Below are 288,358 nucleotides of genomic sequence, written 5' to 3' on the forward strand. Positions count from 1 at the left end.
AACCCGTGTCTGTATGGTGCAGAGCAGTGCGCTTTCCGTCCGTCTGTCCTCAGCACCATGGAGAGCGCGCTAACATGCGCAGCTGAGTCCGGTCCGGAGAGCTGATTCCCGCTGCTGCCAGAATGTGGAGGGAAAGAAAAAGCTTTATTGTGAACATTAAAGTGAACTCTCTCGGTCCATATAATGAGTAGGAGTGGTCACTGTGGAAGGGGTCGTTGGTAATGGAGAGCACAGGAGGGTGGGAGGGGGCTCTATCTGTTGCACACCGGGCTGATTTTCCTGCGGAGAGAAAGCGTCCAAGAGTGGGCAGACTGAGAGCTGAATCGTGACACTTGGAAAAAGAGAAAAACGCTGAGAAAAGGAGGAGCGACGCCCACCGAGCAGCGTCTGGAGTGAGTGGTGACATCAAATGTGGAGCCTTCAAAATACAAGCAGCTCGTGACACGCACGGTGAACTGAGAAACCCCGACACGAGGAGTAAAAACACACATGTGGGTTTTTCTTTCTTTTCTTTTTTTTCGTCCCAAATCAAAGTGATGAGCATACAGATCGGGAGAGGAGCTTTGGAGCGCGGTGTGCGCAACAGAGCATGAGTGCCACTGCGGACACGGAGTGCGCTGTGAGCAGCTGTGTTTATTCCACGAGTAAAGTGTCTTTTTCCTGCAGCTCCAGCTGCTAAACACATTTACCTTTGAAGGAAACTTTTCGTTCCGATGGAAACTGTTTTGATAGTTATTAGGATTTTTTTTCCATTCCTAAAACAACAACAAGTGTTGAGCTGAGGCGCGGATGAAGCAACAGATACGGAGCCGTGAATCTTTCATGTGCATTGTGTGAGTAACAACTCCAAACTCTCCGCCACTCTCCTTATCCGTGACCCTCCCATCTTAGGGACGACTCAGCACATTTGTGATGAGGATGTCCGCCGCTTGCGAGGAAGATCTGAGGGTTCCGCGGACAGTAAATTGATTGTTTTCTCTGTCTTCCTCTCTCTCCCGTGTGTGGAGAATGGCAGCTAAAAATATCCCGGAGATGTTAGGATGAACAGGTTGTTGTTTAGCTGAAACTTAAAGACCCGCGGGAAGATGCTCGGCTGTAGGACATTTTAATTCTCCTCACAGACAAAGTTCGACTGGAGCAGGAAAGAAAAAGAAAGGATCCGTCAGTGCTGATTTCTGTGGTTCATTCCGACCTACGTAGAGAACAGAGAGCAACAGACGAGCTTGGAAGCAGCTTGTTGATGGCACTGCGCACCGGGAGGACTTGGTTTGGGCAGGTCTTGCGCAGGGTCTCTCGGCTGCAAGGCTCCTGGTCCAGGCGCTCGAGCAGTCTCTTGTGTCTCTCCACTAACCAGGAGCAGGATTTGGGCTTCTGCCACCGGGATCACAACAAGGCGGGGGGCTCCAACTCCGGCGTTCACCGGAGCGCACCTTTCCGCGCCTCCGCTTCCAGGCGCTGTCCACACGGCTATCCCCACGCTTGCTGCGTCTTCCCGGAGAATCCGAGGGGACATGAGCCCCTCGGTCGCCGGTTCCTGTTGGCCATGAAGCGGCAAAACGTGCGGACCCTGTCCCTGATCATTTGCACGTTTACATACCTGCTCGTCGGGGCCGCTGTCTTTGACGCCCTGGAGTCCGACTTCGAGATGCGTGAAAAAGAGCAGCTGGAAGCCGAGGAGAAGCGTCTCCAGGGGAAATATAACATCAGCGAGGATGATTACCGCAAACTGGAGAGCATCATCATGGAGGCTGAGCCCCACAGAGCCGGGGTGCAGTGGAAATTCGCAGGGTCATTTTACTTTGCCATCACGGTGATAACCACCATAGGTAAGCCTAAACTCTAACATGTGTATAAATCTTTACAGGCTCACTGTGATCTTTGACGAGGACAGTTACATTTTTAGGGCGATAAAGCGGGCTGTCAGCAACAATTAGGGGAGAGCAGGAACATATTTACAGTACACGTCTGTAGGTAAAGTTTTAAGCAACATGTTGCAGCACTCGCTCCCTGCTCCAAAGGGAATTGCGCGGTGAGAATGGAGCTTTGTGTGTCATCAGCCTCGTGAGATTTAAGCTCCTGAACATCACCTGTAGGTTAAATTACGCGGAAGAATGACGTAGCGTGATGTGCTCGAGTGCACTGTGGAAACATACATCATTTCTTTTCGTGCAGCTGCACAATTTGAACTTTTAACGATGCGTCACCAGGAAAGTCTGACAGAGCAGATCGAGTTCAGGCTGTGAGACACCCCGAGACTGATCCTGAGAGGCCGGAGAGACAAAGCTGTGGCTGGAAGAAGAGCAGCGGGCGGTGTGTTGGTGCTGAAAGAGACAGTTCCTCTGAGTGCAGCCGCAGGCAGGACGAGAGTTCAGCAACTGAAACCTGACGTCACTCCAAGAGATCCTGCTCAGATCCTGCTTTTAAAAAGAAACTGTGTGTTTTGTCCCTGTGGTTATATTTACATTAGGTTTAATGGTTTTCCACAAGAACAAAAAAAGGACAGTGAACACTTTGCTCCAACTTGGCTACAAATAAAGACAGCTGCAGGGCCCGCCTGTGGGCACAAACCATCCCACTTTCCTTCCATTCCTTGCATTTATTTTTATGAGTCTCCTAAAATGCAACATACATCACATCAGTCTGACGCCCCTGGCTCTGACGCATGTGCGTCATAAAGGTTTATTTCAAGCTGGGAAGGAGGGGTAAACAGAGTTTGTCTTTGTTTACGCTCCACCGTCGGAGTGCATTTTAGTAATGCATTTTAGTAATCATACTAACCATAATGTCAGATTGAAGCGACTTGTAATTAATTGCATTAATTGAAATGAACTCAGCAAAATAATAAAATAGAACAAATCCGACCTTTTAATCAGCCCAGATTGGGATTGTAAAAAGTCCGAAACTCGAAAACGAACTTCTTTTTACGCAGAGGTCACAGAGACTCGACATGGTGTTATTCAAGATGATTTTCTTATGGGGAGGAGGACTAATGCACTAGGCTCATAGCTGGCCAGGCAACACCTAAAAGAGACACCAGCACGGCGCAGTGAAGGTGGATCTACTTTTGTTTCCAGGCTACAACGAGAGCCATTGTAATATTCACGTCGGGTGAAGTGGCCACATTTACTGCAGCTCTGTGGGAGACAGCGCTCTTTATGCGTTATCATACTCTTAAGTTCCAATAGTTTAGAGGACAGCCCAACTTTTCTTTCTCTTTTTCCCCCTTTGCAACATGTGAAGGTCTGACCTTTAGTTGACTTCCTGGTGTGACGCGTTAAACTGAGGAAGAGGAAGGGATTAGACACACAATTGTTTTGAGTCCACTTGTGCAGGATGGAAATTATATTATTGTATCAGCCTGCAGAAAAGAAAGAGACGAGAAAAGAACACTGTCCAAAAAGTTATTGATTACAAGAGCTTCATTTCATTTTAGAAATGCACCACAAACATAAAGCTGACACAGTCAGGCCGTTCTGCAAAAAGTCGTTAAAATCAGCATTGACTTATAATTGCGGTGCTCTAATGTAAAACACCAGGCGAACAGAGCATTCAGCGGGACTTCAGTTTGATTATTCATTTAAAGGTACATTTAAAAAAAGAAGGATACAGATAAATGTTCCTCTTTTAGACCCCCCCCCCCTCCCACCACCTTTTTTATTTTAAAGGATTAGTTTCGCGTTAGTCTTGTGATGGTTTTGTTGTTTTCACCACGATAAACCACAAAACAACAATAAACTGACCTCACTAACAAGTACTGTATGTGTACTTCACACATTGCCATATATTACTCATTTTTGAATTGGAACGCTTCTTTAAATCAGATTGGATTTATTTGCACTTTAGATGACATATGTAAATATTCTATTCTATTCTATTCTAAATTCATGCAGTACTGTGCAAAAGCTTTTTCATATTTTACAGTTCTACTTTCAAGGGGTCAGACCTTCTTGAATCTTTCTGAAAGTGCTCTTGAGATTAAGTCCTCCAGCCTTTCTGAAGGTCTTTCAAAGTGTTTCTTTTGATTATAAGATGAACACAAGAGACAACTTAGCAAAGCACATAACATGCTCCTGTTTCTTTTGTTGAATCTATAGAAAATGCCAAAGATCACTCAGTTTAAATGGAATACAAAAGTACTTTTGCACCAGAAACTGGAGAAGTGAAGGGCAAAAGAAGAAGCATCAGACCTAAAAATTATCTACAGCAGATGAACAGTGTTTGAAAGTCACGCCCTTAAGAAGCAGAAAAACTAAATGAAAGAGCTGACACAGAACCTGACACATACATCTGGTCCTCCAGTTCATCTACTGTGAACTGGTGGCTGTCAAAAACCCAGGAAGGGCAACAGGGAGAAAAGGGTGATGTCTGCCAAATTACATAAGAACCAAACAGAAAATCAGCTGCAACAGGTCACATGGACTGATGAATCCTAATTTGACGTTGATGATTCAAACCCTCATCAGTATGTAAGCAGGAGGTCACGTACAACAGTGACTTTAAGCATGACAATCATCCCAAACTGCACTACTGGTGTTTTACCTGGACAGTAAAACACAGGGGAACAGTGTGGATTGGATTGACCTCCACAGAGGATCCACCTCAACATTATTCAAGCACTGTGGGTTTTCTTGAAAGAAAAACAAAAGACAGTCGACATCCAAAGAAGAGCTTTGAAAGTCATTCAAGAGGCCTGGAGAATTATTCTTGAAGGCTACTTAAAGAAATTACAGGAAAACTTGACTGAGAGAGTCGAGGCAGCGTTGAAGAATAAAGATGACCGACTTTCAAGTGCAAGTGAGAATTGCACATTTGCTGTTTTTGTTTTATCTACTGTATCTGCATTTATGTTGGCTATAACTCACTGCACCAATTTCCCATTTTTATAGTAAAATATTTTTAAAAATGTAGGTGGAACCAAGACTTTTTTCACAGTACTGCATAATATATATAAATGATTAACATAACTAATATGATATAGTGTATTTACTGGCATGGTACCCTGATATTTACCTTTTTAAAAGAAATTTGTGTCAAATTAATGAAGGTAATTAAAATTTGTTTCCAGGATTTCTAAGGGTCATATATCTGATCTCTCTGTGCCACAGAGCTCCACTCTGGGGTTGCCATGTTAGTGTTTGTTTTTGTGTCAAATATGTCTCAATCCAGAGTTAAAAACGGTCCAAAAACAAATGCACAAATCCATCTGATTTACTGAAAACCACCAAATTTTTTATGTTAGAAATTAGTCATCCACCCAATGATTGAATGCTCCTAAAATGCACATCTGACCTGAAAGCAAACGACTCTGTGCCTTAGAGCACAAGCCTGCAAGATCACCAAACTTTGCTTTTTCATCAAGCAAGAGAGTTCTTCTTCTTCTCTGAGAAAAAACAAAACAAAAAACAACGATGAAGCACAGACTGGACAAAATGGACAAAGACAGTTTTCATTAGATGAAACCGTCACCTGGTCATAGCGAAGTTCAGTGAGTTTGATATGTTCAATACTCTCAATGATATTACAGTAGGTTTTAGTCAGATGGCATTTATTTTCTTGGTGCCTTGGGGACACTGTACAACTGGAAAGTCAAGGCAATCACAGAAAAGTGTCTTGATGTGAGTTTGATATCTTTTTTGGTGATTTTCCAGCCACTTCAGACTTCATAAGGTTTCATCTGACACTCCAAGTAGGTTAAATCTTACTTGTGGGTTGTATTTGACCCAGCCGTTTGTGCCTTTAGGCAGTGGAGCTTTGATTTTTCTTTTCTCTCTCTGATTTGATGAGTTTGCTCAATGATTGGATGGCACGCTCAAAAATAACATTCATCTGACAGTGGGAACTTTAATTCTTACACTCCTACCTGTTCTCAGAAATAATGAAACCCGTTTTGTTTTTCCAGTCATTATTTCAGCCGCTAAAAGTGGAAGTAGTTTTGTGTGAAATGAAACTGCTGCAAAGATAAGGGACCAATTTGGGCTGTGTCAACTATGAGCTGTTTGTGGAAGCTAATTAAATTCAGTGTGAACACGAGGGACTATACAAGTGAGGCACAAAGATCTCTATTAAGATATGTGGTACTACACGTTGTTTTTCTTGGTTATGTACATATACAGGGGTATAAAACACACACTATACACCGAATATCACATGACCGTATCGATAAGACAGGTTACCATCTTACTGTAAAACCTGCCAGCATTCAGCCAAGTACATTCATCATTGGCTCACTATAAATCTTTAAAGATCTTTCTATTAATATCGATGCATACCCCATGAGTCCAACTGCATCACATACTCATTGGTGATAAAGTAAAAGAATCACCCATAAAGTGAAGTGAATAAATATTATATAAAATTATATATTGTATTTACTACATAAATCCCAAAATAATGTAGTAATTTAATTTAGTTTTTTTTTTTTTTAAAGAAAAATCTTGTTTTAAAGGAAAAGAATTACTTCAGTATTGATCATCATTTAGAAAAAAAAGTGTTTTGGTTAACATGAGCGAACAAACAAGCTGTGGGAGGGCCACTGCAAAGAAACCAAAGCAATTAACCTTCTCACTTTGTTTGGATTTTATGTTAAAAATAACTTCCTGAGATAAATTGAGATAAATTGCCAATTCCCAGGTTACTGAACCTTTCATAAAACGAAAAAGAGGGAAATTGATTGTATACGTTTTAATTTGTATCATTTTTGTATCAAAAACATATAAGCCTGTTAGGATAGATGCTGTAGAGGTCTAAAAACTCAGGTATCAAATATGATATACTTGGAGTTATAGGGTCAAAACTGAATAGATACAGTTTTTAATAGAGTTAACACTGGAAATGATTCTTTTCAATGTATGACCAGTGTGAATACAGTTCAGTTCAAATGCTACTGAAAATTCTTTACTGTAACAGCAGCAGTGGTAACAGGAGTTGGAGATAGTAATTGTGGTAATAACAGGGAGAGCTGCAGGATGAAAAACCCTGAATGTCAGGGCTGCACTTTAAATTAAGGATGTATACTTAATATACTTACAGATGATTTTTTTTAAAATCTGGTCTATCATCTACATCTGGAAGCCTCACCTGGGCGTGCCTTAGGCCCAGGAAAAGTTATAGTGCAAGTCGTGATCAGAAGCTAATTTTTATTACCATCATACTCCTGATCATGAGAGAAAAGGCCAGAGGCCTGAAACTGGAGCCTAGCTGTGATGATATTAGTGCAGGTCTCAGCCTTAGTATGTATAAAGGCCCTGAGATGACTTTTGTCATGATTTGCAGGTTTATAAATAAAACTGAATTGACTTGACTGTCAGAGCAGCTGTCTTGAGGGGCCCATCTCGGCTGCCAGGATGAAGCTGTAAGCACTCTGCACAGCACCCCTCGATTCAGACCGGCCTGCAAGTTCACTCTATTTATTTCTCATGATTAATTGCTCCAAATGTGATGACAGCATGTGGCGAGCGCGAAGTGTTCTCGCCGAAACTCTGCTCAGAGGGAGAAGAGCAACAACAGCGTGCTATGGTGAGCTTATACACCTGCCTCATGTTGCCAGGAGACTAAAGACAGCTTAAAAGGTGAAAGTCATCTCTGCCAAATGTCTGGAAATATCAACATTTGTCTATACAGTGGATATGAACAGTTCAGGGTATGACTGAAAACTGTCACCAGTTATATTTTTGGACAGTGACTCAAACTGTGACAAAATTCTTGTCAATATTAATGTTTCACATATGGTGTAATTATTCACTGTGTCGTTATGATGTGCCAAAACATTATCAAAGTGTTCCATGACACCCAGTCTAATAAAGGTTTATCAGTGTGAGCACCACTTTAAACCCTAATTACATTTCAAACAAAAACATAATGCTTTATAATCGAATATAAAATAAGGTCTTATACCTCAAATTAAAGATTTTTTAATCTCCTCTTTTACAGTTTGAACCATCAAAACTACAATTCATATTACATAAACAATATCAGCCAAATGTAAGAGAAAATAATGACGAAATCAGAGTAACATATTAGCAATTAGCATGACAGCAGATGATTAGCATGAGTTAATCAAATTTGATTAGCACGAGCTAATCAAAGACAAGCATCTAGACCAATGAGTCTTTTAGCTTTATCCTACATTATAGTCAGAGATCAGCATGATAAACAAATAAAGCTATTCCTCCTTTAAGTTGATTTAAAAAAATAAATTGAGCTAGTAGAACAAGCATGCTAGCAGAAATTTCCACATCCAACGATGCTTTAGCTTAAATCTATAATTAGCAAACCTAAATGCATGTATAAAAACTAAACAGATGAAACAGTAATAATTAATGTGGTGGCTCATCTGGGATAGATTTTTATTCCTTCTTTAGATTATTTAACTGCTTTTATTTGTATAAAATGGCTAACAGGAAGAGTAGACTCATAACCTTTATTAGTTAGCATAACACACAGCTTCTGTAAAAGCTCTATGTTGTGCTCTAGGTGTTTAGGCCTGCCAGGGCTACACAGTATAGTAGTACCCTGCGCTACAGACAAGTTTAGCTATGAAAAAACCTCCAGCGGCTTCATGGACTAGCTGCGCTCAAACACTGCTGTCTAGTGTCGAGCAGGAAGTCAGTGTTTACAGGTTTGTGGGTTTTTCCCCAGTGCTAACCCTTTTCACCTTAAATACAGTTTTGTGTAGCACCAGTAACTTACAAATGTTGACCGTTGCAGCTGAGAAGTACTCTGTAGTAACAGGTTATTATCGTTATTGTCCACAGAGATACAAGGCTAGAGGAAACCTAAGGTGAATAACTTAACATGATTCAATAGTGAAACTGTGAAAGCCTATTTTCAGAAAAGTAAAGTGAAATGCTTTTATTTTGTAGTGCTCCATAAGTGAGTGGTGTCCTCGTAGATAAATTCATCACCCGTCCTTTCTAATGAAAGCTCTTTGTGGAGATGAGTCAGATGCTGCATCTCTGTTGGAGCTATTGTGCCAGTCACAGTTTCCATTACACTGCAAAGCAACTGGCACTTCCAGCACACGTCTTCTTGCAGGCTTTGTGAACCTGTGCTCACTTACTGAGGCCGGTTTATGTAGCAGTCCACTCAGAGAGAGTACTTTATGAGGCCACCTGTTTAAAACAAGTCTTTATGGACTGTAAGGTTTTTATAATATCTATAAATGATCTAATGGTAGAAAAGTAGTGTGTAAATATTAACTGATTGTCAATATAAGTCATACTGTTTTTACTGAATAAGCTGAGGTGTTATTGGTCATGGTGTGTATGACTTATATAGATGGTATATGCTTGGGCGAGAAAGGCATATTACATGTGATTGACATGCAATATGCAGATGTGTTAGGATCCATTTACATAGAATGCACGTCCTCTGATTGGTGTGATACTGCAGTCGGGCTACAAGCTGCTAAAAACAGCGTTTTGCTCGTCATCCTCTGGTTTGATAATAAACACTGTAATCTTGACAGGAATTGTTAGGTAGAGTCCTGGCAAAGTGAAGCATGCAGACAGTGATTGTTGTGTGTTTGTGTGTGTGTGAGATGGGCTGGAGGGTCAGTCCAGTAAGAGCTAAATACAGATTCAGTTGTCCAACATGGACAATCTGTATGCACCTCAAGGACTGATAGGAGAGCTGGACATACAATGTATATTTTACATCACTGTTCAACTTTGCTTTTCTTGGCTGGCAGTGGTGCAGCAGTTACTGCACCTCATGCTGTGCAGGTAAAATAAACACAGAGTCTTATATGAATTTTCTTGATGCCGTTATGAGCTGGAAAACCACGACTTTCACATTACTTTGCATAGACACATAAATCAAGGACACCGGATTAGATGATTTCCTCTCTCAAGCAGTGCATGATGGAGTATACAGTGTATTTTAAATCCAGGTGATTTGCTCATTAATAATACAAGACACTGAGCAGCACATTTATAATGATTAATAGCACATTATGGTACAATTAAGGATATGAATAAAGGCTTAAATTAAAAATGCCATAGTTTTTTTTTACTGATTTGGCAAGACTTTAGTTGTCATCAATCCAAACAACTGACTAATTCATTTTTTAACCTAAAGCTCACTTCTCAGATCATTTAAGAAGCAATGGAATAAAAATAACCACATTTCTATTCTGTAAAAATGTACTAAATCTTCCCAGTCCTATAAGTAATCATTGTGACGTGTGTTAGTGGATATTTTTTAGACCTTTTTCCTGAACCATGAGGTTCAGCTCGGAGTTGGTTTCATCTTAAGAATTTTAACTAAAATGTGTCAACGACTGGCACAAAATATTGCACAGACAAATGATTACTGCCTGCAATCGGGTCTACTTTTTCCCCTGTAATTTTGTTTGAGAACACACACCTCAGACTCTGATATACAGGGTGGGCCATTTATATGGATACACCGTAATAACATGGGAACGGTTGGTGATATTAAAGTCCTGTTTGTGGCACATTAGTATATGTGAGGGGGCAAACTCCTCAAGATGGGTGGTGTCCACGGTGGCCATTTAGAAGTCGGCCATCTGGGATACAACTTTTGTTTTTTCAATAGGAAGAGGGCCATGTGACACATCAAACTTATTGGTAATGTCACAAGAAAAACAATGGTGTGCTTGGTTTCAACCTAACTTTAATATACTGCTGCATGGGCTGGGCCGTAGTTACATTGTCAGGTCCTAAAAATGAGCTTTAAAATAAACAATGGTAATAAAAACCGAGAGAGGCCGACAGTGATCACTGCGTTTTTTAGGGGCTTGTTAAGATTAAACAGAACAAGATACAAAGCATTAAAACATGTTAGAAACACAACAGCCTTGATAAACGCAGAGTAGTTTGGACCCGGAAGCAGGATTCATACGTCATCGCTTAAAGACCGGATTAAACTGAGGTGATAAACTTGATAAACATTGGACTTGCTGCAACAAAAAAAGTTGCAAACAATAAAAAAACTAGATAATGGAGATGTTCATAAACTCACATCATGTTTATTAGGTACACCTTGCTGGTTCCAGGTTGGACTCCTTTATGTCTTTATACCTGGCTTAAGTCTTTGGGCTCAGGTGCATGTGTGGATCTGATGGGTTGTTACAGACATCTGGTGAGAATTTCATGTCAATAGCACCTTTATAAATATATTTACTTAGAAAATTGGTGACATGTTCAATACTTATTTACACCCCCCTCCAACCACACACACACAAACAAATGCTATGTGTTACTTCATCACCTGTAAAATGTTTAAAATGACTATCAGCGTTTCCCATGTCACCAATGTCATAACACGGGCACAGAATATTTAAATGTACGATGCTGAGTTCAATGAGACGATCCTCTCATATTTGTAAGAAATAATGTAGCATTTGCATCTGGAATGTGAAGTAACAATGTACAGATTTTTTTCTTTGATGTTTTTTTTTTTATAGTATTTTAATTGAAAAACACTGATCTAAAGAACGAGCAAGGCTTTTGCTACATGATTCTTCTGTTGTTATCCCCTTGGCTACAGCGTTACGTTACCTGGGTACATCCAGCAAGTTCTAATGTCCTCTGAGGTTTTCTCACTTGATACTTTTTTTCATCCCCAGTATGCATGATCAAAACGATGCTGTGAATTACAGCCAGTCTGTTTGGCAGCTGATAGCTGTAATTCCTCATTATGTTGGCAGAATTTATACTTGCCGCTCCTCTGAAAACAAGAAAGTTGTTAATATAGTGTCTGACTTCTCACTGAAAAATAACTTGAGCCGCTTACCCTAGCTGCACTTTGTAGCAAGTAGATTATTTTCACTTTGCTAGAGTGTCCTACCGGGAGCTTGATGGAGGTCTCCACACAGATCGATGGGAATGTGTTTCTGTGGTGCTGATGCTCACTGTGGGAGTCACTCACTCCGGAGCCGGTTGGTCTGTTTTCAACGCTCAGAGGGTAAACTGTTTGCATGAGGTCCCTCTGTGCAGCCCAGTTTGGCCCTGTGACTTCATCCTAAAAATAAATAAATAGATAAATAAAAAGATATAAAGGAGTGTAACATACCCAGTCTGCTTATTTGTAAGAAGTGCTTCTCAGCCTGTGATAACAGCAGAATTTTCTCAGTCGCTGAAGAGAGATTTTCTAATGTCTATCAAAATAACCTCAATGATGCACTAAAGATAAAAGTGAAGCTATCTGTGCTTTTGTCAAGCATGACTTGGTGCATGCCTGTGTAGGGGTCTTTCTGGTCCAATTGGATTCATTTCCACAATTGTATGATGAAATTTCATGGACGGTAAGGCTGTTTTGCTAAGGTGAGCAGAGCTAATAAGAAGGTGGTGTGTTTCCAGGTTAACAAACGTAACAAAAAGCTACATTTAGAGTCTGGATAGAGGTGATTTAATCTACGTGTCTCCCAATTGTGAGTCAAGAATTTGAGATTCATATTTTGGACTTACCTAACACATTGTTTCCAGCAGTGACAAAGACTCAGAGATCTAAGGAGAGAAACTAAAGATCTGTGGTCACACCTGCAAAACCATTCCCTTTTGGGGGGGGGGCTATATTGCAGTGCATCTGTGATATAGCAGTGCATCTGTTGTCCCTTTCCCTCATATCCAGAGCAGGTGAAATTGATTAAAAACCGGATGTTCCTGAAGTTTACTAATGCATGGTACCAGTGCAAACTGGTATCCTGATTGTGGATGGATGGAAAAAAAAACAAAAACCTAAGATAAATCACATAATTTACTCCTGATGCTACAGTATTGTAGTCTTATTTAAAGAACTATGCAAGATGCTGTTGTAATTGCTGACTTTGTGCTTTTAGTTCTTCCAAAGAGATATCTACCCCACAAGAGCAATAAGCTTGCGGCTGAGGTAAGCAACATCTAGCTACAGCAGCAGCAGAAGAAGCTATGAAACGTAGGTAGTCTGAGAAAAACAAGCAGAACAGATTCTATTTCAAGCTTCAGTGCCCTGTGCTGTTCTTTCTCCCCATTAAACCACTGATTTCATCCATCACAACACTGTCAGTGCATGTGGACAGCATTTTATAAGCATGTTCTCATTGTGTGAAGAGAGAAACCTAGATATATATATATGTGTGTGTGTGTGTGTTCACATCCCCCAGGGAGGGAGCCCTGCTCTCACAGCCAGAGTCTCTCGGTGTTGCGATGACTGGTTGTTCCACTCCAGCACTGACGAAACAGCGCAGAGCGCCTCACTCAGACTCGAGTGTGGTTCGGTGAGCTGTTGCTTGATGAACCGTAGTGCCTCTTTGTTGCAGAGGGGCACTGAGTCCAGGTGGCGTCCTTCTTAGGCAGCTTACAAGAGGAGCCATGCTGAATGAAAATGGGAAAATGTAGCTGGTATATAAAGTTTAACAAACACGGCTTTTACTTTCTTCTCATATGTGTGGGGTTAATATGAAATTCCAGTTGTTTGTCAAAAATGACCAAAAACAATCAAACAAACCAAAAAATCCCACGTGTTTGCTCTTGTTACACCAGGATTAATAAATATGCGCAGGACCTTTTACCATCCTCACATAAGACTTCAGGATCAAATGCCAACTTCAATACATATATTACTTAACTTTTTATATAACATAACTAAACTGCAGTGGGGTTTGCTTATAAATTATACAAAATAATATCAATGCGGTATATTATGACTTTGAGGAGATGCATAACCACAGGTCAGTATTTCTTCAAGCATTAATTCTGGGTTATGTCACATACAGCAAGTTACAAAGACAAATCAAAGTTAAAGGTTTCAAGAGAGACCACACTGTATCATCTGTTGGCACAAGAACAAACTGTGGGACATTTAAATTGATGCTTCGTGCTGTTTAATATATGAGGAATGCCTCTCAATAGATAATCAGTACAACTTCAAAACTTGAAATACTTCTGCCTTCTGACTCATGAGCATCGTGGCTGTAAGCAGAAGTGAACATCAAAAATCTGATAGTTGTCTGCCAACAATTCAATTTAATCTATTTATACAGTGCCAATCACAACAACAGTCACCTCAAGGCACTTTATATTGTAAGGTAAATCCCACAATAATATTGTGGGATTTTCTCCCACAATTTTCTCTTTTTCAGACCATTCTCTGTAAACCCTAGAGATGCTTCTGTGGGAAAATCCCAGTAGATTGTTTCTGAAGTACCCAGTCCAGCCCATTTATTCAATTCAATTCAATTTTATTTATATAGCGCCAAATCACAACAAAAGTTGCCTCAAGGAGCTTCATAGATACAGAGAAAAACTCAACAATCATATGACCCCCTATGAGCAAGCACTTTGGTGAGAGTGAGAAGGAAAAACTCCCTTTTAACAGGAAGAAACCTCCGGCAGAACCAGGCTCAGGGAGGGGCGGGGCCATCTGCTGCGACCAGTTGGGGAGAGAGAAGGAAGACAGGATAACAGATTTGCTGTAGAAGAGAGCCAACACTCAGTGAGGTGACAGTGAGGCCTGAAGGAGCCCAGCATGTCTGGCCAGAAAACAGAGATTTGACACAATACAGGAAATATCTGCAACTGATAAACATTTTAGTAACTCAAAGCAACTACTTGTTTAAAAATTAATCTAAGAGTAAGCTGGTACTCACTGAAGAGCTTCTGTGTTTGCAGTCGTTGGCCTGTCAGCATGCTGTAACATTACAATTAATTTTGTCTGTGCATTTATGTGCTCCCTGTCAATAAAATCTGGAGCTGACACATGGAGACAATCCCAAAAACTGAAAACTGGCACAAAAATGGCGACTTTTAGCTCTTTCCAAAAGCACGTGAATCCCCAAAGAACCCCAACTCAACAGCATCAAAAAGCAAATAACCGGTACATGCTTGGGCCTCTGTGGATACATCAGAACAAAGACGATGTGTTCTGGGTTTTTTTTATGCTGCTATAGGTTTAATAAAACAAGATGTTATTGTCTGTTTAAGCTGCAGGTTAACAGTTGTCTCCACCCAAATGATCACATTACCTGGCTTGTTGACTTGCTATCAATAACTAATCTAGGTTGCACTACACACTGTAACCAACACTTATAGCTTAATACAATGTTACAAGTTCTGTTCGACCTTCCAAGGTGTTTTTTTTTTCCAACTTGAACTGGTGTTCAAGTGAATTTGCAAGTCACATATGTTTATCTGATTTGTGATTCTACAACACAACAGGTCGCACGTTACTGCTGTCGCATTCTTCCTTCATGCTGAATCACCAGAGTGTTGTCGAACCCTTTGAAAATGATGAGCATTTCAGTAGCAACAAATGAGCGTGCACAGGAAATCTGTGGGATGGTCAGTAGGAGTTATCCAAAACGTTTTCTGTCCTAAAGTGTGTTACACTGAGAGCTTCCTGTGAACGTCATCACCTGAATCCAAGTCGTATTTCCCAGCAGTCTGGGATTAAAGTGGACTGTGCAACAAAGATCTGACATTTAGCTCACGTCATCCTTTGGCTGCTGGTTGCATTTTGATCCACTATGGCCGTCCCGGGCTGTGAGTCAGCATGGCATACTATACAGCTGCCAAACTGCTGGGTGTTCCTGCTTGCAGCTCAGACACAAAGAACGTTTACTTTTCATCTTATTGTTATGTCCCTGAAGTCTCTGACATGTAATTCCTATAAAGGGCCTGCGTATAACACTGCACAGGTATTTTATGTAATTTCTCAGCACATACATTGAGAGCGCCGATGACCAATGCTACTCCACCTGCTGTTAATTCTCTCCCGCTGGACCCTGACAGTCATCTTCACTATGCTGCTCTGCACTGTAATACACTCCCACACGGTCTTATCACAACCACTTTATTCCATCTGTAGAAAGAGTGGGAGTGTGTGGTCTCCCGTATGAGTTATTGCCACGGAACAGCAGCATGAAATCGGCGTCGGTGGCTTGCGCACAGTGTGTGGTCCGCTAGTGTTTTTGATACACGAGTAGTGCCTCTGATACTAAATGTGGGACCCCCAGAGGGTGAAATACAAATACAGTGTAAAAGCACAGTGACAGTAGAGTTACATAGGTTGGAAAAAACAAATAAAGCAGCGTGGTGTGGGCTCTAATTCTCACAGTATCGCCTGCATTATAAACCACAAACAGTGTGGGTGCATGTGAACTTATTTTGCTCTGAATTGTAGGACAAGGTCATACTACTTTAATTTAACAATGAAAAGGAATTAACACGGTGCTGCACTGATTATGCAATGCACACTTTTAGAGAGCGCCGAAAAATTATGCATGCAGGTGGTCGGCCTTACAATCCAGTCAGCCGCATGAAGAAACATGAGTGCGTCCCATAGAAACGGCTGGCATTTCAGGCAAATTTTCCATGAACACCTCATTGATAGAGCGCCTCTATGTAAATGTGGTACATTTGAGCAACATTATAAGGAAAATGGTGTCTTCTATCATTCCAAAAACATGTCAAACATGGCAAAACATGTAATGTTGTTTTGTGGAAAAATGGAGTTCACGCTTCTTGTGAGTGTTTGGTCTCATACGTCCTTATAAAACAGAACTGAATGAACTCTGTTTAAAATTCACATCACTTCAATATGCAATCTGGACTCATGTTCATCCCTGCTCCAATTTTTCATACTTTGTATGAGTCACAGTTTTTTTGTTGTTTACCTTTTACCGGGCCTTGGTGCAGCCCCCTCAGGTCATCCTCCGTCTGAAACAAGCCATCTTAGCTCCTTTCGCTCTCGCTTTAAGCCTGCTTTCCCTAGATCAGAAGAAATGTGTGCATATTCTGACCTACATACAAATATAAACTCATGTAACTCATTGTCCTGTTCAAGAAACCAGTTTGAGGTGATTCAAGATTTGCGATACGCTGTGTTATCCAGCTGGAATCAGCCGTCAGACGATGTCTACACTGTCGGTATAAATGGATGAACATGAACAATGCTCAGTTTCTACTAAGGGGTCAAAGCGTGCCAGGAAAAGGTCTGCCATGGCATTACACCAGCACCATGCTTCCATATTATTTAAGCCAAATTCTGACCTTACCGACTGAATGTCACAGTAAGAATCGAGACTCATCAGAACGAGCAAAGATTTTCCAATCTTCTATTGTCCAATTTTTGATGGGGCCATGTGAACTGTGGTGTAAATTTCCTGTAGCTGAGAGGAGTGGCACCGGATGTGGTCTTCTGCTGCTGTTGGCCAAATGCTTTAAGGTTTAACACGTGCATTTAGAAATACTCTGTCTTTGATGTAATGAGTGGTAATTTCAGTTCCTGTTGCTTTCTTATCAGCTCAGAGCAGTCTGGCATCAGCAAGACATTTTCACCCTGCTCAGTGGATATTTTCTCTTTTTCAGACCATTCTCTGTAAACCCTAGAGATGGTTCTGTGGGAAAATCCCAGTAGATTGTTTCTGAAGTACCCAGTCCAGCCCATCTATTCAATTCAATTCAATTCAGTTTTATTTATATAGCGCCAAATCACAACAAAAGTCGCCTCAAGGAGCTTCATAGATACAGAGAAAAACCCAACAATCATATGACCCCCTATGAGCAAGCACTTTGGCGACAGTGGGAAGGTAAAACTCCCTTTTAACAGGAAGAAACCTCCAGCAGAACCAGGCTCAGGGAGGGGCGGGGCTATCTGCTGCGACCAGTTGGGGCGAGAGAAGAAAGACAGGATAACAGATTTGCTGTGGAAGAAAGACAGAGGTTAATAACAGATATGATTCAATGCAGAGAGGTCTATTAACACATAGTGAGTGAGAAAGGTGACTGGAAAGGAAAAGCTCAATGCATCATGGGAATCCCCGGCAGCCTACATCTATTGCAGCATAACTAAGGGAGGATTCAGGGTCACCTGGTCCAGCCCTAACTATATGCTTTAGCAAAAAGGAAAGTTTTAAGCCTAATCTTAAAAGTAGAGATAGTGTCTGTCTCCCGAATCCAAACTGGAAGCTGGTTCCACAGAAGAGGGGCCTGAAAACTGAAGGCTCTGCCTCCCATTCTACTTTTAAATACTCTAGGAACAACAAGTAGGCCTGCAGAGCGAGAGCGAAGTGCTCTAATAGGGTGATATGGTACTACAAGGTCATTAAGATCTAGTCCAGCCTGGAAGTAATAAATGTGGCATCTGGTGCCAGGCAGGTCATTTTGACCATGTCTTACACACCTCGGTGCATTGAGTTGCCATGTGATTGACTGCTGTAGCAAAATAGGGACGAACATTCAAAAGCAAACATACGTTTTGATGAATACAATTTCAAATCGATAAAAGAAAATGAGACTTTATGTTGATGTATTAGAGGGGAAACGTCCCTTTTAATTAGACCAGTGCTCAAGCCTGAGATTCTACTTTTGGAGCTGTTCCTTGGTGAATTTGTTAGTGTGCGTAGGATGATTATCCTGTTGATTTTGTGACACGTGTCCCCACCTTATCGCCAAGAACCCTTTGATATAACACGGAACTGTTAGTAGAGTCAATGAATGCAAGCTGTCCTGTTCCTGAGGGAGAAAAGCAACGGCAACAGTAGCACCACAGCTCAAAATTGGTTTGACGTTTTTTCCTGGGAATTTGCATCACACCTGCAGACTTGTTACTCTGTCTCTTGCATGTCTGTCTAGACTAGAGCATGCCATTCCTAGTTTCTTGATCTTGGCCCATATGGTCATTGTTCAACAGCTGTAATAATTACTTGCAGATATTCTAAGAAATTGTAAGATTACCGGAGACTTCTTTATTTTTATCTTTTTAAACAATCTTGAACAGTTTGTAGTTTGGCTTAATACGTCATTGGGAATAAACACAACATAAAGATGATTTTTCTTCTTTTTAAAATCCATTTCCTGCTCACAGGCATCCATAAGTTATTTTCTTTTGAAGGCCTTCTTTAAAGTCTTAACACGATGGTACCACACTTCAGTAGCAAAGGAAACACGAAGTCCTTGATGTCAGGAGTTTAAATAAGATAGAATCCATTTGGGGGTTCTACTCTCTGGGACCTAATCTGGAAATCTTGAATCTTTCTGTTGAATTTCAATTTCTGATGAATGTTTCAAATATGTAAGTACCTACAAAAGGCCTGATTAGCTTTAAGTTAAGTGTGCTGAAGTTAGATGCTATAAAAATCCTGGCAAATCGTGTGGTGTCCAGACAGAAGTGAAGGTGGAAAACAGCTAAGCCAGTTTTCAGTTTTCAGAGCCAAGAGTCGACAGGCTGACCATTAGTTAAGGCTGCCTGGGTGCTGCGGGTCAACACTATCACAGATCTGCCGAGATGTGCGTCCTATGTCTCTGAAATGCAAAAACTAACTGAGATCTCAGTTTGAGATAACTTTCTAACTAGAGGAAGTCATGTTGATGAGACTTGAGAGAGGCAACAGCGGCCTACCCAGCCAAGTGGTGTCCATTTCGCTGGGGAGGTGATTTTATTCAGAAGAGTGTGAATGTCTGTTGCTTAGCAGTGCTCAATGACCATATTTCCCGATGCTGGGCAATGAGTGTCATTAGGTGCAGCCTAACAGGGGGATATACAGTGACACCTGGGACAGCTCAGAGTCCTGCCATGAGCAGGCTGCAGGATGTGAATGCTACATGACGAATTTGTACTAATTCTGCACCGGGAGGATTGTGATGACCACGCTGCGCTGTGGCTGCTGCAGAATGCATTCAGCAAAATGTTCTCTACAGAGGTTTAATTGGCATTTTATAGGACGCACGGGGAGATTATGCTTTGAAGTTAATGGCAGTTTTCAACAGTGAGTAGAGCAGAGCTGATGCTGGTACTGTGCTCCAGGTTTCTTGTGATTCGTTTGTTCGCCTCATAGAACAGCATTACAATTAATCTCGCCTAAAGCACATTTCGAGTTTGTATCTGTATGAAATAGTGTGAGAGAAAGTCCCCTTTGTACATTTTAATTTGTTGGGGTCATTAACTCTAAAACATGTAATGAGAAAGTAAAGAGTGAGCTGAAGAAGCAGAGAAACAGAATAACCTTTTAATAATGAACTGAAAAAAATCTAAAAACGAATAAACGCAATAAAGGAAATGAAAAAGATGAGTGGGCAGTATACAGTAACCACTAATCAGCCCGACTTGTCTGCATGTATAGCACACGTATTGTGTACTACAGGCACCCTTCTCTCTAAAACAAGCAGCAGATCCTTTGGGACCTGCAGACTGTGCAGTACATGGACTGTGTTATGTTTCCTGAGCCATTCTTGAGGAGTTTGTGATGTGGCAGGATGCACAGTCAAGCAAGGGGAGCCTGCTTCTCGTGTTACTATGGGAAAAACACAAGAAATAAATTACCACCAAAGCCTGTATATAAAAGATGGAAGTAGTCACCATGATGACAGGACTCTGCATTTTGAAGCATGAAAATTAAACATCATTTTGACATAAAACCATGTTTTAGTTGTCATCTAAAATCTTCAAGCTTGGTTAGCAAACTGCATTCAAAGATCCACGAGGGTGAAAACCTTTTTCGTTTGTCTTTATTTCTTTCGGTAACACTCTGAAAAGATCAAAAGCTTCATTTTCTTACCCCAGAGATTTCACCTTGATTACCACAGAAGAAATTATCCAATGAAAAGTTTTGTTTTACAGTTTGCAGTAATGACTACCTCTTGATTTATTTGGGAGTATTATAGTTAGATTATTCGTTAATTGCTTATCAACATTCATTTTATAAATAAGTGAACAGATTGTATTGATGTGAAATTGTTGTTTCATAGCAACCAGTTACTCTTGTCTCATTAGTTTTCTTTCCAGCACGGTTAATTAACTAACTGGAAAAGTGATGTGAAAGCGAGTGACTATTGGATTCACCATGAAGCTACGAACACAACTGGATACTTGTTGACAAACTAACTGTAGCAACATGTCTGCAGGAGGCGAAACATCCAAACAGTAAAAAACAAAAAAAAAAAACAGCCAACAAACTAATAAACAAATAAAAAACATTTTGATGTCAATTCTGGATATCATCAAAGCATTTTTTTAAAATTCCAGAAAGTTGATTGGGTCCAGTTGGACACTGCACATGAACAGGATCAACAGTCTGGCATTTCTTTCCTGAATAAACGGTGAATGGACAGATTCTTATTTAGTATTTCTATAAAGCACGCCTCATTCACACAAGCACTTTCTTCTATGCTTAAGTCCTTTCTATCTACCATTCACACGCACTCACACTCGCATGGATGCATCAGAGAGCAACTTGGGGTTCGTATCTTGCCCAAGGATAGTTGGCAGTGGAGCAGCCAGGGAACAAACTACCAACCTTCTGATAAGTAGGTGACCTGCACTATCTCCTGAGCTACAGCTACCCCAGTATGCATTATAACATCTTTTTTAAATTTACCAACTAACACTATATTATATATAGATTTATATATCTATATATAATCAATAACAATATTTCTATTTCCAGATATTACTAGATATTTTTGGTGATATCGAGAAAAAACATTACACAAAATTTTATGAGACTTTTTTTTTCTCTGATATTTTTATTAAATTGAAGCAACAGAGAAAAACAGATACACACAGAAATGTTAAACAACAAACACGTAGGTTTCACAATGATTGTTTGAACTGAAATAATAGAATACAGATTAATGACACGCTTACATATCTTGTAGTTGCTTTTATCAGTGTACCCCCTACCCATACCACATTTATGAGACTTTTTTATTAATTTTCTTTTTTACATATGATCTACAGACTTTTTGAATATTTTCAGTATTAATTAATTCAGTATTAAATATAAAATTGGGTATTGGGCAAATGCGCTATCCAAATGCTTTGTTAATTTCTAAATATTCTTCCTTTAAGCATCTTCTAAATACTTAATAGTTCTTTCTAATTATTCCAGTATTACAGCCTTTACTAAAAAGCAGTGTTTTGTGACATAGGAATAACAACAAACTGTGCTGCAGGGGAGTGTAGAACCACAGTCTTCAGTGATGAAGCATTAAATCCATATGGCTCTTGCTGGTAATTGTCAGCTAAGAGCAAGAAAATCTCTCTTCACGGCACTAATTACTGGCTTTTACTTTACTGACAGTCCATCAACATTTTCCTTCACTGTTTATTGGTGAAATATTGGTGATGTTTCAGTATCTGTTACTGGAAATAGTTAATGCTTTTCATTGTCCCGTCACACTAATCTATAATGTAATTTAATAAGTTAATAGGATTTTCTGTAAGAAAATCATTTTACTTATTAATCATTGATAGTGAGATGAAGTCACATAATATGTACAATATGATATGATCATTATAAAATGATCATCAATCTAGGTTAATTGTGGTTTATTCAAATCTATGTATTATTTTCGTAGGTTAAATATTATATTTTAATAACAAAATCTATTGTTCTTGTAAAGACCTAAAAACAGACAGCCTATGTCAGTGTTTTTTCTCAGTCAGCAAGCAGCTTCTACACCAAACACATAAAGGCTCCACACTCACTGCAGTACAGTGAACAAATAAACAGAGTTTCCTTAACACAGGGTTGTCCAGACATAACAGTATCAGCTTCACTGTTGTGTTATTATTGTGTTCTTGTGGCCACAGTCTGAAAAAGCATTTCAGCTGAAGAATTTCTTCACCCTCACCATGATCTATGCAATCTCAGGTAATCCTTAAAATGTTTCAAGTCAGCCTGTCTATGATTTGGTTGATTTTAGAGAGAGGTTAAAAGACACCTCAGTTAAATGCTTACATGTAAAAATTGTTCTGCAGTCAACAAAACAAGTTTTCTTTTTATTGAAGTGTTTTCAGAGTAAGGTTTAAAAATAGCAGTCCAAGCTACTTTGCCTGAAAGCAGAACAAGTTTGGTTGCACGCAGGGAGCCATCCTAGGCGTCCAGTTTCTTAAGATTTTTCTATGCTAATCTTAATTGGCTCATACTTTTCTTTTTTTTACTCAGAACACCTGCTGTCTACCTGCGTCTATCCTCTCCCATATCTGTTTGTGTATTTTCTTTCTCTTCATCTGGTTTAACCCTCTGAGGTCATCATAAGTAACACACCTGACCCTACCCCACCTTACGTGTTTGTATATGTGTAAGAATATTTATTTTATGTCCCCTGATTACCAAATCGTTAGAGAACAATTTCATAAAGACAAAAATTACGTATTCGGATTAACAATTAAAGCACTTTGGCTGTTTTGTATAGTTTTTCTGTCTCTGGTCCTTGAACTTGCAGACAGAAATAGCTTTGGCCCTGTGGTTTTTATCAGTGTTACAAACAAGCAGATTGCTGACTTACTTCCACATGCTTCTCAGAGCTGATACAAAAATATAAACAGCACCAGTCACACCTTATGGAAGCATATTCTTTACTCATCCAACATCTCTATATGTGACAAACAGTTTGTTAGGCTTAAGGTGTGTCGGTTAAGAAATTTGTTCAACACTGGGGCAAATTAAGAAGCTGAGACATGTCTAAGAGAAGTTGTTCATCGCCAAAATGCGTGTCAAGTTCACCATTGAAAGGCATGCTTCACCACTATTTTCCCCTCTGGATATTTGTTACTTTCAAAGATCATCTGACTGGCATAGATAATTATGCTGCTAGCTTGTTTTGGTCTCTTTTTTCCCCTTCTTTGAATGTTATTGCCCTGACATTTGAATGTTTGTGAAGACCAAAAGCAACAAAACTGCTGCAAAGCATGCCCCAGGGTTTCCACCCATGACTTCCCTTTCTTAAGAACCAAATATCTAGGACTGCTTTTTGCATTGTTGAACTTTATTTGAACTCCGATTTGAGATTCAAGGTTATACCAGGAAACTCTTGGATAATACTTCAGAGAAGATGCACAGTGTGGACAAAATTGCATTGTTTCATAGAGTGGAAAGCTGAGAGATAGCCAATTGATGAAAAAGATAAACTCTCTTTTCTTTTTGTATGTGTTTGTGTTACAGCTCTTTCTGCAGTCAGATTTTGACCGGGTGTATTACTGGAGGAATGTAGTCCCAAGTTTAAAAAAATTCAATGAAAGACCAACAAAGGGCATTTCAGTTTAGAAAAGTTCAGATAACATAGGTCCTTTTCACACCTCAAATTAGGAGACATTTGCAAAAGTCAGGTTGTGGTGTTCTTACACATTTGTCATTTTTTATATGTTGAAGAAACAGCTCTTCAGACATGTTCGCACTCTTAGAAATATTCTGTGTGGCTCTGGTTGCAAGATGCCTGATAGTTACAGTTATAGTTACAGTGAATGCACCAGACCAGCGGTCCCCAACCTCCAGGCAAACTTTTTATAGCTTTTTATCATAATTTTTTATTGTTTATATCATTAACTCAGATTCCCTGGGTCTTTTCCCGTGTGTTATGAATATATCTTCTTTTTTTTGGTACCGGTACTGGTTTTATTTTGTTGCATTTATCTGTGACACCTTAAGAGTTAGGTTTATCTCTTTGTGACCTATTTGTGCCATACATGTGAACTAGACTTGGTGTTTTCACTGCTGCAATTCTAGCCATACACATGTCTTTAGTGCATTTGTGATGGTCAATTTCCATTGAATCATTCCAGAGATGCTGGCAAAACAGTCAAGACCAATCAATTTTGAGAAAACATCTGCATTAATTATAAATTACTATGCTAGCTTAACTAGCATTAAAAAAAAAATCACTGAAAGTTGCAAAATTGTGCCTGAAAAAATGTAGCTACTGGAAGTCACTGAACAGAACTGCTCTGTTATGTTCATACTGTTTGTACGGTGCCTAACAAAAAACAGTATGCAATGACTGCAAATTCCACAAACCCATATTTCAATCACAAATGAACAGAGACAACATCAAATGTTTAAACTGAGACATTTCATGTAAAAATATAAGCTCATTTAAAATTTTATAGCAGACATTTCAAAAGTTGGGAAGAAAAGATGGAAGTGGTGATACTAAAAAGAACATTTCAAAAAAAAAAAAAAGATTTCAGAGGAACATTTTGCAACTAATTAGGTTGACTGGCATCGGGTCAGTAACACTGGGTCTACAAACAGCATCTTAGAGAGGCAGACGTTCATCAATGTGCAAAAAACTGCACCTACAAATTGTGAAACAATCTCAGAATCATTTCCTTAATTTTAATGGATTTTTTGCCTTTTGTTGTTAGCTTCGTTATATATCACTTGAGGTTTATTAGTTCCCTTTCGTGTTCCCATTCTGTTCCTTCAGTCTTGTCTCTTTGTGTCTTTCACCTGTTTTCCTGTTCATCTGTGCATCTTTCCTTTTTTTCTTTTGGCAATCATTAGTCTCTGTGTGTTGAGTTTTACTTCCATGTCACTTGTCTGCAGCTGTGTTCCCTATTGGTTTCCACTTCCCTCGTTATCTTTTGTATATATTGTTGCAGTCTCCTCCATTGTTGAATGTCCCTTTAAGCAGTCTGTTTCCAAATATTGTATTCTTACATTTAATGATTTCTGGAAACCTTGGATTCCCAGGCATGTGTTTGTTTATTCTCTGGTTTTCTGGACTTTGTAATCACCTTGTGTTTAAAGTTTTAAAGCCAGCTCCAGATTCACACGTCCTGCATCTGGGTCCACAAATTTACAAACACAGTGTAACACAGTAGCTACATCCATCATGTTGTATTGGCTCTAAAATTTATAACAATTGCATCCTAGTTGCTAAAATTTGTGTAAAATGTATCCAATCAATTCTTTTTAGTTTATGCATATCAATATATATAGTAAAAATATCCTGTGATATAGATATAATCACATGTTGTTATAGATAATACAGTCTTATATAACCTCTCTGTACTATAGACAGTAGTAGTTTGTGCACAGACAGACACAGACATGGGAGACTTGAAAGAGTGCATTTAAAAAAGAAGAAAATTTATGAAATACTGTTTCAGATGAGTTATGGAATCATGATTTGCCCCAAAGGTTTCAGAAGCATGAGTCACCTTTGTTAGTACTCATCTCTCCTGCGATGTTTTATCACTGAAATCACTCTTAGGCAGCACTGTGCTTAAAGCTGAAAATGGGGAAAAAAAGCCCAAAGAAAACTGAAGAGTGATGCAGCAATAACTATTTGATAAGATGTTGGGTGACTCATTGTTGATTAGTAGTTTTCAGGAGATAGGTTTTCCTCTGAGTCTCCTTTTTGGAAGTATGTGTGTGTCTGGATGTCAAGAAGGTAAACAGAGAACTGTAGATGTGAATCTGAGTATAGGCAGCACCTCTTATTTACCTTAGATGCTTTGCTGTTAAAACCTATCACTGCGGTAATCAAGAAAATGACTTCTTACATGTAAGTGTATCAATATCAGAGGTCCACAATAAACACAGTAAGAATCATCTCCCTGATGAAGAAAGAAAGATTATATTAGAATTACTTATATCCAGAGATGCCGAGCTAATGTACTCTGTTTAAAGCAGGATTTACTGTGGACCGCAAACCTGTGACAGTTGGCATATTTTGCCTCAGCAGCAGTTCAGCTGGGACATTGCAAACAACACACAGAGAACAACAAATCACAACAAAGGAAACAGCAATAAATAATTCAGCCAGAACTTGAAATTGCACACCATAACTGATATTTTGTTTTGTTTTTTTTTATCTGATTTTTTGACTTTTGTTAGTGTTAGCTCTGTGGTTGCTGCTTACATCCTTCAGGCTGCAGATCAATCTGAGCAAGCTCCAACAGTATCAATGTGGCCAGATGGACAGATTGTGGCTGACCTGGAATAGATGGTATGGGCAAAAGACGGTTGCAGGAAACGTCTGCATAGATATCAAGAAGAGGGCATATTAAAGGAAATTAAGCAGACCCCATCAAACAGCATCCACTTAAAACAAGACCAGTGTTGGTAAACATTGTGCTTTTGCAGCAACGATTAAAAAGCAGTTCATGAACTAATGCATTTGTCTTATCTTGGCATGGAATGTTGTGTGGCCTTAAAGAATTGAGAAAACTGCCATTGAATTTGAAAGTTGTGAAATTGGAGAAATAGGAGAGTTGAGATATGGGGGAAAAAATTCAGCAAACACCCGGCACAGGACTTGATAGATAGTTCTGGCCCTTGAGTTCATCCATTTTACTGCAGGGGTGTTGAACTCCAGGCCTCGAGGGCCGGTGTCCTGCAGGTTTTAGATATCACCCTGGGTCACCCAGGCCTCTGGAGAACTACAAGACATGTTAAGGAGGTTATTTAAATCAGCTGTGTTGGATCAAGGACACATCTAAAACCTGTAGGACACCAGCCCTCGAGGCCTGGAGTTCGACACCTGTGATCTACTGCCGGTGGAGGGGTGGATGTTAAGGAAGGGAAACAGGGGTAAAACAGTGCATTTTAAGTTTCCAAATTATTACGCACAGAATTTCAAAAGATTTTATAGGTTGTAGAGAATTGAAAATTGTCATTTGTTGAAGTTGCAGCATTAGTAGATCAATTTCACTTTCAATCAAAAACATCTTAGCAGGTCAAGTTACATGTGAACATAGGACCCCTTATTTGATAGCAGTTTTACAATTCTTGCATCCATGGAACTTGTAAGTTTTTGGAAAGTTTTGGAAAGTTGAATGTCTTTGCAGGATGTCAGAATAGCCTCCCAGAGCTGCTGTTTCGATGTGAACAGCCTCCCACCCTCATATTTCTTTCCTTGAGGATGCTCCAAAGGTTCTCAACAGGACAGAAGTCAGGGAAGAAGGGGGCCACACCATGAGTTCCTCTCCTTTTATGCCGATAGCAGCCAATGATGCAGAGGTATTCCTTGTAGCATGAGATGGTGCATTGTCTTGCATGAAGATGGTTGTGTTGCAGAAGGCACAGTTCTTCCCTTTTTACCATAGAAGAAAGTGGTCAGTCAGAAACTCCACATACTTTGCAGAGGTCATTTTCACACCTTCAGGGACCCTAAAGGGGCCGACCAGCTCTCTCCCTGTGATTTCGGCCCAAAACATGACTTCACCACCTCCTTGCTGACGACGCAGCCTTGTTGGGACATGGTGGCCGTCCACCAACCATCCTCCACTTCGTCCATCTGTACCATCCACGGTTGCACTGCACACATCAGTGAAGAAGTCTGTTTGAAAATTAGTCTTCATGTAGTTTTGGGCCCACTGCAGCCGTTTCTGCTTGTGAGCATTTGTTAGGGGTGGCCGAATAGAAGGTTTATGCACAACTGCAAGTCTCTGGAGGATCCTACACCTTGATGTTCGCAGGGCTCCAGAGGCACCAGCAGCTTCAAATACGTGTTTGCTGCTTTGTAATGGCCTTTTGGCAGCTGCTCTCTTAATCTGATGTATTTGTCTGGCAGAAACCTTCATCATTGTGCCTTTATCTGCACGAACCCATGTGAGCTCTGACTCAGCCACAAATCTCCTAACATTATGGTGATCACGCTTAAATTTTGGTGAAATATCTAAGGTTTTCATTACGTGTCCAAGGCATTCAACTATTGCACGCTTTTCAGCAGCAGAGAGATCCTTTTTCCTTCCTATATTGCTTGAAAATGGTGGTCTGCTTAATAATGTGGAACATCCTTCTTTAGTAGTTTTTCCTTTAATTGGGCTCACCTGGCAAACTAGTGATCATAGGTGTCCGAGATTGATTTCAGTGATACATAGAGTCCTGAGACACAATTCCATCCATGGGTTTAATTGAAAAACAACTTATTAATCTTTATGACACTTAAACACAATTTGCATAATAATTTGGAACGCGGTGTAGTGAACATCTGCAGACATCTGTAAAACACTCTCTCATGATTTGTCACTGCATTTCAATCAGTGGTGTTTGCGATCTTGTAAAAATTGATGGAATTAGGAACAAACTATCTGGAAAATATCTTATACAATACCGAGTTTCAATCTTATGTTTGCACATTTCAGTAAATCACTGCATCAATTTCCCATTTTCCAAGAAAAATATAAAGAAATGAATGGTGCTCAATACTTTTGCACAGTACTTCCACTTTTCTTGTGTCTACTTTCTCATTACCATACTTGATGATCTCTAACCTTGTTCTTTTGGTATACGCGTGTCTGTTGGCTTCTGTTCTTTCTCGCCTCAGGGGGTTGTTTGTTGTGCTTATTGCTGAATCCTGCGCGGCTGCTCGGTTCCATCAGGCGACATGCTCATGAGGAGACTGTTTCACAAAAAAAAGGGTTTAACCATTCATGCAATGAATGGAGCTGCATCCTCTGTTGCTAGTGTCACGTAGAGAATTACAGTCTTCGCAGACATACAAAGACTTACTTATATGATGGATTACATACCCAGTTTGCATCTACCTTTAGCATTCAGGCTGCTATGCTTAAAGCTCACGCTCTCTCTTTTATATAGTATCTACCCCACCCCTAAGAAAATACTGAACTCAGAGCTAACAGAAGATTCAGGGACTACAAATGTGACTTAGTGTAAGTTGTGCAATAGACTGCTTACTGCTCTTAATTAAGCTAATTTCAGATTTTCATTTTGGCAAACAAAAGGGGAATAACAATTCACATACAGAATTAATTTCTTTCTATTTATCAGTAAATACTGGTGCAGGCAGTGGAACAGTTTCTCTGACCTTGAGAACTTTTCCTGACAAGAAATGCTTCAGTGAGAATGCAGGCAATGTGAGGTTTTGATATGATGAAGTAACTGAAGTAATATCGCAGTCGACTGGTGCTCGAAATCCCTTATTGCAATCTATTTTTAATGAGGCGATTTCTGATGTTGCTTTTCCAAAAAGTCACATTTGTTTGGGGTGTTGTATTCATGTGTGTTACACATTATTCTCTCAGCAAACTGAGACACATTTACAAGAGGGAATAATGGATTGTATTAGAAGCAGGGTGACAGAAAAATTCAAGGAACAATTACAGTACCGGTCAAGGTGGCTGGGCCATCAAAATGTGACCAAGACAGAGTTCACTGTCACATTTATAGCAACAGCCCAAATGGATTCTTTAAACCAGGGGTGTCGAACTCCAGGCCTCGAGGGCCGGTGTCCTGCAGGTTTTAGATTTCACCCTGGGTCAGCACACCTAAATCAAATGATTAGTACATTACCAGGCCTCTGGAGAACTTCAAGACATGTTGAGGAGGTCATTTGGCCATTTAAATCAGCTGTGTTGGATCAAGGACACATCTAAAATCTGCAGGACAATCTGCCTGGAGTTCAACACCTGTGCTTTAAACAATGGCAACAATTGTCCCAAATTCATTTTTGTTCAAATTTGAGAACAAACTGGACAGAGATGGGATGGAAAGGAGTGGTTTTATTTGTGAATGTTAGCATGGATTTTCATTGGCGCTGAGAGTTTTAGGCAAACTGCAGACTGTCAGTCTCAAATAGTCCAATAATTTCTTTCTTTCTGCAATTCAGAGGGATATCTTTGGAAGACGGCCAAACTCTTTGACCTGGCTTATATTGGGGGGCTGGGGTTGTCCTCCTGTCAGCCAGATGACAGTTGTGCTCCATGGTTCTGAGAAGAGCTGCTTTGGTGTTTCCAGATATGGCAGCAACAGCAAAGATGGTTGCTTGTGACATTATTTATTTTTCTTGGATGGGAATAGTGTAGGCTAATAACCTACTGAGGTTTCAAAAGGTGATGTGATGGGACAAGGAAGTTAATGTTCTGTGAGGGTATTGAACCCAGGCTAAAGGGGAGCTCCAAGAGAGACGCAGTGCCGCCTTGAGCTCTTGATTAGCTCTTTCGGTCTACCATTGTGGGTGGTATGTGTGTTTGTGTATGGAGGACTGCGGCAAAGTGGTCTGGTGACTCAGTGGGAGGCATTTGAGGGGTCTTAGCATTTATGTATTGAACTGTGTTAAACATTTGGTGTAGGCTTTGGTGAGTGGAACATATTTTTTCAACCAGGGAAGCCAAAATCTGGTCATGTAGACCTAATAGAAGGAATGCGTCTGCAGGGTCCGGAGGCTGGCCAGATTATTCTGTCATATTTAAGTGTTATCTGGACCCAATAAGCATAGTCAGACTGCTGACTAGCGCTTTAAACCATTTATTGAACAGAAGAGAAGCTGTATCAAAAAACAGGTTAATGACTCAGGAGGGTGAGTTCATTATGGCAGTGGGGCAGGAGACGAGCGATAGACTCAATAGAGGCCAAGGTGGGTTTGAAAGTAATCCAAAGGGTAGCTCAAAAAAAGAGTGGCTCACTTGACATTTCTTGGAACTGCTGATTTGGAGGGGCTGTTGTCAGTGAGGTGGGTGTTGGAGGCAGAGTTGATGACTTGGTGGAGCGCGCAGGCAGGTCTGTAGCAGTTTTCTTGATTGGCAGTCAGTTTTAGAAAAGACAATTCAACTGCACAGATGACTCCGTGAAGAAAATATGAGTCAAGGTACAGCGGAGCTGAAATAGGAGATGATGCTAGAGCAGAAAAGGATTTAAATGAACAAAAAGCACGAACACTAAGAACACGGAAGGCCTAATTAATACTGTGCGATACTCTTATTGATATGATACCAAGTAAATACAGGGTCAGTATGGCTGATACTGATACTTTTAACTTTTAAAGGCAGCTTATGTAGGGGAGAGCAGTGTGTACATACGAGATGACTCATCAATTTGCTAATTCTGAATGCATTTTATGACCACTAAATCATTGTGATTTTTACTTTCCAAAGTAATTAGTTAACACAACAAAGCACATTTTCAGCTTTTCATTTTGTTTTGGGGTTTCTTTAGACCTGGAGCGTGAATGTGTCTGTCTCTAAAACACTTTGGGTCAACTTCTGTTGATTAAATGTGCTATAGACTATAAATAAAATAGACGTGACAGTCAAGGCAAAGACATTTCATAGTGCATGTTTGAGGTACATTTTTTCATTCCTCTCATCCAAAAAAAAATTAACACAATTCCTTGAGCTACATCCTGAACTTATAAAAAAATTAAAAAGTATCAAACCTATCTCACTACTATCGACCTGATACCAACACTAGTGTTTGTATCGATACTATCGATATTTAGCTCGATCCACCCGCCTCTATAAATTACCACTATATTGGTGACAACAATTTCGCAGAGGGCAGTAACGCACGGTCACTTCTTACATATCTGGAGGTGAAGACAGTGCAACACAGATGTGGAAGGAACTCCCAATAGAAAGCAGCTTCGCCTGCAGAGAGCCTGAAGGAACACCAGCCCACATCTCCACCTGTGAACAAGAGAGAGGGAGCAAAAGCAGGGAAACCCCCCAAAAAGAAAACACATGCCTGTCTGGACCATAACAAATAGATCTAAATGACTAAGTGAAATTTGGAAGGTGTCATTCACAAACAGGAACTTGTCTACTAGAGGTTGCTGTAATGTTCAAATAATGAAGAGGAATGGATTGAAATCTGGTAAATGGACTAGTTTTTATATAGCGCTTTTTTACTCTACCTGAACACTCAAAGCGCTTTGAAATCTGGTCATTGGACAGATCATTTGAGTTTTGAGTATAGTGAAGTTAGTGTCATGTTCAAGTGTCTAAAGTGTACCAACAAAATATCCCCCACGCCATTATAGCACCACCACCAGCCTCACTGTTCATTCAGATTCGATTTAAGCATTTTTGTTTTTTTATGCCAAACTTGGTCCCTATGATCTGAATGTTGCAGCAGAAATTAAGACTCAGCAGACCACGCAATGTTTTTCTTCTTCTATGGTCCAATAATGGTTAGTTAATTAAATGGTAAATGGCCTGTATTTGTATAGCGCTTTCAGGACCCCAAAGTGCTTTACACATCCAGTCATCCACCCATTCACACACACATTCACACACTGGTGATGGCAAGCTATATTGTAGCCACAGCCACCCTGGGGCGCACTGACAGAGGCGAGGCTGCCAAACACTGGTGCCACCGGGCCCTCTGACCACCACCAGTAGGCAACGGGTGAAGTGTCTTGCCCAAGGACACAATGAACGAGACTGTCCAAGCCGGGGCTCGAACCGTCAACCTTCCAATTACGAGGCGAACTTCCAAGTCTTGAGCCACAATCTTTGCCTAAGTTTCCCACTCTTAGTCATCAGCAGTGGCACCCAGTGGGCCTTTTGCAGCCATAGCCTTGCCTGGTTCTAGGTTGGACATGTCGTGGTTGTAACAAGTGGTTATTTGAGTTTCTGTTGCTTTCCTCTCTCTATTCTTTTACCTCTGACACCAGCGGAGGATTTTCACCCAGAGAACTGCTGGTCACTGCTCACATTATTTTGGACCATTCTGTATGAATCCTAGATGGTTGTGTGGGAAGATCCCAGTAGATCAGCAGTTTCTGAAGTATTCAGACCAACCCCTCTGGCATGAGAACCACTCACCATAGTCAGAGTCGCTTAAATCACCTTTCTTCCTCATTGTGATTACTACAGCCATCAGAAGGTTCTGTGTAGAACTCTCAAATAAAAAGAGGTCCAGCATAAACACCACCAGGAGGTTTCCATGTGACACGTCTTCTGCTATATAGCCTAAGACCCTGCTTCATATGATTTGAAGACGGTGGTCAAATGCTTTTAGGAAAGTTTTCTTTAGAGCTGATAGTAAATCTCCACCTTTGTAACTTCCAATTTCTTGAAATCCTTATCAGGACTTGAGAACAGGATGTTCTAAATGTTCCCTGCCTCGAAATTTAACTTTCTGTAAGCCATGTAGCACCCTTGCTTGTCGTGATAGTTGATGTTAGCTGCTTATTCTTTTCTTTTACATATAACATGATGCTTCATAAATTTGTTATGTACACTGGTCATTGCAAGAGGCAAAACAAGCACTGTTTTACAAAAAATATTGGTTCCTGACTTTAATGTGAATGTAATTTCAGTCTATATGTTTTCTGCTCTGTCATACTGCACTCACGCAAAGTTTCTGAATAAGAGCATTGGACAAAACACTTAAAATGTAAATGCGATCTTTCTACATGGCTGGCAGGCATCTCTGATATCAGTGGAATTGCCTCTTTGTAAGTGTACAATTCTACATTTGACATTTTTTTCCTTAACAACAGAGTTAAGCTGACTCGCAGCTGAAAGACCATAACCATTATGGTACCATAACAAAGTGGAATTGTAGGGAGACTTGTGTTTCAAAAAGCACTGATAATGAAAGGTTCCCTGCCTGTAGCAGGTAACCATGGTGTTTCCACTTCCCAGACACATTAAGCTCTTGTTGGTGACGTGGTGGAGACTCAGGCAGAGAGCTGAACAAGGTGTTCTCACCTCTGCGCTCTCTGCTCTTCTTGACCTTCATTAAAATGCCATGGCCTGTAGCAATTAATGCCACCAGGGCACCTGAAATAATGTGAGGCAGATTAACCTCGGGATCAAATGACCAAAAGGCAGTTGGTTTAAGCAACTGCTTGACACTTGTAGAGTTACTATCCATCTTGTATGTGAATACTAACGAGGGACTACCTTGATAGTGTTATGAATTATGGATGATACATGTTATATAACCAGCTTTGTGTGAAAATGAAAGACAACCTATAGAGAAATAGCTGCTCATTCACAGCAGTCTCTTTGCATAGACAATCATATGATTAGAAAATAACTTTCTAGCTCTAATTATTGTTGTTTTTTGCCATTATAATTTATTCTCTCGTTCCAGTCAAAAATACATGCCCTCATTTCCAATGTGATGCAAAATCAGATTTCAAACTGTAACATATAAAATGTAGGTAGAGAATACAATAGAATAAAAATGAAACTGCTTTGTTGCACTGTTATGGTTTTGATTCATCTGCCTTGTTTACCGACGCAGCAGGTGGTCGTTTAACTTCCTAATATCCATCACGTAGCACATCTAGGGTGAAGTTTAGGTTTTGTTTTATGTTTTAAATGCTCACGTTTTCAGAAAGTTCATGTTATGAATAAAGTCTCTTACATTTTGGCATGCAGTTTTTCTGTTGAAAAATGTTCCTATTGGATGTTCCAAACAGGGAAAATCTCCATTGAAAATGGCGGACATTACCAAACCCTGGCCCTAGCCGTACCTTTGATGAGTCAGCAGTGATCTGGTTTACGTGGAAGAGGATAAAGTAAAAAATGTCTGATAAACCAGAACAGCACTAACAAAGTTTGTAACTACTTTAGTTGTTGTACTATATGTACAATATGACATAATACATGGTTACATTGTAACCTTGGTTCTCTTGGAGAACTCCCTTATATTTTCTATACATAAATGATCAGAGACGGGCAGTAACGCGTTACAGTAACGCATACTTTTTTCAAGTAACGAGTAATGTAAGGGATTACTATGCAAAAAAGTAATTAGATTACTGTTACTTTCCTGTAAGCACGCTGCATTACTGCGTTACTAAACCGTCGTGATTTTGTGAGAGTGTCTCATGACAATGACGTAAGCACGTGCGACGCCCGTGGCAGCAACAGATGTGTGCAGATCAACAATGGATAATATGGAGTGCAGGAGAGAGTATGACTGTGCAGAATCTTTTATTTTATTTATTTTCTGCTGTGTTTTACTTGCATCTATTTGAAAGCGTGTAAACACAAAACATTATTTTATATGCTGGAATATGCAGAAAATAGGTTTAAATGTTAAACAAATTTCTTCAAGTCAAAGACAGTTATTAGAATTTAATGTTTGCTTAATGCAATGTGCATAAAGCTAAAAGAGGCTTTCCATTTGATTCAATTTTAAATGAAGAATTATGCAGAAAAAAGTAGAGTTGGGATGACGGGTCTATTACTTTATGACAGGTTGTGTGTCATGTTTTTAAAAAGTAACTAAGTAACCAATTACTTTTGAAAACAAGTAATCAGTAAAGTAACAGGATTACTTTTTTGGAGAAGTAATCAGTAATTAGTAACTAATTACTTTTTCAAGTAACTTGGCCAACACTGTAAATGATATGCCCTTTTACATATTGGAATATGTAAGCGATGTATAATGAGTATAATGAGTATAGAAAGAGCCTTAATGTGGTGCACACTGCTGTTAAACACTTGAATCTAAAATTTCCTATAGGTCTTCATGTGACTGTGAAGGCCATTGCATATAATACATTTTAAAACTCCTCAAAGGTTTCAGTGACCTCTTGGGATCTTTTAACTGATCAATTTCCAAGCAGCTGACAGGGTTTAAGCATCACAGTTAAAAGACAGTTTTGGGACTGTTGTCCTCTGTCAAAATGTTATTCATTTTAAGTGATCCTAAGAATATTTTCTATAAACTTTAACTCTGATATTTTATTTTAATTTTATTTTTACCCATGAATATTTAATGCTCCTGACAAACACTTTCCAGATTTGTGTTATTTGAAGGATTACGTTTGACTCACGAGCAGATCAGAGACTGACAATTCTTTCAGGGTGTAGGTTGGTGGTTAATTCATTAAGCCAGTCTACGACTGTGGGATGGTCCCTTTTCTTCCCATACAGGAAGAATTATAATAATAGAATGATATAATAATTGGATTTAGGCAGCCAGCTGTGTCAGTTTCGAGTTTAAGCAACAATGACTCACACTCACAGAGACCTATGGATTCACATTGTGGGTGTGTGCAGACACTCAAAAGAAGTCATAGTAAAGTGGATTGAATCCAAACAAAGGTTGAGTCATCCAAATTTATCACGAAAGCTGCTTTGGTATATTCAGAAGTGTGTAAAACATAAGAAGCAGTTTGGAGGTGAGTGTGCTGAGCAACAGGGGGTGTGATATATTTGTTCGCTTATAGATTGAATTTTGAGATTGTTTCAAAAGACATTTACATTTTTTTAAAGGGTTATACGCAACTCTTTTGTGTATATATTTAATGCAGTGATATACATCGTTGTATCTGTCTCATATTTGTCGTGAAACTGAATGAAAATGAAAAACACTGTTTTGGTAGATGATTGAGTCATACTAACATACTCCCAATAATATGTTTTATTGTCATCTAGATCACTGTATATATTGGGATGATTTGTACCTTATGAAGATCAGACTACTTCTGTACCCTAATGCAGGGGTGCAAATATGCACCTTTGTAAGTTATGTACTGATGTCATTACTGATTTCTATTCATTCACACTAGGAAATGAGCTGGTATTTGTGTAGTGCTTTTCTAGACTCCTTGACCTTTTATATTAGTGCTAAACCTTAGTACTGCTACGCTGCTGATTTACATGACATTTACAGAATGCAACCTGTCAGAAAGCATTATATGCTTTTATTTAGCTTGAATAAACAGTAAAATTTGAAAAACATTTTTTTTGTTTTGGCTCCTGATATTGAACCTTAAAATCTAGAAGAAAGTGTGCAAATATGATTTAGTTATTAATGTTCTTTTCCTTATAGCACTAACTTACTTCAACAGTCTCAGACGAAGATTTTATAGAGAGAAAACCAAACATCCTTATGAAGCAAGAGTAAAACAGTTGGCATTTTGTTAGCACATCCAATTCCAGGGGCAGAGAGAGGCAGACTTACATAACAGAGACACACAACGCTAACAGCATGCAGTTTTTAGAGTGTAAATATGCAGAGAGCATAGAAGAGAGATGCTGTGTGCATCGTGATGCCTATAGCGGCATAACTGAAGTGCTCTTCAGGGTCACCGGTCCTAACTTTAGGTTGTATCAAAAAGATAACTTAGAAAACCTTTTTTTTTAAAGACAGGCTGTGTGATTTCTAAACTCAAACTGAAGTTTTGAAGGTTACAGTGAGGAGATTAGGGCCAAATAGAACCTTTGAATAGAAGGTTTTCAAGATCATGTATATTTTATATATTATTTGTCACCGATAATAGTCACTCATTTCAAATGTTTTAAACTGGTAAAAGGTTTGGGCTGGAGGCAGATTTGCTCTTGTAAAAGATGCAAAATGCAGTAATATGCAATGCCTTCTTTGAAAAACAATTTATACAATGAAATGTCAAGCATAAGCAAAGATGTGGTTTCTGACACTTCATGTTATTTAGCACCGGGTTTGCTGTTTGACAAGCCAGTGTGATTTGATCAGCACTCTCAACAACTCCTTTAATTTCAGATAAAAAGCCACTTGAAATGTACACTAACACGCTGCCTCGATGCATACTGTGAAACATGGATGGAAATGCACCATAGTGCCACGGCACTTGGTACACACATTAAAGTTCTGTATTATTTCTTTATTGTGGGAATTTTTAATTTGCTTGTTGCTTTATGGACCAGTATCTGCAAATCTAATTACATTTCCCCCCCATGAGAAAAGCGCTGTGGCGTTAATTAGCAAAACTGAACTAAGATGTCGAACAGTACACCTGCTGAACATCAGCACCCTGACAGCAAAGGCTCACAGAGACAATAGCATGGCTGGTGATTCGCAGACTAATTTCATCGTGGCTTGGTTGTAGAAAAAGGATGTAACATGAAAGCGCACTGATCTGCAGCTTTTACCTCCTCCCACTCCAGACGACACTGACGCGACTTTCAGGAGGCACTTTTGTGTCGTCGTGTTATCAAACTTCCCACTACGGTTTGTTCAAACATTTCAAGACTGAGTCAACAGATGTGCAGTGATACAGAAAACGTGTTCATACTGAAATATTCTAGGAGAGACGCTAAGATCACACACAGAATACTGAGCTTCTTTGTTCTTCTTTTAACATGTTAGCAGATGTTCCTCGTGTACCCTGTTTATGGAAATGCTTTAAAATAGAAAGTGTGCTCCTGTTACTAAAGCAATGCAATCAGCTGCTACATAGGTTATTGCAACCCTGAAATTTTAAAACGTTTTAACGGATTCCTGTCTAGGAGATAATTTCTCAAAGATATTTTAATGAGTCATATCAAATCAACATTTTGCAAATATGCAGCATCTCACTGAATGGATTGTGAGTTCGTCTACGTTTCAGAGTCACTTTGTGCTCCAGGCTGATAAGGCCGGTGTGTTTTACAAACAAATCCCGCCTGCTGCAGCTCCAGTCTCGTCTTCCTCCCCTTGAGAAGTCCTGCAGAAACACAACCCTCCTTTTTCATAACACGTCTTAATATTTAATATTAGCGTGACCGGGCTCCTGTCCTATGCTTTTATCATTCATTAAAGTACGATTCTCTTTCTGCTGTGCTGCGCACAAACACATGCATTCACCTGTGCACACATGAGCACAAAGCACCTGTGCATGGCACAGGCTCAGCGTGGCAGAGCAAATATGTCTGTTCCCAAGACAACGAGAGATAATAGAGTCATTATAACAGGACAAACAGATTACACAGTGCAATGCTGTCACGGACTCCACACAGCCCATCAGCAACATCAAAGAAATACTTTAAGACAGTTGGATAGTTTATCCGACATTTCACAACTTTTTTTTTTTCGAGCTTGGAAATGGTTTTCGTGTGTGTCAGGAGTTACGCAGCAGGGACAAACTAGAAAAACGATAAGCTTTCCTGGATGCATCGTCTTATCAGTCCAAGATAGACGGCACCCAAGTGGATATTATTTGATACAATAAATGTCAGAGATGATTACTTTTACAAGTTAATATCCACTCTGTAGGTCTGTAGGTCATCTCTCTGAATCCCTGTAAAGCCCTGTTAATCTTCTGTTTATTGCCTTGGAAATGCAAGGACACTAATGAATGCTGGAGCAACGAGAGCTCCGACTGACAGGACATCACTGTGGATATGATTTTATTGCTTTTTGCTTTTTTTCCCAAAATGACTGCTCTCCGGGGGTCTAAGTGTTAATATCATTAGTCTTATCACTAACAGGTCCACGTTTTTAATAGTACATTGCTTTCACCATCAGACTGACATTTAGGTGCTTATCTGTCCAGATTTAAATAATAAAAAAAGGAGAATCCACACGAGCCTTGTTGGCAGAAGTTGAACCAATACCTATCACACTTCAACAAGCCTGTGACAGGAAGCTCAAATGACTGAACAGAAGTAGTTTTTAGTTGGCATAATGTCTTCGAGTGCAGCCCATAATGCTGAAGGATCATCTGTGGACGACATTTGTGGTAATATACATACTCTGTCGAGTTGTAATCAAATGAAAGCTGTCACTTCTTCACAGCTGCTGCTGTAATTCATTACGTCCTAATTACTCGCTGAGAACAAATTTAAGCAATAAGAATCAATATCAATTAATTTGCTAATTTTGAGCAAGATTGGAAAAAGACAGATGGCTGGGTATACAAATCTGTCCTGAGATGTAATTAGAGTTGCCTAAGACTTTTGAGATGCCACAGGCATGTTTTTGCTATATTTTCCACATGACATTAACCCTGAAAAATATTTTTTCTCCTGCAATAATTAGTAAATAATATATGTATATGTATATGTATATAATAATCGCATGATTAAGCAGTTGCAGATCTGCATGATATATATTTGAATTAATACTATACCTGTGTCGAAATAAGTCTGCAGTAAAATTTATTTTCCTTTTTTTAAACGTATCTTTTTGTAGTCCATATTTAAAGTAATCACTGCTCATTGTTCAACAGATTCAGTCGGCTCATTTGCAGCAACACTTTATGCACACTCTTCCAACTTCACGGAAAGAATTTTCAAATAAGCTGTGCTGCAATGCAAAACAAACACCTACGCTCAGTGTTTTTACCCAAGTTTCCTGCTTCTAGATTTTACTCAGGAAGCTCAAATCCTTTTAAAGACGGAAATTCGAAATACTGGACTTTTATTTAACTAACAATACTGCCCCCACTTCCGTTTCATCATTAATGCCATTTAAGTTGGGAGGGGGATTAAATCGATTTAACCTGTTAAAACAATTTAAGCTGTCATAAAGTGAGAGGCTGTTGTCTGTTTCCTGTGAGTTTCACAATAGTCAGTAATACACATTCTTAAAGTGAAATTTATTGTAAGCAGTACTTTATTTTGAAAGAAGAAGCATGGCTGGTCTGGGCTCTCTGCAGTAAGGTTATGTTTAGGTGTGGTCTGTTGTTGTGCTGCAACATTATAGTACATCCTGCTTAGGGATGGGTATCGTTTAGGTTTTATCCGATACCGGTGCCAAATCGGTACTTTTGAAACGGTGCCGGTGCTCAAACGGTGCTCAAACCGGTGCTTAAAGAATGGAGAACACAAAATTGGTCCAAAAACCTCTCATGTTCAGCTGGTTTTTTGTAAAAAGATAACAATGTTAGCCTTTTCTGCAGCTATGGGGCATATATGGCATCACTCTTGGCTGGAAGCAGTGCTTAAACAATGGAAAAAACACAAACTTTATCCAAAACCTCTCATGTTTAGCTGTTTTCCACTTTTTCTTTGGTCATTTTAGCCTTTTTGGCCAGGGTGAAGGGAGTATCTGCCATCAAACAAGAAGACAGACGCATGTAGCTATGATGAGGTTTGTTAGTTCACTTTACATGCATTAATGTAATAACGTGGTTAGCCTACTCAACGTAAATTACACACGAACATTAAGCTACTCACGCAGAGAAGAACGGCTGCTGCTGCATCATCATCCGTCATCATTTCTGCTACACTGGCAGGGCTAGGGGCCAGGACTCTCCTCTTCGGGGTTTTTGGGGGATATTGCTAACTCCGGGTTTTTGGGGGATATTGCTAACTCCGGGTCAGATAACAGGCAATCCACGCACAGTAGATGCGCTCGGTGTGAGGTCTCGCAGCAAGCTATCATACGCTATGCATCGCCAGGTGTTTCATCGGATTTGAGGTGTTACCTCCTTTGACAGTATCACAGTATCACCTTAAAGCACTTGTTGCAGGCTGCTGAGTTTGCATATTTTGCTGTGAAGTACAGCCAGACTTTTGACCGCTTCGCCTTGGACATTTTAATCTGTAGCTCTGCTCTAAAAGTACGTACCTGGACCCGCCTACTATCCTCGGAAACGTAAAATGATTGGCTAGAAGTGTATCACAGCTCAGGAAAAAAAAAGCACCGAAATAAAGCACCGAAATGTGCGCTGCTTTTCGGTCTGGTTACTACTGTTTATGTCAGAAGGACACCGGTACCCATCCCTAATCCTGCTGCATATCGTGTGGGGAGCCAACACTTTTGCACTGTATGAGTTTGATTATCAGGCTCGGGGCGAATTGAAAAATCAAGATTAATGTATATATTATTTTGTTTAGTTATGGGAAAAGGGTTTGATTTCCCCCCAACTTTAGTTTACTCTCTCATTAATGAACAAGCAGCAGATCTCAGACGTCTCTGTGAAAAATTAGACAGCCACTTTAATGCCAGTGCTTGGCACCAGATATGATCTGTAATTGCTCTTTTGTCGCAGATACCGACAAAGCTGATGTGGATACTAATCCTCGCGTCGATTGCTATTACTTTTATTGTATCATCAAGAAGATCTATCACTGCTTCAAGCTGCTTAAGTCAAATGACACATACTGTAAGTGTGTCATGTAAGTGTAATCAGACAAGACGAATATGCAGGATTTCTGGTTTTAATCTCAAGCGGGGAAATTTGATGTGTATAACATATTATTGGGTTGAGTGGTTATATATTATTTTAGATTATTTAAAGCAAACTTAAACCTGTGTAATCAAGTTTGTGTTTTGTTTTTTGTTGTAAGGCAGGAGCACTTGTGGCTGTGGAACAGATTGGCAAATATCTGCTTGTTTGCATGTTTGGATTTATTTACGGTTGCATTGTTTTGCTAGTATCCACATCGCTTTTTCTCACATTTTGGTCTTCATCTTCTTATTAATTATTTAATTTATTTATTTATTAATTTGTATGGCTCAGTGCTCCACTTTGCCAACCCACTTGCTGTGGAATTTTTTAGATTGTACCCAAAAAAGCTACATAAAAGAGCGGTTGAAGCTAGAGTATGCTAACAATAAAACCGAAATAATAAACTAAAAAAAACCCCCAAAAGATACATAAATCCAATGAGAGCTATTGATTGGTTGAGAACCATAAATCAAACTAATCAGCTAGGTTAGCAAGGTGTTTTCATAAACTCACTGTAATAATAAATGCAATGCGAATTTTAGCTAGCAAAGATAGGCTAGGCTTAGAATAGGCTTAAAACATGCTGACGCTTGATAAAGCATAACTGAATAAATAATTAAAGAATGACATATTAAAAAATTTACCACCAGCAGTGGTCTTATCAATTGGCATTTGAAACCAAGAATATTTGCTGTGAACCTGTTTATTTCTGGTGTAAAAGTGATCATTTTGCCAGAGGGATCGGTTGTCATTAGCTCCCTTTTGGAGTTAGCCTCAGTTTGAAGAACTTTAACTTTCAGCACCATACTGGCTGTTTTTTATAGCATGGGAGGTTGCTGTTTAGTGATAATTTAATTCTAATTTCTTAAGTGCACTCGGCTCCTTTCATATTACGCGCAAAAATAATAACAGTGCAGTTTGGAAAAAAAAAATTCAACCACTTAAACTCTGCCATAGGATAAGGCAACATTTGAAATCTTGCTTAATGCATTTCTTTAAAGTCCACTAATGAAACCTCAGGTCAGGAACACACATTGCATATGGAAATATAAATGCTTCGATTGCAAATCAGATTGATCCAGCCAAGTTTGCTTTCAGCCTTAGCTAAACACATGCCTGTGTGGGTGGACGGGCATATGGGAAAAGACAGAATCACAATTCAAATTCAAAACACAGAACATTAAATGTTTTTTTATGTATACAGTACACCAAAAATATTATGTCTCTGTTTGAAGGTCAGTTGTTGAAGCGATACACATGCCAACTGATGGTGGGTGTATCTTGGCTAGGACTTTGGTGTTTAATACTTGCAGCTAAAGGCTTTGCTAGAGGAGAGATAATCAATATGACGCTCTACAAGTTTCATTCATATTGCAGTCTATGAAGTAACATTCAATTACACTTCATTTAGAAACCCAGTTGAATATGGTGTATCAATCCTATTGTTTGCCCCACAGGTTGATTTCCAATAGTCTGTTTGTGTGTGAGTCAGCAGCTTGTGGTCTAAAGATAAAGTCTAATTAAGCTAAAAGCTTCACTGGCTCCCCCATGACTCTTTTCCAATCCTTCCTCCAAACTGTTTTACCTCGCCGGAAACTTCAGACTAATTGGACGTCCCTCCTGCCATAATCTTTGAGCCCAAATAAGATTAATGAGCAGACGCATTTCTGTGGCATGTGCCTATTCAATACCTCTTTTGGCACTGCTTGCAGACTCTTTAGAAGATTTCTTGCTTGGTCATGTTTGTCAACAAAAGCTGATCTGGGGCTTTTTGAGTATACAGTTACAATAGCACTGGTGGCATCAAAACCAGCCCGGACTTGACGTCTTTCCGCATCACTAATTTCTGCTGTCTTTCTGCTCTCTTCTCAGGCTACGGGCACGCGGCGCCAGGGACCGATGCAGGAAAGGCCTTTTGCATGTTTTACGCCGTCCTGGGAATCCCTTTGACTCTTGTCATGTTTCAAAGCCTGGGCGAGAGGATGAACACTTTTGTCAAGTACCTTCTGAAACGCATCAAGAAGTGCTGCGGCATGCGCATCACTGATGTGTCCATGGAGAACATGGTGACGGTGGGATTTTTCTCCTGCATTGGCACGTTGTGCATCGGGGCCGCTGCATTCTCCCATTATGAGGACTGGAGCTTCTTCCAGTCTTACTATTATTGCTTCATCACATTAACAACTATTGGCTTTGGGGACTTTGTGGCCCTTCAAAAGAATCGGGCCCTCCAGAAGAAACCCCTTTATGTGGCCTTTAGCTTCATGTACATCCTGGTGGGCCTTACGGTCATTGGGGCCTTCCTCAATCTAGTGGTGCTCCGTTTCCTGACTATGAATAGTGAGGATGAGCGGCGGGATGCCGAGGAACGGGCCTCACTCGCCGGCAATCGGAACAGCATGATCATCCACATCCAAGATGAATCGCTGCACCGGGCACGGCGGCGACGGGAGCCATACCACGCAGAAGTGACTGATCTGCAGTCAGTGTGCTCCTGTATGCACTATCACTCGCATGACAGCCCTAGCCCGGGGATGGGAGGCCTGGGCTGTGCCTTTTCCCACAAGAACTCATTCAGCTCACAGCTGAACCCCAACCAGTACTTTCACTCGGTTTCCTATAGGATTGAGGAGATCTCGCCCAGCACCTTGAAAAACAGCTTCTTCCCTTCGCCCATCAGCTCGGTGTCTCCAGGCCTTCACAGCTTCACAGACAATCACCAGCTCATGAGGAGAAGGAAATCTATCTAGACCCCAACAACCACAGGACCATAAGTTTTATACACAAGGTCAAACATTTCCAATGCTGCTCCTTTACCAAATCTTATTTCAGCACTTTTTCCCTCCAGTTTGGTTGTATGAAATCGAAGTATTCTTGGGAAACTATTCAAGAACAGCAGGCGCGGACACAAGGGGATGCAAAGCATGAAGCATGGATGTCTATTTTTTCAAGAGATTGCTCCATTTAAGAACCAAACAACACAAACTGCAAGACTTTTCCTTATTACAGATTTACACTACAGAAATTGATATATTAACCTTTGGTTACATACCAAATGATGCACACTGGGGGAAATGCTATTTTTCAAAGGGAGTTGTTTCACCATAACTTGAAGCAGCATTTACCGTTATGTATGTTTCCATTGCCTCACTGCAGACAGAGAATTTAAAGTGACTTAAAGCATCAGGTATTGTTTTCTATAAGCAATCATGTATTTAAACGGATTCACGACACATCAAGCCAAAATACTGTTGCCAATATTAGCATGTGCATTAGCTGTCATTTAATAGTATGCCATGGTTTTTGTGACATTGTTTGCGTCTCTTTTCCAGAACATTTGTGTGAAAGGCATCTGTTTGTCTTTGATCAGAAAGGATCATGCTGCGGTTATTGATATTTCCTCCTGTTCTAGAAACATCAGATCTGGCCATCAAAGCTTTATTTTCACACACACACAAATCAGCCCTCAGTTCTTTTCCATTTAGACAGACTTTCCACTTTTGGGGTCTAACGTACCCAGAGTCTGATAATGATTTTTCCCTCCCGCTGACATTCATGCTAAATATGAGTTCAGTTAAAGTGCAGAGGCTTCTCTCTGCATTCATGATTTTGCGCAGATAATTAGCATTCAAATATGGTTAAAAATGTTTTTAAAGGCAGGTTTTTGTAGTAGGAGTTGCCTTAATGGATAACAATCCAGTGCAGCCACAAACTGTATAACAAATTGATGATTCAGTGCTTTGGCTTCCAGCCATTTGGAGGGCACACATAAAACTGATTCTAAAAAAATATTGCTCAATTTACTAAAGATGCAGCACAATTTCAGACTCTTAGTCTCTCATATGGCTCAATACCCGGAAACAACTGACTCTTATGTTTTCCATAATGAAACCTATCTTTCATTTGACCTCGAATGGTGACTTTTTTACAAATTCTAACGCTAAAACATAAAAATAAAAGTTACCCCTAATAACATCACTCTGACATCAGCAGGGTTGTTTTTCTATACCTCGAAAAGCTTCATGAGCACCATAAGATCATAGACTCTAAATAGAAGATGGGAAAATTCACGATGACATCACCCTTTTTTTTTAATGAGACATCAGCAATGTGCAAAGTATACCTTGCTTTATCATTTGTTTTTCTATAAATGAAACCACATTTGATAAAATAATGATCATGTTAAACTATTGAGATCCTAAGCTCAAGACAACCTTTACTGAGATCATAAATCAGCAGTAAGTTCATTTTTACGTGAACTTCACAGAGTCCTTTTTGCAACCAGAGGAGTCAGCACCCCCTGTCGATATTTGGAAGTAATGGCCAGCTTTTATTTTCAGTCTCTTAATGGCAAGTAAACTGGAGCATTATGGGAAATGTCGGTCACAACTATCAAGATGGGGATCTATGAGTTAAGCTGAGAAAAGATCATTTATAGGATGTTTGAAAATCACAAATTAAGTCAGATTAATGAAGCTGGCATTACCGTGCCGTGATGTTGATGAGTGTAAGCGGACCCAGAGGGTGGAATTTTTGATAAGTGCAATTAAATTACTCCATCTGAATTTAGAAGCAGTGTATGTTTAATTACAGACACATATGAGCATGCTCCAAAGCCCTGAATAGTACATGATGCATGCCTGTAGCAGCTAACCCTGAGCGTGCTTCTGAAACCTGCACAAATGTAACCACGTAGGACTGAGAGCCCGAGTGCAAACAGTGACGGGGAGGCATGCAGATCTGAACTGACAACTCTTGAGATCTGGATACACTTTGGAGCCATTAGGGAAACACGAGGTGATAAACACATCAACAAGGAGGGAAAAGCTGAATAGTGAGAATGAATTAATAGGAGGGGACAGCTCAAGATTGTGAATAAGGCAAGCTTGATAACACCAGGATGATCCTTTCACTCTCAGTAAAATAACAGTAGAAGAAAATGGAGAGGGAGGATTCTTTTGTTGTCGAAAGGCTGATCTGAGGAAGTGCATGAACTTCAATGTAATGAATGGGCAGATCGATTTTTTCCATTATAACTATGTTAATTACAAACAATTAAGAATGATTTACCAAATAATGAACATTACTTTTGATAAATCCCAGCAGTTATTTACCTCGCTTTATGACTTTTAATTCAAAAAAAGAAAAAAAAAGATTTACATTTTCAATGAAACCCCCTTTTTCTTGATTTCCTGTAGGTGATGAATGCAATCCAAGAAGTCCAAGCGCACAGGCCAAACAAACCGATGTACATATCAAATTCTCATTTTGAAATTTTCAGAGAAATGCAACTTAGAAACATCATCTCCCTGACGCCTGTGTCTTGCCATGAGGCTAAGAAATACTTGATTAACTCTGGATGTTCATGTTGATTACCAGCCTGTTTTTAAGGTCCAATTCACATGTGTTTAAATTTCCATCATGTAAATTAGTCAGGATTGAAAATGCATTTTAACATGCAAATGTAAATTTAAGTGTATATTCTTTGTAAAGTATGGAGCAGGATGGCGAGAATTTTTTTTTAAGTTGCACAGGCCTGGGAGCCTTTTTATTCCCATAGCAGGTTATGTCATGTAAAAATCAATGAATACTCCTGGAAACCTGGTAAAACTTCTGCACTTTAACTTTCAAGTTAAAGCGTGACCTTCAGTATTCTCTGCAGCCTTGTGTTTAACAGGCTTTTATTAATTTCCTGGGTAGCTGAGCATGCCTCACAAGGTGAATGCCATTCTGTTTGGGCAAACGGTAAAAAGCTATGGATCCTATTCAGTCGTGACAAACATAGGCATGGAGTCTAAGAGAAGCCCTAAAAGCATTGTTTCATTATTGGAACTTTACTGGCTTTTAAACATTTTGTACAGCATATTTAGATAACAATCTTTGGAATAAAAAAACAAGCCTTTTCATGGCTGAGATGCATATGTATTTTTACACATCAGCATATGTGCCTTGAAGAAACAGCAGTCAGTGTTTCTGTTAAAGTGGGCACATTTCAACAGCAGATCTGTTTGTACGTTACCAAATCTATTGTTAGACTATAGCAGTCTGGCTTCGGGCTAACAATAGAGCAGATGCGGTTACATAGAGACAGATTTCAGTCCTGATAAGTCGTATGATGATAAGGAAATCAACATCTGAACCCCACCACGCAGAGTCAGGCACTCACTCATTGACAAAGCAGACTGAATCACTTCCTAACTTTTAAAAGACACAATCATCTCATAATGGTTCAAAAGATTATTGTGGTGTATAGCAGCTTGGGTATCCTTCTCATAATGCTGGGTCGCTACTCCTCAGTAATAGTAACACTGTGCTTTCAGAGATAATTGCTGAGCTTTGCCACAACCTCCCACAATGAAGTCAGATGGTGCAAGAAACACAAGGAGTGTGATTATTTGACAGGTTTAAAGGATATAACATGGAAAGTTCAACATAACCCACAACAGGCCACAACCACAGAAAACTTATAGTATTAATTAAAAACACTACCCATAGCCAATGCTTCCCCTCAGCCTCCTAGAAGACACAACTATGCTAGCAGTTTTTAGAATCCTACGTCACCTTACTATCAAGTTGTTGCATTCACAAGATTTTCAGAAAACTTGACGTCTGACTTTTGGGGTTGAGGTCACTGAGATTCAGATTCGGCTGAGATTTTTTTTTAGTAAATACACCTATGGCATCAATTTTTACCTCATTCACAAACTTAGGTGTTCACGCCATCTGCTCGCCCACACAGCAGGGTAATGACAATACCCCAAAAGCCTTTTACGGCTAAGGGGTAAATACTGACGCAAAGCTGATACAGCCTATTTTCGAAGCTGCATCAGCTATTTTTTGTGAACTTGAAAGAATCAGCTGACATTATCAACTTAAAACCATATTTAGCTATGTTTGGTAGCATGTGGGTACTTCAATTAGCTAATGCTGCAGCCACTCAGTGGTTAGAGATGGCGACATGACAAATTGATTGTGACTGTGTGCAACCAAGTCCGCGACCACTTGAAGTGAGATGCCATCTTTAAAGCGACCCTGATGTATCAGCAATAACATGGAGCTCTTGTTCTTGTTGCTATCAGTCTGCAATTGAATGGGGTCAAGCTGGTAACTACATACCAACATCTGTTTGTGATAATATAGAAATAAACTGATAAAATGATAAATTGTCATTTTACTGCAAAATACAAAATCGCCTTGTAACTGAAAGTGGCCCCCAGGCTAACACAGGTTAGGTAACCAGCTGGTTGCTGCAACTACTTTCAATTGATTGACAAACACAATCACAGAGTAACCACGTATTTTTCCTAGTCTCAATTAGGGTGGCCTCAATGAGGCGTCACTGAGCTATAAGAGGCAAGCTAAAACACACAAACCCCGCAGTCAACGTTGAGAGTCAGGAGCGTCAGTTTTAAGCTAACAGCTACTTAATATCTTTGTACATTGCCAATGAAAAAGGATATGTTGTGAGAAAGATTCTCCAGTAAACATGTTTAACATTACAGTTGGAGTCATGTATAGATCAATAGATCTACTGATCTATACAAAAGAACAATATTTACTCTTTCCCAAGATAAATATGCAGCTCCCAAGGTTTCTTGGATGTTATCACCTTAAGAACTTTGCTTGCTGTTTGATGCTTGGCAGATAGATTTCTAGCTAAAGAGCGTTGAGACAAGAGCAGGGCCAGAAAATCAGCCATCCAAAATGCACAAACAAACTTAGCTTAGGGTGATGATGATTCATGATTCTTACTCCAAGTCCCCCGTTTTCTTTTTGTGGTTGTTGTTGTTTTCCCCCATTTTACTTAGTCATATAATCCCAATCAACCAAGGAAGCGGATGATGGAATTCCAGCTTAATGTCACAAAAATATATAAGGTCAGATAGTGAGACAGCTGTATGCATCATTGATTTTGATCTCTTTGGGGGATTTGTTGATAATATGAAACCTTAATATAGGTCAAGGTTATCTGAATGTACTTGAAGAGTACACTGAAGAGAAAACAACTGTTCTTTTTGGACTTTGTTGTTGAGACGTTTCAGTGCTTCCTCCTCTCACCTGTTACTCTGAGAATGCAGTACACCAGAATGATCGTTACCATTATCGAGATCTATCATTACCAGAACACTGATAGGGTTAACCAAATATCTACGCTCACTAAGTGATCAGTGGCATCTGCTTTGCTTCCACTTTCACAGTAAAACCTTTCCAAGCAGCATTTCTGGGGAATGTATCAGCCATAATGGATCATTTTATTTTTTTTTTATTTTTGAATGGAAGAAGCAAACAAATTAACTCATTTAATCTTCATGAGCTGCAAGTCAGATCGTTTTTCATCCCCCTCCCACACGCGTTCATATTACTCTGATTTTTCAACCACCACGTCACATGTCACGCTGATGGTCCTCGACTGAATGTTACTCTGTAACAGATGCAGACGGCACGGAGAAACAGCCGCACACGCCATTGCTCTCACCAGACAAACACGGCTGCATATTGTCTTCTGCCACGTGGGGTCATACGATACGGAGGTGATTTGATTCCCGTTGGTCATTGGCTGCTGCTTCTTTTTACGGCATCCCGTATGTGGCCATGCTTGGCTTCCAGGTGTTCCTTACTGCATGTGGCAGTATGTGCAGGCCATTTCTCTGTCAACAGTGCCATGTTTATCTACGACAGGGACAAAGAGACACAAATTGCACTACTATCTGTGTAATAATAGAAAATGTGTTCCATAACTTCTATTTGTGAAATATCCTTTGCAATAGGTTCTTCTGTAGGTCTGATGAACAAAAAAATACCATGTACCATATTCCTTACAGGAGATTATAGCCCATCTTGCTGGTAATCATGTGGTTTGAGGCCACTGACGTCCTCTGTTGCAATTTTGAAACTGATGTCTGTACAGTGCTCTCTGGTGTGGCTCTCTTTTCAACATTTAGAGAAGAGATTGTTGAGATTTGTTCAGAGTGCAATGAACATTTTACATAACATTTTACATTTGTATGTTTTCTTTTTTCTTTCTTTCCTTTTTTTTTGGTGAGTGTGTGTGCATGATTTGGTGTGGGTGACTCACTGGGTTTGAACAGCCTGGGTGAAGCCATAACACACTTGAATAAAAATGATGAGCCTCCTTCTGAAAGCCTCTGTCTTCTTGTAAGTGCTTAACATCTCCAACTTTGAAGTCATTTTACCAAAATCCAAGAAGAGTTTTTCATTTCGAGAACAAAATCCAGTCCGGGGAGTTTCATTGTTACATATTCATTAAACAGCTGCAGGCAAGTTTATCAAACTCATTTGTGATCAGTTTTTCTCAAAATTTATAACATGTTGTTGATTTATCTTTTAAGAGAAAGTTTAGAGAAGGTTCTAAGCCAGAAGCAACCAAAGTATTTGGTTAAAAAAAATTAAGAATTAAAACTATGAAGAGAGAGGTCTTAAGTACTTGGGTGGTCAGGCAAGGATCAGAGCAAATCTCAGCTGCAGGAGAAAATAAATGATAATTGTATGCAAACCAAATCACCATGCCCGTGCTTAAAATATTTAAGTTTTACTTTATTTCCGTAAGTGTCCATGTTAAAGGGATTATATTAACCTATTGAGAAATATGCTCATTCAGTTTCTTCCTGATGAGATTATTGATATCACTTCCAGGACTGCTTAAAGCTGAATAATAGCTTAATTTATTATAAAAACTAAAACCATGGGGAAAAACTAGCCGTCCAAATTTGTGCATTTTAGAAAACAAATGAGTAGAAACAAAGATACTTAGCAAGAATATTTAAGGTTATGTGCTTTTTTATTGAGATTTAGAGGTGTTCCAAGGTCAGCTTTGCATAGAGCCTAACTGGCTATTTGACATTGTTTCCAGTTCCTATGACAAGAAAGCAAAAAAGGACACTGCAATGAAAAGATGATGGTAATTTCCATTCTTCAGTTATTCATGTTTGGTGGTATGGTTTTGCTTTAGGTTAGACACATGTGAGGGACCAAGCAGCAAAAGCATAGAAGACACAGGAAACATGTCTTCAGAAATGGGCTTTTAAAATTTTTTTTAACCCCCACAATAAGTTCAGAAAGACAAAGTTCAAAATATAATTAGTAGACCCATAAGAGAGGTCAACTAAATATAACTCTAATAAAAAAGTAACTTCCAGAATCTTAAACAAACAAAGTAGACACAACTTAACTGGCAACCTAGCCTAAACACAAAGACACAGGAGGGTCACCTTTGTAGTGGTTTGGCCAAACCATTTACACACAATAGGGGGAAACAAAAACAAACACCAATCCTAACTAAGCACAAAATAACATAACTATTCTAAAAAACCCCTGTTTCTAACAAGCACTTGGTTGGTCCGAAACAAACCAGGATAATATAACAGAAACATTTGGTTCTATGTGATTACTGGCTAGTTTCTGTTGGCAGCCTAGATGCTGCATCCTGGACCAGTTGACAACCAAGAGAGGACTGAGAAATACAAAAGACAAGTATGTGTCTTGTCAAGACGGGAGAAAATTGAAGTGCGCACTCAAATTTCCAGTTTCAAAATTCAGACAGCAGTCAAAAATAACACCAAGATTCTTTATAGAGAACAAAAGCCTCAGTTTTATCAGAGTTGAGTTCGAGGAAATTTAAACACTTCCAATTAGTGATAGCATAAAAACATGAGCTGAGGTAGGAGAAGCTGTTGAGATGGTAGGAAATGGTAGGAAATTCCTTTAAAACTGTAAAGTATATCACCCAAAGACAACACATATATAGGAAACAGAATGGTGTCCAAGGACTGAGCCTTGAGGGACTCCACAAAGGAGAAGTCACATTTGTTTAAATATAAATTCTGAACTGTCTGTTAGATAAGTACGATGAAAACTATTTAAGAGCCAGAGACGCCTGGGACTTAACCTTTTAGTAAGTTTAGTCCTCTGCACATGACACAGTAATAAGGTACAGCTTGTAAGCATTCAATTTTATGTTATGAAGGATTTCTGGTAGTCGCCACCTTCTTCTCTGTGAGTGGCTCATGTGGTGCAGCTGGATGTTTAGTAGGTGGGAGAATGAACAAACATCCCTTTTTATCCTCTTCCCACACCGTAGTAATTATACTGTCAGCCCTGAACGTCAGGCAACACAGAGGGCGACACAATAAGAACAGTGGCAGAGGGGCGTTGAGGCCTTCTCTTGGCGGTAAGCCTGTAATTTTGCATCTCAAATAATCATGTAAGCAGAGCCAAGTTGTTCTGCAGTGGTACCAACTCCACCACACCAATAATATGATGCAATAAGCAGGTGCTGACATTTCGTTTTTAGGGGAGGGATGCAAGAGAACAAGACAATGGAGAACAGGAGATTTTAAAAAAAAAAAAAGATGATTGAGTCTGTCTGTACATTTGATGGTTCAACTAATCTCACACAAGTCTCATCCATTTAGGAAAAGTCTGCTTCTAAATACAGTGAATGAGGCTGATGTCGGAGCAATAGAGCTAAAATTTAAACCAAGCTGCAAAAGGAGGGTGATTACGATCTGCAAATATTCCTGCAGGCAGCACACAGCACATCATTGTCTTGTCTTGATTGTCTCAAGATATTTAGACTGAAAAAGAGAAGAATTACGTGTGAAGTGAAGAGAAATGGGATTAAAGTGTAATTCCAGTGAAGATTGATAATATAGCAGACATGTCTACACAGCACCTTCAGCGCCCCTTTTTTAAGGTAATGCAAAGGTTACAAATCATGCAGTAAATTTCATTTTCTTTTACATTTCCTTTTGTTTTTTGTAATCAGTGAAGTTAAATTGATATTTTTTTTGTGGGCGGGCTTTATTTAAAGTATTACACTGGATTTTAAACCACATACATTTACGCGATAGAATTAAACACATGACAACACCCACTCATTTTAATTCTGAATTTTGAAGCCTCAACGTTAGCATTTTGACCTCCCCACATGTTGCTTTAGTGGAGTAAATGGGACAAATAATGGGACAAGGGGCTGGATTAGTATGTTAAATTGGGAGACAGCTAGCAGGCTTGATTAGCTAGCTATATCCATAAACTGTAGAGCGATTATTACACAGACACAAACTGCTTATTAGAGATGAGTTACAGATTAACACAATACCAGACTTTCACTCAGCAAAACTGAAACTAAAACTTGTTGGACAGTCTACAAGGGATTGCCACAGTGGGTCGCTCCACATGTTGGATTTAGGAGAATTTTACAAAGGATGCTTTTCCTGATCATTTCATTAAGAAGGGCTACAAAAATAAAGGTTGCTCGGTCCATTTCAGTGACTCTCTGGAGTGAAGTGGAGGCAGCCTGAAGTTAACATCAGAGGAATTTCAGCTTTGGCCACATATCCACACCACAGCCAGCTGAATTCAGTTAACAAAAACATCTGTTCTTTGCCCACCTTATTTTTAATCCCACAATGTGTTGTGTGAACTGCAGATGATGTAATAGTATCACCAAAAGGAACCGTCTTACATTGGTAAGTAAATGTGTGACTCTTCAAACCAGATGATCTGTCATACGTTCAGTCTGATATATATATCACCAAATAGCTTTATATGAATATAAAGCTGTTTGCGCCGCAGCATTATTAGTTTCTTATAACGACATAGGGGTAAGGTCAAAAGTCTGGAGAATTTTTTTTATGAAAATCTATTAATTGGGTGAGTTGCAAAGTGAATTGGAGCTATGATCACATCAGATAAATGTCCTAAGAAACTGACGAGGTTAGAAATAAGCATTTAAAAGTTTGCCTTCTTCAGAGGATCTCCTTGCAGACTTTTAGCACTCTAGTTGTCAATGCAATACGTCCCTTTTCACTGTTGACAATGAGACTGTGGCTTCATGGATACGTTGCTACATGTTAATGATGTTGCCAGTTGAGAACCTGTAAGGGATTCATGCTTAGTTCTGTCTCCTACTTCTCTTTCTGCATTGGTTAAAGGCATTTAGCTTCTAAGAAGGGACTAGTATAAAGTAATATCATACAATTTTTATGTTTTAGGTCATGTCCGCTGAGTTATATCCTTTGTTTCTTTTAAACAAATGAAGATGACTCTGTTTTTGTAATTGCTCACGCTCCGGACATTCAGCTAGCCTGACGACTTCTTTAATCAGCAGAACAGTTCTCAGCTGTGCTAACATAATTGTAAAAGGGTTTTTCTAATGATCGATCAGCCTTTTACCCTGATAAACTTGCATTAGGTAACACAATGTTCCACTGGATTTTCAGCAACCAAAAACTCCATGGCTGCTGTACATTTGTGCCAATATTCCATTAAAAATGATCAATGATTAAAGGAGACTGAATGCATCTGCATGTAAAAACATGAAAACATTAAAAGCAAGATCATTTCTTAGTGACCCCAAACAGTTTGTGACAGTGCATATGAGATGAAAACAAAATGAAATTAATAATTCAAGCAGAATCACCATTCAGGTGCTCAGTTTTTAGGAAACTTGGACAGACGTTTTTACATTTCAGAGAGGTTCTGTGAATTTAGCCTGCGTCAGTGTCACCTTTATCTTCATGTAACGCGAGGCTGTGTGATGTTCAGCTCAATCGGTTACGAATTGTCACAGAACTCCCTGTTTGCTCCAGCTGTATGTATGCGGCATAATATTGTGAGTATTCAGAGATTTTCCAGATAGTAATGTGTTAAGTGTTGGAATCTTAAAATGCAAAGCAGCTCTTTTATAATGTGTGCAAATGGAAACTTACTGTTATTTAGGAGGAAAACATGGTTTGTTTTATGATTATATTAATATTTGATAAGTTAGAATCAAATTTCTGCAGGTCTCTTGCAGCTCACAGCTGGCCCTGTTATGTATGCAACAGTGAGGTCACAGTACTCTTCAAAGGTTGTCTCTGGCACCATCTGGTGGTCAGTGAAAAATGAAAATAACTGCTACTTTTCAGTCATAATTTGAGCAGAAAGGTGCTACTCATTTTTTATTAGTGTAAAATCCTGCTGGGGGGAATGAAAACAAACAAGAAGAACTCAGAGTGAGTGTGGACACTGGCTGCTAAGCTGGAGATCAGCAGAGATCACTGTGCCTTATTGTGACCCTAATCTGTATAATGACATTAAGGCTGCTAAAATCCATTGCAACTATAGTGGCACTGCCTTCACCCGGGTGGCACGGTCCAACGGAGCAGGGACAACAAGAACGCTCCTCTCTGCGAGATATGATTCAACAAAAGTTCAAGCAAGAGATGTTTGCTAAACCTGTGAGTATCCTTACACTGATTCTCATCAGTGACTTGTTATCTATGAGAAAGTCAACGTGCATGTGCAGATGTAGTCATGTTTTACAGTTATGTCTTAGATCACCTTCTAATAATGCATAAATAATAAGCAATGGCTTTACAGTAACTGTCCAGATGAAACAACGAAAAAAAACTTCCAAAAAACCAAAAGTTTATTTATTCAAATTATGTGATCGGCAAAAACTGAAAGTAGACCAATCAACTAAGTTTCATTTGATCAGATTTCATTAAATTGAACATTTTACATGGAAAAATTATATGTCATTGAATTAGTTAAAGTAAGCCTTTTTGTTTCTTTTGAGTGTAGTTGGTCGAGCAGGCACTATTTCCAGTATAATCTGTTGCTTCTCATTCTATGTTTCTTTAATTCATTAATAATTAAAAAAAAAATCCCAAGCTAAGACATGTGAACTGTACTAGCTTATTTATTTCTGGTGTGCAGTAATAACCCAGCAGCATAAGCGTGTGATGTGAGTGTAATAAACTTTTAAAAAGCCTTAGGAATGAGGAACTTTTGAAGTTAAGAGTGAAAACAGAAAATATTTATCTTACTGGATGTGTTGAGAGACAGTTTTGTCTGTTGCATTTATTTAATTTAGTTATATGTGCAGATATGATCAAAGTAAAGTCATCAACAGTTCTTCTGTCATATAAAGAGCAATTTTCCCTTCATGTGCTAAAAAAATATTTTAATAAGATTCACTGTACACAGTAAAACTGTATATAAAAAACTGTATAGATCTAAAGACGGAATCATTCCGTGTATCACAAACTTCCTGATTTTCCATCTGAATATTCATCTCACGGCCTTTTGTTGTTCTCCCAGCCTTCAGGCTTGTGGCCACTGTTCTAAAGGACACTGTGCAGCATTTGAAAAACAAATATGTTAACATTTCATTACATTTCCATGCTGATCACAGTGACAGCACCATTAAGTGTATTTATGACCACAGCCAATGCTCACTGCAAAGTAGGGATCTGTATTGATGACTTTCTAAATTTAAAACAGCCAATGCTGTAAGTAAGCAAATAGTTCCTCAGTTTATTATAGATGTTCAAGTTGGCAGTTGTAAATATTAATCAGTCGTTAATAAATAGATCCGAATCCAGGTGTTCAGTTATTTTCCAGAATGGCTTGAGCCTAACAGTTCCTCGAAACAGCCATCCTAATGAGCTTTTAAGAGCTACAGAGATACCTGGCTCTCCCAGTTACTGCCCATATTAACATTAATGAGCATCCTAACATCCACCGAGACATCAGAGACCCGGTTGGAGTTAGAACATGTTTCAGCCACATACCAAACAAGCATATTTTGTGATTTTCTTCTTAGAAAACAGCTGAAAATTCAGTTTAAAGAAGGGTATGGGTTAGCCTAACTGCGGAAATGATTTATCATCCTTAGAGTAACGCAACTGCCATCAAACGTCTTCTTAAAAAGTTGTTTTTCAAAATTCTAACTGGTAGAAGTCACATTATTTTTTATTGTATGATTCATCTGAGTCAATAACGTGTCTTTTGTTCATGGTGTTTTGCAGCAAGAAGAAATGTTGACTATTCAAGCTAAAAATACCACGTTGCATCAGAATGGTCAAAACTTGAGACCAGCTGCTAAAAAGGGCCGCAACTCCAAGACACCGGGCCATGAAAGGGAGGCAGCGGGTCACCTTGTGACCTCCTTGCCTACCGAGGAAGGCTTGCCACAGCTGGACTTGTTAGCTCTCAAGTCTCCGAAGCCTGACGTAGAAAACCAGACTGAGATTCAAGCCCTCAGACGACCCCTGAAACTTGCCCCGCTGGAGCTGCCAGAGAAGGTGAAGGAGGCTCAGAAGGAAAAGCTTAAGTTTATCCACCAAGAACCCAACCCAGCCTCTTGTAAGCTGGATGGGACCCATACGAGGAAGGCAAAATCATGCATGAGGCAAAGACTGGTAAAAGCAGAGGCATTTCCTTCTGCTTCCATTGCACCAGTCAAAGCCCAGCAGCAAAATCAATCAGCAAGGCCACAGCTGACGCGTGCCAAACCCATAGAGCAGGATGGACACAAGCATCTGGAGGATGTGGTGTGTCGAGGTACCCCAGCTCCTCTGTGCAGCAAACCTAACCCTCCCTCATTTTTCCCTCAAATTAAAGCTCAGGCTGCATGTGGCAGAGAGGCGGCGTGCCACATCCCTGGCAACTTCCAGGAGGAGACAGGTTGGAGGCGGCTAAGGCTGCCTAGAGCACAATGCCTAGAAGAGGATCAGTGCAATTCAAACACGTCAACACTAGGATTATCAGCAGATGAGCGCAAGCTGGTCCAAGGTGTCCAAGGCAAAGGGCAGCGGGGAGAGAGGCTTCTTCGAGGACAGCCACATGTTGGGAAAGGCATCAAACAGCCGCCTGCACCTGCAGCCTCCTGGGAGAATGGAAGTGCCAGGAAGAGCCACGAGGAGGATGGCAGTAAGCAAGCTGCACTCTGAACCGACAGTCAGCTGAAGGTGGAAGCAGAGAACAGGAACTTGATAGTCTGAAGCCAAGTGCTGCTAACTGCAGATTAATGAGGAAAAAAGCCTTGATCGCAAAGCATAACAATGCAGTCCCTCTGGAATGTCTCTAATAAAATAGGATGATCTCATCATAAAGCACACACATGCAGAGGACTGGTATAGACTGGAATGTACTCCAACTGGAAACCTGATTTCTAGTATTTTAAGCAGGAATGTACAACATAATGATTACTCTTCGGCAGTGCTTATTTATTTATTTTTTATTAACTCAAATGTCTCCAGTGTGAAAATAGCTCCTTATGAAATCTCGGGGGTGTATTGTACATGCTGTTGGCACAAAGACCCGGATCAAGATTTTTTTGTGGCCCAAAAACAGAAAATGCAATGAAAAAAACCTGGTTTATGATCAGATGTGTAGATAGGTCGGGAGCGCATTTGTTTTGTTAAATTATCATTCTTTCTGATTTGTTAAAGCAATTCTGCTTTTCTAAGCAGAATTAATTCGACCTATAGGCAGCTACAGGAGTTTCTGAATGCCAGCTGAGTTTTTTGTTGTTGTTTGATCACACTCCTCCACCCTGGAAGTGCTTTAATGTGGCTTTTGGAAACGAGCCAGGCAGGTAACATTAGAGATGTAACTCACCCCAAAGTATGAACCCGTGAGCTCACTGTCATTACTGCCATTATATACTGTCTGCTTTATTCATTAAATTATCTTTGGTAACTAAGTGCTATGTTTGCTCTAGAAATAAAAAGGAGACTGTGGATCCAAAACTTCTTTCCACTGCCCCCAAGTGGTCAGAAACAGCAGTTACTGAAAGATTTACTGCAGTGAAAATCTGCTGCTTGGAGTCAGCGTCTTATAAACACCAAAGGAAAAGCTTCAAAAGCTTTTTCAGGGTTATAGTCTATGCCAACTGTGACCTCTGGCCAGGAATAAACAATAAAAGCCACTAAACAAGAAAAGTAAAACTTTTCAAGCCAAACCTGCAACAAAATCAATGATATAACTGTTTGCAGTGTTTTTCCACTCATTAAAAATCTGCATATGCAGTGCTGTCTCTTGTGGACCCCACTAATAAGAAAAAACAAAGCACAAACAACATGTTTGTATATTAAGAAGTTAACCTCTCTAGTAAAGAACCTTCTACACATCACATCAGACTTTCTAGTAAAAGTCCTTGTTTCAGTGCGATCTTCAGTATGTTTTGGTTTCTTTCACTTCCGCAGCTATTACATTTTATTGCTATTTCTCTTGTTTTATTGAACATCCATTGTGTTCTGTTTGTCTTTGCACCATTTTTCTATTTGCCAGTTTTTCTTAAGCTGCAGTGTGTTTGACCTCTGAGGGCAGTCTAAGTACAACACTACACAAGTCAACAATGACAAGAACTAATTTCACAGACTCTACTGAAGGGCGGCCCTCAAGAGTGATACCCTGGAACAGTAAGAAGTTTTATGGTACAGAAAGTAGCTGTCTTTGTCATTCAGGTTCAGTGGCAGATGCCATTGAGGTGTTTTGAAACCAGTGTGGCTCACAGACGGACTGAAAACGACTCTCAGCTCTCTGAAACTGTGACCCCTGTAAACACTGCTAGTGATTTTATAGCCCTAGTTGCGGGTTTCAGGTCATACTGATTAAATAATTAATTTCTGAAAGGGAGATTTGTCTCCAAAGCGCTTGCTGATGGGGCATCATGGAGATTATTCTGGTTTTCTCTGTTTTCTTTGTAATATTGTAGGATCTTTATCTTACAATGTAAAGCACACTGAGGCAACTGTTGTTGTGATTTGGTGCTAAATAAATAAAATTTAATTGAACTGAATTGAATTATCCCCAGTATGCTAATCACAAGTTGTTAGCTGGAGAGCGTTCAGGTTCACAATCTGATTCAACATTTGTTTGGATTGTAAAACATGATCCATCTTTTATACTGTCTTTGGTCTGTATATAGTCTTGTCTGTGGGAAAAAGCAGGCAGGGACCAGAAAACTGGAATAAACATAAGGACAAAACACATGATTTGTTCCTTCATACTTTTGAGTTCTTTTCCACCAATCATCTGACTAAAAACTCAGTTATTCAAGGACTGAGATGCTCTCTGTTCTGTCATCAAAAAATGTCTCTGAACAAGTCTCGACATCATGGAGGAGATTGCCATCTTTGAGAATGGACAGAGACGAGTCTGCACCAGGAAAAGTTCGGGCAAAAAGATGCTTTTCAAGGGAGTCATGAGAAATATACAGAGAGCTCATGTGAACCTCCTAGCTTCAAAAGATGAGGAGCTGAAGTCGAAGAGAGCCTGGGATATTCTATAAGTGAATCTAAACTGGAATGTGGGTAATTCAACAGAAAACATGCATAAAGTGCCGGAGAACTCCAATACTTTTATGATGACAGTAGGACAGCTGTGAGCTCTCACAGACAGGAAGATGTCACAAATCTGTGAATCATTGGAATTGGCCTGACATGTAACAGTGGTTACTGATGTCTACCTGATCTGGTCGACATAATTTCAGCACAACAGGTCTCCTCTCAAATGTACGGAAGACGATTAGGGCCACCAGAAGAAAAAGTGGGCACGTCTTTTTTTTCTTTTCCAGAATTCTGAGAAAAAAATCAGAATTCTGAGATTAAAGTCATAATAATAAATCCTGCCAGTTATTTTGAATCTTTTACCTAAATAAATAAGGAAAGAGCCATAACTTTATTTTCACTTCTCACTGGAAAACATGAGTGTGAATGGTTGTATATTTCTGTGTCTTAGCACTGCAATAGGATGGCAGCTTGTTCAGGGTGTGGCCTTTTTCAGGACTTATAGATGCTCACTGGAACATGAAAACTGCTTGTATGGAATCACTAGTCAAATATTAAAAGAATTCAATGTCATACTAAATTGTGTGACGATAGTTTTGCGATGTTGTGATGTGATGTTGAAGAACTCTTAAGTACCGTACATGCTACTCTTAAGTAATGTGGCATAAACCAAGCTATGTTGTTCAGGTCAGCTGGTTTCTCACAGAAAAGACTCAAAACTTTTCTTTTTCCAAATAATTACACACATTTACAATAATTTGATTACACAGCAGTGGAGAGTAGACTTTATCAAAATGGTAAATGGCCTGTATTTGTATAGCGCTTTTCTAGTCCGTAAGGACCCCAAAGCGCTTTACACAACCTGTCATAATGCATTGAGTTTTTCCTTTCCAGTCACCTTTCTCACTCACTATGTGTTAACAGACCTCTCTGCATTGAATCATATCTGCTATTGACCTCTGTCTCTCTTCCACAGCATGTCTTTTATCCTGTCTTCCTTCTCTCACCCCAACCAGTCGCAGCAGATGGCCCCGCCCCTCCCTGAGCCTGGTTCTGCCGGAGGTTTCTTCCTGTTAAAAGGGAGTTTTTCCTTCCCACTGTCGCCAAAGTGCTTGCTCATAGGGGGTCATATGATTGTTGGGTTTTTCTCTGTATCTATGAAGCGCCTTGAGGCGACTTTTGTTGTGATTTGGCGCTATATAAATAAAATTGAATTGAATAGGCCAAATGAACATGATACTTTCACTAAGATAAAATGGTAAAATATGTGAGAAATTCATTCTTAAAGATTGTCTGCTCGACCACTAACTCTCAGACAAAAACTGGAAGCACATTGTGAGAGTAAGCCTGTATCAGTAAGCCTGGCTGTCGGTTGCATGACAGATGGCTTTCTCCAACACTACATGATGCCTTCAGCCTCTCACTCACCAAACATGCTGGTCAACTCTTTAGCCCTCTCACACAAGGCGACAGACGGTTTCTCAGACTGACACCATCACTCATCGTGTGCATCTGCCCTGAATCGTCAGCCTACTTCATCCACTTCACACTGAGCCTATACATAGCCCGGCCTGTGCTCACTTGCCTCAGCTACAAAGACACTGTAAATAGGGCTCAGTGGAATGGCTAATGTTGTTGTCCATGACATTCAAATACTGACTTTGGAGCATTAAGGTGCCTTGACTGCGCCGCACAAGATTTGGCTGTATTCTAAGGTGGCGTAAAAGCATGTGGAGACAACTGCACGAAACATGACGTGTGGCATGACCACAGTGTTGTGTGGTCACTGTCGAGGAGCATGACCACGCATGATAAAGACATCACTGTACAGAGAAATGTGAATCACAGCAGTCTTCTACTACTGTAAATCAAAGCCTTTCTAAAACTTCAGAATAGTTGATGTGATTTCATATTAAAAAAAAAAAACGAGAAGGAAACTTTTTATGTGTTTAAAGGCTCATGGCCCAGCAGCAATAACTCTACAAGTGCCTGGAGCCCACACTGAATCACCGGTTTGTCAAATCAGAGCACAGGCACAGTTATCTATCAAATGGGATTGGATGGTTGGTAAAAAAAATGTGTTTGGTCCAAGTGGCAGCCTCTAGGGCTGAAAAAATGAAACCAATGATAAATGAAAAAAACAAAACAACAAAAAAACAAAACTGTAGTTCTTTCATAGTCCTCTCGAGGCAGGCTCCAAAAGTGAGTCAATCCCTTCAAATGGCCATGTCAGCATGTCCAACTTAAGGAGTTTTCTGCTTCATAACAAGTGTACTGAGTGATTTTGTTGTTGTAATTCTTCCATTCCTATACTGGTGAGACTTAAAGTCATGGTAGTAGTGGTGGACATTTTGATTGACAGGTATGCCAACAGAGAGAGGTAAGTGGACTGGTTCTTATATAGTACTCTATTTGAGCAGTGAAATCACTTTATTCAACATGCCTCTTTCACAGATGCACTTTTCCTAATGAATGCATCAGGAGCAATTCGGTATCTTGTCCGATGATACATTATCATGCAAACTAGAGCAGCCAGAGATCGAACCATCAACCTTCTCATTTGTACATGATCTGGTGACTTTTGGGAGCTTTGGGTGGTTGGAGACGAGTTCTGGATGCTGTACTGCCCGGGCCACTTCCGGCTGTTTGATTGTCGCTAAGTGGCTCGTATAAGACTGATAAGAAATGACGAGTTAAATAGTTATTGAGCGCTTAACACATTCATTAGACTGACCTAAATGAACAAAACTGGTAACTACCAAAAACATTTTTTATGTTTCTGTAAAGGTTAATCCAACACTACATGTAAAAACTCTTTAATCAAAAGGAATTTAATAAAGCTAAAATAGAAATATTGCTGATATCTACATTTTCAAATGTATCATTTGAACAGAAAGAAACAGATCTTTTAAAATTATATACTAGTTCCATATGTTACAAAGTTACTTTTAGTGGTTGTATGCTGTGCTCAATTAATTTGAGGCTTCTCAGAGAAGTGTACTAGTGCTGGCTCAAATTTGGGTGTACAAACTTCAACTTATGTGATTGGCCTGATAAATAGCAGTATAATGTTCAGTTTTAAAGAAGTCTCGACAGATTTCTGAAAATCTTTGTGTTTTCTTGTTTTTATGTCAAGTGGTTTAATACATTTGTTAATGTATTGTAATGTACAACTTTGACTGAGGTGAAATTTTAAAAGACAGTATAGCAAATGCTGGATCTGCCTTCCATTCTGTATCTGAAAGCTCTTTGCCTTTCTTCACACACAACTCACAGATTTCTGTTGTCAGGTCCATAACCTTTCTAAAACTTTGCAATGTGCTCTCCACAAATTAAGCACATGGCTTTACCTCTGACTTCAGTGAAGTGACTTAAATGTTTTGTGAGAAGAAAGGCAAAGAGCTTTCAGATACAGAATGGAAGGCAGACCTTGCTGTTGCTGTACTGTCTTTTGAATTTTCACCTCAATCATTGACGTTAATCCATTTGTTCAAGCACAGATTAACCTTTTCTCACTAAAGAAGGAACAAGAACTAAAGATGAAGTAACTTCAAGTGAAAATGCAATACCAAGTTGAATAAAGTTGAAAGTCTTTGAAAGTTTGTGAAAGCATACACATTTTATTCAGAACTGCTTTTGCGAATGTTGCTGTAATATGATAGAATGTTGGCATTTTTACCACAAATATTTTGTCTTCTCATTCCTTAATTGCAACATCTACTCTTACCAGTAACAGTTTATAAAGAGATAAAATTAATGTTGAGTAGAATTGATTTCAGCTTAGCGGTCCTGATTTCTGATGTGGCCCCTTGGGGAAATGAATTGCCCACACCTGCACTGTACTTTTATACACAGCCCATCCATCCAATTATCCATCCATTTTCTTCTGCTGATTCAAACATGAATAAATCTTTCATCCTATCTGAGGAAACTTGGGATGTCACAAAAAGGAAGCACTAAAACATCCCAAGGAAAGAAAAAAAAAAACATTAAAAACATTAAATTGGGAGAAAAAAACATGAGAAACCATAAAGTCAAGGAGACATATCAATTTGGATACAAGTATATATTTCATATGATAAAAATGTATATTAAATGAAATGTGTGCGGTCTGACATGAGTGTAAACCAAGAAAAACAGCATAACATATAGATCACAGAGCTTTACTATAAGCCAGTGCAAGGACAGCCATTCAACACAAAGCTGAAAGCACAAGTGTTCTGTAATCATTTCCCCAACTTAAATACAGCCTTTTTCTAAAAGTGTGTTGCTGGTAGAAGCCAATAAGGCCCAGCCCACCGCCAGCCCCAGGGCGGCTCCGTTGTGGCTATAACAGTGGCAACGGCTGGACAGTTGAGGTGGTTGCCAAGAAGCCATGCCTCTACTTTAAGGGCAACACCTCAGATGGGTGCAGCTACGGAGGACAGAGAGAGAGAGAGAGGCAGAGAGGAAAAAAAGGACAAAAATATCCATAAAGTTGGCTCTATAATTGGCTGTGCCTCTTTGCCTTTTTTATGTGAGAGCACAGCCCAGTCAAGAACAGTAGAAGCTGCCTCGTCCCCAAGTGAAACCCTACACTTTCCCCCTTTGCAGTTCCCTCCCACCTTGTCCACTCATCCACAAGGTTGCTGAAGCTCACCTCACTTTTTAACAACACTCTGCACTGGATTGTCTCCCTGGATTATATTATAATCCCTTCGTGAGTTCTGATGCCTGCAGGGGTGACAGTTTGGATTATTATCAAGTGATAATGATGCTTTCCCAGTGCTGATTCAGGGTGTGAGCGCTGGAGGCAAAGACAGAAAGAGAGACACCTCCAGCGACACTGACTGAGTGACAGGCCAGGTAAGGGGAAAAAAGTCATGAAGTCTTCCATGTATTACTGCGTATTCTGCTTCCTTAAAACGCCTCTGAAATGCTTTTTTATTCTTTAGCAGTTCTGAATTATTGGCTTTTTTTGTGTTTATGTGTTGCTCAGATCTGCTATCAGAAAACATACTTTTTCCCCCTCCTCTCCTTTGGTTGCACATAAAAAAAAAGGCCTTTCTCTGTTTTTTGCATTGCGGGAATGATAAACGTGGTGCTTCTGTTATAGACATCTACACTGCAGTCCCAGGTCAACCATCAAGAGACGAAGTGGAAACAGGCCTGGTGATACAGACGTGCTGTTTGTAAGGAATCTGGTCCCAGGTTGGGATGTTGATATCCTGTTTTTAGCTTCACGTCAGATACTGTAGCTACGTAAAACTGCAGATTAATTCAGCTCCACGTTTTATATAATAAGTGATGAAAGAACGATAAATTATAATCTGTTTGACATACAGAGTAATGACGATTAGGAGCTTGAAACTAAATGTCATTCAGCTGAGCAGCTGAGATTTTTTGTAGTTTTTTTTCATTGCTCTTTGGGCTGAATTTCTTAGATGTTAAATGCACACTAATTGGACCAATTACAGTAATTTAGCTAAAGTGCCTGTTTTATTCATTAATAGCAACATTGAAACCAAGTAGCAGAAATAGCCCAGTGGAGAATCAGATAAGGGCAATACCATACGCTAAAGAAGTTTGTACAACCCACAGTGAACTTTCTATGTCACAGACTACATAGAAGCTAAAGCACAGTCAACAGGCTGTCGAGTCCCACCACAATATTTCCTGACTTTCTGTTTAGATCATTTTGTAATTTAAAATAATATATTCTTACATTTGCTGTAGTTACGTTTACTTAATGCTCTTTCATTATACTTCATTCTCCACTATAGTCCTAAAAAGTCTAGCTAATCCGAGTAAATGATTAGCTTGACATTTTGGACAACACCGGTTGTCAGGTTTTCATGCCAAGAACTGAATCAACAGATTGACAGCTTGGAGGTGACTAGCTCTGCCTAGCATAACAACTGGAAACAGATAGCCTAGCTTTATTTAGATGATACAAAATTTACCTACCTGCTCGAAGGATATTACGGTTAACTTTCCTCCCATTCATTCCTTCATGAAAGTTGCCAAGGCCAGATCAGTTGGTGATCGCCTGGTCACTAGGAAAAAAGTGTATTCCCTAGCAGTTGATGAGTGGCTGCAGGAAGGTGCTTGGCATCACTAAGTGAAACTGGTTCAAAAGATTTATACAAGGTTGAACCGAAAACCTCATTGCAAGTTCGTTGGCTGCTGGCAGATTGCTAGGATCACTGTAGTTTGTATAGAAAATGCTGACCTGTCTGCAAATACTTGTGAAACTGTGACAAGTCTTACACAACCTGGCTACAGAGAATGTTTGCCTTCAAAGTAAAATTTCATTTGTAAGAAACAACTTTTATTTAGCAGCCGAATAGTCTTTGTTTCCAGTTTGCATCACACTTTTTTGAAACTATCACTGAGTGGCAGTATGTGACTAAGGTCTACCTTATAACATAAGCAATCCTAATGTTTTAATGTGCTCAGTGAAGTCCAGCACCCACCACAGAGTGGGCATAGCCACTGTTTGCGTGCATCTTGAAGCCTCAACATTACCATTTTAACTGAGTTTTTTTTTTTTGCGTAACAAATTATTTTATTCAGAGATGTGACTGGACTGATAAGTTGCATGCATTTTAGGGCATGTACAGATGCAACACATAGATGCAGATACCTGTTAATCAGTGCTACGTACAGTAACAAACTGATATTTACCCACATAAACTGAAGTTATTTCTTGGATTTGTGATGCAAAATCATCACAAGCAGCCAGAGGTTTGGTTCAGTTCAACAACCTCTGTAGTTTTTATGAAGGGACAAACTATCCAAAATGCCCAAAAGATAATGGTTTTTTTTTTGTTTGTTTTTTGTTTGAACCAAACATGTTAATTTCTTCACTGAAGTTGGGCATTTCAACATGGGACTCTATGTTGACTCACTGATGGCTACCTGATGGATCAACTAAAGTGTTTGACATTTTGGCTGAACTTTTCAACCCCAGAGATGTTTATTTGTTGCCAACACTTCTCCAGATTGTTGAGACACAAAACCTTCTAAAATAATGTGTTTTAAGCTTCTTTTTAAAAAAAAATATATATCAATATCAAGTTTTCTAATGACTGTTAGGAATGTAAAAGGTGAATTACCTGCTCCTTCCGTTATAGGAAAACTACACAGCACTGCTTTATTTCTGGAAGTTAAAAGTTACTATCCACCACCAAAAATATATCTTTTTCTTTCTGGAAAACATACATTAAAAGCACAATTGAGTGAAAATATCCCAACAGTAAAAGATGGTTTATATTATTGCTTTCCAAGCTGTGCATTACTCAGACTTTCCTCAACTTCCCCCACAAACCCCCTGCAATGAGATCAGGATGAGCCTGTGTTATGGCTACAGTCAGCCACACATCAATCTTAATAGCAGGCAACACAACCACTTGTGTAAAATAAGATCAAGAATAGTATTTTGTTTAAAAGACAGGCTCCTCTCAGTGCCACCCAGAGACAACAGCATAAAAATGATTCAAACAGAGGCAGACTGATGTCTTCTACAACATGATCAAACCTGTAAAAATGGCACTCTAGCAGTTAGATGTGTGTTTAAATGCATGTTTTAAAGAGTAAGAAATTACTTTGGTTAACTTTTGCAGTTTATCATCAGAAAACATCACAGACCTGACGTTGTCCTTATGTGGTTGGAGTTGATATATATGCAGCAAATTCCAACACTCTTTACCAAGTCCAGTTTTTCTCTGGATGAAGTATTCACTGCTGCTATAAAACAAAAAAGTGTGTATTTTAGTCTTAGGTTTCAATTATCATGTCCTAAGAATGAACGACATTTCCTTCCAGCTTTCATACCAAAGCGGAGACAGTAAAATACTGGACCATAGTGGAGATGAGATTTTTCTTTTTCTTTGACACATATAAGGTGTCTAATGCAGTTTAAATTGTAGCTATTGGAACGCTAACAATTGCCTTCTTTGTTAAATGATTGTAAAGACTTGTTTGTAAAGAAAATACCGTATTTTCCACACTTTAAGGCGCACTTAAAATCCTTTAATTTTCTCAAAAATCAATAGTGCGCCTTATAATCCGGTGCGCCTTGAATTCTGGTTGTGCTTACTGACCTCAAACCGATTTTATGAGGTACGTGGCACTCAAAAATCTGTTAAAAAATGTTTTAATATGACTTTGCGAAGATAAAAAGCCACACCGCTTGATGGATTGTCGCAGCATTACGGCTACTGTAGTCAGGAGCCTCGCGGACTATTCCAAAACTCCGTCTGCTTCAAGTCACAAAGTCAAATCATCTTTAATAAAATGGTCAATGTTGCTGCTTTACCAGGTGTAACAAAAGGTTTAACATCCAGGCATCCATTAAAACATAATATATCAAATTCTGACGGAGTTAGAAGTTAGCCGGAAGTTAGCTTGCTAGTTTCCACCTAAACAGGATATAGCATGTTCTGACTGAGAGATTTGTGAAAAAATTAAAACGTACAGCTCTGCTATCACTTCCAACATAAATGAAGACAGAAAACTAAACAGCAGTGATGTCTGTAGGGTTACTGAAGTTAGGCTAGCTGGTATATAATAATGTGGTACGTGATCGCTAGCGACACAGCTATGTTAACATAACAAACACAGTGAAGCTGGAGCATGAACGCTAACTTTTCTCCACTCGATAAAGGTTAACGTGAGAGTTCCCGATTGTTAGGGACAAATGCAATTGCATGGCCAAGATTCAGTCAGGAGAACAATTGAGATAATCCATCCACAATATGAGGTTAATTGTTAACATACTGCAACAACATGGGGATAGAGCAGCTGTGATAGAATTCAACATCAATGAATCAATGGTACGGAAGTGGAGGAAGCAAGTTGACTTATCTGACTGCTTTGTTTTACTTAATGCGCTTTATAATCTGGTGCGCCTTACGGCCCGAAAAATACGGTAAATCCCATTTTTTGATTGCATAGGTCTAGCGTTCAGAGGGATTTCTACCTGACCCATCTGGAGTTAGGGTAGATTTTGTTTTTTTCAGCTAGTGTCAATTGGCCACTTTTCAGAAACTATACATTTCACAGATCAATTCAAACACTTCTCAAATAGGCAAGATGCAATATAAATATAAATGCAATAAATAGAAATATATAAATATTTTTAATTAAATTGAATAGAATTGAACTGAATTATGATTTTATTTATCTCTCCACAGACTGAACAACTTGATGATTATAATAAGCTAAACAAAACAGACTGAAGCCAAGGCTGAGATGGAATTAAGACTGGGATTTAGGATCACCCTGGTCTTGGTCATCCTGGCCTTGACTCTTTCCAGTGAGAAGGTGGAAGCACAAAGAGCAGGTAAGACCATTAGGATTAGAATTTCTGTTGTAATAGCAGCCTTAGAACATTTACTGTATGTGTTAAAATCCTTGCTGCATCTGCCTTCTCTAGGTTGTAAAAACGTCCACTATGACTTGGCTTTTATCCTGGATACCTCATCCAGTGTTGGAAAGGAGAACTTTGAGAAGATTAGGCAATGGGTGTCTAACCTGGTGGAGTCTTTTGATGTAGCACCTGACAAGACAAGGGTAGCCGTGGTTCGCTACAGTGACAGACCAACCACTGAGTTCAACCTAGGGCAACACAAGACCCTGGAAGATGTGAAGCGAGCTGCAAGCAACATACGCTACCTGGGGGGAAATACAATGACTGGGGATGCTATCAACTACACAACCAGCAACATCTTCACAGTGCAGAATGGAGCGAGGCCGGTCGCCAGAGGCATTCAGAAGGTAGCCATTCTTCTCACAGATGGCCGAAGCCAGGATTATGTTTTGGAGCCGTCCAAGAAAGCTGCCAAAGCGGACATCAGGATGTTTGCTGTGGGCATAGGGGAGGCTCTGAAGGAGGAGCTGGAAGAGATTGCAGCGGAGCCAAAGAATGCCCATGTTTTCCACGTTACAGACTTCAATGCCATTGACAAGATCAGGGACAGGCTGAGGAGGAGGCTGTGTGAGAGTAAGTCAGCCATCGGGACCACTGCCAACAAAACACTCACACTGCATGCCGCATGGCTTCTTTTTGAAGTTATACTTTGAACAGCCTGCCTCAGTTGCAATATGCACTTCATCAAACTGACTCTTATTTTAACCTTTTAACCACTGTGAAAAGAGGAAAGACCCTAACCACAAAACCCCACCCCGACCACACAGAGATGCACATGCACACTGAGCTATCCCGACTTCTTGTGACTGAATATGAAGCTGTTGCAAAAATTAGCTCATAAATGACAGTTTCCCGACCAAGACATATCTGTGGTACAGCTGCCTTTTCGACTGCTGCTATACTGCAGAGGCATTTAGCAGTAAAAAAGCTTGTCTTAGTGTTAACCTCAATGCTTTCTCCACTGGTGTGTTGAGAAAATGTTTCAACATGGACACAAAACAGTTTACACTGCTAACTTAATCAGTTAAAATAGACTTATAATATTCTATCTTAACAACTTTTTTAGCTTTGTAGCGAAGCAGGGACCCATCCGTTTGCTAGCATTTTTATGGGGATGATGGATGCTTCCCGCGCCAACGCTTAAAATTCCTGCCTAAAATTAGCCAGACTGGAAAGAAAGGGATGCCATGAGTCTTAACCACGAACAAGAAATACTAAAATGGAAATGACATGATTACATGGTTTGCTTAAGGATGAGCAATGACAAACCCTCAACTTTTATTTTAACCTGGTGCTAACTTGTCAGGCAAAAGCAGTGATTCCTGTCAAGAATGTGATGAGTAAGACTAAAATGCCTTCATTCTTTTTTGAGGGGGTATCATGTTACAAAGTTACATACCCCTTGTGCTTTAAAGGCAGCTTGTAGTTTTGTCTTAAAGCCAGTAACCTCTGACTCTTGACTCATAGGTTTTGAACAAGGCACCCGATAAGATTGTATTTTTAAACCATACTTTATCAACTTCAGCAAGCCAAAGGCTAAATTCAGTCAGGTAAAAAAAGTTTCAGTGTTTTCTTTCTATAATCTCTAAAATCACCACGGGTGAGCCTCCAAGTACATCAGTGGTCAGCAAAACTGGCTGCCTGAGCGATGTGAGTTATTTTCACCAAGAAAATTATAGCTCGAATGTTTCAAGTGGGTCAGCTACAGTGGCTCAAATGTCCATGTTAGATGTTTTCACCTTTTAATCTATAGTTTTAAAAATGGACACTATTTATTCTGTGCTACACTGATTCGACAGAGCATGTGTGGCCTCACCTAAGAACACAAAAACCCTAAGATTGCATATTTGACCTTACATGCCCGTTCTCCACATAACAGACAAGGGGCACCCAGATGGTGTTTAAAAATTCACAAGCTATAATAGTGACAGGAAACACAGCTAATAGCAAAAATGAATAATTTACCAGTTTATGGCTGAAAACAGATGCCACATGCAATGCATACATTTTTGATGATACTTCTGTATCAGAGATTCATTCCCAAAGGCAAGTTTTACACTGCTTCCACTTTAACTCACAGTCAAATTATAGCCTTAGGGCCACAAATCTGAGGGTAGCTCAAGTATTTAGCATGCTCAAGTGTCATCACTGTCTTTAAAAAAAATGAGTGATGTGCTTATATATATTTTATAGAATGGTCATTTTTGGCTGAATTTGGCTTTATGAACAGTATAAGCCAAAGGTCCTATCTAACGTCTAAAAATTTTGTTTTTTAAATTAAGGCACAAGCAGACACAAGCAAAAAACAGTCTCCTCCAGCTTTGCTCCCAATGAAAAATGTCAAGCCCAAATTAAAAACAATGCACAAGAAACTGAAATAATTCTACTACTTGGGGCATGATAAAGTATTCAAGAGCTGACAGGTGCTCATAATCAGTGCTACAGGTTAAAAGCCTTTCTGCAGTGAAGATTTTTACAGCTGTGAATTGGAAAACAAATTGGATTTTTAGCAAATAATAGGGAATTTGGAGTGTCTCACTTGTCAGATAATATATTCAGGATAGCATTCAGGGTTAGACAAATCAATGACATAATAACAGGTTTCATGATATAGTGATTCCAAAGGGTAACATGATTTGGATCTGCTGCTGTTGACTGAAAGTTAACACAAGGGAGCCCATCAGGGTGAGTTTCAAAGAGTGGAGGATACAGATTTGTCTTGATAAAAATGCAGTTTAATTTCAGCAATCAACAGAGTGGAAAGTTTATCATGGCACTTAGAGCAAAAGAACCACCATAAAAAGGCAAGTCTGCATGTCTAAGTTTACAACTATGCTAGCAGCTCTGAGGCGGTACAATGCATAGCATTGCATTATTTTGAGCCAAATGCTAATGTCAGTTTAAAATGAGCGTGATATTTCTGTTAACAGATTCTATGTACCCACTTGTGTGGTATATAATGTTTACAATGTTTTGCAATGATGGTCACACTAACAACTGCATTTTGTGAACATTTGCCTGTAAACAATTGTTTAATGCATAAAGCCTAAGAGCTACCACAACACATATGCAATATATGGTTAGTCTTCAATTATAAGTGCACTGCTAGCATGCTAGCAAGCATATGCACTATCACTGGTGCTGTTGACACACCCTCTGTCTACTTTTAAAATGTTTCATGGTTCCCCCCTATCATGCTTAGCCTTGATCCTAGTCAGTGATGTTAATAAATGCTCGTACAATCCACATAAAGAGGCCTCCATCACTGGTATTGTTAAATTCTTTTAGCATTACACTATCAGTGTAATGCTAAAATTTCCATCAAATAGCTCTTTGGGAATCACATTAATGGTGTGAAAGTAGTATTTTATGCTTGTTAAACTGTGTCACATTTGGCTATTTTTGTCTAGACACAGCACTACTTTAATGTTTGAATGATTCATAGGTGAGGGTTAGTTGGCTTAATTAACAAAAAGCAAACAAACAAACTCCTTTGAAAACGATAAAAAAAGACTCAAAGACTGGACTAAAAATGAAAATTAGTAATAAAGCAACCGATGTATGATGGAAAACTTTCAAAGTCCTCCAGAAACTATGGCTCAAGACAGCTTTAAAAGTTCTTGGAATAAAAATATAAAGAATAAATGATGGTGGAGTGAGACTTTTGCACAGGACTGTATTTGAATATTTGCACTGATTCTTTTTGTTTTTTGAGTATTTGTATGTTCTGTGAATAGCCAGACATCCAGCTGCATACACTATAGTACAATGAGAAATAAAAAATCAACAATTAAAATGATAAAACAAATCAACATTAAGTTAACAGACGTTATTCCAGCACAATAAGAAATAGCCACCAGCTCTTCATGAACTTAAGTGAGCCCTGAATTCTGTACCTGAGTTGTTCTATTTTGAGGTGTGTCATTATGTCCTCCACCCAGCGTTTATGGGAAGGCAGTGAAGCCTTGTTGACATATTAACATTTGGCTGGGATAAAGCTTGCCGTGTTCACATTTCTTTAGTGTGTCAGCACGCTCACATGTGATTATTAGTGCGTGTGCTTTATGACACAGTTTAGTAAAAAACAAACAAATGAAAAACAAACGTATACTCACGCGAACCAGCAAAATCAATATGAATGAGGGTTATCTGTATCCATGGATTAACCAGGAGTGAAGAGATCCTCAGAAACTGCCGGTCACATTAAGCAAACGTTTACATATATGGAACTAGACAGCACCCTTCACAGAAGCTGGCATCCTGACACAGAAAATGTCTCTCCTGCCAACCTGAAGGGTTTGCCTTTCTTGCTGTCATCACTGAGCTGCGCGTGTGTGGAAATATAACACTGTCACCCCACCTACTATAAAAGCCATCTCAGTCGTCACTCGGCCATCCACACGCTTCCCATCCCCAGATATCAAACGGCAGAACTGTCTGCGCTGGTGCTCCCCTCATCGCAGATGTCTTTCAATGATCCGACTGCTTCCTTTAACAATATGCCACTTCACATCTCTCACGTCTGACCCCTCAGAACGTTTCCCACTGATTGCTTCTTCTAATAAAACAGTAACATGTGATTCGATTTTGAACAGGAAGATACAGGGTTACCATATCTTTCTCCCAATAAGAGCACGAGCGTGTCTAACTGAATTATTTTTGCTTTCTCCTCAGATGTGCTGTGTCCAAATATGAAGGTTCAACCTGATCGGTTTAAGCCCGGCAGCACCAGTTATGGTCTTGAAGAGGTTCCAGGTATGTGCAAACTGCTGCTTTCCTAACAGCAACATGCAGCACTTGCAATACGTGTCAACCACAAGGTCAGGTCTTTATTTCTGAAAGCATTTCCTACATTTTCCAAAAACATTTATTGCATGCTAAGAGTTTGTTCTCACACACAGTTTCTCTCTCTTTCCATGAGAATATAAAGTGAAGTGGTTTAATTCATGACCAGGAGGCTGCTGGCAGCTCTCTAAATATACTTGTGAAAACAAAACACTCGTCTTTTTCAAAATCAAATTTGACAGTGGGCCAATTCAGAGCTTCACCTCATGGTTCGGCTCTCTTTACCAGTATGGTTGACCTGCTGGTGCGTTGATCTCTTGCTCCAAGATACTTGAACTTACTTTTCTATCTAGGATAGACTCCTCAGCTTTATCTGAAGCGAGGTCACCATCCTTTTCTGGGAGATAACAGTTCTGAAGAGTTTATCCATTTCATCTGCATCAAACTCAAACCTTTCAGATGACCACTTGAGGCGCCACCACTTTATCTGTAGAAAGACGTGACCTCTCAGTACACTCAGTGTTTGTTATTGCAGCTTCACTATTGAAATCCAGGCTATGGAAGTCACAAACAAGAGTCAAGACAAGGCGCTGCTCTTTTTAAGATTAGCAGTGAAGCTGCTGTTTCACTAGCATGTAGCGCTCCATCATTAGATGTTTTTATTCCACACATTCCACGCTGCTGTGTTAAAGGTTCTTCTCTGAGGTCTTGAAAACCATTTACCCACCAGTTATAACAGTGTGTTCTGGGAAATCTCAGTTCCTGTCTGTGTCTCCCACCCACATCCATCACAGTAAGAGAAAAAACAGATGCACAGGCATGAGTGTTTGGACTCGTGCTAAGTCCAGGTTCAAGGAAAAAGAGATGTAAGAGCACCGAAAAGCTATGTTTTTAGAAATGTTCCCTCTTAACATACTTGGCTGGCACAGGGTCCTCTGTTGATTTATTCAGGAAAGACAGACTTTGATTTCTTAAAAAAAAAATTACTTAAAACCCAGACATCCTTCCATCTTTTTTGTATATCTTTTGGTCAGCATCACAACTCTACTGGACCTCACTGCGTACACCCTGAAGAGGCTGCTGAATGACAGCCAAAAACACGTTACTTCTTAAGGACAGTTTATCAAAACTGCATGTCCTTAGACATGTGGGAGGAAAACCACACAGACATAACATGGAAACTTGAAACAGAAAGACACCAGCTGGCAATGAATTCAAATATAACAACATTAATGAAATGAAATAAAAAAACAAAACCAAATATATCTGTTTTGGACAAAAAATAACTGGCTAAGTTTAAGACTTGTGTTTGTTGATGCAACATCTGCAAATCAAAGATGGATGACAATGATTACTATTTAACATAACAGCCCACTTTTTTTAAATTCCCCTCTCGCTCCTGTCGGGCCGTCTTTATCCTTCAAACTCGGGTCTTCTACAAGAGGCCTGTGAGCTCGAGGGTCATGTGCAGTATCTATATTTCCTTTTGCTTCCAAAACAGCTGATGGAATGCGTAAGTCAATTACTGAGAGACAGGGTCATTAGTGCTCCTTGATTTAATGTGATGAATAGGACTTTAAATAGTAGTAAAGTTGTAGATAATTGTCAACAACAGACTTTTAAAAGTTCCCAGATGTATTTTTTAGTTTAATAAAAAAGCAACAAACTAACAAAATTCAGATGAGATGAGGAACGTCTCATTAGCTAATAACTTGTGATTTACAATTAACATGCACAGGATAATCCTAAATTTGAAACAGTCCAAAATATTAAATCTTTTAAAATTCAATTTGATTTCAAATTTCAATGAAATGAGTTACTGAACCTGTAAATTCATCAGGCGAGTGTTTGCAGACGTCCCAACATGGAGCTGTTTTTCTGTAGCATCCATATAGATTGTCAGTCTGCTGGCATCCACAGCTCTCACATTCAGTGATTAAGTGCAACATCAATATGGAGTTGCACACTGAGCTATGATGTGAAGTCTACTTTTTAGACTACATTTATTTCCTGGTGAGAAAAACTATGGTTTAGCTGTTAACTATCCACTACTGGATGCACCAGCGAATGGCAGTGGCATGTAATTCCTGCCTGATTACTCTGTACTTTAACCACATAATCTTATAATCATCGGTTAATTTCTCACAATTATTTGAGAGATCTTCTGTGAAATATTACGAGCTAGTAAAACTGAACTTAAATACTTCAGTGCATATTTGTTTATTGTATTTCGGTTTTGCTAAATGAACAGTATTTCCCCTCATACTGTAGTCAGGTTTTAAGAGTATATATTGGACTAAAGTACAGAACCCTTTGAGAAAGCTTTATCCCTGATGCATCCTCTTAGAGTTGCTAAAAAGTTACGCTGACTTTTTGACTGAAAGAGTGTTTTCATGATTAGACACAGCGTCACTTTCTGCTGTCAGGACACATTATCACATCCTCGTCACTGGGCGAGTGCTAATTATGTGGTTTGGCTTTTTCTCTCAGCCGCAAAATAAATTAGAACAAACTTTTGATAAATCACTGAAAGCCACTGATACTTTCTTAAGCAGATGTATCACTTTTTCAGATGCGCTAAGCACTCGTACTGGAATAAATCCTCTGACCAAAGATTTGTTTGTCAGATCTTGTTCCAGTGGAAAACTCTATGGGAAATACTTCTCTTGTACCCAGACTATAGAATACTGTGGAACAGGCCATGAATACACTCCACACTGCATTGATTTATATTTGCTTTACATTTAGTTACAGCTAAACACTATCATAATTTTAAATTCCATCATAATTACTCATGTTCTATACTTTAACTGTTCCCATAGTGTTGTCTGGAAGCAAAGGCAGCTCAATGAAAATGTTCAGTTTTTATTTCACTTTAGCACCAGTAGATACAGCACAGGGGTGCTTATTGATTTATTTTCTCTACCTTGAATCTAACACAGACAGTTGTGTCACAATCAGGTCTTTTCTACGAGCAAAAACCTGCTGTGGGCCCCACTTGGGGCGAAATGTTATCACACAGCGGTCTGAGGTCTGACGCTCTGACATGATAAAGATGTCTGGGGATTTCCAAGCTGCAGTCGCTCTGTAAATGCAGCTAACTTTAAGATGTACAATGTCAAACTTGCTTGAGCAAAGTACTTTTTTTCAGTTTGCGGGTAAGCACACCGAGATTTTCTCTTCATACAGACACACGGTGTTTATCATTGCTACTCCTGCAGGTCCTTCTTATAATTACACAACAAATGCCTCTGTGCTGGTGGACAGGGAGTGCAGTTCTCTTTGCTAAATGTCAAGACTATTTGCCACTTATTATGATTTGACAGCCAAGAGACCTGCGGTTTGAATGAGACTTGTATTTATCACGGGCTGTCTAGTCAGACCCCCTCGGGGTACCGAACACACACAAGAGGCTGCGGAGCATCTCCGTGGCTCGGCGCTCACTATCTACTGTACAAATGTTGCCATCTGCTCCCATCAAAAGAATGCTGTGTGTATGCGCTCGCCTTTCCCAGTCAGTGAACTCATCTGGCTTTTGCCGCAGATCACCCCAGTGGTCGTTTTTGGCTGTCCAAAATAACTTTTTGGGTTGATTATACGCTATCTGCTGCCAGTTCAAATTACAGCTTTGTGCTCAGATTTGGCCCCAAAGAGCCACAGAAACAGCATGGTGTGCACGATGCAAGCACAGTGACAGGGAGAATCGAGGCCAGTGTAACTCACAGCTGCGTGGCTTCCTCGAGCAACTGATAACCAGCAAACATCGCTCTTGTACAGCAAAGGTTTACGTTTTTACTCGTTAAGTTGTCAACTACTCAAAGTGTTTTCTTTCAGATAGCAAAGGAAGGTGAGCCCTTTTACATCACACGTATCTCAGAAGACTTTTTAAAAATAACCCAACTGAGACTGGGGGGGATTTTGCGAGTATCCCATCCCATGGTTTAAATAAGGCAAAAGTCTCAGGTATGAGAACACAGCAACAAATCCTTTTTGGATTTTTCTGCATGAACATGGTGAGAAAATTAAAGATGACTCACATTAAATGTCAGGCTTAAGAATGTGTGTGTGTTTGAAGCTGTGTTTTCCATTTACCTAATATACTGACGACTGAATCGCTCAATTCAATTTAATTAAATTTTATTTATATAGTGCCAAATCACAACAACAGTCGCCTCAAGGCGCTTTATATTGCACAGTAGATCGTACAATAACAAACAACAAGAAAGCTAAGGCAAAATTGATGACTCTTGTGTTTTTGCACCAGATGGTGCAAAGAAACAGCACCATCTGGTGGCCAGTAAAGGCCAGTAAAGGTAACCTAACTAATAAAGCTGTTTCATAATCAAATGAATGGAAGACAATGAGAAATGTTTCCTTGTGCATGCGTTTGAGCAAAGAGAAAGTCTCCACCCACTGCTGACTGAATAAAATAATTGTTAACGGTGCATGTGAGGCAAATTACTGACAGATAAAGCAGCTGTTGTGTGCGGCTGATGGCAGATCAGTTATATCTGTCATGAAGACTTTTGATTCTAACGTTATTTTTTGCTCTGTTGCTAATGACACAGGGGCAGGCTAAGTGTGCGCTTAACCACCTGCTTCCAAGCTATTTCCTATGACATCCACTGAGCTTTTCTGCCAGACTCTCGCATTACCACCTTAATGCTGTGGTTTCCTCTTTGAAAGATTAGTGCGCTGCTGTTATTATTCCCACTAGACGTCTCACACAGATTTTGCTGCATAACTAGGGCTGTGCAGGAAAATGTTGAGGCTGTTCTCATTCTGTTGACTCACTCGTGCCGCAGTCTGCTTTCCGGAGAGCTCAGACTACACAACATAGGCTAACCACCAGCTTTCAGTGAGAGCTGCTGGACACACTGGCAGCATTAGTGCTGCACAAGCGCTCGTCTTACTGGCATCGCCATAGCTACAGCTACTTGTTTGTTGTACAAGGGAGTGTCCTCTCTAAACCACCTAACTATGGTCTGTGGTCACACCACTTCAAATCACACGCTGCAGAACAATGTACACACAGATGCGCTCTCTCAGACTCACACGAGGACCTTACCACCAGTGGAAACGAGCTTTTTTTCCCCACTCTGGCAACAAATCTAACAAATATTTAAATGGTCCAGAAAACATCTGTATTTTCCAGTTGTCCATTAATTCAGCAATTCATCAAAAAGTCAAAAACACAGTCGATGCAGGGTGTGGTGGGACTGACCCAGTTAAACTTCAGTGTACCCCCTAGAAATCTGACAAAGCCATAACTCAACTTCATGACCGGAGAGCCTGGCATGATTTTTTTTTATGTGTGTGTGGAGTCCAACTAGGCTTTTTTACTGTGTTGCTGCAGGATTTGACCTGATGGAGTATTTCAACGTGAGAGATATTCTGGGAGCCAGAGATGAAGATGGACAAAGTTCATATGTTCGCCTTGGCACTATGCCTATAGTACAAAACACAGAGTAAGTGACCTGCCCATTATGCTTTAAACAGTTCAGCTTGTTTTTGAGCCCTGTCAATGCACATGAAAGTGGCAAAAATGAAGTCTTTGAAGTCTCCAAAAATTCATCCTTTTAAATCTCAGTTCTGGCTGAAAAGGAAATGTTTCCTGCACAACAACTCCAACAATGAGGAGATTCAAAGCCAAACACAACTAAGACCAACTTGCAATACATTATGACACAATCTCATGTGAAACATCATTACCATGTAGCTATATTAATGACATCTTCTGTATATTAACCTTATGGAGTTAGAGTTGATATGTCGCTATCTGAACACAGCCAGATGAAATGTCAGTAAATGTGATAAACAACCATTAGCCATCTACTTAAGTACTAAAGGCACCAATTTAGTCTTTTTTAGACTTATTCCTGACATCCTGAGATCCATAAAGGGATAAAGGGAAGTCATTTTGAAGGCTCAGAATTGGCCAACCAGGAGAACGTGGATGTCTTCTCCCCATTTGTCAAATGTTTTTGTCTCATTAAGTGTTTTCTGTCTGCACTGTTTTTTTTTATATAGGACGCTACAGTAAAAATAAAATTAGCTAACTCTTAAAGCTAAAAATAAAGACACCTTAACTAGTATTCTGCTTTGATGGCGCAAATGTCTAAACTAAAGCACCAAAACACAGTTTATGGTGAAGTTTAAACCTTTTTTTGTTACTTGTTACTTGGTGGCTAAGCTAGCCTTGTCAATTTTCAGTATTTATGCTAAGCTAACTGTCTGCTACTTGTAGCCATAGAGAGCCTAAAAAATAGGTTTGACTACAGTAACATCCCCCATTGACTTTTGAAGTTCCTTTTGAACTGTCATGGTGCGCATTTTTACCACCGTGGTGTTTTGAAACAGAAGAACAAGCGCTGGATTTGTGAAAGAATGATTTTGGCTAACAAGGTGTCAATCCCAAATTGTTAACCAGTGAGCATCCTGGCTAATCCTATTCTTTGAAAGGTTTTTCCAGTTTTCCAATTTTACAGAATTCTGAGCTCTTCCTTTATAAATATTAATTCAGATGTGAACAGTTTATTTTATTTTGCTGTTTCTACAAATACACAGGCAACAGTTTGAATATAAGAAGTCAGTGTAAAACTGCTAAGAAGAGCAGAAAGAGTAGCTACAAACACACTGGTTGCTAGGTAAAACACTGGGACTGTGTTTAACCTTATACATTAATATTTCAACTGCTGTACAGCCAATGCAACTGTTGGTTTACCACATCCACTAAAAAGAGAAAAATAAAGCAGTAATAATAATGTACTTTTATTCCACAGAGATGTGTTTCGTCAAGGGCTGCCAGACGAATATGCCTTTGTGACCACATTTAAATTCAGGAAAACCTCGAGGCGTGAAGACTGGTACCTCTGGCAGATTTTTGACAAATATGGAATTCCACAGGTGAGTGAGTCAAATGTAAATAGTGACAAATGTACCTGTCTCTGCATGTGGCCCAACTTGGAGAATTACATCATCGAATGGGCTCACCTTGCTGACTTCTCTTTTTCATTCCAATATTTTATTTATTTTTGTACATTCATTACTTCCCCCTATGGAAAACAAGCTCCTTTATGTTTCAGTTCACATCCCTGTGCTTCTGACCTGTCAGGTGTCCATCCGTCTGGACGGTGAGAACAAGGCAGTGGAGTACAACGCTGTGGGCCTTACAAAAGATGCTGTGAGGGCTGTGTTCAAAAACCCTGAAGTCGACAACCTGTTTGACCGCAACTGGCACAAGATTGCCCTCAGTGTGGAGTCCAAGTCTGTGTCTCTGTACTTGGATTGCAAGCACATCCAGACGCTGCCGATAGAAGACAGAGAGGACATTGATATCCAGGGGAAGACAGTGATTGGGAAAAGGCTGTATGACAGTGTGCCAATTGATGTGAGTCTTTACCTCCATTTTGGCAACAGTGTGATTCACGTCAGTCAAGGTTATTTTTCTGCAGTTGACCTGTTGTTAATCTGTGTACATACAGTTTGACCTCCAGAGAATGATGATTTACTGCGATTCCAAGCATGCCGAGCTGGAAACCTGCTGTGATCTACCTAATGGGCCTGTAAGTATTACAGGCCAACAGGCCCAGAGTCTGCGTCTTTGCAGTGAAAGCGAAACGCGTCTTTCAGATGCTGCTGCTAAGCCGTGGAGGTTCCTGGTTGCATAGAAATATACATCTACCACAAGATGGGATGCTTTGTGTTTAAAGGAAAGGTTACATCCAAATAATTAAGTTTGCATGAGTGTGTGCCCCCCCAGCTCAGTTGTAGCTTGAACAGCTAAGCTACTTTGAATAATCAGTGTAGCTTTGTTACTTTGTAACTCTGTACAATACAGATTTTTCAAACAGCTTTAGAGGAGCAGTTTGACACTCATACACATTTAAGATGAAGTGAAAAAAAATCCAGATATTTTCCACTTGCTCCTTTGAAATATGATGGAAACAGAAACAAGCAGTTACTTGCCAATGTGACTAATCAGACCTCCACACGGTGGTATTTATTAGCTGATTAATGGAGTTGACACATTACTTAAAATCGATTTTGTAATAATACACATTAGTGCCACAATCCTCAGAATAAAAACAGAAGTACAGTGGCTCTTTGCCTAACACAGATATACGCTATAACGCTAATGAACTGACCCAGGCACATCTACCACAGATTTAAAAAATGATTGTCTTTGAATGGGTGGCTGTAGCTCAGGAGGTAGAGCAGGTCACCTACTGATCGGAAGGTCGGTGGTTCAATCCCTGGCTCCTCTAGTCTGCATGTCAAGTATCCTTGGGCAAGATACTAACCCTAACTTGCTCTCCGATGCATCCATCGGAGTATGAATGTCGTTAGAAAGCACTAAGTGTAGATAAAGTGCTTGTGAGAATGGGTGTGATTGGGTGAATGAGGCATGTTGTATAGAGTGCTTTGAGTACTCCGTGAGAGTAGAAAAGCGCTATATAAGAATCAGTCCATTTACCATTTGAAATCTCACCAGCTTACAACTAGTTAATTTTGCTATCTAGGTAATAAGACACAACTAAACAGCCTATAGGATCTAGCTGAGTACACATAAGTGAATTGTCATGCTAATGTTTAATTCTTGGACTCCACTAGATTAGCTTTGCATGAATCACAAAAGCTCAAAATAGTTCTTATTTATGTTGGTTGCTGGTGCAGCCCCTCAATTCATCCACTGTCTGAAGCTTTTTCTCATTCATTTTTTTTCCCACTTCCTTCTCATTGGTTAACCTTCGGAAACACAAGATTTAAACAGTGTGTGCTTGTGACTCTCTATGACATCATACAGAGCCACTTTTGAAATGAAATGTTTCAGAGTTGAGCATCCTGAAGCGTCAGTTTTTAGATCACAGGGATGCCTGCAAACCTTCAAATAGCACTAATATAAACCCAGGAGTGGCACTGATCATCATCAGCTCATCATAAAGGTATAGACCATATAGGTATCATTTCTTCTAAAGCAGGAGCTACTTTAAAAGTTAAAAGTGTGGGTCTGAATAGTTTTAGCCTTAATCAGAGATGCCTGTCTCTTCTATCACAGCATCATGATCCAGTTTTATCAAAATAAATTGCTTCATTTCAGTGCCCTAAGACGGTTGTGACAGAGGCTCCCCCTTACAAGATCCCTACGCCAACACCTACCAGTGCTGAGCAACAACGAGGCCCTCAAGTGAACTGCTCCTGCCCTGCTGGAGAAAAGGTAAAGCCCCGCTGATTTTACCACGCCTAATCCCTCTCTATTATTTCCACGGATGAGTGGGAATCCTTTCTTCAGTGGCTTTCAAAAGACGGCTGTGTTTTCATTTCTCACAGGGTCGCATGGGTGCACCCGGTGTTGCAGGTCCTAAGGGTGAAAAGGTCATCTACCACTGCCTTTCAGTTCTATAGTGTTTGTGATAAAGGATTACACTTTCATTATAGTTGTTCGGCTTTATTTTTATTGTGTGAACCTGCCTACTTTTTTCAGGGTGACACTGGCCCTAAGGGTGCTATCGGACCACCTGGACTCAAAGGAGAAAAAGGACAAAGTGTATGAAAACTTAAAAATGTCCACAGTCACATCTTTTTACTTTTAAGATAGCTTCAAACCTTTTGGAGTACAGTGAGGGAAATGATTACTATGCTGAATTTGTAAGATTGCTCACTTTCAAAGAAGGAAAGAGTCATGATTTTTATGTAAACACATTACATAAATGTTATAAAATGATTTCACTGAGTAAAAATAAGCATTTGATCTCTAACCAAAACATAATTTAGTATTTGGTGGAGAAGTGTTGTTGGCAAGCAAGCATTAAGATGTTTCCTGTAGTTGGTCTCCAGGTTTGCACACATCTCAGGAGGGATTTAAACCCATTTCTCTTTACAGAAACTCTCAAAATCATTTAGGTTTCTTGGATACCACTTTGCAACTCAAATGTCCCTCCACAAATTTATAAAATTGAGGTCCGGAGAAGGTCTAAGCCACTCCGTGACCTTAATGTGCTTCTTTCATGACCCATCTTCTGTATTCTGGCTGATGGAAGGAGGTTCTCATTCAAGATTCAAGTCTTCCTGTACAGTGCAGTGCAAAAGCATTATGTTGCCACTTGAGTGTTTGACATACTCAGCATTTCTCTTCCTTCAGTTGGGTCGAGTTGTTGCCAAAGAATTTGAGTTTAGTTTCGTCTGACCACAGCGTTTTCTCCAGAACCTCCTTTTGAATCATTTAAATGTTACCAGTGACTGTTGTCCCAGCCACCGTCTGATCAATAACAAGCTCCTCATGTGTAGTTTTAGGCTGATCCACCACCTTTCTCATGATCATCCTCACCCCATCAGGTAAGATCTTACATAGAGCGTGACGGACAGCTCTGTGGTCTTGCCTGTGTTGGTGAAGAGGTTGGATTGGAAAAAACTGATTGCCACATGGGCACACAGACAAACTTTAGAGGATCAAATACTTATTTCAGCACAAAAATCCTTCATTTCTATGATCGGAGCAAATTTACAAATCCAATAATTATTTCCCCCACTGTAAATAAACTAGTCTTGGTCACGTCACATGCTATGCTTTCAAGCTTTCTTGCTTTTCTTTCAGCCTCGATAATAATTAATCCTTATTGGTTAATTATTTGCAGGGCAGTATAAACTCTGTCAAAGGTGGCAGAGGTGAGAAGGTAAGTAAACCTGTCCTTCACAACTCTGCATGAGCATCATCTTAACCCAGATACATGTTTGTCTGTGTATTGTGCATATTTTATATGCATGTAGACAAAATGTTCTAATCTGCTCCTTCAGATCTTTTTTATTCAAGTCTTTCTCGCTTTTTGGCTTTGCCTTTTTTTCTATATGTTTTTTCCTGGGAGTGTCTAGGAACCTGCTCATACATCTCTTATTGTCAGAGTAACAGATGTATGAATTATAGGACAGGTTACCACAGAGGATATGTAGCAGGGAGCCAGTGCAGACGCCCACCCAGTCTGCACAAATCACAGCCTCTGTGCTGCCTTCCAGTGCCAGCCGGGAGTCCCACGATGTAATTTATTCCCTGAAACAAACTTCTCGGTATTCACCTCTCACACTGCACTGAAAGGGACACTTAAAAATGCCCTAGAGATCTAAAAGACGAGAAGTGTTATCCTGGTAGTTTTGAGAACACACCTGTAAATTCTTCTGGATAATACAGGTGCACTACAGGGGGGCAGTGCAGTCAGAGCGACAGCAAAAGTCATTTCATGATACATTTATTTGACTTTTCTACTTGTTATAGCTGAAAAAAGAAAAACTTGCAGGTTTGATAAAACGCGCATTAAATCGAACTTTAATGCGCCTTGCTGCTTTTTCTGTTTCTTACTGCGCAAGCATCTGTCTTCACTTTCTCCATGGGAAGGCTGCAATTTGCTGCTTTTCGAAACCTGATGCAAACACATGACGTAAACTGACTTTAAGCTGCGGTTCAAAGTGGCTGAGCTGGTCATCGAGTCTCCCTGAGCACGTGGCGGGGGAGCGAAATCAAAACTGGTTTAATTGCTCCCTGTGCAGCACTCTTCTTATGGATCATGTCTTTTTGCCATGGGGTGCAGCAGAACAGGAGTCCCTTTTGCTGATCTAAAGGACGTGTGCTAATATGATATAAGCCTGAAATAATTAAAGGGCAACCTCCTGTGACTTGTAAAGTGGTTTATGAAGCAGAGGGAAGTCTTGCGGTGGGTGAGACCTCATGGTACCGTGTAATTTAACAGCCATTACTTTTTGCTCAGACGCGGGATTCCTTGGCACAGAAGATGACATCAGTGTACAAACCAAAAGTGTGATGCTCTGAGGACAATGGGAAGCCATTGTTCCTTGAGTCTTTGGTCGAATGTGCGACCAAACCATAGCGGGTCTTGGTGAAGCTGTAAGGATATTCTGGCTCCCGAACCTTTACTCAAAAGTGTTTTGTTTGTCTCGGTTTATGTGAGTCTTTGTGTTCTGTGTATAACTTTTAACTTTGTGTGTTACTGTGTGTGCAGTGATAATACATCTCCTGTTCTTTGTGTTTAATTGACTGTCCATCCATCGGGTACTAAACCATGTTCTGTGATACTGCTGGGTTGATTTTTTTTGACAGCACGTCACCGCCGCCTGTCCCGGCCCCCCTGCATGCCTTACTGTGACTGAACTATAGACGTTAACGCTTGTTTTGTATTCACAGGGTGATAGAGGCAGCATAGGGTTGACAGGTCCTCCTGGACAAAAAGGAGAGAAGGTGTGAACCTGGAGACCTGGAAATCTTTTGACTTTTATTTAGAGTTTTAAACGGCGCCAAACTGGTACTGATTGTGTGTTTTCAACCATCTCACAGGGAGTTGGTGGAATCCCAGGCATTGATGGTTTAACTGGAGACAAAGGCGACACAGTAAGAAGCAAACTTATACAGCTATGGTGTTACCTTTATTTTTATACCGTATATCAAAATTTACAGTATTAAATATATATGCATATTTAAAAAAATAAAAAGATGTTTAGAAAAAGGCATTTACTGATTTTCTTTCATGAAATAACAGGTGTTCTTAATGGTGTATTTATATTTTATTCATCATTTCCAAGTGTCCAAACAAAACTGTCACGGTCTGGCTGGCAGACCGTGGGGATGTGGGGAAAGGAGGACCCAGGCGCGGTGCTCTATGTATAAACAGTGTGTTTATTTACAGAGTGGAACAAAAACAACAATAAATCCCCGTGTTCTCCCAGACTCCCGTGTCGTGTCTCTGCGTGAATAGTTCGTGTCTCTGTGCTCTCCGCTCCCGTGTCAGCACCCCCCGGTGCTCGCTGCTCTTCGTGCCTTCCACGCTCCTCCTGCGGGAAACAATAGACGCAGCCGTCAGGACACAAATAACCGCGGGCATACACTTACACACATTAACTCAATTCAATGGGACGACTAACGTGGAGTCTCAAGGAATGATCCCGCGTCGGTGGGAGCTCCAAGACTCTCCTAAGTAGCTCCCCCGACGAGCCCTGATCAGCGGCAGGTGTGTGGCTTCGGGTGTGGCCAGTCCTTCCGCAGGGCCACACCCCTCAGGCCTGCAGGTGGCTGAGCTCCATCCTCCAAGCATCCCCGCAGACATAAACACACACACTCACATCTACAATCATGGAGGAGAGCAGCAGCAATACCAAAATACATATAATAATAATAATAATAATATAATACATAACTGCTCAGGGATCCTGGGTCGCCCAGTCCCAGGACCCTGACAAAAACAGTTTTTGTTTGGACACTAGATGAGTTCACATAGAATCCTCAAAAGTAGATGAGGATTCTATGTGACAGTTTTCTGTTTTATTTTGAAATAACGTCTTATTGGCGTGTATTTATAACACTATTTGGTAAAACTGTAACAATTATATATTTTTCAAAGAAATCGTCTAACTTTCTGACCTTTGTTTTCTATTCCTTTTCAAAACGCAGACGTTGTGACTGTGCAAATGTTGTTGTTTTTTTCATAATCAGGGTGAAGCAGGACTGGCTGGTGATCCAGGGCTACCAGGTCCAGCTGGACCGAGGGTGGGTGAATGTGGTTTTCCAGCTTTTAATCCATTCACGAGTGACTGCACATGCACATGCAGTTTTGAAAAGGTTTTAAATAAATTTCAGGCCATATAAAAAAGGAAAAAAAACCTTAAGCTAATCTGGTTTTGGCATCAATCTCAGAGAGGCACTTGTTCTGTTAAGTGAGTGTACATAAGTTTTTTTGAACAATTTCCTCTCAAGCTGGTATTGATTTTTTGCCAGTTTGGGTGACTTTCTCTTGGATGAAGCTGCAGCATCTGGTGAGGGAGTCAGGCAGATGGGAGTATGGGTGCGGGCTCAAGCTGGGCCACTGGCCTGTGACAGACTGCCCAAGACTGAAGCGAACGAGCATCACTGCACAGGATATACGAGATTATTAAAAAAACAGTGAACACCTCCTAGGACTGGCTGTTGTTCATTAATAAACATTTTTACTGCTGCTTCATAGCTTTACGAACTTTGAGGCTGGACTATATATTTTGTTATTATCAGGCTGCTCTACAGTGTTGGGAATACGTTACTCAATGAGAGCAACGTATTGTGAATACTTTGGATTACTTAATATATTATCATGCTTTTTTACAACTACATGAATGTACTGTTGCTGTGTGATTTATTACTATTACTGAAGGTTACTCACCATGCCAATAGCAACTAGATTTTTAAATCTTAATATAAAATGAGTAACAGTAGGGTGGGCATTAGTTAAGGCTGCACTTTTTGCAGCGATCTCGTATAGAAAACTATTCAGCGCGTATATAAAACAGGTCCCTTTACTCTGAACCGTAGTAAAGGGACCTCTGGCTAATACGTCGGTTCCATGTCGGGCTCGTAGCTGAAAACTAGCTTTACTTTGTTGTCTGGGTCAACTTTGCTAGCAAGAGACAGAGAGAGGCTTTGAAAGACTGCTCCAACAGAACTTATTGTGTCGGAGGAAAACACGAACACGGTGTACAGTCGAGTCTTAATAACTTACAACAGCTGCGTCCATGAGGCTACATTCTTTAGGGCTATGCCTGTAACACTCTGCCTATTGCCTTCATATTAAATTATTTTTTGAATAATAATTTTTAAAAATATTTCTTCACATCATTATGCGGGCTGCAAGTAGAGGTGACATGGGCTGTGAAATTGAGACACGGGCATTAGAGCCTCTTAATGTGTGTTTTGTTTGGGTTTCCACCGCTGTCGAATTACCAAAAATAGAGCGCGTAATCCATTTATTTCAAGAAAGAAGCTGTATTCTGAATACCACCTTTTTAAACAGTAATTGTAACAGAATACAGTTACTCATATTTTGTATTTTACAGTACATGTATTCTGTTACTCCCCAACACTGCTGCTCTAAAAGTTCAGTGCACAACGTCCAGTTTATCCAAGATGTCACAGTGAGAGAAATCATACTAGTTTCTGTTCATTGAGTCCAGTATTAGATTTAAAGGTCTTTACTTACATACAAAGTTCTGAATGAGGGTCCCATAATAGCTCAAGGACCTCATAGTATCATATTATCCCAGCAGAGCACTTTGTCTGTGGGATTACGTGCAGTTTCCAGAGATCTCAAAAGTAAGCAGAGCTATCAGGCTCCTCTGTGGAACCAGCTTTCAGTTCAGGTGACAGACGCTCTGTCTTCTATTAAGATTTGGCTTCAAACCTTCCTTTCTGATAAAGCTTATCATTAGAGCTTTATCAAAAATGAAGGAAGAAGGTTTGACCCTGAACCATCTGTTCGTTATGGTAATATAGGCTCAGTTTGCCTGGGGACTCCAGTGTGCTGAGCACTTTATTATTTTTTATTGTTTGTTGTTTCTCAACAAGAAACTTGTGCCTGAGGTTGCTTCCATTTAAATGCACTTCTTCCTTCCCACTGTCACTAATTGCTTCCTCATAGGAGATCATCTGATCATTGAGGTTCTCTCTCTAATTTTGCGAAGGTCTTTTAATGTTTGATCATGTCACAACATCAACAAAGTTGCTCATTGTAGATGGGTAGCTTGTGGACAGAAGGTCATAAGTCAACATTTAAGGGTTTCTTGGGATAATTTTTATCACTGACAGAAGCTATTTTTTTATCTTTTGGAGTTTCAGCCGACCCCAGCGAGCCTCAGTATGCTCGAGTCAGAAATAGCGATGCTTTGGTGGAAGTCAGTAACTTTTATTAATACAAGTATTTGTTTTGTTTATTTCACAGGGTCTTCAAGGGGATGCTGGAATTCCTGGTGCACCAGGGCCAAAAGGTGTCACTGTAAGTATAATCCGAATTAACTTCCACCAAATGATGGTCTGATTTGATGGCACTTTATAGAAATTTATTTCTATAAAAATAATTATGTTGCTTTGGTTTGTTATAGGGTGACTCGGGTACAAAAGGTGAAACGGGAACACCGGGAACCAGGGTAAGTCACGTATTAAAACCACTTCGGCTTAGGCTTATGGAGAGGTTGCATTGTAGCCACATGCTACAACAAACACAGTTTCAGAAACGAAAAGATTTTACCTTTCACATCTTTCAAAGTGTATTAAATGCACTTTAATGACAATTAAAGTTTTCCATTTGGGTAAACTAAATTTGTGAAAATTCCATATAAAGAGGTAGACGTGAACCTGACCAGGTTACCGGCAACCTGATAGAGTTTAAACAGTTGCTTCACTCTTCACATATTCCTGCTTGGGGGCCTCCTGCTGCAGCCACTAATCGCTTGGCCACACAGTTCCGCTGCAGCAGATACGAACTACATCTTTAAAACAGTTGTTGCTGAAGGTCACAAGAGAGTTAGCTCATTTGCTTTCCCAGCATGTCCTGGGATTTGGGCCACGTTTCTAGGTTGAACCTGCGCAGAACACCAGCTCATACTGCAAATCCTGATAACGGGCTTAACTTTTCAGAAAGAGACTTTTCTTCTCAGAGGAACTGAGAACTGAGAGGCGTAATTGTGCAAACAGATGTGGTTTCCTTGATTTACTCTCCACACTTCCTGTCTGGAATTCTGTGGGGGCGTTACAGGATATAATGCACTTCATTCAGGCTCGCTGAAGCTTTGTTGATGTCTTAAGTTTTCTAGGAGCTGTTTGCCATCACACTGAATGTCATTTAGGCTTTTAATAATTCAGTGAAAGGTTATTTCCCTGAATCAACAGTTGTTTTCAACTATTTAATTCTGCTTCGTGTTGAGTTGTTTTTGTACTCAGTGTTTCTTGTTCAGAGGTCAGCTTCAACTTCAAGCTAAACGTCTTTAACGTGGTTCGAATAAAGAACTGTGCATCAAATCAGTCCACTGATCACTCTGCCGTATGTCATGGGGATGAGTAGCAGGTTCTAAGCACATATAGGCCCATTCAGACAAACTGATGCCCCTTTTAGAGCTGTCCATCAGCTGTTCAGTCAGACAGTAAGCAATTTCCTGTTGCTGAAAAGTGCTGGCAAAGTCCTTACCTCAGTGAAGCGATAAAGGGAATAGGTGGTTTGGAGGAGACACACAGGACTGATTTAAAGTTGTGCTTGCTGACTGAAAAAGCTGTTCTTTATTAAGCACGTCCGTACTAACCACGACTGTGGTTGGTCAGATTCAAACCAAAGCCACTATGTCGAGATATCTAGGAGGCCCGGAGGACATGTTAATAACAAGTCTTATACTTGGTGATGGTGGAGGAACCTGATGGTAGTGTAGACCTTTTATTGAAGGTCTTTCTTGATATTGTATATTGCAAGTGAAGAACTTTTTGTATAGGAAGTACTGGATGTAATTTATTATGCAAGTAAATTTGATATTATTAAGCAAAACACATTTTCATGTGTAAGTCAGCATTAACTTGTGTGAAACTGTCCCCAGTATTGTGGCATTTAGCTACAAGAGCTATTGTTCTTTTGTCCTATTATGATTTTATGCTATTATGTTTTTTGTTTCTTATTTCCTTCTTTATTCATTACTCGAAGGTTCTTTTATCTTGGGTTTTGAAGTTTGCCTACATTTTAAAAGAGAAAATGTAATTTTCCCATTTCAGGGTGAGCCAGGTCTTGATGGATTAACTGGAAAGCCTGGCTTTCCTGGGAAGGATGTAAGTGTTGATTTTTGATGGCGACATCAGTCGGTGAAACATTTGGTCCGTCACCTTTGTATTAAAAGGTTTTTGTTGCTTATGTTTTTTTTTCTTTTATTGATTAGGGTTTGAGAGGTCTGACTGGAGTACCTGGGCCCAACGGGGTTAAAGGTGACAAGGTACGCCCACCCACTTACCTTTATTGTATTTGGAACACTGTTCACCTGATTACAAGTTGATGATACTGTTGTGTAATGTTCTTAAGTGCTGCTGATATGAGTTCTTTCAAAGACTTATCAAAAGCTTCCCAAGCTACTGTCTGCTCTCTCCAGACATTCCTCAGTCTCCTCTGTGCACCATCAAAGTCTGCCCCCTCATTTGTCTGAGAAACTAAAACGCAGTTCATTTGTCTGTCTGTAATTACCAACTTTGATGATTCCTCCAGTGGAACGCACATGCTTCTACCACACCCAGCTGCACACACACTAATGCACACACAAGCACAAAGAGCTGCCGTGGTTCTTTACCCACAAGTTTCACTTTCTTTTAGCCTGCATTAAGCATCCGCACAGCTCATCTCATAAATTATGGTTGTCGCTGTGCCGTCATCATATCCCTTAAGGGACTTTGCCCTGAGAGCCTCTTGATTCTAATGATGGGTTTGTCCTTGTTGTGTGACCTATGTCACAGGGGGAGAGAGGTCTTCCCGGATTACCTGGGGATGCGGTAAGTGCCAAAAATACACCAAAGGTACATAAGAATTATACTCTTAAGGATCATAGGTTTGTGTCATGATGAAGATAGCAGGGTTACAGCAGCATGCGTTTAAACCTCACATGTTGCATTTTAACTATTTTTTAATGATTATTGCTATAGACAGAGCAGATCATCAAAGAGTGATCGTCGTGTTTTTAACTGAAGTGTATAAAAAGACAGGAAGCGAGATCACTGTGTCTGTTAGTGAAGTGCAGGACTTTAGCTGAAACTTGACAACACTTGTTATTATATCTAAAAATATAGATTATTTCAGTTGATGGGTTAAAAACAGTTTTAACATCTCTTAATGGGATGAAGAAAATGAGCTTAATAATGACTAATGATGGATATATTGTTTTCTTTGAGAAAAGAAATTACATACACTGTGCAAACACTTTTTCATCACAGTAACTATCAATGAATTTCACAAATCCAAGTGAGGATGTCATTATTTATTCAGTGCTTTAATTTCAGGTACAAACAGAAGGTTTACGGGGTGAGAAGGTGAGCAGTTGTTTAACAGTTTCACTGAAAGCAGATTGTTACTGCAGCATGAAGATCCAGGCACCAATATAAGAATAACCCTCACAAAATATGCTGTTTATGAATAATTTGGTGTATTTGGTCTCTGGAAAATGTAGCTTTGTGCATGAAAAGTAAGTGAAATATGGCATTTTATGAAAATTGGAATTATAAAACTAACCAATATTGATATCAGTAAATGGAAATAATGGATTGAAGAGAATATATTAATTTGCTTAATCAAATGCATGATAAACTACCCAACTAAATGTATAGAAAGGATCTCATGTCGGACTCGTGCCTTTATAAGTTTTAAAGTTTAAGCTTGTATTGAAAAGTTTGATGATTCATTTCACTAATGTTTCACTATTACTGTAATAAAACTTGTTTGTTTGACCTGTTTCAGGGTGAGCCTGGACCACAAGGGCCTCCAGGTGCTGAAGGACATCCAGGGCCTCCTGTAAGGATCCTGATTTATTATTTCCTTCCGTCCACTTTCCTCCTGTTTAACTTTTGATAGTTGCTGTTGTTTGAAAACCCACAATCAGATGCAATGCTCAACAATTTATTAACATGCCAGTTTTGCGGTTTTAATTTTTGGTGATTTATTCCTCAGGGTCCTCCTGGTGAACAAGGTTTACCTGGTAACCCTGGAGAATTTGGCCAGAGGGTAAGAATCTCATTTTGTTGGGAGGGTGTCAGAATATCACCTTACTGTACCGGGGGAGGATCAGTTCACCTGATGATTGTTTTATCTTTGCATCATCTGACTTTCTGTTTCCAGCTCTAACCACAGGACACAGATAGAGCTGTGCCCCATGGTTAGATGTCATGTGAGGAGCAGCGTGTTTCTTTGTTCTTATTACATTGCCAAATTGTATTTTTGGTTTTATGTAACTCAGCAATTTTAAACTAAATTACAGTGGAACTCGGACACATTTTGTTTTTTCACCTTACTTTTGAATATGGCATTGACAGTTTTAGCAACTGAGTGAATACACGTACTTTAAACTCACAGGAAGTGTTTCAGCTTGAAAATGACATTCAGTTCAATTCATTTCAGTTCAAATCAAATTTTTTATGTAGCTCAAAATCACAACAAGTCGTGATGCATTGCTCAGGGGGGGCATCTGATTGTTGCTCTGTGTAGTTGTAGGGTCTTCACCGTGCCTTCAGGTGTCTGTTATGATTTGGTGCAAAATAAATAAAATTGAATTAAACTGAATCTGCTGCAACAGGTTGGGCGTGAGGGAGGGGAGACAACGACAAAAGGGGGGCAATGATGAGGCCTCAGAGGATTAACACCTTCAGGACACAGGCAATCTATCTAGGGTTTGGGTTTGGATCTAGCTAATTCAGGAAGAAACCTCCGGCAGAACCAGGCTCAGGGAGGGGCGGGGCCATCTGCCGCAACCAGTTGGGGTGAGAGAAGGAAGACAGGATAAAGACATGCTGTGGAATAGAGACAGAGATTAATAACATATGATTCAATGCAGAGAGGTCTATTAACACATAGTGAGTGAGAAAGGCGACTGAAGAAAAAACACTCAATGGGAATCCCCCAGCAGACTACACCTGTTGCAGCATAACTAAGGGAGGATTCAAGGTCATCTGACTAAATGCTTTCAGAGGTCTAAGTCATCATCAGTCACGATCCCAATCCTAGCTTTAAACTCAAACCCCAGCCGGATATTTTGGAGAAAACCAAAAAACGAATTTTTTGCAAAACATACTGAGCAGAATAGCCTCCCTTTTCTTTGATTACTGCTTTGCACACTCTTGGCATTCTCTCGATGAGCTTCATGAGGTCATCACCTCAAATGGTTTTCCAACAGTCTTGAAGGAGTTCTCAGAGATGTTGAGCACTTGTTGGCCCTTTTGCCTTCATTCTGCCTCCATTTCATCCCAAACCATCTTGACTGGGTTTAGGTCAGGTGACTGTAGAGGCCAGGCCATCTGGCACAGCACTCCAGCACTCCCCTCCTTGCTCCAAATAGCCCTTACACAGCCTCAAGTGTGTATATGGCGTCATTGTCCTGTTGAAAAATAAATAATGGTCCGATTAAACGCAAACTGGATGGGATGCATGTCGCTGCAGCATGCTGTGGTAGCCATGCTGGGTCAGTGTGCCTTCAATTTTGTATAAATCCCAACAATGTCACCAGCAAAGCATCCCCACACCATCACACCTCCTCCTCCATGTTTCACGGTGGGAACTATGCATGTAGAGACCATCCGTTCACCTTATCTGCTTCACACAAAGACACGACGGGTGGAACCAGAGATCTCAAACTGGGACTCATCACACCAAAGCGCAGATTTCCATTGATGCAAACAAATCTCTTCTGCTTGTTGCTTTTAATTAATGGTTTCTTAGCAGCTATTTGAGCATAAAGGCCTGATTCACACAGTCTCCTCTGTACAGTTGATGTAGAGATGTGACTGCTACTGGACCTTTGTGTGGCATTTATCTGGGCTCGAATCTAATCTGAGCCTAATTCTGAGGCTGGTGACCAAACAGCAGAGGTGACTCTTGGGCTTCCTCTCCTGGATCAGTCCTCATGTGAGCCAGTTTCATCATAGCGCTCCATGGTTTTTGCGACTGCACTTGGGGACACATTCAGCGTTTTATCAATTTTCCAGACAGACTGACCTTCAGTGCTTGAATTAATGATGGACTGTCGTTTCTCTTTACTTAGCTGATTGGTTCTTGACATAATATGGATTTTAACAGTTGTCAAATAGGGCTGTCAGCTGTGTACCAACCTGACACAACACAACTGATGGTCCCAGCCCCATTAAGAAGGCAAGAAATCCCACAAACGAACCCTTACAAGCCACACCTGTGAGGTGAAAACCGTTTCAGGTGACTGCATCATGAAGCTCATTGAGAGAAGGTCATGGGTTTGCAGCGCTGTCAACAAAACAAAGGGTGGCTACTTTGAGGAATCTAAAATATAAGACATATTTAGAGTTACTTAATTATGTTTATATATTGCTAGGAAGTAGTAAAAATAAAGACAAATCATTAAACTAGAAGGTGTGTCCAAACTTTGCACTTTACTATAAATCATATACAAATACACTGGTAGTGTACACATATATTCTGATAGAGTAAGGATAGGGTTAAGGTTATGAGCAATGATACATCATGACCAATACTGCATCATTATGATATTCAGTAACATTCACAAATAAACAAACTAACAAACATAAATCAGTAAAAAAATATTTTATGTGATTAATATTATCCTTACCACATTTTGAGAATTTCTTAAAAAGAAATCATTTGCAAAGATTTCATGAGAAAAACTGTAACTTATATTTTTTGGCTGTTTAGTCCCTAACCTATCGTGTTCCAGCTGGATTATTTTGATTTTATATGGAATCAAGAAAGATGCTGTTTATTCTTCATGCTAGTCAGAGCCTATGCTGTAGCTTTTATCAGTGCTCTCTAACAACTCGTCCCATGTGTCTCGTATATTTCTTCCTCTCTCTTTCTCAACACTGGTTCTATTACACAGCAGTTTGTAATTAAAACAGACACAGTAGTTCTACATAATTTGTTCCTCCAAAACATTAACAAAGACATTGACCTCCTCTCCCCTCCCTTCTCTACTGGGAGTAATGAACTCCTTATCAGCAGTATGTGACTTTGTCATTGCTCAGCTGGGTAACACAGTCAAGCCAAACCTTGTCAAAAGACAAACTCTCTACCTCCAAAATATTTATGCTTAAACAGCATTAATAAAACAGCCACACTGGGTTTATGTTTCAGAATATGTAGAAAACATCCCTCTATGTAGCCTTGTTTTTTTTATGATATCAGTGGAAGTCCTGCTGAAGTACTTTGCAGCTTCATGGGGTACTTTCCAAGAGAGTCATGCAGAAAAACAGACTGTGAGAAGTTTGACCTATTTTTTTTCTTCAGGTTTTGGATTGTTAAACCCACTCTGAAGATTCACAGGGAGACAGTGTGTGTGTGTGTGTGTGTGTGTGTGTGTGTGTGTGTGTGTGTGTGTGTGTGTGTGTGTGTGTGTGTGTGTGTGTGTGTGGAGGTGAGGGAGTTAAAGCTAGGCTCTGAGCTGTGATAATGGGTTGGCCTCGCCTCCACTATTGCCAGTGCTAATAGAGTTGGCCATATGGTTGAGTAGGTATAGATTGAGCTGCTTTCACCTCCACTGCTGAAAAGCAGTCATCAGTTGTCTGGTTTCAGTGCTGCTGAGTCCTGTTTCTTCACCTTTATCCTTATATGATCGCTGATTGAAGCCTGGAATGCTGACTGACTATCTTAAAGGACTGAAGAGGATTAACAAACAAACTTATTAAGAAAAATCTGGCAGCATGTAGTTTTATGTGAAAGCAAGAGAAACAACAGCAATCATCACAAAAGGCTTTTTAAAAAAAAAAAAAGATTAAAACAGTAAAGTTTTGTGAAAAATTATTCTACATAGTGAGAATAATGATATTTCATTAATAAATCATGAAGTAAATGTGTGATTTAAGTATAATTTGACCATAGCTTTAATGGGAAAATGTGAGTTGCCCCAAAACGAATGTTTCTCAGTTACACCATCGGTTTTCTTCCACTTATCATCATCAGGGTGTGTGGGGCCTGTTTTAGCTACGACAGGGCGATAGGCGTGGTACACCCTGGATGGTCACTAGTCTAACACATAAAGACAGAGAACTATTCACACTCACATTCACATCTATGAGCAATTTGGAATCACCAATTAACAGAACCACACTAACTGCATGTCTTTGTGCTGCGGGAGGACGCCAGAGTATCCGGAAAGACTCTGACCAGATGGTGGAGTCAAACTCAGGCACTTCTTGCAGTGAGGCCACTACGCCACCGTGCTGCCCTACACATAACAGCTAGAACCCATAACAATTTCACATCTTGGTTTTGTTAATACAAACATACCTTCTAGACAGCGCTGGGGTCATTACCTAGTAAAAGTAATGTATTACACATGTTACTTTTCTTAAAAGTAATGCTGTACGTTACTCATTTACTCCCAGAACAAGTAATTTGTTACAGTCCGTCTTGTTACTCCATAAAATAATCGTAAATAATTTTCTTTTATTGTTACATTCATTATTTCTTATTAAATGTAATGTCCATATCTCCTCTGTAGACCTATCCATCATTTTCTTATAAAGTGAAATCAGCTGACTGTATCCCAATGTTTGTTTAAATTGTATTTTTTTCTTTCTGTATGCCTGGCATGCCGATAACTGAAAATCCTGTAGAATGCAGCTAATGACGTAATTGTAACTGGAATGCAATTTCTGAATTTAGTACAGTAATGTGTTAAATAAATCAAATTGTTACATTGTTACATTTAACATGTTACTTTTTACACTTTTTTACACCCAACATGACTATGAGATTTTACCTATCTACAGCGATACGGCCCAAAGTAAAGTCAGTTCAATTCAATTTTATTTATACAGCGCTAAATGACAACATCAAGGCGCTTTATATTGTAAGGTAGACACTACAATAATACATACAGAGAAAAAACCCCTATGAGCAAGCACTTTGGCGACAGTGGGAAGGAAAAACTCCCTTTAAACAGGAAGAAACCTCCGGCAGAACCAGGCTCAGGGAGGGGCGGGGTCATCTGCCGCGACTGGTTGGGGAGAGAGAAGTGAAATGAAATGCTGTCTACTGGATTAGTGTTGCTCAACCTTCCCACATAAAAGCAGATGGATACACTAATGTTTAAGGAACAGCTTCTCAACTTGTAAAATGAGACCATCAGAGGAGCATAGGCAGAGACGACATCATTGTCATCAGCAGCTTACTGAAGTTTAACCAAAATCTCTGAGCTTTCTATTTTCCCTGTAATATTTACCAAGTTTATCATTTCTAGAAAGCATCACAAATGAAAGAGGCTCGACTAAAATATTCCCATTTTTATTTCCCAGTTTTATGGTCTGAAAGCTGTTTTCAAGATTGCTGTGTTTGAAGAATAGCTCAGAGTACTGCACTCTGAACTCCAAAGTTTCTAAACCCCTCAGTAGCAAATATAAGCTCACATTTCTCAGATGTTACTAAGACAATTGTGTGCTGATTATTTTATTATTGTTACCATTTGTTCATGTCATTGTTCTATTTATACTGTTATCTTATAGGGAAGGAAAGGTGAAGGTGGACTCCCAGGGGTGGATGGCCTTCCTGGACCTGCTGTAAGAACAATTTGGATTTTGCAGCATGCACGAGAGATGTGCAGACCGAATGTATTTACCCATGTGTAAATTCTAGTAAAAATACAGCATTATTATAAAAACAAAGCTACAAAAAGTTGTAATAGTATAAAAGATGAACGTAGCTACAGTGATGGTGTGTGAAGTCCCATTCTGAAGCCCTGAGATGGGTCTGACAATGAGCACATCCTGGAAAAATCTCCTATCTGACACTGACTGAATGACGGAAATGAATGAGCAAATGGACGACTATGTAAATATAAGTACACTTCTAAGCTTTTTTGTAACCACAGCTATCGCCCCCTGGTGGCCCTTTAAAAAGAAATTTTTAGACGTGGACCATCTTCTATACTGTCTGTGAATGCAATACATTTTTTAAACAAATATATATTACTTTACAAAAAATTACTAGAAATGAACTTCCAGATTCGTATTTTAATACAGCATTCATATGCTGTATTAAAATACGTGTAAATCTCCCCCATTCTAAATAATCCTGACAAAATGTTGCCTCATTTTGTACAATTTCAATTCCTACTCTATTTTCAACAATTGCAATAATGCAAATATGAAGTAGTGTCTATAAAAAAGTCTTGAGATTAGCATCATTTTGATTTGTTGGTGAGCCATCGCTCTCTGGTGGACAGGACTCGGTGCTGGATGAAATATGTCCATTGAGACTGCCGTACTAACCAAATCTTCTTTTTCAGCCACAGCTAGACATACAGTACATATTAACCCTACTTGTATTCATGGATGAGACCAGCCAGCATTACCTCGACCCTAACAGTTACATGTGAGCAGCATAGAGGCTCACAAAAAAGCAGCTTCCCACCAGGCTTTTCTTAAATGAGTCCCAAGTTTCTAGCTCATACAGTCTTTAAAAATAACATGGAAATCAAAAATCACAATATGTTGGGAAAAGCATCTTTTGTTTATGTTGCTTTGGAAAAACGTAATACTCATTTTAAGTTGCCATAGCATCATCCTCTATGTAGCTCTGTTTACATTGATGTGTTGTTTATGAACATCTTATGTCAGTGCTTCCTGTAAGGCCCCGATGACCTCTCACGGAGAACTGAGGAGGAATAATTTGCTATTTCAATTATGTGGGCTGCTCAATATTTGTTGTGGTCCACAAAGCACAAAATTGCTGCAGTGCTCTCAAAGGTCTCTTCATTGTATGTTTTAATAGAGAGAAAATAAACAGGCTAAATTAAAGCCAACAGGTTATACCAATTAATTTCTCAAATTGCTCCCTGTAGCCAAACAGACATGTCCCCTGTGTTCAAGCACTAGCCAAGGTTGAATTGGTGGTAAACTGAGCTGCAATACTCCCCTCTAGTGGCTGCTTGGCGCTAATGATTTGAACTTTGCCTTCTGGAAAATTATATGATTAAAATTTAAAATGAATTCAAATTTAGAGATTTAGAGAAAAGAAAACAAGGTCTTGGCACATTGCCCGATCTATTTCATTAAACACCTAAATAATTGTGTATATGATCAAGTCAACTTTTTCCAGACGTTTTAAAAATTATTTTTCAGGGTCCTCAGGGTCCACCTGGACCACCAGGAAACCAAGGAAACACTGGACCTCCTGTAAGTGACTGACATTTAGAAAGGAAAGTCTTTATTTTTGCTCATAAGATTTAGCAGTGAAGGAAGATTTGCTTCAAAACATGATGAGATGCCTTTGTGTTTTTTCTCTCACCGGAAGGGTCTGCCAGGTGAAATTGGATTTCCAGGCAAACAGGGAGAGGCTGGAAAACCTGTGAGTTAACCTTTTGAGGGCTTAAATAAAAACTTCATGCTGGTACTTATAATGCCAAGTGTTTGTTGGTAGTTCCTCTGTGTGTGTGTCACCGAACGTCAGCATCTGGTGTCTGATTTTCAAAGGGTATTCCTGGTAAAGATGGCCTGGATGGTGTTCCTGGAAGTGACGGTGCCATGGTGAGTGAAACTTTTAGATTTGCCTACGATGAACAAATGTTAAAGGTGTGCTAATCAAAATGGTTACGGTTAGCTTATTGTTTGTTTCACAATTCCAAACGTTTCTATGTTTTGTTCCCTCTCACTCTGCAGATCAGCCTTGTTTCCAGCAGCAGATTAGACATTTACAGTTAGAAACTTTAGAAACTTGCTAACTGATAAAGCAAATAGCTAATGAGCAGTTTTTGGCATTCAAACTATTAAGTAAGGAAGTAAGTAAAACTTTATTTGTATATCACTTTGCCACAGTGGCAAAAGCTCTGTCTCCTTTGGTTCTCAGCCTTGTATGATGCATGACAAGTAGACCCTGATTACATGACCTAAGAGACCTGCTGGGGACATAGGGATGTAGAAGTTCAATGATGTAGGCAGGTGCTTGTCCATGAAGAGCTCTATAAGTCAGTACCAGAATCTTGAAATGGACTCTGAATTCAATGGGGAGCCAGTGCGGCTGTATGAGCAACAGTGTCACGTGTGATTACTTAGATGTTTCGGTCAGAAGTCTTGCTGCAGCGTTTTGAACAATCTGTAGACGCTCCAAAGAGTTTTTGTTTAAACATGTAAACAGTGAATTACAGCAGTCCAGTCGTGATGAAATGAAAGCATGAATGACAATCTCCAGTTCAGTGAGAGATACAATAGGGCTTAGTTTAGAAATGTTCCTTAAGTGATAAAAACAGGACCAAACCAGAGATTTGACGTGAACATCCAGAGTGAGAGCCAGGTCAAAAATGACCCCTAGGGTCCTGATAGACGATTTCACAAATGTTGCAAGGGGACCAAGAGCATTCATTATCTTAGGCACGTGTCTATCAGGGGCACATACAAGGACAGTCTTTCCTTCTTCAAGTTGGAGGAAGTTGTCAGCCATCCAAACGTTAATGGAATCTAAGCACTCATTCAAAATCTGTAGCTTAGAAACATCTTGGCTTAAAAGAAACTGGATATCGTCTGCGTAGACATGCTGAAGGGGAAGTAGATATGTTAAGAACAATAAAGAACAATAAACTCTGAGTCTATTTGTGAGGAATTTGTGAAAAAATAACAAATCTTGAGAGGTTTTATTTGGTAAATACTTGTGCCAACACAAAAAGCTTCAGAGAAATACCGATGTTGCTTTTTGTCCGCTAGAATTGAAAACTAGACAACTCTTTGCTAACATGTTAGTAATTTCATCTACGTAAGGCCAGACATGAATAATAGTCTTAATGTATGTTAGTCATATTTTTGTGGTGTTCTTCCACATAATCTCTGAAGAAAAAAAACCTTTACATGTATTCACTGTGACCCCTTAATGTTGGTGAGTCTCTAAGCTACAAGCTAGCAACAAGGAAGGGTTTTGGTTCTCAGGCTTTTACCATTTTACCATTTCTTTCAGGTAATTATGAACCAAGTTTGAGTGTCAGCATAACTAAACCACAGAATATACTGGAAAAAAATCTTGGAGCATATATTCTTAAGTAAAGATAATTTTCCATTTAGCCTTCAGGATATACGCTATATTGACAAAAATATTAGCCCACACCTCAGGTGTTTCCAGTCCCATTGGCACAGGTGTATAAAGTCAAGCCATGCATGCAGTAATGGAGTCTGCCTTTGCAAACATTTGTGAAAGAATATATGGTTCTAAGGAGCTTGTTGAATTTGAGTACGATGCTGTAAGACGAGCCCACCATCGCTCAGCTGTAAGTGGTATTGCAAAGTGGAAGCATTTAGGGTCCACAGCTGGGTTCACCAAGTGCAGAGGTGTACAGTCGTCAACACTTTAAAAAGTCATTAACAGTTTGCTGACTGAAGTCCAAGCTCAAAACCACCGGCATTAACAAAAGCACAAATATGTGCACTGAAAGCTTTGTGGCTGGGCTGCGATAGCTAAGCAGCTTTTGCAGGTGGTAACAGTCATACTGGCCTTTTGGACTTAAAAGTGACACAGCTAGTACCATGTGCACCATCTTTTGATGTCAGAATAGCTTTAATTCCTTGTGGCATATTTTGAAGAAGGCAGTGGATAGAAGGTAGATTTACACTTCCATGTTTTTATACCAAATTCTGACCCTACCATCCGAATGTCACGGCAGAAATTCAGACTCATTAGATCAGGTAACGTTTTCACAATCCTCTGTGATCTAGTTTGGTGAGCCTGTGTGAACTGTAGTTTCCTGTTCTTAGCTGACAGGACTGGTCTCCTGCTGCTTTAATCCTTCTGCACCAAAGGTTTGACATGTTGTGCGTTCAGAGATTCTCTTCTCTGATACCTTAGTTGTAATAATTGGTTATTTGAATTACATTTACAGCACTTTTTGTACATCTTTTTGTAAATTATCCTACTCAACATGTCTTTGAATCTGAATGTGTTATTTTTAATAACTGTACAGCACTCTAAATTTGCCCCATACACTCTTATTTATTGTTTTTTATGTTATATTCTTTACGTTTGTGTGAATCTGTATGCTCCACCTGGCTATCACTTTGCTCCTGGAACACATTTTCCCAGTGAAGGACCATAAAGGTTATTTCCATTCTATTCCATTAACTCAAAGCAATCTGGCGATTCTGCTCTGACAACAAGAAGATATTTTAAACAAGACAATTTTTTTCTTTTTTAGATCATTCTTTGTAAACCATGCAGATGGTTATGTGGGAAAATCCCAGTAGATCAGCAGTGTGTGAAATACTCCGACCAGCCCATCTGGCACCAATAACCAGGCCACGTTCACAGTTGCTTGAATCACCTTTCTTCCCCATTCTGATGCTCAGTTTAAACTTCAGCAGGTTGTCTTGACTACATGGCTTAATGCAGTGAGGTGCTTCCAGGTTATTGGCTGGTTTGATATTTGCATTAACAAGCAGTTGAACGATGCTAACCAACCACACTCCATCCATAAATATATGGGTGTATTATTTAGCACATTCTGTTAATTAGCGCTAAGCTACAGGCTAATAAAATACTGTAATTTTTCTCACCACACCTGAAGCACAAGCTTCTTGGATGGGCTGTATCATGTCATTTGCCTGATAATTACATTACATTGCAAACTCTCCAACAGCAGAAACACAGTGGAACTGAATTAGCAAAGATGAGGCCAGGCAGATAGCTACAAGCTACAGCTACGTGCGTTGGGACACTTATCAATTAAAGAAGCCATATTCATAAATTTAGTTAAATCTTACGTCTTTGCTGTGTCCGCATGGATGAGAAAAGATAAAATGACAAAGCAAAACAAATCCAAAATCACAAAATCTCAGAAAACAAGTCTATTCTTCTCTTTTTACCGTTGCTGCAAATCTCAGGGCTTTGGTACATTTGATTGGGAGACTCTTCACATCGAGTGAGACTCTGTGCAGAGTTGTGTGTGTTGTGGCTGTTGGGCAACTTTGGAGGCGAGCTCCAGGCTGCTCATCCGAACTCTGCTTCCTCATAAAAGAAAAGTTGCACAGAAACCACAAGCAAACTTTAAAAAATATGTTTTGGTTGGTAAACAGTGGGCTCATTGGTGCCACGGGGCTGGTGATATGCCTGGAAAATGCTTTTGGCTGGGACGAGTTTTGCAAGTATGACATCTAAATTATAATCTTGTGTCTCTAAAGGGGCTCAGGGGCGAGCGTGGAGCAGATGGTTTTCCTGGCAAGCCTGGACCCAAGGTGACGTGATTAACCTTACCCAGAAATACACTGAGCTTGTGCTTGTTGTGTTATTTATTCAGAAAACCGCCATGTTAACAAGTGCGTTTTCTCTGCAGGGCGACGAAGGGCCTCCTGGACCAAGAGGACCTCCAGGGGAGAGAGTGAGCTCACAGTTGCCTTCGTTTTTGTTTATTTGGCATTTGGATTTTATGGGATACATTTTATTTTGGCATATTTTTTGAAATGTTTAATTTTTTTTCCAGGGGGAAGCTGGTGCTCCTGGACAGCTAGGTACTGCTGGAGCACGAGGTGACCGAGGCGTGCCGGTAAGCTTCTCAAAGCTTTCACAGTCATTCACAGCTATATCTCTGATTTACTTCTGCAAACAAGGGGCACTGTCCTTACCTCACTTTTGTACATTATGTAACCATTTCTATTAAAGTCAGCTCCAGTAAAATGAATGTCCCTAATTGGACTTGGTGACCTCCTGGGAACCCTTGGGGCCCGTTGGTTGTTCCCAGATGCCATTTTGAGACCGACTGACTTTCCAATTATAAAGTTCTTACTTCCCTGTATTAATATGCATTAATATGCCCTATGACAGCTGGGATAGGCTCCAGCGCCCCCCGCGACCCTGAAAAGGATAAGCGGAAGCGAATGGATGGATGGATGAATATCTGAGATCTGTTTTAAAAAATGAATATTTTGTTTCCCATAGGGAGAGAGAGGACAGACAGGACCAGTTGGGCCAAAAGGTGAAAAAGGCGACAAGGTAAAAAAACAAAAATCTGGAAAACCACTTTTATATTTTGGACACCTTAATAAAGTGAAGGAATAGGAGGAATGCTGCTGCATTTGTCTCACTAATGGTCGTCCTGCAGTATTAGCTGTAATAAGGTAATTAGCATCCAGACTCTGAACATATTGTCTCCTGCCTCAGGGTGAAGTGGGAGCTATGGGACCGCCGGGCATTCCGGGAAATGTGAGTAATATTTCTGCTGTTTGTGTGCGTGTTAACTGTAATAGAGTGCAGATGTGGTGAGATGTCACCTGCTTTCTTCTTCACAGGTTGCAAACGTCATTCCTGAGCCTGGTGAACCTGTGAGTACGCTTCTTCTATTTCACAAACTCCAGAATCAAATCCGTGAAGAATGGCTGTTGTTTTGTTTCTTTCTTTCAATTTGCTTGATTTTAAAAAAATAAATAAACATGTTTACATATTATATACCACCGATCAGACAGAACATTCGACACCTGACAGGTGAGGCAGATAACACTGATTATCTTTTCATCGTGGCAGCTGTTAGTGGGTGGGATACATTAGGAACCAAGTGAACATTTTAGAAAAAGGAAAAATGGGCAAGTGTAAGGATTTGAGCGAGTGTGACGAGGGCCAGATTATGACGACTGTGTCAGAGCGTCTCCATAACTGCAGCTCTTGTGGGGTGTTCCTGGTCTGCAGTGGTCAGTGTCTATCAAATGTGGTTCAAGGAAGGAACAGTGGTGAAGCAGTGACAGGGCCATGGACTGTCCTGTTTGTTGCCACAAAGCAAAACTGGTTTAGGAATGGTTCCGGGAGCACAACAATGACTTTGAAGCATCGACTTGACCTTCAAATTCCCCAGAACTCAGTTCAGCCGAGCATCTGTTGGATGTCCTGGATAAATAAGGCTGATTCATGGAGACGCTACCTCACAACTTGCACAACTTAAAGTATTTGTTGGTGACATCTTGGTAACAAATACCTCATCACACCTTCAGCACATGTTCAGGGGTCTAGTAGAGTCCATGCCTCACCGAGGTCTGTTTTGGCAGAAAAAAGGGGGAAAGACACAACCTTAGGCAGGTGGTCATAATGCCTGATCAGTAAACACTGTTCTTACTCTTCTCATCTTCTGCATTTTTGCCATTTATTTCATTGCTTGTTTTTACCTTAAGGGGAGACCTGGAGAGAAAGGAGAGAAAGGGGAACAAGGGAAACCAGGAGAGATGGTGAGTTTAGTTTTCACTTCCTCTTTTTACATAACCAAGCTTCAACCAGCAATACGCTCAGGATCCCACTAGGTGCCAGTAGAGATTTGACGTTGCTGCAGCGAGGATGTCCTGTTACAGTGAGAGAGCTCCCGAGACTTCCCTTAATTGGCTAAGTAAATTAAATATTTGACACTGTCATGCAGTGCCCTGAATCTCTGTTCTCTCTGCTTTGCTGATATATTGTATATTAGGTGCAGCAGAACAGAGTGCACTGGTATATTTAGCATTAAATAGGCAACATGAATTATGTGCTGGAATTAACAGACTCATATTCTTAAGGCAGCATATGACAGTAAGTCTTAAGTCTTCATCTAGGATCATCACTATTCTTCATTCGTTTTTAGAGTAGCCCTTTTAACGCTTTAAGAGAAATGTTTTAATATATTTTTAAATTGATGCATCTTCTCTGTAGGGTCCAAGAGGACTACCTGGTGAACAAGGTTTTAAGGGACCACCTGGACTACCGGTACAAAGCTTGTTATCTCCTCACTCGTTTTAAGCTACAGTCATTCCGACTGGAATATCTCTGATTAGCTGCTTTGCTTCCAGGGCCCAAAGGGTGAGACTGGACTCACTGGAGAGACTGGGCGTGTTGGAGACCCAGTAAGTAGTTCCATCTAACAGGATTCACTTTTTAACACCAAGCGCTACGTTTTCTGTACGATAGAGGATGACGATGACCTCTGTGTTTCTACCAGGGTCCACCTGGCGTAGCTGGCCTTCAGGGTCCCCGTGGACTACCAGGAAGTGTGGTTAGTCTTTTCTTTCTGATCATTTATGTCTGTTGCAAGTGCTTCCTATGACTTTATACTACACATTATTAAATTAAGCTAAGAATTATTTTTATGTTTTAGGGCATACCGGGAATTATTGGGCCTCCAGGTCCAGCTGGACAAAGAGGAGACAAGGTCAGTCACTTATGTTTAAAATCCATGAGTGTGTTTGGTGGGTGTGATTTGACAGGATCAGGACTTTGCTGAGACTGGTATTGGCAGAGAAACAGACTGCTGAGAAAAAGAGTGACCTTGTATGTCCTCCATCATTGTTTCAGTTTGTGAATTCATTTGAATCCTGCTGCAGCAGCTACATGTAGGAGTAGCAATTCAGAGCTCTTTGTACTCTCTCTGCAGTTTTAATATGAAGGACAAGGTGTATAATAATTATAAGACTGAGATTTAAAATAATAAATGATCATACATAGAATTGAATTTGACTACTTTCAGAATCCAGAGCAACAGAAAAAAAAAGTATCTGAGGCATCTGCTTTGCTGACTTGAGAGACAAAAGCAGAATCTTTTTATTCCATTATTTATTTTAGGGGGAACCTGGAAAACCAGGACAACAAGGTCTCGCAGGACCACATGGAGAGCCTGGTTTGCCTGGACCTCCTGGACTACCAGGGAAGGGGAAAGATGGACAAAATGTAAGGCACAGCTATGTTATTTACTGAATGTTTACCATAGTTCATCCTACAAATATAATGATATTTAAAGTCATTTAATACAATATCATATTATAGGACAGTGCCACAATTATGATTAGAATAGATCAACTTGTCTGGATTTCAGCCCTTCTGTATCACATTAAGATTTTTTTCATCTCCATCACCATGGCAGCTGTATCCATCTCTTATACTGTCAAAGGCTACACCATGGAGCCAGCTAACACAAGTTAGAAAGAGGACAAACAAAAACAAAAAACACCTAAAATTAGAGCACAGGCTCTTTGTAAGGGCTTTATTACATAGCATCCATAATATTTTTCCAATAATTCAAATGAAATGGTCAGAATGGCACAAACACAGACAAGAGGTGTAGCCGACTGCTACTGGCTACACCCACCCGAGGACAAAATTAGCTCTAAAGATGTGCATGACCGGCTTGTAAACAAGTTTTCAAGGCTGAAGTTGGTATTTGAATGTTGGAGGCTGACTCACTTTTGCAGCCAACCTCAAGTGGCCTTTAGAAGAACTGCAATTTTAAGGAATTTTGCATAGAATTTTTATTCATTTTTCCTATTTGTTATTCCTAAGCAGTTTACCTTCAGCTGCTTTAAAGTTTGGGAGAATTATCCTGGTGAACACTGCCAAACCATATTATTTTCTCTTTTTATTTGATTATTATTTGACACTTGGCAAATCTTATGAAGTCTATCTGCATTTTAACAACAGAAATGTATGCTTATCGAGGTTAGGATTACCTCTCCCGTGTGACTGTGCCTCAGAACAGTTTTTTGTATTTCCACATGTGTTCTGCTTGTAAACATCTCCTTGCCTGTTGAACCGCAGCGTAATATGAGCACTTGTATGAGGCAGAAAACAAGCCTGAGTAGGCACATTTTGTGCTGGAGCTCAACATGTGTCTTCATCATTTTTCACCGTGATCCAAACATGTGGCCGTCCTGCTGACGGGGCAGAGCAAACAGGAAGGACATTGTTAAGACATATAACATTAAAACAGCAGAGGGGCACAACGGATTTGCCTCACAGCAGTTTTCACTCCCCTTTTTTTTCTTTTTACTTCTTTTACAGCTGCCAGGTGCGGCCCTGAGGCCTCGATACAGTCACGTGCATGAAGAATAGGAGCTCTTTGTGGACCATAAATGATTTATTCAAAGATGTTTAATTGCAATATTTTGGTTAATAACCAATTTTATTTGTGGTATTACAGGGAGACCCGGGGCCACAGGGAATCCAAGGACCCCCAGGGCTGAAGGTAATGTCATTTCAGAAGTTTGTAAGAGTTTTCTAGGTCTCCTCAGCTGCTCCGGTTTATCATGCACAGGTGCTCCTTTGTTGATGTGGAAAAACGTTCTTTTTTTTTTTAGTTGTTGTTGCCCGAATGAGGAAAAAAACAATTCATCTTTGTAGAAAGCAGCAAAAGCAATTCCCGTGTCCACTGCTCTGTGACCGTCGCTCTGATTATGACTGCCTCTTTGTTGTGAAGAGCTTGATGTGAAAGTTTCAGCACGCGTGAGGCTGGGAAGGGGCATTTGGTGGATTTATGGTGTCAAACTGCTCACCCTCATCACCGAGACGTTTTCTCTTCTGACTACAGAAATGTCTTAGATTGTATTTGTTTTATTCATTTTTTCCCCAGTCACTCAGAAAAAAGTTGTATTTCTGGGTTTGGCAATCATTGCTGAATGCAGTGCGCCAGAACCTTAGCTAAACATACTGGCAGCTGGAGGGTGAAATAAATTTAGCTTTTTCTTTTCGTCCCAGGGTCAACCAGGGTCAAGAGGAGAACCTGGGTTACCAGGGGACAGGGGTCCTGCAGGAGAAGGCAAAGTAGGACAAATGGTACGTACACCACGCCACAGTGATCCTTTTGACCTTCAGATCACTGGTAACCCGTCTAAGTTAGTGTTGTTGGTTTTTTTTTTTGGTTTTTTTTGGTTTTTTGCCTGTCCCATTTGGCTCTTTTGCCATCAGAATTATTGTCTAAAGGCAAAAAAAGATGCCCAAATGGATTTACTTTACCAAATTGACCATCCCAGCCTTGCCGTAATGGTCCATTTGATCAATCAATCAATCAATCAAAGCTTTATTCGTCACATGCAGGTTGCCCTGCAGTGAAATGGGACCCCCCCCCCCGACCTTACACATATAGCACAAACATTACATGGGGATACAGGTCGGAGATTGGTAGAATCAGAGAAAAACATTGAAATGTACACTACAGTGGGGAAGTACAAGAGGAAAAAAGAGACCCCTACTCATGCTGTGCTTCCATGGTAGGACAGCATGAGAACAGGAAACAAAAAAACTCCTTTGCACAAAAAAGCACATAAATGTCCACAGCACAACATTGTGAAGACATGACAAGCCACAGGGGTGGGTGGGGGGTGAGGAGTAATCCGAAGAAACACAGCAGCCACCCTGCACAGCGCTATGATTCCAGCGCGGCACACAGACCCGCCGTGTTCCCTCGCCGGAAACAAGCATCGAAGGCGTTGGAAAGGGAGGGGGGATGAGTGAGTGCCTATCAGTGTAAGTGTATGTGTGTGCGTGTCCATAGTTCAGCGGAGACAGTGATTCACCTTTTATTGTTTATTTTATTTTCACTTACTGAATACGGGACAGACTTGACTGGGGGAAAGAAGGGGAAAAAGAAAGAGGGAAAGAGAAACAGCTGAGAAGAGGGACGGGGGAGAAGGGCAAAAGACAAAAACCAACAGAACGGGCAGAGAAAAAAAATGCATATATCGATCACCTGGATCACCTGCTGAGAAAGAAAAAAGAAAACAAGCAGAAGAGAACAAGAGTAATAGAATAAACAACATCACAATGATATATGGGAATATGACAGTAAATACTAAATATTAAACATTATTGTGCAGCACATAAGATCAACAGAACACAGTGTGCTTTGAGGTAGGAGCCAAAAAGGGTGTAGTTTGTGGGTGTGATCACCCATGTGTACACCTGTGAGCATGGACGCGTTTGTTTTTTGTTTTTTAAAAGGTTCCTTCATGTAATGATCTGCTAGAGGGTGTGGGGGGGCCACAGCCCCATCCTCCAGGGCATGAAGCAGGTATGGAGGAGATCAAAACTCCAGACATCCAGAGGCCCCCAGAACACAAGAGACCAAGGAAGACCAACAGAGGGGCAGCCGCGCCACTGTCCCAGAAAGAGCTGAGGAGAGTCCCAGATGAGGGGTCACTCAGCAGCCGCGGAGCAGAAGCCAGGGGGAGTTGCAGTGACGCGCCCGTGAGCTCCACCGGCAGCCAGCCGTGCCTGAGTGACCGAGCCCCAGGCCGAGAGGCCGGGGGCACCCCACCTCCGAAGTGGCCCGAGCGAGCCCCAGGCTCCAGGCCCCGATAAGCGGCCGCCAAGGAGTGAGCCGGTGTGTACCCGGACGCCCATCCCCGGACACAAAGAACCACCAATGCACCGATGTCTGAGGGCGTCTGCCACTGGTGGGGGGAGATAGGCCTCCAAACCTTGGAGGGCCTGAGGTGTCCCCAGAGAGGTGGCGCCTGATACCCAACCTGACATATAGACACAGACATACAGGCACACACAGATACAAACATCCATTCCCACCCTCATGCTCTCATATGCACTTACTCCACACTCAACCAACGTGGAGACAGACATAAAGAGACGTTGTACACACGATCACACTCCCCAAGCGTACTCTACAAACCGGGTCTAGGTACTCTTGCCCCTGGAGGGGGGAACTGCACCCAGACCCAGGTGGTGTTTCCCTTTTCCCTGCGGTGGGGGGAGGCAGACCGCCCCGACTCCGCAGCAGCAGGAAGGCCCCACACTCCAGACCGCAGTTGGATGGCCAACTCCTCCTCCTAGTCCTAGCCCCCCCGCTCCAGCAGGCCGCAGAGAATGGGGGTGAGAGAAGACTCCAAACCTCCCTCCACCCGCTCATTGTAGTGTTGATGCATGTGTGTTTTAAGGTGCATTTAAAACCCAGGAGGGCATGGAGCTACCTGCCAGAGAGCAGCAGGTAAGCGCATGGTCCCTCCTGCTAGCCCTCAATGTCTACGTGTATTCAAAATTGAGAGGTGGGCAACGACGCCAGGGGTGGGGTGTACACCCTGATGGTACTTTGGACTCCGTGTATCGTGCCCACCCCCAAGATCCTATATGTATGTGTAATGAGAGTGTGAGTAATGTGAATGTCTAAGTTGTGGGATAAAATTGAGGCAGAGGCAGCCAGAAGGGGACAGAGGGGGGGGGGGGGGGGGGGGGTAGCCTCCTCTGCACCCCTACTCCAAGGTCCTGCATGTGTGGGTGGTTGTGGTGGAGCGGGAAGAGGGAGGCAGCTGGAGATGGGGAGGGAAGGAAGGGAGGGGCAAGTGACCCCTCCCTGGGGCCAGCTCCCCCGCTGACCCCAGTAGGCACCCCCATACTCCGCGACCCACCAGGGAAAGGGGGCCCAGGCCCATCCAGACCGGGGCCCAGTGCAGCAGCGCCTCCCGGCCCCACAGAGCCCGGGACAGTCCACCCAACCCCACCACAGAGAAAACTGCACCCTCCCCACCATCCACTCATCTTCCAGACTACATAAGACAATAAACACCCAGGCTGAGATCTTCCTCCACCTCTCCTGTATCTCCCCCTCCTGCAGAGGGAGCTCCTGAGGAGAGGAAAGCTCCTGCAAGATGTGACAATCTTCCCCACCAGTTGAAGAGCCCCCCAGGTGGCTCGATGCGGCAGAGTGTTGTTAATGCCCATCGTATTTTTGTTTAATTTTTTTTCTCTGCTTGCAAGCACCAAAGATAAACTCTAATGCCAAAATATGTAACACTTTACTGGAAATATAACATCTCATCGTCTAGATCCTGAAGATTTACAATGTTGCTTTAACGTTAGCCACAAATTTCACCATGACTCTTGTTTACAGGGACCTCCAGGACAAACTGGACCATCTGGACCTGTGGTGAATATTTACTGAAGCATTTTTTAAATAACTCCATGCTATTATTGTATCGTCTTTAACGTGCATTTCTGGGTTTAAGGGTTTGAGGGGTCCACCAGGTGTTGCTGGTCCTCAAGGCCCAGCAGGTCACAATGTAAGTCCAACACTGAAATATTTACTCATAAATAAGTTCATTTATGCTTCACTTGTCTTGACTTGTATAACTCTCTGCAGTGAACCACAGTTTTGGTGGATGCTGATGCATGCCTGTGATCTTCAGCTGATAGAAAATGTAATGTGTGGCTTTTTCTCCAAATGTAGGGTCTGCCAGGAAGGCCAGGAGAAAAGGGCTCACCAGGAGAGCCTGTAAGTACACACAGCGAGAGAACACCAGGCTACATCAGAGCTTCTGTTTCTCCAGCTGTTTGCTTAGTTTTAGTGCATGCATTAAATATAAAGCGGGATATGAGAACACTTTGTCCTGTCACTATCACTAGGATCATGTGAGTTATCAGAGCAATTTTTGTTGGTCGCAGCTTTTTTTCATGAAAAGGTTCTAAAAAGGCCTAAGCTTAGCAGCTAAATATGTTTCTCAGACTTTAACATGACACAAAATAGACATAAAATGAGAGCAATATTGGAGAGAGACTAAATTACTACTCAGATTGCTGTTTGAGCATGCTCGGGAGTTTGGAAAACTACATGCAGTGTATGGGGGTTTCAAAGTAAGTACAAAACATCAGGCCTGTTGCTCGTCGGTCTAAAACCTTGGTTTGCATCCAGCTCTTGTTTGATGGCCACACGCTGACTGCAGTGACTGATTGTGGGGGTGTCAGCGAGCTTCCTCTGAAGGTTTTTCAGGTGTAGCTGTACAGCAAGGATGAGGGAACTTAGTCATTGAGGAGGGGCTCAGAGTAGTTTGGGTGGTTTGGGCATCTTATGTGTCCTCTCTGCCTTGACGTCACCTCAGTATCTTACCAGAAGACCTGGAGGCCATGACCTGGGCTCCTCTGCTTGGACTGCCACCCCCACGACCTGGACCCAAATAACTGGCAGGAAACAGATGCACGGCTGAATGGATGTTGCTTTGTGTTAACATGTTCATCCTACCAACTTTATAAGGCTACATTTTATTCTTGTTAAAGATTAAAGTCAACCTTAGAGTGTCACTAATGTAAATGGTCAGCTTCTGGCTGCAGCTCGGGGAAATGGGAATAAAACTCTGGAATCTAGTTTTAAAGTTGAAGTTGGAAATCTTGAGAGTCCACTAGAACGCAGAATTCATTTTGGAGCAAGATGTTTATATTCTATATATATATGATACTTTTTTTGGACACAATTTTGGCTTGTGCACAGATCCCTTGATGTTACTTTGTTTCCATTAACTCATTTATTTTCTGTCTCCCAGGGAAAAGCCCCAGACTTTGACCCAAAGGTAAGAAGCCATTATTTGATATGATTTGATATGTGGATCATTTGATGACAGCGTGTCTGTGCCATCTTTAGGAGTTTTGCTCAGACTGCCCTGCAGGACCACCGGGACCACCTGGACTCCCAGGAATCCCAGGAGATAAAGGACAACAGGGATCTGCTGGGAAAAATGGAGAAGATGGATACCAAGTGGGTCAAAGTTATTAACATGTCATAATTAAAGTGAATGACCTCACTTCACTTCTCTTGCCTAAAGTCTATTATAATGTAAAAGCATGTATTTAAGCACATTTTATAAAGTGTGTGTTTGCTGCCCTGTGTGAGTCATGAGGTCAGAGCCTCGCCATCCGTCACCTGCTGTGACGGATGGCGAGGCTCTGTCTGCATCATTAGCTCGGCCTCCTCTGGGGGGTAGCGGTGAGCGATTAGCAACCAGCGACGGTGCTCGCCACTGTTGGCTCGGACAGAGACTGATGGTCTGCTGTGTCACTGCAGGGCCCGCCAGGACTAGCCGGACCTCCAGGGGCCTCCGGAGCCGATGGAGGAAAGGCATGTGTGCTCACTTACTGCCAAACTTATTAGCTGCTTCAATCAGTTATTTTTTTTTTTTTTTTTACATCATTCAGACGTTAGGGAGATATTTTGAACTTTATTTTCTCAAGCCTAACGTTTTTCCAACCAAATGCTTTTCTCTTTTTGTCACCACAGGGTGTAAAAGGTGATCGAGGACCTGCTGGAAACCCCGGAGACAAAGGGGACAAGGTGTGTTTTTCCACTGTGACATTTCCAACCTTCCTCTCGCTGTGTTTGAAGAAACATCCGATGCAAAGTCTTCAGCTCGATTTTAATGACCATTATCTGTTTAATAGGGTCACCCGGGGCCTCCTGGTCATCCAGGTCCTCCTGGATTAATGGGTACACCTGTAAGTCGATGTTTCAGCCTTGTTTACAACATTGTCAGAATACGTGAAAAGTGAATATTGACCTCCACTGACATCGTCTCTTCCTCTTCAGGGTAACGATGGGTTGCCTGGGCCTGCGGGCCCCCCAGGACCCCCTGGAGAAAAGGTCGGTTAGCACCCTGTGTACTTTCTGCTCAGAGAGCCCATTACCCATGTGTCATTATTGTACAACCCGCTTCCCTCTAGCGTGTAGGTCACCGTCCTGTGCCGTAATAATGGCTATTAATCATTTCTTTTTTGTTGGTGACCCGTTTTTGTGTTTGTTTTCACCAGGGCAAAGAGGGTCTCAAAGGAATCCAGGGACCACCAGGGCTTCCTGGCTTGATAGTAAGAAAAATCATGAGAACGTAAAGCATCATGAATATGCAGTTCCTGCTGGATGCTGTGATTATTTTAGGCAACAATATAAAACCATAAGTGGGCCTTTGGGTCTTTGATGCTGCAGACCCTAAATAATTGTTTTCCTTTATCACAGGGGCAGCCTGGCAAAATGGGAAAAGATGGCAGACCAGGTGAACCAGGAGAACCGGTAAGTTGATGGAAATGACCCACAGAGCATAAAAAGTTTGAACACTAACTGGAAGATATTGTCTGTATTTATTTATACACACATACTCACTCAAGGTGTTTCCTTTCAGGGCAAACAAGGTGAAACTGGACCCCCAGGAAACTCAGGGCTCAGGGGACTCCCTGTAAGTAGCCAGCAGTAGATCTGATAGAAGAACCTGGTGATATGCAAATTGCTGTGACTGATTCGCTGCACCTTCTCTTTCTAACCAGGGCTTCAAAGGCCACAGAGGAGAACCTGGAGCTCCAGGAACTAAGGTTGGTTTGCTTTTAATGTATTTGAGCAGAGAGGTGCGCTGTTAAACAAGAATAATATGTTAGAGACATTACAGGAGAAAGAGAAGGAGTTATAGGTCAGTGTTAATGAATGGTCAGGTACAAAGACTGAAATCATAATGATTAAAACGCAGCCAATGACCAAAGGAAAACTTCAAAATACCAGTTTAAAGACATCTGGCTTTTGAGAGTAACACATAGAGACATGATGGATAATTCTGAAGACATTTTTCATTTTCTCTATACCTGTTTATTATCTTTTCCACTTAACTGAATAACTGACACATGAAACGTAAGGAAGTTGATAACCACCGTTGCAATACTATCGCCTACTGAGGCTTTAACGTTTCTTTCAGCCAGTTACCACAAAGAAACGCTGGCTATCTTGAGCTTGCCTGGTAGTCTAACCCTCAGTTTAACTAAAACATAGCTATTTTTCCTTTTTCATGCAGTATCAGACTCCTAAAGCAAAGTAAAATAACCCACCGCATTACAGACTATATCAACTATTGTAATGCCACGACTAAAGAATACAAATACTGAGAGATTCCAGCAACAAGACGGGACACAGTTTCTCCTTTTACTTCACAAGGCCGCGCATAAACAGCTGACCTTAAAAATGCGAGCTAAAACCATTTTGAGATTCTGGCAGTGCAAAAAAGCAGAAAATCTGCACCAGTGCAGTTTTATTTATGTTTTGTGACAGCATTTTTTTTCCTGAAGAGGTGTGCAGTTTGCCAGACAGCGTGATGGGTCCTGAAACAACTACCCAAAATAATCTTGGTGTCTGTGCAGACTTGCTGCATTCATGTTACCCTCAAGAAAAACCAAGTAAAACATGCAAATATAATCAGTGACGGTGCGACAAAGGACAACAAATGTAGCCGCGAGTGTCGTCGTTGGTGGCTTTGAAAACTGCCGCACCGTCACTTTCTCAACTGCTCACAAATGCATGCAGTGTGAAACTGGCGAGGAGTGTTACTTAGTCTCTGGCTCAACAGCCTTACTCACAGCAGGGGTGCAGGGTATAGCACACAGCCACGTTCGCTGTTTAGCTCGCCGCACTGCACCGTCACCTCATATCTGACACCAGCCCAGAGGCTCACCTTTTTTTTTTTAAACACCTGTTTTAATAGAGACTCATCACACCTGCTGCTTTCTTCTGGATTCTGTCAAAGCCCCGTGACCAATAGCATGGCTCATTACAGACAAGTCTGAGTGAGTCACAGCGAGGCAGGCAGCCTCCTCGCCCTGCAGCCACTCTGCAGACAGCTTATTAGAGGAATTGTTGCCGTAGACACAAGACTTACCCTTCATTATCACCTCCATGTAAATTAAACTCAATCTTAAAATTGAAAGTAGATTTTACAAGTGCAGAATGTCTCAGCGTAGTCTGGAAGCATCATATAGATTCTTACAGGAAGCTCTCTGGTCTGCAGTGTTGTGTTATTCTTATAAGCAGCAAAGGTTACATTATGAGTCATCGTAATGTAACCTTCATATTCTCTCTTTGTTTAGTTGATGTTTTTTGTTATGTGGCACAGGGAGAAGATGGAAAGCCGGGATCACCTGGACGTGACGGTAAAGCTGGGAAAGAGGTACGTGGTGGGTTTTATCAAATTTCGCTTCCTTCCTTTCTACTTTAAGTGCTTAATGCATTTTTTAGAGAAGTACTCAGGCCAAGGTTTATCACACAGCTGCCCTAAACTAACAGTAGTGGGAATTAGCAACCAGTATGTGCAGTTTTTTAACTTTAACATTATCGTTTATGAGTTTTCTAGAAATTTTCAAATGTACTGTTTTACAAAAAAACCCCAAAATATTATTATTATTTGACGAAACTGCCAATAATTTGCCAATTAATTTACTTGCATTCCTAAACTGAACATTTTTTAGTGAATGAATGTTATGCTTGATTAATTTCTGAGTGCTGACTCAAACTCGGGTATAAAGATGTAAATTCAGTTACTCTCCTAATAAATAACTGTCACACAGCTGTGTGGCAGGTCGTGTGGGACACAGTTGCAGAAATCAGAGACAAAGAATAAACTAAAAGACAGTTGTATTGCCGTCCTAAAGCTCAATAATTCACAAACTCAAACAAAGAAGAAGCTGCGAAAACGTGGAACTCGAGGAAGACGCTGCGAGAGGAGAGGACGTGACAAAGGGTAGTGGAGGACAGAGACAGTAAATACACAGGAAGGTAATTAAGAAAGTGGAGACAGCTGAACAAGAACAAATCAGGAATAACAAGACAGGGGAAGCAAAACTGAACACAACACACAAGCATGAAAAGGAAAACACAGTGATTCCAGAAAAATCAAAACCCAGAGATCATGACGATAACAATATAGCTCTTAGTTTTAAACACGTTTGACAGATTTCTTCTTGTTTTTATGATGCTCTCATTCATTTATTAAGCACTGTACATATATACAGAAAGGGGCACCACAAGGAAAAATGCAGCTTTTATTATATTCAGTTTTCAGCCCTTATGGCGCACTGAGGAACAGACAATACATTTAAAGGAAAGAAACGTACACATGAAAAAACCCCAAATAAACCCTGATAATGCCTCGACTGCAGCTCTCTGATATCCCCCCTGCTGTAAACATTTGTCACCCCCTTCAAAATCCTCCAGCACGTTCTGTCTCAGTCGCTGTGATCATTAATGTTGTCTGGAAGCAGATGTATTGATTGAGGGAATGCAGATAATAAAAAAGTTTCTTCCTGGCACACCATCATCTTTAATCATGTCTTTTATAACGACTGCGGCCAAGTCGTGGCAGTGCCGTTTTTATCTTTTGTTTTCTCTCTTCGTCAAAGTGAAAACTCGCACATACACTCAGAAACTGCAGGATTGTTATGCCCCCATTTTTCTTGTGGCACGGTGTGCAGTAGCACTTCACAAAAACCTCTTTCACCAAGCTGATCCTCTGGCTGTGAGGCAATGAGACAGAATGTTCTCACAGCTCACGTCTCCTGAAGTAAGAATATATTTTTCACCTACAACAACAACAATTCCCATTTAACAGCCTCCTACAGGAGAGGCTGCGGTCCAGTAAGGCTATGCTACGTAAGGAGATCAAATTAGCCCTTTGCATGTTTCTTTCACTATTGAGCAACACAGTCGACTGAGTGCAGCTCAAACTGCCAGGTCACAAATGAATGACCTGATGCTACACGTGATGCTACTTGAATCTGGAAAGCATGCTCCAGTGTAAGAACTGGTGTTTACACCTGCGGTTCTTTGGCTACAACGTGGCGATGCAGCGTGGTTTTTCCCATCAAATGCAGGCTCTGCAGGCGGATGCTAAAAGAGGCTGAGGAAGCTTTTCACTAAATGAATTCTGAGCTTGCTTTATTATAAACCGCTCTGCATAAATCAGAGGCCTGTAACGGCCGACTTGTCCAACAGGCAAGAAAATGGCAACAATATTTCTGTGAGCAGTAGATATTGTGGTATCCACACTGTATTTCAGAATGTGATTAATCTCCACTCTCTGCTCAGATTCAGGCAAATGCTGCACAAAGTAATTTTACAAAGCTTCGTAATGTATTGAGCCGTACTGCTAAAGCAACACAAGAGTTTCTCAAAGTCAGTCATCTGATCTCAACCCAACAAAGCACGTTTTTCAGTTACTGAAGACCAAACTGAAGGCAAAAGACCCAGAAATGGGCAACAACTGAATGTGGCTGTAGTAAAGTCCTGGCAGAGCATCTCAAAAAACGAAATCCAGCGTTTGTTGATGTCCGTGTGTTATAGAGGAGCCAGTGACACCTTATAGAATGGACCTAAATCTCTGGCACTGTTCACCTTTGATTACTCACTTGCGCTGATATCAACTGCTTTAGCGACGTTGGGGACCAATCAGAGCTTTAAAAAAAAAAAAAAAAAAAAAATTGGTATAAACAGCTGTAAATTGTAAATGTTAAACGGCTGAAGAAAATAAAATACATACAGTATATAATACGAGCAATAAAAGAAATAAGTATCTTCATCTTTCCGCCAGTACACATTTACTGTAGTGATGAAAAGATGCTGCTCACTCCAGAACGGAGGGTTTTGCACTGATGCTAATATTTAGCATCTGGCCCCCATTTTGGCCTAAAGATGCGATAAAATTCATTCAACCAGTTTGAATGCAGGGTACTAATGTTGTCTTCTTACAGGGTCTTCGGGGACCTCCAGGGCCAGAAGGACTTTTAGGCCCAAGAGGAGAGCCGGTGAGTCATTTTCAGTCACTGGCATGGCTGTCTGATGCAGAGAAGAGACAGCACGGTGTCACGCTGACAGATAGGGACATAAAGTGGCACTCAAGCTGTTTCTCTCACTGCCCTTCCTCATCAGTTTTTTTCCATTATATCCTTTTTTCTTCTTCTTGTTTTTTTTACTTGTATCCCAGGGCAAGCCGGGTGAACCGGGACCGTCAGGAAAATCAGGTCTCCCCGGAACACCGGTGAGTTTCCTCTTCCTGTTCTGCAAAATCTTTGCATTCAGTTTTACTGTTTTTTCACCTTTGATGTAAGAAGCACGTATCCCTAATTTAACTCTGTGACAAGCACCCAGAGAATGAATGAGCTGAAGCAGTATTTTCAGTGATAGCAGAACAGGCGTACATGAAACTGAAGGCAAGAGGAGACTTTTTGAAGAAATGAGCTGTCAGATTTTGATGGAACATCAATGTTGCTCTGACTGGGGAGGGAACATCACTTTCCCTTGAGTGAGGAAGGGAGTTGGCCGGGTTGCTGCTAGTTGAAGAAAAAAAACCCTCAAAGTCAAGTGAATCAGGTGATCGTCATTTTCTAGAAGACTCATCTAGTAATTGTGTTTTGACGCGCACCCACAGAGACACGCCTAAGCTGAGTCTCTGGTGACAAAAGGTCTGAATTGTCTGGTGATGCAGAATGCAACCAAGGTTATTGGAAGGTTTTGCACAGAGTGCCTGATATCAGGGGAAAAACAACTCTGGCTCACAAGGTTTCCTTCAGGGATGATTTTACAGTGAAAATGTGAGTGTGTGAGGATTTGGAGAAAAGCCAGCAGTGACAAAGCTATCGGTTAAAGAATTGGTTCACATTTACATTTTGAGTCTGTCAGGAAACAATATTCAAATGAGCACTTGAACGCTAAACAGGTTTCATTTGCTGTAATTATCAGTCCTGTTCAAACTGGCCATTAAATGATCCCTTTCTAAACTGCTTTGAACATAATTGACTGTAATCAGAATCTACATTCAGAGTTCACTTGAAGCAGTTGTGAGGGTTAAGCATCTTACCAAGTGGATATCGGAGTTAAATGAATTCCCTTTGCATATTTTCCTGAACTGTGTTTCCAGGCTCAGTTGCAGAGACTCAGTCTAAGCTTGTCACAGAGTAGCTAAGTAACCTTTATTAGTTGTTTAAGCTTAAAACGTTCATTCTGATTAATCTTAAAAGTAGAGACAGTGTCCGTCATTCCAACCATGTGCAGTGGTGCAGTACACAGTAAAATGAGATGACATCCCTACACGACCATGGTGCTACATATGACATATAACAGACAACCAACACAGGACTGCATAAAGTGCAATGTGCAAAAATTGCAACCCTTCCCCCTCCAAAAAAAACAACAACAAAAAAAACAAAGGCAGTGCAACACTACATAGAAGACAACGATGTGGACCCAAGACAGTGCAATAGAAATGTGCAAAAAGAACCTTGGTGTATGAAGGTGTGTGTGTATGAGATTGTGCAGCTAAGTGCTCAGTAGTGACAGTTTGGGAGCTGGTTCTGTGAAAGGGAGACCCTTCAGCTTTCAGGCCTGTCCTCTGTGGAACGTGCTCCCAGTTTGGGAGCTGGTTTCACGGAAGAAGGGTCTGAAAGCTGAAGGCTCTCCATCCCATTCTGCTCTTAAATTCTCTAGGAACCAGAAGTAACGCAGGAGTCTGAGAGCAAAGTGCTCTATTATGGTGATATGGCACTATGAGGTCTTAAAGATAAGATGGAGCCTGATTATTCAGGGCCTTGTATGTGACGAGAAATTTTTAATTTTAATTTATCACGGAGCCAATGAAGAGAAGTGAGTATGGGAGAAACATGCTCTCTCTTTCTAGTCCCTGTCAGTACTCTCGCTGCAGCATTTTGCATCAACTGAAGGCTTTTCAGAGAGCTCTTAGGGTGAGCTGATAATAATGAATTACAATATTCCATTTTAGAAGTAATGAATACATGAACTAGTTTTCCAGCATCACTCAGACAGGATGTTTCTAATTTTAGAAATGTTGCACGAATGGAAGAAAGCAGTCCTGCATATTTGTTTGATATGTGCATCGAAGGACATATCCTAGCAAAAATGACCCCAAGATTCCTCACAGTGTTACTGGAGATAGATGTAGCCACCATGATGTCCCCCAGTAGTTTCTTGGTGATGGTTTTGTTGCCATAATATGAACAATACTTCTTGCTTTGTAAGAGAAGCCTTGTATGTAGAATCGGTCCCAGCATCTGCCCTTGTTGCTACAGTAACACTAGGAAGAGCAGATGTTGGAGACTGCACTACAACCAAAGTTAATGCAACAGTGTGCAAGTCACCTTCGATGTGGTTACTTAGAAGATGGCGACCAGCCTGCAACAACTCAGTTAGTTGCTGTGACCATTATTGTTAGTAAATCTTCACCAATCTGTCTGTGAGTGATTGCAGTCAATCCGAGTCAGAGCAAACCTCCGTGTGCCAAACCTATTCAAACTCCTTGTGACTGAAAGTCATTACGTAGAGGTTCAATGTGTAATGTGTTCCCAAAAGCGAAACCCAGCCACCAAATTTATGCACAAACACTAGCAAGCTAGTGTTAGCCGATAACCTCTGTTAACCTCTGTGCACTGAACCTCTGAACCTTATAGGCTGCAGACACACAGAGCCACTAATAGTCTGTGCAAAACACAATGAAAGTTCCTCAAAAGGCACCAACTACACAAAGATGTTTCAGAGTTCATTGAGTCAAATTAGCTGAAGTGAAGCCCAATGGACAACCATCAGCATCAGTCAGAGAGACCATTCCTCTAATTCTAAGGCAGCTTTGTAAGTCATATTTCACATAGAAGTACTCTGCCCTTTTTTATACGTGGGTTTTAAATACACTTAGTAGGACCTGAGAGCCCAAACAGGAGAGAGCATGCTGAGCGTGGTCAGAGGTGAAACGCTGGTGTTAAATTACTCCTTAATATCAGGTGTAATAGTAAATCATCATGATTGCTATAAAACACCTCGCAGCAGTGACATTTTTAAATGCCGTATCATTAGTATGATAAACAAACCTTTATTTGAGGGTAAATAAATCCTGAAGCAAACTGTTTATTGTAAAGCAGTGTCACATTATTGGAAATGTCACAGCTAAACGTAGAGTTGGTAACGTCAGAGTACTGAGGAAAAGGCTGAAATATGCAGAGCGTTTGTTTAGTGATTCGTGCTGAAATCAAATCAGCTTATGTGTCGGTATCATGTGCAACGAGAATGTTAATAAGCTGTGGGAAGGAATAGCAGGACCTGTGCACCGACCTGTGGGCTGAAGGATGGTATCTTTGGAGGTGGACTAAATGTTGCTAACTGGAGGGCAGACGATATGCAGGAAGTTATCAGAGGAGTCGATGATATCAGTCAGCAGAGGAAGCAGATCAACAGGAGCAGCCCGGGGGAGGGAAGAGGGCAGCAACCAGAATGCAGAAAGGTTACAGAAGGAGATGGAGAGTGATTTCAGTGGATGGCGAAGGAGATGTTCAGAGGAAGAGTCAGATATCGACCAAAATGGTATCAGATGTCAGATTTACCATGCAAAGAAAAGGAAGGGGTGCAGTGAGTGGAGAGGAGCAGAGGTGATAGAGAATCACATCAAAGATTTAAAATACAGCATTTTTTAAAAGAAAGTGTCGATAAAATGGGCATTAATACGTTTCTCCACTCTGTGGATGCATTAAGCAGCTTGTCTTTGAGCCCACGCGCTGGTTAGAAAATATGAATTTTAATGTTTTCAAGCCACAATATTTATGAAAATTTCATCCAGAGCTCTGCTGCATGCTGAGCAGGAAATGCAGCTAAATCTGCAGTAATGATGCAGCCCTGCTCATCTACAGTGTGCCATGTGACAAACATGTCTCTGCTGTCCTACAGGGTCTCAGGGGAGACAAGGGCGAGCCGGGCAATCCAGGGTTACCAGGCTTCAGTGGACCTAAAGGCCCCTCGGTGACTGCAAGATTATTTATTTATATATTCATGTTTTGATGTAAAGATTAATCGCAGCTCGCAAATACGAGCAGCTGTGGGTAATAATAGCTTTTATTTTGATTTCCAGGGTCCGCCCGGTCCAATTGGCCCAGAAGGAAAACAGGTAAGACTTTCCAAAAGAGAACTGATGACGTATCATCTTTATATCCACACTAACATTTACTTGTCTGTGGTATTTTGTAGGGTGTGCCGGGCAGAGCTGGTGATCGCGGTATCAAAGGAGAGAAGGTGAGCAGCGCTAGGAGTGTAAACCAAATCAGTTTTGCTGACCACTTTCGACATACACACTTACACATTATAGCAGCGTGTGACAATTACTGATGTGCCACAGGATTTTGAGTCAACCAGACAAATATGCTAGAAATGAATTTATACGTTTCCCCCCAAAATCCTTTAAAGAAACTTAAAATAAAGAAATAAGGGGGAAACTAATGACTTTATTGTGCTGAGCACACTATAATCGCATAGAAAACATGCCTGTGTGTGGGTGTGTATGAACTGTGGGGCTGTAAATGCAGGGCAAACCCACACTGCCCACATGTGGACCATAGCATTTTTGCCTTTTTATGTCCACACTGTCGGCTTGCTGATAAACAGCCCTATTGGCTCACCTGTTGGCTAACCCATACAGACCCGGCCAACATTTTACTCCACCACAGTTTTCTATGGGCAGTCTACAGTGAGGTTGCCCATAGAAAAGCCACACAGGGCTCTGTAAGGGCAAATTTGCTTTAAATGCCACACTTTAAAACAAATCTGACACAGACAGCAAGAACATTGGAGTGTGTTAAAGTGTGCGATAAGAGGATGGAGGCGTGGTGTCTGCACCATTTTATTAAAACAATGCAGGTGTCATGATACGTAGGTCTACATGCTGTTAGATCAAAACCACCAATAACGTGTGAAATGGCATTTGAGCTCTTATGTGCAGATATGAATAGAAGTGTGTTTTATTATTTTGTCTTGCTTTTGATGTGCCTTGGACACAAAAATTGATTCAGTTTGTAACAGAAGATATTTCTCAGTGAAGTGAGTGGTCAGAATCTAAAAGTAACAGCTACACTAAAAACAGCACCGATCGTGTGAGGAAGTGATCTTAACGAAGAGATCAGACAAATCTGAATTAGTTTTGGGTATTTTTGGTTTTTTTAAATATGCACACTTCATGTATAATGTCAACCATCTTAAAAAACACTAACTTTTGCCCAGCTGCATTGCTGGTTACTTTGGGATCATGTTCTTCGAGGCTAAACATTTACAAACATGGTGACATCTGTTCCAGGGAGATCCAGGTACAAAGGGAGATAAAGGGCAGTCAGGAGAGCCAGGTATGCCGGGAAACCCTGGTCCCCCTGGCAGGAAGGGCCACACGGGGATGATGGGCATGTCAGGACCACAAGGAGAAATCGGAGCCCCAGGGCCACAAGGACCTTCAGGAAACCCTGGCCTTCCAGGGCCCAGGGTGAGTCATAAACCCAGCTGAAATAGACTCTGAAACAATATCGGCCCTACAGCAGTATGCACAGCACCATCAGATGATAATTTTTCATTAGCATCTCTGCTTCTCCAGGGAGAGTCAGTGTCACTGGAACAGATGAGGCGGCTCATCCAGGAGGAGCTGGCAAAACAGCTGGATGGTGAGGGGTTCTTCTGGTACCCTTTGAGATATTTGTTCATTTGGGTTCAATGAGAATAACCTTGCTAGATATATTACGCTAACCTTTCTTTCTGCTTCCAGCCAAATTAGCTTATCTCATGGCTCAGATGCAGCCAGCACATGTGAAAAGCACAGCGGGCCGCCCCGGACCTCCGGGCCCTCCGGGTAAAGATGGCAGCTCTGGACGCCCTGGGCCTCCTGGAGAACCTGGGATGCCCGGACAGAATGGAGGAGAAGGACCCAGGGGACCCATGGGCCCTAAGGGTAGGACAAGATTCAGAGAAATGTTTTTTGGTTTGGTTTGCTGCTATTGGTTTGCTTATGATCGTCGGCTCATTGTTGTTTAGTTGTTTCCAAAACAAACACCCAAAATAAACCCAAAAGTATTGTGGTTCTCAACATTGTGATGAATTCCATAACATCTTTAAAGTTAGCGACAGGCATACTTTTAAATTTCTAAATAAAGCGCTTCTATAATACTGAATTAGCATTAAAATTAGCATTTTAGCATATTAGCATTCCAAACACATCCCTGACTAAATTACTCTAAATGACGACACTAGCATGTTTTAGTATTTCCTGCCTGACTTATCAGACCACACACAAAATGTGTATCAACCAGCAACTTTATGTAAAAGATGGACGGAGCTTCCAGTTGTGAGTGCACAGTGTAAATTTTGTTAACACCTACTGTGCCGCATAGTGGTTGGCCATCTTGCGTTTCCTCTCAGTTTCTATTGCAGTTTGTGCATAAAACATTTTTGTGCATACTATATTTTAACACATTTTAATCATATCAAAACAACAAATCAGGAATACAAAAATGTGGCCAATATTTTGTGATATTTTACATTTTTATCCCCAAACGAACTCAAACACTGGAGTTTATCGAGTGAGCATAGGCTGTTAGATCGCTGTTTACATCTCAATCCCAGGTTTAGAGTTTCCACAACTATTTACCTTGGAGGAGTTTGTCAAACCTTGTGAAATATGAGTCGATGAGTCAGTGAAGCTCACTTCTGTCCGATGACATGATGCTGAGGTGAGCTCTTGAGGTGTTGTAGAAAATGTCTGTCAAAGCACTGCTGCTTTTACTGAAGCTTTCTTTGAAGTGGATCTACAGTTGACAGACGCTTGGTGAATAAACTCTCATATGGTGTAAAAGTGTGAGTTAGCTGGCGTAATGTTAGCTTATAACCAGATTAGCATCAGTCTCGGACATTGTCTCCTGCCCCATGCATGAAGCTGTTGGAGAACTGGTGCTCGTTCAGTGACACACTGCTGCATCATGGGTGCACAAAGGAGCATTGCTGCCTTCCTCCCAGCAGCTGTTAGACTTTTTAACCATCATTGCTCCCAACAAAAGCAATACGATGTTTATATTCTAGTTGTTTATATCACTGCTGCTATTTGCACATTTTTTCTATTTTCTGTTTTTAATCATTTTTAAAATTAATATTTAATACTTAATTTAATTAATAATTAATTAAATTAATTAAACTTAATAACTGTACAGTTTTTGTCTCCAATGAGGGACAATAAAGGATATTTCTATTCTACTCTGTTGTATCCTGGCAGGTGTTTAGCCAGCTGGTGAGGTAGATGAAGGGGTGGTGGAGATATATAGTTTAAAACATCCATCCATCCATCCATCTTCATCCGCTTTGTCCGGGGCCGGGTCGCAGGGGCAGCAGCCTAAGCAAAGAGGCCCAGACCTCCCTCTCCCCAGCCACCTCCTCCAGCTTATCCGGGGGAATACCAAGGCGTTCCCAGGCCAGCCGAGAGATATAATCTCTCCAGCGTGGCCTGGGTCTGCCCCGGGGCCTCCTCCCGGTGGGACATGCCTGGAACACCTCACCCAGGAGGCGCCCAAGGGGCATTCTTGTCAGATGCCCGAACCACCTCAGCTGGCTCCTTTCGATGTGGAGCAGCAGCTGCTCTACTCTGAGCCCCTCCCGGATGGCCGAACTTCTCACCCTATCTCTAAGGGAGAGGTCAGCCACCCTTCAGAGGAAGCTCATTTCTGCCGCTTGTATCCGCGATCTCGTTCTTTCGGTCACTACCCACAGCTCGTGGCCATAGGTGAGGGTAGGGACGTAGATCGACCGGTAAATTGAGAGCTTCGCTTTTACACTCAGCTCCCTCTTCACCACGACGGACCGGTGCAGCGTCCGCATTACTGCAGCTGCAGCCCCAATCCGTCTGTCGATCTCCGGCTCCCTTCTCCCATCACTCGCGAACAAGACCCCGAGATATTTGAACTCCTCCACTTGGGGCAGGAACTCATCCCCGACCCGGAGTGGGCACTCCACCCTTTTCCGGCTGAGAACCATGGCCTCAGATTTGGAGGTGCTGATCCTCATTCCCGCTGCTTCACACTCGGCTGCGAACCGTTCCAGTGCGAGCTGGAGGCCCCCACCCGATGAAGCCAACAGAACCACATCATCTGCAAAAATCAGAGATGAGATTCTGAGGCCACCAAAGCGAAAGCCCTCCGCCACTTGGCTGCGCCTAGAAATCCTATCCATAAAAATTATGAACAGAACCGGAGACAAAGGGCAGCCCTGGCGAAGCCCATCACCCACCGGGAACGAGTCCGACTTATTGCCGGCAATGCGAACCAAGCTCTTGCAACGGTTGTATAGGGATCGAATGGCCCGTAGCAATGGGCCAGACACCCCATATTCCCGCAACACCTCCCACAGGACACCCCGAGGGACACGGTCGAATGCCTTCTCCAAGTCCACAAAACACATGTAGACTGGTTGGGCAAACTCCATGCACCCTCAAGTATCCTGGAGAGGAGAAAGAGCTGGTCCAGTGTTCCGCAACCAGGACGAAAACCGCATTGTTCCTCCTAGTTTAAAACAGTTATTAGTAATATCTAGGTATTTAGAATGTCAGATAATAATTCCTTTGAGGTACACAGAGTTAGACCTGCTGTAACGTGGGTTGTATTCAGTGGTTGAGAGGAGGCTGCAGTCAAAAACCACAGTGCTTCTCCTTTAATAAACACACTCTTCACTAACCTTACAAGGCCCGGTTGAACGGCTGCAGTCTTGTCATACACGAAGCGAGCAGTGTTCATACAACCCGTAATATTACTTTGAGTTAGGGATGTAAAGATATGAGGTCCATCTCAGTCTATACGTCCATGTGCAAGCACGTTTCTCCCACATCGTACAGAGGGCAGTGACACATACTAGTGACATCACTAAACATTAACTTGGGTTGTCTTAAAGAGACACAGTTGTGACTGTTACACTGTTTCTACATTCTTCTCTGTAGAGCTTCTTTCAGCGTGTCAGAGGAGAAAGAAGTCAAACTCCTGCATGGGGCTAAACTACGAGAAGATAACAGAACAAATGGGAATGAAATAAAAACTTAAAGTGAGAAATGGATGGATTAAGTAGTGTGGGATTTTTTTAAAAAAAATCCTTTTTTGTGCTTGTTAAGTCACTGATGAGGTCCAGAGAGATTTCATGTCAGAGACTGAGAGAGAGTGGAACAGCGGTGGTTGAGTTGAGACTTCGTCCTGTCTGCGTTTGTGCGCCTCACACCAGCTGCTCCTTTAAACTTTCATCTTAGGGCTCCCTGAGACAAAAGTTGTGCATGCCGTCTTCACCGCAGCTGTTTCAACATGACATTATCAGGTAACCACAGGTGTAACGCGAATTCTGACCCTGCTCCTTTTACACAAGCTAGTGTCGCTGTGGCCTTCATAGTGGCCTTCTTTCCTGCCTGTGACGGCGTAAACAGGACATAGTTAATCCGATCAATCCTGCCTGCGTTCACCCTGCTGTGACATGTCAAAATGTCTCCTGAGAAAGAGAAAAAAGAAAGAAGCTGACGGGTTTGTAGACGCTAAATGCCTGAATCACTGCGTGCATCCTGTTTAAAATTAATGGTATACAAGCCCGAGTGGATTTTTATCTACTGAGGTCATTGCAGTCATTCTAAAGCCGATGCAGTACTGTCATAAACTAGCAGACTGGCTGTAATACAGAGTCAGTATGCTGTTTGATCCTGTGGGAGCTGATCAGCTTTTTTCGTTCTTCAAAGCAGCTTTTTGTTTAGTTGTCAAACCAACATATCCATAAATTTAAACCTGGGAGCAGAGTCCTGTACGATGAAGCGAGTTCAGCATGCCCAGCGTATCGTTCCGTTAGCTGATTCACAATTACAATCAGGAAAAAGGTCGCACAAAACTGGTGATCAACTTGTAACGCAGCAGCAAAATCATCTGACCAATCGTGAATATGGAAAGTGTGCTGGAAACAGAGTAGCTGATGTTTACAAAGTAAGATAAACCTGTAATATTAGGTGGAAAAAGAGTTAAATACACATTACAGACTTGAAAGTAACACAGCTGCTGCAGACAAAGCAGTGGTGAGAGTGTAGGAGGAAAAGAGCTGGAGTAGTTTAGATTTGTAAGCACTATATGAATCTGTGAGGGCCTTAAATGTTTTGGACAGTAAGACTGGAGAAGAGCGACTGTATTAATAAAGTTCATCTTATTTGAAGCCAGGAAAGAAAGTTGGCAAAATGCACGTTTAATTAAACTAAAGGTAAATGTGCGTAAGACAGCTCTGGTGGGAGTTCAGTCTGAGAGCGAAGAAGAAATATCAGAAGAGAATTCAAACACAGGTTTAGACTTTGACTATATGTGACTAGGCAGAAAGCCGTGGTCACACAAATTAAAAATTTATATTCTCTTTTGGAAAACAATTCAATTCAATTTTATTTACACAGCACCAAATCACAACAACAGTTGTCTCAAGGTGCAGAGAGAAACCCCTCAATCATGTCAGAATCAGAGTCAGAATATGACCCCCTGTGAGCACTTTGGCAACAGTGGGAAGGAAAAACTCCCTTTAAACAGGAAAAAACCTCCAGCAGAACCAGACTCAGGGAGGGGCGGGGCTATCTGCTGCCACCGGTTGGAGGTGTTTATGATCTTGTTTAATGAAGTTATTTAGTCTGTGCAATGTCTGGAAACTGTGATAAATGTCTGTTCTAGTTTGTCGTCCTTAAATGTTTCCAGTCGTAACTTGCAGAGTTTTAGTGGTTTATTCTGACAGCAGTCCCCTCCTCTTTGATTTGCTTAATTTTCACCCCTTTGATGATGCAGGCATAATGAGAACATGATGTTCACTGCAGCACCCTACCTGCTTCACACAGCAGCAGCCTCTGACCATATTTCACGCTGGTTTAGACATCTAACGGCTGAAACTGAACAAATATGTAAATGTATGAGAATCTGTGATGAATTGAGCTGCTTAATGCAGGAGAGAACCACATCCTCGCCTTAAAACTGATAAACGTTGTTCATTCTGTTTCTGTTCCTGTGTATGTGTCAGGTGAGAAAGGAGCAACGGGAGAGAAGGGAGACCCCGGGATTGGTGAAAGAGGAGAGCCAGGTCCTGCTGGACCCATAGGTAAGGATTTTACATACTCTGACTCTTAGAAGAGCTGGTCCAGTTCTAATAAGTTTCCTTAATGCTCTACTTCCGGTTCCAGGCCCAGCAGGTATGCCTGGTTACGGCAAAGACGGAAGCCCGGGACAAGCCGGAGCCCAAGGAGAGCCAGGAAACCCCGGCCCCCACGGTCAGCCTGGACCTCCGGGCCCTGCTGGCCAGTGCGACCCAACCCAGTGTGCCTACTATGCCAGCCTGGCACAACGGCCCCACAACAAAAATGTGAAGGGGACTTAAAGAAGAAGAGCCAAGCAGAGTTGGGAGACCAGCTGTATTTATGAACTTAATCAAGAATCAAGAACTTTTTTTTTTTGTTAACCTCAGTACAGACGGCTGAAGCCACAGGTGCTGCCGGTCAGATTCTATGTTTTGATTTTGGTACGACGCTCGGGATGGATGGGGATTAAGCAACGTGGGAGTTTCTTTCTGATCTAATATGGGATAAAGAGGGCAGCTAGTTTTTTTCCCTCACTTGCATGCTTCCTGTAAATATATAGGAAGATAACACGGATGGCACGGCCCGAACATCAGGAGTAAAGATCCTGCTATTCGATATTATATCATTTCATCAGTAATCATCTCAGTCAGGTGCTTCGCTGCTTGCCTCACACCGTTCTGCATCAGCCACCCTTCACAAGTTAGCATCAGGTAGCACGTGTCATTCACTGCTCACTGAGTCAGTGACTGACACAGTCGCAGTAATTACTCAGTGTCACTTTTCCGGCCATTGATTGGGAGAAAACGGTGGCAGACGGTGAGATGCAAACAGCAGCAGTGGGTTTTGTGTCGGTTCGAGTGATGAATCAATTGCATTTCATCCACAGCAGCATGTATGTTGTTATATCGCATTTGTTTTTGGTGACACACGGATGCAAAAACAAACGGAAAAATAAAATGTCTTTTAGAGAAATGCGCCTTTAAAATAGTGCAGTTTGTTTGGTTCATTTAGACAGGTAGGAAACACGATTTTATTCTGGGAATAAACTGAAGGCGGCAGGAATGGCCTCTTTGTCACAACCCACAAATTAGCATCTCTGCAATGTCATTTCATGCTTTGGTGAGATTTGAAGGATTTCATTCCAGAAGTCTTGTTTGTATTTGTGCATGTGACATTTAAGGGTGGATATCTAGGGTTTTTTTGTGCTTTTGTAAGGACTTCATTTAAGTTTGCTCTTTTGACCATGAATATATGCCATGTAATGATTTGTTCCAGAAGATGAGACAGCAAACAGTGTCGCTGTTAGATTTGTGCTTTCATGTTTAATGAAGCGGCTCCGGTCACTCTCTCTGAGCTACACATAGACCTGAACAGCAAACAGCTTTGAGGAGGTGGTGTAATTGCAGCCTTTGTTCACCTTTCTTGAAAAGCGGCCTATTTCACTCCGCTTTCCCTAAACCTGTCACTTCCTCTCTGTCTCTGTGATGCTTATTAAGTGCCTGTAGCTCTGGCCTGCTCTAAAACACACACTGTTCTTATTTGTACCCTGAAACCTGAAACTGGAGAGCCAATCTCTTGCATCTTGATGATCGGACTGTTGTGGTAACAGTTTGAACAATCCCTTTATCTTATGTCCCTCACGGACCAATTAGAGTTCCTCCCAACCTCAGACACCTTGGTTATCTAGAACCAATTAAAAATAATGTTCGTTTTAAAAGAACAAAGAAACTCCTTCAAATAAAGACGAATAAAAGCATCTGAATGTGAGCTTGACAGATCTTACAGTATGATCTAATGGCTGATTATACTTTGTCATTATCTCTGTCTCAGGTTACATAACACAAGATCATTTATGAAGAGAGTGAAGACAGAGCCGTTTTCATAAACAGTTGAGTTAAAGTTAGTCTGTCAGTTTTGGAAAATGGAAATACATCATTGTCATATTGCAAATAGAAAAATGTTTACTCCACAAGCAATCAAATATAGCTTCGCAAAATGTATCAGTGCCAGAGGGGCGTTCCTAGCCTTGAAAGCTAGCAAGCAGCCAGTGTAGCTAGCCACAGAGAGCGCACGTGTTAGACAAAGCTTCTGGTCTTTGTGGGGAAAACTTGCACGTTCTTGAAAACTACCTGGCAGATGATTGGATGAACCATCTAGCACAGGCCTGTAGATGCAAACTGTAGATTATAGCCATGGTGATGCCAAGTTTGCAAAGCCTTTGTATCACTTTTAGAAATATAGCAGTGTCTTCTCAGTAACAGGGTAGGCGATTCCTTACGGCACGCTCTGCTTTATCTTGGTTTCTTTCTATAATGCAAATTACAATATATATGTCATGTGTGCAGAAGGCTGTAAACCAGAGATTGAGACTGCACACTCATTATCAACATCTTAAAGGAGGTCATGAAGTGAGCAGTAAGGTCATTTTCCTCATAGACTTTCCTTACAACTGGACCTTTTTGCAGCCATACGCTGACAAAGAATCCATGTATAAGACACTTCCACACTGGCTTCACTTTCAGATGTGGAAGCAATGTTCATTTTGACTGGTGCGGCTACAAGCACAGAGTTTAAACCCTGGCATGATTGTGGATCCTTCAATCCAGAAGTCTGACATATTACCGTAGCTGTTGCATATGTCTGCAACATTAAACTAATTAAAAATTACGTATTTTGTTCATTAGTTCATGGTTCTGGCAGGATTAGATATTCAGCTAGCTTGAATTTATCTTGCATTAATACCCCAAAATGAGTCATTCATAACTGTAGACTAAATAGCTAACTTAGAAATGCTAAGCTAACCCTGTTCCTTATTTTTGTCTCAGCTTTTACTCCACCAGTGCCTTCAGAGCAGCTCTTATAGTTAAGAGTTTCGGTACATGACAGCAATTTCAAAAACATGCATTCTGTGTAGAATCAACATGGCTCTATGTGACCTGCACTTTCTACCATTTCCATATGTTCCCTATCCCATATTTGCCACTGAACGATTTGTAAATTGCAACAAACCACCTGTCTGGTGGTTTTGTAAATGGTCGTTACAGTTACATCAGCAGATGTTGCATCAGCGTTGGTGAGGGAGAGTATTTGTAATGCATAGAAGCTGTAACTTGTACTGTTATACTGCTAAATTAATCAGGATTTGATCAAATAGAATCATGTTGTAATGAATTAACTGCATTTTATCAACCCTTTCCCAAATTTTCCTGATAAATCGGTGCTAAGATATTTTAAAGTAGTAGCATATTGTAAGTATTCGAACCACACCTGTACTGTATAATAAAGACTGGAACAGATTCATTTTATAACTCGGACTTTTGCCTCGTCATTTGAAAAGCCAGTACTCGTGCTCTTTCACGTAATGCTGAAATACAAGCAGACCCATTCGGTTTCATTGAATGTTCATCTATTTACAATGAAAATGTTTATGTTATTCATTCAAGAGCTCCAGCCCTGCTCTGTCACTAATGCATGATAATCAATTCCAAGACGGAGACATCCATCCTGTTTTATGTCTAAACCTGATTATAGAAATCATGCTGCACTCTTCTCCTATACCAAGCTTCATGAACCTTGAGCATCCATTCACTTACAGTACACATCTATAAACACGATGTCTCCGAGCCACGATAACATCTGTTAGATGAAAGGGTTGTCCTTGGAATGGCTCCTATGCCGACTCCTTCCTAACCGCTTACATAAAAGTCATATTTGATCTGTGAGTGTATTTGTGTTGTGCAGACAGAGGTGAGGATGGTGTTGACTTTCCTTTGTAACCAGGCAACTGTGAAATGCCTTGCTGAATCAACATTATATCCATAATAACCCGGGGACTTTTTGTCTGGACAAAAAAGGCTGTGGAATTTCATGATGGCACACTTTCAAAACACAACACTTTATTGCAGCATTTGAACAAGATCATCGATTTGACAAAATGAGGGGAACAAATGTATGATCCTAAATTAAATAGCAGGTTGAAGATATAATCTCATGTCTGATGTTAGTATCAGGTTTTGGTTTTTTTTTTTGTAAAACCTAGCTTCACTATAAGATTGGCTCATGATCGCTTCAATATGGGTCACATAATAGACTTTAATATTAGCTAAAAGAGCAGAATTGATATTGAATGACTGTGGTGGGTGACTTGTGTGCCCTGGACCTGCCATCAGTCAGAAGTTGCTCCGGGATGAGTAACAGCGGTTTTTGAATGTTGGGTTAGTTAACATCTGTCCAGTAATCTCCAATTGTGCCTCACTTCTGTTTCCCTGTCCGTCTCTTCGTTCCGTGGTTCAGATGGAGACTTCCAAAGATCACCGTGCTTTGACAAGTCCTGAAATGTGGTCACTGGCAGGATGAGATTTGGAGTGTTTCAGTGAGCTTGGGGTGTGTCATGGGTTTTTGTAGCCAATGGATTTCTTCCCACCAACCATATAAAGTGGAGGATGTCTGCCTATACAGGTTGATGGGTCACAAAAGCCAGGAGACCCTGGGAGCCCCCTTGGACCAACAGGTCCAGGGATACCAGGACTACCTGTCTCACCACGGTCTCCGTTTCTACCATCCTTTCCAATGCCGGGGGCGCCGGTTGCACCTGAGGAAACAAAAACATGTTAAGTATTATGTCAACTTAAAGTGAAAAATGGTATTTTGTAAAGAAACCATATCTGCAAAAGTCAGATATAGTGGCTTCTGCACCAGGAACAATACTTTTCATGTCACACATGCTACTCTTTGGCAGTTTATAAAGGCAATAGGTAAATAACCACTGCTATGCAGATGGCATCCAGGTATATTTATCTATGAAAGTAGACGACACAAATGATTTAGTTAAGTTACAGCCATGCCTTAAAGACATAAAGGTGTGGATGATGTGCAGTTTCGATATTTAGATAAAACTATGTTATACCTTCTTCTTTTTTTTAAACTTTTCTTTTGTTACATTTTATAATATTACACACTAATCTCATCACCACATATTACCACATAGAACAGTATAATGTAGAACCTTCCCCTTTCTTAACCCTAACCATCTGTTCATTTAATTCTAGGATTCCAGGAATAAAGTGGTCAATATCTGAATATGAATGACACAACACTAAGACAAGTCAAACTGCGGGTGCACATTAACAACCTACTAAAACAGCCACACACACGTGATCCATATGTGATCCATATCTCACAGAAATCATCCTTCATTCATTTTAAAGTATATTTCACATAACTTCTCTCAGATATCTAGCATGGACGGGGTGAACTGGGATCTTTCCAGTTTAAAAAATAAGATGATGGGCTAACAGGCAAGCAAAAGAAAAAAGAAGCATTATCGACATTTGTTACACCAGGTCGTGTTTTCAGGTTTTACACTAAATCAGCTGATCTGGCTCAGCTGGTATTTGAGACTCACTCGTTCTTTGATGCACACATTAAACAAGTCTCTAGTACGTTGTGTCTTTCACTGGCATAAATGTTGGTACAATTAGAAACATCCTGTCTTAGTATGACCCTAAACAATATACTTTTGCTACTTTGAGAGAGGCTGCCCCTCCCTGGATAAAAATACTAATAAAAAAAAACAGGAAAAGGTATAAGATTGTGTAAACAATTACTTTTAGTGGTGAAGGAACTACTCATCCCATAATCCATTGCAAATCCCAGTTTCCAGAGCAATGTCTTCTAACCTTCTTAAATGGTATCCTTTTCATTGTTGTGTATATATTGAATTATAACAGTGTAATTGTGTGTGTGGTAAAGTATGGCCTAGCTCTCAGTAAGTACAGCGCTCTGTAACTCGCTGTATTAACCGTTCTTGCAGTTTAGTCAACCTGAAATTTTCTGGTTTCCATAGTAACTGCTCCACCAAAAGGAGATGTTGCAGAGATGTCAGTTTTTGGGTAGAGTAGGGCTTTTCAATTCAATTTCAATTTCACAAAAGTTGCTTCGAGGTGCTTTATTCTGTAAGGTAAAGACCTTACAATGGAACAACAATCAGAAACGCCCCATCAGCTTCCACTTGGAAAAACTTCCTTTTACAAGAACTAGGCTCAGCTGTTCTTTCCAGTGCCGGGGACGCCAAACTAGTAGGTAAAGGCTGGGATCTTTACATCTGAGGTTGGGCTTTGTAAGTAGTTTAATTATCACCACTTTAAAAGCCGGCGGTACAACCTGTGGCCTGTTAACAGATGAAAACATATTAAAGTTGCTGTACTTAATGGTACATCAGATGAAAGGCTGCGAATAACAGTAATGTTTTCTTTACTGCTTAAAATTTTATTTGTAAAGAAATGAATGAAGTCATTGCTACTTAAAGGAATAGTTAAAAGAATAGTTGGCCCAACAGAGCCCTGACTCTCTGCTGTTGTTACTGTTGTCCTTGATCAGTGATGAATAGCGAGCTATCGAAGCTTTATTGAGGGTCTTTTTTAAATAAAGTAACAAACTATTTTTTCTACGACATTTCACATTGCATTTTTAAAAAACAAGGTTGATGTCAATTAGATTTATGCGTCTACTATCAGTTCAAGTAATACAACAGCTTTGGACGGCTATAAAATAATGGCTAAATATCAAAATCCCTATGAAATCTTTACTTCCAGAGCCCCACAGCGGAGCTCTATAGTGGTCACTACACTGTGGTACTTTCTGTTGGTGATTTGTGGAGCATTTTAAATGGAATGATCTGACAAATAAATTGTCCTGCTGTGAGATAAAGCCTGTATTTGAGCAAGTTGAATGACTTTTATACAGTACAGTATATATATTTATATTTATATGTGAGGGCTATCTCTCTAACGTGCTACAAAAACTGCACTTTTAATGAGAATTAAAAATTAAAGTCAGTTTTTAGCTCAGTTTGACATTTCGAAGACCCCCTGTTTACTGTGACCAGCGCTCTGCTCTAATTACAACAAGAATCCTTACCTGGTGCACCTGGTGCGCCTTGGCTTCCTTTGATTCCCACACCATCCTCTCCCCTGTCTCCCTTGTCTCCCCTCTCCCCGCCATCACCTGCACAGGGACACGCACATTGATGCTGAGATGAAATGGAGAGGCACAGCTATAGGCACGTAATTAGGAAACTTAATGACTCCACTCTGATTCCGCCCTGTTTAGTGCATCATTGATTGTATAATGTTATGCATCAGTGACTCTCTTCCATCCTCAGAGCTCTCTGCATAACGTCTTTCAGCGTTTGCTTTGGCAAAGACAAAGGCATACTGCCAGAGCTGACAGCATTGTTTTCTCTAAAGGCTTCATTTAATTTTTTCCACTACAGCCACTCTAGGATTGGAAGGTCTCCAAGAAAATAGAGAAGAAGCAAAAGGCTATCACAGCCTCTCAGCTTATCTGTCATGGTGTGGGTGAAACGCATACATAATGAACAACCCACTTACAGCTGTAAGTAAAGGATGCTAAAAACCGAGGCTCAGTTTTTACTAAAGGTGAAAACATTTGAAATGCCATACTGACCTTTTTGTCCTGGTGCGCCTGGAAGTCCAAAGTAGCCTGGAGGCCCTTTGGGACCCATTGGGCCTGGAGCTCCTGCTGCTCCTGCAGCTCCAGCTGGTCCAGGGAGTCCAGGAAGACCTGCAGGTCCAGGAGTACCAGGGGCACCAATGGCTGCTGGCTTTTTTGAGAGTTCTTTCATAAATTCAGCTAATTGCTCTAAATGAATTACAACAAATAGGTTTTAATATTTAACTGCTCAACCCTTCATTGGGTTCAATGTGAGGTTTTATTAAGGTGAACAAACGGCACCTTCAACAATAGCTGAACACATTTCCCGAAGCTTCTCGTCACTCACTTTTGGCCCCTGTGAAATCACGAATACTATTACTGCAAAGTTACTGCAAAGGGTTGATGCAGCCAACAGTTGCATTTGCACTGTTTCTGTCAGTTTCATTCGTTAGAAATAATTGCTGAGATTATTCCAAACCAAACTGGTGGATCAGGTGCTGCCATCTCTAGAACCACTAGCATGTCTGCTATGTGGTTTAAGTGTATGCATTTCATATACTGGTTAAATGTGTCACTTACAGGTAGACCTCTCGGGCCTGGTGCTCCGGGAAGGCCCGACTCTCCTTCCAGCCCTCGAGCTCCCATTGGACCCGTCAAACCCTCGTGTCCTGGCTGGCCTGGTCTGCCATCGGCTCCTGTAACTCCTCTTTGGCCCTTCTCCCCACGCTAATGGTGAAAACGAATCATTATGAACCAAGGCTGTATGTGTCAGCAGTAGGATACTGCCCCTATCAGCTAAGATAGCTTGTGTGCCAGAACAATACACAACTCAGTGTTCGAATAGCTTCAATAACATTCTGTAAGCTTTTTATACCATATGCTAAGGTGGGAATTGATTGTAGTACCTATTCAAATGCTCTAAATTGTTTGTTTGTATATACAATCCAAGCTTGCAATGTTAGAAGTCATGAAACACTTTCCATGTAAAAAGCTCCTTAGGCAAGCTTTTATAGCAGACAACTGTTTATGCATACCTCTCCTTTGATTCCATGAACACCAGGAGGGCCCTGAGACACACACATAAAGATAAATCAACATCTCTCAAATCCAGCGACAGAAAATACATTTTTGTTGCATTTAATTAAGCATATGAGTCAAATACCTGGTCTCCCTTTATCCCAGGATCTCCTTGCATTCCTCTGTCCCCCTGTTTTACAACAGATTGAGCAAAAAAGTCAAATTACTGGACGAACCGTTAAGGTTCATTTGCAGATAAACTGGAAATTACAATATTACTCACCTGACTTCCTTTCGGTCCTACTGGTCCAACAGGTCCCTAAACAACACATTATGTTCTTCACTAAACTCTTATTATAAGATTTCTAAGCTTTGGTAAAGAATGAAATTTGTCTCACCAGATCACCTTTGTGCCCAGTATGGCCCTTCAGTCCTTTGGCGCCGGGGTTACCTTTAGCTCCTTTCTCACCCTGAAAATACAACAAACATATTTATGTCTGTGTGTTCAGAGCAACAGGGTTGAGACAGCTGAAGTAGCTTTGTTTTACCACCCCTAACACCTGCTCTGATTCACCTTTTTACATGATGTCATTTGTGAATTTTGCAGAAACTAACTCTTCATCATTAGCTGTTACAGACACATCTCCATTTAGGCTGCAGATAAAAATACTCTGCAGTAGAACAAAGAAGAAAGAAAACCATAAATCAACATCTGAACATTACCTGATGCTGCTGAAGTGAAACAGAGCAAAGTTACAGAGGTTTTATTAAAGACACAGCTGAGCATTTTGCAATTTTGCATAATTTAAAAAAGTAAAAAAAAAAAAAAACAGTGGCAGACAGCTCTGTACACAACGGTAGACTGGTGGGTAATAAGCAAGTGAATAATGCAGAAAACAGAGAGAGAGAGACGGAGAGCTCTGCATGAAGTGTGATTTTTATCGTGGTGGAAGCATAACAGCAAAAGTAAGAGGGAATTCATGACGATGTTTATGTGAAGCGAAACGTGAAGCTAGTTTGGATCTTCTTCTGCTGCTGGTTCAGTCAATGTTGTTTGGAGAGAGATCAAACCTGCAGCTTCAGAATCGAGCGCAAAAAAGACAAACACAAAGAGCGGAGCCGCCGACGCATCAGAATCAGTGAGCTGTCGGCTTTCAGTCCCGACAGCATGTCCATGGTGAGAAAGCAGACGTCTCACTGATTCTGATGCGCCGGGTCCGCGCTTTGTTGTGTTTACGTCTTTGTGCAGAATCCGTGTACTGCTGTCATTTACTGTTTAAAGTTTTTGTTGGTTGTCGAAATTTTTGGAGGTTTAACCTGAGATTCTGGCGTTTCGGGCAAAATGAATTTATATTTAAAAATTGATTCAGGATTTTAATGAATCGATATCACGTTATCCAAGCTAGAATTGATTGCAATCGATAAATCGATAATCAAAACCCACCCCTAACGTTAATAGACCTCTCTGCACTGAATCATCCTTGTTATTAATCTCAGTCTCTCTTCCACAGCATGTCAGCTTCCTTTTATCCTGTCTTCCTTGGCCCTGTCTGCAGGTGGTTCATGCTTGCTCTGTATGTATTATTGTAGGGTCTCCCTTACAATATAAAGCACCTTGGGGCGACTGTTGTTGTGATTTGGCGCTGTATAAATTGAATTGAATTGAACTTCCAGAGACGTCATCAAAGTTTCTGTTCCTCTGTAAAGCTGTAAAGGCGTGCCTGGGACAATAAGACAAAAAGACTCGCTTCTGGAACATAGAATTGAATGATGAGACAACACTGATGTCATCAGGCCAATCAAGCAGCTAAAACGGGTTTACTCCGCCTTAGTGATAGAGAGAGGAGCTCACACACATCGATGGAGTTCAGAGTAGAGCTACTGCGCCTTCACTTTGGTTGAAGCCAGCTAAAGTGGTTTAGACAAATAGTCAGGATGGCTCCTGTGTGTTTCTCTTTGAATGTTTTCTGGGAATGCCCAGCTGGGAGCAGATGGATGGATGGACAGGATCTCACCTGGATTCCTGGTGGACCTGCAGGCCCAACTGGTCCTTGTTTTCCTGTTTGACCCTGTACATCAAGAAGCAGTAAAACCTCAACTTCAGTTTGCACATGAATGTGCTGGTACTAACGTACCTGAAAAGTCTAAAAGTGTGACTTGTTTTTAATTTAAATAAAAAAATCATGAAGCAATGGGGACAAAATGTCAACTTACAGTTGCTCCTTTATCTCCAGGTTTTCCATCTGCTCCATCTTTTCCAGGCCCACCCTATATGGGAAAAATATCCAAATGAATTTGAATGAGTGTGAATATCACTTGCAGAACCAAGATAACTGATGAAAAATATCTGTAAAATTAGAGGCTCATGGATAGAGTTCTGTGGGTAGCGTAATCTCACAGTTTTTCCAGGAAGTCCAGCTGGTCCGACAGGTCCCTCTGCACCAGTGCTGCCCTAAATCCACAGCAGGAATTGCACTGAATAAGTCAGCTCAAACCTCAAAGAGAGTGTTCTACTGAAGCTGTCAGCTGCAATAACATTAGGGATGTGCTATAAAGACATGCCTCATTAAATGGATGATTATTCCAATTACCTTTTCACCAGGGGTTCCAGCTACTCCCGACTTCCCTGGCAGACCCTAGGAACAAAAACATGTCATGAAAACAAACTGAAAATGTTTGTGTCATTGCCTCACGTCTGTTTCTGTGAGAAGCAATAGATAACATTAACAGGAAATGGGATCAGGGAATTAGCATAGCAGTGAAGTAGCATAAAACGTTGCTTAACATTAACAGGAAATCAATTTGTAACACTTATAACTGTTTGAGAAACAATAGTAATAAAAATCTTTAGGTAAAAGCACACTGGAAATAAGTCACACAGCCTATAGTAAAAACACTGTCCTTTTATCTACTGTGCTGTTTGTGAATTCACATTTACCATTCAAGTCACATCTCACAGCCTTACAGGCAACAGTAGGTGTGCCCTTGCCCTTCCTGCAGGTTGTTTGACTTTAATGTTTTATTTAGCTGACCAGCTTTGTTGCTTCAGAGAGAAGCTCGTCCTCCTTTAATTTACCAGCGTCACTAGCTTCCCAATGAAACGCTAACACCTGGAAATCGTAACCACAGAGGATATAGTTCAATTACAGGTTTAACAGAATGTACAAAAATTAAGTTTGACTTACTGGAATACCCACAATCCCCCTGACACCAACAGCTCCAGGAGTGCCGGGCTCTCCCTGTTGAGGAGATGCAAAGTGTGCACAGATTGTTGTATGCGGTATACAAGTTTACTTTTGTTTAATGTGTGTTCAACGATTTTTCCAAAGAAACCAACATGGCGCCAGCCAAAAGTCCAATGGACGCCATACTACACCCATGATGCATTCAGCAGAATAATTTGGTAAATTTTGGGGGGGGACACCATATGTTGTAGACCAGCGGTCCCCACTTCATTCACAAATTCATGGTTTTTAGGGTTTTTAATCGTTATTTTTTTGTCAGACATTTCAAGCCTGATAAAAACAAACATTAATAGCAATATGCAATAATAATATTTGATGTGTTTCCTTCTTTCTTAATTAATTAACTGAATACTTGTATACTCTTAGATTTTTGGTTGAGTCAGCCTTTCTTGGCCACGTGTCACCATTAGCTTGTAGATTTGATGTATTTCTGTCTTGTATATTTTACAAACAGGCCCATCCAATTCAATCTTTCCATGTCTCCCAGACAATTATTGAGTTTTAGTTTAGTATGATGCACTTTTATTAGTAAAAAGATCACAGGGGATAACGGTTACCTTGGCGCCATCAACTCCAGGACTTCCATCTAAGCCATTATTTCCAGGCCCTCCCTGAAAAACACTATATATTAAGCAATGCTGTGCTAAAAATAAATGTCTCACCATTCATCCATTTTCTTCCACTTCTACTTTATATCTTCCAGCTTACTTACAGTATCTCCTTTTTCCCCTGGAGGACCCTGTGATCCCTGAGCTCCCATGGCTCCCTAAACAAGATCAAATCACATTTTTTTAAATGCTTTTCGAATTATGATTTGTTATATAAATCATCTTAGGTAGAGAGCAGGACTCACATCTTCGCCTTTAGGCCCCGGCAAACCCGGACGTCCACGCATTCCCTCCACACCCTGAGAGAAAGTTAGTTACAGGTTAAAGTACATCCCTTTTTCGCTCTTAGAGCAAATGCCAGAAGATCAGAGGCCGTGGAGCTGATCAAACTAAGACTGCTTACAGGAGCTCCAGGAGGACCAGTGGGTCCTGGGACACCGTTGAAGCCAGGTGGGCCCTGAGAATGGAGAAGAGTTAGCTTTCATTTACATGTACAAAGGTCCAAATGTCTGTGTCATCTCTGTTAAACGTACTCTGTCTCCCTTCTCTCCTGCGGTTCCAGGGACTCCGATGGGTCCTCTTTGTCCCTATAAGGACAAAAGAGATTTTATTTTGTAGATATTTATCACTTTATATCTTTAGGGAGACATAATTTCATTAATATTAATACAGTGTAACCAAGGGAGAAGCTTCCCTACATCATCTCCCATGTGACCTGGTGGTCCTTGAGGACCCTGCTTTCCTGATTCCCCCTGTGGAAAACCGCAAGTGTAAACACATTAACATCACATTTTGTGAAGGTGGATTGTAGCATGTGTACAAATGGTTCTTGGTATCCTGTTGGTAGAGAAACATAGCTCATTGCTACAAGGTAACTACTGTATGTACTGTATGCTCTGTCTGGTTTTCACTCTGCTTGTACCTTCTCTCCAGGAACGCCGTCCTTTCCAGGCACACCATCCAGACCTTTGTGTCCCTAAAGGTAACAATCACATCATTAATCAATCAATCAATCAATCAATCAATCAATCTATCTATCTATCTATCTATCTATCTATCTATCTATCTATCTATCTATCTATCTATCTATCTATCTATCTATCTATCTATCTATCTATCTATCTATCTATCTATTTTTACAGCACGGTACAAAAGCTGTTGTGGGTTCTACAGAATGTTTCCAGATTATTTTCTGAATCATACGCAGCTGATCGCTGTCTGCAAAGCCACACCTTCACTAAAACAAATCACTGAACAGGAGTCCTTATTTTTGCTGTTGGTACCTTTTGGAGCAGTTTCAGTGCAATTATTTGACAAATAAAATGGTTTAAATAAAATCGTCTGCTTATCCATTAACTCTATGCTTCAACTTTGTTGTGTGGATTTCCATTATGTTATTAATGTGGCATGCAGCCCTAATTATAGCTATGTATATCTGTGCTTCGTTTGGTAAACACGGTTGATAATGTTAGCTGACAAATTAGCACGCCACTCGCTTATCAAAATATGGTGACATATGGCTCAGAAAAAATAACATTTGGCTAATGTCATGCTAAGATCAAAAAATCAGTGGGTGCTGGCACAATAGTGACATCCAGAGATCTGAATCCATCTTTTATATACAGTCTCTTTGAGTTACATGTGAGAAAGGACAACTCTGGATAATGTCCTGACCTGATCGTCAGAGTCTGAGTTTCTACAGTTCATTCTTGCTGACTTGCTGACACTTATCGATGCATTGATGTTAGTCATTCCATATTTATTGAGGATGATGAGATGTTGAGCTTCACAGCCTATTAAGTAAACTTTAAGTCTAAAGCTACGCCTTGCAGAATGATATTAGATGGAATAGAAATGAAGATTTTTTGCAGTCCCATGATAACCTAAACATTTAAAAAACCTCTCCCAGTCTGACAAGAATACTAATTTAAATGTCTGGTTTGGCTTTTAATTAGCTGAATCACTGAACATCCTTCATTAACATTCCTCACCTTCATCCCTGGTAGCCCAGGCAGCCCCTGGGGTCCAGCAGGGCAGGCAGCAGGACACTATAAACATACACAGCCAGTCAGATACTCAACAAGCGTGGCTGTTACCAGCCTCTTTTTAACATGACTCATTCTGGTCACAAATTCACTGTCACCACTCCAATTGCCATGCATCCAGGAAAAATTTGGCAGCATATAAGACAGAAAAACACTCACAGCTTCCCCACTTCCCTCATTGCTGGCACCGGGCGGTCCCTAAAACACAGCAGAGTGAGATCTAAAACAGCCACAGGGGGTTAGACGTTCACAGAAATCTATGTTCCAGATTTGAATGTGTGAAAAGAGACGGCTGCATGCGGGACCATCACATGCTCGTGATTTCATACAGAGATCTGAGCTCAGGACGAGATTTGTCCGCAAGGAAAGGGCTAGTTACAATGTGTGCTGTTAGCATCGCTAAGAACTAAGACTGGAAGTACCGGTGATCGAACCACCAACCTTGATTGGTAGACAACCCCATGTGCGCTGTTGTACCATGTATGTATATAACGTAGGAAATGTATGAAATAATAAAGTCTCACATGATAATAAAACCAGTGTTGGATCAGGTTCTTACCACACGCCCTGGTGGGCCAGGAGGGCCAGGAGGCCCTGGAACCCCAGGTCCTCCTCTAGGCCCAGGTGGACCCTGCAATAACACATTTAATCAAATCAAATCAAATCAATTTATTTATATAGCACTAAAAACCACAAAGTGCTTCACAGTAATATAAAACAGAAATACATAAAATACATTAATAATAAAACACACAGCACAAATCGAATTAAAAGCCAATCTAAATAAATGAGTCTTAAGCTGCTTTTTAAAAGAATAAATACAATCAAGGCAACGTAATGATGGAGCATTCCACAACCTGGGGGCCACCGCTCTAAAAGATCTATCACCTCTGGTTTTAAAATATGTTCGAGGGACTAACAACAGCCTTTGATTAGATGATCTCAGGCTTCGAGAGGGAGCGCGGGGTTCTAAAAGATCAGAAATGTAAGCAGGGGCATCACAATTCAAAGCTTTAAAAGTCAGTACCAAGATTTTAAAATGAATTCTGAAATGTACTGGAAGCCAGTGTAATGAACGTAACACTGGTGTAATGTGCTCTCTTTTTCGTGTCTTAGTTAAAAGCCTTGCAGCAGCATTCTGGACTAACTGGAGACAGTCAAGATTCCTTTTGCTCAAACAAAGAAAAAGACTGTTACAATAATCTAAGCGAGCCAACCATCTAACCATTTCTAACTCAGATTTAGACAGCAAAGTTCGCAGTTTGGAGATGTTTCTTAGCTGAAAAAGGCAATTCCTAATTAACTGGCGAGAGTTTTGTTCTAGGGACATGGCAGAATCAAAGATCACACCAAGGTACCTGAGGCTCAGGTGAACAGATGAGCCAAGAGAACCAAGATGCTGTTTGATTAGAGATATCTGGTTGTCGGGGGCAATAATTAATGTTTCTGACTTCTCAGAGTTCTACTGTAAGTAGTTGTCACCAAGCCACTGTTCAATGGAAGCTAAACATTTAATTAAAGAGGACAGTTTATGGACTTCCATCAGCTTAAAAGAACAATAGAGCTGAATATCATCAGCATAGAAGTGATAAGACACCTCAGGGAACTGCCTTACTAGAGTCCTAGAGTCCTAGAGGTAACATGTACAAAAGAAAAAGAATAGGACCCAGAACTGAACCCTGCGGTACCCCACATGTCAGATCTTTAGAATGTGACATAAACCGATTCGCAAAAACACTAAAAGATCTGTTGGAGAGGTGTGACTGAAACCACTTCAAAGCCAGACCGGACACACCGACTACGTCCTGGATCCTGTTAATCAGAATGGTATGGTCAATGGTGTCAAAGGCAGATGTCAAGTCCACCAAAACCATGACTGAGGATGCTCCGGAGTCAGCTGACATCATAATGTCACTAGAGACTTTAAGTAATGCGGTTTCTGTTGAGTGACTTTTACGGAAACCCGACTGAAATTTGTCATAAATTTCATGTTTTTCTATAAAAGTGGTAAGTTGATCTGCAACTACTTTTTCCAGAATTTTTGATAATAATGGAAGCTTAGAGATAGGCCTATACTTCTTAAGCTGAGTAGGTCCTCTCTGATGTAGTGGCTGTTTTGGAACTGATAAGATGTCTTTTAAAAGTACTAAAAGGTTTTCAGTTAGTTCTTTATTCTTTTGATTTTTATTCTGGGTTTGTTTGTTTGCCTTTAAAAAGTAGTATTCTCTTTTTCTTGGTGTTATGTATTATTACATTTCCTGTTTGTATTTTTCTTGCTATTTGAAGTCATTCTTTGAGGTTATCTTTGGTTTTGGCTTCTGTGTTCCTTAGTTAACCCGTATTTGCTTTCCTGGTTATTGTGCCCTTGTGTTAAAGTCTCGTTTACATCCTTTTTTTGTGGGTTCTTTATGGTTGATTTTCAAGTCTGGTTATTTGAGTCTACTATTCTTAGTTTGGTCACTCTCACATTATCTTTTAGCTTGTTCCCTTTGTGTTTTTATTCACTTCCTCCTTCTGTCTCATCTTTGTCTTTCTACGCACACCTGTGTGCTCTTTCTATCCTACCACTGTGTCGAGGTAATCCTATCCCCCCTGCTGATTCGTGTTGCACTTCCTGTTTTATTTTGGCAAGGGGCGTTCTCTGAGTTTTGTGCTGCTTTTAACTTCCACCCATCTTATTATGTCTCTAGCTGTGTGTCCCATCTGTTACCTGTTATTATTGCCTCAGTCTCCGCTTGTTCATTGTTGTGTCATCCCTCATAGCTGCGTGACACCCTAACATTCATCCTGCTCTGAGTTTCCTTGATAATACGTGCTTCCTGTTCATTTCTATCTTTTTGGATTCCCTTGCTTGGTTCCTTGTGTGTTCCTGGAATTTTGCACTTATGAGCATTACCTGTTTACTCCTGCATCTTGTGTTTGGGTCCACAATAAACAGCTCGCACAGCCAACTTATGGCAATATGAAGTTGAGACATTGCTGGAGCAGTAATGTCTCAAAATCATTTTACCTCCTACCTCCACAAAAACACATTTTCATACATGGCTGCCCCAAACAGCGTGGCATTGATGCACAAGCTTCAACAGTGTAGCTCCTGTCATAATTCTCACCAACATCATTGTTGCAATAAAGTACAACTATGGGTTGCAATAACATGCTTCCACAAGCAAGCTGTGGGAGCTCTTTTTATGGGACTTGACTTTATGTTGTACACCTATTCCACAAAAACATTCTGACCTCTGGTCCAATGTTCCCCTCATCTCCTGGGGTTCCTGGTTTTCCAGGAGGTCCCTGCCAGACATGAATAGAAACCAGATAATTCACCAGTAAGGCCATGTACATGTGAGAAACAAAACATCAACATCGGTAGCAAACACATACAGGAGGTCCTTCTCTTGCTGGACCCTGGAAAGGAGACACAGAAGAAGGAGCATTTATCACATCGTCGTCATTTAGTGTCATTTCCATATGCATATGTTGCTTTAAATGAGAATTCTTTCCACTTACAGCAGGACCTGGAGGTCCAGGAAAGCCAGGAAGTCCCTGTGATGAAAAGCAGAGAAAATCAGTACATTGTCAATTATTTCCTGTAAATCATTGATTTGAATGAAAGTAAATGTTGACTCACTCTCTCTCCTACAGGCCCTCTGGGACCCATTGGACCAGCTGAACCCTGCAGATAGTCAACATACAGTCAAATTAATGTGGCATCCTTACACACTACAACACAGAATGTTTGTAACAATTTTTAGCGAGCACATTTTTATCCTTAGCTTGAAACATATACATATATTTACACACACACGCACACACACACAAACAGGCAGCACTGGCAGGTATTAAAAAATGTGTGTCAGGTGCTGTTTCCTACAGCAGGTCCTGGAAGACCAGGCAGGCCTCTCTGTCCAGGAAGACCGATCTCCCCCTGCTCTCCTTTGCTGCCCTAGGAAACAGACACAACAAGAATAAAACTGTTTTATCTTCTTCCTGCATCTTCCTGCCCCGTTGCTTAGATACACAGAGGCAGAGCCAGTCAACATTTAATCAATGAAAGGTGGGCCGCACTCGACGATCAACCGCAAGATGAGCTTGTGTAAGGCTATGTCGGAAACAAAGGAGGCGTGACTGTGAATGACAAAGGCACTGCTTAACATGAGGCCTTTATCTGAACCAGGCTTGTGTCTGCTACTTAGCATGCCTTTATTCCTAAATTTCTCTTTTAGCATAAATGCTAATATTTTAGTAGAAAGCCTACTCTTCTTGGGAAACTTAATTGTTGTACACTTTTATTACAAAGTCACGAAGACATCTCAGTTATTATTGAATGAAAGAAAACAGGGCATCATAGTCAAGATTTCACTGCTATATTAAGTAGTTTATAGCAGCACATTAAGTGGCATTCACATCATATGAGAACTCCCACCCACGCTACCTACTGAGCACTCCCCCTTTTTTTTATTTTTGCCATTCGTTTAATGGAGGAAATTGATTTATTTGTGACAAAGCTACTTGTGATCAAATTAAACTGGTAGAAGAAAGATAAGTATACTGCAACACTAAGACTTCAATTTTATTTATATAACCCCAAATCACAACAGTAGCTGCCTCAAGGCGCTTCCTAGTGTCAGGTAAAGACCCTGCAATAATACAAAGAAAACCCCAAAAAGCAAATGACCCCCTGGGGGTGTCCAAATTCATAGACTGCATCCTCCTGAGGACCTGGCCTTCACGGTCTACGTGGGCCGGATCCTCCGAAGGTCGGGTAGGCCGGAAGTGAGCGGCTGCAAAATTGGACGGTCTAGCCTTTTGCGTCAGCAGCTGTCTCCCTCCTGCATCTTTCTATCTAAAATATAACAGGACACTGGCGTAAATTCTCGATCATTTCACACTTCTGTTTAATCAGTTTTCTGTTTGACATTTATTCAGCTGTGTTAAAACTATAACTTTAATCTCAGCCAAACCGATTTACTCACAAACAAATAAAACACTGAAAAAAGCCAAACAATAACATTTATAAGTTATCTAAGTGACTTATATATCATGTTTAACCTGAGTAGCAAAAGACCGCGGGAGTTTGAAAACGATGTGCCGGGAGTTTGGTGTTCTCGCCCCAGCTAGCTATCGAGCTGGTGGGTAACAGACGTCTCTGAAAACATCGGAGCACTTTTGCAAATATGTGATGTCTTGATAAACCAAGCAGATATTTGAAGTTTACACAGCTACATTCTCGCCTAAAAATATCTCAGACTCAGAAAGAGTAATAAGAGTAATATTAAAACTAAGTAGCTGATGCCATTGTTGGAAACTGGAATTGGCTGGGGCGCACTATGAATTCTGGGATATGGTGGAAGACGAAGGATACACCCGACCCATCCTTCAAATTTGGGGAAAAGGAGGACGCATTTGTCAGCTTCATTTGGACGAGTCTTCGAATTTGGACAGCCTTTGTCGCGTCGCTGTGACGTAATCGGTCTATAAATGCAGCGCCAGGAGGATGCAGCTCATGAATTTGGACACCCCTCCCCCTATGAGAACACGCTTGGCGACAGTGGGAATAAAAAAACTCTTAACAGGAAAAAACGTCTGTGAGAGGCAGCCATATGACGCAGCCTGTCATGGCCTGGGCCTAGGGACCCAGGCCTCATGTATTTCTGTATTTATGTCTATTTTTCCGTATGTAGTGTTTTGGTTGTTGTGTATCCTTTTTCCTCCGTCTCCCTGTGTGTGTTTATGTTCATTCATATTCCTGGATGTTTTGGGTTGCTGAGGGATTGCGACCCGGAAGTGTTCCCACGCTGGAAGCTGCCACACCTGCCGCTTCTCAGCCATCACCAACTGCAGCTGATGGCCTCGTTAAGAGCGCCCTATTTAAGAGTGTGGCTGAGCTCCAGTCAGCGCTGATCCTGGAGTCAAAACTCGTTTAATCCTGCTAACCTGAGTGCGTTTGTGTGTTACCGGGAATCGGAGAGCAGAGTACTTTTGGAGTCACGGTGTTGGGAACAGGAGTTTTTAGAGTTGCTACTTTTCACCTTTCATGGACATCTGCACTATGTTGGATTCAGGGAGAATCGCCACAGGGCCACAGTGCTGGGATTTGTATATAGCCATGTTGTTTTTCCACTCACTGTAAATAAATCCACTGTTCATTATAAGAGTCCTGTATTTTGGGTCCTCCTTTTCACTGCTACTCCACAGTCTGCCACCGCATTCTGTGACACTAACCTATTTAACCTCTTACTATCCAACAGATCTCTAGCATTTGGGTTTTGCTGTGTTTAGCCATATGCTAACCAACCACATCTTCAGAAGATTAGAAGTTAAAGTAGAAGCAGTAGATGCATTTTGGCCTGACAACTCTTCTTTCATAAGCTTTTTAATTTGGCTGTACCAAACAGGAAAAGCATTAAAAAAAACTTTATGTTAACCCAAGTTGACCCTTTTCCTGTTGAAGCCCTTGGATATTAAGTATTTATGAACACAGGCCCTTGTCAACAAAAAATAAGATGTAACAAGTGCCTTTAAGTTCGTAACTTACCAAGCTGCACTGTGCATGTTTTTCAAAAAACCAGAATTGACCTAGTAGCTGCTGATTACTACAGCATCACTGATGCTTTCCATTTGAAATCCAGACTTTTGTCTTAAAGAGATTTATACTGATATTCCGTTTACATTGTATTTGAATTAAAGTCCAATGTTTTGTTGACCCATTCATCCACACCAACCTCTTCTCTATGTCACATCCCATTGCTGTTGTTAAGAGATAATTCTAACCACTGTGTGCACTGTTAAAGTTAGTATATATGAACATTGGAATGGATTGTAATTAAGGAGCAACCTCCAGGGTGAAAAAAAGAAGCCATCAAGAAAGATCCAAAAACTGCAACTCCTCTAACAGCCACTTGAGGGTAGTTCCCACACGGAGTCCTGTAATTCAAGAGGTTAGAGGTCCTGATAAAGTATCAGGGTTTCAGACTGACTTTGGTCATGTTACACTTTCAGTGTAGGAAACTTTGCCAGAATAACTGTTAGCTGTCAGTGACCAGGTGGATGTTCTGAAGTTAATTTACCCAGATTATTTCAACACTCTCTCACTGGAGACACACTACAGAAGTAACAGGATTGGTCTACAAAGAAGTGTTATCATAGTAAGCAATGCCGAGTCATATTGTGTCAGACAAATCTGTTTTGAAACTGTGTAACTGAGCCGCGACGTGAATCATTTCCCTGGGGTATCATATGACAAACAAACACATTGAGAGGGAGAACGCAGCCTCGAGGTACGTCGTCAGTATATCATTTTGCGTTTAATACTCACAGGAGCGCCAGGACTGCCAGGAGGCCCTGGAAGACCCTGGAGAGATAAATAAAAGAAGTCAAATAAGAGAGAAAAATACTCACTCTGTGCTAATGGAAGTAGGAAATACTTACATCTCTTCCATCTCTGCCATTTTCTCCTGCTGGCCCTCGGGGGCCCTCTGGGCCAGGGGTACCTGGGGGGCCTGGGATTGATTTTTCAGGCTGACAGAAGAGACAAACAAACAATTAACATATTATCACAGAAAACTTGAGAAATGCTAGATAACTGAATTTAAACATTCAATCTAAACACTTGTGTAGAAGAGAAGATAAAGTCTTTTTCAGCGTAAAGGCTTCTTCTTCACAGATTTAGTTATAATCTATGGAAATTATCTCTGTGCCACCTGGTTTTAAGTCACTTCTGGGCACATGATTTGATGTACAAATGTAAGAATGGTCAACCTATGCAATGCTAAAAACAAATAATATCACCACCATTTATTAGATATAGAACAAAGCATTAAGGCAATTAGGCAACTGAAGCACTGAAACAGATTATTGGTTTAAAATCACAAAGCAAAAAGAAAGTAGAGATGAAAAATAAATACCTCAGCATTGGCATACATCTGAAGAAGCAAGAGAAATCAGATAAAGGGAGAGTTAGTGAAAGTAGTCACACCACCCTCACCAAAAGTGTCAGCAAAAGCGCTCTGGTTCACAACAACGGCAGTGAGTGATGTCATGCTGTCATTTAAATACAAAGCCCCGTAAACAGTACCCACACTCCCCGTGTTAGCCTGAGAGCTAATAGAGTGCACCAGGGCAGGAAATGAATCTGTCCACAGGGTGTACAATCAGTCACATTTTGATGAAAGTGATTAAATTAAAAAAAAATAAAAACAATTCTCACTAATCCTAATTCATTGCACGGCAGAGTTCACAGAGCACGAAATGTGAGACTGCAGAGTGGCATTTTCATCGCAGGCAGCCATCTCATTAATCACAGTAGAAATGAAACATAATATTTAATTATAAATTAAATTATAAACAGAGAATAACTGGGACACATTGTTGAGGCAGAGAGTAATATTCCCGGGGTTGGAAAACTCCTTGTGCAGTTGAAAAAGTCAACTGCACAAGGAGTAACTATTCCTATACTTTAGTTTTATTTTTACGTATACGTTTTAATTATGCTTTTAAAAAACAAACAAAAAAACCCCTCTTTCTTGCTACATCCTGTGCAGTTAATTGCTCATAGTAGTGTCTGACTGTATACATCAGATTTTCAGGAGAAAAAAATCACACTGATAATATAATAAAGGGCTCAAAGCCTCATGTATCAATTACGATGCACTTGGTGTAACGGGGTTAAAGTTACCCCTTTTCCGCTAATAAAACCGCATAAAGATGGCTGTTTGGTTTCTCCATTAAATACATACATTTGTTTTAAGGCTGTTTTTCACCTATTGAAGTTAACTCCCCTTTAAATATTGCAGTTAACTGTGGATATGCTTTGCTAACCAAGCAACAAAAAGGAAGGCCAATATGGCTGCAACCAATACCCTTACTTCAAAATGCTAAGTCCAGGCACCAGTGGGTGGTGTCACAGTTTATATATACAGTCTGTAGGTTTAAAGTAGCTCCTAAACAGCTCTTCCTCCAACAAATGTTTGTAGGACAACAGCTCAATGTTGACAATAAAAAATAAAGAGCTAAAGAGTAAAACTGCTTGGCGAGGTGTTTGTTACACTTCTGCAGCTCTGTCTCAGCATTTCTGCCGCTTCCCTTCAAAAATACTGGAAGCTCCATCAACCTGAGTAAAACCACAAACCACAACAGATGCTGAGCAGATCCTTGTCTCCGCTACTGTACCTCAGAGGGAGGCAGCTCATTGCAGCTTTCTCTCTGGGCTCTCTTTGGGTCGCAATGTATCAGCATCCACTGGAGCTCAAACTGTAAAAAAGACATGGTAACATGTGGAATTATTTTCATAAATGAAACTGAGAAAAGAAAGGGCTTTGAAATGCTTCTTCGTGGTGCTGTTACTTCTTTGTAGCTTGGAATCAATGCTGTCTATATGGGTTGTTGAGCTTGCTTTTCCACCAATGTGATTCTCTGCAGGGATTAAGTCCCCCCCCCCCCAATCCCCATCCTTTTTTCCTACTGGGACCCAGCTGAGCAGATTTGCCGTGACAGCAGCACTTTAGAATTATAGCAGAGCTCAGCACACACATAAACCTGAATGTGTTGTTCTCAAAGAGCACAATTTCCCTGATAATGCTCGTAAGGAGGGTGAAGATTATTAAATAGAGCAGGCAGTTCTCCATACTTGCTTACCACTACGGAGGCGTTGGGATCAGCATCCAGCCTGCCAATAAGAGTGTCTCCCTCTGTGTTGATGGAGCCTTTGCCTTTGATGGGTTTCTGATCAACAGGCTGGCAATCCACATACAGCGTGACCTGGTCGTGCTCTACGCCAATCATCACCTTATGCCACTTTGTGTTAAAGAGCACAGAAAGGCCGGGGAATGTGACTGTCTGCAGATTTCCATCGGGGCCTGTCAGGAAGTACTCCAGAGCCTGCTCGTCGCCATTCAGGCGTAATCCGGCCTGCTTGTAGCCATCTTCATCAACTATTTGCCAGATGTTCCACACCTTGCTCATGGTGTTCTTGATCATGCGGAAGGTCGTCATGAAGGAGTACTCATCTGGGAAGCCACGAGGAAAGTTGAGTCTGAGGGAGAAGTGAGGAGCAGGGGTTCAAATCTTCTGGTTTCTGCGAATCACACCAAAATGCACCGCCACTCACCCAGCCGGGTTAAAACACTCAAAATATTTCCGATGTCAGAGTTAATTTATGATCAGCACTTAGCAAAACTACCATCAAATCAAGTGCAAGACTTGGGTAAAAATAACTCAAAGCCCTGTCGTCATTGTCTTTGAGATTCAAATTAAAGGCACACACTTCAAAGAAACAAAGAGAGGTTTTAAATTCTGCTATTATATCAAAAATCAGATACTGTGAGGGAGGCTGTCTCAGTGCATAAATCAGTAGCTCAGTCACAATATGCTACCCTGGTTAGCATCCAGACTGGTGCTTTCTGTGTTTTTGACAAGCCAACATCTCAGTGGGTGGTGCATTCATAGATGGGCACTACAGCCTTTTACCACCTAGTAAATAACTAAGGTGAGGTAATAAAAACCCAATAAAACAAATGAAGAGCTTTCTCTTCAGCTAAGTGCTGCGAGTATGTGCTGCCTTTGCCCTGCAGACGACAAGAGCAGGAGTGCAGCTGAAGCAAAAACTTCAAAGCACAGCTTGTGCGACTGGACTTGTGAGGTGGGGGGAAAAACAAGTATTTACATTTAGCATGACTGAACCAAGGGGCATAGATGCAGGGTGCCAGCAACTTACATAAGAGCTTCGAAGGAAAGCTGGCCTCCAGGAACAGATTAGCCAAAACAGACTGGAGCGGGCAAGCTGGGAAACAACAGGAGGCATCTCTGCTTACGTAACATTTTGTTCTAGGACAAGTTACTGGAAATTAACATGTAACATTTGCCAGGTTATTGGGCATCTGGGGTTAGGGTTAAGATCTTTAAACATAAGACTTCAAGTGGTTTTTAAATAAAACGGACTGATGAGCATGTGGCTAGAAGAAACCCCAGCTGTAATCTTGACCCGACACGTGTCTGCAGTGAGTCGGTCCATGTTAAGAGGGAAATCTTGATCGTTTAGTTGCTGTAATGATCAGGTGCCCAGGTTTACTATATGTCCATTTTTGACAGGATCCTGGCCATCTGGACATGCAGCTGAACACTTTCTCTAACATCTACTTCAATTCTGCTGCCACAACACCTGCATTCATTTCAGATTTCAGCTCTTTATTGTATCTTATTCTTTATTACCTTTTATACTCTTTACCCACTCCACTTTTTTGTATTTTCTATTTCTGTTATTACTGAATGCCTTCTTTACTGTTTGGGTTGTGACACTGACATATTTATTTTATGGAGCTAAGTTGTTTTTCATGTTTTGTCTGCTTTACCACAGTAAACCCAACCTTTGGCATAAATAAAGCATTTCTTCTCCCATAAATCTTCATCAAGAAAGGTGGAGGTTAAACTATTCCATGTGCCAAGTGCCAAACTGATAACTGGTATTTCAGGTATGATGTGATATTAGCAGACAAACCCCTCGCAGGAGGTGGGGTTCACCCTGGACAGGTACTCAGTCTAACAAAGGGCCATAAACAGAGACACAAACAATGGCTTTGGGCTGTGGCAGGAAGCAGGAGTAGCGGGAGACAATGCAGAGAATATTGTCCATGCTAACAGACTCAAACCCAGGACTTGTGAGGCAACAGTGTAAACCACTGAACCACTCGGCCACCCTGCTGTAGGTCTGTTCCCGTTAAAAGTTATCTGTGGCTTCTCACTATTGCCAAGTGCTTACTTATATTGGATTGTCAGAGAACTGGTGTAGTGACTGCGACCCATTATGAAAGCCCCCGAGAGTGACTTCTTAGTCTCCCAGGTAGGATTCCACTTAGCCTTCAAATAATGCCCACTATAGTTGTGTTTTATTATTAAAAGGACTGACAGGAGTAATTACACTAGAAGCATTAAAACAAAACGTGACAGCCCACGGGAAATATTGAAGCCCTTCTCACGCTTCCCACCACACAAACAAACAGGCAAGTAACACAATCTGTGTGCCTATTACTGGAAATGATGGTTAACATGGTAACATTTGCAGATCATGGTTAAAAAATGATGTTTAAAAAAGTTGTCCTTTAAACATCCAGATTACTACAGCTAACCTTTAATTACAAACTAGCAAAGATCCTCACAGGAAGCCAGAACTGTTGTCAGTACATGCTATGGTACACTCATACCTAAACGTCTGAAGGTAAGTACAACTTAAAGTTATTAAAGTGGTGAATTATGTTTTTTTTTCTCTTATCCTGACAAAACAGCTTCAATCAGGGTCTTAGTTGCTATTTCTCTGCACTCACTCAAACACATCCAAAAATACTCTGACTCTTTGTGTTTCTAAGAGATGCCAAATACGTCCTGACATGTTTTTCCTCAAACAATTATACGCCGCTCGCCGAGCAGCAACATCTGTGCCAGACCTGTAATAATGCAACACCTGCATGAGGGCTGGTGCTGTTAGACATTTAAAAAAATCAGCTTCTTTAAAGATGCCCCTGCTTTACTTACATAGTTGGAATTTGGAAGTTGGCCTCTTTGTCGAGGCGGTAGGCCACCTGGAGGTTTGTGGAGCCATCCACTTTCCTCACACCTTTCAGGGGAATAACATCCAGCTGGAACTGAGTGATCAGATCAAACCCTACATGGGATAATGACACGATGGCAGGATTGAATGTGATGGAAGCAACACGTCTCAAAAACATTTAGATGAGCCAGTAAAAGGCTGGAAATATTAAAAAAGCAGCAAATATCACATATTGTGTATAAAACATGGGTTTACAACGGCGTCCGCCAAACCCTCCGGCCACGGATCAGTACCGGCCCGTGAGTCATTTGGTACTGGGCCGCGAGAGTTGAGGCTCGGGTGTGAAATTTATGGTTTTCAGGGTTTTTATCGTTATTTTTTGTAATCGTTTTTATCGATAACTCGGTTTCCCTGGGTCTTTTCCCATGTGTTATGAATGGTTTTATTTTGTTGTATTTATCCACAACACCTTAAAGGCCAGTCTGTGAAAATATTGTTGGACATAAACTGCCCGTTACCCGTGTGAGAAACAGGCAGAGCAATTACATTCTCTTCCACTAGAGGGCAGTACAACTACCTGCTCTAATTAAACGGGTTTCCATCTGCCAGTAAAGCAGAAGAAGACGAAGAAGCAATTATGTAGTCATGCTGTGAGTAAAATGACGCAGCACGTAATAGCAATACATAAATATTGTCCGTGAAAATATTGTCGGACATAAACTGATCCGTGGCACAAAAAAGGTTGGGAACCGCTGGTTTGCGAGATTTGCAGATGGGGGATGTTTCAATTTACATTTTGCATAATGTTCCAACATATTCAGAACAGAACTGGGTTTGCAGTATTAGTGCTGATCCCATTAGTGTGAAGAGAACAACAATAGCATTAGCATTAGCACTGCACATAACATGAGCACTAATGTAAGTTTAAACATTTCAATAACAATCATTTTGATTTTACTGTCTGTGATTCCACATCTACTCACACTAATAATATAATTGCTAGCTGTTTTGTGTCACACCATTCCTGTTACATTCATGCATAAAGTAGTGATCAGCACTCTTGTTGTATAGCTCGTTTGTAGAAACAGCTTTCATGTGCAGTGCAGCCTGTTTTCAAATGATCTTATGACAAGGCAGCGAATCAGTTGTCGCTTCAGCTTCTGTACATTTACTACATATGTTTGTTGTATTTACATTGACACAGTTTAACTTGGCAGGAGTTACAGGAGCTTGCATGGATAAAATATTAATGAGGTGCATTCACTGTATGGGGCAGGCTGATTTCCAATCCTTGCCAAATAGTCTTTCCATACATTTAAAGTGTAAACTCTTCCTTATGAACAGGATGTAAACAAAGACGCTTTTTACTTTATTGTAAATAACTTAAAACCACAGAGCAGCATGTGAGCAGATGTGTAGGAGTGAACAGAGCAGCAGTGCCAAGCGGTTACAAGCTGCTGAGTTTGTATTGTTCTACAGTTTTGTTAAACTCAAGTGGAACATTTTATTTGCCTCATTTGAAATCTTGAGGCATTAGGCAGCCCACCCTGTTCCTCCAATTAAACTCACCGCCTTCCTTTTCTCCTTTTGGGATTTTCTAGACTTGGATTTGTTGTTTTAAAGCTTCTGTTGTATATTTTCAAAGAGTGTCCCACTAAGTATTTTACCTGGAAGGTCATCTTGGCCACTTCTTATTGGCGGGCAGACAGAATCTCCATCCAGTCTGTTCAGGTCCAGTTCTGATGGGACAAAAAGAAAAGAAAAAATCCTGCCGCACTTGTTGTTTGCTTTAAATGTGGCAAGGCTAATATATAATACTGGCCACGTTCATTCATTTGTCATAGACAGCAACAAAGGAGAAGCAAGGTCTGGATTAACATCACAAGGTTCATTCTGTTCATCTGGATGTAGCTGAAAATGCTACATCCAGATAAACAGAATCAGCCTTTTGGGATTTACTTTAGCTGGATGATTGAGCATTAAGACAGTTGCAGTTCAGACTAATCAAAGCAGTGTTTGAAATTTATAATACAGATCTCTCAGCGCCCTGTTCAGAATATTTCACCAAGGTCAGAAACTACAACAGGCAGAAAAAGCCACAAGTCATTAGGAACATTTTAGCGGGGTAATGTGGAAGCAATTTATCAAAATTACAACCTGCTAACATCCCACCACCATCCTGTTTCTGCTTTCATCATTAGTATTACACATTTATTCTATAATTTTATGCTCATAATAAAATAATGGACAGGTTTTACATCACAACAGGTTTACAGTTGATAGAGTTTCTAGTGAAAAACACTTTCATCGTCACAGAAAATCTATTTGTGTGATGTGCCAGAGGAGGGCGCTATCCTGACTCCTCACAGTGAAGTTGTTCAGGAGGAAATCCTCGTGAATAACTCTGGGAAACGAAGATGGTGAGAGCCAGAGGGGCTCCCCAGTCAATGAGCTGACTCAGCTCATTGACAGCGAGCGGCGTGAACACAACACATCTGGAAGTCGTTCCCACATCCCCATTAAAACTGCTGAGAAATGAGATATTTACCACCACTAAATACTTATCTGACTGTGCATGTGGGCCTCAAGTTGTTAAAAGTTACTGCTTGCCGCAGCGTTACGCTCAGAAAGCCCGTCATTAGTGCAACGAGCTGGAGATGAACCACGTTTAAAATGCCACGTGCATCTGCATGTGTGCGCCTGGATAATGAGGCGAATTCCACAAAGCGGTGCACAATCTGCCCCAAACAAGAGCGGGGAGTGAGTCTACCGCGATTATCAGAGTGCACGTTTAATCCGATGTACTGCCACCACACAGACCGGCACAATATGTCAATAATATACTATTTATGGCTTTTGATTTGTGACTTCTAATGATGAGTCTGACTTATCAAAGGTCAGCATTGGGGTGTTAACAGTAACCTTCTTTCTTTGTGTTTATAAGACAGAGTCACAGCAATGGTGTAATCCATGTAAGATATGGGACTCTGATTTGTGTTGTGTCAGGTGACTCCACACTGTGCTGCAATGTGACTTACGACCAAAAGCTGGAGTGAGGAGGAAGGACAGAAGAGCCACACAGATGGGGGAGTAAGCCGACATCAATAGATGGCACGGTTGCTTTCTGTTCAGGAATGATGGAGAAACATCAGTATCACACTCACAGGTCTCTTTGACTGAGTTTATAACACAACACATGAATAACATGTAGCAGGTGACCTCTGTGTTTTCTTTGCATTGCAGTTAAGATAAAGGAGAAAAAGAAAAATGCTGTATGTGATGTTGATGGTGCATGAAGTTGGAGAAATTGTTTGACAAGTACCTTTTAGATTTTGAATGGAACAAAGATTTTTGCGACATGATTTGAAGATCAACTATATTTAATTTGGAGAAATCCAAACCTCGGAGCCATAGATAAATCAGTCATCTCACTGCGTTACAGTAATTACAGTGATCTATGGTAAATTTAAAGGTACTACAGTCATTTCAGTTTTATTTCAATAAGGGGTTAAACCAGTGTTTTCCAGCCACTGTGCCGCAGCACATAGGTGTGCCATGAGAAATGATCAAGAGTACCGTGGGAGATTATCTGGTTTCACCTGATTGGTAATCTAAGCCAGCGGTCTCCAACCCCCGGGACGAGTCGTTTGGTACCAGGCCGCGAGAGTTGAGGCTCGGGTGTGAAATTTATGGTTTTCAGGGTTTTTATCGTTATTTTTTAAATGCTTTTATCATTAACTCCGTTTCCCTGGGTCTTTTTCTCTGTGTTATGATTAAATCTTCTTTTTTTGGCAACGGTACTGGTTTTATTTTGTTGCATTTACACCGGTCTGTGAAAATATTGTCAGACATAAACTGGTCAGTGGCACAAAAAAGGTTGGGGACCGCTGCTCTAAGCGACCCACGTGAGAAACAGGCAGAGCAATTACACTCTCTTCCATTAGAGGGCAGTACAACTACCTGCTCTAATTAAATGGGTTGCCAACTGCCAGTAAAACAGAAGAAGAGGAAGAAGCAATTACGTAATAGTCATGCTGTGAGTAGAACAACACAGCACATAATAGCAATAGATAAATAGTTAAATAGTTGAAAAGAAAAGTAATCAGTCTGACCTGGATCCTGGAGAAAATCCGACCCAGATGAAGGCCCTAGCATGAGTAGTGGTCAGAAGAAAGCAGCATATCAGGGACAAATCGAAACAATTACACTATGCCTGGTGCGCGGGAAAAAACTATCAACTATCAATATTTCCCAGCTCCAAAAGGCTGGGAAACAGTTGGTTAAGCTCCTTATATGTCAAATGTGTTACCGTGTAAGCTGAATGAAAAAGTTGTAAGCAGCTTCCAAGTTTGAAAATTGACATGAACATGGAGGGGCGTTAAAGCGGGATTAATTTTAATTGCCACCAGGGGGAGGTAGCTAGGTTTTTAAAAACACTTCCAGTCATACTAAAGTGTATGAGACAGTGTATGAGCCACTGACGTGACCTCTGCAAAGGTTGTGTGTTGTATGCAGATGTCTAGAATCGGTTTGTTCATAACTGTTTTTTATAAGCATAGTTTCATTGTTCTAATGAAATGTTCTAGTTTGACTACAGGCAAACTAGCTATTGGTGACATAAAGTGATAGATAACCTTTTTGTCATATATCAGACATATATTCTGTTAGTAAATGCATCACAACGTTACCTCAAAAACTGTATGTCTAGAATGTCAACAAGCGGCCAGCAGTCAGCTTCACACTGGAACCATTTAGCAAATTCATTTAGAGAATTAATGATGTCAGAAAATAAGCAGCCTTACTATTTCCTCAAAACCATTACTACAAGTCAGGGGTAAGCTGATCTTTTCATCGCTATGCTCAGAGGGCATCATCATGTGTTATGCAGGCAAACAAACTGTATTTCAATGGCTCCATCCACTCGTGCTTAACTTAAATCAGATCATTTCTGCCCGGCTGTCTCCGAGGCAAATTCTAATCCTTCATATGGAGAGCTTTCTCAATGAGGGCATGAACTTATGTGCATATTTACTAATTACTTATACGAGCATCAATGAAATACTTCACCAAAACTTTCAGTTGAAGTATCTCTCTATTTACTTAAATATTGCCAAAGGTGGCTGATATAAATAATAATGGATTGGATTTATATAGCGCTTTACAATACCACTATTCATTCACTCTCACATTCATACACTGGTGGAGTGTACAGTTGTAGCCACAGCTGCCCTGGGGCAGACTGACAGAAGCGAGGCTGCCATATCGTGCCATCGGCCCCTCTGGCCAACACCAGTGGGCAAGTAGGGTAAAGTGTCTTGCCCAGGGACACAACAACCAGGACAGAGAGCCCAGGGATCGAACCGGCGACCTTCCGGTTACAGATGCGATTCCCAACCCCCTGAGCCACGGTCGCCAGTAGCAGTAGCTACACAGCTTTTTGAGGTTATCTTTCACAGCTGAAGTGTCTGAGCAGTGCTACATTTTGTTCACACTTGTATTATCACACTCGGCCGCTTTAGCTTCCTCTATGTGTCCTGCGTTATGAAAGCTTTCTACAGCTATTCTGAATCCGTCATCAACATGACTGATAGAGACAGTGAGGCCTCTCCTCTGAAGGCAAATTTGTCTAGCTGAGAAATGGATGAGGTTGGGGTGATGTTACTGAGGGCGTAACCCACCTCTAGAGTGTGAACTCTCCTGCTAATGTGTGTGTTTGCTTGAGGAATATGTACCAGTGTGTGTGTAGTGTCTGAAGAAATGACTAATGGCTAAGTCAGCAAGGCCTCTTCAGAGGTGTGGTCTCAAACACTATGCCCTTCACGTTAAAGGAGCATCTTCAGAGCCCCAGTGGGCTGTCTGTCTTAAGCACCAATCCATCACTGTTCTAGACTAGTGCAGCTATATGGGGCTCAAATGTATGATTTTATTCTTATTTTAAAGGGCCTGACATTTGCGGAAAATTTGCCAAGACTTGAGCAATCGTTCACCTTGCTTTCAATCTTTCAGCCTTTCCTAACTAAGTTAACCATGTCTAAATCTAGCAGTCAGAGTTCAGTTGTTGTAGTTACAACAGAAGCTAAAAAGGACAGGCTACTTGAAATATGTGCTGTTAATAGTAGGTTTCTTTAAAGTACCGTGATAAATATTGCATGACACACCAACATTTTCTATTGTGGCAGAAATATCTAATCAGTTTAAAGCAGCAGCTTTATCAGCTAAGTTTAAGGTTTCAATTCTACTTTTTAAAGTTTTAATCCTACTTAAGACACACAACAACTTTGTGCAGTGGATAGATGTGCGTTTACAGTGCAATGGATGAATTCAGACACACTCACATAAAGTGTACCTAGTTTGATCTTGCAACACTCAACAGTCTATCTTTCCGAAACTGGCTTCTTGTGAGTAAAAGAGTAGTATTGATTCTTCATCTTACTCTCAGCAAGAAAGCAAGTAAATTTATAGCCCTGCATGTCAGAGAATTCCTCTAAGACAGGTAAGTATTTTCTTTGAAGCATGATTTGAGTTTTTCTTTGTTTTCCTTGGAGGATTTCTTCCTATAACTGTTCATCAAGCTTGTCTTCCATCTGACTATATTTAGCTTCTTCCTACAGTTCTGTAAACAACAACAGAAATATAAGAAAGAGAAAGCTTCGCTTCATAGAGATGTTGGGAATGAAAAACTCCCTTTTAATAATAAATCTTTTATGTGCTACTTTGTCACTGACGAAACTGATAAAAATTGATGAAAAAATATAAACGGGTTAGAAGTGAAATATATAAGAAAACCCTACCTCTACCATCAGAAGACAAGACAAAGCCTCTGTTATATTCCTAGAACAATCCTTTCATGTAATCATTCTTTCAGCTCAGTTAGGTAATGATGTGCCCTCTCCTTTAACTCCTGACTGAATTCCCGATTCATCGTCTTTTGGCTTTTGACATGGTTGTAAGTGACAGACTTTCCCTTTGCTGTTGTGCATGTTTCAGTACCCCTTAGGCACTCCCAAAATGCTGAGAGCAAGCCAGCTTGCCAACTCTTGACATAATTAATGCTCTCCCATTTGTGTTAATTACCCAAGAATGGATCGCTGTTGGCCATGAAGCAACTGGCCATGTGGTTCAGTCATATTCAAGTTGACTGTAGCAGGAAACGTGTGGACAAAAACTTTGAGGAGTACAGTATCTATGTGAAAATGTTCAGTGCTGTTGAAGCCGGTAGTATTATTCAGATAAGAACTCTTTTATCCTAACAGCCGGAAGGGAAACAGCGAAGACGTGTGCATAGATGTGGTTGGATTAAAAGACAAACGTCTAATTTCTTTAATTTATGCTCAGACGATTCTTATTACACCCATAAAGTTATGAGAAAGAGAAAATGGAGCCATTTCCTCCTACTAAATAAAGATTACAAATTTATTATTAGTTAGTGTGAAATGGCTCTGCATAAATTTGGAAATAATAAAAAAAAAATTATGAAGAGCCCTGACAGAAAGACAGATATTTGAGATACTTACCTCCTCAAACCGGAGACTTTGAGGGCCATGTTTCACACCCCCTCCGTGACGAGACACGCTCAGTCGAGATGCAGAAGCAGAAGGAGCCACGGTCATGAAATTCCCTCCCTAGAAGTCGGTCCTACCTGCGCATGTTGAGGGATTAACCGGAGTGGCACAGGGGATGCTCAAGCATTTTTGGAGGGCACATAAAAAGTTTGTTCAGTGGGCTCCTATTGGCCAGGGGTTTTCTGGAGGTGGTGACTAAGTTTTATTACCATCACTTAAAAAGATGCAGAAACCCATATGGCCTTTATGTGAAACACCTCTGCCCGCTTCTCTTCTTTTATGGTGCCTCCTAATGACATGTGCTGCCTGCGTGTAATTCTCCTAATAATCATCGTCAAGATAGCAAAGGAGCAGCCGGAGAGTGATGAAATGTGGATTTCATAATCATGTTCACTCATCGGTTTACCTGGAGAAGGCATGTTAGCCTGTAGCGCTGAAGAAAGCCTTGTTATTACCTTGAAGGGCCTCAGGCAGACACACTGTTTATGTTTCCTGCCTGTTGTGCAGTTGATTCTTTGGTGTTAGGTTCTTAGATCTTCTGAAGTGAAAACCAAAGACTATGACGCGGTTTCTTGCAAGACAGCTTTCGTTAGCATGCACAGGTATGCTGACATGTCTCACAGGGCTATGTTGCCCAAAAATATGTCAGAGGAGGCAGGAACTGCTTGGCTCATAGGCACAGACCTCTCTGTGGAAAAAAGAAAACCCCTTTTAACCACAATTGCACAAAAAAATGCCTTGGCTTTGACAAAATTACATGCCGCAGTGTGTTTTTATTCATAAGGCTGTTTATTTTTTTTATATTTCCCTGGGGTATATAGGTCTATTGATCCTGGCAACTGCTGTCCCTTCTATATGATGTGATATTGTGAATCAATAGCCTCACAGTCTTCTGATACTCAGTTTACTACCAGAATTTGTTACTATATCATATTTCACGAATCGATTGTTTGTGTAGCCACACCAACGCACTCATCTCAGAGAGTTGTAAAGGAAACACGATACAGATATTGGCGCTCCTCAGAGATTCAGCAGAAAGATCATGTGTCCAGCCTGGATAATGAAGACCTCCTGCTCTCAATGAGACAACATGCACAGACGGCGCAAGGAGAGAGAAAGAGAAGGCATTTTGGGATGATCCAGCCATGAGACTCGCCACATGACCAGGCAACTTGTGATCTGGAGTCAGATGAGACCCTCTAGTTTTTTTTTAAACCATCGAGGAAATCTTTTTACACCCTGAGAAGTAACAAACATACACACAAGCTTCAAATGTGGCCTCATTTCACGTGAGCGAAAAGGCTACAGCATTGTTAGCTAACGAGCTAAAGAGTAAGATAACAGAGGAGGTTTCGCTAACTCCACACTGTAGCAAAAGTCCTTACAGAACATGCTATTGTTGTTTCTGGGGTGTAAAGTAGTGCAGTTTTAGAATAACTACTGGTGTCTCACACAATGTCTTTGGTAATGGTGTGTCCAAATTCATAGGCTGCATCCTCCTGAGGACCCGGTCTTCGCGGTCTACGTGGGCCGGGTCCTCCGAAGGCCCAGTGTTGCCTTCTTAGCGACTTTGTCGATATATTTAGCAAGTTTTCAGACCCCCTCAGCAACTTTTTTCTAAAAAGCGACTAGCGACAAATCTGGTGACTTTTTCTGGTGTTATGGGAGACTCATTTATGACGACTTTTTGACAGGAAAGCACGTATCGCTCTTACTCTCAACAAGCAGCAGGTGCTGCCATGGGCACCTCGCCCGTGCCAAAGCGCTCATGGGCAGAGGATAGTCCTCCCTCAGCTGCTGTCAGGGCAGCAGATGTTCACATCTATGCGTCCAAACTGCAAATGAATCGCGCATGAGCGAAGCCGCTGCTCCCGCACTGACTGTAGCGCAGTCAGTTCTTCTTTTGTTGTTATGTTGTTTTGTGGATCACAAGGGTTAAAACTACTTATAAACACACACACACACACACACACACACACACACACACACACACACACACACACACACAAAGTAACTCTATCAGAGTGCCTATTTCGGGACACTTTTGCCAGTCCAAACCTGGATAAAGGAGTAGGGTTGGAATTGTGACATTAAAAAAACAATAATTGTTAAAAGAAAGTTAATTTGTAGTTCTAAATAAATTCTAAATGCATTTAGGACGTTTTTAACTCACTATATGTCTCTTCCACAATGAGACATGAACCTACAACCGAGGTTACAATTACATTAGCATGACCAATTATGCAAATAATTATGCATTTAGCGAATTCTAGCGACTTTTAGGACAGCCAATAGCGGTTTTCCTTACTGAGGAGTTGGCAACACTGCGAAGGCTGGGTAGGCCGGAAGTGAGCAGCTGTGAAACTGAAGCTAAAGATAATGCTAACAAGACTGAATGCACTTTTCATTTAGTGGTGGAATTTAGCCGCTGACTAGCATTAGAGAGCCAAAAAATGCTAAAATCATCTTTAATGAAAAACGCCAGTCCTAAAGTGAAACATTAGCTGTTGTAGCTGTTCCAACTATAAATACATTTAAACATATAGTTAAAAAAAAACTATATGTGAAATGAAAACAAAATGATAAATACTGTATGCTTAGCTTTTCTATACTGGAAGTCTACATGAATGTAGTACTGTGGAAAGAACACATTTCTTTGTTTTGTCAAGTTTGTGAAATTCAGATGTGATAAACACATTTGGTGGATTATAGTTTTTGTTATTGGCAGTTTCACTCAATTTTTTTTTTGTTTTGTTTGCATTTGGACTTCTTTTAACAGAACGGTATTTGGTTTTATTTAACAACTTTACTGTTCAGAAAGCAGCAGGAAAATTTTGCTTAGGACCATCAAACAGTTGTAGTTTTTTGCTTTTTAGCAAATATGACTAATATCCAAGTGTGTGTAACTTTACTTTAGGTATAAAAGGTCATCAGTGTTAAGACTCACACAATTTTCAACTTCATTAGTGATAGGGATTAAAAACAAATGCCTACATAAATCTATCAAATCCAACTTGATAGTAGAATTAAACAAATATCGCATTTAATCGCAATAATAAGCAATGCAAGCTTGATATTGGACTCTCAGAAAATTGGTGCCCTTGCTGTATAACCTCGGGAAATTCAGCCAGGTTTTTTTTTTCTTTCCCCAGACTATATAGTCATCTGGGCTCTGGCAACTGCCTGAAAAACTGAAAAAAAGAAAATCAATAGTGCTCCCCTTTTAATCAAGAGTGCTTGGAGCTTATGGCAGAATGCCACAAGAGAAAAGCAGCAATTGACTTTGGGTTTTTAAGCAGAAGGTGAAGCTTAGAACACAGGAGAACTGTTATCCAGCACTCACTTGGTGAATCAGAGACACAGAAGAACCAAACAAATTGTTAGAGGAAACTAATGCTCTGCTGCTGACAGCAGTTAAACACACAGTTGCCATATCCAGCAGATTATGGGCATTTTTATTCATTTGTTACATAATCCTCCCCTCCCCCTTATCTGACAAGTGATTAGTCAGTGAAGAGTTGTTTAACCAGGACAGATGGCTTTTTAATTGTACCTGATTGCCAAGAACAAGCTAGACAGTGGCTACTGTGTGAATTTATTGTTGTCTTCAAGAAGAAAACCTAGATCAGGAATCCAGATTGTTGTCTTACATGATCAAAACAATCAAACAGATGAGGTCGTCCACCTAATGATTCAATATGTTTTATTCTAGGGGGAAGAAATTGCTTACTGTATCATTTTGTTTGGAGTCATAGCATTTTTCAGCCATTTGTTTTGATTTTACTGCTTCTAACTTTACTGCTATGCTTCAATCTCCTCAGCAAAATCTCCATCAGGAGCTGTTTTTAGAAAAACCCACTGTTCTGCTAACCATTATCAGGTAGGCTATGTTTAGAACTAGTTGGTTGAACACAGTGGAGGATTTAGCCAATAAACTTACAAATACACAGCTGAAGTGTTGGTAGTGGGTAAAATACAGACAGGAGAATGCATCGGTTTTAGGGCCAAAAACCTGTGTGGAAAACAAAATAGCATTGAAAACAAAACAGGTAAGGAAATCCTGGACAGTTTAAACGATGAAAAGCACTTTTGGGTTGCAAACACAAAGCTAACATGGAAGTGCAGATCTTGTTCAATGACCATTAGGGAGCGACTCCACTGGTTCCAAAAAGACTTCTGGTTGTAATAAACATCTGTTGGAGAAATCCTTGCTCCCATGCTCTGTGGCCTCCATGAAGACTTTCCTGATAAGTTTATGGGTTAAATAGCTAGTTTTAGCTCATTACCATGGACTGGATCTACCACGGATGCATAATGGATAAGGCTAAGTAACGGATTCTAGTTGGAATAGAATAGAATAGAATGCCTTTATTGTCACTATACAGTTGTACAATGAGATACAGAGCATCTCCCACTCAGTGTAAACATGCTGGGGAAGGGGGGGGGGGGGTACAGTTCTGCAGCGCTATGTACATATGGACAGTATTAACATAGGGAAAAACATATATATATATATAAAATGTACAATATACAAGATGTAAGTAATATGTAATAAATAGTGTTATGTATATACAGTTGAGTTATTGCACATAGAATTGGTATTGCACAGTGGTGGTCCATAGAGGAAGTGGGAAGTGGGGGGCTGTGTTATCTGTGCATGTGTGAGTTCAGGGTGGTTATCGCTTTGGGGAAGAAACTGTTTTTGAGTCTGTGGGGTTTTGTGTTGATGCACCTGTAGCGCTTCCCTGAGGGAAGCAGGCTGAACATGTTGAAACCAGGGTGGGAGCTGTCCTTGATAATGTTTGCTGCTCTGGTGAGGCAGCGGGAGGAATAAATGTCCATCAGGGAGGGGAGAGGGCAGCCGATGATCTTTTGTGCTGTCTCGACCACACTCTGAAGCCTCACTCTATCTGCTTTGGTGCAGCTGCCGTACCATACCGTGATGCAGTAGGTTAGCAGGCTCTCAATGGACGAGCGGTAGAAGGTCAGCAGCAGGTTGGAGTTCAGCTTGTACTTCCTGAGGACTCTCAGGAAGTGCAGCCGCTGTTGGGCCTTCTTGATGACCGCTGAGATGTTTCCTGTCCAGGAGATGTCAGCAGAGATGAGTACACCAAGGAAACGGAAAGTGTGGACCCTCTCCACACACTCCCCGTTGATGTAGAGGGGGGCCAAGTCGGTGCTGTGTCTCCTGAAGTCAACAACAAAAGTTTGTAGTTTGTAGTTGCACAACAAAATGAATATGGAACAGATCAGGACTGGAAACCATTTGGATGCAGTCATTTCCCAGTTCATTCGGCCCAGATCAGATACAGATCCGTTCATGTACAAGCTCATATGACCTGGATCCATTTTATATATTTTTATTTTTATAATTTAAATTTAAAAATGTAATTTTTTTATGACTTTGTAAATTATTATCCAGGATATGCTTATTGGCTAATGACTTGTCAGTCAGATCCATCCTTTGCTTTTCACATCCAATTCCAAACACCACACTGTTATATAATGTATGATAATGGCTCACATAATAAAACATATAAATAAAGAATTTCTTGCCTCTGTTTGAATAGGAATGTTGATTTGTTAACATTATTATGGTAATACACATGTTGTTAAAGATATGATGGATAAAATAAACTTCCATCCACCCCAATCTCAATTCTATTCAAACTTTGTTCCCATATAGCAAACTCATTTTAAGAAATGCTAATTTGTATGTGCATCATAGAGGATAATTATGGGTTATAATCAAACCGCTTCCCAAAGAAACCTATGGTCACCTATCAAACAGCTCTTTTCTCTAAGCAATCACGCATTTCATTTTTAGTCATTATTATTTTTCCTTCCACTAAGCCCAATAGTGTGTCCAAATCACGTGACGTCCGCCTGCTTATTATTGCAATAACACTTTGTTTGCATAACAGTCACCCTTTTGTTCCTTATCATGGTAATTTCCGAGTGCACGGTTCACTACAGCTTTTAGGGGGCCGGCTCTGACGTCAGCCCGCCCTGCCGGACGGACACCAGCAGCACTACGCTGACTGGGTGCTGCTGACTATTAATATTCACCTTGTGAAACTATCCACAGTCAGTATATGCGGTCAGCGTTGTGCACAAAGACACGGCCACTCAGCGATACTTTTCCCAAACTGAAATCCCCTTCAGGGGAGGGAGAGAGAGAGAGAGAGAGAGAGAGAGACGGGGAGCGAGAGGGGACTGCAGAACACACAGGGTCTGGATGAATAACCATGGCAACAGCAGCAGCAGCAGGAGAAGCGATGATATAAACATTTACATCCGCGCATCCGTCCGCAAACAGCAATTCACTCCAGTAGAGGCTTGGACCAGAAACCCTCTGCGGATATCACTCCACATCAGCGCTAAGGTGAGGCTGTTTCATTCCTCATGTGACACCTTCCTCCTCTGCCTTTTGCTGGCTGGTTTGTTGTCTTCGGAACACGAGAGGATAGAGGGAAGCTCAGCTGTCATACATTACAACAGAGAAAGCTGCTTTCTGTAGTACACTGCTGCTCGGCGCCAGAGCTGCAAGGCTGACGGATTTGCTTAAAACACGGAGGCTAACGGGTTAAATTCATAGTCCATATGCGTTTCCTCTGTATGGCAGCTGAGGGTCTCTGTCTGACCTATTGCATATATGTGGTCACCACTGAGGAAACAAAACATTTAAGCCCACTCTACAGTGATAAGCTGAAGAAGCAATGGGGAAAATACATGTAGCTTTCAAAATAAAAGCATTGATAATTGTCTTTAAGCAAGCCACATACTACAGTGTGGTTTAATTTTGATAACTGGCAACTGTGTTTGGTGCAGCACTGGATTTCTTTTGATAACAAAGGATTTTTGTCAAAGCTGTCCCCCTGTAGGCTCAAATAGTGTAACACAAACACAGCAGAGACTGAAACTCGTGTGCAAAAATGCTAAAACAGACATAACTGATGACATAAGGGCAAATAGTCTTCATTTAATAATGCTGCTCATGTACTAATGTGACAAATTCAGGGACTGGTGTAGCTGACTGATCTCAAAATGTCATTATAGAACATAACGCCGAGGTTAGAGTACTTTGAAACCAGTTAATCCAACACCGAGCATTCCATTTTAATGCCCATCTTCACACTTTTAACTAGTTTTTTCTTTGGACAACGTGACCAGCACTCGGTTTCCATACAAGTGAACAGTGCTTCAGAGTTGTGAATACAAATAGTACGTCTGTTTACGGATTGCATGCAGCCCTCCAAACGCCAGCAGAAAAGCCTTTTGATCTTCAGAGAATCTAATTTGGCGATTGCAGCGATGCCAGTCACATCCTCTCAAAGTCATATTCTGATTCATTTAACTCCTTAACTCGGCCCACTCCTCTCTCTTGTTCTCTTTCGTTTTTATCCTTTTTTTTTTTTGCAGGGATTTGGCGTAATATTGTAATTTAACAACAGAGAGCATAATACAGCATCATGGAGGGGTTTTAGCAAATGCTAGATTATGCCATCACATGATTGCTGGGCTGGCTCAGTGGATTTCTGTAAAGTGCCACTCCAGATAACCAATTTGCAGATAGCTTTCTCTCGAAATTAGAGATGGTGAAAATGATGGATTTGCTACAGCAACTGTGATTTGATACTTGCTTATAAGAAGGTGCTGTAACCTAACGGCCCTTTGTCACATATTTGGTGACAGCTTTTTGTTGTTGTGTGCTGGAGAGGGATGTGGATGTTAATCAGTGGAATAATGTCTGAGATTAATTTCCGGTTCTTTGAGCTATGTGCACATACAGCAGCTCATGGCAAACAATGGCTCTCTGTCTTACAGTGACATTTATGCCTGCTAAGCCTGCAAAAATGTGCTTATTTCACACGCAGACACTGTGAACGTGTTGCTTTTTCATCCGTTCTCAAATTGACACTGGAGATGTCATCGGTGGTCCCAGCTGAGCTGACGCCAACAGGAGCTGCAGCAAAGGAAAGAGGGCAGCTTAAGGACAACAAAGAGTTTTTAGGTTTTCCTTAAGGTGGTAGAATTAGCCAAGTTGCAAACTCTAGACCTCCAAGAATGCCAGAGTGTGTGGTGTGTTTGTGGCCTGCATTAAATAATAATAAGACAGCAGATGGGTGTTTTGCAACGATTAGTGTTTAATGATTTGCTTCTAGTAAGAAAGAGATAATTCACAAAATTGCACAAGCAGAAAATTCCAAGTGTAGTTTGGCTACAGGTTATGTAGAGATGTCTGGGAGCTGTGCTCGAACACAGTTAATTCAACAGTGTATTAAGGACATTGTATGAATGCAGGAAGAGTGTGTTTTTTACTTGTTATGTTAGTTGACATTGACCTGTTAATCATTCAGGCATAAAAGAGGCCTCCTAACTCAAAGGGTAAGCCAGGGTTGTGTCTACACATAACACACCTCTTAGCAAAGAACCAAATGTAAATTGTACCTTTAGGCACTTTGTCACAGCATGTTGCAAAAACTCAACATCTGTTCAATTTCTTTTGTCGAATCTACAAAACAAACAGACAAAAAAACCTGTTTAGTATTTGTGCACCAGCACACCGATTCCCAAACATGTATTATCTAAAAATTGGGCTTATAGCAGCATCGTGTGCAATGGGTTTATAAAAAAATTGAGGAGATTGAACAAATGGAAGAAAAAAGAAAGCTGTGAGTTCTATTTTCTGCAAAGAGTTATGCAAATCGAGCAGTTAATAAAATAAAACTCTGTTGTTGTACTATTTTCGGGTCTTTACCTTACAATATAAAGCGCCTTAAGGTGACTGTTGTTGGGATTTGGCGCTATATTAATAATACTGAACTGCATTGGAATTTTCTCTCATCCTTAAATGCCAGCATTTCAAGTTCAGTCCCACAGGCATCTACATTCAACTTATTCACTAATTTATTAATGCTGACGTAAAGGTACAGAGAATGCTTTAAAACAGGGGCGTCAAACTCAAATACACAGTGGGCCAAAATTCAAAACTGGAACAAAGTCGCGGGCTAACATTAATATTTATTGAAAAATCTTCCTCCAGATATAAGAATGAATCTTTTGTTATGGACTCAAACAAGTTTTGCTGAAAAACTGAATATGGAACAAGCAAAGCTTAATACTAAACAATATATATATTACCTGTATAATACCAGTAGGCCAGCTCTAATAGTAATTTGGTATGGCTTCGCCAAATTTGGCCCGCGGGCCAGAGTTTGACACCTATGCTTTAAAAGGTCCGATGCTGCAGTTTAGCTGGTGGGGCGTTTCATCAACCAAGATCATTGTTGTCATCGTCATGAAAAGAAACACAGTGTGTCTCTCTTAGATGACTGACAGCTGTATGCCTCTGGAGCTGTCAGCGTGGGTGCTTTGGTGTGTGCCTCGCTGATTTGATTAACGTATTGATGAATTTTCAACACAGGCTGATAATCAGTGCATGCGTCTGGGTGCTCTTGTCATGTACTGTAGGCTGCTGATTGTTTCACTGGGAAATAAAAACATATTACAGTAAGTTCCCGGCCTGTGAGCTTCCATTTTATCAAGTACACAGTGTTCATTCGACTTACTGCCTACCTAACACATTGTCGGAGAAGTGAGCTGCTCCTTCTTATTATGTATGTTGGAGACAGCCGATAACAGATAAGTATAACGGTGGCCTGCACAACAGTTCAGTGAACTAAGGAAGCAACAAAGCAGCTTTAGCTATATCTTAAGCAGCGCAAAAAGAAACATATTTCAGCATCTCACCGTCTCCCATCAAATGACCTATAACTGTTCTTACAAGCAGCATGCCGAGTCAGCACAAAGAGAAAGCGTCTCTGTCGTTACTTGTCTCCTTAGGCCATTTGCGGCAGTGGGCAGCTGATGTACTACATTAGTGAAGGATACTGTGTGTCTCAGGACTGTACTCATTTGCTTTTATGGTCTTCAGCTTTAATGTGGGCACTGGATTTTACTTTCTTTCTCCACTGTTGGCAGGAATCTTCTAATCCATCTTATCAGCATTAGAAGAGAGCGTTTTTCTGCCAACTGTCAGGACACCTTAGATTCACCCTATTTGGTCAAATAAAGTGTTAAGAGAGGACACTGGGAATTAATTTCTCTGCTCAGATGAAGGGACAAGTCAGACTTTTTTCTCTAACATTTCTTTCTTTTTTAAAAGCTGTAACATCTTCTTAAAAGAATCTTGAAAAAATTCTGAAATAAAAGAAGCCTTTTTGTCCCAGCCCAGACACATTTATGCAAATGGTACAATAACTGACTCAGAAACTCACCATTAGATGCTCATTGGATAACGGCTTACTAGCTTTTCCCCAATGAGGATATTCCAGATAATCTTTCTTCCTTACTCGTAGAATGACCATCATTTTCAGGGAAATGTTTATTAAGGTGACACCTAAAGTGACCTGAAGGCGGGTGATTTCATGTAGCCTTCTATACCACCAGAAGTCTTTTTGCTTAGAGGAAGATTGCTCCCGGCTAAGCTAGCTTGGCACCTCCAAGTTAGCTTGGCCTGGACGCTCTTATACCGTCTGTGCTTTTGTCTGACTCATGCATATAGTTTAGCTGTTAATGAAATACTATGTGTGTAGTCAAGGACTCCTTTTACATAATCCTCAATTTAAAACAAATTAGATAAAAATAGAAAAAACAGTTGATATACCTGTAGTTTAGCTATTAGCACATCGTGTAAGTATTTTAAAGTGCATTCGTTTTAAAACAAGTGTCTTGAAGCTTTAAAAAAATGTGCCCCAAAGGCCCCTTTTTTAAACTAACTCAACCATTCACACCTATGGGCCATACTGAATCACCAATTAGCCTAACTGCAAACACACCCATCACCTTCTTGCTGTGAGGCAACAGTGCTAACCTCACGCTATATCGATATAAATACACTGAATACTAAGACAGGGACAGTTGTATTTTTTTCCCCCATTTTCCTTATTGCAAATTCAAATGATATACGCTCTGAGTGTCTGAGCTCTGATGAAATGAAACGTCACTGTGTACGTCTTACTTTATAGTAATATTGCTTTTATAGTTTTTACAGTGCTTACAGGAAGACTCACCCAATACCACACACATGGTGGTGTTATATTTCAAAGCGTTTAATTATGGGTTTCTTAATATGCTTGACTGTAAACACAGTCAGTGTTTGAGCACCTTTCGATTGATGGCAGCTCAAACTTGCCGTGTTTCAGCTCTCATAGCACTTTATAGCCTGTGTACTACGAGGTTGGTATCTAATGTTTGTAGTAAATTGGATGGTTCATGTTCTGAGCTTTAATTACAAGTGACAGGTAGTACTTTTAATATGGTATGAATGAACGGAGAGTCAGCAAGTCTAGTATGTACAGTACTGATCAGAAGTTATTTTGGACACATGGGTTTATAATTGTGATTTATTTAAGCAGGACTCAATGACTTGAAGCATACCTATTAGATCCTACCAATAAGAGATCCCAATAGATACCTAAGTCAAGAGACAATGGAAATTCAATATTAGTTTATATAACTGTATAATAGTAAGGCTTCTGGAGAAAGATAATGGGTTTCTGTGTTGTGTATCCAAAGGATGGATTCAAAAAAATTGTGCTACAGTAAACAAAACTGTGATAGATAATCACCCTTTCTTTTGAATAAATGGGCACCACAGCGATACACTACGTTAAACTATAAGTATTAAATGTTATTGTTATGTCAAACATAATAAGGAGACTCTTCTTCTTTGTGTTTTAAAATATTGGGCATACAAAAGTGATGTTTAAAAATGAAAAACATCTGTGTTATAAAAGTTATTATTATTCAAATGTACTATAAAGGTAATGTGACAATGCTACTGCTGCCAATAAACTGATGTTTTCTACAATAGAACCTGGCTCACAGCTTTTCTTTTTAAGGTAGATAGAAGACAGAGAACATACAGCTGCACGCATTCATTTTTTACTGTGACATAATTCAATCACAGGGGTGGTTGTCATATGTGCAACATTAACCTGACCACTGGTAATGAGAACTATATTCAGACCAGGGTCTCTATCTTTGTCTGCTATCCACACTGCAGTGGACTGAATGAGTCATGCAGTATCACTTCCATGGGAGCTAGTTTTAGAAATGTCATCATTTGTCTTACCTCTCAGTGTGGATTTGGTGTTATTTTGGCTCATTGGTCTTATACATCATATTGATTGGTTGTTTTCTTTTTTGACAGGTGATGAGTGGGATCATATCATGTCTGAAGTACAGGGAACAGTGGAGTTTTCTCTAGAGTTGCACAAGTTTCACAATGTGGATCTCTTTCAAAGGGGGTAAGAATTTTTCTTATATATATTTAATAGTATTTAAAAAGTGCACATATCCTGAATCATTTAATTTACTGGAAAATTTCTATTTCTATTTCTGCTGCTAGTTAAATACTCTGCTGGTTAAATGCAACCATTGTTAGCTAATATCAAAATCTCTGTTTGTTTCATCATAGAACAATAACAATGCTATTTTTTGACACAGAGCTTGTGTACGCAACTAATTAAAATTAGTTCAAACATTAGTTCAATTTGTTAGCACAATCTAAAGCTTTTGATGTGGCTAAAGTCCAAAAGCTATATCAAAACTGGCGCTAACTAGCTAGAGTGTTGTAGCTGCTAATTCTGCTATTGCTAGCCGATGCACAGGCCTAAGAAGAAATGTTTGCAGTAAAGTGTTGCAAAATGTCACATGCAGAGCACTGACAGTGCTGTTTGGAACAGTGTTCAAGAGAGGCAAATGAAAATGAAGCAGTGAGGCCCCCAGCAGACTGCCTGTAATGCAAAGTCGTCTTCCTATTATTATATAATGTAGTATTATTAATGAAAAAGACAGATGTTACATCCAGTGCTTTACAAATAGGGAGTTTAAAAGGTTTTGTTAATGATAGAGGTAGTTCTTCTTTCTTGTTGCAGTTTTTATGATATTCCCAGACTAAAAAAGGGCCCTGTGTAGCCTGCTCTGTCTGCAGATTAAAACATGTCATTTGGCTCAGTGAAACACCAGCTTTATCAAAATGATTTTCCCTCTCCAAATGTGATGGGCTAAAGCTTTATCACGATAATCCCTTCAGTTGAGTGCACTAATATGTTTGTTTTTACTCGATGCCACGTTGCTCTGTGATATCAGAAGAGATCCGTTGTGAGCACGAAACAAAATCTGACCCCAGTGTAAAGATAAAGCCCTATGGACAGAGAATAGTTTAGTTACCAACATCTACACATCTTCCCACACTGAAATGTGCTTTCTTAAGTCAATACTAATCCCTGTGCTAGACTAGTGGGCCACACAGCTGACCACTGATTGCATTAGGAATACTGATTAAACCTGCATTTGATTTGCAAAGGATAAAATGGCGATAAGCAGCATTTACATTTTATACTGTAATAGGAAAAGTACGTTTTAAAAACACAGGTGCATTTTCTTATTCAGTATTCTGTCCTTTCTGCAATTTAGCCTTTTAATAAAAACAATTCAGCTTGTTGAAAACTATTCATGGAACACTGCTATTTATACATCTCTGCCATAGCACATGAGTAAGAAGTGATCACTAAATTGACCTATTTTCTTTCCAAAAAAACACCTTTTTGATTTTCTTTATTGTGACATCTTCTCTATCGAGCGCTGTCATTAACACACTGATGACATAATCAAGTTCACAGCCATGCTTTGGTCTCAGCTTGCTAATGATGTGAAGGTTTTACCCAAATCTGCTTTGGGTCACAATGATTCAATGTAAATGATACATTTTTAACACAAAAAGACTGTTTATCATTTCAAATGAACCCTATTTGAGATATTTTCCAATACTTTTACCTAATTAATAACCCTCTGTCAATAATTCTTTAATAGTATAAGAATATTTGTGCAATCGATGGGCGACTTTGTGTAGCTTTAATGTTATTTTCTCATTAAGTTAATGGAAAGCACGTTAGAATCTGAAAACAAAGACTCTAATCAGTTTCAATAAACAGGATTACTGCAATACGTTGGTTTAAACAAGAGCTGCAAAGTTAGCCAAATTAGCCAAAGCTTTCTGTATTAGGCTCCAGGTGAATTTCACAATGCCAAAACTGCACATACCTTAAATCAGTTTCCCTGGATCTTCTTGTTAATAAAAAAATGTAGTTACAAAGATCTGTAACTGCATTTTTCAGTTGCTGAAATTTCAGCAAGTCAAACTATAAGTGGCAAATATCTTAAATGAGTTTATCACATTAATATAAATACATGGTACAATGCACAGTTATGTTCCAGAAATGGTTTGGCTAACACATACATTACCTCCAAACCATGTATTTAATTGTTTTAATCGTTAATTGTCCTAGCAACGTCTGCTCCAAGTGTTTAACTACAAAACAAGTGGGCCTGGGGAACACAGTAAAATGAACAGACAATTTTATGCAATTTTTAAGTACCATTTTCTTGTCACTTCCACTATACTAACATGCAAACTGAATGTTAATTAGCCAGATATTAGCGTGGGCAGCATGATGGCGTGGTGTTTAGCACTGTTGCCTCATAGAAGAAGGGCCTGAGTTTGATTCCACCAAGTGTCCAGGGCCTTTCTGTGTGGAGTTTGTATGGATGGTTAGGAAGAGGCTAGAAAATATGATATTTAACATCTTTTGAATTTAAGTGGCTTTAGTTGAAGAATAGTTTTACAAACAACTGCAAAGTTAAATGAAAGATGGGCTTAAGAACATTTCTGTCAAGAAAATATTTTGTGGGAATGGGAATTGAAAGCCAATACTAAGGATATAAAAAACTAAAACCTTTATTAAGGTCAAAGAGCACCAACGAGACAAAAATACAGACAAAGTACAAGGAATGCATGTCTGAAACAATAAAACAGGAAATAACTAAACAGGGAAACACCTCACACAGAGACAGGACTTGACACAGGAGAGAAAGCCAAGGGTCTTATGGAGAAACTGTTATCAAAGCTAGAAACTAAAAGGAAACTAAGGGCACAGAATATATACCTATAAAGTTATAAGTATAGGTATATACTATATATATACCTGTAATAATAATAATAATAATACATTTTATTTGAGGGCGCCTTTCAGAAACCCAAGGTCACCTTACAAAAAACACAATTAATAAAAGGAACAATAGTCATAAAATACATAAAATAAGTTAAAATTACAAAACAGAGCGTGACAACAGATAAAATCAGCATTAAAGCGAATAAGCCAGTTTAAACAGATGTGTTTTGAGCTGTGTCTTAAATACGGAGAGGGAGTCAATATTTCTTAGTGCAGGAGGAAGAGAGTTCCAGAGCCGAGGAGCAGAGCGACTGAAAGCTCTGTTCCCCATAGTGATAAGGTGTGAGGACGGAACAGTAAGATGAATAGCAGATGATGATCTGAGAGTGCGGGAAACAGTGGTGATATGGAGCAGGTCACACAAATATGAAGGAGCAGATTTATGGATACACTTGTATGCAAGAAGTAAGATTTTAAAATTTATCCTGGCTTCTATGGGCAACCAGTGAAGCTGCTGAAGAACTGGGGTAATATGAGCACTTAACGGAGTGCAAGTTATGACCCGAGCTGCAGAATTTTGAAGAAGTTGGAGTTTATGAAGGGACCTTTTAGGGAGACCAAATAGGAGGGAATTACAGTAATCAATACGGGATGTAATAAGACTATGGACAAGGATGGCAGCAGCATGGGGAGTAAGGAAGGGACGGAGTCGGTGAATATTACGTAAATGGAAGTAAGCAGACCGTGTTATGTAATTAATGTGAGACTGGAATGAAAGAGTATTATCAAGTATGACACCCAAACTCTTAACCTGAGGGGAGGGAAGGGTGGGAGAATTTTCAACGTTAATGGAAAAGCTGTGGGATTTGGTTAAGATAGATGGTGTACCAACAAGTAAAACTTCAGTTTTATTACTGTTAAGTTTGAGGAAATTGGAGGAGAACCAGGATCTAATCTCAATAAGACAGTCTGAGAGGGAGGTAGGTGGGAGGGATGAATTGGGTTTAGAAGAAAGGTAGAGCTGGGCGTCATTGGCATAACAGTGAAAATTTATATTATATTTTCGGAATATATAACCAAGAGGAAGCATATAAATAATGAATAAAAGAGGCCCCAATACTGAACCCTGGGGCACACCAGCAGAAACAGGATAGAGAGCTGAAGAATGGGATTTAAGTTGGATAAACTGAGTGCGGTCTGAGAGATAGGAGGTAAACCAGGTAAGTGGGGTATGACTAATACCAATGGAAGCTAACCGGTTCAGGAGAATATTGTGAGAAATGGTATCAAACGCTGCACTAAGATCAAGAAGGATGAGAATGGTATAGGTATATATATACTATATATACCTATACATAGTATATATATACCTATACTATGACTGAGACAGAGAAACTCTTGAATCAAAAGAAACAAACCCTGAGAAACAATTCAACTGTAATACCAATAAAGTGGATCTAAAGCACTGGATAAATAATACTAAGGAAATGGATAAAGATAAAAAATAAAAATAAAACCAATAAACATACAAAGAGTACAAACAGAGACAGTAAATCGAAAGTAATTTAAAATAAACATACAAAAAATTGTTAAAACCTAAAGTTGTGTTGATACCTTTCACCTACTCACAGACTGCAGAGGGTGAAGTTAAGCAGTGCTGCTTCGTTAAGCGTGACTGTTCTGTTTTTATCCACCACCTCAGGTTCTACCAGATACGAGCAGGGCTGAAGGTCTCACCTCGAGTGCCCCACAGGGTCATAGCAACAACACAAGACAATGCAGGTAAGACAGACGATGTTTACTTCCTCACACTCTGAGAAACACACACATCAACTTTACCACTCGTTCTGGTGTGTGGAGGAACTCTTAATTTGCTGTGTTGTGTTCAGTAATCTGTTTGTGTAGTTTTGTTAAATAGATGGTGGAGCACATGTCTGAATACTTTAGTTTGACACTGGGTACTAGACCATGGTTATTGTTTTTTTGCCTGATGTTTGGCCATTTTACTGGTGCTTTTTCATGGTCAATTTCCGTCACATTTTAATTCCTTCATTGTCCCTTTCTGGCCATTTAGTGTCTCTCAGCAGTTAGTTGGCATCACCCTTTAGTCGTTGTGCTTTCATATATAGTGTTGTTCTCTGTGTGTCGTTTGTGACTACAAAGGTTGTTCTGTGTTGCTTCACCATTGTTCTCTTTTTGAATATTTTTACAACCATGTTTGGCTGTTTTGTGGTCATTTCTGATCGATCTTTTCATACAGTTTTGGATCTTTTTAAACTTGTTTGAATGACTTTCTAACAGTTAAAGGTAAATTGCATTGAGAAACAGCACACAGACTCCAAATTTACCTGCATTAATAAATTACCAGACATGATAAAATTAGACCAAATAAACCTTTGAGTTAACACACTTTGTTTTTTGAAAAAGATTGAATATTGAATATAGTTAATATTTCATGAAAAATATTAGCTAAATAAGATTCTGTACACTGCAGTCATTTCTACGTGGCCTGGCTGTGAACACCTGTAGTATTGTAGTACCAGAGTCTTTTAAGCTGATCAATTGAAACTCTTCAAATAAACAAAGAGTTTAAGTGAAGGTTTAGAACGCATCATAGCAAAAAACAGCACTAGTGAAGGTTACTAATGATCTCAGTAATGGTCTCAGATTTGAGTCAATTTGTAAAAAACACTTTACTTCAGCATCTGTCTGATAGATTCTAATTTGTCCCGGTAAACAAAGAGTTTTCCTCGCACACAAAATAAGTCATAAAAATCTATCTCAGCCCCGCCCGCCGGGCAATCATATAGCCCAATGGGCGGGGCTGAGATAGATTTCGGTCGCCCGACCCGAGATATCGCTAGCCCCGGGCTAGAGATTTTGCGAGCCCTGCCCAGTGGTGACTAGTGAAACATGTAGCATTAGATTACATTTCAGTAACATGCAAGTAAGAAAAAGTAGATGTCACCCTTCAAATCAAGTCACTTAGATGTTTCTTGGTTTCACAATTCTTCTAAGATTTTCAAATCAGACATGTATAAATTGGATACAAAGGACAAGATTTGAACCTTGCAGGGATATAAGAGGTTAATCAAATCTCTAAACTAGTCTTCATTCATCTGCACATCTGTCTATGAGTGATCCTGAAAGAATAATTGATGCAGTTGTTCTAAACTTCTAAGCTGGAACATTCAAATTCTTCGTCCTCAAAGCACTCTGAAAAGCCTCTAAGTGACCCCAAATGCTGCAGCATGAATGATAGAAGGGACTAGAAGGAAAGCTAATATTTCTCACATACCTCTTTATTTGCTCCTGTTAAATCCAGAATTGAGCTTAAATGTATTCTTCTAGCATATAATTCAAGTTTCCAAAAGTAGAATGGGAGGTCCCTGTGAAGCTAGCTCCCAGTTTGGGTTCAGAAGACAGACGCCTTCTCTACTTTTATGATTAGGTCTCCAATTTTCCTGTTTAAAGCTTACTGTTGAGGCTGGTTCTGGAAATCCTGAACCATTAAGCTGCTGTAGGCTTCGTATGATGCATCGACTACTGTCACTCACGTACTTTGACTCCCCTTGCATTTATATGCTGCTATTGCATGCCCTCCTTTTTCTCTTCTTTTGCCCCTTACTCTCTAGTCAGCTGAAGACCCCTGAGCCTGCCTGATGTCTCTTCCTATTAAAAGCAGTTTTTCTCCCTACCATTAGGGACTGTCTCAACATGTGGTCCTCTATCTTTACCTAAGAATTTAAACCACCTTAAATTGGCACCATATTAAAAAATTGAATATAAAATTTTGATGTCTATATTTAAAAAAGTATCAATTAAAGATGTGACTGTTTTCTTAACGTAGAGCTGTCAACAGATGACAGATGATAATTTTAATAATAGTAATAATACTAATAATAATAATAATAATGATAATAATAATAATAATGACAATAGGAAAATAAAACAACCAACAATTTGACTGCTGAGTACTCAGATTTGTCTCCAAATGCACTGTAATTTCTCACTGCTATTGTGGATAAAAGACAGAAATTTACAAAAGGTTACAGTAAACAGTAAGTAGTCCCACCACTGTGCCAGCTATCCAGGATCTGTAGAGAGTGAGAGCGCTGTCTGGGAATTTTATGGCCCTGTCTTACCGATGTGATTTAGGATTTAAAAACTGAGTGATCCATCCTGCAGAATATCTGGCATCTAAAATAGCTTTGAAACATTTCAAACAATAACTCTTAAACGTTTAATAAAATTTTATTGGATTTCCAGTTATTGAGGGAAAGTCTTTAGTCTTGGCTGAAAAGGGCAAAGCCGGCTTAAAGCTGCACTGTGCTGCATAATAGAAAAACTCATCTTATGGAGAATGTCCATGTATTGAAAAAGCTCTTTAAATTTCTAAAATACATTTGTTTCCTACTTAATTAGAAAAAAAAGTGTAAACAATCACCAAAAAATACACTGTAGTGAAAGTTTTGTGAACATTGAATGCTTCATTCCTATACAAATATACAATTACTTTCAGGTTCCTCAAAGATCATGAAATATTCTTCTTCTGTTGCGTCCATATTTGTATTCATAGGTTGTGACTGAAGGCTTCCAAACCTACCTAACTGTCAAAATGTGGATCTGTGGCGTTGCAGAAAGCTGTTTCACTGCCAATCCTGATTCTCAATATTGGCTATTTTTAGCCTATCATGACTGGAGCAGTGTGTGTATGTGTGCGTGTGTGTGTACACCAGCTGTACTTGTGACAGTGCAGCCTACTGTTTTCACTAGGATGTTTTAGATTGTGAGGGCATTTTGGTCTTTTGGAGCAGGATATTAGTCTCAGGCATGTAGCTGTTGTCAGTGTTCTCACTGCTATAGAGGACAGCACCACCAGCAACACCAAACCGTCCATGCGTGCGTGATTGTAAAGATGATGTGTGAGTGTTTTCACCTAAAACACAGTGACAGGAGGCACGGGGTTTTTGATTAAGAAGAATTTCTTGCTCCCTCATTACTGCTGGTTCCAAGTAGCCACTATAATGTCAAGTTGAATAGAAATGAAGAATAGCGGTTTGTCTATTTTTAGGGCTGCTGAATCCTGGAGGATCAGCTTTTTTACATGTTGTAAAGAAAGAGGTAGATCATTTTCCAGACAGGGGAGGCTTCAGTTTTGTTACTTTAGCTCAGATTAGCTGACACAAATATATTTAATAATGTAACTCATTTTTAGAGGTGCCTAATGGTGCTTACTATTCAGTATTTTCACCTAAAAGCTGCTTAAGTATTGACAGTTTGTGTCTTGACAGAATGCTACCTGTTTACACAACTGTAGGCCCACACATTATCCCAAACTACAGGTGACTGTAGATGCTTGAGCTCATGATTTGTTTTAAACATGTAACTTTCCTCAAATTCACAAATTGCGTTTTTTATAAAATACTTCTTCATATACAGTAAGGAAAACTCCAGCATGCTAAGCTAGTCTAGTCTAAGCTAGTCTAAGGTCGCGCCATAGCATTTCAGTCAGGCTGATGTCTAGACTTTCACATTTGTGTTTGGTTTCATTATCTTGTTTCATAACCTAATTCGGGCCAAGCTTTAGTTGTCAGACAGATGGCGTCTCGTTGACTCTAGAATACTTTGATATATGCTCATGTTTGTGAGTTCATGGTTGACTCAAGGTTTCCAGATCCCGTGGCTGCAAAACAAGTTAAAATAATTATCCCTCCACCATCATGCTTGACAGCTGGCATGGGCTGTTTTGTTGATATACTGTGTTTAATGCAGCTTTGCAAAACCTAAGCCATTCAGTCCTGTTTTGTTTTTTAGAGAGAAGAGACTTTCTCTGGGCAATATTCTTTTATATAAGCAATATTTTATATATTTGTACTATCATGAGCTTTAACGTCTGACACTAACTGAGCTCTGTGGAGTCTGGAATGCAGCTCTTAGGTTTTTTGCAGTTTCTCTGAGAATTTTATGGTCTGATCTTGGGGTGTATTTGCTGGGTCATCTGCTCCATGAACAATTTTTCCATTGTGTTAATGCTCACCTGAACGCTACAGAGCAGCAAACGGCCAAAACCTTTGCTTTAATAGTTGGCGTGACACTTTCTGATGATCAAATAATCAAATACATTTGATTAGCACTTGATATAGATTGGTATAGTGCATTTTTGATGCACTAATATCTAAGCTGCTGACTACACTGCAATGTTTCACCAGCCATTAGCATATGTAGACAGCAAGAAACACTGTAGCTACGTATATTACAGTGAAGATCTTGCATGCATATTGTAATTGGAAGGCTGCGGCCCTCCCCTCTCCTCTGCAGCTCTTTCCACAAGGTCATGCACTGAGCCTGCATACCTCACAGACTGAATCATAAACATAAAGCTGCCATTCTGGCCACAGATAGAACAATTACATTCATCATACAATTCCCTTACTGTGTCCTCTTTGAAAGCGTGTGCTTGACATTTCAATTGTCTGTGCCCTTCAGAAAAAAAATGAATTACTTGTGAAGGATCGTGCCACACACTCAGCTGAAGGATTTAATGACTGTGATTCATGCGCAGTAAGATTAGGATTTTCAAGTCAGAATGTTAACTGGGAGAACTGGAGTGTTGTTTACGGTGCACCGGCTAAGATGCCCTTTCTTATTAATATCATGAGGAGCAAATCTGTGTGGCGAGTTCTGTGTGCTTTACTGATAGGCAGAACACGAACACACACACACACACACACACACACACACACACACACACACACACACACACACACACACACACACACACACACACACACAGCAGATGCAGAGCAGAGGCTGTAAGCTGATTATTTCCAGCACAGAAGCACTGTGGCTAAAGCTGAAGGGCGTTTCAGCAGGTTTTAATGTGCAGGATGTGTTAACAGTCCAGTACCTGTGAGAAGCACAGTACACCAGAAGAGTGTCAGAACCGAGTGATTTCTGATGGCATGTGAATATGTAGTTAGTTTGATGATGCTAGGTAATTTTGTGTCAGGTAGGTTTAGCTTCTTACAAATTTCTGGACGACTAGTCCAGAAAAAAGACAAAGAAACTGGTCAAAACTGGGAGTAAAAAACCAAGATGTTTATGGCACGGTGGAACAGTGGTCAACACTGCTGCTTACAGCTACCAGATTCTGTCAATGAACATGTGGGTCAGCTTGAGCCTTCCTGTTGACATGTTTTGAACTGCCTGTGTGAGTTTTAAAGGCTCCTTCAGTTAACATGTGCCACCCTCTCATCGATATTGATTCAATCAAAAATATTATCATTTTACTTTCAAATAAGAACACTTTCATTTTGAGATGTTGTCGGCCTGAGTAAAAAAAATACCTTGGGATTGATGATGCTTAATATTTCCTTAAGAATAGGCATCCATCCATTCACTACAGCCTATCCTTTTCAGGGTCGTGGGGGCGGGCGCTGGAGCCTATCCCAGCTGTCATAGGGTCGCCAGTCTGTCGCAGGGCTAACATATAGACATAGACAATATTTACATTTAAAATAAGTAATCAGAAGTGTTATTATAGTAGATTATGATATTACTATTTTTTATCAATTAGCGTTAGATACCAGCAAAATTACAGTTTAATATATTTATATTGTAAGTCTTAAATTATATGTATGTATATATATATATATATAATGTATATTATATCTATAATATATGGTGTGTGAGTGTGTTCTACCGAATGTGTAAGAAAATGCAACTTTTAAAATTTTTTATATACTATATTTAAAGGTCTTTTCTTCTACAGCCTCATGTGACTGCCATGACAAATAGCTTACAGCCAATTTAGTGCCAGTTCTGTATAAACAAACTATAAACAATACAGTGTTACACCGATTATCAGTTTCCATCTTAACTGATCTTCAATCTTATGAAAGAAGGGTTCATAATATTGTTATATTGCATTTTACGGGTGGTTTAGTGTTTTTTCCACCTCAAGTGTGCACAGCACTGCTAGATGTGTCAAAGCTGTTATTTCAGTTAAGCTGCGTTCTTATCAAGGCCTTATCACTGAAAGTCCCTCGACACGTATTGTAACATTTAATCAAGTCTGTAGAACAAACAGGCATTGAAAGGGAAGTATAATATCTGTGAGCGTGTGAGAGTAGCCACTGCAGCAGGTGCAGTTTGTTGATTTAGTGATTCTGGCCACATGAAGGGAGAAATCCAGCGTTTGTGAAGCACGGAGGCTCCCGAGGGAAACGATGAGTCCTTCACAGGTCAAATAGACACAGAGGATAATTTATGTTAATGACAGCACACGGTGTCGAGTTTCTAATCTGCTTATGTGTCTTGAAACAGGAGCTTGAAACCTACACAAAAACAAAATAAAAACAAGAACATCAAAGTCACATTCATGCAACTGTAAGGAGACCGTGCTAACACCGCGCAACAACTCCTACCCCAGAAAGTACATCCCCAGAGGGATTACACTGTCTGTGCCACACATCCACCAAGCCTTTGACAGCACTCGTGCTTCCACACATCCGTCACCCTGGCTGGGGCTGCTTGATGCTGCAAGTAGTGACAGCATTATCGGGAGGAGGCCTGCAGAGAGAGGGAGAGTAAGACCGAGACAGAAAAGAGCACAACCTCAGCAGGGGATTTCAAAGACCTCTCACGGCTCACAGCTGGACAGCAGCTCTGCAGTGCTGCCAGGGAAAAATGCGCTAGTAGCACACAGTAAACAGCCACCGCGTCGCACACCAAAGTGCTGCGACGTGGACGATGATGGCAGTTGAAACAATGGGCTGCCTCTGAGATCGTGTGAGTTTTGGGGGCAAATGTGTGACCTAAGTTTTGCACATAAAATCCAATTTATTAGTTTTTCCTTGTGCTTGAAAACATATGTGAATTTAAAGGTACTACTGGCTCTGCATTCCCACACCAAGAAGTTTAAAGGACTTTAAAGTTTATCAGTTGAACTTGATGTGAGCAACATCGATAGACCTAAATATGAAAAACAGCCCACAGCTGTTCGCTTTGCCTTGCTTTAGTTAAACAAGCCTAGAGACAAGCGGTAACTTTGCTAAGAAAAACTCCAGAGTAGTTTCTGGAGGTTGTTGGCTGGCCCTGGGCGAAATTGACTGCTGCACCAACAGCCTCACTGTGATTGCTTTGGTTGCTAACAGACTGCCACGATTGCCCATAGTTTGCATGGGAAACATGTGCCATTTGTCCATGGATTAATGAAATGGGGAATGTTCACCTTTCAAAGTAAATGTTGTTCCTTACTGCTGAAACCAACAGCTTTTACACTGACACTGAACATTCTCTGTTTCCTGTTTGCATCACAATTTTTCAGGTGTTTCGAGGTAGCTGCAAATAAAAGCTGACAGATCACCCAATGTTGTAGTCAACCCGAGTCAGTCTGCTCTCACCTGTGACTCTGGTTCTATTCTACAATATGTATTCTGATATAACAGAGCGTTGCCAGGTACATGTGGGATTTTGCAATTAAATTGCCATCTTGCAGCAACTACTTTGCTATTTGTGGAAGAACTTCTGAATTGAACTGATCAATACAACTGCAGGAAGGTTTTTTCTCTAGCATCCGCAGCCAGTGTGAATACAGGTTTAGAGGGAACCTACTCATAGATTTTTTTTTTGTTAACAGTGTGCGCTGACCTGCTTTCTGAACCAGCCTAAGTGGTCACATGAAGAACTGCAGTTTTTTATGTTTCCATTTTGCTGCTTGATTTCTTTTTTTTCAGCGTTCTTGGCCCAAAACTCATTTACAGATTTTATCACTTGGTTCTAGAGCTAAACGTAGATGCTTGCCTCTGAGTGCCTGTAAATATGTGCAAATGTCCTCACAAACCTGTTGATGCTGTGCAAAGATAAAGTGATGTTTTGTTTGTTTGTAGTCATGACAGAGAGCTCTGAGAAAGCTCCTGTTATCAGTTAAACATTGGTGTTTAATGCTTGTTTTAGTCTATCGGATCTATGTCTTATCATATGTGGATACTAATTGCACTTGCTGTCACTGTGCTGTGCTTTTGCGTCCCACATTAGGAGAGTGCAGCTTCAGCTCTGCGGGGGTTTACGACGGCACCGTGTTCAGCCGGATATTTCAGATCCTGTACAGAAACGAGGAGATTGCGGTGAATGACTGTATGATCTTCAAAGTCCACCTGCTATTGGACGGAGAACGGGTGAGTCATGCCGGTGACATTTTCTGCACACACACAGACAAATATCCAGTTTGAAAGGGGGGGGGGGGGGGGGGGGGGGTGGATTGATTGCCATTTGCTCGCTTTTTTATTTATTCCATAGCAACTTGTAGCTTTACAGCATATTAAATGGCCCGTAATTAATGGATTTCATCATTCTCTGTTCCCTTCTGCACTTGTTGTTTTTATCATCTGACACAAACAATACTCCTTGTTCAGAACACACACATTCGTTCCACTTAATCACAGCAGATATTTTACACAACAGGGAATAAAAGATAAAAAACTACAGTGCTATATATTTTGCAGTCTGAACACCTGCAAAATATATAGTCTATCTGTCTATAGCAGTATAGATTTAAAGCAGGGGTGTTGGAGCCGTTCTATTTCTTTGGCCAAAGACAGCTCAATTTGCAAAGATGTACTTTCTGGAAACATTGACTTGTAAGGTTTGTCTAACAGAGCTTAAGATGTCTAAAGCATCATTGACTGTAGAATGAAAATAGGGCAGCAACCTCCTTGCGATTAGGAACAATCGATGGGCGCCCAGTGGTTGCATTAAATTGTTTTGCTGTTGGGAACCAATTGTAAGTAATTGTCAGTGCGCAACACCCTCACCTGACGATTGCACAGGCCACCTGGCAGGAGGCAACCTATCTCCAAACAGTTGCAGTCCGACTCAGACTAACTGCGGTCCCGCTCATCCAGATGAAGGCGAAGGTTTGCAAATAAAGCAGACGGATTGCCGATATGTTGCTTTCAATCGGACTCAGTCTTGTCAGTGACACGTAGGTAGGGACTCGACTCAACTTATATAAACTGTTTGCATTCTGATTATAGATTCCTGTTGAAAAGCAAGATTGCCGGGCAGCTATAGCAAATTGAAATTAAAGTGTCGTCATGCAGCAGAGGAATTTCTGAATTTCTACTTCAGATCTATGAACTGTGGCTGAAATGGAAGTAGTTGTGTATGAAGACAGCAACAGATTTGTGATTTTTGCAGACTGATCACAGTTACAGCTGCCATATTCTTAGAAGTTTGCACTGATGTTCTTGGTAAACATTTCATGTGATGGCTATAACAGGGATAAAAATGCATTTAAATAAACAAAGCTTATAAGTTAATGTAGCTCTAATCTTTGAAACTACTGGTCAGTCTGATAGCTCGCCCTTTGGTGCCGTTAGCTAATTTTCTGAGGCTACCAGTGTAGCCCGGATACTTGGATAGACGTTAAAGGAAATCCAGTTCAGAACTTCCTCTTAAATGTTTATGAACCCAGAAAATGTAATAAAGCTTATTGAAAGCTAAGTTGACCTCAGACACAGCAACTGTTTTTGCGATTGCATTGGTCATATTAAATTAACTATTAAATGGCTGCTAATTGGTTAGCTACATGCATGAACTGTTCCAGAAAGAGTTAGTGGTAAGTAACAGATTTTTTTAAATGGGCACTGATTTTATTTTGGAGTAGGTCTGAAGTGGAACTTTTCAACTTTTTGACAGCTGGCTTTCATTTTCAGGCCTAGAACTTGTCTCCAATACTTTCTTTAAGGGTCTGTGGGCACACTATAGTTTTTTTTGTTAACGGAGGCATTAGCGGTTTTTAAATGTGATGAAATGATTGACAGGAGTTTGGTTCCCTGAAAGATAACAAAAGCTATTCAGTGGAAAAGGTTAATTGCCTTTTTCAAAGGAATTCTGTGCTAATCATAATAACCACTCAACCAGTGTGAGGGTCACTGAGCTCGTAGACTCGTTCCGTGAAATTAATGTTATGTAACTGAAAGACTGTGCCTGTGCACCCAGACCGGCCATATTTAGTTCAGCTGATCAGGTGTGTAAACCTACCTGACAGTTATTGATGTTCTGTTTTACTGTGGGCGTGACCCTGAGAATCCACTCTGCCCGTTTTTGCCTGTGGGAGCCACCGGAGCTCAAATTGATCAGCAGTGACAGCGGTGACACGGGCTTGATGCTGGGACGTGGGAGTGTTAAGATGGCCTCATTTGAAGCTAATCATGCATTTGATAGCCGTAGCTCACACGCTGACAGTACTCTAAACCGTCGCTCAGCTGCTCCCTAACATGTGGTGTATACGCCTAGTTTACTGTGGAAGGATTCCTGCTTCTGCCAGAATGTGGATTTTCTGTCTCACATGACAACTAATTTTAGAAATTTTCATTAAACGTAGGTGTTGCTGTGGAGGTGTGGAGACAGAAGAGCTTAAAGGCATATCAGATTTCATCTGTAAGCTCTCCCGAAGGCTCCCCGCTCATTAACCTTCCGGAGGTTATCTGCTGTTCACAGCTACAGATAGCGCAGACGAAAATAGCCTCTCATTTCCCCTGTGCACACCCGATGTATTCTTAATCAATCACACCATCAATATCAGATGGATTTATACGTTTACTGTAAGCGCTACAAAAGTGGAACTACTTCTATTAAAATTTAACAGCGCTGCACACCAATCCTCAGAAGAGTCTGTTGCATCCATTTTCGGCCCCGGCTTTGTAGTTTCCTAATATCGTTTTCTTTTTCTTTTTTCACTTTGTTGTTCAGATTTATGCCTTTATTTTCTACCGCACTTTGAACATGAAAGTAATTGATTTTTTCAGCCCACATGAAAGACATAAATGCCGGAATACAGAGAACATAAACAGTTAATCAAAAAGAACACTAAAGTGGCTAAATCAGAATTGCAAACAAGGTTGGTTACATTAGCTTCTGTGCCAAATAGCAGCAAATCCATCATGTTCTTGTTGGTACCGTGTGATGGCCGTTCCCCTTCATTAATTCCGAATTTCTCCATTCACGTGAGTGACAGTAAATAAATGAGAGTCAGATCCTTCTCCACAGAGCACAAGTGGCTGCCGGATGGTTTGATGAGTGCAAAGATAATGTGAAAGCTGAGGCTACAGCTGTCACATCCACCTCTGGGAGATTTTTGAACATGTTAAATGAACCCTGTCATCTAGAAATGGCATTTATAAAAAAAATATGTTTTTGTGAAATATCAGAATCTACATACGTTGACTTTTACCAGCCTACCTGTGCTGCTTAAATCTGGATATGAACACTAGTCTAGTCTTCTGTGTGAAACACCCAACGGCCTCTTGCACTGATTTGTTGCACTTCCGTTCTGAAGTCTCAGTTTTGCATTCGCCATTGTGTCAGGATGGAAGCTGTTGGGTGTTATCAGCAGTGTTGGTCAAGTTACTTAAAAAAAGTAATTAGTTACTGATTACTTCTCCAAGAAAGTAATCCCATTACTTTACTGATATTTATTTTCAGAAGTAAATAGTTACTTTATTACTTAGTTACATGATACACAACCCAAATACATATTAAAGCAATAGACCTTTCAGCCCAATTCTATTTTTTCTGCATAATCCATCATATAAAATTGAATCAAGTGAAAAACTTGTTTTATTAGTTTTAATCTTTTAGCTTTATGCACATTGCATTAAGCAAAAATGTAATTATATGAAACAGTCTTTGACTTGAACTTTGTTTAATAATTAAACCTATTTTTTTGCATATTCCAGCATATAACATAAAATAATGTTTTAGCGGCACTAAGTCCTGTCGCTCTTATATCTATGGTCACCTGGAGGTTTGCCCCGTGCTGCAGCGGTCATGTCAGTGGGAGGATCTCTGTGAATTTCACACTCCCGTGGCAGCGTGCTAGGTGCTTGCTCAGATTTGAAGTTAAATTTTTTGCTGTAGAAAGAAGTTTTCTTCCCACGCTGAGTGTACAGCAGATGCTAATGTTTTTGTCACTTTTTACGGAATCAAGTAACGTCAGTACGTCCATACTTTAAACGCTGCACAGTCGTACTCTCTCCCGCTCTCCATATTATCCATTATTGATCTACACACGTCTGTTGCTGCCACGGACGTCGCACGCTTTTACGTAATTGTCATGAGACACTCTCACAAACAAAATCATGGTCTACTAACACAGTAACGCAGTGTGCTTACAGGAAAGTGACAGTAATCTAATTAGGTTTTTTTTTCAATAGTAGTGCCTTACTTTACTCATTGCTTGAAAAAAGTAATCGGATTACGGTAACGCGTTACTGCCCATCTCTGGTTATCAGCTATTGCTAACTAGCTTGATTAGCAAGGTGCAGTTACAATTCTATGTGATATCAATGCTACATTTGGTTAGCAAATAAACAGGTGGAAGTAAATAAGTATAATCCAACACCGATTAAAATACACTAATGCAAAGGTACAGAGACCAAAACTCTCACAGACTCATGGGCCACTTGATGCCATGTCCAAAGCGAGTTAACCCACGTTCATTTTTATTTTACACCATAAAAAAGCATGTTTAGAAACCTGGTAAAAAGGGATCTGGCTTCTATGGAAAGTTTCCCCACCATAATAACTGTGTGGACGGACAGATTTGTGTACATCTGGACACTGTAGTTAGGGGCGTGGTCACCTTGGCAGACAGGGACCAGTTGAGGTAGTTGAACTTGACCTGTCTACATGAGTTTTTTTGGTTTGTTCTGTGATACAAAGATTATGATTATGATTATTTTGTGCCCAAGGTCTTTCAATATTTATGCATCAACAATCCTTATCGTTCCCATTTGCAGGTGGAGGAGGCCTTGAGTGAGGTGGATTTTCAGTTGAAGCTGGATCTTCATTTCACTGACAATGAGCAGCAGTAAGTTTCTGAACCACTTTGAAAATATGTGTTTGGTGTGTATTTGAGATGTGAAGTGAGCGACTTTCCCATTTGGCTGCTAGACATCACTTTAAGCACCTGATCACAAATATACGGCATACGATCCATGACTGCAGGGGTTTGTATGTTTGCTTGGGACAAAAGGAAGAAGAAGAAATATTTAGATTGTATCATCATTGTTGATATTGGATTATGAGTGAGCAGCTTTCCCAGTTATTTAAAACTGGTACTTGCTAAAGGCAGTTGCCCTGATATTTCCCACTCACTTAACAAAGAGATGCTCCTTTTAATGTGAAGTTTTAGGCGCTACAGGGTCACACTTTTACTGTCAGCAATAAAACCACTTCTTTAGTTAATCTGCACTCTTTGGCACAGATACAAAGATTATCAGATTTTAATTTTTTATGTATTATTTAATTCTCATTTTCAGTGCTGAAAAAAGCAGGCATTGAAATTCTGCTTAGTTTTAACAGTCTACTCATAACATAAATAACAGTTATGATTCGTCATATTAAAAACTTTAACTGTAAATATTTTCATTAGTGTTTCCTGATTAATTTAATATACCAACGGAGAACAGTGTAGCATTATCTAATTAAAACATCTGAGTACTTCCATCAATGATGTTGTTTAGTTATTCTGTCCTTTGCTACATGAGCCATTCTAATGGAACAGCTGCAAACATTATGGACGATGGCAAAAAAGGACGATTTTCACTTAAAGAGTTGGGTTTTGTTTTTACTCCCTCAGGTTGGCTGATATAGCGACTGTCCCCTTGATCAGTAGTCGGACCCTCAGCCTCCATTTCCACCCGCGAAGAGGCCTCCACCACCACGTCCCTGTCATGTTCGACTATTTCCACCTGTCAGTCATTTCTGTCTCCATCCACACTTCACTGGTTGCCTTACATCAGCCCCTGCTCAGGTAAAGTCTGGAAAGCTTGCAACTGTTTTGCATCCTGCAGACCCCGAATCTTCACATTACACAAATTTGTATCTGATTTGGTATGATCTCAGGAACCCAGCTATTCTTTTCACTGCACAATCTGCTAATCCGTTATCCAAACCTTGCTTGGATTCATTTTTGTTTCTTTATAAATAAGCCATTCATTTTGTAATCTATGGCTTTGAATGCTGTTTGGAGATGTGTTCAAGAAAAAAGGTCAACCATCTGCAATGAGCAGGTTTTAATTTTTTAAGTGAAAAATTTAACTGAAATGAAACCCATACAATCAAGCAGGCGAGAACGTGAGCTTGAACTGCTGGCACATCTTATAATATGATATATAATGTATCTCTTGGCGAGCTGAATGAATAATTTTCCAAACACTCATCTGATGAATTCAGCCGTCAGTGTCATAGTCGATGTTCCAACATGCATTACATAGATTACTGCAGCACTTGACTGATTGCAGCAGAACTGCTCTTATTTCTCAGTTCATGTCTTCCTTCAGAGTCACAAACACTAAATACAACACAAACATTATTCATGCTTTGCCCCTGCTGTGTCATCCCTGCCCTCTCTCCAGCTTTGCCCGTACAGGAAAGGGCTCCTGGCTTGGGAAGGGCTCGCCAGAGAGCACGAACGACCCGTCCGCCATGTCTGTAGAGAACCTCGTGTTCGGCGCTGGCTACTGCAAACCTGTCATCTCTGAGGTGTGTTAACCTTTAGCGGTTCAGCTGCTTTCAAATAGAAAGTCACACAAAGTCAAAGCCTATTTTGTCTCACAAAGCTGAAAACAAATGTCTCCCTTTGAGCTGGTTGTTCTCTTCTTTTTGTGAGCAAGCAGCTAAATGCCAAGCGATGACGTAAACAGAAAGGTTTAGGACAGAGGCCGACAGATTTAGCCGGGATTTGCTTGGGCATGTCATCCAGAAGCAACGGGATTTTGAGCTGGGAAGGGAGTCGTCCTGATTTGGATTACAGATTCCAGACCTTGTCTGTCCTTCGGAATCAGTCATTTGTTGGCACTATGCAGAATCCTGTATGTTTTAAGACCAGAGGCCAACGTGGTGATTATCACTGTGCAGCGCTGTGGTGTTTCATACTATTTGTTGAAGCCGCTTGCCCAGGCTTGTAGGCTTCCAGGCTTAGCATCTGGAATTGATAGGAACTCCCACTGGAAATGATGGTGCTGTCTCTCATGCTTCTGGCTTATTTATAGCGCACTTAATTCACAATGAAATAAATAATAATCTATCATAATTACTAATCATTATCATATATGGCCTATAGCAAATTTATTTTATTGCCTTTTATTCACCTAGGCGTATATTAGTAAAAAGCTGTATTCAATAGTAGCAGGTGATAAAAGACACACATGACTCATGTTCGTTATTGTGACTCAACAACTTCTTTCTTTAGTTTTGTAATTAGCCTTGATTCTGTGAGTGTGTAGCTAGCTGTCAGTCAATAGGAGAGAATGCAGCACTTTGGTTAACAAGCCCTACAGCTCACAGATAAAAGTGAGAAATCTGCAGGCGTACGGAGACACAACCAGTATGCAGCAGGCGTGTCAAACGTATGGGAAGCGGGCCCGAAAAGGCCTCATCAGAGGGTCCAGTGTGAAAAGATATCATTAAAAATCAGAGTGGTGATTCCAGCAATTTCTTTTTTCCAAAAGACTCATAAAAAGGTTTTGTGCATTTGTCGATCCACTGTGTGGGTGCATTTGAGACACAGTGCCACTTATTTACCATCATTTCTCCTGTAAATGGAAGATTCATGTATAAAGTTACATGCACTTCTTAAAACTAGAAGAAAATGTTTTATATTTCAATATGTTACAATGCAGTGAATGCTGTGAAAGCACGGGTGAATGATAGTTTTAATCTCACATAGATTCCTGTCTAGACTAGTTTGCATAGTTTACAGATAAGGAGCCACACAGTATCTCTTTGCACTATCAAGCAACTAGCCTGTCCTTGTGACTCTTTGGACTCGGAGCAAACAGTACTGAGCAGACAAAAGGAAACAAAAAGTGTCACCTTTTTCAAGTCTTCCAAGAATTGCAGAACCCAATGCAGCGGTGTACTCCCAACACAACTCGAATCTATGATAGTTTCACTGCTGCTGTTTTCAGGTATCACCGCATATCCAAAAGTTATATTTTTGGGCTGTTGCTCCTTACCGAGTTTAGCTTTCTTGTGTATATTTGGTAATTACACCAACATAAGGTACAAAGAGTTTTTCCTCAGGTTTTATAACATGCATCTCTCAGGTCTCCGTGAACGTCACGGTCTGCACAGTAAATCCTAATGAGCTCCCAGGCCCCCACGCCACCTTGCCTCTCCTCCTCCCGGTTTTTACTCCCACCCCTGGCTGGGCGCTTTAATAAGCTCAGTGTTTAGCCAAGCGGGGGGGTTCCGTTTGATCACAGTAATGAGTTGTGCTTGCAAGCGCCACGTACCACATAGCTGCAGGTGAAAGCTGCGCACAACGCTGCAGACTCTTTCACCTTTATTTATTTACAGCTTTTTACCCGCGGCTACGCTTAGTTTCCAGCACTTTCCCCCTTAACATGTGTCATTTTGTCTAAATCTTGTGCTTCTGCTGTAAGATAAGACTTTTTAAAATGTGGTGTTTCTTTGTGGAATGAAACGCTACCTGCATGCTTCAGAAGTAAACGGCTCCGTAGCCATAAACAAGCAGCAAACAGAAGCAGAAATCGACATCAGGTGAACTGTGGCAGATTTTAACCATTGTTAGTGTGCAGAGAAACTGTGCTTTTAGGATAATGACTAGTTTATGGGGGGAAAAAAGCTATTTTTCGGTGCATCTCGCTTACAGACTGTTCCCCAGCGGGCCTCTATAAAGCTAAAGAGAATTATGGAAGTAAACATACAGGTGTTCCTTCCTGGTTCGGGTATACTCCACTGGAGCAATTACAGAGTGTGCACAGGTATGATGATAGGGCCGGCAACTTTACTAGCTCGAGGGAAATTACAGTATGTCCTGATACTCAGGCATCACATGCCTTTTGGAGCTCTACGCTCCACAGAGGCAGCCAAAAATCTCGGCACTGGGTGGGAAGAACTCTGATGAGTGTTTGGGGTCAGGGACCATGGATGGTTGTAGGCATACTGTGATGACTCACGTCTAAAGTGATACAGTCTTTTTGGACCACTGTCTCTTCTAGAAGACTTCAAGGCTTTGGTGATTTGTAGTTGGTTGCACAGTGCCAGCAAATGCTATTAACGGCTTTGGTGAAGCACAGCTAGAGCCCGTCTTTCATTGTTAGAGAGCCATCTGCTGGAACAAAGGCCCATATTACAGCCCAGATTTTACTGGCCGATCAGAAAGCAGAGGTTTGTACTTGAGCTACCAGATCTTGTTGTTTTTATTATTTCTCTTTTTATGTGCTGGTTCCTCGTCAAGCAGCTTTTCACCTACATTTTAGCATACACTTATTTATGTAAGAAAGAAACACTCAGTGGTAAATGGGCTGGCAGGCAGATGAGTGAGCCACAGCAGACACTGATAGGGGTTAGTTGTTTTTGTTATACTTGATGACTCGCACCCTTTACATTCTGAGTTTCAGTTTCCTTCTTTTGGATGAAGTGCAAAATAACATGGTATAAAAATAACTTTTCTACACCAGCTACCAAACTGATGGTGGTGCTTTCCTGACGCAGATGCAATTTTTTGGGCACTATTTGGGGGATGACTCATCTACTCAAAACCATATCTACCTACAGGCACAAACAAAGGACCTGTGTTTGGACGTTTGATTCTAGTTCAGTGGATATAATGTGAAGCATAGTTAAATACTATTTCATACAGATTGTTGCACCGATTTTAAAAAGACTATTCTCCAAACAGTGCTTTGCTTCTTGGGCCAAGTTCCCACACCTGGGACCTCTGAAGGCCCTAAAGGGCTGCCATACATCCACGTGTGCCACATAAATGTCTTGATCTGCTTTTGCAGCTCACAGCTAGCTGTTTTTAAGAGGCATTTGTTTTATTGTATCAGATCTTCCAAGGAGTTATTGTGACTGCAAAAGTAAGCTTCTATTACTAAGAGGTCAGAGCAACAAACCTTCAAACCAGGCTATAGTAGAGCCTGTTAAGTTCAAGTATGTGTACATGTTTGTCATTAAAAGAGGACATTGTACTTGACAGGTGGCTTGTGACCTACATAGTAGCTGACATTTCCTCTGTCCTTCTCCTCAGGGAAGTTTTTATGTGCCCAGTGAAAACTGCCTGCAGAGAGCTCATACGTGGCACCGGCGACTCTGTCGCCTCCTGTTGGTGGCACACAGAGGCCTGCACACGTACTACACAGCACTCATGAAGGAGATCCCACAGCTGCAGCAGATTCCTCTGGAATCAGGTGGCACATATATAGAAAGCCTTGGACCTGTTTCTTCATTAAAAGTCTAGTGAGATCTGAAAATAACATATTGGAACATTTTAATAATGCAGGAACTGTTTTTTTTTACGACAATGTAAATTATTAAAAAAATATGATTAAAACTGTAGAAAAAGTATTATTTTAATGACCTTGTCAGAAAGTAATTTAAAATCAGCCCAATAGAAATAGAGGACTAACATTAAACAGTTTACCTGTACTGAAAACTAAACTATAAGTACTGCTATTATTTGATGTACTTAGAGTACTTGTTGTGTATTCTGTAAACCTTTTTCCGACTCTGGTACAGTGACAGTATATTTCCGCTAAAACCTTAACTTCGTATATATGTAGTGGAGTACAAGCATGCTGATTGTAACCTCCAGTTTCCTGAACACAGTTTGATCACATGGTCTTAAGCAGTGAATGTAAAAGTTTCCGTATTTGCCCTTTTAGACGGGGCTTCGCGCAGCCTCTTAGCCGCTCAGTAAAACAAGCCATTTCTGTTCCCTTCACTTCAGCTTGTCTATATCTAAAACTGTGCACATATGCTTAACTTGTTTTATAAGATTTTCAAACTATATGTGTGTATGACCCCCTGTCACAGGATAACGAAAGTTAAAACTCCCCAAATATCTTTATTCCCACAGATGTGTCGCCTGTAGAAGAAACGCTAAATCAGCTGACAATAGAGCTACAGGTAAGTTCATGTCTTTGTATGATAGTAACAAACATATCTTATCTTATTGTATCTTTATAAATATTTTATTACACAAAAAGTAGGAAAAATGCAGGTTAATCTATAAGTAAAAATAATTAAACTTAACAATCAATCAAACCATTACTTGTATGTGAATTACTGACATAACGCTATTTTATTTTTAACCTCATCAACGCAGAGCACACACTGACAATAACAAAAATACTTTATTATAGAGCTCTATGTAAGAAAACATTACTTTTTTAGAGTCTAACCAACAAAGCAGCCTCTGTCACTTTTCACTTTGATATGTCACTAGTCCATAGTACCTGCTGTTTCCTGTTTGTTTCTATTCTAATACAAAAAATCACCAGCATGCTAAGAATAGATTCACATTAAAAAAGTTATTTCTTTATATTGTTATGTGCTTCTAAGGAATCAAACGTCTTAATTTTTAAAGTGATCTGGAGCAAAAGTTTTCTAGACATTCTAACTCAACATTTTTAGTCCACTCCTCACTGACCATTTATTAAGTCACTCAACACTGACCTATGAACTGTCAAGCAATCAAGTACAGGATGAGCCAGTGTTCTCACCGCACATAACAGAAACTTAGCAAAGAAAGACTTTTAAATACTATCTATAGGCACTTTGTTACGAGCAGCCTGTTAAAAAAAAATCACGATTTGCTTCCATGTGTTTAGATGAATCTGCAAAAAATGCCAAAGACAACTTATAAAATAGTATTTTTACGCCAGTGAGGTGATTACCAGAGAGCTATTAGTCAAAAACTTGGCGTATCTCATCATGGTGTGCAATGTGCTCTTAAAAAATTGGAGGTAACTGAGCAAGTGTCGGACAAAATAAGATATAGCAGACCTAATGATATATATCACAGATGAACAGTATCTGATTTAGGAAAACATCCGAAGACTCATCAGAAAAGGACTCTGTGGAAGGGTGGTGATAGTATAAGTAGTGGTTATAAGTTTGGGGTTCAAATCATTGAGTGGGTCATCAGAGATATACAGATACAACTGGAGTTCTGATTGGCAACAGCTTTTTTTTTAGCTTGACAATGACCCCAAACACACTGCAGTAAAAACATAGACACAGTGGAACATTATCAGTCATAGACAGGCCTCTCCAGAGTCCGGACCTCAACATTGCTGAAACAGTGTAACAGTTTGCTGTGGCTATAGCTCAGGAGGTAGCGCAGGTCAGCTGCTGATTGGAAGGTTGGTGGTTCGACCCCCGGCTCGCCCAGTCGGCATGACAAATATCCTCGTGTTGTACTAACTGACTTGCTCTCCAATGCATCCATCAGAGTATGAATGATAGTTAGAAAGCTCTCATAGTGCTTGTGTGAATGGGTGTGTATGGGGTGAATGTGGCGTGTTGTATAGAGTGCTTTGAGTACTCCGGGAGAGTAGAAAAGCGCTATATAAGAACCAGTCTATTTAACAGTGTGCAGTGTTCATCTTGACCAAAAAGCATAAAGCAGCCAACATCCAAAGAAGAGTGAATCCTGGAGAACTATTCCTGAAGGCTCCTTAAAGAAATGACATGAAAGCTTGACTAAGAGAGTTCAGGCTCTCGTGATCTTTATGTTTATGTGCGGGAATCTATTCTTAGTACTTATTTCATTTTACTTCCTTTAGTTTAGCTGAAAAAAAAGAAGTGTTTTAGTTCCCTCATTTTTTTGTCCCGTCATTGTTGTTGTCCTGATGGCGTTCACCTGTTATTATTATTCTCCATGCTGTGTGCAATTAGTTGGTTTTCTACTTCAGTCTTTGTCAGCTTGTTGTGTGATCTCCGTCTCACTCCTTTCCCTCTCTGTTTGTTACTACTAAAGTGCTTTTACCCTGGTTGTTTTTCTGCATTTGGTTTTAATTTCTGTGTTTTTCTGGCATCTCAGTGTGCATTGATATGTGCCTTAATCAGAATATGTTGGGGCATTTAATAAAATCTGTTTATGAGGCCGGAGCTTTTCAGTATAATGAAGCTATTAGATGATACCAGTAAAAATGGTCGTGATTAGTGTTTAGGTGAGCAGCTGCCAACCAGTCAATCTAGGATCTGACAATTCTTCGCTGTGTAGGCAAACTGCCACTCCATACTTGGACATAAATTTCCTATTAATAATCCGCCCACAGTCATTTTCATATCAGACAGATTGTAGACACTGTTTTCTTTGTAGGTATGAATATGTGAGCAGGACAATCACCCAGCCTTGGATTTGTGCATGCTTTATTCTGGGAGTTCTTTGAAATGCAACACTTTCAGCTAAATATTACAGGACTGCGTTTTTCTTTTCAGCTGCAAGAAGGCCACGAGAAGGTGGCGGAGCAGATCAGCAGGGACGTAAGCCAGCTCTGCTTCCAGCTGGCTGCTCTGTGGAGCTGCTTCCTGGAGGCCGCTGTGTTCAACCCCCACATCCTGTCCTATCTGGCCCAGGAGCACCACACGCTCAGGGTGAGAGTTCAGCTCCATCAAAGGCAGGCTTATACAATGTTCAAACGTCATCATTTGCCTCTCTGAGGTGCTGAGCCTTTATTAGGCCCTGGTGCCGATATGTTTAAATATAGTGATTGTGATCCACCCACGCTAAAATGCAAGAATACCACAGAACAATAAAACATGTTTCATAAGCATTGACATTTTATCTCTGAAAGCAGCTCCTTAAAGGCATGTTGTCACCAGTTTTCAGAAAGTAACATGATACTGAACAGTCTGTCTAAGAAGAATCAAACTAACTTTCACATTGATGAGGAAAAACATGTCAAAGTTAAGCCCAATCAAGCATCAATAACTGTTATGCACTAAAAAAGTTCGGATGATTACCTATAGAAAGCACTGTTAAATTTGTCCATCATGAAGATAGTTTGGATACAGCGCTTTCACAGGACTCAATGCGCACTCGTGAAAAATGAAGTACAGCCTTATTGCTTCCAATTTGGAGGTTAAGTAGGAGCCAGGTGCTACTGATTAAGTGATCGTCCCAAAAAGGACTGACCTCTGTAAAAGCAGGGTGACACAGTCCTCCCAGGGGTGGACATCCCAGCAAATTCATCCCAAGATTACCTCAAGCAAAGCTCAGAGATATTACAAAAATTACTTTTTAGGAAGAGCTGCCAGGAGAAAGTATCGTCTCCCTAAAAAGAACATGGCAGCGACTTTGGTTGCATCTTAGCAAACCTCAAGACTTGAAAAATCCATCAATCAGATCAGACCTTCTACCTACTGTTTATCATCTTCTTCTTCTACTACTACCAATACTGGCTGCTCTCTGTTCACTGATCATCACCCACATCCTTAACCTTCAACCTTCTTCCCAGATATCTGGCAACTCTTCCCTACCACCCAGGACCAGTTTTTGTGCTTTGCTCCTTCTTCAACTTCCAATATTTAATTCCTGTTCCTGCCTTCACTTGCTTCCTTTTCTTGACTTCCAAAGTCAACCTGCACCCTACCAACACGGTGTTGTAAAGATGAGTGGGCCAAAAATCCCCCCCACAGTGATGTTAGAATCTAATAAAGTCATAGAGAAAGTGATTACTTCACATTCCCGCTAGTAAAGATGGTTCTATAAGCTCCTGAATGAGGTGTACTTAGTTTTTCACAGGAGTGCATAAAGTTCTGTAAAAAGAATATACATGTTACTGTCTCCTTAAAGTTTGGTATTGGAAATACATCTGATCCCATGACATCAATGTCTGTTTAAATACATGAAGATAATAAGATACCAGAGGCAGCCAAGTCAGTCTTTAAAAGGGGAGCTTTGTTCTCAATTCCAGCTCTGCATATTTATTCTTGGATTCTTCTAGAGTAACTGCACATGATTTAAATTTATTATTATACATCCATACTGACCCTCAGTTCATCCTCTGTCTAAATAAGCCTTATAAGCTCTCCCTCCCCTGCCCTTAAGCCTAGTTGACTTTCTCAAACAGAAGATTTGATCGCAGGTGAGTAAGGAGCATGAAAAGTCTGTGCTTAGCTTACTGACAGGGCTGGACTGGGACAAAAAAATCTGCCCGGGCATTTTGACTAGAGACAAGGTATTATAGGAAAAGCCATAAGGCCTTTGAATGGAAATAAACGCTGTTGTGACAGTGATATGCACTGTCTTGTTGGTATATGTATGATTTCTATACATGTTACATCAGGTCAAAACTTTGGTTGTAAGATTCAGATAATTATTCATTAAAAGCAAAACATTTTAAATGTTAATGCCCTACCTGGCCACCTGCCAAAACTTTGCTAGACCCGCCGCTGCACAGTTACCAGCTGTCAGCTACTTAGAAAAGGATCCTGGTGTTATTTGTCTCTCAGAAACAGTTCATAACTTCCCTTCAACTCATTCATGTCACCTAAAAGCTGTTTCTGAGGGGTGCAACAATACACAAAATTCACAGTTCGTTCGATACTTTGGTGTAACTGTTCGATATTATTTTATATTTTTTCAATACAAAAAAATGTTCATGCCTTTTTTAATTTGTCATTTATTAAAATTATAAACACATATTTTAACTCAAAAGTACAGTTGAGGCAATTGCCATGTTGTAACGAGCTTAACTTCTGTCTTGCTAGCTTGCACTGCGCTCAGTGGATCTGCACTCGACAGTGCAGCCTAGGCGGAGTAAAATGGTAAATGGCCTGTATTTGTTTAGCACTTTACGAGTCCCTAAGGACCCCAAAGCGCTTTACACATCCAGTCATCCACCCATTCACACACTGGTGATGGCAGCTACATTGTAGCCACAGCCACCCTGGGGCACACTGGCGCCACCGGGCCCTCTGACCACCACCAGTAGGCAGCGGGTGAAGTGTCTTGCCCAAGGACACAACGAGCGAGACTGTCCAAGCCGGGGCTCGAACCGGCAACCTTCTGATTACAAGGCGAACTCCCAACTCTTGAGCCACGATCGCAGTCGAACACAGTTCCACTGAGCGCTCAACACAGACAGCATCGTTAGAAGAAAAGTTGATAAAATAAATTAAAAGATTTTGTATTGTTCGATACATATGCGTACCGAACCGAAAGCAGTGTATCGAACGGTTCAATACCGATACGAGTATCGTTGCACCCCTACTGTTTCTCCAATCACCTGTTCAGCTCTGATGATTCAGTAAGGACATCTCCTGGTTTCATTTTCATGTTTCCCTCTCACCACATATCCAAACCGATGTCATGACCAGCAGGTTTACAGCTGTGGCTCCAGCAAACATCAGCTGATACTAGAAATTAATATTAAAAAATTCTAACCACAGTTGATCAAGCGTAAACGTGCTGCTGTTGTTTAGCGCGACATCCGCTGGTTTCCTCTTTCTGGCACAAAGTGTGCGATAAACAAACAAAAGAGACGGGACTTGAGACAGAAAAGCCGATCAGCTGATCATTGATCAGTTTCATGATTGAAATAATAACAGGAGAGAGAGGGGAGAGAATGAGCAAACAAGAGGCAGCTGTGCAGCAAAGACACAGAATAACTCCAGCTTTGTGTCTTTTCCATTCTAGCTGAAGTTCGGGACAAACTGTGTTCCTTCTCAGCTCAATACGAAACACGTAATATTTTCCCTGAATATGAGACGATTCCGTTTTTTACGGGACGGTTGGCAACTCTACTAACTAACCTTATGAATAAAATAAAGTTCACTATCAGTAACATCATAGCACCCACCCAGCTGTATAGAAACTCCATTATGCTAGCTAGTACGCAGTATTATTATTGTAGCTGACTGTAAAAAGTCAGCACAACGAAAATAAAACTCCACCTAAACTCTGTTTATATCTGACCCAGATAGACTGCAGGTCACAACTTCTTACCTGAATTTTAGTTCACCTGACACTCAGACCGGCGGCCGCCTCAGGTCTCTGCTCCTCCTGCCTCCCCTTTCCCTCATCCACCTGCTGGCCTCTGTGGAAGCTTCGCCATAGAAGCCACCACCAAACAACTGAGTTATTTTTACACATCTGCCAGCATCTGGCCAATCCACCACCTTTCGTTGTTTATACCGTTAAAAAAAACAACAACAAAAAAACATCAGCCCATGAAAACGAAAAATCACCATCGGGCATACCGGGCAAATACCCAGTATGCCCGATGGCCAGTCCAGCTATGCTTACTGAATATGTGTAAGATCAGAGACAAAGGTTTAAATGATGTAATTTCATATCATGAACCCCTGATCAGTCATGTCCCATTAAATCAAGTTGTCCTTTTTTCCATGTACATAATTTATTCTGTTGTTAAATATTGAATACACTAATTTCCAATCTTGTGTAAAATGCATCAAACCTGTTGCCATTAACACAGCAGGCTTGCTGCTCCCTCTCTGAGTCCACATTTAGACTATGTTTAGTCTCATTGCTGATGCACTTGACTATTTGTGAGCTTTGAGTGTTTCAAAAGGAATCATTCAAATTATAAATGCCATTCTGGACCTCTATATCCTAAAGCTTGCTGAGCAATCTATTATGATTTCCCCTGCAGTTTCTATTAAATCACTGGGCTGTTTAATATGAAAATGTGCTACACAGTGGAGTAGCTCTCAAGCTTTTTTGTCTGTTTTTTGTGCTCATCAAATACTTGGTAACTTTTTCTTGCTTATTGAACCAAGAAATCGAACCCAACCATATGTTTGCCAGTGATCTGAGACTGAGACTGAGGCTCTTATCAAAATTAATTTGTTTGTATGTCTTTGGAAACACAAGGTCAGGAGGTTCTCTGAGGCGTACTTTTTCACCGAGCACCACAAAGAGATATCTCTGACATTTCAAGAGGAATTGTAAGTACCACCCCTGTCAGAAAGCTCATTCTGTGAGTGCAAAGAAGTATAATATTTAATATTGAATTGTCCTGATTTAGAATCAATAGACACAGCCAGATAGCTGCAGAAGTACGGAGCTCAGACTACTTGACCAAAATGCCTCCTTTACCTGTTGAGTGCCTGGACATCGATGGAGACTGGAACAGCCTGCCTATCATCTTTGAGGACAGATACGTGGAGTCTCCTCAAACACGTACTACAAAATATATATCTTCTGCTACCTGCTATTAACATATCATTACGTATTGTCTCAGGACCAAACTCTTGTTCTACAAACTGAATTTCTTTGTCTTTCCAGAGTACACATCACATGTGCCAATGCCTGCAACTGCTGATGAACAAACCAACTTAGATCTTGCCAAGAGGATTCTCGAAAGCAGCCAAGAAGCCGTATCACCAGCAGTACCCAATGACTCTCTGGGTAGTGAATGCACGGACCTGCCCTTGTATGTCTCGCTCACAGCAGACCAGAATAAGAGCGACACCAGATGTACCCAGAACATCATTCCTACTGAGGGCAGAACTGAACTTTCCGCAGCAGTGAAGGAAAACTTGACGGAAGCAGCAGAAAATCACAACCAAAATAAGGAGAGCTATAGTTCAGGAGAGATCTACGTTGCAAATAAGTCATGTGATCCTTGTAGAGGAGAGGCAATTTTGGCTCCCTCCTCAAGCTTTAGTCCCCTCACAGATTCTGCAGACAACAGTGACAAGTCTTCTCATCCTGTAACAGAAGTAATTGCCCAACTTTGTGATGCCACAAACCACAGCAAAGCAATAGAGAATGAAAACACTGAAGAGCAGCCTGACATTGCCATGCCTTTAAATCACTCAGTGGATGATGAAAGTGAGGATGTCCCTCCTATCAGTGTACCCGCTGGCTGTCCAGTAATACCACTCTTTCCGGGTGAGCTCAGAAAAGAGACGACTCATCGCGGAGGTTTGGTCGGCACCAAGGTCATGAAGCGCTCGTCCTCTGTTATTTCAGACTCTGGTATCGAGAGTGAGCCCAGCTCTGTAGCGTGGCCGGTGGAGGCCGCACTGCGAGGACGACCCCCTCTGGACTTTTCCAGCGAACGGGAGATCCCACAGCAAATAGTGTTAAATCATCCAGTGCACCGCAGCTATCTGGAAGGGCTGCAGATGGAGAGCAACGGCAGCCTTCCAAGTGGAGGTATACAGGCTTCACTTACATCAATTAGCTCTCTGCCCTATGAGGAGGATCAGCATCAGAGGCAGCTAAGCAAGCTGACCAAGTCTGTTTCTGCGCCGCAGATAAGTAGCCCAGAAGATGTAGAGGATGGCCATATGCTGCTCAACCAGGAAACAGATTGCAAGAGCTTAGTACAACATGAAGATTCATGTAGGACAAACTGTTCTTTGTACAGCAACCTGGATTCTGGACAGTCAGAATTATCACCATTAGACATGAGTTCATCATCAAATCCTGGCCATATTGTCAAGGAGAATGGGACCTCTGAAAAGTCAAACTCTCCACAGTACCTGTCAGAGACATACAGGATAAAGTCAGCGTCAAGCAGTGTTTCTGAAGTATTACTTTTACAAGAGTCTGCAGAAAGCCCTCATGTCAAGGAAAGTGCTGTTATTGGCAGCCAGAGGGAGAATACGAACAATCAAACACACATCAGTGGAGTAACCTCAGTGAAGAATGTCTTTGTCGTTGAATCGGAAACAGTGCCCTGCAGCTGTGGAAACAAACCATGTGTGCATGAAAGTGCAACAGATCAGGAGAGGATTAACACGGGAGATGAGTGCCAAAGTTTCCATCAGACCCAACTATTCGGGCCTGAGAAACATGAATGCCTAGATCCCTCACAGATACTTATAAAACCTTCATGCTTCAGTGATCTGCCCAACAGTAACAGCACCACTCAGAGGCCAAGTGACCCCTTGGGTGTGACAAACAGAGAGATAGTGTCACCTGCTGATGTAAATGGAGTATCGAGCTGTGAGAAAGCACCTTTGGACTGCCAATCGAAGGCCACCAAGATCCCTAACTCAGGACTAGCCTTTGTGAACAAGAAGATGGTGGAGGTGGTGAACATGTCAGTCTCCTGTGCCCCAACCTGCCTCCCATTTTCATCCGTCCTGAGAGACTCTCCATCTATCAGTGGAATGTCCACTCGTCAGACTACCTCACCTATCACCCATCAGCCTCTGGGCTCCTTCGGTATCATCTCCTCATCTTCACTCAGTCCCCTGAACATGGATGAAGAGACAAATGAACGAATGCTGAAGTGAGTTTTTCTTTTTCCTAACAGGCATTCTACCTCTTTGTATCCCGCTAAGTTTATTAGTACACTTACTACTTACTTTTGTGTTGCTGCTCAATACAAAAAAGATATTTTAAAGTGCAAATCACATCCAATTTACACAGAGTTTTAAGATCTATAAGCATATACAACTTTCTTGTGGTATTTACCAAGCAGTAACCTTTAGAAATGAAAAATTAAATGCATTAGCTAAGCCGGCAGGCCTAGCAATGCTTGCTAGCTTAGCTAATATATAATGTCTCATTGAAATGTGCTCAATTCTCTTTGCACTGCAAAGTAAAATAACTTTTCCCAAAGCAAACAAATAATATATGGGAATATATATGGGAATATGGGAAAAAGCAGAAATACACAAAGAATGATACACATACAATGCCAGTGCTAACAAAGAGACAAGACTTATGCTGCACTTTGGTTTGCAGAACAAGCAAGAGAATCAACAACCGCCTACTTAAAGAAGCACAAGTATATTTTCAATCTGAAGATCTTAAAACTCTGAGGTCTGAGTTGACATCACTGGCAACACCAACTCTAATCCCAACCTAACCATAATCAGTGGGAATTTGTCATATATGTTTTTTTTATGTGTTCCCTCAAGTTCTGGCAATGAGGGAATCAAGAAAAAAAAAATGGACACACTGAAAACTATTCATATTTATTCAAATAAAGGCATCTTTTACCTTTTTCTAAAAACTGTTTTAGGGTAGGACGAGGGTTAGGATTATGGTTACCACCTATGATGACTTTGGCCTAGGGTTAACTGGATGCTTCAAATAAACCTTAAACTTAGTTACCATTAAAATGTGGCATTAAACTGTTGACTTCGGTCAACACTGACCTACTGAGTAGCTGCAAATTTAAACATGTATTAACATAGCTTTGCAAATGTTCTCAGTCCTATGACATCAGTTCTGTTATGCACTTTTAAAGTTCAAGGACCGATGTGATCAATTTCACAAGTTTTGAAGCGCAGTATTTAGCTTAAATGTCTGTATAACTATCTATTAAATATGTACAGTGTGTCTTGTACAACAAAGCTTGAAGACTTTCTTGATTAACACCCACCAAACACGGAAGATGGAAAAGAAAGTTGAGAATATAATGTTTTTGTTCTTTCTAAAGCTCTAGCCAATTAGTGTAAAAGTAAAGTAACCATCCTAGCAGATGTGCATCAAAATCTGTAGACATTTTTTCTGATAAATACTTGCTTGTGTCCAAAACATTGGGCTAGGGTTTGAGACTTGAGGTCATCACTAATGAGAATTTAGATCTCAGGGGGTTATGGTGGGCTGGATTTATGTTCAGGGTTCCTTTCTCAATTGGGTGTCAATAAAAAAATTTTCTAAAATTTAGCTCAATTTCTGAAGGAAAATTTTGTGTTATTTGAGTGTTATCATCATCCACACCAGCTGCAGGAAACAAGGCAGTGATTCTTGAGATAAGGGACAAAACATGTCTGGCAGATAAAACCCCAATTTTGTGGTTAAAAATATGCATACAAGTGTTAACCCAACTGCCTAAAAGACAAACCAAGGCAATGTTTATACAACAAAACTATGATTTTGCATTTTTTATAAATATATATTTATTTTAAATGGTACAGTACATTACCAGTACCTTAAAAATCCATTGTCCAGAAGCAGGTGTGATAATATTAAAATACAGAAAAAAAAATTAAAAGTAATGTAAAATTAAACATCATGGCTCTCGTCACTAAGTATTTAAGTCAATACCTTATATAATATCAAAATATGCAATTGAAACTTTATTTTTAAATATTTTTTAAGTGATTAAAATCATGTCCAGAGTTTTTGTCAACACCATCAGATTTTTTTAAAAGTACAAAAAATCAGGAATTATTGTGGGTGGCTTACACTCTGAGGACCCCTTTACCACTTCCTGTTTGATACACATGCCATGAGGTCACTGCTGTGATAATTTGTTTGTTTTTATTTCATTTATTGCACACCTTTCTGATAAAACTCTGTGTCACAACCATAGTGCGTCAACACCAAAGTCGATGTAATTAATTATTTTTTTTGTAAAAACAGCCTCATTTAGGTAGATTGTAGAGGCCATCAGCAAATGATGAAAAACAAGATGGCTTCTGTCAGATAAACATGTGTTATGAGAGAAAGTCGGGTATTTTGTCAACACCATCAGATGTCAACACCATCAGGACTTTTGTCTGACCCTTTTTCTAATGGTGTTGACAAATGTCACAAAAGTGTTCTATTCACCATTTATATTAAGTTATTTTTTACTAATATTTCAGTCATATTACTTCTTGTGTGTTTTACTGATATTTCTGCTTCACAGATGTGTCAAATATTATCAAATTTGCCTTATCTTGAATCTCATTGTTTATGTATACATTATTAATCCTGTAGAGGAATGCAGAGGAAAATGCTTAGTCCTCTGCATTTAACCCATTCACTCAGTGATGCAGTGGGCAGCTACCAATCCAGGATAGCCTCTGTTCGTTGGATTTGAACGCCCAACCTTTTAATCATGTGGCATCTACTGAGCTAGCTGTGCCCCGAGAGTTGGTCTTTAAGTGATGATGCTTCCTGCTTCCGGGCCCACACTACTCTTATAGCCTGTTGTGCTGTTAAAATTTTTAATGCTTTTTATCTTGTTCTATTACATCTGAACAAGCCCCTAAAAACAGCCAGTGATCACTGCCAGCCTAACCATCGGGAATCCTCACGTTAACCTTTATCAAGTGGTAAAAAGTTAGCATTCATCCTCCAGCTTCACTGTGTTTATGTTATGCTAACACAGCTGTGTCGCTAGCGATCACGTAGCACATCACTATATACTAGCTAGCCCAACTTCAGTAACCTGACAATAGTCACTGCTGTTTAGTTTTCTGTCTCCCTTTATGTTGGAAGTGGTAGCAGAGCTGGTGTATCATGTTCAGGTGGAAACAAGCAATCTAACTTCTAACTCTGTTAAATTTCATATATTCTGTTTTCATGGATGCCTGGATGTTACACCTGGTAGAGCCACACACTGATCATTTTATTAAAGATGAAAGAATTTAGACAGTTTGTAACTCTCAGTGATGCCGCAGAGTTCCAAAGTCAAAGGAACTCTGAACCATCAAACTTAATGGCCGGATAGCATTTCTATTGCTTAATGCATAATTGTGTTGTGAATATTCATCCTTAATCTGTGAAAAAGCATAAGGTTCAGAAAAATTATAGTAATTACAAAATGGTACATTTCAGGCTAGAATAGCAAAGGTGAACCTGTCAGTAGAGGAACGAAAGAGAAGGAACAGGGATGATCAAAAAAGAAAGAGAGAAAAAATTAACAGCCAGCCTGAGTTGAAGAAAGAGTTTCTCATAAAGGAAAGGGAAAGATGGAGAAATAGAGTGAAAGAGGGAAAAATAAAGAACACCAGTAATCTGAAAGGAAGAGAAAAAAGTCAGAGGGGAAGGTTTTGGAAACAAGCACAGAGACAAAAGGAGAGAAAGTCCAGCAGGGTCTAAACACACAACCACAGAGAACTTTAGGAATCAAGGAGTAGTAGGCAGCTACTTGCTGGTGAACTATTAAGATGTAGAACTTGACATGTGCAAAAGCAGAATTGTTATGATGTGTCTTGTGATATTACAAAGGTTGTTAAGGTTTAATTGTCATTTTGAAAGAAATAATATCTTGTTTTCTACTAGAGTGTCACCACCGTCAGCACCTTGTCAACTCCATAATATGGAGTTTTTGTTTATTTTTCTCTTTTGGAGAACCATATATTTTCCTCCCTCATGATCTTCCAATAAAAATACATAATTTTCTCAATAAATGTGTAATTTGCATGCTGCTTAATATGACTGTTTCTTATACAGATTAAATACAAGCTTCTGAAAATATGTATGACTGTAACTCTAACAATAAAAAGCCAAAACAATCTTACTTTTAAATGTGGTATAATTACTTTGAAAACCTATGTGCATAAACAATAGAATAGAGAAGCTGCTAATAAGATAAGATAAGATAAGATGACCTTTAATAGTCCCACTGGTGGGAAATTTGTTTTGTTACAGCAAAAGTGCAAAGTTATGTAGCAGAAATTAGAAAACACTGGAATGCAATAAAATAAAATACTATATACAATAGAATAAAATAGAATAGAATAAAATAATATATACAACAGAATAAAATAGAATACAAATGCTATTTACAACTGAGTAAGAAAAGTAATAGTCAAAATAGCTGCAACAACTTCATTTAAAATATATATTTTTGCATTTCTTTGTGTCTGACGGTGTTGACTAAACGTTGCACTTCTCCAGCAAAAACATAAATTATTAAAAACTGTTACACCTGGGAGATTGTACCAAAACATGGTGAGACAGACAAAACTTTGTGTAACAATTATATGTAAATGTGTTTTTGAAAAATCAAAAAATATATTTTAGAAAATTAAAACCTGTTTTGTCCCTAATCTCAGGAATCACTGAAGGCCAAAACATGAGGGGTTTACATGGGTTTTGGGAGATGACTCCTGACATCTGGTGCAGTAGCTGGCAGTTACTCATGCTTGGAAAGTCTAGCATAACAAAATGAAACGAGGGCAAATATGAAGCAAGGAAGCCAAAACGAGGTGAAATGCCTCCTGAATGTATTAAGTCACATCAAAGAGTACACAGACAAATCCATCACGATAAGCTGGAAGTACACTAACTTGAATCGGATTGGCTTTGACTTCTGCATGACTGTAATCTGAAACCTGGCAGAATGACAGAGTAATAAAACTTTTGAGCAGCTTACTGGTTAGTCTGAGACTTCTGTTAAGCAACACGGGCTTGCTCAAGAAGTGGGCAGCATGAGCAATGTAAATTCTGAAAATTGAATGTAGGTTGTATATTATATTTGGGCCACACGGCAAAAGCTGTAGGAGTAATTCACTTTTTGGAAAATGAAACATTCATCAACTTGTCTCTAAGGCAGCGGTAGACAATTAGGTTTTCCCAACGGGCTGCAAGTGAGATACTGGGACTGTTGTGGAGGACTGTCCCAGTAGGCTGGACTCAGTTCTGCTTAATATCAATTTTATCTTTTTATAAGACTACTGGCGCGACCCTCCACATCTCATGTGGCCCCTTGGGGAAATTAATTTGCCACCCCTGCTCTAAGGTCTACATGCCAACCCTAAACTCAGGCCTAAGTTTAAAGCTAGGCAATTATAGTATATAATTTTTAAAAAATATTATTAAACTATTCTCTCCAGTGTTTACAGTCAAGAGTCATAAAAATGAATCATTCTGTCACACATGAAAAAGTAGCCACATTTTGCCCTTTTAAGACTAGATTACAATTAGAACGTATGATGGCTGAGACAGCAAAGGGTTAAAGGCTTAAATCAGCTCATATCTCATTAGCTTAAAATTGTTCAGTATAAGTTTAGTAATATAATATCACATTTTTTTCTCCAGTTTCTACAAAGCCAAAGAGGAGCTGTTCAAAGAGTTGAGCTTCCAGGCCAGCTTGTACAGCGACCTCCCGCTCCTGGCATCAGATCTCCCCTACTTCCCTCCTGAAGAGGATGATGAGGAGTTTGATGACGGCATACACCTGGTGGTGTGCGTCCATGGGCTTGATGGTGAGGCTGCACATTTAAAAAATGTTCTGCTTCGCTGCGATCCAGTTCCACGTCTGCATTGCACTGACACATCCATAACTTTCTGTACAGCCTTTCATATCATTCCCTATTAGCATTGTAAATGTAATATAGCCTGATAAAGCCCTACAACTTTATTACACTGCACTGTGCAGTCTGTGAATACTAATTCCCTGAAACTCATTTCAGGTTAACTTTTAAATGTTTATCGAACATGCTTAATAAAAGCAGAGCTACAAACTTTGTGTGTCTGTTTCGTCACCTGCTTCTAGGAAACAGTGCTGACCTTCGTCTTGTGAAGACTTTCATAGAGCTGGGATTGCCAGGATCCAGGCTCGACTTCCTCATGTCTGAGAGGAACCAGGTACATTTGACAGTGACGGGAGCAAAACTGTGAAAGTGTGCTTCGAGGCAATTTGCAGAGCGCTGACAGCCTTGCTTTTCTCCCGTAGGCCGACACGTTTGCAGACTTCGACGCCATGACGGACAGGCTGCTGGATGAAATCATTCAGCACATCCAGCTCTACAATCTCACCATAGGCAGGATCAGGTCAGTCGGCCAGGTTTAACACGCTGCAGCGTGCCCATTATTGACACATTTCATTTTGATTGGATATTAAACCTCTTAATATCCACTAGCTTGCTGGTGAACCCCCTAAGGGCAGAGATAGGGTGCAAATACATTCAAGTGACTTTTCAAACAAGCCTGCTTCCAGAAATTAGAATATATCACCCTTCAAGTTGAGTTTGTAGTTTCATTTTGGTCTTACAGTTCCTCTGCTAGAAGATTCTCATGTGGGAAGTCATTTGAGGTTAAGGGAAACCAGTAAAGGACCAGCCTGAGCAGTATTCAGTCCAGTCAGCAGATGGCAGCAGAGACTTGGCTCTGATTCTTCTGTGGAAGTCTTAACTTCGGAGAATGACAGCTCCGTCATAATGTATAGACTCAAAATGGATAAGTGGCAGAAAACAGATGAAAAGCTCTTATCATACCGTGCCAATAAGCTTGTGACTTTCACATGATAGACTGCGCTGCTTTATGCAGCACTGTGCTGCCTAGTTCCAATCAAATTAAGCTATTCATCTTCCCGCTTAATTGCCCTCAATGTGACAATTTATTTCTTTGTGAGAGTTTCTGCCCAAGTTTCTTAACTCTCTTTTTATTGTGGCGTATTCTCTGGGGAGCGAGTATCAAAGACAAAAGGCAATGGAGTGCCGCAACAGCATCTGGTTCTTTCCACATTACCTCTATATTTAGTTTGGGAGCAGACAGATGAGAAGGAGCAGGGATGGAGATGAGGGATTGTGGGTAGAGCCGCAACAGTACAGTAATTAAACTAAGTGACAGACATAGCTTGATGAATCTAATATTTCCCACTGCTGGGAAGCTGCTATTAATTCGTGCGGTTTGTCCTCTATGTTCGCATCAATAAGTTGTCATTGCCTTTGAGGATGTTTAAACATTTAGCAAGTTAATGAATTTTCTGTAATCACCGCATGCTGCAGCAGGAATCTCCAAATAGCTTCCGCTGCAACCCGTTCCTGCTTCCAGAGGAATCTACCAAAGCTATCGGGCAGTGTCGTAGGTCAGCAGCGTTGGAGGCATTTTTTTTTTCCCAGCCGCCCACTCATGCTGCAAGTTCCTCTCTCTGAAAGTTGTTTGTCTTCGGCCAACAGCTTCATCGGCCACTCTCTGGGGAACATCATCATCCGCTCGGTGCTGACGAGGCCTCGCTTCCGCTGCTATTTGCCCAAACTGCACACTTTCCTCTCGTTGTCAGGGCCACACTTGGGAACGCTGTACAACAACAGCACACTGGTCAGCACAGGTGAGGCCACGGCTCGTCTCCTGGAAGAAGGCAGAGCGCTGCATGTTTCGCGCCTCTCAGCAGCATATTGTCTTTTGTCTAAGAATATCATCCATACTGCTCAGCTACTGTGATGCATGTGGAGTCCTGATTCGGTGTGTGTGTGTTTTGCTTAGGTTTGTGGTTAATGCAGAAGCTGAAAAAATCCGGATCGTTGCTGCAGCTCACCTTCAGAGATCACGTTGATCCACGGAAAACGTTCCTCTATCTCCTGAGTCAGAAACCAGGTACGGCTTGAAAGCGGCTGAGATCCGAAACAGAGGCTGCGTGTTGACGGCCCCACTTTACAGACTGTTGCTTGAAAGGCAGGCTGTTCAAATATTCATGAAAATGTTGTCATCTTGTCTTTTTTTTGTCAAATTTCTGTACGTGTCAGCTCGCTAACACTCAAACCCCTGCCAGCGAGCTGCAAGAGGCCTGTGAGAGGCCTCCCCACTGTGTGAGTGGAACAAAGCAGTCGTTTGTCACACAGGCTTGAAGAAGATAAGCCTGAAAACGCTTTCCCCCCCCTCTCTACAGCTGTGGCAGGCTGACAAAGTGATCCAAACCCTGTCATTGGAAACCCACCAGTGCACTCTCTTAAAAGCACACAGAGAGGAGACTAGAGAGAGAGAGAAAAAAAAAAAACACAGCTTTATCGTATCAAGGCCTGTCATTGTGCTTTGTGATTGTACTTTGCATTTTACAACCAATTCAATCCTTTACCCTGTCTTGCCCTCCTTCTCTCTACTCTGTGCTGTCTCCTTTACTTGCGTCTTTCATGTCCCTGTAGGGCTCCAGTTCTTCAAGAACGTTGTGCTAGTGGCGTCTCCGCAGGACCGCTACGTTCCTTTTCACTCTGCCAGAATAGAGATGTGCAAAACTGCTCTCAAAGATAGAACCACAGGTGAACAATCCAGCTGTCATCACTTCAGCTCATATTTGTATTTCAATAGTTTCTATCTGGATATCTGGATATCTGGGCACCTGGGGACCTTGTCGTCCACATTATTTTAGCACACTTGTTTGTTCCTAGAATGACATTTTACATTATTCACGAAAGGAGCGTGCCTCACATAACAGCAGGTAAGACTGTGTCCCCTTCTCTCCTCTAACACTGCAGGTTAATAGGGAAGACTTGGCAGAACAGTGTCATAAAAACAGCAATTACATATTCTGATCGCCTCGGGTTCAGAGTTTGAGTTGGAGTTAGAGTTGATGGTGTCATCGATGACTTAAACGCCAGAAGGTTACTTAGTCACACTTTTTCTCATTTCATGCCATCCCTGTTGAGTTAAAATAAGATATAGGAATGCTTTACTTTTGTTTTACGTATGTCTGGGTCTAGAACACCCACATGCAAAACCTTTTAAGGGCTTCATCAGTGATGAGTCCAGCCTTTGCTCTCAACACTGACCTTATTATTTGGAGAGAAGCAAAAAAAGTACCTCTTTGGAAAATAGCCTCAACAGATTTTTATATGTGTCAGTGAGAATTATTCCTCTCTTTGTCCATGGATTGCCAAGACTTTATGGAATAATGAAAAAAAAATCTTATACCATACATTTAGGGTTGGGGTTATCAGTGGTTATAGATGGTTAGCAGAAGACCTGTAACTGTGCCAGTGTAGGCCAAATACATTCACTGATGTATCATCTTCTAGTTTTATATGTTTCTTAGTCATCCAGGTCAGGGTTTAAAAAAAGAAAGGAACTGGACCGTTCATCCAAGGCTATGTCCACACGTACATGGGTAGTTTTGAAAACGCTGACACCCAGGCTTCTAGACTTCTGATTGGCCAACATTTCGTTTTTAGCGTTTACATGTGGACAGAGTTTTGTTTTGTTTTTTCAAAACGAAAACGGAAAATCTCAGTTTTCAAAAATATCCGTGTGCATGTGGACGTAGCGCAAGAGACTTCTTCAGATTTAAAAACCAAAAGGTGGAGAGTTCAAGGTGGTCTTGAGGGTCGTTGATCCACTATTGATCATGTGAGCTAAGGTGTGAAAACAGGCGCAAGTTGTTAACGTCACCAGGAGTTAAGGGTTAAATCACTGCGAGACCTTAAGGTAACTAGAGGCAAAGTGTGAATACGGGTAAAATGCCTGGAAAGAGATCTCAAGACTGCATGGTAGGTAGCTGATAGCTGGTGTTGTAAGCCACAAGCTCTGTTTAACCCCCACAGGGAGGTAAATACCTGGCACTCTGCACCTTTTGTTTTTAGAAATCAAGAAACCTTGAATGAGAAGTGAAATGTCCTTAAAACATCAAGCCGTCAGCTCTTAAAACATCTGCTAGTTTGTATAAAAACCGTTAAGCATGTGGCTAAATATGAATGCATCGCCTGATGACGTCTTTAACAAATTCATTTGCTTTCATTTATAAACCTCTGGACTTTAACAGCTCAGATTTAGCAACTTCTTCTAAATTTCTACCCATATGGAAAACTTAAGTCATACATATCTGTGCAGACACTCTGAACTGATCCTGCCACCCATGTTCCACACATGACATGGTTGGGGGGGTTGGCATGACATTTTTAGTTTTACAGGAGATTAGGCTCTAGGGTGTTGTATGGCAACCAGCCAAGACTCTAGGAAGTCATTGCACTGGGGCAAAAAACAGTCTGGCTCACCAGCACCTGTACATGCCTCATGCAACTTTGGGCAAAAATCCCAGTAAGGGTAAACACTCTGCAATGGCAAAACTTTGCACTCATCAGAGATTTCAAAAAAAGTGGAACGGAAGTATGTTGCAGTAAGTATGCAAATCAGAAAAATTGACAAGAATTATTGTTATTATGGGGTGTATGTTTCATGTTTCTTATTAAGGTCGTTTAGATGGTGGTGATGTTCTGCACTGCGTTATATTTAGAAGCTTTCCTAATTTTATACCCACTCTATCAACATGAAAAAGTAAGTTTCTCCATAGAATATCTGGCATTTGTTGACCAAACAAAAACAGCTGATGAATCACTAATGAATCTAACTGTGGCCCTAAGTTTTAACACTTGAATATGGATAAGACATCATGCACGTAGGAGGACACGCTATTACTTTCCTTTTTTTTTCCTCGCACTGAAGGGCCCGTGTACACCGAGATGATCAACAACCTCCTGCAGCCACTCGTAGAAGCTAAAGAGTGCCGCCTGATCCGCCAGAATGTGTTCCACGCTCTACCCAACACAGCCAACACGCTGATCGGCCGCGCCGCCCACATCGCCGTCTTGGACTCTGAGCTATTCCTGGAGAAGTTCTTCTTAGTGGCAGGACTCAACTACTTCAAGTAAAGGTGCTCCTACTGCAGGCTTGCTGGACCGATCTGAATGGTGGATAAAGGAGTATAAAGGAAGGGGATGAGGTCATTTTACCCTGTACAATAGATGTAATGTATATATTTCCTGGTATCCAAGAGGCCAGATTTGTATATCCCATTTGTTAGGATGGTTAGCAGCTGTTAATAAAGGATTGGTATATTGTGACTGTTTAAACCGCTAACTCAGAAGTCTGAGTTTGATGTGTAGCCAGTCAAAGCAAAACATCTGACATCGATGACAGGATTGATTGTAGATGTTTTGTCGGCCTTATGAATAACCTCTCAGCCAGAACACTAACAGATGCTAATTGTGGTTTAAAGCATTTACTTTCTTTCCCTTTAGAGTTGGTTTAGAGCCTTTGCTATCGCTGGTTGATTGAATTCTTCTTTAAGGGTTACACTAATGATAGTCTTACACTATCCTTACAAGGCAATAGATGCATAGCATTTATGTCCTTGATTGTACATGAAGTATTTTGTTGTACGAAACATAGATGTTCATTTATACAGAAATGACTATATTGTTTAAAATTATTTATTTTTTACCTGCTTATGTTATTTACAGTGTAAGTAGTCCGTCTACATTTAAGTCTCTGTGTGTAATTATCATCAAATGTGTCAAATGAAAAGTAAAAAGTGTGTTGTCTGTATGTTTATCTGTACATCTCAAAAAATCTTGCTGTCCATGACTAGCTAAGTGTTAGGCTACAACAAACGTTTGCATAGAAGTGTGCAGCAAAGTATATTTGATAAGAAATGATCCTACCTGCTGTGATAGCATTTACTTTGTAATTGTGTTTTTGTACTGACTTAGTAACAGATTAACAAGATTCAGGATTGGACCATTTGCTAAGCCCCACCTCCCCTTAGTTACCATCGTGCCACCTGTCGAGCTTTTCAGCCTCTTAAGGCCCTTATGCAATCTAGAATGATACCCCTCCAACCTGCAGTAATGTTTACATTACTAAAATGTGATGTCAGACCTAAGTAGACAAAAGCAGACCTGTCACTGCTCCTGGATTTTTCAGCGTTAGCTAGCTAACCAATCAAGCTAATCTCAGCTACTTGACTATCATACCTCTGTTTGACTTTGTTGCCTGCAATTTTTCCTTTTTTAAGCTGAATTTAGACATAACATAGCTTTATTTGCATGATTTTTATGACGTTTGCATGACGTTTTGGGTTATGTTGGTTGGGGAAGCCAACATCCCAAAATGTGTTAAACAGCGCACAAAGGAAAAAGTAGTACAAGTTGTGATTAGACGTTTTTATACTGATTCTGTAGACATTTGACCACCAACCATTCATCACCCATTTTAGACATGTGCCAAAAATGGTGACAAGATCAGTTGAAGACTAGACACAAAATCTTAGCGACAGTCTGACCATTACTTTGAAGGTGAGCTTTCTCCCTTTCTGGTTTGTTTTATATCTGCTTGGCTAATAGTGCCGGTAACAGTGTTTGCTGACAAATCTGAAGAACTACAGGAAACATTTGCTGCCAGCCAGTCAAGGCATACATATGTTTCCTTAGCAACAGGTTGTTGTATCATGTCCATTATGGCAGACAAATTTTAGGCAATGTGTGCATGGCATTATATAAAAAGTGAATGTGAATTTGGCATTTGGGATTTTTGGAACAAGAAGTGTATATGTAGATTCATGATGTTTTTGGACTTCTTATATGGTGTGTTTGAAATAAATAACTGCACAGCCATAGTATTTGTCAAATAATGCAAAAAAAAAGAAAAAAAAGAAAAAAGAAATCAGCTCCAAATAAAAGATACTGTATGTGGCTTTAAACATGCATTTCTTCTAATGACCAGAAGGGGGCGACTCCTCTTGTGTCAAAAAGAACTTCTATAGTCAATGGAAAAATTGTCCTTGGCTCTTCTGATCTCTTTTATGGTGTCACAGTGCATGTTTGGTAAATTCTGGTCCTTAGTAGGTTAGTAGGTTATAAAAAAATAGTAAAAGGGTAAAAGCCCTTAGGCCAGGGCTGCTGTGTGGTTGACAAGTGGCTGCTGCATGTGATTGCAGTGCATTCTGGTTCTCCGTCAGTTTCCCCTCTCACATCCGGTTTAAAAACACCAAAGTAGCGACAGTGAAAATGTTCAGCCCTCAGCACAGTACAGCACATTTTCTTCCAAAAGGTAACGTCATATTTATCTAAAGGCAGTCTACAACTTCTTATATGTCACAACCTATAACACAAATTATTCATCTACTTTTGCCCGGACATCTTTGGATGTGGAAGTTGATAGGTTACAATGATGTAAGATGTAAATGCATACAGCTGCAGCTGATGGTAGCACCCAACATTATCATACCCTCCCATACTTTTGTGCCTACTTTTGGTTTTGGAACAAGCCACGGGCAGCGTTTAGTTCTGTTGCTTCACTGGTTTGAACCCCAGCTGGGAATTTTCTGTGTTGAGCTTTCGTGTTCTCCCTGTGAATGAGCAGGTTTTCCTCGGGGTAATCTTCCTCCACAGTCTAAAGTCTAAATTGGCCATGCATGTGATGTATAGATAAAATATTTAAACTGCATCGAGTAAAGCACTCTATGAATGTATGTTTAAGTGTGGCTTGGAGTCAAAAGCACTTTGATTTATCAACAAAGCTAGAAAAGCACTGTATAAATGCCCACACACTTAAACATGCAGAAATCCATAGCTTGACAGGCTTCTTGTGCCTAAACGAGTTGCTACGATGGAGCGATAGCTAACCGGGGGAGAGGTTTAGCAAACAATTTTTCCTTTGACGTGATGAATATTTAACAATCTAACAATCATGAAGCAATTTTATGGAATTACTGCTATAAAATATAAAATTATATACAACTACTAGTAGTTGTAGCCTCTAGTTAATCAGTTCTTTTGATAATGCGTCTTGAATCTCGAATGGCAGGCGGTAAACAGGCTTGCTGGTATAATCAACGGCAGATTTGATGTGCATGCATGTGACAAAGATTTGCCATTCATGACTGTACGATACAATAGACTATTGTGGTCTAATGAGGATCTATTTTCTAATTAGCCATGTAAAGCTGTAGATTAAAACCCTTTGAAATGCATTGCTTTTTTTTTAAAAAATTGGTGTAAATCAGGGTGTCATTGCTTTTGTTATCCTGGATGATTCTGTGTAATACTGACACACTGCCAAGATTCTCCCCCGCACACTGTCTACGCAATGTGACGCATGATGATAGCAGGGAACCGCTGTGCAAGCAGTCGAATGTTCTCTTGAACATGCCGTGTTGTGATCTCATCAGCTTTTCCCACATCCTTGGCTGTCAGATGCAAAGTGTTGTTTTCTAGCATCCTGGCGAGGATTGTTTCCTCACCGCCGTGCTGTTCATCAGACAGTGTTTACATATTCTGATATTAGAGAACTGTCACACACGTCTCATTTCCAGCTGTAGTTATGCGTCTGCTGCATATGTAGTTATATACAGACAGAGAGATATATTTTAACCTTTGCACTGGTTTGAAGTGCACTTTATTGAAAACCTTGGATCAACTTCCACTAGCTTTACAAACTACAAACAGCTATTTTTCTTTCTTTTTTAGATCTGAAGGTCACGTCCTGTTCTCATTGTAAAAACTAACCTCACCTGTCTGTCTTGGCTGTACAAGCATTGTTTTTTGTTCAAAGCGTGCTGTCTCAAAGAACGACCGGTGACACGGCAAAGTGCTTTTTTTCCCCGTGTGGAAGCTGCTGCTCTGTCACTGTGATCGACTCTAACCAAATGGGTTCCTTAAGGACGACGGTTCTCAAAGACCCGCTAAGCAAAGCTGCGCAAGCAGTCTGCTGGAGCTGCCGTGTATCATGCACCAAAAACACACATACTGTACATGGCTGAGGCTTAAGCTTGTTTGCTTTTCCTTTGTGTGTGTTTACTCAAAGGAGTCGGCAGGAATCAATGGAGGGGAAAAGTGATGGAGAGGTATTGAGATTGACCCCTTCAAGGGCAAACAGAGGTATGAAATTGCTTTATGAGATGGATGGCTGTCCTGCAAAAGGTTTCATTTGAAGGTTTCATCAGAAAGAATTGTATTTACGTCACTCTTAGCTCTCTTTTTTACCAAATATTTATTGGCTGTTAACTGTACATTTATGTTGTTGAGTAAATTCTATAAACCCAACACTTGACTGACTTGAACCATTTTGTATTTGACTTTTTAGAGAGCCTTGTTTATGTGTAGCACATGGAGGTGTGTATGGAAACTGTGTTATATGTCTGTGAAAGCTCATCTGTCTTCGCTGTCCCTATTATTTTGGACCCTCCATTTGTTTGATCTGATTATAAAAATGTTTCATGTCCCTCAAAGAATCATTAATTTATTTCATTCTGCATTTCTTTTGCTGAATGTACAACATGTAAAGTATAAAACAAATACTACTTCATCTGTGCCAATACTACTATAATATTTTTCTATGTTGCTGACTGTACTGTACGCATTCCTTAGTAGCTTGTGTTCAATGTAGAAATAGAAATATAATTATATGCAGTATATAGCATAATATTGTTATAACATATATGAAAAAAATAAATGACAAATGTTCTTTTGCATAATTATTTTGTTCATGAGCCTCAGTTCTATATTGATGTTAACTCTCTCAGTTTGAATGATGATTCCAACCTGAACCCAAAACAAAAAAAAGAATCTTTCTACCTGATAAACACTAAAAATGGACATTTTTCTTTCTTAAAAGTACAGAGTTAGCATAAGGTTAGGATTATCATTAATAATGCCTTAGATCTCAGAGGATTAGCCACTTAACACTGCGAACAACTAGACATGGAGCACATGTGCAAGAGTCGTTGCGGTCACAAAACCTCAGCATTCATGTGGACCATTGTGTTCACTGTCTTATAATGAAACTCATGTCACTCATACCTGATTTGATCCTAGCGTACTTGAGGACACAGAAAGTACAATCAAGGCCACAGCAAATCCAGCATGTCCAAATTAACACTGTCAGATTTGATTTCAACACTATTAGAGTGTCTATATGGGTCCACACCAGAGAGTGTTAATTTAACTCTTTTTGGAGAGTTGGTAAGTTAACTCTGATTTAGTGTTAAACACCAAATCTGTCTGGAGTTGATAATTTAACACTTACTAATGCTAACTAGGTGTTAAGAGTTTATATATTAACTCCCAAAGAGTATTTTAGTTTAACTACGTAAGAGTTATCTTCTAATTAATTCTAAAAAGCGGGAATTTTCCTGTTCTGAACCTCTAGAAATTTCTTTTGGAAATAAACATTTACTAAAAAGATGCAATGGTTTTTAAAAACATTTATTCTGAACTGTGCACCACAATTTCAAAACATTTTCTGAAAGATGTAACAGTGTACATGTTCTCACTTTCATTAGAATTTTGTTTATCAAAGGTCTGACATGGTAAATGCAAATAACAGCATTCTCATCACTTATTTCTTCAATACAATATGTATGTCCTTCATTCATCACTTTGTGGAACTTCAACGCACTTCTGCTCTCCCCCACATTCCATCTTCACAAGCATATCCTATGTGGAGATTGAAAAAAAAAAAAAAATTAGTTGACACTAATTAATGGCACAAATAATCCGGTAATCAATTGCAGCACAGTAAAAAAAAAAAAGGAATCCTCTTTGAGCCATTACTTGTGTAAAGTATTTTCCCAAAAGACAAGGACACAAGCAACAGGTAATACTGAACTAAATGTAAAACCTCAACCTTTTTCATTTTTACCTAAACCGTGTGCGCAAAACTCTGGAGGGATCTATGCTAACGTAGAACCCAGTCAGGACGTCTGCTACTGCTGTTTGCTCGTTTTTTTTTATTTATGGGAGATCATTTTCAGGGTTCAAGTAGCACCATTATACCAACATTTCACATTCTAGACATTGTTTTAGGTGTATTTGACCAAAAAATTTGACTGAAAATTCACATGCAAGCTTTTTTTCAAGGCTAGCTAAAACAGAATATTATGCTATCATCGAGCAACATGGCTAATGCCTTTAACACAGCTTTGTCTCAACTCCAAAGAGCCACAGAAGTAAAAGCTAATAATAATAATTGAAACAATCTTTGAAAAAATGACTTACCAAGCATGGCAAACAACTCAAATATGTAGAGCAAAATGTTCTGAAACGGCTTCACTTCAGCTTCGATTGGAGCCGCGCTGGGGGCGGAGTCTGTGAATTTACTCTGTTGGTGTCATAGCCCCTGTAGGAGTTCAGAGTTCAGAGGTCAAGAGTTAATGTTTCCATTGTAACACCTCCAGATTTGACATAGAAACACTCATTTTTAACACTCGATTTTAACTACTATCATTTTACACCTCAGAGTTACATTAAAAGAATGTGACTCTGCTTAGAGTAAAATTAACTCTACTTTTGCAAGAAGACTATTAACACCAAAACATTTAACACTTTTGAATTTGCTGTGGGATTAGGGGTACGGTTGTGTTGCATATTGGCGACATGGTAAACAAGCCTAGTTTTAGGAGCCTGGTTCATGTTAAGAGGTCATACATGTTACATATTCTCATAGCATGAGGTAAAGGCTAGGTTTTAGCTCGGCGAGGTCATTACTGTTAACTCTAACAGAGTGCTATCAGCATATATGTTTCCCCTTAAAAGTACTTTTAATTAGGGGCGACAAAGAACGTAATCATTCTGACTGATACACATCAAAAGATGACTGCCCCTCTCTCAGATTCTGCTGGAGGTTTCTGCCTGTTAAAAGGGAGTTTTTCTTTCCCACTGTCGCCAAGTGCTTGCTCATAGGGGATCATCTGAATATTGGGGGTTTCTCTCTATTATTGTGAGGTCTTGACCTTACAATAGAAAGCACTTTGAGGTGACTTGTTATTTTGGGCTATACATATTAAACTGAATTGAACTGAATCAAAAACCTGGTACAGTTTAAAAAGAAGGAATCCAAGTCTAAGTACAGTAACAGGTAACACTCACAAGCAGAAAGACATTCACAGGAAACATCTTAAAGTCTGTTCATGTATGAAACAAGTTTTTCGGGACAGCTTAAACCTAGATGAACTCGTAGAAGAGGGATGGGATGAGTGTGGAGAAGGGAAATGAGAAGCTCATGATCCAAAGCATCTTTCAAACATTGTGAAAGGCATAATTACTGCATTGTCATTCATGGGTGCCACTGGACCCGGGTCACTGGTATTTACTGATGATATGAATCTTTGTCATGTTCATTAAACCATCCTGTGGACTGCTCTGTGAAATGAAGCATGTTCATGTTGGAAGTTACCTTGAGAAGGTGCAAAATTGTGGCCATAAAAGGCCACAAAGCATTCAAACAGTGATTGATTGGTGCAGGCAACACAACACACCTCACACCGTGATACTGAGCGTGAACTGTTGACGTGCTGCAAGTTTGGTCTGTTTGTTCATGCTGTTGTGAGCCAACTTGTGAGCGTATGTGCAGCCTCAGCAGAATGCATTCTGAGAAGCTTGTCATCTCAGCACAGTTCGAAAGAGGGGTTATCTTAGTTACTGTAGTCTCCGCTCCATCAATTCCGGCAGTCCTTCTCAGGGTGAAATGACTCGCGAAAAGCTTAAAATGTGTTGACATGACACGGAAAATGTCCTGAAAAGTGTTGGTTAATAATACGGAAACAATTGCTGGCTATTAATGCAAAGATGTAAAATTGCAGCAGAATCAATCTTCCTTTGTCATGGAGAAGACTGAAAACATGCTACTTTTTGGCAACTTTGTATATATTAAAAAAAATGAGATTTGTTGTTTAGACCTGTGAAAGAGGCTAGGAATTATCTAGACATATGATTCGTGTCACAATATGGAATTTGTCAAAATTAAAGTTTCATCAGTTTTCTTTTACATCAGGATGTATTTGGTTTTATTACATGCCAATAGCTATCCAATTCAGGCTTTGGCCTTGTGAGACAGGTTGTTGTGAGTTAAACTGTACTCCAAATTAATTACTGTGCTTGTCTAATAAGGGCTAATCATTTTTCTGGACGGGCTGAAGGATTTATGTGGACCAAACTGTACCTCAACAAACTATAAAAGACATAATTTTCAAATAAATACAAGCATGTCCATCCATCCATCCATCCTAAGCAGAGAAGCCCAGACCTCCCTCTACCCGGCCACCTCCTCCAGCCTTCCCACGTGAACACCAAAGCGTTTCCAGGCCCACTGAGAGGTATAATCTCTCCAGCGTGTCCTGGGTCTGCCCCGGGGCCTCCTCTCGGTGTGACATGCCCGCAACTACTCATCCAGGAGGTGCCCAGGAGGCATCCTTGTCAGATGCCCGAACCACGTCAACTGGATCCTTTTGATGTGGAGGAGCAGCAGCTCTACTCTGAGCAGACGGCTAAACTGCTCACCCTGTCTCTAAGGGAGAGGCCAGCCACCCGTCGGAGAAAGCTAATTTCCGACGCTTGTATCTGCGAACTTGTTCTTTCGGTCACTACACAAAACCTGTGACCATAGGTGAGGGTAGGGACGTAGACCAACTGATAAATTGAGAGCTTCATTTTTATGCTCAACTCTCTCTTTTCAAATTATGTTCAATCATAATTTCCTTGGGGATTAGTGAAGTATTAACCCCCTGAGGTGTAAGTAGGGAGCGGAATTAAAAAATAACTCTTGCAGCGAACTGTAGTTCAATTCCTTGGAATTGTTAGCTCGCCTATCATTTCCATTTATCAGTCCACTACTGCTATAATCCACTGATTTGAATTTGGTGCTGAACGAGGAAAATAGTGTTGCAGCCTACAGCGTGGATGTGGACATTATACTTTTATTTTTATTGCACAAAAGGACGAGAGTGAGATGGTAAAGTGCAAACTGCATCCAGGACAGCTGGATTATGCTGCTAACAGAACTTCTGCTCTTTGCTAGCACCTACGCAGATGGCAAGCTAATGCTAAGCTAGCCAAGAACCCAAATGATGTTAAAGCAGTGATGAGCAGTCAGGCTTACAACCTCTACTTCTACCTGTTCATGTTTCTAAAGTAGAATCTTTGTGACGATCGCTTCAACGTATTTTTGGCTCTTTTAACTTTTACTTTGTGTTGTTGACTTGTAACTATACCTAAAAACTAAACAAAAGATCCTATCTCCGTCTCCTTATGAAAATGGGGAATTGTGTTGGTGTGTGATAAAGTGTTTCAGGTCATTTTGCAGAGTAATGAGAAAGTAATGTAACTCGTAGTGTAACCCAGCGGTCTCCAACCTTTTTTTGCACCACGAACCAGTTTAATGTCACACAATATTTTCACAGACTGGCCTTTAAGGTGTCGCGGATAAATACAACAAAATAAATGGTACGACCGAGACAAAAACTGTGGTATTTTGGAAATATAATAACAAACGCAAATTCACTGTGTAATTGTGTAACTTTATTACTGAAATGCGCTAACAGCAGTAAGAGTAACATCCTCCTCTCTGCCCCTTAATGCTCTTTGGTCGCTATGGTAACGCGTAAATATTTCTTTCAAAATAAAACACACAACTACAACACAGGGAAAGACCCAGGGTAACAGAGTTAACAATAAAAACCCTGAAAACCAAAAATTTCACACCCGAGCCTCAACTCTCGGTACCAAGCGACTCACGGACCAGTGCCGGTCCGTGGCCCGGGGGTTGGGGACCGCTGGTGTAACCCATGACTTTCTCTGGTGACCAATGAAGTAATGTAATGCATTACTTTTAAGAAAAGCAACAAGTAACATGCAGAATGTTAAAAAAGTGAATAGATTTTTGTTATATGTTACTTTCTTTATCCATTGAATGTTGAAAATATACATTTTCATACACATTTAGCATCATAGGCTCACGAATGACGATCACTTAGACTTGGATGCTTATTAAAACATTTCTATTCCTTGTGATTCTTCTTTCCCCATATGGACCTTACTGAAAAGTGGTTTAGAAACCTCAGATTTAATGCATCACTTTATTTTTTTGCAAAGTAACTGTTTACCTTGTAGTTTGTGTATTTTTACACAAACTACAATTTTGTGAAAAAAATGTGTACTCTACCTGGTCTAACCTCGCATGTCAACCTATCAGTGTCCCTTAGCGGTGCTTGTGCCGCGCGCAGATATGTGGCTGTTTCCTGCCTCCCTGAGCCACTCGGCCCACAGAGGCAGATTTGTCACGCCCTTTAAATTCTGTCTGTGTATATTCTATTAACGAGCCCTGTTGTGGGACTACAGTGACTCACCATTTGTATTGTCCGACGGTGACACGCGCAGTAAACGAATCATAGCAGCAATCCCCTACTGACGCCCCATTTCAACTACATCAATTTATGACTTCCAGGTCTGGGGTACCCTGGAGCTATAAATCCAGGCCCACAACAATCCATACTCAATTTGATTTCAGGGTGTTCTTTCTCATTCCGCCCCCCATTTGTCATTGCGTGTTGAACTCATGATCCAACTGAGGCTAGTTGGAGTCCCACTACTTGCCTTTCTCCTTTCTTTCTTCCCTCCCTGAAATCAATAGAGCTCATTTTTCCTCCCCCAACCCTAAAGACATCACTGTCACTGGAAAAATGATGAGGGAATTGCGCTCACACATAGTAATGCATTTCATTTTCATCAAGTTAACAGTAATTTGTCGGTCACATTCACTTATCATCAAATGCAGGGAAATCGTAGCAAATAAAAGGCATGTTTCGTGTTTACAGCTCGACTCTCGCACAAACACATCCCCTCGGAGACCCATCTCATTCTGCATGTGTTGCTCCGCCCCGGCCATAAAGCGGAGCGAGGAATGTTTTTGTCATTAAATCCATCACTCAGAGTTGATTGAAGCAGTGTTCATTCCATTGTTTGCCTTGTGAAGGAGGGAAACCATTAGTCCCAGAGCGATACTTTGGGCAGGCGTCGTCAATAAGCAAAGCTGCCAGTGGGAGTAATTATTGCTGCACGAAACTGTCGGTGCTGGAAGGTAATAAGATCTCACATGGTCTCATTATCTCCAGTGACACTGATTAGCAGGATTTCACACCTAAATATTGGGGAGATAAAGCAGCACAAATGTGACGGAACTGGACTTCCAGAGCTGTTCTGAATGACGTCTCGCTGTCTGCTGTTTGGAAGTGCACACGGTTCTGAAGCCTAACTGCTATGGATTTTTGCTGCAGAATTTGTTTGGAAAATGATGTATTTGAAAGAAAGATCCAACTGAGAACAATACCCCCACTCTACATGCCTTTAAAAACAAGTGTAGTGTACCATTATGTGCAGACAGGATGCATGAAAACATCAACAAAAATGGCTTTCCTCAGGGTGTAGCTCAGGCGGTAGGTTGGTGGTTCAACTCCTGGCTTCCCCCTAGTCTGCTTGCTAAAGTCTTTTTTTCCCTTTCTCATATATTAGGATTGGGCTTAGGGGACCACCTGTGATGACTCGTTGCCCTGAGTAGGCTGTGTTTTTAAATGTTTCTGAATGAATGGGCTAAAAGTTAAGCTGGCCTTTAAGTTCCAGACTAAGTGCAGTTCCTCACAATGCCTCTAATTTTCAAATGACTGTCAGTCACTGTGGATTTCTTAAAATCTACTTCACAGTTTTACAAAAAGCCTGTTTACACTGGTTTACTTGTTTTTATAACTTATACTGGTGTTATACTGGTAAGGTGCATGACTGCTGTGATTGCCAGGATCTGCTAGGTCCAGCTGGTTTATCTGCTAGGTTCATCCTAGATAAACCAGCTGGACCTCTTAACTGTGTTTTTACTGCTGTAACTATCTTACTTGCTGTGTGCACTATCTCATCAAAGAAGACTGTGTTTTAAATGTTTCTGAATGATTTTTGTTTTTGGTGTACTTGCTTGGGACTAATTAACAGGATTAGTTTTTAACTTTGTTAAAAAAAGGAAAAAGTTTTCTAGCATGAGCTGAAAACTCATATTCCACTTCGTTGTCCCTTCTGTTCCCAAAACATCCAAGATGTTGTAGTCACGCTAACAACAAATGCAGAATTTAGAAGCACTTTTCATATTTGCTTAAGGCCAGCACAGCTAGCTGCTTCATTTACACATGTAAGTTTCTGCTTCTGAATTTAACTACACATCAAAGGAGCATGTCATGTCATGAATCCTTAATGTCTAAACCAATCAAACAGTATGACTCTCGTGGATTGGCTCTGGAATAATCTGCTCACATCACTACGACTGTTATCTCAGATATTTTACATATTTGCTTCCAAGCTTGGCCTTCCAAATATGTATAAATGAAAATTTGAGAAAGTCAAGAAGTTGACTGAAAAGTTGAGATGTCAATCTCCTTAAAATGATAATTTCATCTGTCACTGACGACAGCATGTGTACACCACAGCCTGCTGGCAATCTTTCAAAAATGTTATACTGAGAAGTACAATTTTTCTAATTGCTAGATGGAGTTATATACATTCAAAATTGTTTGCCTTATACTAATCACCATGACAGAAATGCCAGTGAATCATGAAAAGATGGTGACAACTCCTGTGCAAGTTCAGTATGGATCAGATACATAATTAGAACATATGTTTGGTCTGAAACACCATTTAAGTGTGTGATATGTGTCTAAGTAGCATCCACAAGAGGGTATTGCATTTCAACATTGCATTGCAGCAGCTGAATATTACTGTAGCTGTTGAAAGTGTAAGGGCATAAATACATCTGGCTGTCTTCTGTCACGGTGCGTTTGTCCAGCAGGTGATGCTACTGCACCTGTAACTGCAGCCTGTTATTAAAAGAACCATCAATGAAAACATTTTGTCAGTAATATGGGGAAAAAAACTTCTACACAGTGCCCTTTAAATCATTGCATTATGTTTATGTAGCTCCTGTTTGTGCAGTTTTAAGGTTATGTAGACCCATGGGTCAGATGCATCTATAATGAGCAGAGAAGTGAGAGAGATGTTGTACTGTGCAGCGCTACAGGCAATGATATTGATCCAGAGACATTTACTGTAGCATCCTTACAGGCCATAAAGTGTCAAGATGCCTCCTCATATCTCAGCTAAGTGGTTAGAAAGCAGACAAGAAAAAAGGAAGGAAAAAATACACAAAATCTATTCGTTTTCACCTCGATGAGACCCATTTCCTCCATCTTTCCTCAAGGTGACCAACCTCTGCTGTGGGATAATAGCAAGTCGGCTTCCAAAAGTGATTCAGACAATACCTACCAATTTTGTGTCATTGCTGGTGAACACACTTCACCTGACACATTCATATCATTTCTCAGCTGGGCTGGGCTGTAACTATAGAGGTCAGTGAAACCTGAAACTAGATATATCTGTGGGGGGTGACAGGCTGTCAAGAAAGAGCTGGGCAGATGCAAAGTGGGAGGATAAGAGAAGAAAATGATGTGGTTAAAGCGAGTGTTCAACATTTGGAGGAAAAATACTTATTCTCACGTATAGAGTGCTCCACAATATAAGGCATCTGATAGCAGGGATCACGAGAAAGTATAGTATTAGTGCTTTTAATAAATTGTCAGATAATTTGCTGGGACAAAAAATTCTTGCTTCTTGAATGAAGAAATATTAATGGTTATGCAATGGTGCAGAATTTCACTAACCAAAACAGGAAGCACTGTGTTCTTATACAGGACGTACCAAACCACGAACACGGTGGAGAGCTGCAGCAGCTGCTCTGAATGTCAGGATACAGGAAAGCAGCTACGCTCCAAACTTTAGTAGTAACCATAGAAGTGAATACTGCAATCTCCACTGTACAGCTGCTAGAAAGGTGAAATATTTTCCCTAATAAAATGAAATAATGGTGCTTTACAAAACTTTTTATGATCACCAACAGTCCATTTTTCCAGTGTCGCATGTTTTAGACGGTGCACACTCATCTCACGGTGCCTCTTTCTATTTAATTCAATTCAATTTTATATATACAGCATCAAACCACATTAACAGTCACCTCAAGTTGCCTTACACTGTAAGGTAGACCCTACAATAACATACAGAGAGCAACCCAACAATCAGATGACACACTATGGGCAAGCACAGGCGACAGTGGGAAAGAAAAACTCCCCTTCCCATCGGTTGAGAAGTCATTCAGTGTGTAACACTTAGACACTGAGTTACAACCAGTTTCATTAAATTGTCCAGCTTTGATCATTTTGGTGAAAATGTCTGCAGTTGGAAATCAGCATTATTTGTGTTTTTAGATCTTTCAATTATGATTTTAGGTGATCCAATAGATTAATATGATCCCATCGGCCATGTCTGGACTTTAAGGTTAAAGTCACTCTTTGCATTTCCTACGCAGTAAGGACAGCTGAAATGGAAAAACAGCTAAGTTGGCTATTATCCTGAAATAGAGAAAACGTTTTGAAACTTCCCAGAAGTGGCCAGCCTACAAAATAGAATACTAATAGAGCGCATGAACGACTCACCCAGGAGGTCACAACAGAACCCAGAACAACATCTAAAGGACTCAGTTAAGGTCAGAGTTCATAATTCAGCAATAAGAGAGAGACCGAGCAAAGATGGCATCCATGCAAGAGTTCTGAGGAGAAAACTACTGCTGACCAAGAGAAACTCTATCTATCTATCTATCTATCTATCTATCTATCTATCTATCTATCTATCTATCTATCTATCTATCTATCTATCTATCTATCTATCTATCTATCTATCTATCTATCTATCTATCTATCTATCTATCTATCTATCTATCTAGATTTTATTTAAGCCAGCTTCCTGTGCTTTGTTGGAGACACAATTCCCAAGCCTATTATTTATCCCCATACAGGAATTCCAAGAAGGCAAAAGAGAACAGATCAGAATATCACCTTCAAATTTACTCAGCTGACTTCGTGCGTTGTTAATAAAGTGCAGTTTCCTACATGGAACAGCTACTATATCTCCTTCAAATCCTTAGGGAGAGAGAACAGGCAAGTCTTGCTCAATGCATATGAAAATGTAAAAAAACAACAACAAAAAACACCCAAACTGAAGCATATAATACTGATTTGGTCTTACAGAGGTAATGGTGATAATGGCTAGAATGGTGATGGATGCACATAAATCACAAGTTTTACTAATGTTGACAAAATAGAAATTAATTCTCTGAGAAGTCGTCAGGATGGAGGAGATTGAGTGTCTTACCAAAAACTGTTGGATGGAAAAGATAAAGGCAGATTTAGCACAGGGGTTTAAAAATATGAAGTAATCTCCCTGTAATCCCAAGAGATCCCTACATGCAAAGAAATAGTAATCCCACATAATGATAGATGATCTTTACAAAGGTCCACTCTATCATGCAAAAGAAAGCCTGTGAAAGAAAGGTGAAAGAGGATATACAGACATAAACCCATGCAGGCTTTACGTCTGGACTCTCAAGTAAGTCATCATGACTTTCGCCCTCCAGCTAAATGTGCTGCATTGGCAAAACCACAGAACGTGCTGAGTGAGAGATATTTGGTCTTGATATCTTCTGAATCCATTTCATTTTTTAACAACAGATTAACCTTGATCCTGTGTATCTCGGGATTATCCACTCAGTGACAAGTACATATGGTGTGCTTTTCTGAAATGCATCCAAATCCACCATCATAGCTGCATGCATTTGTACAGTCCCCTCCTCTTCAAGATCGCACTGCTGGCACTCTTTAGAATCGACAGCATCTTCTTCAGATGTCAGGGGCCTTTGTGGTCCTCGTCTGAACATCACACAACTACACCGAGGCAGAATCAGACGCTTTACGTGCACAGCATTTGTCCTCCACTTGTTTACCTTTGCTTCTTCTGCAGCCTCAGCCTGCTTCTTCTCAGGTGGTAAGAGAAACTGAAAGGTGAAGGAGTTTTGGAAAGTTTAAGCCCTGCAGGCCAGCCTCAGGCTACAGGCCCCGGTGAAGAGTGCAGACTGAAAAAGACATTTTAAGTTGCATAATTGAGGGTTATTTAATAATAGACAGTATAGAATAGACTATAGGGGAATTATTCATGCAAAGACAACAGAGAGATGACAGAGAGGTTCAAACTTCACATCAAGCACAAACAAACAAATCTGTGGCTTGTTTTCGATGCATTTAAGATTTAATTTAAAAAAAAAAGGACGTCAGAGGATTGAAAAGATACAACAGATCTAATGTTGATGAGTCTGACGTTTCTGGAGAGAGTTTTTGCTCACTGCTGTATAATAAGAGTTTGTTTTTCGCTGAGGTTTTCATTTGACGCTGCCTGGGATTACAGAAGAAAGTATACCTGACACCTGAAATGACAAATCTGCAACATCTTAGCTGGTGGGGATGAGGTGGGGAAAGAGTGAGGCAGTGAGGATGAATATTTCAAAAAGCCAAACTCTGTCTTTCCACAGGAGAAGAAAACAGTGAAGCAAAGAGGATACTGATGGAATGAAAGCCTTAGCGTCTTAACATCCACCTCAGAGTGGAGGTAGGATTAGGGTTGTTTAGTCATTATACATATACACTACAGAAGAGGACAAAATACTGTAACTAAACCAAGAATAAAACGTTCGTCTGGTCCAATAACAAAGCCAAAGACTCATAAATCTCATAAGAAGAATATTGTGAGTTGGAATCATTGGCTTCCTCCTATGTGTAGACGTGAATGGAAGGTAGATACTGAACTTTACAGGGGATTTCCTTGACTTTCAGACAGTGGGGGACACAGAGTCATCTGGTGGAGCGTTATTCCCAGAATCCGATCGTTAAGTCTGACGTCATTAGCCGTGTCTGGGCCCAAACTCCGCCGCAGGTCCCAAAGTCACACGATCACTGCGGCGTCACTGAGAGTGAAAAACTGTTTAAATCCTTTCATCTGTAATAAAATGATCAGTGTGGCTGCTTTACCAGGTGTAACAATTAAGTTTAACATCCAGGCATCCATGAAAACAGAATTAATGAAATTTAATGGAGTTAGAAGTTAGCAGGAAGTTAGCTCGCTAGCTTCCATCTAAATATATCACGTTCTGACTGAGAGATTTCCGAAACAAATTAACACGCACAGCTCTGTTATCACTTCCAACATAAATGAAGACAGGAGAGTAAACAGCAGTGACGTTTGTAGGGTTACTGAAGTTGGGCTAGCTGGTATATAATGATGTGCTACGTTAGGGTGACCAACCGTTCTTTTTTCCCTGGACATGTCCACTTTTCACGTTCTGTCCGGGGCATCCGGGGGGATTTTCGAGATTGATGAAAATGTCCGGGTTTTCCTATAGTCCGACAGAGGACCCATGTATTTGAAGTCACCCAAAGTTGCATTATTGTATTATTAAAGCTCTTCATGACTGAGCCAAGTGTCCTCTTTTTGGAAAAACAAAATATGGTCACCCTATGCTACGTGATCGCTAACAACAAAACTATCCTAACATAATATAAACATTGATGCTGGAGGATGAACGCTAACTTTTTCCACTCAGTAAAAGCTAACGTGAGGGTTTCCGATGTTCAGGAACAAATGCAATCGCATGGCAGGATGCTGTAAACGGACCAAACTTCAGTCAGGAGAACAACTGAGATAATCCATCCACAATACGAGGTTAGTCATTAATATGCGCAGAGTACGCAGAGTAGTTTGGGCCCGGAAGCAGGATTCATCACGTCATCACTTAAAGACCGGATTGCTCATATTTTTGACCATAAAGTTAAGCTTGTAAAGGTAGCTGGTGCGCTCTGCGAGTCCCGTAGCCTCAATCGGACTCATGCAGCTTGGGATGTCAGCAGTGGCAAAATAGGCAGACAAATTACATCCATTCACATGCTCACCTATAAAAATGTTTACTTCGCCTAAAAAGGCTCTCTTTCCATCACATTTGCACGTGATTTTGGGCTTTCACTGCTGAATAAAAGTCATGTGCTTATAACACCAGACAAAATGACAGCTGTCATTAACTGTCCAGCCATGTACTGAAATGCATAAAAAAAGTGCTGAAATTATATATTATTAAAGAGTATATGTGGCTTTCAGGGGTCATTAAGACTAAAAACAGGCTGTATGTTTCCACACTGACTGCATGTGTGAGGAACTAATACATATGTGCCATAATGAGCATAACAACATTACAATATTGTAGCAAGTAGAGAGCACTACTTCATGGAGCCTTTGCTCCAAAAGTGGCTGATGATAACAGTGGTTTTTAGGCTGTCACTTTTTTGATGTCGTGTTAGCATTGTGCAAAGCATTGTGCAACTTCAGAGCACCAGTCCTTGATATTTTCTTTTTTTGCTTCCATAAATGCTTTTTTCCCACCTCCATCTGACACTTGGTCTTGATGGGCACAAGTAAGAGAAGGGGAGTGAATTGAGATGGATGGACGGACAGATGGAGGAGGACGGGCGTAAGAGCTGCCTGGGTTTTAGTTACTCTCCCTGGGTGGTTATGTCTGCAGGATGCAATAATAGGACACGGTACACAAATTTGCTCATCTCTATTTATGCTTCACTCCCGTAATCTGTGAAAATGTAGTTGTACATATGCAGGTAAATAATTAAGCATCAAAGTCTAATTCAAAGTTAATTACCAGATTAGCAGATGAAGGTCATCCTCCGAAGATTTCACTTGCCTTATAGTTTCATTAAGAGCAAGGAAGGGGAGCAACTGGGATCCATCAATTCTAAACATGTAGCCTCCCCTGCTAATACAGTTAATTGGCAATTTGATTAAATTTCAGAATTGAATTGCGCAGTTGGCTATTCACCCTTTTAATTTTACAGAGATATAGTTTTCTCTCTCCGGACTATGAGGGAGAAGTCTATTAATAAAAAGTAATATGATTCTGAGCTAATTTTTAAAGCTGCTGAGCTGTTTAATCACTAGCAGATGTGGATTCTCGATAAAGATAGTGGAGACAAAAGATTTTGCCAGCTTCACTATGATGTTGGCCTGAAACTAAGCAGTTTGCAGAGTTGGCAGAAATCTTTGCAAGAAGAATCAAACAGAAATATTGGGTCAAACGCAGATGATTTTTAAACATGAAGCTTCAGTCAATCTCAGTGGGGACATCCAGCAAAGAGGGAAGGATAGACCACTTCATGAATTTAAAAGGAGGGGAAAAATATGCAAACGTAAAGCTGTGTTAGTCTGTTAATCCCAGGCTTCATTCTGCCTTCCTGGAAGCCAGCACAGTGCACAGCGACCTGCTGAAATTGCTGGTGCAGGTGGGTTTTCTGAATTAAAAAAAAAAAATTCTTATATTCTATGTGCCTACATTACAGACTTGAAAAATATACGGACAACAGCGTGCTGCAGAGTCAGAAAACAGGAGCGCGAGAGAGGAGGAAATACACCATGTGAGGTGAATTAATGAGGAGCAGGTGATGAAAGGGTTACAGGGAAATCATGAACAGAGAAAGTCCAACAAAGAACAGTCAGGAGTCAGTTTTAATTGAAAGGAGAACTCATCTCATTTGGGTAGAAGTGGTGCTGGCAGCTTTGATGTTGGGTATCAAACTGTCAAGATTACATTTTAATGGCGACCAGGAGGACAAAGAATGAATAACAGAAATAAAAGAGGACGGTTTGTTCAACAGAGTCGACGTTATGCAAGATTTGCAACAGAGCAGAGATCAATGGTGATGCATTTTTCATTATCCAACAGTTGGAAGATGTCAGAAACTACTGTGAAGCTGAAGTTGCAGAGTACTAACATTAAAAGTAAAACTTTTTTTAAGGTCGGGCGATGCTCTCAGAGTAGAACTGTCTTCTTTGCTATCAATAATTGTAGCAGCTTAGAAAATACATCGCTTCAAGGTGCTTTATATTGTAAGGCAGACACAACAATGATACATACAGAGAAAAACCCAACAATCATGTGACAGTGGGAAGGAAAAACTCCCTTTTAACAGGAAGAAACCTCAGGCAGAACCAGGCTGAGGGAGGGGCGGGGCCATCTGCTGTGACTGGAATAAATATGAACAGTAATGTGGATCACGTTCGTAGACTAAAACAGGACATATTAATCATGTGTTGAGTTAAGCTTTGGCCACTTTTCTCCTGCACACAAAAAGTCAGAAAGGAAGTAGGTATAACACAAAGCACTAAATGACAGCATTTCATATTAGACAGCTTGTTGCTACACGTCAGAGTGGAGACACTGTGTTAGTTACATAAATTACAACCTAAACTTTTTCTTTTGAAATGTTCTTATATACTTGAGACTTCTGGTCAATATGAAAGTTCATCTGTGCATTTAAACCATTTACAAATGAACATGAACATCCCTGTAGACTAAAGTATTCTATATTCAAATGTGAGGGAATCTGTCCGACAGCTAAAGTTTGGCTGAAATTGGCTCATATTGTAACGGTTTGTCCAAGAACTTCCTTATTTATATCCTTTTTTTATTTTATATTTTTGTGGTGCCAGCCAGAGGGCTCTTTGTGAAAGGAAAAAACTTAGCTACTAGGTGAGTCTCAGAAAAACAGCATTGACTAAACAGCGCTCAGGTGTCCCTTTGACCTTTTCAAATTCAAAGTTATTTTTTGGATCTTCAGTGTGTGTTAGACAAATTAAGGCAGGTCAAGCTCATTTATTCCAGACATAATTAAGTTTATTAAGATCACAGTGTATCAGCAGAAAGCATCCAGGTGGATCCAGAAAAAACAAAGGTATGAAGGATTTCATAGCACCTACTAGTCTCAAGGCTGTTCAGAGGTTCTTGGGAATAGTAGAATTTCCCCTTGAATCGCTGAATGCTTTAAACTGAAAAGGAGCCAAATTCCATTGGACCACAGAATGTAAGCATTCCTTTGAGACACTTAAACAACATCTGATATCCCCTCCCATCTTAGGCCATCCCAACCTTGACCTATCCTCTGTTGTGTACACAGACCAGTTTGACTTGGAGCTGTGCTTGTTCAACAAAGTGCATTAGGCACAGAAGAAGTGTTCGCCTACATCAGCAGAATCCTGAACAAAGCAGAGAGAAATTATTCCTCTACAATATAATGGGACAATATTCCAAAGCACAGCAACACATCTAAAACCGAATGGCTAAAAAAGAATCAAGGTATTGCAGTGGCTCAGTGAAAGTCCAGATGTTAACCTGACTAAAATGTTGTGGTGGTAGCTTAAAAAAGCTGCGCACAAAATCGAAATGAACTCAAATACAGAAGCAAAGAAGAGTTTGTCAAAAATTCCTCCACAAAGACGTGAGAGACTGATAAAGTCGTACTGAAAATAAATCAGTTACTGCTGCTACAAGTAGTTCTACCAGCTGCTGACTCATGGAGTTTACTTCATTTTTCACAGCAAGTCCTATGAAAACTTTAATTTTCATGTCCAACATGCCACACAACACAAAAGCATAGCTGAAAGCCCTGAAACATTTTCACGAGTCATTAGACAGGAAAGAAATTTGCATTTCACAGATTATCCTTGATTCTGAGTCTCTCTAATACATCCAAAATAACTAGAGCATTATCTGATATTGTGCTGTGTTCCAACATACTCGATATCATGAGTCTGACTGAGAACAAACAAAGAAACTTACTTAAAGTCTGTGTTTAACCTGCTCATCCATGAGAACCAGCTCCTCGTTTCCCCTCAGAGCTATGATATGAACACTAAGGTGAATGGTCACTTTGAAACACATTCTTATATGACTGAATAGGATATTTTATAAACTATGCCATTCACTGTTATCACTTCTTTTCTACTTGTGAGTGATGTGTGCATAAATGTTGCTAGGCAGGTCTTGTAACAAACTTCTGTAACAAACAGAAACTCAGTGGTCACTCACCAAGAGCTTCAGCCATTGTTGAATTAACCATTTCAATAAATAGAGATCATTAGAAGGATTCCATGATTTATTAATATGCAGAATTTAATTAAGGTATTTGGTGATTAGACTTCTATGGCCCATCGCAGCAGAATGTAATCCCAGCGGTGATCGGGATTAGGCCACGACCACCCCAGGAGTCTAGACGCTTGTAGCGGACATGAAAATGGAGACATAGCTGGAGCCTGAGTAACCTGGGGGAGGCTGAGATGGGAGGAGGTGAATCGTATGAAGGTGCCTACAACGAGCAGTGAGACTTAAAGTACGTGGAGTGGAGGCTGATTGGACTGAAGAAGGCGGACGGAAACATGATTGGATTAGACGAGTGACGTCGCAATGAGCTTGACAGTGTGTTGAAGTGATTAGATTATCCACCAAACACCTGGGAAGCAGACAGATGTGTGACTACAGATGTTTCTTATTGAACCTACACACAAGCTTCATTTTATTTATTGCCTCTTTTCCCAAAAACATGACTAACAATAGGTAGGAATCGTAAACTTATGAAAGAATCATGCAAGCAGCTTCTTTAAGACCAGTCGTGCTCATTTAGCATGACTACAGTAAGACCTTTGAACAAGCTGAACCCTACATTTAGTGCTGCTAGCTTTTTCAATGCAAATGTTAAATGTCAGGAAAAAAATCTCTGCAGCCTATCATTTTAAGAGAGGAGCATTTTAACACCAACTATGTTGTTGCTACACTTACAACTGATTCTAGACTGATAAACTCTCTGTAAACTGTATATCGATTGAGACCTGTGGAGTCTGTGCACCTGATGTGCACTGCAGATGAATCAGCCCGAAGCTCTACTTTGGGTTTCTTCAGCCATTTGATAACAGTCAAGAACAACCAGATAGGTTTTTACTAAAGGCTTCGACAGTTCAGAGACCAGAACATTGAGCTTCTAGTAAGTCTTCAAATTCTGACATGATAGAAGCAACGGGGAGGTTCCTTTACTTATTTCTCTTTTTTAAAATTGCATTTAAAAAAAAATTAAATAATAAATGACTTTAGTAATATCTAATAAATGAAACAATTAAAGATATTTCATTCCACGATTCTTATTGAAGCACGAAATTCTTTATCTGATGTGCGTGACTCTTCTGAGCCTCCACAGACAGCCACACAGTTGGGAGCATTTAAAATTCAGATTTACTGAACCTGAATAAATCTGGTGTGAGTGCACCACCTCCCCCCCACAGTGATATATTGGTACATTGATCTGGAATATGACTTCGTTTCCTTGTCTGTCTTTTTTCTCTGCACATGCACACTGACTGTCAAGAGACAAGAGATTCAGGTAAGCTCCACAATTTACACATTTCACTATTCAAACAGCACCTGTTCAGTAATGATAGATCAACACTGCGCGGGGAATGAGAGAGCATATTTAATTGGATGTTTACATGAGGAATAACTTCAACCATATGGATTAGATTATTGGACCATATGCACGTCGACGCTTCATCTGGACTCCTCAGTTGCTGAAGTATTTCCAAAAGAACTCATAAAACTGTGCAGAGAAGAAATAAAAGCTGCTTCAAATCCCATAAAGACCATCACATATCTCCTTCAAAAACAATGGTGAAAACAGGGACATAAAACACATATTGTTAAAAAGCCTGCCAAATAGTTGCCTGAAGACCTTTAACAAACACAAACTGAGTTATAGCACATTTAGACTTTTAGTGAACTCTGCTCGGAGGCTATTTATTGCTATGTGGGTGGATGATTTGTAGGAATTCAGCCATTGCTGGACTCACCTGCAAGTTTCTTGGTCCCTGCTAAAACACACTTAAACAAAAATTTATTATGTGTCTTATCCAGTTTTGCAGCATTTTGTGAGTGTGAAACTACCCTTAGTTCATGGGCCAGATGCTACCCTATTTATTGTCAAATGCATGATACCTTTTATCCACAAAATAATAAATGTTTTCCCCTTTCTTTAGATTTAGTTATAATTGCATTCCGATGATGTTCACTTGAGCGATTGCCTGGATTTAAAAAAAGTGAAACCACAAGCCCGTACACCTCTCATCTGACAAATGACTAGACAACAGAAGGCATTATTTCTTGTTAAGATATTCTCCTCTTTTAATAAGTGGCTATTTAGTTTACAAAAGAAATGATGAACAGCCTCATTTCAACATATATCACAGTTTTTCACATAAATTAGGTCTACTATCAATTATATGTATATTACACCCAAACCTTCACATTTAACTATTTTCACAGCTTTTCAATTCAAAACAACTAGTCTAGATATAGAAATGCTAGAATTTTGCAAAGCTTGATGCCATTTTGATCTGTAATTAAAGCTTAAATTCTGATTTTCTTATAGTACTAAAGCATAAAATTATTGCACCAGTCTATCTTTTTAAAAGCATGCTTATATTGCATCATTTCTTATATCCATATGTATCACTGATGGCTGTACACACCCAGTGCTTTATGTCTCTTCTGACCTCCGTACACAGATTTTCAGATTCCGATTCCTTTATTGGTATTCAGTCAATACATCAAGAATCAATTGAAGAAAAATTACAAGCAAAATTCTCATATACACACACAAAAGAAATCACAGTTCATACTGAACCAGGTTAAAAGCGTAGGTTGCAAATGGCTATTAAACAATGAACAATAAAATGAAATAACTGATGATGATTTCAACCCAAAATTTTAAATTTGGGTCCATCACTCCAAAACACTTGTTTCAGTGCAGTTCTTGTGTGATGCGTCATTCCTCAGCCTTTTCTTCCCGTTCACCGTCCTTAAGAATTAAGACCAAGGATAGTTGAGGAGCGAGGATCTCTGGGGAATTGGTGTTGGCGGATCAATTTTTCATTCCCTAAAGGCCTTTAGGAGAAGTGAGATACATGAGCTTAATGAGCTAAATGAGCTTAATAGCTAAAAATCACTAAAATTGTGCTTTAAACTTATGTCAGATTTGGCTGCTGTTCCTCTGTCGTGCTGTCCGTATGAGCAGCCCCCATGCACATTACACATTTCATCTACTGACTGAATATAAAAAGAATGATTCAACGCTTTAAGCCATCGACGTCATTGAAATTAGATTTTTGCCAGCTGCGAGTCCTGATTTGCATTTACCAGGAATAAAAGCACGAAATGGTGGGAATTTGTGCGTTATTATCAAACATCTGGTCACATTGCATGTATTTATCACGTAAGAAGACCACAGCGCAAAGAACAAACTGATGATTCCAAAAATCACCGGCCGTCAACATGTCATGTTGGTGAAGGGTAACCCTCCTGATTCGCCTGTACTTGTGCAAGCTCGCTGAATCATAAACATTCTTCTTTTGTCAGTTCATAGACTCTGGGCCCAACGAGAACACATTACAAGTCCTGTGCTTCCACCTGAACCCTGGCTTTGATTACAGAAAAGAGCAGGTGTGAATTAAGCGGGTGAAACAGGACAGCTTCCTGTGAATAAATGCATTTTGATTATGAGCAAACATTGGCCTCCTTTGGCCCTCATTATGCAAATCAGGAATTGTATTTTAGGGTAAGGGAAGGGACGGAGGGCGAGGGTGATTTGTTTGCAAGAGGATTTTGTGCAGCCTGGCAGTCATATGCTGTTGATTAACGGACTAATGGACAGGCAGCAGAGTGGGGTGAAGTAATTTCATACCAATCACTATTCATTACTTAATGAGAGATGATGACTCGGGGCACTCTCCGAGCTCAAATGGCAGTGAAAGGCAAAGTTGATGAATCGTAATAAAAAAATCATATCATTATTTACCTCTTTAAATTCACCGGGGCCAAGGAACATAATTAAGAGGCACACGGGAGAGCGATGGAACAGTTTTCTCACAGAAAGATAATCATTTATCATGACCTAATAGGATTTTTGTTTACAGCCGGGGCCATCACAACAGCTGCAGCCTTTACCTGTTGAACCAAAGCATAATCGAATCAAATAAGCCAATAAATCGACCATATATTTTACGTTTCTGTAATGCGCACAATCCCACTAAGTAAGTGAACCAGAAAGATAAATATTATTTAATGATTTTAATTGACTACATTTTACAGAATTTTATTTTAATGGGATGTTCTTTCTGGGGTCTGGGCACTGAGAAAACAATGACACACAGGGCTTTATATAATGAAGGCACTGTTAGTCATGCAATGGTAGCTGAGCATTGCAAAATCCGTCTACCATCTCACTACATTTTGTACCATACAAGGCAATAAAAATGCTCAGTTCACTGCTTATTAGTCAGCGTACTGTTGCTGATGTGTAACATGAATTCAATTCAATGTTATTTATACAGCATCAAATCACAACAACAGTCGCCTCCAGATGATTTATACTGTAAGGTAGACCCTACAATAATACATACAGAGGAAAAACCCAACAATCATATGACCCCCTGTGAGCATTTTGGTGAGAGTGGGAAGGAAAAACTCCCTTTTAACAGGAAGAAACCTCCAGCAGAACCAGGCTCAGGGAGGGGCACCAAATTATAAAACGCTATTGAAAAACCCTCTTAACATTCACCAGGTTATTGGTGACAAATTACCGTAATTGTCGGGCTATAAGCCGCTACTTTTTGCACAAGCTTTGAACCCTGCGGCTTTTAGTCAGGTGCGGCTTTTCTATGGATTGTCCATGATTTTTGTCATATCGTAAGACGATTTGTTTTGTTTGTTCCGCTGTTGTACGGCACTACGTTGCCTGGCGGAAGGGCATGTGATCAGACACACAGTGGTCGTGTCCAAATTCATGGGCTGCATCCTCCTCAGGACCAGGCCTTCGCGGTCTACGGGGGCCGGGTCCTCAGAAGGTCGGGTAGGCCGGAAGTAAACGGCCGTGAAATTGGACGGTCTAGCCTTCTGATTAGCGTCACCGCTGTCTCGGTGGAGTTTAATAAACTCAGCCGTCTGCTCCTTGCTATCTAAAATATAACGGGACACTGGCGTAAATTCTCGACTGTCTCATACTTCTGTTCAGAGGTGGGACCAAGTCATTGTTTTGCAAGTCTCAAGTAAGTCTCAAGTCTTTATCCTCAAGTCTCAAGTCAAGTCTCAAGTAATGTCAGGCAAGTCAGAGTCGAGTCTCAAGTCACTGGTGTAAAAGTCCGAGTAAAGTCACAAGTCTGAAACTTTGAATTTCAAGTCCTTTCGAGTCTTTAAAAAAAAAAACACGAAAAAATAATGTTGCAGTTATGCTAAATGTAAATATTAGACCATGTAATTTTTTAATCTGTGTTTTTCTCAACACATGACAAAATAGTGAACTTAGAAAATATACACAAATTGTGAAATTGCACCTCTTTAAAATGCAGCTCAATTAAACCTAGCTCCAAGAATAATTTTCACCGACAGTTCTGAGATAAGCTGCATGTTATTCTTGGATGCGATTGTAGGACCGGCTTTAAAATCGCATGACAAAAATATCATACACATTAAAAAAAACTGCATCACCAACGTAGCCTGGACAACATTTGCTAGTTAGATGAAGTCAGCTATCTCATCTTAGCATATTTATATGCATATTTATAATTATACGGTTCTTGGAGTGAGTGCATACACTCATGAAGTTTAGTAACTTCAGGTCACTGCAACAAGCCCAGGTACAGTTTACCGACGGATGGGTGCAGGACCTTGAAATGCACCGTGTAGAAAGTAAAGACCATCGTACGTATCATAAGTTTACCAGTCTCACAAATTGTCTTCATAAATACACATTCCTTAACCGTTTATTAATAGGACCTTTGAGCTCAACGGTAATTAATTAGTAGTGGAAATAATTTCTGGTAGCATCACAGAAATGTAGCAGTGACAATAATACTGTATGCTGTAATCGTACTGGGCAATTAGTGATACAAAAAACCTGTTTTATCCTGTGAATAAAAGTATATGTTTTTGTCAATGTACCATAATAACAGAAGCGAAACGCAATATTGTGTCAGGACAATTCACTATTTATGCACAATAAACAAAGGAGCATAGCGCCACAATTTCTGTTCAGCGCCAGACTTGCTTGTAACCTATATCACCAATTATGTTATGAAAATGACGTATTAACTACTAAAAAACACTGACCTTCGTGTAAATGCTTGGAGCAGACTAACCTGTGAGCTGGAGGGTTCTGGGACGTTATATTTGATCTTTGAATGGCTGCAATCCAGGCCATCCGTCGCGTCTTTGTTACTTCGGAAACATGGCTCGAACAATTTCTCTTCAACGACTTAATCCGATAACAACCGATCTCTTTACCCGTCGGCTTCCCATGGCTGTCATGCGACCGGCTATTGCAGTTAATAATACAACAGCTTCTTGACATTTTTGTGTTTCTTTTTATCGCTGTATAACTGATTTTAATTGAAAGCCTGCGTGCGCTAGTACCGCTTGCCACGAGTTCCCAGAATCCTTTGCGGTTCTACCCGTGAATGACGTCACATTTTCAATCTCTATATAATATGCATGTTAAATTTTATATTTGGGGTAAAATATCAAGTCTTTTCAAGTAAACCGGTTCAAGTCCAATTCAAGTCCCAAGTCATTGGTGTAAAAGTCCAAGTCAAGTCACAAGTCTTAGAACATTTTTTCAAGTCAAGTCTAAAGTCATAAAATTAATGACTCGAGTCTGACTCGAGTCCAAGTCATGTGACTCGAGTCCACACCTCTGCTTCTGTTTAATCAGTTTTCTGTTTGACGTTTAGTCAGCTGTGTAAAAACCAAGGAGGAACCCACCCGGGGGATTAATAAAGTTTTATTTTATCTAATCTACTAACTTTAATCTCAGCCAAACCGATTTACTCACAAACAAACAAAACACTGAAAAAAGCCCAACAATAAAATTTTTAGGTTGTCTAAGTGACTTATATATTACGTTTAACCCGAGCAGCGAAAGTCCGCGGTGATCTGAAAATGATGTGCCGGGAGTTGTGCCGTTCTCGGCCGCATCAGTAGCCCTCGAGCTCCCGGCTAGCTGTCGAGCTGGTGGGTAGCAGACGCCTCCAAAAACGTCGAAGCACTTTTGCAAATATGCGATATCTTGATAAACTGAGCAGATATTTGATGTTTACATAACTACTTTATCGCCTGAAAATATGTTAAAAGTTTATTTTGTGACCCAGAAAGATTAGTATGAGTAATTTTAAAACTTAGTAGCGGCCGCCATTGTTGGAAACTGGAGTTTGGCTGGGCCGCGCTATGAATTCTGGGATATGGTAGGCCACGAAGGACACACCCGACCCATCCTTCAAATTCGGGGAAAAGGAGGACGCATTTGTCGGCTGCATTCGGAGGAGTCTACAAATTTGGACAGCCTTCGGCGCGTCGCTGTGACGTAATCGGTCTACAAATGCGGCCTCAGGAGGATGCAGCCCATGAATTTGGACACGACAAGTATCTGGGTTCAAGAGTGGTATGTTGGTCACGTGTCCATCCGCCAGGCAACATAGTGCCGTACAAGTAGCGCGAAAAACAAACTTCAAATTAACGCTACGCGTTCAGCGGGAGTCGTGGATGACGAGCGGCGATAAACTTGCGAAAAGCAAGTTATGCTCAACTCCACCGGTGGAATCTGACAGCGTGGAAAAGTGTGAAAACATCCACGATCACCAACGGATTTTGAAGGGCTGGACTGCTGCATGATGGAGAGGAGGACACCGCCACGGCCCTTCTGATGGTGTTTGACTCTGACACTGACAACGAGGATTTCTTTGGTTTTGTAAGTGACAACGAAGGAGAGAAGCTGAGAGTGGATGACGAAGCCATCCTGAGCCTGTTCGTGTCCGACACTGGAGAAGAGGACTTTGGTGGTTTTAGTGCGCAGGAAGAAGAGAAAGATGGTGAATGACTGACTTTTCTTCTTGTTAAAGCCGTGTCACTGCACCTGAGCCTAAAAGGTAGTCCGAATCTATTTTTCTGGTGTGCTGTAGGTTATTGTTATGTACTACATTTGTTACTCATTTATGAAACACAGTACATGTTTCGTACTTGTAATTACCGCTACTTGTACATATACCTAAAAAGTTATGCAAATATGTACCCATAACTTGTTTTTCAAAATATTAATAAAAGGGGTGTGTCTCCAAACAGCCATCTCTTTCCTGACAATTCCCTTTGTGCATATTCTCTTACATATGATAAGTCAACATTGAAACACCTGCGGCTTTTGGTCAGGTGCGGCTAATGTATGTACAAAACAGAATTTTCCCCTGATTTTAGCTTGTGCGGCTAATATTCAGGTGCGCTTTGTAGTCCGGGAAATACGGTAATTAGTTATTGGTGACTATTTAAGGTTGAGGTTAGGGGGTCGGAGAAACTGTATATTTGCCCTTTATACTGTATAGTATTTTCACCCATTGGGCAGGACTATGTAGTGTAAAATCGTGGAAAATTAACCTTCTTCTTTCAGCCAGCAGACTGAAGATAGGTCTTCAAAAACACACCACCAACAATACAAAATGGCTAAAAAAAAAGACCCCAAAAGAAGCACATTAATGTCATGGAGTAGCCTAACCAGGCTCCAGACCTCAGAAAGGGAGCTGAAGCTTCAGGTTTCACCCAAAGAAGCCTAAAGGATTTTACAGAGTTCAGGTAAACAGGCCCTCGTGAAATGTGTCCAAATCTGGTGACCAACTACGAGAAGCTTCTTACCACCATGTCACAAATTTCAAAACTTGCTGTTCATATCACTCTTCTGGCTTTTACTGTCATGCCCACAACCTCCCCTTTCCCTCAGCAACCAAATGCCTCATGTTGCCTTCTAATCTTTTGATTGGCTGACGTGGTGCATTTTTCCACCAGAAGGCTTGGTGGTGCTTTCAAGCAGAAAGTTTTAAATCTTCTTAAATCCCATCTTTACTGTTTTTTTCCTGCGCTGAGCTCGACAATAGTTTATTTATCATAAGTCTGGTTTTACCCGACCTATCAAGATAATTGAACAATTTGAGATTCGACACAACTTGAAATGAAGACTCAACCAGAGTGTATGTTGCTATTACATGATCTTAATTGGTCATGTGATCTGGACCTACCAGCAATTTCTTCGACTCTAGAAGGTTAAATGTCCAACCTTTGCAGACAAAACTAAAATTCAAAACAAAACACAGCCACTTTATTGCAAACATAGTTAGTGACAAGCAGCATGAGAGCTAAAGCAAAGAATATTTTCCATAGAATTAAAGCACATGATGGGAGAATAAATATCAAAAGAATAATTTTTTTAAGACACTTTGTGCAAAAAACCCCCCTCAAAAAAAAAAACCAGTCGGTTTCCTGATGCACAGTAACTGTATAGGTGTAATACAGCAAATGATAAAACAATCATCAAAACAATTATTTTAAAAAATGACAAAAACTAGCATTAGCAGCAGCTCAGAAAAATCAAACAGATGATTGTTCCTGTTTAAACTAAAAGGAAAATAGATACAAAACAAGGCTTACTTTTCTTTATTTCCTTTTATCTCTATCTGTCTTACTCTGTCTGTCTTAGCTCTCTGAAATTACCAACATTTGTAATGTATGCTATAACTGATATAACAGCATTTTATAAATACATGTTACAATATTTAAAAAATGGTAAGCACCAAAAAAGGGTTGCCAGTTGTCTACTGTAAAAGGAAGGCAATGAAGAAATGCACTGTATCCAAGGCATGGTGTATTTACTGTTTACATACTGTAAAGAAGATCACAATGAGGTGAGACAATCAAAAGCCTGCTATCTTTTTAGAGAATATTTTTCTAAACTGCTGGGATAGGGGAAGTCCAAAGAAAACAGTAGGAAAACTAAGTTAAGACGGGAAACACAGGCACAAAAGAAGGAAGAACAACTGAGGAGCACAACAGGATGGAACAAAGACAAGAAGAAAGCAGGAATAAAAAGGACTAAAAGCAAACTTATCCATCGTAGACGTTACTGGGAGATGTGAAACAGATCGAGAACAACGGACAAGTGAAAGTAAAGAGGAAGTGAAAACAAAAACAATACACACATCAAGTAAAACATGCATTCATCACAAAACAACAGCATAGAGAAAGCACTAATACAGCGGTCCCCAACTCCCGGGCCTCGGACCGGTACCGGTCCGTGACTCGTTTGGTACCGGCTCAGGTGTGAAATGTATGGTTTTCCGGGTTTTTATCGGTTTTCAGCTTTATTTTGTTATCGTTTTTATCGTTAATTCGGTTTTCCTTGGTCTTTTCACGTGTGTTATGAATAAATCTTCTTTTTTTCCGGTACCGGTACTAGTTTTATTTTGTTGTATTTATCCACCTTAAAGGCCGGTCCATGAAAATATTGTCGGGCATAAACCGGTCCGTGGCGCAAAAAAGGTCGGGGACTGCTGCACTAATACATAGAAGACCAAAACAGGAGACGCTATTTTTAGCCTTTTTTAAAGCTTTTTTTAAAAAATGAAGTCATCATGTGAAACCTGCATTTTGTCATTTTTGTCTAATATTTATGTTTTGATGACCTGAAACATTTAAGTGTGACAAATATGCAAAAACATGCATTTTAGTACACTCCACCTTCTATACACTGTTTATTGTTTATTGTTTAGTGCATAAGCTAAAAAAATAGGTTCCATCAGAAGTGTCTTGTTAGCCTTAATGCAATATATTTCATGGTGAACAAATCAAAACAAACAAGCTTTGTGAGGACCGTCTTCTTAATATGTCCACATTGTGGGATGTAAATGCTTTGTGATGGTTGGTGTGTCTGGGTCAGTAAGGGTCACATTTTCCCGTCTCCTCTACTGTCACAGTTTCCCAACGCACTCCCCTGATCCCAGGTGCTCATCCTGATTAGCATCTTGCCACAGAGTTTCAGCACAGCACCTCCCAGAGGTCACCTGTCAATCAAGCCATGTGTTTGGCACTCTGACGTCTCTTTGATTTACTGCTTGACTTTGTTAGGAGAGCAACCTCTTTCCTTTTGCTGTTAAACCACTGTAGCATCTCCTGTCCACGGCTGCTTCTCCTGCACATCTGAAATTTTATGCCTAGCCCTTCATATTTGGAGCAAAATTTATAAAAAACAAAACAAAAAAAAAAACATCTGTCAGTCCCGGTGATGACAATAAAATTGTTACACACTGATTATTATGTTAATGACCAACAGTGGGTATACTTAAGCAATCATTATTCTAAATGTGACACATTGTGTTCATCTTAAGGCTCCAAATTCATCGTTTAAGCTAGGCATCAGTTCACTCTAAATAAAAATAAGATGCTTTATAAAAGCCGATCAGCATAAATCAGAGTTGTTGCAGTAATAATGACAAAAGACCATCACAAACGCACAGGAAACTAATTTCAGCCGGAGACTGGAAATCACCTTGTAATGGACGAGGTCAGTAAATACACACGGACATACTATAATTGATTAATAAGAACATATTTACCTGTTATGATTTAAAAAAGAATACGTGTGTAATAATTGGACAGAATCTAATTGAAGGATTTTTGGGAGGAGCTCAAAGAGCCGGATCGCCCCGTGCGTGTGGCTGGACAACGAGCAGCCATCTATACTGTTAACGAGCTAACCACGCTAAGGCGCTGACGCCGTGCAGCCCTCACACGGGGCGATCTGTGTTAACTCGCTAACAGAGATTTGCCGCGTTAAAACGGTTATGGCGTTAACGTCATGTTGAGATTAACGCTGACAGCGCGACTTTTTTTTTATGCTACAAAGTTACAGTGACAGCTTTTTTTAGGAGGGGAAAAAAAGGGAAAAGAAGGAAATATTACACAGTTTCTAAAAAAAAATCAGTCAAACATTTGAAAACTTTATTTGAAATTTATGGATTTTATTCGTTTGTTTGATTCTTTTGCATTTAAAATGAAAGCTTTTATCAAATTGAGTCTGTATTCTTGAGAGGGGGGGTGAAAGCATCTCATGGCTTTTCGTGTTATCAAACAGACAGTGACAGTCCCAGTGAAACATGTAAATGTGAACATGCTCTGACCTAACAAGGACACCTTGTTAACCAACATCATTCTGTAAGATGAAACGAGAAAAAGCAGGCTTATCCATCTCTGTCAGAAAAACAAGCAGCCTAATAGAATGGATAAGGTCATCACCAAATGTCAAACGTGTTTACCCTCCAGAAGCAGACAGATTGGCCAGAATTCATCATAAACACAACAGGTTCCCATTACGGAAAAATTCCAAATTCCCTCATCCCCTTTTGAGCTGTGCAGCCATTGCCTCTGGTTTAATTGTGTGAAAATAAAAAGGAGAGAAAGGTAGATGCGGGAAAAGTCTGCTGCTCTCTTTTCCAGAGAAATGCTAGTTTAGGGACTATAAAGGTCATCTATTCAGGAATGATGACACAATGAAGACACACTGCAAGCTTATTAAGCAGGGATGTAACCTGTAGTTGTTCAAGGCGAGTGTGAGCCACAGAGTGTTTTGACTAAAGGAAAACAAGAGGGAATTCTATGGCTGTTACTCTCCTTGCTGTTATCTCCAAAAACTGAGAACTACTGAGTGAATGAATTCTTTTGTGACAGGGAACATGCACTGTACATGACAACATTCCTAGCTGGTGTTTACTGTCCAGCTCTGCATGGAAATGATGAGGATGAGAATACTCTGAAACGCAGACCTCACATTCGCTCATGGCTCTGTGTAATTCCCGTGCTTCATTATTTGTGAGATGGAAGGTAAGTGTTAAAAAAAAAGTGCCACAGATGCTTGGACGATTTATGATTCTCTGCAAGACCCAAACTGCTAGAGATCAATAGAACAGGAGTAAAGAGAGGGGCTGGGAGTGCAATGTGTCATCCTTTTAATGAAATATAGATTTGGGACTATTAAACAGCTTGCTAGTGCGAGTAAAATTGCTCACTTTTTCACTGTTAAACAAAGCCATCCATTTAACTGTAGAAAAATCAATATCGGGCTGTGACCAATATGTACCTTTCAACTGTGGCTACAGTTACATTGAGCAGGAGCTAATAAATCAAAGCAAAGGGTGCCGCATCTTTTACAGTCATTGCATCAATACAAACCTCTGTAGCTCTCTGCGGTGTCTCCTGCAGAGTCTTTCGTCCTGCTGAAATGCATCGCAGAACAAATAAGCCCCGGTCCTTGCTGCTTATTATGTGCAGGTATGCACGGGTTTGTTTTGCAGTAGATTTCATTCTGTTAGAATGGTCAGCACTAAAAAAGCAAAGCTTCTTTGCAGCGACTCAAGAAGCACTACTTGTCTGCGTGTCTGGATCCTTTAATAAGTGAGGATGGTGGAGCTAGGACCAGGACTAGGGCGGCACCTATACCATATCTGGATGAGATATCAGTCCGATCTCAACTCAGAAAGCTGAGTCATGACACAGAGCAATTTATATGGTTAATCTAGTCATTTCAATTCAATTCTGTGTTATTCTTTGCAATGCCAGCCATTGGAATGAGTTATTAGTAGAGTTGCTAACACAGCATGAAGAACATTGACAGCAAAGAATCAGTAGTTTGAAGGTATTTCATGACTGTGACACTTTCATCCAGTGAGCGCTGTCAAACAAATCCTTTTGATGCTGCTGAAGTAAAACCAGTTGTAGTCAATCATGATCACTAACGAGAAGTTAATAGACCTTGTCAAGTTAAAAGACACTAAAGCAACACTTACTAAAAGATTAGGTGACTATATGTATATAAAAGACTTAATATATACTTTTGACCCTGTGTGGATTAAATTCTTGCATATGACGAGAGTATATCTATATGTATTATTATGATTATTATTATTATCTTTTACAGAGTTAGGACAGAAACAGTTAGTTTGAGCCTGATGTCATGTATACTTTAACACTGGGTTGGAATCCAAGGTCTCAGAACTCTGTTGAAAGTGGATGAAGCTGGATCAGTGCATCCTTAATTAATCTTAACTGAGACAGTATTCCTGATTATAATATAATTAGGAAGAAGACAACTGTAAACTCTTGTTTTTAATGTGTTAGTGAAAGAACACGTACTGGTCATAAATCACTCCAAGCTTCCTCCCTGTAGTGTTCATCTATACTGTTCAATACGGTCTTTAAGTCTGATGTCATTAGCTGTGTCTGGGCCCAAACTCTGCTGCAGGTCCCAAAGTCACACAGTCACTGCGGGATCATTGAGAGCTGAAAAACTGTCTAATTTCTTTCATCTGTAATAAAATGAAACAAAATAAAATGTACCAGGTGTAACAATTAAGTTTAGCATCCAGGCATCCAAGAAAACAGAATTTATTAAATTTAACAGAGTCAGAAGTTAGCAGGGAGTTAGCTCGCTAGTTTCCATCTAAATATAATATAACAAGTTCTTACTGAGAGATTTCTGAGACAAATTAACACGTACAGCTCTGCTATCACTTCCAACATAAATGAAGACAGGAGAGTAAACAGCAGTGACGTTTGTAGGGTTACTGAAGTTGGGCTAGCTGGTATATAATGATGTGCTACGTGATCGCTAGCGACACAGCTATGTTAGCATAATTAAAACAGCGAAGCTGGGGGATGAACACTAACTTTTTTACAGAAATGTTAACGTGAGGGTGGGAAAACAACTGAGATAATCCATCCACAATATGAGGTTAGTCATTAATATACTGCTGCATGGGCTGGGCCGTAGTTACATCGTAAGAGTTTAAAAATGAGCTTTAAAATGAACAGTGACAATAAACACCGAGAGAGGCCGACAGTGATCACTGCCTATTTTTAGGGGCTTATTGAGATTAAATAGAACAAGATACAAATCATTAAAACATGTTAAAAACACAACAGCCTTATTAAATGCAGAGTAGTTTGGGCCCTGAAGCAGGATTCATCAATTATAGACCGAATAGTGTGTTCCTGAGGTGTTCAGAGCCCATTTTATATAAAGTGAAGAGCACTGGTCCTGACCAAGCATTAACAATTGGCACTGAAAAATAAAACACTTCCACTTTCCATATGAGGAAGTTACATTTACATAGAGTGAATGAGCTACTCCAAATATGCACCTTGCTAACCCAAACTAAAGCAAGAAAAGCATAGAAAATACCATTAATGATTCTAACTTGTGATTTTGTAATATCTAATAATTACCACCAAAACAGTTTATTTTCCCACAGAATCAGCTAAATTGATTATACTAGTATTAATTGGAATTTTTCTTTTCTATCTGTCTGAAACTAATTTGGTATTTGTTCAGTTGATGGCTTATAGACAATATGATAATGTCTGTGAATTCTCTGAAGATCAGTCTCTGCTTTGCCAAAGATTGTCCTCAGTTCCAAAAAGTAAGGACAATCAGGGATGAAGCATAACACATTTTATAGCCCTATAAAGTAAATACAAAATGTGGGTGGAGGAGACGCTTCCTCTCTCATCTAACACTCAGTCTTGCAACGAGCTGCCTGAAAATCAGTACATAAAATTACAGCTTAATCAGCTGTATTGTTAGAGTATAGCTGTTGGCCATTATGAGGTATGTCCCACTATGATGTGCAATAGAGTGATAATGAGGTGATCTTTTTATCAGACAGTTTGGAGAAACTGCTGTATCTCTGCACCCTAGCTGATGTTTCTGTGAAAGACTCAGAGGGGTGAAACAGAGTTACAGCAAATCCAGACTTTATCCTTGGGTCCACATCTTGTTTTATTTAGGCTCCTGTATGTGTTATTGGGTTTCTCACAGTCTGTAGCTACAGAGTTAGCAGCTCAAGGCTCACCTTGTTGTGTGTTAAAGTCATATAAAGTCACTGCTGATCCTTCAAACCATGCAGCAGACAGTCAACACATAGCTATTAGTGCTGCACAAAGACAAACATTGTAACAAATGCACCAGCTGTAACAAAGTTGTGCCATTTCAGCTTAAGCCTTCGTTTCACTTGGACATTCCTGTACAGCTTCTAACGCTGAAGACGGCGTCTCGTGTCATTTAAAGGGTTTAAATTGAGCAGACGCTTTGCAAGCAGCTGAGCGTACACAGCAGTGAGGAGTTGATTGGGAGATTTTGTCTCTGATTAGGAGGAAATGTCTACCGCTGCCATTGGATGTACAGTTTGTGTTTACCATGGTCAGCGTCGCGAGTGGCGAGATCATTTAAAAGTAGTTGAATCTTCACAAAAAACCTAGCAACGTGAGCATTGCTCTCATTTTCAAAGAAATGCCTTTCTTTGCTTTGTTGAAGACCTCTTTTCACTTTGTTAATACATAATTAGACTGCTTGACCATGCCAGAAAACTTTGAAAAGATTGCGAAAGTCTGCCACCCTCTTACAGCTAAAAACAATATGTTATTATCAGTCAATGTTTTCAGATATAACCTATTAGATTTCTCAAAGATGGGGGCTCTTTGCAGGGTCGCTGATTGCAAGACTACAAATAAACTCCCTTTCAGATTATTTTCCATCCTGCTCCAGGGAGAAACTGAAAAACTGTTGAACAGTGGAGCAGAAACATAAGGAGTTTTTGGCCACAGTCTCCCTCGTGTGTGCAATGTTCTATTCTGTTCAGACAAAAACGGGTTAAAAGAACAAAAAGAGGAAGATGCTGCAGAATGTGAACATGAGGCTGAGAGAACAGAGAGTTCAACTCAATCAGTCAGTCGATCGATATGTTCAGTCCTGTTCCCTCTCCGGGGATGCAAAAGTGCAGTGATCAGCCTAACAGCAAGGAAACGTGAAATGTGCAAGTAGTGACTAATCTTTCAAAAAATTAAAATATAAAGAGTGAAGGGATTGTACAGTAGTGTATTCATTGTGATGGTTGAAAAGACAAACTATAAAAATAACTGGGTGCACATGCATAAAATGTGTGTATAAATTCAGTGATGCAGGTCTGTACTGGGATGATATTAAAGTTTGAGTCGCCCACACAAGTAAAATCCAGGTACGCTCAGGTACAGAAGTTATAATAGAAAATGATTTGAAATCATTCATATTCACTGGTTATGATCATGTATTTGTTCATCTTTACTGTGAATGCTCGTCTTTTTAGATCCTATGAGGCATGTATTTATAACGCACTGCTAAAAAAAAAGTAAGGGATCAATTTATTAAATATTCTGATGCATAATTTTAGTAGCAAAGTATACAATTTTACAGATTCAAATCAATTACTTTTCAAGCAAAGTATTCAATGAACCAAATAATAATAATATAAGAAGGGTCAGATACTTTCACATCAAAGTTAAGATTTTCCATGTTAACTAATAGATTTTAAGGAGTGTGCATGGATACTGTACACTAAATTAAAAAAAAGTATCATCAAAATATACAATTAAGCTTTTATCTATTTACATTTTGATTATTCTCTTATAGCTAATGAAAACCAGAAGTCCAGTATTTCAGTTTATCAGAATATTTCATGTAAAGTCTGAAGAAATAAATATTCAAATTCTCAGCCTAGTTCCACGTACACAACCACAATCATGGGGAAAACTGCTGACTTGACAAGTGTCCAGATGATGATCAGTGACACCCTCCCCAAAGAGGTAAGCTACAGAAGGTTGTTGCTGAAAATGCTGGCTGTTTACAGAGTGCTGTATCGATGTAAGCATATGGAAAGTTGACTGAAAGGGAGAGGTGTGGTAGGACGAGGAACGGGGCTAAGTGCAGCCTCAAGGCGACAGTCGAGAAAAGTTTATTCAAGAGCTTGGGAGCGTTTCACAGGAAACGGGGCTGGCGTCAAAGCATTAAGAAACATTGACAAACATCTGGAATGTTCCTCAGTGGTTCAATATCCTCTTTTCAGATGAAAGTAAAATTTTAATTTTAATTTGGGAAATCAAAGTCTGGAAGAAGAGCGGAGAGGCACAAATTCTAAGTTGGCTGTGATGATTTGGGGTGTGAACTGTTGGAGTAGGTGGTCGTGGTTTTATCAAGTCCACTGTCAACACAGCTGCCTACAAGGTTTTTAGGTTTTAGACCACTAAATTGCTTCCATCAGCTGAAAATCTTTTTGTAAAGATTTTGGGACTCTCCTATCAGAAGATTTCTGGCAGGAGGCCTTACACAACATAAATACGCCTTTTATTAATTCCCGTCACTGTTTAATTCAGTACAAAATTATACACAGACTACACTATTCAAGGGAAAAACTTCACAAAATGTATCCAGAGTGTTCCCCCCTCTGTGAAAAATGCAAGATACACTATGGAAATCTGTTACATTGTTTTGCACTATGTCCAAGGCTTCAGGGTTTTTGGTATGATATTTTTACTTATATGTCTAATATTTTTAAAAGTAAGATTGAACCAAATCCGACAGTAATCATCTTTGGGATTTCCAACGAAACACAAAATTTACAACACTCTCAAAAAAGGTTTATGGCATATGCTTTGATTATTGCAAAGAAATTGATCCTGCAGCTTTGGAAAGGCAATGAGACTCCTGTATTAAAAATGTGGCTTACTGAACTTATAAACACTCTTCACCTTGAAAAAATAAGATATAGTATGAATGACAATGTAAAAGATTTTGAATTAATCTGGCACCCTTTACTTATATACCTTGGGAAAATATAAAACTTTGTTTACTTGTTTCTCTTCCCTTTTGCCGACAGCCGGGGTATTGGGACCCCTTATGGGTGACTGCGGGTTTTTTTTTTTTTTTTGTTTTTTTTTTTTTGTTGTTGTTGGTGTTGTTTAATTATTTGCCTTGTTAGTTTAGAGAAAAAAAGGAGCATAAGCTATGTTATGTCAATTTGTAAAAACTACAATCATGATACTTGCTCTCAATAAAAATATTTGAAACAACGAAAATCTTTTTGTAGTCCTGTCCATCAGTGTACAGGGTTCTGGTCAGGTGGAGGAGGGAAAGGTATTTTCTTGCTAACAAGTTGGCCAGAATATTTAAATAGGGACAGGAACCAGTTTAATGGTAACAGGAGAACTGTAAAGATAAACCAAAGAAATAAAGCATGAAAAGATGGTGGCTGCATTGGACACATTTCATTGTTTTAAACACTCTGTTTCACTTGAGCTCATTTTATGTAATAACTTTCTGTCTTCATGACAACTAACTGATGGGCCAAAGAAGCGCAAGATAGAGTCCGGTTGTACACTGCCTCTATCTGACAGCAGCGCTCACTGCAGGCAGATGGTCAGTCCCAGACTGGAGGAGACAGCGAACGTGCTACCTCTGCTCGACGGTAAAATCAGATTTATGGAAAACCCATTCCTTTCTAGCAGGACTTAGCATCTAACCAAAGGGCCAATACTACTACTAAACAGTTTCCTGACCATGCTAGTGCTATGGTTGATTTGCCGTAACAACTCACCTGACCTGAACAAGTGGACGATGACGAACACCCAACCCAGAAATACAGTCGCAGGCACTATCAGATCAGTCAGGACTTTAATAAATCAGCAGTGCCACAAGCTGAACTCCTCCCTGCCACACCTTACTGATGCAGTAATTCCTACTGAAAGAAGTACTAATAACACTAGTATAAATGGGGTTATTGTGGGATCTTTACAGTATAAAGTACCTTGAGACAACTGCTGTTGTGATTTAGCGCTCTATAAATAACACTGAATTGAATTGAAAACGTAAAAATTAAAAATGCCTTTCATAAGTTGGACATATATGTATTTAATGCAAGAATATATATAAATGTTTGCCTTTTTGAATTAATTTATGAATAAATTCACTCTGTATTAAATGCAAGTACATATTTAAGTTGGGTACCGAATCAGACTGACATAGAAAAGTCAACATTTCCTAACTGAATCTACCATGTCAACCAAAATTCATGGATTTTCTCACTTTCAGAAACGGTGCTTTGCATTTTGTATCTCAGTCAGTCTTACTCACCATAACCAAAACCGGTTCATTCAATCTCCCGTAACAACACAGCCAGTCATTAATGTAAAGAGTGGTAATAGATAATAAACATTTGGTAAAGGCACAAATGCACCTAATACAAATAATCATAATTATAAACCATATAATAGAACCATATAATATAATATAACCATATAATATCAAGAAAAAAATAATACTGATTTTCTTCTGGGATCACCACTTCGCTTCCCACAATGTTAGTTCTGAGGCTGTGAGAAGTAATAGTTCATTCGGGTCAAGTCGGGTCAAGTCTAACCTACCCATCATGGGCTTTTAAGCAAAGGAGCCGAACAGAAAGAAAAAACCCCGAGAGAAAAATAAAAGCAAAACACTCAACCGCAGTTTCAACACATCAAACAATTAGAAAAACTGTGTATCAGATTTTTTACAAAAACATGAAGCATTGCATTGTGTAGGTCAAAATAATAATTAGCGGTTGCTCAAAGTAAACAGAGTGAGTACACTTGATGCTTGTGGTGTTAATGCATTTTCAGCAGGTTGTAACGTGTTATCTGGACACATTCTAATTTAACCCTGCGTGATATGTTTGTTTTGCGGCTGAACCGCTGCATTCAGACAGAAAGATCAGACGAAAGGTGTTCCTCGTCCATGAGCTCCCTGTCTCTGAAAGCTGCGCTAATGGCCGCTTTTAACGCAACCTAAGTGACCCTTAAAAATGTGGTAGATGTTAAAGTGGAATAAATGGCTCCATAAAAGCCAGCCAGGATGTTTTGTCATCCTTCATGAAAAATATCTGTGCAAAACATGTATTTTTCTTTGTCACTTTTTGTCAGGCACATATGAGACCAAAACCCCATACTTTATTTCAACGCTTTCAAACAGCTATCCAACCTATGACTCGGAGATATCAATTTGAGCCTGGCTGGACTGAATCTCTTTTCCATTTTGCATAAAATTGACAGCCATCTGGGGAAGCCTTGGAAAATTGCCTTGCGCTGAATAAGTGATGAAGAGATGAGTCTACTGTCAGTTGTAATAATGTGGCTGCTTTAAATTCATTGGCACCATTGCGGAACATAATTACAGTAACGGGGGGATGCCATGTCTCTGGTCTGCATCGTGTAATGCAAACCAAGCTTAGAGTGTTTTGAAAAGTGGTGTCTCTCATTTTGGCTGCACTGCTATCGTATTAGTATCTCTTCAAGAAACACGCAAGCTGTCAACAGCTATTCACAAGAAGCGGTGGACACAATGAACTAAAGGGGTTAAAAATCCATTGTGCAAAGAAAGCACTAGCTTTAGGTTAAAAGAAGTAGTTCAGCTTAAGGACAAGAACTGCATGCTCTTGCATGATGAGCTAATTCAAAAGTTAAGCTAAAATATAAGAAAAACTGCAGTTCTTCTAATAAACACCTGTGATTGCCTCCAAAAGTAATTCAGTTCCCATGTTAATGACCTCAGCTTTAATATCAATAAAATGTTTAGAGGCAAATATAAAAACCATTTTGGCCAATGGTTATAGTTTTGTTGTTGTGCTGTTGTTGTGAATGGTTGTGTGTCTCTGGCACAGGCTAAAAACAGGGAGCTGCCCTATAGCAGCTGGGGTATACGGAAGTGTAGAGCTGCCATTGTTAGAACAGTAAAGTTTTCATGTTATAACGTGAAATACTATTTTTCTTTTGCCTGGGTGGCAGCTCTACATTTCCGTAGGGATAGGCTCCAGCTCCCAGTGACATCAAATTGGATAAGTGGAGGAAAATGGATGGGTGTCCATCAATTTTATTCTTGATAGACGTCAATATGCTATATGAGCACAAACAAAAGCACCATTGGGCCCAAGTATATCTACTTAGCAGGAAAAGTCAGATTATAAATCTTCTAGCTGAGACGTCCAAAAATCTTAAAATGCAGGACTGAGCTGGACAAGCTGAGTTTGAGAAAAACGTCATATTTTAGATCAGTTTAGATCCTTAAGACAAGCTTAGCTTTTCCCCACTATTGGCTGTGCATAGTGTAAGAAAGGTAATTCTCATTCTAGTCTCACTGCTGCCAACAGGGCTAAGGAGTTTTGGTCTTGTATAAATCTAAAGTAACCTACTAATTTACCTCATGGTCTAATTAGCTATCCCATAATGGCCACATTAGCAACCTGGTTTCTCCTATGAACCTGGATGGCAACTAAATTACCTCCTATGAACACTCCTTAAGTACTGATAATGGTGACAAAGAGAATGTTGATGAGGCCGAATTAATTAATCAGGAGATGTCTATATTTTACCAGTTAAATAGAATTATCTCAGTCGTGCCTCGAAACTTCAAACAGAAAACCTGTCTTACAAACTAGGGGTCTGTATATTAAAGATATTTATCAGACATCAGGTATAGCGGAGCTTGAACACAGAGATGTGTTTTCAGAACCACCTGTTAAAACAATACTCTAAAAATCCTGAACAGTAGACAACACAATGAAGACATCAAGTCCTAATGGAAGAAGTAGCGGATGAGGCCTACCATCCTCCACCTGCCTGTGCCTGGACATTTGTCAGTCATCTTTGACAGATCTGACTGAATTATCCTGGAAAAAGACTTAAAAAAAAATCAATATTATGTTACGATTGGGGAAAATATACTTTTTTTTCTACCCAGCTGTAAACATGTATTTTAATGATTATTGATAAGTGGACATTTTAACATGTAAATTCTATTTGTCTTGACTCCCTGTGGAGCCAACCACAGGAGGCACACAGAAGAAGGGGAGAAGATAGAAATAAACAAAAGAAAAGAAGTTATAAAGCTTGGCCAGTAGCAGATCTCTCTGAATTAAAACAACTTTCTACTGGTCTTTAATATAGATGGCCTCATGTATAAAGTACAACCTCAAGTTACCATTAGGGGATCTAAAGTTTTACTGCTTCACATTGCCTTCTTTTTCACTTTAGCAGGTCGACTCCTGCTCTCATTTACTCTAGAGCTGAAAGCCAGGGTACCTCTGCTTCTTATGCTTTTTTTAACTGTAAAAAAAAAAGCACAGTACCCCTGATTTCAGATCTTTAAGCACAAATTAAACATCCTTGTAAAATGTATGTTACCACAACACATAAACATTACAAGCGTGTGTCACTGACTTACACTACGTATTATTCCTCTCTGCCAACACACTAGCTCATCTTAACATGCTCACTGATATGACTGACTGAAATGTGTCATTTTAACAATGCAAATTTGAAAGTCTTCATTACACCTAACACACTTATAGTATAGAATAAGAATCTGTGAAGTAGTTGTACATATGTACTGTACATTTACAATTATAATTAAAAAAAAACAAACTAAACTGCTACTATTTAGATATTTAGAAAACTAATTGTTATCAGTATTATTAATCTCACTTTGTATGTCTAAGTTAAATGACTAGATGTCTTATAAGTGTTAGACATTACAAGCTAAACTTTAGGATTGACTTTTTAACCATAATTAAGTTGTCCTCTCATCAGCTTGATGTTTTCTCAAAAAAAAAAAAACCTCACTAAATTAAAAATGCAAATGGCAGCTTGAAGGAACACAACAGCTTCATTGTTAACCCAAAGAAAAAGAGAGACACCTGCGTCTATGCATATCCCATTAATCTTGTTACAGTCCGTCCTCTTTCTTACTGTTAAATATGCATTGAAAAGAATGGAGTCATTGAGTATATTTGGCGCATAAAAGATACGGGCTCATCATTAAAAATCCATGTAAGCCCTTTAAACCTGAAGAGAGGTGATTTCATGCTCGACTGCATCGCGTTTCGTAGGTGCTACACTCCACCGCCGCAATACAAAACACGCAGACACACATGAGAACACGCACAGCATCAGACGGTGACGTCCTTGGTTCTGCCTCCCCCGTGTGAGGCTCGGCGGGATGGATGCGGTGTCTGAACTAATGGAGCAGGGAGAACACAGGCTGCCTGTGAATAGAAGGAGGTGGAGGAGAGATCAGGGTGCTCTTGAAGCACCTCTTTGCATTTGCACAACAGCAGGTTACTGTCATCGGGGTTTCTCTTTTTTCTTTTTTAGGAAGCAGAGTAATATTTAGTGGCGAAAGATGCCATGGCTTCCTAGGGGGTTCCGGCGGGATGATCCCTTTAGAGTGTTTGGATCTGCAATTTAAAGGTCTCTTGCTTTTGTTTACATCCAGCTCTGCAGTCATACATCAAGTCATTGCTGGCAATGTGCTTCGAAATCAGACGTATGTGCTAATGATACAAATGTGCCAAAAAGTCCCCTAAAGAACATCTGCGGTTCCATAACCATAAAAACATTTTGCCTCTGATTAATGTGGTATTCTTAGGCTCATGGCTCTCCTTAGCAGACCACCAGACGAGATGTTCAATCAACTATGCATGACTTGACCTTAATGGATTTTGCAATGGGAGGCTTGGGTTGGTTATTAGGGAACCAGCTCATGTGGAACAACCTTGTCCCCTTGGGAGGGGAATTACACCAGTTCAGAGGAAACCCACATTATGGCTCGAGGAGAACAGAGGAAAGCACAATTTCCTCTCTCCTGTCATACATCTCTCAGTTTAAAATGAGCCAACTGTGTGGTCTCAAAAGAAAATTTTCCATCTGCTGCTTGATTATCAAGTCCCCGTCCTTTCTCTTTGCTTTATGGTACTGTTGGTGTTTTGTCAGTTTATCTTTGGAGTTTAGTGTCATCTCTTGTGACTAATGTTACTTGCAACTAGATATTTCTAATGACAAAATCAGCTTTTTTAAATTGAAGATATACAAATGGGGTCTTTATGATTATCCCCGTGTGTTTAAACGAATAGTCTTCATTAGACCCCAAGCAACTCTGAAGTTGCTTTGGAAATTAAAGCGCGTCTAGTTAAAACGACGACCATCGTTGTGGCGCCAAGCAAAAGCCTCGATCTCTCAAGCTCTGTTTACCCCATTGCAATCGGCGCACGTTGGTAAATAAACAAACAAAATGGCCCGGTGTTGAATTAATTTCCTCCTCCAGCTGTGTACTCTAATTGGCATAATAAGCTGAAAGGTTATCAACACTTCATGAACCATTATTCAAGCACCTAGCTCGAGCAACCCCCCTCCAGCTTCCTTCAGCACCACTGAAGTGCATCTGTGCTACAAGGTGAGAAGTAAAGTATGTCATTGTAGGTGTGCTTGTTGGTAAGGCAGTAGTTATGAAAGGGAAATAAAAAGATAAAAAGCCTGCTGATTTGTGGCAGCAGATTAAAGATGTGTAAATCAATCAAAGTCTTGTTAATATGTATTAAGGCTGTCAGGTTCTGGGTCCGTTGGACCCAGTATTTTGAGTTTATTATGTTTTGGTTTATTTTTGCATTATGGATTGTTTTCTGATGTTCTGGTGCTTTGTTTATTATTATCATTATGGATCTGTTTCTGTTATTCTTGGTGAGGGATCAGTTCTTAGGTTTTGGGTTCTCATGTGTGTTGCAGTTTCTGTTCAGTGTCTAGTCCGTCTCTCAGTGTCATGTCTGCATCTGGTTTAGTAATTCTTGTTTCCTGTCTTATTGTGAAAGTCTTTGTCTTATGTTAGTGTGTGCAGCTTAGCTCCCCCGTCTCGTTAGCCCTGATCTCCCCCAGCTGTGTCTCCCTTCTGTTGCCCATTCCCTCATTACTACCCTGTGTATTTAAGCCCTGTATTTTCCCATGCTCGGTGTCGCGTCGTACCCTCAGACCCTGCCTGTGTGTTCCAGTTAGTGTTTTCATGTTTGGTTTCTGTTTTGTTGGTGCCAGCAATAAAGCTGTGGTTTTCAGTTATATTTCCGTCTCAGAGTCCTGCACTTGGATCCACATCTCCACCTCCCCGCACACAGAGCCCTGACAAAGGCATTCACCAAGACTTCACTTGTTAAATGGGGTGGCGGGAGGATGGGGGTCACATGATTGCTGGGTTTTTCTCTGTATGTATTATTGTAGGCTCTACCTTACAATATAAAGCACCTTGAGGCGACTGTTGTTGTGATTTGGTGCTGTATAAATAAAATTGAATCGAACTTATTCCATCTTCTGAAATGCTTAAGTGGGTTTGACACTAGTGACACCACAGTGGAATATCTGCTGCCAATAAGTGCATTTACAGCAGCAGCCTGTCTGTCAAACAGGTTGACCTAATAAGACTTGAAGCAAGCCTTATGCACTAAGAAAAATGCCGCAACGCTAAGCTAACACAGTTGTTTAACTGTTAACTACATCCAAGAGAAAGGAATGACTGTGTAGTAACTTGTGTATATATAATATGTTCTGCAAGAAGTGTGCAATTTGCACTATTTTGAAAAAGACAAAATAGGCAGTAAATGCAGAAATATCTATATTTTATAGTCTTCAGCTCCCAAACGTGTTTGACTGTATGTATAAAACTTCACACAGTTGATTTCAAAAGATTTCAGAAGACTTCATCTTTCTTCATAATACATCTACAAACGGTCTTTGATCTGCACAGACTGTGGTGCTTCTTTTTTTTTTTTATGCCATGTATCCTTGTAACACTTGATTACAGAGTGGTAGTAGCATGAGTACACACATATCAACTCATTTGACGTTGGTGGCATGTAATGTGTTAAAATTACACGAAAGGCAAGATGCCTTAGGTCTTGATTACTATGAAGACAATTCCCACCCCTTTCTGGAAATGACAGATTTCCTTGCAGTTATTGAAGCAACTGTAGCAATAATCTTTTCCCAAACCCAACCGACCGCAGTTGTTGTTGCTTAATTAAAATGCAAAAGCTAACTGCCGAATATCTATAAATAATGTCCCCACAGGGATATTGATCTCAGACAAGTTTTAGGAGCACCTTTTTATCTAACTTTTTATTAATTTATTTGGCAGATGGGCAATAAATACTTAGTGGACTTGTCCTTACACAGTGCTTTTCTACTCTCTCTGGGCACTCAAAGCACTTGCCTCATTCACATCCATTCAAGCAAGCAGTTTTTTCTATATGTAAATGTTTTTTATCTAACATTCACAGTGGATGCATCAAATAGCTATCTTGGAGTTAGCATCTTTCCCGAGGACATTTGGCATGCAGTATAACAAACAGCCCGCTCTACCTCCTGGGCTTCTGAGCTAGCTAAGTCTGTTGAAGAAAAACCATGGACACGTTTGGAAATACTTGTACACACCTTCTGCTTAATGCTGCCCCCTGGTGGTGAAGGTTTTGGCTCAATTCTACAGAAGCTAATCACAAAAATATCTTTGAACATTTGCGTTCATTTAACGTATTTCTATTTTATCAGCTAAAGCCAAAAACTACTCAAGAGGTAAATTCAGAAATAAACACATTAAAGGTTCCTTGCAGACCATTAATAGTATCCATAGCAGTAAAGGATACATCTGATTGGCATAAAGGCGTAAAATACATTACTTGCACAATCTGAACCTGGAAGTGTCACTAGCAACCAACCATCATGATGCACGATGAGTGAACTGCTTTTTAAGTAATAGAGAGTGTTTCTATTGGTGATTACTTCAACAGAAAATAGAGAACTTCAACTGACATGTAGATGAAGGGAACAGAGGTGATGAGGAGGTGTTTAGAGGAGGAAACAGCAAAGGAAAAGTTTTAAGTTTTGAATGAAAAAGTGGAAACTGGCTTATATCAACTAGACAGAGAGATCAATTTGGAAAAGATGTGCAGCAGGTTAGAGTGATTAAGGGTACAGCTGGAAATGAGCTAAAAAGTGAAGAGAGTGTCTTGAGATGATGTAAGGACTAATTTGAGGAGCTGACGAATGTAGAAAATGAAAGAGAAGGGAGGATGGATGGAGAACAGTTAATTAAATCAGGGAGTGCAGGGGAAGTGAGAGTAGCTATGGAGTTGATTGGTCTAAATTGCATACCTGTAATACAGAGAGGATCAACCATCCAAAGCAATGAACAGTGCACAAGAGAGGTAAAGAAGAGCGCAGAGCGGGTGAAGATGTTTGAAACATCTGCTGTGATTCATGGTTTAGACACAGTAGCACTAACAAAAAAGCAACAGGCTGAGTTGGAGGTGACAGAGCTCAAGATGTTAACATTTTCACTGGGAGTGACCGGGATTAGAAATGAGTCATCAGAGGTCAGATTGAGCAGTTTGTAACAATTTCAGAAATGCAAGGCTTAGATGATTTTGACATATGCAGACGCGGTACCATTGCAAGTCATACTGGACAAAGGATGCTGAAAGGTGAGCTGCCTGTCAGGAGAAAAAGAAGAAGACCACAGAGAAGATTCAGTGAAAGACGTTGTGAAAGGGGACTGTGAGAGTAACCCTCTTCTGTGACAGAAGAGGATGCTAGAAATAGGATGAGATGGAGAAAGGTGATCCACTGTGGCGATTGCTAAAGGAAGGAGCAGAAGAAGAAGAAGAACAGATTTTTTCTTGGTTTGTTTATTGTTTACAATTTGATACCTTGTGTTTTAGTTTATCCCACACTTCCCATTAGTGTAAAGTTGCTATGTGTTTGTGTAACGTCTAACCTTTTTACTTACTTCCTGTTCTATTTGGGTATTTTGTCACCTTGTATTGTATTATTTGTGCTTACCTTGTATCGTTATCCTTATTGGTTTGACCTGAGTCTATCGTCCTGTATCTACTCCACTTGATGAGCTCGTGTGTGAGCATTTAAATCCTGCCTTTTTAAAAAAAATTTCATCATCTAAAATAAAAACCTTGCTTATTGTTATTCACTCTATCTTGAAGTCTCAATTTGGCTTATGATCCTTCAGCTGGTGACACTCCACTGTTCCCTAACAATGAAAATACATTAGACTGCCAAATGTATTCACTCACCCATCAAAATCAGGTGTTCCAATTGCACAGGTGTATAAAATCAAACAACAGCTGAGCATCAGGTCCAGTCGTGAAATTTCCCTGCTGCTAAATATTCCACAGTCAACTAAATGGAAGCGACTGGGAACAACAGCAACTCAGTCCACGTAAAATCACAGAGTGGGGTCAGTAGATGAGGTGCAAAGTGTACAGAGGTCACCAAGATTCTGCAGAGTCAGTAGCTACAGACCTCCAAGCTCCAAGTGCCTATCAGATCAAGAACAGTGTGTAGAGAGCTTCATGGAATGACTTTCCACGGTGAAGCAGCTGCATTCAAGCCTTACATCAGCAAGTTGAATGAAAGTGTCAAATTCAGTGTTGTAAAGCATGCCACCACTGGATTCTAGAGCTGTGGAGACATGTTCTCTGGAATAACAAATCAGGTCTCCATCTGGGAATCCAATGAGTCTGTATTTGGCAGCTGCCAGGAAATCAGTCCTTGTTTGACTGTACTGTGCCAAGTTTGACTGCACACCAGCGCACAAAGAAAGGTTAGACAAGACATACATCAGCAAGACTGGTGGGAAGAACTTGACTAACTGCACTGAGCCGTGACCTCAACCTGACAGAACACCTTTGGGGAGAATTAGAGTGGAGGCTGTAAGCCAGTACTTCTTCTCCAACATCAGTGTCTGACCTCACAAATGTGCTTCTGGAAGAACGGTCAAACATTCCCATAAACCTAAACCTTGTGGAAAGCCTTCATAGAAAAGTTGCAGCTGACATCATATTATACCCTGTGGATCAAGAATGGAATGTCATTCAAGTTCATATGGGTGTCAAGGCAGATGAGCATAGTGTAGTTCGCAATCACGGCTCAAGAGTTGGGAGGTCGCCTTGTAATCGGAAGGTTGCTGGTTCGAGCCCCAGCTTGGACAGTCTCGGTCGTTGTGTCCTTGGGCAAGACACTTCACCCGTTGCCTACTGGTGGTGGTCAGAGGGCCTGGTGGCGCCAGTGTGCGGCAGCCTCGCCTCTGTCAGTGCGCCCCAGGGTGGCTGTGGCTACAATGTAGCTGCCATCACCAGTGTGTGAATGGGTGGATGACTGGTTGTGTAAAGCGCTTTGGGGTCCTTAGGGACTAGAAAAGCGCTATACAAATACAGGCCATTTACCATTTTAGTTCTGACCTAAATTTGCTCAGATAATTAAGAAATAAAACATTATTTAAATAACATTTCTTAAATACATGAAATTTATAGTTTCCAGGGGTTTTATCGTTAACTCGGTTTCCCTGCGTCTTTTCCCTTGTTATAGTTGTGTGTCTTATTTTGAAAGAAATAGCGACCAGACAGCATTAAGGGGCAGGGAGGAGGTTGTTGCTCTCAATGTTGTTGGCACATTTCAGGAGGACGCTGCTAATAAAGTTACACAATTACACAGTGAATTCACGTTTATTATTATATATATTTACAAAATACCACAGTTTTTGTCTCGGTCGTATCATTTTATTTTGTTGTATTTATCTGCGACACCTTAAAGGCCGGTCCATGAAAATATTCTCTGGCATTAAACCGGTTGGTGGCACACAAAAAGGTTGGGGACTGCTGCTTTAAAATATCTTTAAAAAACACTGGTAATGTTTTTAATTTAAACAAAATAACTTTTTCTTGGTACCATGAAGTTATCATGAGCTCATCATTAGTATCCAGAAGATTTATAGGACCTAGGCATGCTAGCATCATGGAAAGACAGAATTGTTTAACTAAATATCTTTTAAATAACTTCTTAATGTTAACTTACAAAGTGGATTATCCATGATACTATTGCTCAGGATGTGTCGCTAAAAACACAGGTTCCAAATAATTCATAAATATATGAAAATATATATAAATATAATTAAAGAAGTCCAGTCGCCTTCTTTCTAATTTCTACCATCACCTCGGTAACTGGTACCTATACAAACGCCCTTTTATCAAATGTTTGCATGACTGTTATTCATGATAATTTTTAATCTACTGCTCAATGGGAGTAAACATGATGCAAAGCAATTAAAGTATATTACACAGTTGTGTTTTATCACTGAAAAGAAAATATGTTAGACGAGGTGTTTGTCATTGTGCGGCACGGAGGTGAGATTGTACTTGCATAAAATTTCATCAGCAGCGCAGTAGCAGTTCCCATCTGCTCAGCACAATGACAAAACTCTCGCCAAGTCTGAGGCTGTACCGCCAGAGGGGAAAGCCAATCAAATTAATCACTTACTCTTCAACCCCGCTGGGAATCACTGTGTGCATGAATAGAGAAAACTGTATTTATAATGGGCCATGACCCACTGATAAGTACCATGGGTGGAGTGTATGATTAAATTAATGAGAGCTGGTCACATGTTGCTTGCGGGGGGCAAGAAGCCTAAAATACATCTTGATGCGACACCAAAAAAAAGAACTATTCTATTATGAAGAACTTTAGAAAACCGAATTATCACGAGTTTCTATTGAGAGTCAAGGTGCTTGAGGAGTTTTACTTCAGGCTTTAACTGTGTCAAGAAGAGATGGAGGGCACTGGCCATCAGTGCCCCATTTTTCATCTGTACTGAATTGCTGGAAATCTATTTCCCTTTCTTCTCCTTTTTAAACACTACCTTAGCAACAAAAGCTGCATTCTCCAGATTTACTAACAAGTCAATTTGCATGACATTTCTGCACCAGAGGCACTTTTTTGTCATTGTTGTTTGTGTGTGTGCGCCTGTGGCACTCTGAAGGAGAGGGAAAGCTTGTTGTCTGGGAAAAAAAATGAGCTTCAGAGTGTGTGACAAACACTTTACCCGGAGCCTTTACACAGCCCCGGGGCTTTCTCACCGGCACTCAAGCATGTTGCTGCTGTCAGAGGGAATACTCGCCTCGCGAAGCCTCCGTTGTTCAGGTTATAAGTCAATAGTGGGAAATTGTATGCAAATGTGACCTTCAGTTAAGTTGCCCATCTCCCTGCAATTTAGGGCAGTTCATTTTTTATCTAAGTAACTCAATAATTGCTTGACTTGGACTGAAGGGAGAGTCATAAAACAACATGCTGCGGAATGTTAAACAATAGATAGACAAAGATTAAGAAAGAGAGTGATTAGTGAATCTGTGACGTTGCTTACAGCATGAGAAAGTCCCAGATCTTTTCTATGTGCCCTAAGTCAGCGGTCCCCAACCCCCGGACCTCGGACCGGTACCGGGCCGCGAAAGTTGAGGCTCGGGTGTGAAATGTATGTTTTTCAGGGTTTTTATCGGTTTTCAGTGTTATTTTGTTATCGTTTTTATCTTTAACTCACTAACGTGTGTTATGAATAAATCTTCTTTTTTTTCGGTACCGGTACTAGTTTTATTTTGTTGTATTTATCCGCGACACCTTAAAGGCCGGTCCGTGAAAATATTGTCGGGCATAAACTGGTCCGTGGCGCAAAAAAGGTTGGGGACCGCTGCCCTAAGTCATTGTTGGTGATGACCTCAGCCGTAGCCCCACACCCTAACCACAACACTGTGTTTTTGAAAAAAGTAAGAAGAAGAACTTTTTGGTGGGAAAAAAGTAAACAAATGTTGATATCTGCCATCACTTTTTGTCTCCTGTTTGACAAAGTGTCAGAGAATTTTTTTAAAAGAACAACAAATACATTATGGCTGGTTTGAAGTTAGTTTTAGGATGATGAGGGTTAACATACACAAGGTGAAATGAAAATCTGCCTGAAAATTTGGGTTGGGTTTTGTTTAGTCATACAATAATGTTACTGTTATAGTGTTTTTTGTAATAGTAACAAGCCTGGCTCTATGTCATGATTCTCTCTGTATATATGACCTTTGGCTGTTTGTGGTTGACAGCATATAAAAAAAGAGAAATCATTTTTTATTCATTTTTTATTTTAAAAGGTGTTAGACGCGTAACTTGGAGGGTGACTGTAATGTCAAGCAGGAAAACAATTGATGAGGTGAGGACAAAGAGGAAGACAAGAGACGAGACCACAGCGAATTATCTGCCTCCATCTCACCCTATCTGTGTCACACAAAACCTCTCCATATCCTCCTTCACTGCTTCTATGAATCTTCTCGATGAGCCATTCCTTTGATTTGGCAAAGATTATATTCTGGATGCTCTTCCTCACACAGGCCTCTCCTTTTATCCAGGGTTGGGACCAGCACTAGGGGTACGTTAGAGCTTATTTAATTATTTTGAGTGAGAGATTATAAGGTTAACATTTCAGAGTGGGTTTCCTTTCCTATTCAAAAACCGACAATACTAATATACATTTTGTTCTCTCGTATCAACGTATACCACAGACAAATGTTTGAAGCTGCTGTCACTGCCAGTATAAACTATTGAAAAGGGAACAAACTCTGCAGTAAGCAACTTGTGTAAATCAAGCTTCTAAAGGGAGGCTTGATTGTAGAATTACAACATTGATTCTAAAACATAAATATAAAATTAAAATAACACAGCATATCTTGCTTCTAAACCATTATATGCCTTTCCACATGTCAAAGTTGCCACTTCCACTGTCACTTGTGCACCGATAGTTGCAGGCTTTTGAACTGAGAGGTCATAACAAAACAGAATTGCCCCTTTTAGCTGTGATTGAAAGGATGTGGCATTTAGATATCACATTTTGATTTGGCTAGTCCATTTTAAAAATCTTTGCCTCAGACAAAGCAGCAGTCTTTCTTGATCATGTTCACATAGGGGTTCTTCTTTGCATGATAGAGCCAAAAGTACATTTGTTATCATCACAGCAATGATTTTGATCATTCTTGGTTATTTCACCATACATGTAAAACCTGTCATTTTCTTGTTGTATTCTGTATTCATGTTAAAAATAAAACACATGCTGCGTTACTGAGCAAATTGTGACTTAGGCTAATTGCTGATCAGACTTAATTTGAATAGATTTTTTTAAGATGATATATATTTTCTATGTTTCTATGATGTAGTGATGAAGAATCACAAGGATTTAATAAAAAAATATTTTGGTGGTGGTGCCACAGACAAATCTTCCAACTTTTGGAATCCAACATGGTTGCAACAGGTGTTAGCTGTACTTTGTTACCTATGTACACCAAAAAACTGTGAGGGTGCAACACACAGACACAGATCAGCTTATTAATGCTATGTAATGCATTAATAACGAACTAGAATTTTACTCACACAAACTGAAACTTCAGGGTGGTCTAAGCCACATAGTAAGCCATAATAGTAGTGATGGGTCAGTCGCGAACGAAATGGCTCTTAGAGCCGGGTCTTTGACGTGAACGACGGGAGCCGGCTCCTTATCGCGAGCCGTGGGGTTTTTATTTTTCTTTCTCTCACCCTCTCTCTCTCTCTCTCGCAATTTTTTTTCGCTTCACTCAGCATGCGAGCCTTGTGCTTTACGCTGGGCAGAGGGGGAGGGGCGGTAGTTTCACTCAGTAGCACAAGAACAGAGCGGGAGAGAGAGACAGAGAGTCAGGGACAACAATGTCACATTGGAAAGGTATAGTAATCATCCACAACTATTTTCAGTTGCAGATGATAAAGGATTCAGAAAGTTTATTCATGCAGGCCCATATGACAGAGAATATGCATCTTCTTTTATATTTAATTGTGTTGTGGTTTGCAGTGTTTTGTGTTGTTTTCACTTTAAATTTGTAAAAGGAAAAAGCTGAAAATTTAAATAGTTAAAAGTTGAAATGTGAATAGTTGATTTTTGTATTATATGATTTATTTATTACATTTTATGTGGAGTGAATAAATAAAAGTATATTTACGGTGGCCCCTACAGACAACGCACATACAAACTTCAAAACACGTACAAACTCCGAAGCACATAAAAACTCAAAACACGTACAAAAGACAACAGAAGTGCTCCAGGATGCTAGGGGCAGTGTTGAGCTTTTGTTACCTAGTGGCTACACAAGCCAGCAAGTACCAACGACCGGATATGGTGTGTGGTAGTAAAAGGTAAAAGAACTTTTTTTCATTTTATTTGACTATATATGAATGCTTGTGTATAAATACACAAACAATACACATATGCTTTCATGCTCTCAATTGTGTAATTTAAGTGATCTAGGTAGCTCTGTTTTGGAAGTTCAGTTCATGCTAGAAATGTGTTTTGGAGTTTGTATGTGCTTTTTGGAGTTTGTGCGTGTTTTGTCTCTAGGGTCCACCGCATATATTTATATATAAACATATATAAATAAAACCACTTTTTTTTAACATTAGTAATTCCTTTTGTGCATAATTTTATTTATTATTTATTTATTTATTTATTTATTGTTAATAATAAATTAATTAAAGCAACAAAACAACCTGAAGAGCCGGTTCGGAGGCGAAAGAGCCGGCTCTTTTTAGTGAGCCGAACCGAAAGAGCCGGATCTCTAAAAAGAGCCGGAAGTCCCATCACTACATAATAGTAGTCAGATAGTCCTGATTACCATTACGTTGATAGGCAGATAGGCCCGTGAGATTTCTGTTGGGTCCAGCTCTTTCCCCTAACTCCAGTATCCACCTGGATGAGTTATAACAAAACTATTCATTGTACTCAGCCTGGTACAGAAAGCATTTTTGTGTTCCAGGCTGTAAATATGAAGTTTTATCATGATCCCCCAACAAGCAAAATTTAATTATATGCAACATTCTCTGACTGGAAGAAATTTGTTTAACATTTAAACCTATTTTCTGCACATTCCAGCACATAAACTTTAAACACAGCAGAAAATAGATAAAATCAAAGACTAGCGGTCCTGTTGCTCTATTTTCACCTGTAAAGCAGGAGTTGGGTAGGTGGAGGTTTACCCTGGTGCAGGTGTGCCGCAGCGGTCAGTGGAAGATTTCTCTGTGAGTTTCCCATTACGTGGTAGCGCACTCGGTGCTTGCTTGGAAGTTTAGGGGGGGGGGGGTTTTGCTGTAAAAAGAAGTTTTCTTCCCACGCACAGCGGACACTAATGTGTTTGTCACTTTTTATGGAATCAAACTCAAAGTAAGGTCAGTACTTCCACGCTTTAAACGCTGCACACTCATACTCTCCCCCGCACTCCATATTATCCATTGTTGATCTGCAGACGGCTGTTGTCACAAATGTCGCACTCGCTTACGTCACTGTCATGAGACATTCTCGCATTAACGCAGTAACGCAGCGTGCTTACGGGAAAGTAACGGTAATCTAATTACCATTTTTGCAATAGTAATCCCTTACTTTAGTTGTTACTTGAAAAAAGTAATGGGATTACAGTAACGCGCCCATCTCTGCATAAATGCCACCTGTCTTTGTAGCAAATTGTTAAATGAGCATATTAAAGTTGTCTTGAGCAATCTAGTCCGGACCATTTTCAGAGAATTTCTTTAAGTTTCCTAACTAAAGGGATGAACCAGTTTGTGTGTACACTATCAAACCATACACACCTACAACTTAGCAAAGAACCACTTTTAAATAGTGTGTTTAGGTGCTTTAGAAGCCTGCAAAAAAATAATTTGCTCCAATTTCTTTTGCTGAATCTATGAAAAATGCCAAAGCTAACATAGTTTGGCAGACAGAAAATAGTATTTTTGCATCAATAAGGTGATTTCATATCCATTTAACTATTTTCCCCAGTGTGTACTATGAGTTACTATGAGCTTCAGCATTGGTGCCACTAAGAATATTTGAGTAATTCTGCCCAATACTGTTCTACTTCAAAAACAAAAATAAACAAAAAAATTACAGAAATGTGGCATTTATTCCATAATCTTTGAGCTTTGGCTCTACATTATTTGACAGCTGAAAGTATGTGAGCAGGCAGACAAATTGTCAGTCTGAGACGATTTGTCACACGGAGCGTGGCATTCACTTTCAGACACTGTGGCTTAATGTTTGCACCAGTGACAGGACTGTCAGAGCTATTTGTCACAGCTCCGTTTAGTGATCAGACTGGTTGCACCCTCTCTGGCCTCCTCTTCTCCAGTCCACAATAAATGTCAACAGCTAAACCAGTGGAACACAATCAAATTATCTGCTTTCATTATGGGTGTTTGTATCTTTTTACCCAACTTCACTGACATCTGACAGCAGAGGTTCACTGTCATATAGCGTTTGGCACCGGACTCATCAAATCAGAATTTAATGGTTGCCCAGCAGGGTGAGAGAAATCATTGCTCTGAATATGTCACAGTTCGTATAAAGATTATAAAAGGAGGTTCACACTTTACAGTCAATGCTTTCTAACAGCTGGATTTACAGCAGTAATACATGTAGGACGCAACAGGTTTCCTGAAGCACTTTTTATTGCATGAGCTTAGTTAATGTCTGTGAAACTGTTCATTTAAGTCAATGTGTGCATCAAAAATGTGTGCTAATATAGAGTGTTACTGTCTGTGTTATATAAATGGAGCCTATCCTGGCTGTCATGAGGTGAGGAATAGGGTACACCCTGGATATTACAAAACAGGCAAACATCCACGCTCACCTACAGCCAATTTCAATTTCCACAATTAACCTAACGTGAAAATGGGAAGAAGGCGTGTGTGTGTGGGGGGGGGCACAAACCCCAACAAACCAACTCCAGCTGGCCAGTGGATCACTGTCTAGCACAACACCTGCAGCTAAGGGGGCAAAACAATCGCATGAGTGCTGCTGTTTGACTGAGGAAGAATAAAGTAGTCGTGGTAAGCCAATCACATGACCACTTAAAGACAAAGCAACAAGGTGACATATACCAGCTTTTAAATTGTGTTGATAGGCCACGTAAAACCAGAGTCATGATAAACATTTTTCCTCAATAGTTTCGTCACATTTACTGTCTAAGGACAACGCTAGTAAGCACTCTCTGCTTATGACCAAAAAAACAAAAACAAAAAAAAACGGGACGTTTTAGGAGTGACGGCAAGAGAGAGAGAGAGAGAGAGAGAAGACAGCAGAAAAACAGAGAGAGCGAGTTTTGAGATGGGAGAGATTTGTGACGTTTAGCGTGTTTCGAGTGTGTAGTTAATGTGTTGTCTTGTGTAGTTAGTGTGTAGTGTTGTGGATGGACCGAGTTCGATAGCGTTCTCTTGTCGCCCGATGCACCGATTGGCGCAGGAGGCTCTAAGTCTGATTCTCTTCTGGTTCCAGCCTCAAGTGGTCATCAGTAGAATAGGCCTAATTTTTCAGCCTATAGACTCTTTTGGTTTTCATGAGAGCAAGTATTATGTAAAGCTGCTCGCGTTATTGCAGATGCTAAGGTATTTGAGGTTGTTTCTGAGCACAAAGCTAACATTCAATCCTGAGGTTTTTGCAGATGCTTATGGAAATACCCAGCTCTTTGACCGCAACATGTTCTACTATAGTTTCATGAAATGTTTGTGAAGTGTTCCTATTTGCCTTGATTGCTGCATTAAACAGTTGCTAAATATGTCTTGATCATCAGTTCTAGACAAAGCCGATTTGACTTAATGAATAATTGTCTAAACAAACTGTCCAAAAATGGAAGAAAAGCAATAACTGCTGCTACTCTATATGGGTGTTTGCATCCTGCAAAGATAAAAAATTACATATACTGCATGTGCAGTCACTTAAATATATTATAGAAATATGCATAAATATTTTTTAAATATAGCAATGTAAATGTAATTTATTTTTTCCCATCACTTCTTTTAAAGTCAGTAGTTATTTGTTGCCCTCTAGTTTTTCCAGCTCCCTCTGTAAGTCAGACTTTCAGGTAATTAGATCAAATTGCTTGTTTGCCCTGGATCCTCTTTAATTTCATGCTGAAGCTGCTTGTTTTTTTTCTTCATTTTTTGCCTCCTTGCATTAGCAGAGGAACCCCTGCCAGTACTTTTATACAAATTATACATTCATCTCGCAAGTATTCCCACCTTTGCACCAATCAAGCTTTCAATCAAACTGAAACAGAAATGCCTGGCTCAGTAAGACATTGATATGCAGTGATTTGATTTCAGTCCATGGCACAGTGGCAGTATGACACATATGATAAAATAATGTGTATGAAAGGAAGTCTGTCCTTTACAAAAGTAGCAGCAGCTGCCATCAAATTCAAAGTATCTCCATGGAAAACCAGTAGCAACCAACTTCAGTACAATGCGCCTTGTTTTTGTTCTTAGCCTACTCTGGCACTCCAGCTATTTCCTTCTTTTTATTAAATGAATTGGAATCCACAGGGAAATCAATAAATCAATGCACAAAGCGCTGGGATAGTGTTACCCCTTTTTTGTTAATGACTGGACAAGGGAAAGTTACATTGTTGAATGGATTTTCTTCCTTTCAATGTTTCTTTTTCTTAGATCCAATTAACACGCTGAATGCAGTAAAAACCGCCGCATGGAGTTTGCAAGATAAAAAGCTTTAAAGCTTTTATTACACTGATTTTTCTCACAGAAGGTTCATATTTAAAACAGTCTTATAGCAAAATTCAACTCATAGGATCAGTTCAGGTATCAATATCATTTAGTAGGTTCAATCTAAATCAGCAAAACATAAAGAAATGTTATTAGTGTAATGCAAAAACTGCATAAACAAAACTGCATATTTGTGTCGTACTTCTAGGGGGCTACCACAATATTTAATATGAACACATTTAATTAATGTGTACTTTAAGCAAACACAGTAGTGAAAGTACCAATGCCATTTCATTTACAAGCATTTTTTAAAATATAAAAACTATGATAGCTTTATAGGATTAAAGGATCTCTTGGTTTTGCTAAAGTATTTTTTTTTTTTGGGGGGGGGGGGGGGGGAGGCAGGGTTGCAGCACAGCATGGGGCACTGTGTTGGATTCACTACTCACCTGACAAAATGATCACGCTCCAGTACTGCACATAGTTTGAAAACCCCACAAGTGTTCCAGCTAACTGCCACCAATAAGAATAGGACCACAAAAGCATAAATCCTCCGAAAAAATAAATAGCTAAAAGAAATCAATAATTCAAATCCCAGAGGATAATAATCCATGCCTGACTGGAATTTAAAGAACAGAGAGAACAATTTGACTGAAACACAGCATAAATGTATTTGTTGAGAAAAATCCAGCTCTTTCTCTAGTACACAAGAAATACACCAGACCTAACAGGTGTCCACACAACCCAGGTTTGTGTCCTCTGAGTAAATGCTGTAATTTTAGTGTACGGTAGTGACTTGAATACATCACAGATGGTCGCTGTTGAGATGCATGGTGACTGTAGATTTGTGCAATTTCCACCATTTGTCCTCTACAGGACACTGTAGTTCAAGTTTCTTGTTTGCGCGGGCACCATCTTGGTGTTTACTGCGTTTGCTTTGCAAGGTAAAGGTAAAGTCAGTGGCATCGCGCATGGGTTTTGTGTAAAAATAAACATTATACTTTGTAAGATGGCGATTGTCCAGTCATACTATTTATGGTGCATTTGTTGAGATGTTCGTGCTGTCCAATGAGAGTGTGAGGAGTTTCTGTTCATGTTTCATTTGGAATATCTGTCGCGATTTTGGGCTACATTTCCATTTGTTAGGGGAAAATGCAAGATGAAGCATTAACTCCTTAGCTACACTTGCTAGTAGTGTTGTTAGGTTAATTTTGAGTCATTTGCATACCTGAAACCAAGAAATGTTTTAAAGGTGCCTTAGTTACATGATTATTTTTTATACAATATGTGGCTTATTTCTTTGCACTTCATTATTTTTTAAGCACATAGGGCCTGTCTCAATATGTGTACTTGTGCGTTGCACTTTCTCGTGTACTCGTGATACGTCATCAGTCGGAGACCAAGTACTGTTCCAATTCAAAGTACGCATTGTCACTGTCACTACCCGATCCGTACCGGAAACCCAATCGGTACCCCGCATGCGCGAAAGTTGTCTACTTCCGGTCGAAGTGTTTTACGATAGTTACGGGTCAGAGTATCTGTTAAGATGTTAAGAATAACAAGTATCTCTTAAAATGTTTCCAATAATGAAACATTTCAATATAATGTAGACAAAAACGAAAAATAAAAAGATAGTTACGGATTAGGGCTGGGTATCGTCACTGATTTCTAGAATCGATTCGATTCCGATTCACAAGGTCCCGAATAGATTTGATCCACGATTCGATTCAATTCGATTCGTTTCAATTCGATTCAATTCTGGGAAATTTTGCCTCAGACAGTCAGAAATATTATAATTAAGATCAGTACATTTACATATTTTTGTATCTATAAAAAGGAAGCTGACACTCGCAAGACTTTATCAAAGGTGTGAGCATCACAGCAGATGCTTTTGTGTCAAAGTAGCTGAAGATAAAACACAGAAAAACATGAAGGTGATTTTCCTGGCCTGGGGTTTTATAAAAATATTCTGCAGTACATCAAAAACGAAAGAAAACCATTAATCAACATATGAACATTACCTCTGAAGTTACAGCGATTTTATTAGAGACACGGCTAAGCGTTTTGCATTTTGCATAATTTGAAAAAGTTTAAATTTGTTCAGAAGCCTATTGAATGGCAGAAATTAGGTTTTCTTTTAGGAAGTAAGTAAAAGGAAAAAAAAACAGCAGCCGACAGCGCTGTAAACAACGGTAGACTTGTGCGTAAACAAGCAAGCGAATAATGCAGAAAACAGATTTTTAGACGGGAAACTGTTCTTGAAGTACACTGAGAGAGAGAGGGAATTTATGACGATGTTTATGTGAAGCTAGTTTGGAATCAGCGAGCTGTCGGCTTTCAGCCCCGACCGTGTCCGTGCCGTCGGGTGAGAAAGGCGACATCTCACTGATTCTGATCCGCGGGTCTGCGCTTTGTGTTTATGTCCTTATGCAGAATCCGTGTTCCTTCTCTCATTTACTGTTTTAGCTGTTTGGTGGATCTTGAAATTTTGTGAGGTTTAACCTGAGATTCTGGCGTTTCGGGCAAAATAAATTAATGTTAAAAAATTGATTCAGGATTTTAATGAATTGATATCACATTATCCAAGCCAGAATCGATTTTAATCGATAAATCGATTATCAAAACCCACCCTTATTACGGATCAGGACTCCCGATCCTTACTGCGCATGTGCAGGGGTTTTCTTCTTCTTCTTCTGTTCGTTTAATGGCAGTTTACTCCCCAGTGTATGAGGATACTGCCACCTGTTGACCGAGCGAATTAACCCTATTGTAAACTGAATTAGCGTCATTACAAACGTGTGTTAAATTTGATTTAGTGATAGTCAAGTGTGTTTTTGCTTGTCTGTGTGGAGAGGATTGATTGGAATCCGATTGTTAAGTGATGACATGACGAATCCTACTTCCGGGTCTAAAGTAGTCTGCGTTTAATATGGCTTTTGTGTTAACATGTTTAATGTTTTGTATTTTCTTCTATTTAATCTCAAAAAGTTCCTAAAACAGTCAGTGATCACTGTTGACCTCCCTCGGCTTTTATTACCGCTAATAATTTATTTAAGTTCAGTTTTTAAAACCTTAGGATGTAACTACAGCCCAGCCCATGCAGCAGTATATGAATGACTAACCTCGTATTGTTGGATGGATTATCTCAGTTGTTCTCCTGGCTGAAGTTTGGTTCTTTTACAGCATCCTGCCATGCGATTACATTTGTTCCTGACCACCGAGAACACTCACGTTAACTTTTATCGAGTGGAAAAAAAGTTAGCTTGTTTATATTATGTGTCGCTAGCGGTCACGTAGCACATCGTTATATACCAGCTAGCCCAACTTCAGTAACCCTACAAACGTCACTGCTGTTTAGTTTTCTGTCTTCATTTATGCTGGAAGTGATAACAGAGCTCTACGTTTTAATTTGTTTCCAAAACCCCGCAGTCAGGACATGCTATATTGTATTTAGATAGAAGCTAGCAAGCTAACTCCCTGCTAACTTCTAACTCCGTTAAATGTCATAAATTCCGTTTTCATGGATGCCTGGATATTAAACTCAATTGTTACACCTGGCAGAACGCTGATCATTTTATTAAAGATGAAAGACTTTAGACAGTTTTTCAACTCTCAGTAATGCCATAGTGATCGTTTGATATATGGACCTGCAGCGGAGTTTAGGTCCAGACACGGCTAGTGACGTCAGACTGAACGACCGGATACTGATGATGATGTCTGCTCCTCACTGTCAATTGTCAGTAAACATTAATCTGGCTAATGAATCTTCACGTGACATATTACAAAGTCTGTATTATTAACTCTGTAATTAGGCGCCATTCTTCTTATTTTACGGCGCTGTTGTTCAATTGGGGAATGCTCTCTGTTGAGGAGAAAAGCATGAATTTGTTTCTATATGGAGGTATCCATTGTTTAAATGTCCCGGTAGTCGAAAAGGAGGCAGAGCTGTTGAGAAATGCTAGGAGCTAACCGGGCGCTAACCGTATCATTCAAATATATTGAATGTCGCAATGTTGGCAAAGAGAGGAAGTGACGTAAGATTTGCGCATGCGGGGTACCAATCGGGTTTCCGGTACGGATCGGGTAGCGACGCGCATCAAGCCGAGAACGCGAAAAAGTCCCGGAT

General features: G+C 40.2%; 5 protein-coding genes and 1 long non-coding RNA gene across 13 annotated transcripts; 4 read left to right on the plus strand and 2 right to left on the minus strand.

The window, feature by feature from the left end:
• Nucleotides 1-410: 410 nt before the first annotated feature.
• On the plus strand, nucleotides 411-51,435 carry kcnk9 (potassium channel, subfamily K, member 9). The gene is made up of 2 exons (XM_085262673.1): nucleotides 411-1,826; nucleotides 44,166-51,435. The coding sequence occupies exons 1-2, from the start codon at nucleotides 1,241-1,243 to the stop codon at nucleotides 45,041-45,043; spliced, it is 1,464 nt and encodes a 487-aa protein (XP_085118799.1). The 5' UTR covers nucleotides 411-1,240; the 3' UTR covers nucleotides 45,044-51,435.
• Nucleotides 51,436-56,405: 4,970 nt separating this feature from the next.
• Nucleotides 56,406-59,178, plus strand: LOC146549688 (uncharacterized). Its single transcript, XM_085263146.1, has 2 exons — nucleotides 56,406-56,536; nucleotides 58,112-59,178. Exons 1-2 carry the CDS (start codon nucleotides 56,495-56,497, stop codon nucleotides 59,033-59,035), a joined length of 966 nt encoding a protein of 321 aa, XP_085119272.1. The 5' UTR covers nucleotides 56,406-56,494; the 3' UTR covers nucleotides 59,036-59,178.
• Nucleotides 59,179-65,841: 6,663 nt separating this feature from the next.
• Nucleotides 65,842-136,555, plus strand: col22a1 (collagen, type XXII, alpha 1). 5 transcript variants are annotated; one of them, XM_085262338.1, is made up of 66 exons: nucleotides 65,842-66,223; nucleotides 66,474-66,568; nucleotides 70,555-70,703; nucleotides 70,797-71,363; nucleotides 75,465-75,545; nucleotides 80,932-81,043; nucleotides 82,358-82,481; nucleotides 82,690-82,965; nucleotides 83,060-83,140; nucleotides 84,676-84,792; nucleotides 84,906-84,950; nucleotides 85,060-85,122; nucleotides 86,210-86,248; nucleotides 87,766-87,819; nucleotides 87,916-87,969; nucleotides 89,068-89,121; nucleotides 91,319-91,372; nucleotides 91,479-91,523; nucleotides 93,130-93,183; nucleotides 93,291-93,344; nucleotides 93,856-93,891; nucleotides 94,396-94,425; nucleotides 94,850-94,903; nucleotides 95,060-95,113; nucleotides 100,591-100,644; nucleotides 102,208-102,261; nucleotides 102,380-102,433; nucleotides 102,559-102,612; nucleotides 106,240-106,293; nucleotides 106,392-106,436; nucleotides 106,539-106,601; nucleotides 106,994-107,047; nucleotides 107,216-107,257; nucleotides 107,344-107,376; nucleotides 108,214-108,267; nucleotides 108,722-108,775; nucleotides 108,859-108,912; nucleotides 109,008-109,061; nucleotides 109,164-109,217; nucleotides 109,628-109,732; nucleotides 110,979-111,023; nucleotides 111,533-111,610; nucleotides 114,675-114,710; nucleotides 114,790-114,843; nucleotides 115,011-115,055; nucleotides 116,098-116,124; nucleotides 116,196-116,309; nucleotides 116,616-116,669; nucleotides 116,829-116,882; nucleotides 116,990-117,043; nucleotides 117,135-117,188; nucleotides 117,356-117,409; nucleotides 117,558-117,611; nucleotides 117,721-117,774; nucleotides 117,863-117,907; nucleotides 119,470-119,523; nucleotides 122,099-122,152; nucleotides 122,332-122,385; nucleotides 126,072-126,143; nucleotides 126,253-126,288; nucleotides 126,369-126,413; nucleotides 127,468-127,647; nucleotides 127,756-127,822; nucleotides 127,924-128,106; nucleotides 133,203-133,280; nucleotides 133,363-136,555. In XM_085262338.1, the coding sequence occupies exons 3-66, from the start codon at nucleotides 70,613-70,615 to the stop codon at nucleotides 133,554-133,556; spliced, it is 4,860 nt and encodes a 1,619-aa protein (XP_085118464.1). In that variant the 5' UTR covers nucleotides 65,842-66,223; nucleotides 66,474-66,568; nucleotides 70,555-70,612; the 3' UTR covers nucleotides 133,557-136,555. The 5 variants fall into 5 exon arrangements, with proteins under 5 accessions (XP_085118464.1, XP_085118465.1, XP_085118466.1 ...); XM_085262339.1 differs by having other exon boundaries at nucleotides 66,474-66,549; XM_085262340.1 differs by lacking the exon at nucleotides 66,474-66,568.
• LOC146549690 (uncharacterized) lies at nucleotides 88,237-88,535 on the minus strand. The gene is made up of 2 exons (XR_014890558.1): nucleotides 88,500-88,535; nucleotides 88,237-88,409 (listed from the first exon to the last, which is right to left on the minus strand). It is a non-coding gene; the product is annotated as an uncharacterized LOC146549690 (long non-coding RNA).
• Nucleotides 136,556-137,126: 571 nt separating the features above from the next.
• Nucleotides 137,127-167,817, minus strand: col9a1c (collagen, type IX, alpha 1c). Of its 3 annotated transcripts, XM_085262991.1 has the most exons (39): nucleotides 167,680-167,817; nucleotides 164,278-164,313; nucleotides 163,204-163,289; nucleotides 161,833-161,904; nucleotides 160,150-160,279; nucleotides 157,261-157,657; nucleotides 156,796-156,876; nucleotides 155,532-155,549; nucleotides 155,056-155,145; nucleotides 154,943-154,978; nucleotides 151,499-151,570; nucleotides 151,256-151,300; nucleotides 151,135-151,170; nucleotides 151,009-151,032; nucleotides 150,865-150,918; nucleotides 148,187-148,258; nucleotides 147,787-147,825; nucleotides 147,574-147,630; nucleotides 146,505-146,558; nucleotides 146,281-146,334; nucleotides 146,116-146,169; nucleotides 145,986-146,039; nucleotides 145,828-145,881; nucleotides 145,687-145,740; nucleotides 145,532-145,585; nucleotides 144,915-144,968; nucleotides 144,321-144,365; nucleotides 144,128-144,181; nucleotides 143,944-143,997; nucleotides 143,745-143,798; nucleotides 142,128-142,199; nucleotides 142,013-142,048; nucleotides 141,875-141,919; nucleotides 141,747-141,779; nucleotides 141,292-141,438; nucleotides 141,013-141,067; nucleotides 140,725-140,919; nucleotides 140,176-140,262; nucleotides 137,127-137,848 (listed from the first exon to the last, which is right to left on the minus strand). In XM_085262991.1, the coding sequence occupies exons 1-39, from the start codon at nucleotides 167,706-167,708 to the stop codon at nucleotides 137,646-137,648; spliced, it is 2,886 nt and encodes a 961-aa protein (XP_085119117.1). In that variant the 5' UTR covers nucleotides 167,709-167,817; the 3' UTR covers nucleotides 137,127-137,645. The 3 variants fall into 3 exon arrangements, with proteins under 3 accessions (XP_085119117.1, XP_085119120.1, XP_085119119.1); XM_085262994.1 differs by lacking the exon at nucleotides 164,278-164,313; XM_085262993.1 differs by lacking the exon at nucleotides 155,532-155,549.
• Nucleotides 167,818-173,778: 5,961 nt separating this feature from the next.
• fam135b (family with sequence similarity 135 member B) lies at nucleotides 173,779-228,194 on the plus strand. 2 transcript variants are annotated; one of them, XM_085261851.1, is made up of 20 exons: nucleotides 173,779-174,112; nucleotides 179,945-180,041; nucleotides 184,450-184,529; nucleotides 192,792-192,928; nucleotides 197,555-197,625; nucleotides 198,397-198,570; nucleotides 199,175-199,301; nucleotides 202,819-202,978; nucleotides 203,647-203,696; nucleotides 206,016-206,171; nucleotides 210,415-210,488; nucleotides 210,569-210,723; nucleotides 210,829-212,788; nucleotides 218,266-218,432; nucleotides 218,723-218,814; nucleotides 218,903-219,000; nucleotides 220,128-220,279; nucleotides 220,435-220,545; nucleotides 221,091-221,204; nucleotides 223,381-228,194. In XM_085261851.1, exons 2-20 carry the CDS (start codon nucleotides 179,965-179,967, stop codon nucleotides 223,584-223,586), a joined length of 4,161 nt encoding a protein of 1,386 aa, XP_085117977.1. In that variant the 5' UTR covers nucleotides 173,779-174,112; nucleotides 179,945-179,964; the 3' UTR covers nucleotides 223,587-228,194. The 2 variants fall into 2 exon arrangements, with proteins under 2 accessions (XP_085117977.1, XP_085117976.1); XM_085261850.1 differs by having other exon boundaries at nucleotides 173,780-174,112; nucleotides 192,789-192,928.
• The last annotated feature ends 60,164 nt before the right edge of the window (nucleotides 228,195-288,358 follow it).

This window comes from Mchenga conophoros, linkage group LG22, assembly GCF_057382185.1.
Source record: "Mchenga conophoros isolate Kocher_MC1m ecotype Shallow Benthic linkage group LG22, M_conophoros_male_GT1.1, whole genome shotgun sequence".
Lineage (NCBI taxonomy): Eukaryota > Metazoa > Chordata > Actinopteri > Cichliformes > Cichlidae > Mchenga > Mchenga conophoros.

Coding starts and splice junctions, on each gene's coding strand:
- kcnk9 (XM_085262673.1), top strand. CDS start 1,241: ATGGCACTGCGCACCGGGAGGACTTGGTTTGGGCAGGTCTTGCGCAGG. Junction 1,827..44,165: donor CACGGTGATAACCACCATAG/GTAAGCCTAAAC, acceptor CTCTCTTCTCAG/GCTACGGGCACGCGGCGCCA.
- LOC146549688 (XM_085263146.1), top strand. CDS start 56,495: ATGATTCAACAAAAGTTCAAGCAAGAGATGTTTGCTAAACCT. Junction 56,537..58,111: donor AAGAGATGTTTGCTAAACCT/GTGAGTATCCTT, acceptor GGTGTTTTGCAG/CAAGAAGAAATGTTGACTAT.
- col22a1 (XM_085262338.1), top strand. CDS start 70,613: ATGGAATTAAGACTGGGATTTAGGATCACCCTGGTCTTGGTCATCCTG. Junction 107,258..107,343: donor CGCCGGGCATTCCGGGAAAT/GTGAGTAATATT, acceptor TCTTCTTCACAG/GTTGCAAACGTCATTCCTGA. Junction 109,062..109,163: donor GTGGACTACCAGGAAGTGTG/GTTAGTCTTTTC, acceptor TTTATGTTTTAG/GGCATACCGGGAATTATTGG.
- col9a1c (XM_085262991.1), bottom strand. CDS start 167,708: ATGGCCCTCAAAGTCTCCGGTTTGAGGAG. Junction 164,314..167,679: donor AAAGTCTCCGGTTTGAGGAG/GTAAGTATCTCA, acceptor TACTCATGCTAG/GGCCTTCATCTGGGTCGGAT. Junction 150,919..151,008: donor CAGCAAGAGAAGGACCTCCT/GTATGTGTTTGC, acceptor CATGTCTGGCAG/GGACCTCCTGGAAAACCAGG.
- fam135b (XM_085261850.1), top strand. CDS start 179,965: ATGTCTGAAGTACAGGGAACAGTGGAGTTTTCTCTAGAGTTGCACAAG. Junction 197,626..198,396: donor TTCACTGACAATGAGCAGCA/GTAAGTTTCTGA, acceptor TTACTCCCTCAG/GTTGGCTGATATAGCGACTG. Junction 218,433..218,722: donor GTGCGTCCATGGGCTTGATG/GTGAGGCTGCAC, acceptor ACCTGCTTCTAG/GAAACAGTGCTGACCTTCGT.